Source organism: Gorilla gorilla, chromosome 1, assembly GCF_029281585.2.
Source record: "Gorilla gorilla gorilla isolate KB3781 chromosome 1, NHGRI_mGorGor1-v2.1_pri, whole genome shotgun sequence".
In the NCBI taxonomy this organism is placed as follows: Eukaryota; Metazoa; Chordata; class Mammalia; order Primates; family Hominidae; genus Gorilla; species Gorilla gorilla.
In genome coordinates this window covers 56,025,767-56,314,124 of record NC_073224.2, presented here as the reverse complement: position 1 = coordinate 56,314,124, position 288,358 = coordinate 56,025,767, and the positions used below count along the sequence as shown (strand labels likewise).

Below are 288,358 nucleotides of genomic sequence, written 5' to 3'. Positions count from 1 at the left end.
CCTCCCAAGTAGCTGGGGCTATAGGTGTGTGCCACCACACCCAGCTATTCCTTCTTATAGCCAAATAATATTCCATTGATTGGATCATTTTTTTCTTTTCTTTTCTTTTTTTTCTGAGACGGAGTCTCACTCTGTCGCCCAGACGAGTGCAGTGGCACAATCTTGGCTCACTGCAACCTCCACCTCCTGGTTCAAGCAATTCTCCTGCCTCAGCCTCCCAAGTAAGTAACTGGGATTACAGGCACACCACCACGCTCGGCTAATTTTGTATTTTTAGTAGAGATGGGGTTTCACCATGTTGGTCAGGCTGTTCTCAAACTCCTGACCTCAGGTGATCCACCCGCCACAGCCTCCCAAAGCGTTGGAATTACAGGCGTGAGCCACTGTGCCAGGCCCATTATATGGATCTCGCACATATTGTTTATTCATTCATCAGTTGATGGGCATTTGGGTTGTCTCCACCTTTGGGACATTATGAATAATGTGGCTATGAACATTCATATGCAGGTTTTGGGGTGGACATATGTCTTCATTTCTCTTGAATGTATACCTAGGACTGGAATTGCTGAATCAAATGGTACTTTCATGTTTAAATTTTTAAGGGACTGTCAGACTGTTTTCCACAGTGGTGTGTGAGGGTTCTGATTTCTCCAATCCTGTTGAACATTTGTCATTATCTGACTTTATTACAGCCATCCTACTCAGAGTGATGTGGTGTCTTGTGGTTTCAGCTCGCATTTCCCTGATGACTAATGAAGTGGAGCATCTTTCCATGTACCTATAGGGTCATTTGTATATTTTCTTAGGATAATTTTCTATTCAGATCATTTGCCCATAATAGTTAAATTGAATTATTTGCCTTTTTCTTATTTAAGAGTTTTTTAAATATATTTTAAAAGAAGTCCCTTATCAGATCTATGATTTGCAAATATATTCTCCCATTCTGTGCGTTGTGTTTTTACTGTCTTTCTTTCTTTCTTTCTTTCTTTTTTTTTTTTTTTTTTGAGACGGGGACTGGTTCTGTCACCCACGCTAGAGTGCAATGATGTGATCTCGGCTCACTGCAACCTCCGCCTCTTGGGCTCAAGCGATCCTCCCACCCCAGCCTCCCAAGTAGCTGGGACTACAGGTTCATGCCACCACACCTGGCTAATTTTTGTATTTTTTGTAGAGGCAGATTTCACCATATTGCCCAGGCTGGTCTTAAACTCCCAAGTTCAAGTGATCTTCCTGCCTTGGCCTCTCAAAGTGTTAGGATTACAAGTGTGAGCCACCATACCTGTCCCTGTTGTTACTTTCTTGATAGTGTTCTTTAAAGCACAAAAGCTTTTAATGTTGTTGAAGTTAAATTTATTTTTTATTGTTGATGTTTTTGCTTTTGGTGTCATGTCTAAGGGTCCATTGCCAAATCCAAGATCACAAAGATTTACCCCTATATTTTCTTCTAAAAGTTTCCTAATTATTGCTTACATTTAATGTTATTGCTTACATTTAGGTCTAATCTATTTTGAGTTAATTTTTGTATATGGTGTGAGGTAAGGTTCCAACTTCATTCTTTTGCATGCAGTGATCCTAGGATTGTTTTTCTCAAAGGCCAGTTAGGCATTCCAATAAACAGCTCCATAGAACACAACTTTGTATGTTTCAAAGAGATGTGGTTGACAATAGTGTTCACGACATCACAGTGTTCATTACATCTTTTATGAAGATCTGCATAAGAAATTTGCTTCCAGGAAACCAGATTTGCTCAACTATTCACTCACTCACTCAATCACTCATTCATTCCCTCACTCACTCACTCAATCAATTCGTCATTTAGTACATATACTTAAAATGCTTTTTAGGGGATTCACCTGAGGGCAGGGGACTTTGTTTCCAAGAAACTTTATCTGATAAATAAAATGAACTTGACACAGATTGGATACTTTTTTCTTTAGCAATTGAGAAGCTCAGACTCAAACATGCTGCCCATCTCTATGAATACCTTATGCCAGTGGTCCCCAACCTTTTTGACACCAGGGACTGGTTTCATGGAAGACAATTTTTCCATGGATGTGGAGGTGGCAGGGATGGTTTCAGGGTGAAACTGTTCACCTCAGATCATCAGGCATTAGATTCTCACAAGGAATGCACAACCTAGATCTCTCACAGGCACAGTTCACAAGAGGGTTTGTGCTCCTATGAGAATCTAATGCTGCTACTGACCTGACAGGAGGCAGAGCTCAGGCAGTGATGCTTACTCGCTCGCACTCACTCCTGTCGTGTGGCCTGGTTCCTAATAGGCCACAGACTAGCACTGGTCAGTGGCCTGGTGGTTGAGGACCCCTGCCTTATGCTTAAGGTGAACATTTTGTGTATACTACTGACTGATTTGACCTTATTTTCCTGCCTTTATATTCCTCGGATTTCGTCATGTTTTATTTTGATTCTGCTGTATCACATGCATCCCTGGAGCCACCCCAAATTGTATTTTGGAACAAAATGAGGTAGAAATAAGTAAACAAAAACTCCCAAAGTATGTTGGTATTTTTGGGCATTTCTCGAATTTCGCCTCATTCTGTGGTTCCTTCTTAACATGTCCAAATTCCATACTAGAATTTATGGGCAAATAATAAGTCTCATTAACCTTTGTATTCTGTGCTGCCCCTCTCCAGCCCCTAGGTGAATTCCCTAAAAAGTACTTAAAATGTATCTACTTAATGACTGATTGAGTGAATGAGTGAGGGAACGAATGAGTGATTTTGTGAAGGAGCGAATAGTTGAAGAATAAATTTGGCCTTACTGAAGGCAGATGAAGCGCTTCCTCCCTGATTCCATTTTAGGAGCCACTGGGAAAAGTCCAACATTCAACACAGTAATTCATCCTGCCCACTGGGTAGTGTTTATAATTCCACCCATCTGAGCTTTTTCCCATTATAAAAGAAAGCATTTCTCTGTGTGGTCCTCTACATCAGAATCAGCTCAGTTACTTATTAATAATGTAGATTCCTAGGCCTCACCCAGGGGAAATAGAGAAGGAATTGCATTTTAACAAGGACCCCAGTAGACTCTTTTGGACCTTAAAGTTCGAGAAATATTGCCTTGAAAGGATAAGATTTGGAAAGGGTATCATTTTAGGTGGTTATTGGTGCTTTATGACCTGGTGTGAATGATTTTTGCGTACAGAAAAGGAAAAATGTGTTAGGACCCCAAAAACATCAATGCAAGAATACGCCAAAACACTGTCTTTAAAAAATGTGCCTATGGTTAGTTTTGTGGGGAAATGAACACAATCTAGTTAAAATTCCATAAACATGAAGATTCAGGTGAGATGGCTTAAATTATAAATTTCATGAATTTTGTTGGCTTATGATAAGGGACAGCTATACTGTAAGAAATATGACACTAAAACAATAACTTTCATAAGCAAGGTTACTTTTAGCGATCCCTGTATACATAGATTTCAGATGGCTGGTTGGCTTTGAAAAGAGAATGAAAGGGTTATTTTGGCAACTTTGTACTTTCGTACTGATCCTGAACCGTGTCTTCCTGGAGGCCATTTTGAAGTGTGAAATTGAAGAGAAATACCAGGCAGGTGGCCAAAATTTTAGAGATTGGATGGAAAGTAATTCTTTTTTCTTTTGACTGGGACAGTGAAACCTAAAGATCTCTTCTGCATTTGAAGATGTATTTTTGGCCTACTTTTACAGTACTCGTAAATAACACTTTTTAACTGGAAAACCCCCAAAACTCTCATATAGAAACCAAACCTTGTAATTTTATTCTTTCCTTATGTCAGCATGGGTCATTCATGTTTTGAAAGCAGCTTCAGCAAAATCCCCTGGTTTCAATTTTATTAAGATAACTGTTTCATTCATTCTTTTTGATAATATTCTTCTAAGCCAAACTCATTACCCCAGTTCCTCTTGTGTATCCAGAGAAATCCATTGCCTTGGGCCCCAGCTGGATAGACAACCATCTCAGAACGCAAAATACTAAAAAAAAAGTACCTGAAATAACATCTTTCAGAACCTCTGTGGTGAAACTTGCTTGAACTTTCTAAAATGCATAAGAAAAAGATTGATTAACTTAGTAAAGTTGAGTTTTATTTATTTCTTTGAGACAGGAGTCTTGCTTTGTCACCCAGGCTAGAGTACAAGCAGCACGATCTAGGCTCACTGCAACTTCTGCCTCCTGGGTTCAAGTGATTCTCCTGCCTCTGCCTCCCCAGTAGCTGTGATTACAGTTGTCCACCACCACGCCCAGCTAATTTTTGTATTTTTAGTACAGACGGGGTTTCACCATGTTGGCCAGGCTGGTCCCGAAATTCTGACCTCATGTGATCTGCCCGCCTCAGCCTCCGAAAATGCTGGGATTACAGGCATGAGCCACTGCACCCAGCTGAATTTTAAGTAACAATAAAATAAAAACATATGTGATGTACTGAAGAAAAAAGCAAAAACAACTTAAAAGTTCAATAATGAAAACGTGGTTAAATAAATTAAATTTTATCCAAATGATAAACGATTATGCAGCCATTAATTTTTCAAAGAATTTTTAGCAACTAGAAACATTGCTTATGGTAGATACAATTTTAGGAAAGAAGAGTACAGAGTGTGTGATGTCAGTTATATAAATGTATTGAGATTTGCATAATGAAAAAGTTGGAAAGGAAATAGCCAAAATAGTAACGGGGAATTTCTCTAGTTGTATAATTTTCTGTGATTCTCATTATCTAAATTTCCTAATTTTTTAAACAAAATAATTGCATTAAATTATGTCATTTTATTTCTTTGGGTTTTTTTGTTTATTATTTTTAGATTTGTGCTGGCAAAACAAGCATTGTAAGTAAATTTTAAAGTCCGAGCTAGGAACATTAAATTATAGTATCTTTCCATTGTGATTTCCTGTTATAGCACTGATTCCCAATCTCTTGGCTGTCACCCTAATTTAGAAATTTTCCCACCTTAGTGTACAGAAGCTCACCTGATGTGCCCTGCCTCCACCCCGGGTCCCAGATTTGCTAAAGAAAGTCTGAGCACAGGCCCAGGAACCTGCATTTTTAACAGGCATATCTGGTGATCTGATGCAGGTGGTAAGTGGCCCATTTAACAGGCACTACTCTAAAATCTCCTAACCTCATCCCCTCATTTTCGTTTTCTCTCTTCTTATTGTGCCAATCAAATTCTCCTGGAGTAGGGAATAACTTTATACCAGCCTCTTATCTCCATCTGGTAATGGTATTAGAAATTCCTGATGGGAATATGGATCATGGCAGCCATGTGAGGAAGTCGTGTGTCAGGGGATCAATTTTCCTGTCTATCCTCTTTATCCAACCTATAAACCCTTTCCATCAGTCTTCACTCCATTTATGAAAAAGGTTCCTCTTTGAAAATTGTGTTTAAGGATTCCTTTTTAATCATTGAGCCACTGGTCGAAAGGCTGTAAGTAAGTTATGTAGTCTTGCTAACCCTAAATTTCCTCATCTAAAAAAGGAGAATACTGTAATATCACCTTGTATAGAGGTAGTAAGGATTAGAAATAATATAAGTAAAATACTACCACAAAGCGAGACTCAATCAAAGACATTATCATTATTTACAGGGATACAGTTTATTGAGAAGCAAAACAAATCAACCCAATTTATAGTGTAATGTTATTTTCTTGAGCCCACCTGAAAAAAAACAGTGTCTGAATGTGCAAATAAGAATTAGTCTGAGTATTAGACTTCCCATATCAAGAAACTTATAATTGTCACTTTATTTTTCAAAAATAAATGAGCTCTGTTGAGCTAAATCAAAATATATTTAAGAAATAATGTTCATGGCGGTGGAGTATAAAACATAATGGACAGCTTTTGTGGGTGATTAAACATCCAAGTGATGCTGAGACACGTTGGATAACCACAAATGTAATGACTGTGAGTGCCTGCCAATGCCAAAATCATTATTATTAATACATGACAAGGAAGAGCCAACAAACCACAACAGGAGAGGGGGAAAATAGTGTTTTTTATCTCTATTACTGTAAGATATGGTTATGGTCCTACAGTCGCACACATACACACCCACACACAAACACACACTCAAGTTACCTGTTACTTCAGCTGGATTCTGAAGGACATCTAAGTGTTTCATTTTCATGTTGGGTCATCATTTTGCTAAGTAAATTTGATTAATCGTATCATTGATACGATGGGTCTTTACAACAGAAGACTACTTTACCTAATCTGTCCAACATGGTCAGCAGAATATGAAAGGCCTAATACCAATGTATATTTGAAAAGACAGATGTGAAAGACCTGGTACCAAAAATATACTCGAAAAGGTAAGGGAAGAGAAATTGACCAATTTAGGGGGAGACAAAAGCAGAAGGTGAAAGAAAGAATCAAAAAAAGAAAATGAATGAAATCATACTACTAATTAAATACAAAATCAATACTAATTAGAACTATAGTATGCATTCATTCAACAAACATCTACAGAATCTCTACTGCATGCCTGGTGATGTAAGAGACTGAGAGATGAGGCTGCTAGAGCCCCTGCCCTACATTGGTTGTTGAGCTGGGGAGATAGGGTATATGACACCTAGTAGATGAGTTACCGGGAAGCTTTCATTTGTTCAGTCAACAATCATTTAACACCTCTGATAAGCCGGGCTTTATGCTAAGCAGTGATGCATATACAAAATGATGATGAGAATACAACGATTATTTGAGTTCAGAAGAGATAGAGCACTTATGGGATTAGATGTTGGATAACAGTATTAGGATAAATAGATATGAGTGAATATTATAATGATGTTATTCAATAGTGACTCAAGCAAATACTGTATCTCTTGTGCAAATGCATTAAGTTAGATGCTTAATAAGTGTTAACTGGGGGCAGATAAATTTTATTTATTTTTTTTTTACTTGATTTTTCTGCTTTTTTTTTTTTAATATACTTTAAGTTCTAGGGTACATGTGCACAATGTGCAGGCTCATTACACAGATATACACGTGCTATGCTGGCTCGCTGCACCCATCAATCTGTCATTTACATTAGGTATTACTCCCAATGCTATCCCTCGCCCTGCCCCCAACCCCACGACAGGCCCAGTGTGTGATGTCCCCCACCTTGTGTCCAAGTGTTCTCATTATTCAATTCCCACCTATGAGTGAGAACATGTGGTGTTTGGTCTTCTGTCCTTGTGATAGTTTGCTCAGAATGATGGTTTCCAGCTGCATCCATGTCCCTGCAAAGGACATGAACTCAGGGGGCAGATAAATTTTATTAAAAAACAAAAAGGGAAACATACTTTCTACCTCTTGGTGGTTGTCTTTGTGGTTGCCAACAGGCTAGACTTTTATTTGTTTTGTATTACAAGTGTCCAAATGTGTAATTCTTTCTAATTTATTGATCTACCTTGAATACTATGATGTACCTTGAATACCATGAAATGAGGTCAGTTTAGTTGGCAGGGCATGTTTTCAGAGGAGGGCAAACAGTCTCAGCAGTCTATAAATGCAAAGTACCAATCTGGGGCTTTCTTAGAGAACTAACTGGAGCATTAAATCAGGGAAATAGACAACTAAACTTAAATTTCACATTCAGGCGAGACACACATTCTGAAGTCCTACCTGATTAAAAGAAAAATTTATAAATGACAATGTTGTTTATAAATATATCAATATCCATACATTTTAAAATATATTCACTCACAGGGCTAAGAAAGTTCTGTATGTTTTATATGTTCTTCATAATCAATAGCCTGTAAGATTTGTATTCAGATTTTAACCCTCACTTACTAAGGACTTAAGAAATAGTAGGGCTTTTGGCTGGATGTGGTGGCTCATGCCTATAATCCCAGCACTTTGGGAGGCCCAGGCGGGCAGATCACCTGAGGTCAGGAGTTCAAGACCAGCCTGGTTTTTAGTGAAACCCCGTCTCTACTAAAAATACAAAAATTAGCCGGGTGTGGTGGTGGGTGCCTGTAGTCCTAGCTACTCAGGAGGCTGAGGCAGGAGAATCACTTGATCCCAGGAGGCAGAGGTTGCAGTGAACTGAGATAGTGCCACTGCACTCCAGCCTGGGCGACAGAGGAGACTCTGTCTGAAAAAAAAAAAAAAATAGTAGGGCTTTTTATCAATACAGTTCAACACACCCTTATTGAGTGTTTTGGAGCAAAAATTACTAAGAGTCCTTAACCTCTAACAGTTCACGATCTAATGGGAAAAAGTCACCCCTTTTTTAGACTACTTCAGTTCTCTCCTTTTCCAGGTTAAAGGACACAGTCCTTATTTCAAGAGCATCTATAGAGATTTCCAAACTCCCTTGCTCCTCCCTGCCCTCCTGCTACTTAGGACGGCTGTCTCTCCTCCCCTCACCACAGGTCCCATTCTCCCCTTCTTTCTTAGGAATGTTTTACTCTCTCCATGCTTATCCCTTTTCTCTCTGGGAATTTCAATTCACTCTCTCAAAAGAGATTGAAACGTGCTCAAGATTATCTCATCTAAATAAAAACAAACAGCAAAAACCTCCCTAAGACCCTATATCCTTCTTCAGCCTTATCGCTCTCTTCCTTTTTACAGTCAAGTTTCTAAAGCATTATCTGTACTTCCTGTGTATTTCCTTACTTCCCACTGGCTCCTCAACTCACTTTAATACAGCTTCCACCCCTTCCCCCCGAGACAGCTCCTACTATCAATTATCTCCCAAATGCCATGGGTACATTTGAGGCCATATCTCTGTCCACCTCCTTGAAATGCTTGGTTTCGGTGATACCGAGATCTCATGTTCTTCCCACCTAGTGACTGCCATGCTGGAGCAGCCTGGCAATAGTGGTCCTTCAATGTCATCCTCGGAAGAAACGAGAGGTGGCTACCATCTCCCCACTCTTCCTCTGCAGATGCTCTTCTACCCTAAAGCCCAGAGTCCAGGCTGTCCTTGAAGCAGAGCCTCTCCCCAGATGAAATGACTGGGGTTTTTTGTTTTGTTTTGTTTTGTTTTGCTTTGTTTTTTTGAGATAGGGTTTCACTCTGTCGCCCAGGCTGGAGAGCAGTGGCGCAATCAGGGCTCACTGCACCCTGATTGTTTCTATTTACAGAATTTTTATAGAGGAAACATGGTCAGGCTCCAGAAGATGGGGAAATTAAAAAAAAAAAAAGAAAAAAGAAAAAGATGGGAGCAGAGGGAAGAGAGGTTTTCGGGCTGGGAATTGGACCAGGAAATCTTCCTTGCCTTTCCTCCTCTCCATTCTTGCCCCTGCATCTTAAGGTGGCTCCCATCTACCTATTTACATAAGAAAAGGAAAAGGTGCTGAACTTCACTGTGACTTGGAAATGGGGATTAAAAGGTACATTGGAAGGGTTTTGGACAGGATAGAACTGTGGTGTAAATGCTTTATAAATCAACACATCATTGATCAGTTAAAAAATTTTAGAGCATGTAACCATCTAGATTTGCCTCAAGACATAAATGACCCGGATTTCAGAGTTTTAGGAACATGAGATAATGTTGGAAAGTTTTTCTCTGTAAAAAAACAGTGTGATATACTGGAATACCAGAATTCAGAAAGCTGGAGTTGAAGCCAGGTCTCTACCTTTTTGGCCCCTCCTCAGCCTCATTCTTCCTTCCCCAAACTTTAAAGGCTAGAATTTCCCGTGACTAGTCCCAAACACTGTACTTCTCTCACACCCAACCTTTCCTGAGGCCGTCTGTCTTAGCTGTGACCATAGCCTGGTGACACTCACAATTTTTTTTCTTTTCTTTTCTTTTTTTTTTTTTTTTTTTTTTACAGAAACAGTCTCACTATATTGCCCAGGCTGGTCTCAAACTCCTAGGCTCAAGCGATCCTCCCACCTCGGCCTCCCAAAGTGTTGGAATTACAGGCCTTAATTTTATCTCCAGGCCTGATCACTCACTTGAGCACCAGACACAAATGTCCAGCTGCCAGCTCGGCATCTCCACTTGCTTATCTCAGGCCACACATGGTTTTTCAGGGTTCCCTCTGTCAGGAGATGACAATGCCATCCACCCAGTTCTGTGAACCAGAACCTTTCCCCCAGTCCTGATGACTTTTCCTCCTGAACATAAGCCGGGTTCGTAAGCTACTCCGCATCTTCACCATCCCCCCAGCTCACACCTCCATGGTTGTGCCACCAGGCCGCTCCAGTAGCATCCCAACAAGCTTCCTGCATCCAGGCAGGCCCTTCTCCAGTGTATTCTTCTCGAGTAACAGTAATGATCTTTATAAAACTCAAGCCACATTATATTGTATCAGCTGTTACTTAACGCTCTCTAACAGATTCCCACTGCTCTTAGGGCAAATACTCAAATCCTGAACATGGTCTACTAAACCCTATCCAGCCTGACGCCCCTGTACCTTCCAGTCTCATCTTGCACAGTCCTTGCTTTCAGCTCTGGCCATATTAAATGTCTTTTAGTTTCTTCAGTACATGACACTTCCTTCAGCCACAGGGCCTCTGCGCATGGTGTTTCCTCTCCCCAGAATACCCAGTCCCCACTAATGAACACTTACACTTTTCACCTTTCCACCTAGATATCGTTTTCCTAATGCCCTAGGGCCTGCCTGCCCTAGGTACGGTTCCCCTGGGGCATTCTCTCTCTCTTTTTTTTTTTGAGATGGGGTCTTGCTCTGTCACCTAGGCTGGAGTGCAGTGGTGCGATCTCGGCTCACTGCAGCCTCTGCTTCCTGGGTTCCAGTGATTCTCCTGCCTCAGCCTCTGGGTAGCTGGGATTACAGGCACGCGCCACCACGCCCAGCTAATTTTTGTATTTTTAGTAGAGACGGGCCAGGCTGGTCTCAAACTCCTGACAGGTGATCCGCCCACCTCGGCCTCCCAAAGTGCTGGTATTACAGGTGTGAGCCATGGCACCCGGCCTCCCTGGTGCATTCTCTTACACTGCCATGCATATCTTTCCTTCATAGACGTATCCAATGTAAACCCAGTTGGCTCTAGTTTTAATTGTATGCTTCTTATGACTTACTTTATTTTGTGATTTACTAGTCTACAAACTCCATGGAAACAGGAATAAGGTCCGGTGCTGTTCACCCTGGTATTCCCAGTACCTATAACATTACCTAGCACATTTTTAGGCACTCCATTGAAGATTAACCACCAAAGTACATTAATTTGAATAACCATAAGTTATCTCACGATGACTTTAAATTTTAAGTCATATAGTTCCCCTTTCCCCTTTCATTTTTTCTCAAATCTTTCTTAAGCCTCTCCTACATTTTCTCACTCCCTTAACCTCTTTTAAACCTTCTCACCTTTGCCTCCTGTCCTCTGTTATCAGAGACCTTATTTGATAACATTAATTTTTGTTTATTTATTTATTTATTTATTTATTTTTCTCATTCTGTCGCCCAGGCTGGAGTGCAGTGGCACGATCTCAGCTCACTGCACCTCTGCCTCCCGGGTTCAAGCAATTCTTCTGCCTTAGCCTCCCAGGTAGCTGGGATTACAGGTACCCGCCACTATGCCCAGCTAATTTTTGTATTTTTAGTAGAGACAGGGTTTTGCCATGTTGGCCAGGCTGGTCTCAAACTCCTGACCTCAGGTAATCCACCCGCCTCGGCCTCCCAAAGTGCTGGGATTACAGGTGTGAGCCACCACGTCCAGCTGATAACATTTAACAATATAAAGTTGATATAAGTTGTTCCCTGAGTATTCTTGAGCCTGTGGAAAAATAAAAAATCAAAGTTTTTACTTTATTCCTTGTGTTTTTCCCTCCAACCCTTTGGCACTGGCTATTAGATTACCCATGAACAGTAGCCAGGGATGACTATGGGCCTGTAGGACTGTCACAGTAGACAGTCTCCTTCTAGGTATTGTTAAATACCTTTTAGAAGTTGGATCTGGAAGATAATGGTGTCTCAGTTGTGACCTTGTGTCCAAAATACCTCGTCAACCAGCTTTCCATCCAGGGCGTCTAGCATGTGCCCTCTTAGCCTCCTGTACAGCTCCTTTGAAGTACTCCCCAAATTATAATTACTCACTTTGCAATTACATAGTTGTTTAATATCTGTTTCTCCCAGAATTAATCCCCACAGCTGGTTGTTGGCTGTGTCCACACTGCCTGGCACAAAGTAGAAGCTCAATAAATAACATTGAATGAATAAATATAATTGACCAAAGTAAAGATTTGGCAGACTTTCCCACTTGGTTATGCTTTTCTCTGGACAGCTAAATACTCTCATTAAAGGCTATCATTGCTGTACATTAAATACTATCATAAATATCAGTTATACTAACACTAGTAATTACACTGAAATTAAAACTATATAATTTAGAGCAACATTTAGAGAAATGCAAAAATGAAGGTACAGTTACTTTTCACATAAATCCTTACTCATTTGATAGCTACTTATCTTTTTCATGTTTTTTCCCTCAGGCTGAAGTAGAAAGTGTCAAATTTAAGGTCTTTTCCATGTCTAGAACCTCAAATGGTTTCAAGAGCTATCATAAGCATCTTCCTTGAGATTCAAATGCAACAGTGATTTGAGTATTTTCTACACACCAGGCGCAATGTTAAATATTTCCCCTGTACTATTTTATTTTCTCCTTATTATATCTCTCTAGAGTGGGGATTATCTTTTTAAACCCAACTCAACTTTTCCTTGGTATGATTTGTGTAGTGTCTTCTTGAAATTTCCAAGCAGCGTTTTTTTGAGATGGAATCTCACTCTGTTGCCCAGGCTGGAGTGCAGTGGCTTGATCTTGGCTCACTGCAACTTCCACCTCCTGGGTTCAAGAGATTCTCCTGCCTCAACCTCCCGAGTAGCTAGGATTACAGGCGTGCAACACCATGCCCAGCTAATGTTTCTATTTTTAGTAGAGATGGCATTTCACCATGTTGGCCAGGCTGGCCTCAAACTCCTGACCTCAAGTGATCTGCCCCCCTCTGCCTCCCAAAGTGCTGGGATTACAGGCATGAGCCACTGCACCTGGCTAAGCAGCTCTTTAAAACTGCAAGTCTCCTTATTGTGTGTGTATGCAGATAATTGAGGTTTAAAAGTTTCTTTAAACACCATCTGAATTAAAAGTTAAATGTTAAAGTATAGAAAAATCAGACGTACTTATTACCTCTTTGGAAAAATGATAATTTCCCAAGCTTTGAAAAAAAAAAAAAAGAAATCACAAAAGAACAGATTCCAGTCAAAGACAATAAAAATATTGCTGAAATGAGGGTGTTATAAGAAAAAAAAAACAATAAGTATTTAAAACACAAAAACTACTAAATAAGAGGAAGTTGGGAAACATATATCAAATATTATACAGAGAGACTCTACTTACTGCTAATAAAATCCCTCATAGATGAATCACTTGAACTTGGGAGGCGGAGGTTGCAGTGAGCCGAGACCGGGCCACTGCGCTCCATCCAGCCTGGGAGACAGAGCAAGACTCCGTCTCAAACAAACAAACAAAAATCCCTCATAGATGCTATGTTATTCCATCATTTGGGGTGAGCTATTTGACATTGGGGTGATCCGAATCCTCCACCAGGGTAGACTTCACATCTTAGTTATCTTTCTCTTCCTGACATCTTCCAAAACATCTGAACAATTGTAGACATGCACGCATGTACATACATACAGGCACACATGCACACACAGGTGCACGTGTGTGCAATGCACATAATACATCTAATAAATAACCTGGCAAAAAGTAGACTTTCAACAATTTTATTAAACCAAACTAAATTGTCTTAATCATTATTTGTTGAAATTTTATTTATTCTTTTTTTTTTTTGAGACAGAGTCTCACTCTATTGCCCCAGCTGGAGTGCAGTGATGTGATCACGGCTCACTGCAGCTTCGACTTCCCAGGCTCAATTGATTCTCCTACCTCAGCCTCTCAAGCAGCTGGGACTACAGGCACACACCACCACACCTGGCTAATTTTTGTAGAGATGGGGTTTCGCCATGTTGCCCGAGATGCTCTCAAACTCCTGAGCTCACCTCAGTCTCCCAAAGTACTGGAATTACAGGCATGAACCCCTGTGACTGGCCTATCTTCGTTTGGAATTTTAAAGGTACAGTCAGACATTTCACATGAAATACATTAGGAATCAATGAAAATGTTATATTTTATTTGTATAGGTGTGAAAATACTCAGCTGGAACTAGGGGTATGCTTTGGTTCATACATCCAGTCGGTATTAAAGCTGATGTAAAAAGGCTCACTGCTATCGTTTGAATGTGTCCTCCGAAGTTCGTATGTGGGAAACTTAATCCCCAATGCATCAGTGTTTGGAGGCGGAGTCTAACAAGAGGTGGCTAGGTCGTGAGGGCTCTGCCTCATGAATAAATTAACGCCGTTATCGCGGGAGTGGGTTTGTTATATCAGGAGTGGGCTCCTTATGAAAGCGTGAGTTTACTCCCCTCCCTTCCCTCGCCCTCTCTTTACTCTTCCACTCATCTGTCATGTGAGGAACAGTGTTCTTCCCACGCGCCCCCGTAGGATGCAGCATTCAAGACGCCATCTTAGAAGTGGAAGCCAGGCCCGCAGCACACACCAAACCTGCCAGCACCTTGACCCTGGACTTTCTAGCCTCCAGAACTGTGAGCCAATAAATTTCTGCTCATTATTTTTAAATTACACAGAACTTCCCAAACGGTTGGGATTTTTGTTTTTGTTTTTACTAAATTGTGATTGTTATCACTAACACAAATATTTAAGTTTACTTCTATATCTTATAGTAATAGGAATATAAATATATTAGAAAATGGTTAGAAAATAAACTCAGAAAGGATTTGGGCATATTTTATCAGTCCTATTTTGCTATAGTTCTGTACTCTCTTGCTTCTAATATAAAATGTTCAATATTCTAGAAAGGAGATAACATGCCTTCACCCACAGTGAGGCTGGAAATGTGGGACCAGGTGGGTTCTCCTTCTATTCTCATTGTCTGCCTATTTCTCAACCTTAAGCAAAATATTCGACACATATTAGTCACAGTCATGTCCTTAGTTTTTTTTTCTTTAATATTTCATCAGATAGAAATCATGTGGTATCTACACCTAGCAAGGATCTTCACAATGTTTTGTCTCAACAGAGAGCTGACCACTGGGACCTGTGCTAATTCTAAGACAGCTGAGGCCCCAGGAAGGTATTTCATCTTCTACTTCCCTTGAATCCCTTTCTGTACTCAGCACAGTACTGCAAACATAGAAGGACCGTTTGAGGCAGAACTGGTGGGGTTTTTTTGTTTGTTTGTTTGTTTGTTTGTTCATTTGTTTGAGACAGAGTCTCACTCTATGGCCCAGGCTGGAGTGCAGTTGCGCAATCTTGGCTCGCTGCAACCTCGCCTCCCTGGTTCAAGCAATTCTCATGTCTCACTCTTCCAAGTGGCTGGGACTATAGGCACGAGCCACCGTGCCCAGCTAATTTTTTGTATTTTTAATAGAGAAGGGGTTTCGCCATGTTGGCCAGGCTGGTCTCAAACTCCTGACCCCAAATGATCTGCCCGCCTTGGCCTCCCAAAGTGCTGGGATTACAGGCATGAGCCACCATGCCTGGCCAGAACTGATGTTTTTGGTTTTGGTTTTTTTGGAAATAGGGTCTCTCTCTGTTGCCCAGGCTGGAATGCAGTGCCATGAACATGGCTCACTGCAGCCTAGACCTAATGGGATCAAGCGATCCTCCTGCCTCAGCCTCCAAAGCAGCTGGGACTACAGGTGCATGCCACCACACCCAGCTAATTTTTTAACAAAAATTTGTAGAGACAGGGTCTCACCATTATGCCCAGGTGGGTCTTGAACTCCTGGGCTCAAGCAATCGTCCTGTCTTGACCTCTCAAAGTGCTGCGATTACAGGTATGAGCCACTGTACCTTGCCTTACTGCTGCTTTTTACTAAAGAATGTGTGGTAAAATGTACAATATGAAGAGTAGATAGTACACTCAGAATTTACCAAAAAGGAGAAAAACAGAATAACAGTACAATATGAAGAGTAGATAGTACACTCAGAATTTACCAAAAAGGAGAAAAACAGAATAACAGTAGGCTGCATTTGAAGTATAAAATTTGGTGATCTTTAAAATTAATTTCTTTTCTTTTTTTTTTTTGAGATGGAGTCTTGCTCCATCATCCAGGCTGGAGTGCAATGGCATGATCCCGGCTCACTGCAACTTCTGCCTCCCAGGTTCAAGCGATTCTCCTGCCTCAGCCTCCCGAGTAGGTGGGATTACAGGCGCCTGCCGCCACACCCGGCTAATTTTTGTATTTTTAGCAGAGATAGGGTTCCGCCATGTTGGTCAGACTGGTCTCAAACTCCTGACCTCAGGTAATCCACCCTCCTCGGCCTCCCAAAGTCGTGAGATTACAGGCATGAGCCACCGTGCCCGGCCTAAAATTAATTTCATAAAAGAAAAACAAACCCAACACACCACTATTTTATAGTGCCTAAAACAGCTAGCTTTAGCTCTTATTTTTAAAGTAACCAACACCAAGAAAGTCCTAATAGTTTTATACATACCTATGTCAGACAATTTTTAAAAAGTGGCGGTAATTAAATTCAATGACAATTTGGGTGGCTTCTTGTTTAAGACATGAAACCAAAAGCCAAAAGGAGCTCAAAGATGAAGTCCACTTGTCATTGCCTTGAAAAAATTAAAGTATAATAAATAATGACATGGAAATAGCTAATATAGAGCAAAATTTTAGACTTATAAGTGAGAGATCAGGTGATGGAATAGAAGGGGCAGACAGGAAGATTTTATGGAGGAAATAACCTTTCAACTGGACTTTGAAGAAATAGCAAGACTTTGACAAACGAAGAGGAGGATATTCCACGCACAAGGAACTAAATAACATCCATGAAAAAAATCAATAAAGCCCATGCCTATGTTGACATTTCTGTTCTCAACTGAACAGTCACTTCTGTTACCTGAAGACTGTCTCTCTTTCTTTGAGTTGTTAATCTAAAGTTGTGCTTCTGAGCAGAGCTATTTTTATTTCCAGAAGTACCACCTACCAAACTAGAGATCAGCCACTGTCACTAAGTTATAGCCCAACTACTTCACGTGGGCCTAGCCCTAGGCAAGTTGAAGGCCTACGGAGAATTTAAGGGTGTGTAAATTCCCAATAATTAAAAAATTTAGACAATCCAATCACGCTGAAAGAGAGTGGCCTATAGTAGCAAGTGTAAAGGCTCTAGAAGAGATGATTGGGACTTGGTTATCTACTAACATTGAACCTAGTTTCAATTCATTGTCCTTTTGGAGACTTTCATCAACTATTCTTAGTGCAATAGGTTCTGTCAGTGCCTGGTACATAGTAGGTGCACAATACATATTAGGTAAGATATAGAATTTTTTCACATGGCTTTCTACCCTCTTTGTAATAAAAACTATTCACATATTATATTGAAAGTACCTGCTTTGGGCCAGGTGCAGTGGCTCACACCTGTAATCTCAACACTTTGGGAGGCCGAGGTGGGTGGATCACCTGAGGTCAGGAGTTCAAGACCAGCCTTACCAACATGGTGAAAGCCCGTCTCTACTAAAAATGCAAAAATTAGCCAGGCATGGTGGCACATGCCTGTAATCCCAGCTACTCGGGAGGCTGAGGCAGGAGAATCACTTGAACCTAGGAGGTGAAGGTTGCATTGAGCCAGGATCGTGCCATTGTACTCCAGCCTGGGCGACAGAGCGAGACTTTGGAAAAAAAAAAAAAAAAGTACCTGCTTTGAACACTCAATTCTACATTTATTTATAGCCTTTTATGTCCAAAATATTGATGCTTTGTGTACCTCTTCAGTTTGCAGGATGTTTTCTCATACAATATCTTATTGGATTCTCACAACAGTCTAGTGGGATCAGTAGGACAAATACCAGTATTCCTGTTTTACAGATGGAACTACTGAGATTCATGGAGGTCAGGAGACTTGTCCAAGGTCAGGAAACCCAAACCCAGATTTAGGCTTAGACATGTCATCAGTCCTACTTTTCACAGTGTCACAGTTTCCAGACATTAGCAGCATTCCTTACTAGTCTTGCTTAATATTTCTGGCATCAACCATATTAATGTGACATGGTTTATGTAACAACTAATTATATGTCTATCTATCTTTCTATCTGTAATCTATCAAGAGAGCAATATATGTAAACAGAAATGACAAAAGCATTTGTATTTTATTTTCAAGTATAAAAACATACTTTTCATTTAAAAATCCTAATGACAAAGCATTGGTTTAAGCTTAACATTATGGTAATGTTCATGAATAGATTACAGAACAGTTAGAAAAAATTTTAGCTAAATACCTTAACATTTTTCAGAAAATGCTTCTAGATTTTGCTAGAATTGGATCAATGAGTTATTTCTGAGCATAAATGACATGCGGTGCTAATTGTATTCCTGACATAAAATGTCCTCAAGTTTTCTTTGGCCAATGGACTGAGAACAAGGAGCCTGCCTTACATTTCACAGATCTAAATAATAATTTGATGGTTAGCTCATTACAGGGAATGTGGTAGTGTAAAACAGCCATAGTACATCTATCCCGGAATTTTAGGGTTCCTATAGAATCCCTCCATGATTTGTTTATGATGTAGAGATGATTGACTCTGTCAGTTACTAATAAATGGTAAATAAAAAAGTAACCTGTGATATTAAAGTACTACATTTGCTACATTGTGATTAAATTACAGTAACACCACCAGCTATAAACCTTTATAGAATCTTCTCAACCATGCAGTAATTCTCCTAACTATACTATTATGTAGAGCACAAATATTTCTTTGTAAGTCCAAAGCGATACATCAGGGAAGCGTTTACTGCTGAAGCTAGATTGAGAGTAAATGCATCTTGGGTTGCTATGAATAAAAGCTCTAGCTTCTCATTACTTTATGACAAGACACAGAAATTCACTTTACTTTTCATTTAAGGTTTTCGGCTTCCGTTTATAGATGTATGCCTTCACGCTTTTATTCCCTTCTTGCTTCAGCCGTACGTAATAAATGATTATAAATTTTCACATTTGACCACCTCTCTGCTAGTCTCATGCTTAATGCACAAAGTTAGGAAGCTGCAGGTAAAATTTCACAAACACTTTTATTTATGATGTTGTCCTTGGTAACGGAAATTTCAATGTACTGAAATGAAAAGTATGATTAAAGGGATACGACGTCCTGACAAGGATAGTAGAGGGCAGCCTTCTATTTCCTACTGAAAATATATAATACCTTTTTGACATCAATTTCATAGAGAATAGACATGGGTTAGTCATGGAAAAAAGACACAAACATGTTTCCAACTTCAGTTTTCTTGAATGTTTGCTCTTATAACTTATATTAGAAGTATCTCCTCTGAATTGATGAGCTTGTGAATTGAAAAAAAATTTTTTATCCCAATTAAAATGTAATATGAAGGACTGAACAGAAATTGAGGAAAAATATAATTTGGAACACATGAGTTCTTTTTCTGGAAAGCAAAATAAGTGGAAAAGTACTGGTTTTTTCAAACCATTTTAATCATTGCAATAACTGATTTTATTATTTTAAATCTCTATGTAGTGAGAAAGAATCAAGAAAGATTGGAAAAGTTAAAAACGTTCATAAACATAGTTGTTTAGTTTCTTGTGTATTTCCCAAAAATTGCCATTAAGCAAACAAAGTGCAACCCTCGTGTGCTTCCTGTTTATAAAGTTAAATATCTTTGAGTATTTGAGGCTATATGATTTCCCCTTTTCCTATCATTTAGGGTGAAAAAGAAATTAAACAATTGGTAGGACTTCCCCTAGTAAAGTCACTTCTCAAATAAAATTCTGCTGCTACAAAGTACAGTTTCTGTGCCTGGAAATTAGAATTGCTTGAGACATACTAGTTTCACCCACAAGTCTTATTCTAGTCTCCTACCAGTTAATAAAATGTGTTATCAGGAGACTTGAGTTCAAGGATCATTATAATTCCTTCAGCCTTGTACTGCCACAGCAGGGCATGAGAGCTATTTCCTACTCAATGGAAGAAGATATAACATCTTGATTTCAAATCTCTGAAAACAAGATATTGTGGAAACTTTAAAATATATATCCTCTTGATTTCATAGCTATGGAAATAAGAAACTGGAAACTTAGTTTAAATAGCTACAGATTTAGCCAGGATGTGACCAATCTCTGGCATTGATACCTGGATTATCTTTAGGATATTCTGTGTTCCTAGCTTCAATGTCATGAATTCACTCACAATGTATCTACTGAATTTCCACGTTGTGCTGAGCACCATGCCAAGCCCAGGAAGGAGAGAAGACGCACAAAATGCATCAAGCATAGTGCATGTTGCTCAGGAGCATACAGTCTGGCAAAGGAGATAAGACTTGCACACGAATAACTAAAATTACAAATCAGCAAATAATCAGAGCCAGATGAGGAGAGAGGGAAATTCCACGAAATTATGCCGCATGGAAAAGGCCCTGCACAACTGCCATGTGCTGGTTGCTGGGAGTTTGGGTGGTCTATTCGTCGGTCTCAGTTCATGGCTTGGGCAGAGGTCAGTAAACTCAGTAGATTTGAGCGCCGCCAGTTAAGGACCAGGAGCTAAAGCCCCTGCAGTGTCCTTGGTGCCACAGAGCGATCCAGAGCACAGACAGAACAGAAAAGACAGGAAGAAAGAGGAAGAGGGACGGGTCTAGAGAACAGGAGGTAAGACAGCATCAAATGCTCAGTAATGTGCGTGTGATGACACAGGGTGAGTTGAAAAGATCCTTGAAAGACACCATGCCGGTTTTGCATCAATAAAAATAAGAGGATTTCAAAAGCCTAGGCAGAGGGCTTGCTGTACGCCACACGTCCACAGTCAATTACATTTTTAGGAAAGTATTCTACTCATGCATAGGCTAAAAAAATGTAGTCTGTGTAGCGTTTCAACAACCTCGCAGCTTTCTTCCATAACTGTTCCTACAAATACTTTCTGACAGCTTCCATTTGTTGCTTGGCTATTGCAGAACCCTGAAAAATATATTATGTCTCATGTCAGTTATAAAAATAACACCACAAATTATAACCAAAACAAAATTACCCAGTAATTATCATTTAGATGTCCATTTTAATCCTTTTCAGAGTTACCTTTACTTTAGGAGCCAGACAATTTAACACGAGGCAAGCTGGAGGGGTTTATTTAAATCTTTCTCTTTACCATGTGCTGTGATAATATCTGAAATCTACCTTTCTGAGCACTCTGTGACTGCCTTAATCTCAAGAGCACTTCTAAATACATTGAATACTAACAGCCTTAAATTTGACAAAAATAGGCATAGTAAACATGTGGTGTCAATTATGGGAAAACCCGAACAAAGGTTAGAGGAATAAGAACAGAGCTCACATTTTCTTTTAACTTGTTAATGTCTCTGACCCTTTTGTACAAAAATCACTTTAATCAACATTATATACATTTCATTGTGGCCTTACCATTTAACAGCCTGTAAAAAATGTTTGGCTATCAATTATACACATCAAGTTGATATGCTCCAGGACTGGGGGCCATTTATGCTCGCAATTAAATCTGAGGGGACTTGAGGAGACCCACATGGTTAGCCAGCCCTCCTTTCTCCACCCGACTCAGCTTTTTTGAAGCTTGCAGAGATGAGGAAGCTTAATTAAACTTATCGGAGATCTCTTTTTCCATCCTAGAAATTGGAGAGCCATGATCATAGGTATAGAGATGTTGAAATCTAGGTCCTTCTTTCTCCTCCTCTTATACCATCCCCTCTCCCATGTACTCACAGGGCCACAGTCACATACACATACAGATTTTAGTCAAACAAATTTGTTGAAAACAGATTCTTAGGCCAGCCACGGTGGCTCACACCTGTAACCTCAGTACTTTGTAGGCGGATGGTGGAGATTACTTGAGGCGAGGAGTTTGAGACCAGCCTGGGCAAATAGGTAGACCACATCTCAGAAATAAATAAAAAGTAAAAAATAAAAATAAGTAGATTCTTGACTTGCTTTGGGTCTCATCAGAAGCCAAAACAATCATCCAAGTCTAAGTATGGCCACTGATGTCTGCAGTGCTGGTGTGAGATTGGGTCAGTGCACACCAATTCTCCACCCATAATCACGAATCAGAGGCCACACCATGGCTTCCATCCTCCTAATCCTGTATAAAAGTTGATGGGGTGTGCAATCTAAAATGAGAAGAAAAGATTCTCAATTAAGCGGTCTTGAACTGGTGCAGCTTCAGACCCAACTCAACAACCCCAAATCTTCTTTAACAATCCACACAGAGAAGAAGGATTAATGTCCAGCTGTGCTAACAAATATTTTAAATGGTGTTCTACATACATCTGAGGGCTACGAAGGTTAGCACTCCAAAGCAGGTAAATATTTGGCTTCTTTTATTTTACTTCATGGATTCTTCCTTTCCTTTCCTTCCCTGCAACCTCATACTCTGAGATAAGAGGACCCAGCCACTGGATCTCAAAGCAAATGTTAAAATACCACTCCCTCCACATTCATTCAGCCACTCAAATATTTAATTAGTGTCTATCATATCTAAGGCATTATGCTAGGTACTGTTTTCAATTTAGTACGACTACTTTTTATAATACAATATTCCATAGACAGTGTGTTAGAGTCAAATTCATCTTTACATGATGTAGTACCAAATTCCAAAAAAAGAACTTCCCTTTTAGATTGGGCAGTCTGAGGAATTAGGGGAAAAAAAAACCATCTCCAAATGTCAGTTCGGAGGAGCCATCCACTCTTCAACCTTAGAGGAGGCAGGGAAGGTGGGATTTTGATGTTCACAAGCCCATTAAGACAATTTTCAAATGCCATGGCTTGGCTGATACATAGAACATTAAGAATATTTTGAGGCAGTCTGCTGTGTGCAAGGAACATCTATTTTAATTGATGCATTTTGATGGTAACAATGTTGTATTCTATGGTCTCTTCCTCTGCGTGTTCACGTGTTAAAATAAATAGTGGTGTACATAGCAAGGGAAGGCGAGAAAACATATTGCCATATCTTTATTAATATTCTACTATTGTATGATCTTAGCACTTTTTGGCTTTGCTCCTGAAAGCATGTTTTCTTCTTGTTCTTGTTCCTGAGGCAGTGTTCAACATACTAGACTAATGAATAAGTCATTATTTATTGGAAGTCTTTGTATATATGAATCGGAAATACTACTTCCCATCTAAAGATCTAATTGTGTATCTCTTGTGGAGGTAAATATCCATATAGATCAATTTTTTATTAAAAATTGGTATATTTTGTTTAAGGGAGCGTTTTAAAAATATCATTTCTATTTGTAGACCCAACTGTTAACTATTTATTAAAACGTCAACGTCTAAAAGTCTCACATAGTTATAGTCTCCTACTCATACCCTCCTGGGCTTAAAATAGGTCTATGCATCCCCAAAACTACCTAAGAAAATGGGAGACACTAGTTGAAAAATATTAGCATGTCTGCTTTCTGGTTTAATACTGGTTAGTTTTTGATGTTCAGTAAAATTTTGATGTTCAGTAAAAATGCAGTAATCACATATTTGTTGATTAGATTTTATTATAAACAATACTTCATGGTTTTATGAAGTGTTACAAATTGCCTGTAAATGAACTTGGACTATTTTAATTGGTTTAAGAAGAGCCAAAAGGAAGAAAGTTTGGATTCGTTTTTAAAATCTGAAAATATGTGGTAATAGAAACAAGGAAGAAAAGGAAGTTTCTTGGTTCTTTTCTCCACTCCAGGAGAGATGAGGCATATGCATGAGTTATTACAATGCATTGATCTGACTCCAACCTGAAGTTACCAAGGTTTTATAAGGCTGCAATAAAGCTTTCTTTGCATTAACCAGCCAAGCACATAAACATTTTAATGAACTGTTTTTACGTGGTTCATTGGGCAGCTACCAGGCTACTATAATACAAATCACCACTCCGCCACATCCAGCTTTCTCATGATGGCTGTACTTTTTTCAGCTTACCAAATGCAAATTGAATATCACAGCTATGGAGCTTAATCAAATACTTGACTATTCGAGCATAGGAAATTCTCAAGCCCAGAATTTACTGTATTCTAGGATAGTCTATTCAAAGAACTGAATCTTAGAGAATTTTTACTCTCGAGCTTCTAAACCAAAAGTGAAGTTTATTGTGATAATCATTTAAGACCACTAAAAAATAAGATCCTCAAAGTCACCACTCTGTGTTAAAATGGTTTTAGGCAATGAATGACAGTGTGGCCATGAGAAGCAAGTAGCTGAATCATCATTAGTCACAGAAGAGATGGTATCCCCAAACTGATATTTCTCTTAGTGACCTGAAGGCTTGAATGAATTATTGAACTCAATACCAATGCAGATCAAATCTCCTTGGAATAATTAAGGATCATTACTGACAAACATTTGTGTACATTCTAGTCAACACTTAAAGTAACACTAAATTATAAAATATTTGTCATGTATTCTGAGAGCTTCATGACACTGTATTTTTAAGATTAAAGATTAGCCCAACACATAATTTAATAATGAATGCAAATTATAAATGAATATTTAACAAGCCATACCACATTTTATGTCTTAACATCTGTTCTGCCAGTGGTATGACTGAATGAAAAATGGCTCCATGATGTATTGTCCTGCTGCCTAATGCTCCAGTGGAAACAAGGTGTTTTCACCTTGATGCGGCCTTTAAAATAAATTAATTTGTTAACATTTAAAAATGCAGTGTAACCGATGACATAAAACATTTATAAGACAGTTTATGACCCAACCAACCATGTTCTAATCCAATAATATTTATTAAAACATTTTATTTGACTAATCATTTCATGGCCAAGATTTGGAAATGTTTGTTTTTCAGGTTGAGTCAAAGATTTAAATGGTTCTAATGGTACCATAAAGATGTTATATGGTGTTAATATAACTTGAGTATTAAAAATATAATGAATTTGCTATTTATGAACCATTAAGTTTTGCCTCACCCCCAGAATAAATTTTATATCATTACAGACCTATTAATACACCCTCTTTGTTTTTCCATCTTCCCTAGGATATACACATTCACAAGCCAAATTTATAGATACATAAAGATAAGTCAGAATTTTTTTTTTATTCTGGAAAGTGTGTTTGCATTGAACAGAGGATATAAAATGGTGCTTTTTTTACTTTAAGTTTTCTTCATAGTTATCACCTTAGTGTTTCTAAGCTAGGAATCACTCCATATATTAATAAAACATGGGTCAGATAAGCAACTTCATTCTAGTAGAAGTTTTTAACTCCTCTGCTAACTTAAAACCAGGCGAGAAAGCTTTCTTTCTTATTTCTTATTGAAAATTAAAGAATGTCAGATTTTTCCAGCTATGCACACCATTTAAACTTAGCAATTCTGGGACTATAACATAGTTATTCTAGCTTTTAAAACATTTGTATATACAAACATATTTGCCAGTAAGACATTGGAGATATTCTCAAAATCCAGCTATGGAGTAACTCTGGACCATCTGCTAGATAGAATATTATGTAGACATTAAAAATCTTGGTTTTGAAAGTGAAATAAGCTAGGAACAGAAAGTTAAGCACCACCTATTCTCACTCATATATGGAAGCTTAAAAAAAAAAAAGTTGATCTCACTGAAGTAAAAAGTAGAAAAGAGGCTACTAGAGGCTGGGAAGGGGCGGGAGAAGGGCAGTATAGAAAGAGATTTGTTAAAGGATACAAAATTGCAGCTAGATAGGAGGAATAAGTTCTAGTGTTCTCTAGCACTGTAGAATGACTATAGTTAATAATAATATATAGAATTCAAATATCTAGAAGGAGGATATTAAGTGTTCCCAATACAAACAGATGCTGAATGTTTGACATGCTGGATATGCTAATTATCCTGATTTGATCACTATACATCATGTATAATCACCTCCCTATGTACTCCATAAATATGCATGATTATTATGTGTCAATTAAAAAAAAATTTTTTTGAGACGGAGTTTCACTCTTGTTGCCCAGGCTGGAGTGTCGTGGCACGATCTTGGCTCACTGCAACCTCCATCTCCTGGGTTCAAGCAATTCTCCTGCCTCAGCCTCCCAAGTAGCTGGGATTACAGGCACCCGCCACCATGCCCAGCCGATTTTTTGTATTTTTAGTAGAGATGGGGGTTTCACCATATTGGCCAGGCTGGTCTCAAACTCCTGACCTCAGGTAATTCACCCGCCTCAGCCTCTCAAAGTGTTGGGGTTACAGGCATGAGCCACCACGCTGACCTAAAAAAATTTTTTAATCTTGTCTTTGAATCATACTTAAGACCATAGCAAATGCATATTCTAAGCTAACCATATTAATTCAAATTCAAACAGATATAACACTAGGGCCGAGTGAGGTGGCTCATGCCTGTAATCCCAACACTTTGGGAGGCTGAGGAGGGTGGATTGCTTGAGCCCAGGAGTTCGGGCCAGGTTTGGCAACATGGTGAAACCCCATCTCTATAAAAAATACAAACATTAACCAGGTGTGGTGGCATGGGCCTGTAGTCCCAGATACTTGGGAAGCTGAGGTAGGAAGATCACTTGAGCCCAGGAGATGTAAGTTGCAGTAGGTTGTGATCACACCACTGCACTCCTGCCTGGGTGACAGAGCAACAGCCTGTCGCAAAAAAAAAAAAAAAAGATATAGCACTAAAGAGAAAGAAAAAGTAGGGCAGGACATTGAATCTGGTGCTTGAGGAGAACTATGTAAAAGTAAAACAAAGTTCTAAAATAAGATGACAATAAAAAGAAAGTTTGAGTAGTTGCTATTATTATCAATGAGATCATATATGAAGTTGGTTTTTTTGTGTTTTGTTTTGTTTTGTTTTGTTTTGTTTTGTTTTGTTTTGTTTTTGAGACAGGCTCTCACTCTGTTACCCAGCCTGGAGTACGGTGGCACAATCATGGCTCACTGCAGCCTCAACCAACTGGGCTCTGATATCCCACCTCAGCCTCCCGGGCAGATGAGGCTACAGTCAGTCGTACACCACCATGCCCAGTTAATTTTTTGTATTTTTTGTAGAGATGGGTTTTCACCATGTTGCTCAGGCTAGTCTCAAACTCCTGGGCTCAAGTGATCCAAACATCTCAGCCTCCCAAAATGCTGGGATTACAGGCATGAGCCACTGTACCTGTCCCCATATATGTAGTTTATAAAATAATTAAAAACAAAATATTTTTAAAGATAAAGAGTTTGAATTAATACTGCTAGCTTAGAATATGTATTTCCTTCACTCTTCTGCTTTCCCTGCAGTGTATGGAGATAGTCTGAATTTAGACATGATGTTTACATATTATTGTTCTTAGGGTAACTCTTTCACTGGTATTATATAAAATTGCATCTGTCCCAAAATGAAAGTGGAAAGTCACTGTAATAAAGAGAATGATAGGGTGACATCATCAGGCATCATAAAAAGGATCATCTTAATTGTTGTGCACTTGTTCATTTCAAGACCACATTTATCGGCCATTTGTTTTTCCTTTCCTACAGTCTCTCTCTGCTTCTGTTCTCCCTCCTCCAGATATTTTCATTTATTCTGCAAAGTGGAGGACTAAAACTGCAGTTTTAGGTGATTTTCAACTTACATAATCTTTCTTCAAGGTTTTTCTCAGGTTTACCTTATACTTGCCTATGATAAAAGATTCCCTCAGTTCATAAGAGGATGGATGAAGTGGGGGCTGATGGGAGGGAAGGATCCAGGTATTTTTCAGATTTTCTTTAAACAGGAGAAGTAGAAACTTGCTGTGCTGATGAACGTTTTAGCTTGGTTCCTATAAAGGCAACAGAGATCTCGTGGGATTCTTGGGAGAACTGAGAGAAGTTAATGCAGGTAAAGCACATGGAACCAGGCAAGCTTCCTGGTAAGTGCTCAGTAAATATTACCCAGCATCTTCTGCATAATCACCAATATCAGCAGTTGCTGCTTTTTTTTTTCCTTGCCTGCAAGATCAAAAAGGAAATCACAGTCTTGCCCCCAAAACACTAGAATTTTTCCCTGATTCTCTGTCATAAATTTATTTTCTCTCTAAAGCTCAAACCACTCTAACAATGAAATTCTGTGCTTTAAAAATTCAAGCGAATGAGCAGATTTTAACAACTACAATTGCAAAAAGTTGGATGCTTTTCCAGAAGTGCTTATAAAACTGGTAAGCAAAGGAGATAGATAAAATCAAAACAAAAGATCTGTTCTCGTCACATTTAGTAAGAGCAATGCTGGCTTTACTGATGACTTCAGTAGTCAGAAACCTGGATGACATTCATCTCCCTCTCCACTACCCCCACTCCCAAAAAGAGGAACACCCACCTGTATCAGAATATCACTGCATCCTGATCTTATTCTCATGCTTCAGTGCCATACCTGATCACACCAGAGCTGTTACTTCTTGTGATTACTCATCCAATATCTATTTTTCACCTTGCAATAGATCCATACAAGGGACCAGGGCAGGGTTTGGCGAGAGAATTTCCTACAAATCCTTAACCTAGGGAAAGCAATACTTTTCAGGTTTAAAGCCAGGGTAGGGTTTGGCCAGGTGCCGGTGGCTCACGCCTTTAATCCCAGCACTTTGGGAGGCTGAGGCGGGCGGATCACAAGGTCAAGAGATCTAAACCATTCTGGCCAACATTGTGAAACTCCGTCTCTACTGAAAATACAAAAATTAGCTGGGCGTGGTGGCACACGCCTGTAGTCCCAGCTACTCAGGAGGCTGAGGCAGGAGAATTGCCTGAACCTGAGAGATGGAGATTATAGTTAGCCGAGATTGCGCCACTGCACTCCAGCCTGGGCAACAGACTGAGACTCTGTCTCCAAAAAAAAAGAAAAAAAAAAAAAGTCATGGCAGAGTTGGACAGATGGAGCCGCCAATTTCTATCAAAGCTTATCAGCTGTGGGAGTCATGACAGGATGGTGTCAACCCCAGGATATCAAGTCCCAGACGAAACCCAACTTTCTTTGCTGTTTCAGAAGCCACCTAGAAAGTAGAAATGGGAAGCAAATTCACTATGTCCCCCTTGTCAATTAGCAAACTTTCTAAATGCTTTTTGTGTGCCCTTGAATTTGGACATCCCCTTTTCTACAGTCAGCCTGGAACATTTATAAAGTGGAAGCCACTGAACTGTCTAAAGGCCTTTAGAAAATTGTCTAAGCATCTTTGCAATGGCTTCTTTTCTTCCAACCCTACCCCCACCTCACCCCTTGGATGTGGACCACACATACGATGCTATGCCATAAGCATCAAACATTTCCCACTTGTGATTTTATGCCAAATCATAACCATGATTCAGAACACTAAAGGGCTCTGTTTCATTCTAACCTAGTTTCCTGTAAACTACATACAGTGATAGTTTCTTTTTTGTTTTGCAGAGTGGAGGAAGAAGAGAATCACCACATATCGTATTTAGAGGTCCTGCAGAAAGGGCAGAGCGAGTTTCATGTTTGAGTGCAGTGGATGCATGGGCAAAGCATTACACAGCCGCTCCATGGAAGTGACAATGAGCCTTGTCTTTCACACATAACTCCAGGAACCAGGGGAAACAAAACCAATTCCACCCAGAGGTACAGACAAAGAAGAGCACCCTCCCAAAGGAGCCCGCATGATAAGTGGCCACGGCGAACATCACTGTGATCAGTCAGAAAGGCAGGCGAGTTATTAGCTTAGCCCTGAACCTCCTACTTAATGTAGAACCAGTGGTGATGGTTAACAGACCCTGGCTGCAGTGACAAGCCTGGGACCTGCTCGAGGAAATCCAATTGAAAAGCAGCCAAGAGGAACAACAAGCTAGAAACAGATGTTCCAGCTACCAGGATGTGCACGCATTTAACCTGAATATGTAGTTGGGGTGGGATGGTAGCATTCGTTTCTAAATATAGTGATTTCACTTCTTCCCCCATATAGATATTGTCAAGTTCAATTATAGCCATCCACATTAGTTTTGTCAAATTTTCTGCAATTTCTTTAAAATAAGAAGATGTCAGAATGATAACTGCTATTAAGGGAATTCAGGGTGTTTGATTTATCTACCCAGTCTTACTAAAACATTTCAGTTAAATCATCCACTCTTAAACTCCAGTCTCATAGCAATTAAAAATTATCTTTTAAAAAATTGCCCAAATGAAATTCCAACAGTTCATGTAATTATTTGATTTAATATTACCATGTTAGTAAAATATCTTTAAGATAGTTATATTTTCATGAGTCACTTTCTTAGTCACTTCTAGTTCCTAAATAGGGGAGTTTGGGTTGACAGAGGTGTGATAACCATGCGAACAGGGGCTAGAATATAAGCTTAACAGAATCAGTTAATTAGATTTGAAAGAGAGTTGAGTCTTGTGAACCACAGTGATATGTCATGTACATTAGGAAACATTCTCCTTTACATCAGTTCTGGTTTTCTCTAATGGGCTTTATACGAGGAGAGAGACCATCTCACTGTGTTGATTTTTCTCAAGAAAAAAATCAATACTCTCAATGGATTTTAAGTAGATCTAATGTAGTACTGCACTATGCTCATAAGAAGATAAGCATATGTAAAAGATTTTAAAATGTGCATTAATGCATGCCACACTGAAACCAGATCATACCCCACACTCATGTTGTTATTATGTGTACCTAAAGCAAAGAACAGCTGCAGAGTATTTTCTCTGGTAACACTTCATTTTTTATTGGTAGGTTTTAATCCAATACATTTTTGGGGTCACTGAATTCTTATTTGCTTTAGAATGCCCGATTATATCATTCTGCAAAGGATAAAAGGGCTTGAGCCATCATCCTGTGCTGAAATTTATTGAAGGTATTTATGAAGAGGGTGATCTTGAGGAATGCAAGCTTTTAAAATCTAAGAACAGCAGCAAAAATAAATTAATCAGGAATCCATCACTAATTTATACATGAGTCACTTACAAGGAAGGTAAAACGGTTCAGTAAATTATGGATTTACAAATAAACTTGATTCTAGGGCCTTGGAAAATACTTCGATTGGAATATAGATCCATTTTTCCTCAAAACAATTTTCACTTCAACTTCAGATGTAGGGGACATAAAACCAAATCCCCTCTCTGAAAATTCAAGGGGAACTCTTTTCTGGTAACGTGAGGCATGAGTGGTGATGGTTCACAGGGATTCATCTGCTCTCCACAAACTCAGGGGTGGGACCCGTCTATCGTTTTTCTAACTCATTCCCATGAATTCTAAATTGTCAACACCTAAGGTTAATGATACCTGTCTTTTTGCTGTCATAAACAGTTAGGGTGGTTTAGCAAGAGATAAATCATCTTTACACAGAGGATTGTGCTATTGTTCTCAGCAAACAAAGGACAAAGCTTATTTCTGTATAATGTTAAACACTGTTCTAATGAAATAGGCTTTTTGTTTCTTTTATGCATTAATGAAATTATTAGCCTACAACACATTTCTTTCTTGATTTGGAACATATGTGCTTCAAAAGCGTGTAGAGTAATAATGGAGAGTTTCTACACATGATGGGCTCATTCTCATCTCAAAATATACACTGATTTTTAAGGAATGTGCAGAAGGAAAAGCCAACCATCCTTTTGATTATTGGATTAACCACCAGAGCTGCCTTCATCTGAAACATACTCCACTCGATTGAGGATGATACTTTTAGCTACTAAATAAATACACAGAGGAGGTGTGGAATAACAACTTTACCAAGAATAGCCAACAAGCTCATCTTACAACTACTATGAGCAAAAAGTGTTCACAAAAAATATCTTTTTTTTTTTTTTTTTTTTATTCTTGAGATGGAGTTTCACTCTTTTTGCCCAGGCTGGAGTGCAGTGGCATGATCCCAGCTCACTGCAACCTCTGCCTCCTGGCTTCAAGAGATTCCCCTGCCTCAGCCTCCAAGTAGCTGGGATTACAGGCACCCACCACCACACCTGGCTAATTTTGTATTTTTAGTAGAGACAGGGTTTTGTCATACTGATCTCGAACTCCTGACCTCATGTGATCCACCCACCTCTGCCTTCCAAAGTGCTGGGATTACAGGCACGACCCACCATGCCTGGCCCAAAAAAAATCAGAAAAAAAAATTGTTTTCACCCCTTTAAATATTAAATAATTGATTTTTTTCTGAAAATATTTCTTATACAATTCAATAAGCACACTAATTTTAGAATGGAGTGTCATTAATGCTGTAACAAAATTGGAAATATTTGCTATTATATGTTTTTAATACACACTAGGTACATATTAAATACTATATCTGTGTAATAGTTAAACATATTAGGTAGTTCATTAGGTTCATTTAAAATTGGCCAAGCTCAGTAGCTCACGCCTGTAATCCCAGCATTTTTGGAGGCTGAGGCAGGCAAATCACTTGAGGTCAGGAGTTCAAGACCTGCCTGGCCAACATAGTGAAACCCCGTCTCTACAGAAAATACAAAAATTAGCTGCACGTGGTGGCATGTGCCTGTGGTCCTAGCTACTTGGGAGGCTGAGGCAGGAGAACTGCTTGAATCCAGGAGGCAGAGGTTGCAGTGAGACAAGACTGTGCCACTGCACTCCAGCCTGGGTGACAGAGTTAGACTCCATCTCAAAAAAATAAAATAATATAATATAATATAAGGCCAAGGGCTCAGCAACAACTTAATATAATGTGCTTAGGTATAATTTTACAATTTTAAGAGAGAATGTGCTTGAGCTAGGAACCATTGAGAGAGAGTAGGAGATGGTGGCAATAGTCAGTCAATTGTGCTACAAATACATTGCAATGGAAAATATATCATACACTACGAAATTTTACAAAAGTAGCAACAAAAAACTTTTTTTTTTAAATTTTTTTTTGACCAAGTCTTGCTCTATCACACAGGCTGGAGTGCAGTGGCATGATCTCAGCTCACTGCAACCTCTGCCTCCCAGATTCAAACGATTCTCATGCCTCAGCCTTCCAAGTAGCTGCGACTATAAGCGTGCGCCACCACACCTGCCTAATTTTTATATTTTCAGTAGAGACAGGGTTTCTCCATGTTGGCCAGGCTGGTCTTGAACTCCTGGACTCGAGTGATCCACCCTCCTCGGCCTTCCAAAGTGCTAGGATTATAGACGTGAGCCACCGCGCCCAGCCGGCAAACAAAAATTTACCTATGATTCAATAAACGATTTTCCCCTACCAGCTTTCCCCCACCACACATATACACTTTTTCTGATTCTATTTTACCATAATGATGACACAGGTGCTTAACCAGCTCCGTGAGCTATTGGGGTGGCTCTTTGCCTTGATTTAGTCTTGTGCCCACACACTGACCCATGCAGACTTAGCCATGCATCCAGCACAAATTATGCTATTTTACATGTTTGGTTTAATGTATTCGTACCTGCTAGACATTGTAGCCAAAAGATTGTTTGCTGCCTAATCTTAGCCAGCTCTTAGGGTGACTGCCTAAGCCTGTATTGCTGGCTTCACAAGTTTTTGTGTTTCAGGTAAATAAAAATCAAAGAGCGTTCAAGGCAGCCGCATTGACTCACTTTGCAGACAAGCAAGCAGAGCAGCAGAGCAGTGACGCGTGCCCAGCGCCTCGCAGCTAGAGCTGGATTGGAATCCAGGGCTTTGCAGACTTCCTGCTTCACTCAATCCTCTTTCTGTTGCCTCTGGCCTCAAGGTGTTGGCCTGGGAGGAAGTAGCAGATTAAATTCCATGGGCACGAAGTCCGTAGCTGACGAATACTTAATATGTTGCAGTTTTACAGTGAAAGTTGGCAAGTCCGGGGTGGGAACATGCCTCAAGCAGCTGAGTCTTCTGGATTTTACTTCTGTTCTTTGCCTCTCAATTTTTGATTTTGTTATATAAAAAGCAAATCAGTAACTATTGCATTATATTCTGCAGTGACTCAACAGTGACACTTATTCAGCCAACCAAGGTTTATTGAACTGCTCGTGGTGCCGGGAACCGTGCTGGGATAGGATACAGGGACCAACCAGTCCTGATCATTAGCTTAGCCAGAGAGGTAAACTGACCGACAATCAATCTGCCAGGGATCAGTTACTATGGAAGCTCATAGTGTGGGCCCCTAACCCAGACTGTGGGTCTGAGGAGGTCTCCTGGAGGGAGTGCTATCCTAACAGAGACCTGAAGGGTACTTGGAATCCAGCCACAGAATACTATTTACCATCTCATTTTACTCTCATGAGAATTCTCCCCACTGTAGGCAGGATGAGTGTTGATTTAAAAGAAAAAAAAAAAAAAGTAGCCTGGCGGGGTGGCTCACGCCTGTAATCCCAGCACTTTGAGAGGCCAAGGCAGGCAGATCACCTGAGGTCAGGAGTTCAAGACCAGCCTGACCAACATGGAGAAACCCCATCTCTACTAAAAATACAAAATTAGCCGGACATGGTGGTGCATGCCTGTAGTCCCAGCTACTTGGGAGGCTGAGGCAGGAGAATCGCTTGAACCCGGGAGGCAGAGGTTGCAGTGAGCCGAGATCATGCCATTGTACTCCAGCCTGGGCAACAAGAGCGAAACTCCATCTCAAAAAAAAAGTAAACAGAATAACAAACTTAAGGGTGGCCAGCATTAGAGCTGGAATGGAACCCTGATGTCCAATGAGCTCCCTGCTGATGTGGACTTTGTACAGGACCATGTTCTCCTAAAGTGACTAGAGAGCAGGAGCCACCTGTCACTCAATGCAGCAGCATTGGACCCTCCCAGCCAAACCCCACTCCCACCTCCCATCCTACTGGAGTCTGTTTCCCTTCGTCTTGGTCTACTTGAGTAGATAGGGTCCTAGTTGGTGCAAACAATCTGTGATTTATGACCCAGATAGTCCTGCCAGGTCACAGAGAAGTGTACTCTGCACCCAGCAGTCCTCAAGACAGACTTAGGCTCTCAGTTCCTGCAAGGCATCCCTAGAGGACAGCCTCTCAGCAGTACCCAGCACCCTGCACAGGGCCACTTTTGTAGCCCCCACCTGCCTGCTCACTCCCTTTTTCTCTCCTTGGCCTTCTCCACCCTGAATGCTTGTGCAAGCATGCTCACTCTCCTTCCCCAGCCCCTCCGCACACACTGACACACACTCAGCTCCCAGCTTTCATCCTCTCTCCCACCTCTTGTGGTGAGTTCTGAGCCTCTCCATGGCCATCCTCCCAGGCCAGGCCATCCTCCCAACCCAGCCTCTCCATGGCCATCCTCCCAGCCCAGACCATCCTCCCAGCCCAGCCTCTCCAGCCCATGGCCAGCCTCCCAGCCCAGCCTTTCCATGGCCATCCTCCCAGCCCAGGCCATCCTCCCAGCCTAGCCTCTCCAGCCCGTGACCAGCCTTCCAGCCCAGCCTCTCCAGCCCAGGCAACTTCCCAGCCCAGCCTCTCTAGCCCATGGCCATCCTCCCAGTCCAGCCTCTCCATGGCCATCTTCCCAGCCCAGCCTCTCCAGCCCATGGCCATCCTCCCATCCCAGCCTCTCCATGGCCATCCTCCCAGCCCAGCCCCACCTCTCCAGCCCATGGCCATCCCTCCCAGCCCAGGTCAGGCTCCGAGCCCAGGCTCTCCAGCCCATGGCTATACTTCCAGCCCAGCCTCTCCATGGCCATCCTCCCAGCCCAGGCCATTCTCCCAGCCCAGGAGTATTTCTGGAAATGCTCCCAGCCCGGCATTTCCAGAAAAGGAAAATACAGCCAATGCTGAGAGTCTCAAAGGTCGCTCAGTTCAGACCTACAGGAATGTTTTTGTTGTATTTTTTTACTTGGGATCTTTCAACCAGTCAGCCTGATGCTCTTGTTTGATTTCCATGTTTGTTGTAGTGAAATACTGATAATCAAAATGTTATTCTACATGATGAGCTGTTCCTCCTACTTCTTTACAGTTTCTCCATTTTCCAAAATTTCTACAATCAAGATGTATTGCTTTTATAATCATAAAAAGTTAAAATGTTAACATATTCTGACAGAAATATAGGAATTATTAAGACTTTTTTCTAGGCGGTGGAATTATGGGTAACTGTTTTTTCTTTGTTCTGTATATTTCCAAATCATCTAAAATCAACATATATTGCATTTAGGTTTGTGTGTGAGGGGTTTTTTCCCCCATTTTTAAATTTGTGTGTGGTTTTTTTGTTTTTTTGTTTGTTTGTTTTCTTTTTTTCAGATGGGGGATCTCGCTGTGTTGCCCAGGCTGGTCTCGAACTCCTAGGCTCAAGCAACCCTCCCATCTCAGCCTCCCAAGCACCTGGTGAGGTTTTTCTCTAAAAAGGAAAAACATGTGGAAGACAATCAGAGATGATTTTTGAGTAATGCAGAACAACTCCAAAAGAATAAGCAGAATGAATGCTCATAAGGTGAAAGCATTTCAGAAAACCTGTTAGAAGCAACAATGGAAGAAAATAGATTGAAACTGTGCCTACCTTCCCTAACATTCTCCACCTTCATCTGAGGTTTGTGATCCACAGACTCAAGCCATCATGGACCACGTATTCATAGTCCCACACTATTGTCTGCATGATTTATACAAATGCAAAGCCTACCATTACTTAAATGGTAAAAGAAATACAGGAAGCAGAGACTGTGCTATATCAAAATGTATCTTTCTCTACTACCACTGTTTTGCTTTGTGCTGTGCAGACCTGCCACTAAGCATTTTCATAGTCGAGAGAGCCAGAGACACAGAAAGAGAGAAATTATGGTCAAATTATGGCACCATACCATTAACGTACGAGAGATTGGTGCCGCTAGTGTGTGATTACTGCTTTTAATATGATTTTCGCTATCTTGTAAAATACTGTGAATTTACTGCTGAGCCTGTGTACTGCTACTCTCCCAAAGAGAAAATTACTTCTTCCAGAGGATCTGCTTGCACAAGCGTAAAATCTTTGCAGCTCTCTGAGCAGCAAGAGAACCACATCAGACTTGATATGCTGATGTGGCTCTTTTGAGTTACCTGTTCCAGAGAATTTTGGGCAGGGATTTTTCCAAGATGTCATTTTCTTTATATGTTATTTTCTTTATATTTGTATCCATTCACATCATCAAGTGTCTTATTGAGTACCTCCTAATTGTAAATGATCTTAGTGGCTGCTGTGAGAGACACATGGATTCTAATACAGGGTGCTTGGTTTAGAGAAACTTGTAAGCACCAACTGATATCGAGGGGGAAAACAAGCAGAGGGAACAGGAAGTGCAAAGGCCCTCAGGAAGAAATGAGCAAGGCCAACAGGGCTGGGAAGATGAAGGTAGAGGAGATGAGAATGAAGAGGTGGGTAGGGGTGCGGTCTTGTAACATTTGAGGAGCTGAATTATATTCTAAATGTGATAAGCCATTTGAAAGCTTTGAGCAAGAGAATAAGGGCATCTGATTTTTTTTTTATCCCTCTAGCTATGAGAATAGGCTATAGGGGACTAAAAGCAGAAGCGAGGAGGCCAGTTAGTAGGACGCAACTGCAGACATTTAGGCTGGAGAAGACAGTGACTTGGACGAGGGTGGTGGTGTGAAGGTCACTGAGGTGTGTGGAGACTGGAAGGCACAGAGTCGGAGGACTTGTCTTCTAACTCCATGATACTGCTCCAGATGATTAACAGGCACTCAGAAGGAACCCAATAAACATGTCTTCCTGAATGTATGGCTGAATGAAGAGTACCGACCCCCTCACTTATAAGTAGGAGCTAAGCTATGAGTATAAAAAGGCGTAAGAATGAGATAATGGGCTTTGGGGATTCAGGGGGAAAGGGGTGAGGGAAGTGAGGAATAAAAAACAACACATTGGGTACAGCATATACTGCTCAGGTGACAGGTGCAGCAAAATCTCAGAAATCACCACTAAAGAACTGATCCATGTAACAAAAAAATCACCTGTTCCCCAAAAACTATTGAAAATTAAAAAAAAAAAATTAAGCAACCGAATAGGAATGCTCCACTGATTGTAGATATTTTCTTTCTTTCTTTTTTTTTTTTTTTTTTTTTTTGAGATGGAGTTTCACTCTTGTCGCCCAGATTGGAATGCAGGGGCACGATCTCAGCTCACCACAACCTTTGCCTCCCAGGTTCAAGTGATTCTCCTGCCTCAGCCTCCCGAGTAGCCGGGATTACAGGCATGTGCCACCACGTCTGGCTAATTTTGTATTAGTAGAGATGGGGTTTCTCCATGTTGGTCAGGCTGGTGTCGAACTCCCGACCTCAGGTGATCCGCCCACCTCGGCCTCCCAAAAGTGCTGGGATTACAGGCACGAGCCACCGCGCATGACCCTTTTTTTTTTTTTGAATTGGAGTTTCGATCTTGTTGCCCAGGCTGAAGTGCAATGGCGCGATCTCAGCTAACGGCAGCCTCCGTCTCCTGGGTTCAAGCAATTATCCAGCCTCACCTTCCTGAGCAGCTGGGATTACAGGCACCTGCCACCACACCCAGCTAAAAAAAATTTTTTTAAGAGACGTGGTCTCGCTATGTTGCCCAGGTTGGTCTCAAACTCCTAGGCTCAAGCGATCCGCCCACGTCAGCCTCCAAAGTGCTGGGATTACAGCCATGAGCCACCCCGCCCAGCCTCTGTTTGTAGATATTTTAATTAGAGAAAAATATAAAATTTCAAGCCCATCAACCAGTTCTGCTCTATAATAATCAAAAACTATCTTTGCAATAAAAAAAGTTATTAAAAAAAAAACTACTTACCCCTAGAATCACTCTCAAATGTAAGATCAGGGAACTCCCTCTAGACTCAAGGGTGCCTGAGAGGCCACGTGGTTTTTAGACTCTCCTGGTTCAGCTTCACCACCTGATGCTCTTCCCTTCCACCTAGAGCTTTTCGCAGCCCACAAAAGATGTGCTCTGTGATTCCAAAACAGGAAGGCTTCTGGTTAGGAGAGAACACTAAGGCAGCAAAGTAAGCCCTCAATCAGAATCCCTCATTCACTAGCACTCTTTAGAAGTAGAAATCATTGGGACTCCCAAATGTTTCTGAAAAAGTTCTGTGGTGCATCCAAAGATCATCCCAGTAGTTTGTCTTAAAAGTGTTTGTTAAAACATGAAAACTGTATGTCTACGTAAGTGATTTTCAATCCTAGCTGCATATTAAAAATCCCTGAAGAGCCTTTAGAATAGGCCAGCCTTCAGGCTCCACCCCATTCCAAGTCCATCAGAATCTCTGGCATGAGGCCCTGGCATTGGTAGTATTTAAAAGCTCCCAGGTGATTCTTATGTGCGTCAGGGTGGAGGGGCACTGCTGTATGTGAAGTGAGTCATTTTCCTATCTGCCCTTCACTGCAGGACATGAGTAATCCTGTGAACCAGCCACAGCTGATGACAGTGTTCAGCATTCTACATGGAGCTCAAATCCCCCAACCCCTCCTTTTAAGCGCTTGAGAGAATTGCTCAGAAAACTTATACTACAAACATATTTTAAAATTTAGGGCTTAGGAGTGGACTGCCCCCAGTAGCTCAACGTTTTATTACTCCTGCCTTAGTCACCCATTTCTTCTTTCTCTCTGCCTTGCTCCTTCTCTTCTCCTCCCCCTGCTGTCCCTCCCACTCTCTTCCATCAACCTGCCCTTGGCACCGTAGGCAGGCTGCCCACCTGGAGGCTCCAGGCTGCAGAGATCAGCCCTTAGGAGAAGGTCTGGATAAAAAGTGGAACTTGTGGAAAGGGCATATCATTTATAAAATTTCTTGCTTTACTGCAAAAATGTGTGCTTCACTGCTTTGGAAAACAGTCTGGCAGTTCTTCAAAAGGTAAAACATGGAGCCAGGCATGGTGGCTTATGCCTACGATCCCAGCACTTTGGAAGGCTGAGGCAAGGGATTGCTTGGGAGTTGGGAGTTGCAGTGAGCTATGAGTTTGGGTGCAGTGGGTACAACGTACACCTGCTCGGGGAACAGGCGCACTAAAACATCAGAAATCATCGCTAAAGAACATACCCACACAACAAAAAAATCACCTGCTCCCCAAAAACAATTGAAAACATAAAATAAAAAATATAGCAACCCAATAGGTATACTCCACTGATTGTAGATATTTTGTTTTTGTTTTTGTTTTTTTGAGATGGAGTCTCCCTCTGTCATCCAGGCTGGAGTGCAGTGGCATGATCTCGGCTCACTGCAACCTCTGCCTCCCAGGTTCAAGCGATTCTCCTGCCTCAGACTCCAGAATAGTTGGGACTACAGGCACGCGCCAACATGCCCGGCTAATTTTGTATTTTTAATAGAGAAAGGGTTTCACCGTATTGGCCAGGCTGGTCTCAAAGTCCTAACCTCAAGTGATCCATCCACCTCTGCCTCCCAGGGCACCCAGCCTCTTTTTTTTGTTTGTTTGTTTTTAGAAACGTGGTCTCTCTATGTTGCCCAGGGTAGGTCTCCAAGTCCCGGGCTGAAGCAATCTGCCCACCTCCACCTCCCAAAGTGCTGGAATTAGGGAGGGAGTTTGAGGTTGCAGTGAGCTATGATTACATACTGCACTCCAACCTGGGTGACAAAGCAAGGCTCTGTCTCAAACAAAAATAAAGAAAAGGTGAAACATGGAGGTATCATATGGTCCAGCAACTCTACTCCTTGATATACACCCAAGCTAAATAAAAATATATATCCACACAGAAATGTATACACCAATGTGCATAGCAGCATTATTCATAATATTCAAAACATGAAAACAATTCAAATGCTCATCAACTGATAACTGGATAAACACAATGTGGTATATCCACACACTGGAATATTATTCATTGATAAAAAGCAACGAAGTACTGATACATGCTACAACTTGGATGAACCTTATAAAAATTATGCTAAGTGGGCCAGGCACAGTGGCTCATGCCTGTAATCCCAGCACTTTGGGAGGCCAAAGCAGGTAGATCACCAGGTCAGGAATTCAAGACCAGACTGGCCAACATAGTGAAACCCTGTCTCTATTAAAAATACAAAAAATTAGCTGAATGTGGTGGTGGGAACCTGTAATCCCAGCTACTCGGGAGGCTGAGGCAGGAGAATCGCTCGAACCCAGGAGTGGGAGGTTGCAGTGAGCCGAGATCGCACCACTGCACTCCAGCCCGGGCGACAGTGTGAGACTCCATCTAAAAAACAAAAAAAAAATTATGCTAAGTGAAAGAAGTCAGTCATAAAAGTTGACATATTGCTGAGCGTATGGTGTGCACCTGCAGTCCCAGCAACTCGGGAGGTGGAGGTGAGAGGATCACTTGAGCCCTGGAGTTCCAGGTTGCAGTGCACTATGATTGTACCACTGCACTCCAGTCGGGGTGGCCAAGAAAGACCTTGCCTCAAAAAAAAAAAAAAAAAGTTGACAAATTCTATAATTCTACTTCTATGAAATGTCCAGAATAGGTAAATCTATAGAGACAGAAAGGAAATTAGTGATGGCCAGAGGCTGAGGGTAGAGAAGAATGGGGAGTGATTACTAATGGGTACAGTTCATTTGGGGTGATAAAAATGTTCTAGAATTGATTGGAGTGATGGTTGCACAACTAAAATACACCAAATACCATCAAACTGTACATTTTTAAGTAGATTATATGGTAAGTGTGTTATATCTTACTAAAGCTGTTAAAAATAAAATATGTATTTCAACAGCAGAAAACTGTGAATGCTGAAATGATTGTATTTTTAAAAAATCATCTAGTCTCTAAAAGAGTGTGTTGACTGGATGATTATAGTCATAGCAGTAGGCATTATAACACAAAGAGATATGATCAATCACCTCTAGAAATATTTTCCTTAATTATAGAAAGTACAACAACCTTCGCATGCATTGTTTGAGCATTTTATAAATTCTTTTTCATCTTCACACTTTAATAATGACTCTTCCTTTTCAATAACAAAGAGTTTTCTTTACTTGTCTCACTAATTTTCACAGCCTCCACTTCCAGGCACTCATGGAACCTTAACCCTTCTTACAAAGGAGATCAAGGGGTTCAGTGTTTTAAAGACCCTGCTCTGAGGCACAGGGCCAACTCCAGTCCCAAGTGACATCCTTACCCCAAATCTACCCACTTCCATTCACTTAGCCCCACACTAGGGCTACAAGGGATTTTGTGGGTCCCCCACTCAGTTCCACATTAAACTCCCAGCTTTGCAGGATTTCTCCCTTTAAATGTCTCCCCACTAACTTCCCCCTACCCTCCGTGCCTCTTCCAGGCCAGCTCCCCAGAGTTTTCCCAAATTGTTCCAGAAGCTCCATGATCCACTTCAGTCACTTCTCCTCAGAATACTCCCGGAGCTGAGAGTTTTGGAATCGCCCTCAGTTTCTTCACACATTTCTCCTTTGCTGGACCCTCCACCGGCCCTCCCCACAGCCCATCTGAGAGGTTTTGAGCAACCTGTTCCTCTTCTAAGCACCTCACATAGATGACCTCAGTGACACTTCCCCACAGCCCTTTGAGGCACTTTATCTCATCATCATCTCTGTTTTATGAAGTGAAAACTGAGGGCACCTGGAGATGAAGTCATTTCCCAAGGTCACACATCTAGGAAAGATGGAGTCAGGACTTAGCCCTGATCGGTTTGGCTCAGAGCACACATTTTAACCCCACACCTCCTGTCATGAAATGCCCTGTGTGTTGAGAGTCTACTGGGTGCCGGGCACTGTTCCGAGTTCTTTACATGTATTTACTCACAACACTCCTCTCAGATGCTTCCATCAGAAAATAGCAAAGTTTAAACGATGGACATCCTCATAAAGCCAAGCCGATTGTGCTTGGTCAGGAAGACCTGGAAATACTCACTTATTCAAAAAATATTTAATAGGCACCATGCTCCAGGCATTGCTCTAGGAAATGGGAAAACATCAGTCAGTAAGATAAACAAAAATCTTTGCCTTCATAGAACTTACCTCTGTATGAGGTGAGAAGACAATAAATATAGAAAATAAGTGGCCGGGCGTGGTGGCTCACCCCTGTGATCCCAGCACTTTGGGAGGCCGAGGCAGGCGGATCACGAGGTCAGGAGATCGAGACCATCCTGGCTAACACAGTGAAACCACATTTCTACTAAAAATACAAAAAATCAGCCGGGCCTGATGGCAGGCACCTGTAGTCCCAGCTACTCAGGAGCCTGAGGCAGGAGAATGGCATGAACCTGGGAGGTGGAGCTTGCAGTGAGCCGAGGTCACGCCACTGCACTCCAGCCTGGGCGACAGAGCGAGACTCCCTCTCAAAAAAAAAAAAAAAAAAAAAAAGGAAAAAAGAGAAAATAAGTAGCCTGGGCAACACGGCAAAACCCCATCTCTACTAAAAATAGGAAAAATTAGCCAGGTGTGGTGGCATGAGCCTATAGCCCCAGCTACTCAGAAGGCTGAGGTGAGAGGACCACTTGAGCTCAAGAGGCACAGGCTGCAATAAGCCGTGATTGTGCCACTGCACTCCAGCCTGGGTGACTATACCTTGTCTCAAGAAGAGACAGAGAGAGAGAGAGAAAGGGAGGGAGGGGGAGAGAGAGAGAAACAAAAAACAAAACAAAACAAAAAACAAGTTATACAGCATGTTAGCTACAAGGTCTTAAGTGCTGCCTAAAAATGGGTAGTAGGGCCAGGCGCGGTGGCTCAGGCCTGTAATCCCAGCACTTTGGGAGGCTGAGGCGGGCGGATCACCTAAGGTTGGGAGTTAGAGACCAGCTTGACCAACATGGAGAAACCCCCTCTCTACTAAAAATACAAAATTAGCTGGGCATGGGGGCGCATGCCTGTAATCCTAGCTACTCGGGAGGCTGAGTTAGGATAATCGCTTGAACCTGGGAGGCGGAAGTTGCAGTGAGCCGAAATCGCACCATTGCACTCCAGCCTGGGCAACAAGAGCAAAACCTCTGTCTCAAAAATAATAATTAATAATAATAATAATAATAATGGGGGTAGCGGGTAGCTCATGCTAATGCATGTTGAGGCCGGGGCTGCAATTTTTGGAAGCACAGTCACAGTGGGTCTCATGGAAAAGGCAACATTTGACAAAGACTCAAAGGAGGGAGACTTGGGAGAATATCCTGGAAGAGAGCCCAGGTAGAGGGAACAGCCGGTGCAAAGGCCTGAAGTGGGAGTGCAGACGGCGTCTGTGGGGCTGGAGTGGCCTGAGGGATGGGGCGAGGAGTAGGAAAAAAGTGAGGGAGGGAAGAGGGCAAAGCAGGTTAACAGCGTCTCAACTTCACTCTGGGAGCCGGGAAGCCGCTGGCGGGTTTAGGTTGAAAAAGGCTAGTCCACAGAGCTTCCTCTGGCTCTTATATGGAGGATAAGCTGCACAGCTGAAGTTAACAGAGCGTCTGAAGAACCTCATTTTAATCAGTAATTTCAGCCCTTAGAAGGGAAGGGAGTTGCTGAGGAGTTGTAAAGCTGCCTCCACCACCTTTATCTGTTTTTCTATACCTCAACACCCCCTGGTGGAGATAAATGGCCATGCGGAAGAAGCAGAAAAGGAATTTGCATAATGCCGGGACTGGAAAAGCCAGATTAGGACACTACAGTGCGACTAATTCTGAAGCTTTTCTTCTGTTTCCTCTCCTGAATTCTCTTTTGAGTATCTTACTCATTTGTTTAATCCCCCATGGTGCTGTACAGTTATTTCATAAATGCGGATGAGATAATGAATTTGTTAATGAATGAAATGTGGATGAATGAATGAAAGAATGAAATGCTGAATGAATGAATAAGTGCATGGGGGCATCCGTTACACTAAGGGAGAGAAGGGCATTGGTTTATAACAGTCATTGAAAGGTAGAATGAGTAGCACGTTTTAAAAAAAAACTTTTAGGTTCAGGGGTGCATGTGCAGGTTGTTATACTTTTTTCTTTCTTTCGTTTTCTTTTTTTTTGGGGGGGGTGGGTAGGGGAGGCAGGGTCTCACTCCCATCACTCAGGCTGGAGTGCAGTGGCACAATCAAGGCTTACTGCAGCCTTGAACTCCTAGGCTCAAGCAATCCTCCCACCTCAGCCCCTGAAGTAGTTGGGACTACAGGCCTGCACTATCATGCCTGCCTAAGTTTTTTGTATTTTAGTAGAGATGGGGTCTCACTATGTTACCCAGGCTGGTGTTGAACTCCTGGACTCAAGGGTCCTCTGCCTCAGCCTCCCAGAGTGCTGGAATTACAGATAGGAGCCATCAAGCCTGGCCTCAGTTTTGTTATGTAGGTAAATTACATGTCATGGTGGTTTGGTGTACAGACTATTTCATCACCCAGGTAATAAGCATAGTACCTGATGGGTAGTTTTGCGATCCTCACCCTCCTCTCACGCTCCACCCTTGCACTTCTTAACTAACCTACAAAAGTTCAGGATACTTTCTTGAAATGTTCCCTCGTTGGTGGCAGATTCCTGACCCAGGTAAGCTCTGATCAAATCAAGAAAGTGATAACACCATGGTTGATGTACAATATATAGTAATGCAAAAGAGTAAATATGTTTTCAAATTTATACTTCTACTGAGGAGTGGCAGTTAAAATTCATGTGAATGTACACTTTTATTGCAGAAATTTAGGGAGGAGTGTTCTTTATTTTAAAAGTATCTGTTTAAATGTTAGTACATAGATTAGGCATTTATTAAACATACTCTGTTGATATCATTATCTGGAGCTGTTGTATACTTTATTTATATTTAAAGTTACCACATGCAAACTAGGGGGAAATTATATATTCAGAAAATTACCAAAATATGTTTCTAATACAGCATATATACCTACCTACATATATACTCATCTTCAAGCACATGTGTGACTATAAGAAATTGAAATGCATTTTTCTTGCAAATTACTGGTATGTTCAAAGTTCAAAGTTGATTGACACATGCTTTCACTTAATGAAGGTAATTACAAAGAATAACAACTCCAAACAGATCTGTTCAGTGTAACAATCTTGTCCTGCCATGTTCAGTGTAACAATCATGTCCTGCCATCTCATGATTACACTGAGAGCTGTCAGATATGCAGTTTTACCACCAATCATGTGTAAGCACATTTGTAAGACAAGAAACAGATTAATAAGCATCAACACTTTCCTCTAAACACTTGTTTAAAAGAATAAAAGCTGCTGGCACTGAAGGAAATGATACAACGGTGGAAGCTTTTTCTATCTAGCCTCCAAAAAATAACCCTGCAAGATTCACAGGAAGGACAAAAGTGCATGCTGGAGCCCTTGCAACAGCTCCTCTCTTGGAGGAAGGTAAAATCACACACAGCTGCCTTTGCTGGTCTTACTTTGTCTAATAGATTGGGCATATATAGCTCCTTTTACTGATAATCTCTGCTGAACGCTTTGGGGTAATAGACCAAAGTAATAGACCAAAGAGAAGGTTGGCTTCTCCTCCAGACAGTTAGCACTTGTTGAGTAACTAGTATTTGGTAAAGACTAGTCTAGCTAAAAATCAAGTGGTATTGGGTGATTGATCATATATTTAGAGGCAGATGGTTACCTAGACCTCATTTAGGAAACCCAAATACATATGGAAAATGTCTGTGATTACAATTACATTGCAAGGTAGGTTTAGTCCTAACTTCAAACACCGGGATTATAAAAGAAGTTTCCACTATATTTAGTTTTATCCGGCTAAGTATGTTGGGTAAATGAACATTGTACCTAAAATACCAAAGAGTGGATTTCCACTTTACTTTTTACTAACATGTATAATAGCAGGTAAAATGAAAATGGATGGGCAAAGAACATTGAAACAATCAAACTGTATATAACATTAACTTTGTTACTATATCATAATTGTGGGGCCTTTTATTGCAAAGCTGGTAGGATTTAGGGTCATGTTTTTTTTATAGCAAGGGGGCATAGAATTATAGCCAGTCAGTTATATGATCCCAGCCTAGTCATTAATGTAATGTGACTGTGTTTGCTTTTGTGTGACACGAGGCATTATGAAACACTGCTGACATATCAGATAATGGCAAAATAAATAAATAGTAGAACTTTAAGTCAAAAGCTCTTCGGTCAAGCTGCATTCAGGAATATGCATTTTACATTTAAAAATAAAGGGAAACATGTTTATTCCATGTTTAGAAATAGAGAAAAATGTATATTTAAAAATTAACTTTCTCCCATGGAAAATACATTTCTGTAATCTTGTTTTCAGAAGAGAGTAGGCTTATGGGTCTCCCAACACCACTCAGAAAAATTACCTGCAGTGCTGTGTAGAACAGTGAATGAAGAAAGAGTAAGCTAGCCAACTTGCAAAGCCAAGTGCATCTTTAGTAGGGGAAGTTGGACATTATTTGGAGTGGTATGGATGTTTGAGGTATCTTTAGTAATGTCCCATTTTAGTAGTGTGAAATTCACCAAACAAGAGTTTCTTCAAAAATGTTTTAATGTATTAGTTGTGCTCATATCTCCGACACTGCTATAAAAGGGATCATAAGCTTTAAACTTAAGTGCTTATTGCATTATTCTCATTATTTACTTGTATACTACTTATTAAGTCATATTTCAATGCAATGAAAACAAATAATGTAAAATAATCTCATTCCTTTTCTGACTTTAAAGGTACTACTCACCTTCTCAGAATGAACAAAGTCTACATTTAAGGATACAGCCTTTGAAAAAATGCCAACCACTGCAATCACCCAGGCCTGAAAAGCCAGGTTTTGTATTTCAGAATCATAGACTTACAGAGCACAAGAGCTGGAAGAGACTTCGTAGATTATGAAGTGTTGTCCTCTGTTTTTTAAAAAAGAAAAATGGGCTGCATGTGGTGGCTCACACCTGTAATCCCAGCACTTTGGGAGGCTGAGGCAGAAGGATCACTTGAGCCCAGGAGTTTGAGACCAGCCTGAGCAACATGGTGAGACCCCATCTCTACAAAAATAAAAGTACAAAATTATCCAGGCATGGTGATGTGCACCTGTAGTCCCAGCTACTTGTGAGGCTGAGGCAGGGGGATCGCTTGAGCCTGAAAGGTTGAGGCTGCGATGAGCCGTGATTGTACCACTGCACTCCAGCCTGGGCAACAGAGTGAGACGCTGTCTCAAAAAAAAAAGTATTAATATGATGCCGTGTTATAGGAAGAAAACAGCATGAGGACTCAAAAGATCTGGGTCTTATTTCTAGCCTCAGTTTCTTCATGTGTAATATGGGAATAGCAACACCTGTTCAGCTAACATGATAAACACCTTATGTATTGCTGATATCTTTAGTGACCTTGAAACCTCACCCACGCATTGCACCTTGAGGTGAATTTGGAGGTCTGCTTATGTGGCTTACCTTTGGCTTCTCCCTCAGCCAGGCTAAATCCTTATTGAAGAGAGAATGGGGTGAGCCTTCTGAGACTGCTGAGCAAGCATGTGTTGAAGGTGATCTGAGTGTCTGTTGCTATGTGATGGGCCACCTTAGTGTAGGCGGGGATGAGAATGCATTGCTGCAATGGACGCGTTAACTTGGAAACCAAGTCTCACTTGACCATTCTATACGTGGGAGCCTCCAAAAGCACATGTGAGGCTCACCTGTCAGTCACCTCTGTAAAACATTTATTTTATTTTATTTTATTTTATTTATTTTGAGACAGAGTCTCTCTATGTCACCCAGGCTGGAGTGCAGTGCCGCGATCTTGGCTCACGGCAACCTCCACCTCCCAGGTTCAAGCAGTTCTTGTGTCTCAGCCTCCCACATAGCTGGGATCACAGGCATGCACCACGACACCCTGCTAATTTTTGTATTTTTAATAGAGACAGGGTTTCACCATCTTGGCCAGGCCATGTAAAACATTTTAGAAAAAGAAATGTAAGGAAACAAAATGTTTCTTTATAATGTTATACATTGTTTCTTTTTCTAAAAGAAACAATGTATAACATTCCACTACCAAGGGTGCACTTGGCTTTGCAACTTGGCTAGCCTGCTCCCTCTCTCTCCAAAGTTAGCATGCATTTGTTCCCCCTCACTCCTGGGGAAGGCAGGAATGGGGAATTGCTAAGGTAATGTCCTAAACCGCAACAAATACGTGCATCTGACCAGATTCTCAGAGCCAGCTGCTTCTATGGCATCTTGGCGTCTGAGCAAATAATTTACAGAAATTCCACAGGAAAGGAGGTGCTTTAAAGCCTGCAAGAGAGAATAGGCACAGCTGTGACAGCTGGGAGCAGGAGCTGCCACTGATCTGTTTCCCTGCTTATCACAACACCATTAATCAATCCCAATCCCAGCAGGGCCCAACAAACCTTACTCCACTTCTCAGAGCCTGACGGTTCAACTGGAATCTCCTTGAAACCATGTCCTGAGAAGGACATCTCATTGATGCATTACACAATTTGCTTCATTAAAAATATTTAAACTGTGGGTGGGGAAATTTAAGGAAAGAAGAATACAATGTTAGCAGACCTTCCCTAAATTTCCATTACACATAATTTCTCTACTGTTTTATAAGGCATTTAAATGAGGTATTTGTTTGCACTTGAAACCTACTGTTGCTCAGTGAGGCCTGTTATGTGCTGCTCCTTATTTCTGGCAAGCTGAACTTGACCACAGAGGTCACCAGAAATATATTAAATAATCTGTAGCTAATGAAGCTCATCGTCTACAACATCAGATCACACTTACCTTATGCAGCTGGGGAGGAGAACGTACTGTCTCTGCTGCCATTGCAGACATAACAGCTTCTAATTGTACAGAGATTTGCTAAACAATAACTCAAGAAGCAACAGTGGTAATAGCCACCATTAATTAAGTGTGTACTGTGTGCCAGACACTTTAAAAAATTAGCTCACTTGACCCATATAATCATCCTGTGAAGTATTATTATTACTGTTTCTATGTATAGGTAACATTTTGTAGTGTATTTTTATTTCTGTCTCAAAAATTTTTTTGATACAGGGTCTTGCTCTGTCGCCCAAGCTGGAATGCAGTGGCATTATTATGGCTCATTGCAGCCTCAACATCCCAGGCTCAAACAGTCCTCCCAAGTAGCTGAGACTACAGGCACATGCCATCATGCCCAACTAATTTTTTGATTTTTTGTAGAAACGGGGTCTCTCTGTCTTGCTCAGGCTGCTATCAAACTCCTGGCCTCAAGTGATCCTCTTGCCTGAGCCTCCCAAAGTGCTGGGATTACAGGCGTGAGCCACCTTGCCCAGCTTGTAGTGTACTTTAAAATATAAGTCCAAGCTCCTGAAATTTCCCAATTTGACTAAAGTCTTAGGCTCAAGACTACAAATGCAACAGCCATTGGAGGAGTAGGGGCATAAATAATTTTATAATTTTATCTGAAATTTATGTATGAATCAGTTCATCAGACTCTTTACCTAATAGCAAAATAGAAAAGGGAGGTAGGGCTGACTCTTAAAAAAAAAAAGAAAAGAAAAAGAAAGCAGGAAATAAGTGGGGTCCAGAAATGGATACAGCTTGGAAACAATGAAGCAAGAGGAAGCTCCACGCATTTCATGCCACAGCCCCCAGGCCACCCAGCACTTCCTTCAATGCTCAGGGACTGAGGCAAGAATGGTGGCAGCAGCTCATGCTTCATGAACTCACCTCCTAGTGGAAAGGACACCCTAAAAGTTTAGAATATCGCAAACCATCTACTATTTTAGAGGAATTTTCAGAAAACTTGGGAGATAACTTTGACTATAAAGTAATTGCCATAAATAAGTGGCAACAACATTGTCTAAAGAAAACTCTTTTACATATTTTGACAATATCTGTATCTTCTAAAAGGTCATAAAGAGTGTGACTTATTTACATTTTGTATATAATGTAGCCTCTGGCAGGTAGTAGGTGAAAAATCAAGTGATCACACAGACCTGCCTTGTTTTGAGCAGTTATGGGAGGAAAGGGAAAATTCTGCAAAGGATCTTAGTCTTTGCTGTCCATCAATTATATATTGAGGGACAATGAGAACCACCTTCTTTTAAAGCATGGAATCAAAAATCCCCATGATATATTCGAAAAGCCTCTGGTCTCATCTTGACCCTTGAGGTAGCTTATGCTGTCATATTAATGGTCCCAAAGAGAGATTATTAGCTAGAAATTTATGATTAAAACCTGACAAATATCATATTTCAACAAATTTAAGATGCCATGGTAAGACGTCTCATAATTTTGTGTGCCACCCAGAAAAAACAAAACCTGCAATTAAACTGGGTTGTATCATCAATTGCTTGATGCATTCTGATTCCAGATATGTTAAAATGTTGACACATGGATCTGAGAACAAAATATGGTATTTCTAAACTTGTAACACAAAAAAAAGATTAGTCTTCTGTCTTACTTTGGAGTTTGGAATTATTGTATGTGTATATCTTACTTGCCCAACTGTTTTTCATCAAACCCTGGCATCCTTGCCTCTTGAATGTATTTGTCTTCTGCCTTTTTAGTCTCTCAGTCACAAGCCCCCATGACTTCCCAGCTGTCTATGAAAACAGATTTCTAATTGTCTCTGTGCCCCCCAAATTTTAGTCCCTGTGCACATAACACAGTCATCTGAGTACATCATACTGACCTTTCTAGAGGGTCTCCCTCCGCTAGCCCAACCCTTATCAGAATCCTTCTCATTGCCTACAACCATCCTTCTCAAACTAGGGTAAGAGGGCTTCCAGGAGTGTGTGGTGAAGCCCTCAAAACCACTGAATGAACAGAGCAAATTTTCCTGAAGCATTAATTTTATGCAATGGTAAGCAATTTAAGACATTAATTTTTTTTTAATGGAGTCTCACTCTGTCACCCAGGCTGGAGTGCAATGGCACAGTCTTGGCTCACTACAGCCTCTGCCTCCTGGGTTCAAGGCATTCTCCTGCCCCAGCCTCCCAAATAGTGGGATTACAGGTGCCCGCCACCATACCCAGCTAATTTTTTTGTATTTCTTAGTAAAGTATTTTGTATTTTTAGTAAACACTTTTAGTAACATATTTTTGTATTTTTAGTAAAATTTTTTTTGTATTTTTAGATTTCACCATGTTGGCCAGGCTGATTTCCAACTTCTGACCTTAAGTGATTTGCCCGCCTTGGCCTCCCAAAGTGCTGGGATCACAGGCATGAGCCACTGTGCGTGGCTGACATTAATTGTTTATGCTAAAACAAACATTATGGAATAAAACGATAAATTGAGTTAACTTTTATGATAAAACAGTTTATAGAAATAGTATCATTTCAAGTTATCATTCCCCTCTGCTGTTGAAGTGGAGCATTTCCAGATGCTCTGGCCTACAGGATTAGCCTGTTCTCCAGAATATCCCACCATCTTTTCAGTCTTATCACTCTCTGTCTATTCCCCAATGCAAATTATTTTCCTGCCAAATTATCTTCTCGACATTTCTCCCAATTACTCAGCTTTGCTTTGTTGCTCTTGATGGTCATCTGACTTCAACACCTGCTTTTCCTCCTCTCTGCTTTCCAAACCTGATCATGCCTTCAAGACCAGGACAACTCCACCTCCTACCGCAATGCTGCCTGCCTAACCACAGGAGCCCAGATATCTTCTTGTTGTTTTTTCTATTTTTTAGAGATGGGGTCTCACTATGTTGTCCAGGCTGGTCTCAAACTCCTTGGCTCAAGCAATCCTCCCACTTTGGCCTCTCAAGGTCCTGGGATTACAGATATGAGCCACTGAGCCCAGCCCAATTTATTCTTCTTATCCGAAGACACTTATTGAAATACCATAGACAGGGGTTGGCAAACCATAGCCTGGAGTCAAATGCTGCCCGCTACCTGCTGGTGACTGACAGAGTTACAACAGAGACCATAGGGCCTGCAAAGTCTGACAGATTTACTATCTGGCCTTTTACAGAAAAAGTTTGCCAATACCTAGTCTAGGTCCTTATTATCTTCTCTAGCACTAAAATTCCGTTATCTTTTAATATATTACCTTGTTGGCCGGGCGTGGTGGCTCACACCTGTAATCTCAGCACTTTGGGAGGCCAAGGCGGGTGGATCATGAGGTCAGGAGTTCGAGACCAGCCTGGCCAATATGGTGAAACCTGGTCTCTACTAAAACTACAAAAATTAGCTGGGCATGGTGGTACACGACTGTAGTCCCAGCTACTCAGGAGGCTGAGGCAGGAGAATCGCTTGAACCCAGGAGGTGGAAGTTGCAGTCAGCCAAAATCGTGCCATTGCACTCCAGCCTGGGCGACAAAGCAAGACTCCATCTCAAAACAAACAAACAAACAAAAAACAAAATTCTCTCTCTCTCTCTATATATATATATTATATATATTATATATATAAAAAATATATATAATATATATTATATATTATATATATTATATATATATTATATATATATAAAACCTTAATTCACTTTTTATAGATGGCATTTTGCAAATGAGACCACAAGCTCTTTACAATCTTATTCATTCAGCTTCTATCCTAGGACCTAGGAAAGTTCTATCCTTGATGAACGTGCTCCGTGGCTTCCTCTGGTACATTACTAAATAACATATTATCATGGTGCAACTTTAAATATGAAATAAACCTGCTGCTTTCCTTTTTTTTTTTTTGCTTTTTTTTGAGATAGAATCTCACTCCATTTCCCAGGCTAGGGTGCAGTGGTGCAATCTCAGCTCAGTGCAACCTCTGCCTTCTGGGTTCAAGTGATTCTAGTGCCTCAGCCTCCTGAGTAGCTGGGATTACAGGCGTGTGCCATCACACCTGGCTAATTTTGGTATTTTTTTTTTTTTTGTATAGACAGGGTTTTGCCATATTGGCCCAGCTGGTCTCAAACTCCTGGCCTCAAGTGATCCACCTGCCTCGGCCTCCCAAAGTGTTTGGATTACAGGCATGAGCCACTGCGCCTGGCCTAAACCTGCTTTTCTAATGATGATGTAACTGACCGGTATATGGTATGTTTGTCAATCAACCAATCTTCAAATGCTTATTTAGTATTTTTGCTGTGCTAGGTTCCAAGCAGTGATAGATGAGTCACATAAGAAAAACATAAGCTCTTCTTGCCCTCTCAGATTTGACCACCTCATTGAGACCAGACTAACACCTTTGAGTTGAACCAGTTGAGGTGAACCAGTTGTATGATGCCTCATGTTCCAGAGGAAGGAGAAATTGGTGCGGGCTGAAGGCTAAGAGGGGGCACTTAACCCCTATTCAACGAACATATCTTGTGGACACTAAGCAATAAAGTTTGGTAGATGGCATGCAAGAATTATAGGGCTAGGTGCAGTGGCTCACACCTATAATCCCAGTACTTGGGGAGTCTAAGGTGTGAGGATCACTTGAGGCCAGGAGCTCAAAATCAGCCTGGCCAACAAAGGGAGATTCCATCTGTACTAAATAATTTTAAAGTTAGCAGGGCATGGTGGGGCATGCCTGTAGTCCCAGCTACTTGGGAGGCTGAAGTGGGAGGATAGTTTGAACACAGGAGTTGGAGTCTGTAGTGAGCTATAATCACACCATTACACTCCAGCCTGGGCAACAGAAGAAGACACTGTCTCAAAAAGGAATTATATAAAGCAGTTTCTACATTGCCAGAGACCTTTTAATTGCAGTTCTTGGTGCAATAAGCTAAATTCTTCTATGTGTACTCTACAGGTGATAGGAGGAAAATACTCCCTAGCTCACAACTATGTTTAATATTTGTACTGATTTGAATATTTGTAACTCATAACTATGTTTGATATTTGTACTGATTTGAATATTTGTAACTTACCTTTCTTGTTGAACCAAAAAAATTTCAAAACAGCCTAAAACAAATTTATTCATTAATCATCCAACAAATATTTATCAAGTACCCATGGTGTCAATGTTTGTGTTTCCCCCAAATTTATATGTTGAAATCTTCAAGGTGATGATATTAGGAGGTGGGGCCTTTGGGAGGTGATTAGGTCCTAAGGGCCGAGCTCCCATGAATGGGATTAGTACCCTTATAAAACAGGTACCCTGCGGTGGCTCATGCCTCTAATCCCAGCACTTTGGGAGGCCAAGGTGGGCAGATCACAAGGTCAGGAGTTTGAGACCAGCCTGGCTAACATGGCAAAACCCCATCTCTACTAAAAATACAAAAATTAACCGGGTGTGGTGGCAGGCGCCTTTAATCCCAGCTACTCGGGAGGCTGAGGCAGAAGAATTGCTTGAATCCAGGAGGCGGGAGGCTGAGGCAGAAGAATCACTTGAACCTGGGAGGCGGAGGTTGCAGTAAGCCGAGATTGCGCCACTGCACTCCAGCCTGGGCAACAGAGTGAGGATCCATCTCCAAAAAAAAAAAAAAAAAAAACCGGTCACAGAGAGCTAGCTGGCTCCTTGTGACGACACACTGAGAAGGCATCATCTATAAACCAGGAAACAGGCCCTCCACAAACACCAAATCCACCAGTGCTTTGATCTTGGACTTCCCAGCCTCTAGAGCTGTGAGAAATAAATGTTTGTTGTTTAAGCCAACTGGTCTGTGTGGTATTCTGTTGTAGCAGCCCAAATGAACTAAAACAGCCTACTACCTGCCTCTTCTAAGCTCTAGGAATATAGAGATGAATAAGACTGACCAGGTCCTGAACTCCTTCAATGATAAGAGACAATCAGTAAGTAAATATGATCAATACAGACAGCAATAAGTGCTCTGAAGGAAATGAACATGGTGACCCAGGGCAAAGTAACTGGTGCTCAGTGGGAAGAGGTCAAGGAAAGTCTCTCTAAGATCTTCCCCTGAGACCTGGTGAGAGAGAAGCAGCCAAGAAATGGGCTGAAACAGAAGTCCAGAAGCAGGCAGAATGACCGCAAAAGCTGGAAACAGTTCTAAGCTTGGTGTGTGTTTGTAGAAAGCCAGTCATGGATGGAGTGAATGACAGGACAAGAGGCTGGGAAGCTGGTCAGGAGCTAAGCCATGGAGAGCCCTGCAGGGCATTGTTAGGACTTCAGCTTTGATTCAATGGGCAAAAGACATGGTAGAATAATAGAAACGAAATTAGAAAATCTGGGAAGAAAATATTCAGAGTCAAAAGATCTGCTACATCTAAGGACTCACAGCTGTAATAATTGAGCTTCAGATTTGCTCTTGGGTTTTCTACAACCAGAGCCAAAAAGGGCAATATAGATTACTGGCTCTAGTTATCTGAATGAGAAAGTGTAGCAGTTTCTTGGGTGACCAATTTTGTCCTGACACTCAGTTCTACAAGAAATGTTTCCTTTGAATCTTTCTTAGACACAGGACTTTGAGGAATATAATGGTCGATTTCCTAGAAAACAGTTTTCCAGCAAATCCGAACTGGTTTTCTCATGGCTGTCTCCAGTTCCTGTGGCTCAGTGGCTGAAAGGCAACTCAGTGAGGTTTGAACTCATCCATGGGCACCTGTCTCTGGCCTTAATGGTGTTCAAATATGAATCAAAAATTTCTAGAGCAGTATCTTAATTTTAATTGCACAAAGATTGGTCCTGGGCAAAATGCGAGAAAGGTAAAGTTTATCCCTTACGTCTTGGCCTTCAATATTGCTCCTGCGTGACTGAGAGGGCCTTGATATGACCTCAGGTCCTTATTTCTGCCTGGTGGTCAGTGTTTTCAGGACCCTGAACTCCTCCATGGCTACTGGTCAGCAACGAGAGGGCTTGTGTTCTTTGACACCAGACAAGTCTTACAGCGTGCAGCTGGTGACTTGTGGCAAGTTGCTTAACTTCTGAAAGCTTCCATTTCCCCATCTAGCAAGATGACATGAAATAACACATGTAAAGTACCTGGCGTTGAGTGGATGCCTACCACCTTCAGTTAGTTATAGTGGATAGCAAATGAGTGCCAGTGAGGAATGTGGTAGCTTTTGCCCAGCTAAAATGTCTATATTTCTAAGAGACATTTTTAAAAAATACGAATCTTATTAATTTTTAAAACGTACCTAAGTCGTATATGATAATTGAAAACATTTCTACCAATACCGAAATGTAGAAAATGAAAATGTGAAAATGTTCCCTCAATACCTCCTTGATCTCCCATTCTGCAGCATATAAAGAAACTGTAATTAAATACTCTTTGCTGTTGTTAACACACTCGATTTCTGTGGTCTGACTGGTAGCTTTCCAGACCTTTTTATAGCATGGTATGTCTGAGTGTATTTTATGCCTTATATATTAATATTGTTCCCCATGGGCTTCTGCATTTGCTAATACAGCCATCCTCTTCTGTTTGTGCACACACATTACCTAATTTATAATTGCCTTATAATATTCCATTTATCTGGCCGGGTGCGGTGGCTCATGCCTGTAATCTCAGCACTTTGGGAGGCCAAGGCAGGTGGATCATCTGAGGTCAGGAGTTCAAGACCAGCCTGGCCAACATGGTGAAACCCCATCTCTACTAAAAATACAAAAAATTAGCAGGGAGTGATGGTGGGCACCTGTAATCCCAGCTACTCAGGAGGCTGAGGCAGGAGAATCGCTTGAACCCAGGAGGTGGAGTGAGCCAAGATTGCGCCATTGCACTCCAGCTTAGGCAACAAGAGCAAAACTGCACCTAGAAAAAAAAAATCATTTATCTATGCACTCATTTATTCATTTAACAAACATTTATCAAGTGCCTGAGATACACAGTTAGATTATCTATACTTTGTTCCTTTTTTTTTTTTTCTGAGACAGAGTTTTACTCTGTCACCCAGGCTGGAGTGCAGGCTGGAGTTATAGCTCACTGCAGCCTTGGACTCCTGGGCTCAAGTGATCCTCTCACCTCAGACTCCCAAGTAGCTAGGACCTCAGGTGCACGCCACCATGCCTGACTAATTTTTTATATATTTTGTAGAGATGGGGTTTCGCCATGTTGCCTAGGCTGGTCTTGAACCCCTGGACTCAAGCGATTCACCCACCTCAGCCTGCGAAAGTGCTGGGATTACAGGCATGAGCGACCTTTTTTACTATAATAATAATAAATAAATATCTTTATACACATATTCTTGTATACTTGTGTATGAATATTTCTAGAAAACCATTTCCTTTTTAAAAACGGAATTTCTGGGTCTAAATATGCATGCACTTTAAATTTTGATAGGTACTGACAAATTGCCCTCCAAAAAGGAGGTATCAGTTCAGACTCCCATTAGCAGTTGATGCCAATGCCAGTTTCCCAATCCAATAAGTTAAAAACATTATCTTGTTCTAATTTGCCTTCCTTTGGTCACCAGGAGAAGTGAGCTTTTCTATATGTTTTTTAGCCACTTCCATTAATCCTACCAGTTTTCATGTCCTTGACCCATTTTCTACAAGGAATTTTAAGGGGCCCCTAATATTATCAGTTACAAGTTGTTTCAGAGGCATGTCAGGTAGTTTATCATTTCTCATTAATATCGTAATGATAACTCACAGTCATTGGGTCTCCTTAGTGAGTTTTCTCTGACCATACCATTTGAAAAATCACCCTCAGCACCCCGCCCCCAACACTCCTGCTTCCTCCCCTGCTTTATTTTTCTCTACAGCACTTACCACCATGGGTATCTGTTCATATTTTACCAGTTTCCTTGCTTATTTCTGTCTCTCCCACTACAGTGTAACTCCCAGTGAAAATGTATCCAAACAGTGAATAGAACTCTTAGTAATAGAACAGCTGCTTCTGCTTCCTCTTCCTCTTCTTCTTCTTCTTCTTCTTCTTCTTTTGTTTGTTTGTTTTTTTGAGACAGGGTCTTGCTCTGTTGCCCAGTCTGGAGTGCATTGGTGCAATCTCAGCTCACTGCAACCCCTGCACGCCCTACCTCCTAGGCTCAAGCAATCCCTTCACCTCAGCCTCCCAAGTAGCTAGGACCACAGATGTGCACCACCACACCCAGCTAATTTTTGTATTTTTTGTAGAGATGAGGTTTTGCCATGTTGCCCAGGCTGCTCTTGAACTCCTGAGCTCAAGCAATACTCCCACCTCAGCCTCCCAAAGTGCTGGGATTACAGGTGTGAGCCACCATGCCTGGCCATAAAAGAGCTTCTGTGGGTATTACTCCATCTAATCTTTCCAACAACCTTGTGATGTAGGTACTGTATTATAATTACCTCATTTTACAGAAGTAGAAAACGAATCTAAAAGAAATGAAGGGATATGCTCAGGGTTGGTTAGCTGGCAAGTGGGAGGGTCTAAGAGCTTTATGCGGTGATGATGCTGCTTCTAATGATAAAATTGAAGGTTCCCGCGACCCCTTTTGGCATTCATATATCTACATACCTAATTCTGCATATTTAATGAGCACCCAGAAATGATGACTTAGATAGTGGTCTAGATGGGGAAAGGGGGCCGCTCAATCCATTGCCAATGATATGCCTTGCTAAATTACTGAGAGTGAAGAGATGTTTCAGTCCTTTCTGAGAGAGAGGTTCCAGAACAATTAGCTTTTTGTGGGCATTCGGCAAATATTTGAATTTCCAGTGGAATTGGCTATAGCAATTAAAACATTAATTTCTAAATAGAAAGTTTTCCCTTTGTACAGCTGAACTTTCACAGTAGTCAACCTTGATTGCACATTTCCTTGGAATCACCTAGGGTACTTCAAGAAATATTGATGTCGGCCGGGCGCGGTGGCTCACGTCTGTAATCCCAGCACTTTGGAAGGCTGACGCAGGTAAATCACCTGAGGTCAGGAGTTCGAGACCAGTCTGGCCAACAAGGCAAACCCCCATTTCTACTAAAAATACAAAAAAATTAGCCAGGCGTGGTGGTGTGTGCCTGTAATCCCAGCTACTCAGGAGGCTGAGGCAAGAGAATCACTTGTACTCAGGAGGCAGAGGTTTCAGTGAGCTGAGCTCACACCACTGCACTCCAGCCTGGGACACAGAGGGGCACTCCATCTCAAAAAAAAAAAAAAGAAAAAGAAAAAGAAAAGAAAAAAAAGAAATACAAATGTCTGGGCCCCACACTCAGAGATTCAAATTGCCTGGGTCTGGGGTACAACCTGCCTATCGGGATTTTTAAAAGCTCCTTTGGTGATTCTAAAGAACCATCAGGGATGAGAAACACTGATTTATAGTTTCTTCAAATAAAGAGTTGTGTCCCTATTGCAAAGTACCACTTATTACTATTGTGAAAAGTAACACTTATTACTATAGTGAAACTAATACTTATTTCCTATTGAAAAGTAACACTAGGAAATAATACTTGCCAAGCAGCATTCTTCAAGGAGGCAACCATCTACTCTGAAGAACCCTTTGGAGTAAAATTAGGTAGGACCTAGCTCAGAAGGGATCACTGTGAAATGGCACTCCCTGAAGATTAAAAAAAAGTTGCCTTTTGGAGACTCACATTTTGGGAATTTATTTGTGAACAAAGAAGCATCATTTTGTTTTTCTAGAGTAGCACTCTACAAACTTTTTCTGTAAAGGGCCAGATGGTAAATATTTCAGGCTTTGCAAGCCATACGCTCTCTGTGGCAACTACTCAATTCTGCTGTGGAAGCACAGAAGTCATAGACAAGACAAAAGCGAAAAAGTATGCCTGTGTTCCCATCAAACTTTATTTTGGGACATTAAAATTTAAATTTCACATAATTTTCACATTAGAAAATATTATTATTTTGCTTGTTTTCAACCATTTAAAAATGTAAAAGCCACTCTTAGCCTTTGGGCAATGCAAAAACAGGTGGTGGGTCAGATTTGGCTCATAGGCCATTGTTTGCTGACCCTTGCTCTAGAAGGACTTTTTAAGAAACAATTAGGTCTTGATGGGTACCTGTAGTCCCAGCTACTTGGGAGGCTGTGATGGGAAGATCACTTGAGCCTGGGAGGTCAAGGCTGCAGTGAGCCACGTTTGCACCACTGCATTCCAACCCAGGTGAGAGAGTGAGACCTTGTAAGAGAGAAAGAAAAAAGAAAGGAAAGAAAGAAAGAAAGAAAGAAAGAGAAGGAAGGAAGGAAGGAAAGAAAGAAAGAAAAAAGAAAGAAAGAAAGAAAGAAACAGAAGAAAGGAAAGAAAGAAAGAAAGAGAAGGAAGGAAGGAAGGAAGGAAAGAAAGAAAAAAGAAAGAAAGGAGAGAAGGAAGGAAGGAGAAAGAAAGCAAGAAGAAAAAGAAAGAAAGAACAAGAGAAAGAAGAAAGAGAGAGAAAGAGAAAGAAAGAAAGAGAAAGAGAGAAAGAGAAAGAAAGAGAAAGGAAGGGAAGGGAGAGAGGAAGGAAGGAAGGAAAAAAGGAAGGAAGGAAAGAAAGAGAGAGAAGAGAGAGAAAGGAAGGAAAGTAAGGGAGGGAGGGAGGAAGGAAGGAAAAAAGGAAGGAAGAGAGTGAGAAAGAAAAGAAAGAAAAAGAAAGAAGAAATTAGAACTCAATAAATATATTGATATAGCAAAAGACATATTAGGATATAATTTATTTCCTTCATCCCACACTTAATACATCTCATTCTTGCCATCATAAGAAACTCAGACTGGAATTATTTCTTGAACTGCAAGTGTACTTGAGATTCCAGGGTGTTTCAGATGGAGCTTGCTTGTCTTTTAGTTCTTTTCCTACTAGAGAAATTACAGGCTACAGGAGATGTGCAGTATGTCAGGACTGGGATGGATCTAACAAGAACTTAATAACTCAATCACAAAACGTGTGGTTGCCCTATGTGGAGGCTGCTTTTACTGTCCTTTGAGTCATAAAAAATACCAGCTCCCCATTCTCAAGTGAACGGTTTATAGGCATTGATTTACACAAACACTCGTCTATTAAATATGAGCCCAGAAGATTTGGAGAATTCAGAGACATGCAAACCGGAGATGGGAGGGGAAGTGAGTCTTACACCAAGAGGCAAGCGGGCAATTTCTCTACAAGCAATGCAAGTCGAGTCTCTGGCAAGTGAAGGGCACTTTGCTAAAAATCAGGAATGTGGAAGAGAGGAGAGATGCTCTTGTAAATGGAAATGTTTCCTTGCTTCATAAGCAAATCTTTTCTAGTTATCTATCAGTGCAAATGGCCATGCTTAGACATTACACACACTACTCAATCATGGAGACATTGAAATGCAAGATAAATTCTCCTGGTGAATTTTCCAGAATAAATTATTGAAGATCATGGATGAGAGAATTTGGCTTTGGTGGACGAAAGAGAGTGAGAGAGAAGACATTTGGCGATGGTTTCTTTTTGTCTTTGGTGAAGAAAAGATAAGGCAGAAGGAGGTGAGGAGAGATGTGGAAGGAGAAAGACCTGCAGATTGGTATTTGGACACAAGGAGCTGATTTTAGCGACACCAATACCCTTTTGGGAACTTGCAATGGCGGCTCTCAGGCACAGCACAAAACTGCTCCTGTTGTCTTGATGCCGCCAGCCGCCACCCAGCTCTGCCACGGGAGGTGTCGTAAATGTGTTTTATGTGTTGTGTTGCTCGCTGCAGCCTCATCGTCCCCAGGCTGTTGTCATCTCCTAATTGTACAGAACAAAGACCAACGTCTGACCAGAGTGACGAGTGAAATTACCCACCTGACCCTCACCTCTCTGATGGGCTTCATTTTCAGAAGCTTGCCCAATCCCATAGGTTGGATCCGGAGACCATTTTTGTAGCGACATTGATGCCTTTTTCCAGTCTCACAGGGGAATTTTCCAATTACACACACAAAAATAAAACCCCCAAACCTGACAGCGGTAGGAGGAGGCTCCAGAACTATTGCTGAGACACCAAAAGCTGCTTCTCATTAAAGGTGAGATTTAGTGCACAAGTTTAAACTGGGAACTTGCAAGAGAAGGTAGGTGCTGCAAGCTCTGTCATACTTATTTCTACCTGAGACAAAGCAGCGGATGGGGCACTGGGGGTGGAAGGAGCATGAGTGACCCAACACCCTTCTTGCTGACTTAGTAAACTGTACCCATTCTAGGCCACCCATAGCAACCTGCCCTCCCGCACCACTCTGAGGCTTTCCTTCACACACTCCCTCCTCAAAACCCACTCTCTCTCTCTCTCTTTTATTTTATTTTATTTTTTTTAGAGACAGGATCTTACTCTGTCAGGCTGGAGTGGAAGGAAGAAAGGAAGGAAGGAAGTCATATTGCATATGACTATGCAGTAGTATAGTCATAGCTCACTGCAGTCTTGAACTCCTGGGCTCAAGTGATCCTCCCACCTCCGTCTCCAGAGTAGCTGGGACTGCGGGGGTGCATCACCATGCCCAAAGGCCCACTCTCCTCTCTGAACTCTTAGAGCAGGGTTTTGGTTTCACCTACCGGATCCTCACCCCAGGCTGCCCTTTTTTTTTTTTTTTTTTTTTTTGAGACAGAGTTTCACTCTTGTTGGAGTGCAATGGCATAATCTTGGCTCACCACAACCTCCGCCTCCCAAGTTCAAGCAATTCTCCTGCCTCAGCCTCCCGAGTAGCTGGGATTACAGGCATGCGCCACCATGCCTGGTTAATTTTGTATTTTTAGTAGAGACGGGGTTTCTCCATGTTGGTCAGGCTGGTCTCGAACTCCCAACCTCAGGTGATCTGCCCAACTCGGCCTCCCAAAGTGCTGGGATTACAGGCACGAGCCACAGTGCCCGGCCCAGGCTGTCCATCTTCATGCTGCTGTGTGCTGACTTCTCAGTCTACCGCAGCTCTTTTGGGGCAGCAATCCTGTCTTCCCGACATTGCTGATTTCAGCAATTTAAATTGTCTTGATTATGTTGATTTCTTAAGGGTTATTTTTAAATGTGATGAAATATTTTATCTTTACATGACTTTTTTATTTTATTTTATTTTATTTTATTTTCATAGAGACAGGGTCTTGCTATGTTGCCCAGGCTGGTCTCAAACTCCTGGGCTCAAGTGATCTGCCTGCCTTGGCCTCCCGAAGTGCTGGGACTACAGGCATGAGCCACCACACTCAAACTTTTACATGACTTTATATAAGTAAATGAACAAATCAATAAAAACCATCTTCTAGAAACACATGACTATTTTTATTCTGAAAACATGATCACTATACATTTCTTCCTTTGACAAATCATTCTTGATACCTGCTGGGTATCTGACACATCTGGAAATGATGAACAAAATAGATACATCATCACTGCCCTGATGGAGTTCACAGTCTAGGCAGGGAGACAATCCAATAAGAAAACAAATATGACAGCTGCCCGCAGTGGCTTATGCCTGTAATCCCAGCACTTTGGGAGGCCGAGGTGGGCAGATCACGAGATCAGGAGATCGAGACCATCCTGGCCAACATGGTGAAACCCCGTCTCTAATATAACACAAAAAATTAGCCAGGCGTGGTGGCGGGTGCCCGTAGTCCCAGCTACTTGGGAGAGTGAGGCAGGGAAATCGCTTGAACCTGGGAGGTGGAGGTTGCAATGAGCCGAGATCGCACCACTACACTCCAGCCTGGCAAGAGAGAGAGACTCTGTCTCAAAAAAAAAAAAAAAAAAAAAAAAAAGAAAAAAAGAAAAGAAAAGAAAAGAAATATGACATATTAAAAAAAAAAAAGGGCTTGGGTTTTTAAAATTGGCTCTGGAGCCAGATAAACCCATGTTCAAATTTTGAATCTACTATTTACTAGCCCTGTGACCTTGAACACGTTGCTTAACCTCTCTCTCTCTCGGTTTCCTTGCTTGTAAAGTAACAATAACAATAGTATTTTTCATACCTGGCTAGAGTGAGGATTAGACGACATAATATATGTAAAGCCTTTAGAACAGTGCCTGACATATAGTGATATCTCAGTAAACAACAACTTCTGTGATTATTATTATTAATAAAGCTCTCTTTTAAGGCATCATCTCCAACCACGTCTAATGAATTGCCACTCAGCATTTGGTTCTCTGAAAAAGAAAACACATAGCTATGAATTAAAACTAAGCAACAAACAAAACATTACCTAAGTTCCATTCTAGGCTGGACAGTCTTATGAGCACTTCAAGGATAAACACTGCTAGAAATTCTCCCATTAGCTTTCAGTATCTCTGGATGTCTCTGAGTGAATGAGTGAATGTCTCATTCTTTTTTTTTTTTTTTTTTTTTGAGACGGAGTCTCGCTCTGTCGCTCAGGCTGGAGTGCAGTGGCACGATCTCAGCTCACTGAAACCTCTGCCCTCTGGGTTCAAGCAATTCTGCCTCAGGCTCCCAAGTAGCTGGGACTACAGGCGCCCGCCATGACGCCCGGCTAATTTTTGCATTTTTAGTAGAGACAGGTTTTCACCATGTTGGCCTGGCTGGTCTCGAAGTCCTGGCCTCAAGCCATCCGCCCACTATGGCCTCCTAAATTGCTGGGATTACAGGCGTGAGCCACCATGCCTGGCGTTTTTGTGTTTCGTTTTCTTTTGTTTTGTTTGTTTGTTTTAGACAGTCTCACACTGTCGCCCAGGCTGGTGTTCAGTGGCGCGATCTCGGCTCATTGCAACCTCTGCGTCCCGGGTTCATGTGATTCTCCTGCCTCAGCCTTCCAAGTAGCTAGGATTGCAGGCACCAGCCACCACGCCCAGCTATTTTTTTTTTTTTTTTTTTTTTGTATTTTTAGTAGAGATGGGGTTTCACTATGTTGGCCAGGCTGGTCTCAAAGTCCTCACCTCGTGAGCCGCCTGCCTCAGCCTCCCAAAGTGCTGGGATTACACGCGTGAGCCACCGCGCCCAGCCTTTTTTTTTTTTTTTTAACCAGGAAAAAAATGAGAATTTTATCAGCAGCCTCAATCAAGACCAGCTCCCAAATGTGCATGGAAAACCAAGAATAGAAATCAAGCTCAAAGGGCACTCAGAAACTGACTCAGAAAACTCCAAAAGCCTCGTGCACACACAGTCAGTGTTCATAAACTTTAATAACTGCATTATTTCTATTGGCCTCCAGGTATAAAAATGGATATAAAATGTCACAAGAGAACATTTTGAGAGTGTTTAGAGATATTTCTTTTCACAAGTTTAAGAACAAAAAATCAATATTTTTATGCTGCTTCTTTCATCTCTCTTTAGTTTGTTTTGAAGTTAAGACTTGAAGTCCAAGAGCAAATACCCATTAGTGCCCCAGAGTGGGTCATCATATTCCTGTGAGACACTGCCATCTAGTGGCCAATGTGAACACAACCGTGGATGGCTAGACCTCTTTGTCCCTCAAACTCGAGGTTTTATTGTGCAAACCTATGCGATTCCTTTCACTGGTACTCCCACTGATTATACTGCCAATAGCTTCTAGGCTCTCAAATGAATGTTTTTCTTTTCTCAATATGAAGGGCACAAATGGGCTATAATAAAAACCATAAACTACTTGGGTTGAATAATTAAGTATTTTTTATATTTGGAAAAATGGTGTTTGGATAGAAGGAAAACCCAGCTAATTTGTAAACAGTGAAAGTGATAGCACAAATCTACTATTTTGAGATTTGAGGGGAAAGCAAGCATTGTGTGAATTCTGTGTCTTAACAATAATAGCAAATAATACTGAAAACATATGATCAATGCAGAATAGGTCATTTACATGTATGCAAACATGATAGGGGCTTCATATATGTTATTTCATGCAGCCCTCACAATGGCACTGCAAGCTCCATTCATCCCTACCTAGCAGCTCAAACAGATGAAACTTACACAGCTAGTAGGTGAGGATTCAAGACCAAGACTATATTTTCCTGAAGGCAGATACTCTGCAGTCCTATCTTCTTAGCTAGTATCTGGCACATACTGACTGTTCAGTAAGTATTTATGAATGAATGAGTGCATGAAGAAATGAATGAGTCCTGCCCAGGCACGGTGGCTCACGCCTGTAATCCCAGCACTTTGGGAGGCTGAGGCGGGAGAATGACTTGAGGTCAGGATTTCGAGACTAGACTGGCCAACATGGTAAAACACTGTCTCTACTGAAAATACAAAAATTAGCCAGGTGTGGTGGCAGGTGCCTGTAATCCCAGCTACTCAGGAGGCTAAGGCAGGAGAATCGCTTGAACTCGAGAAGTGGAGGTTGCAGTGCGCCAAGACCGTGCCATTGCACTCCAGCCTGGGTGACAAGAGTGAAACTCCGTCTCAAAAAAAAAAGAAAAAGAAAAAGAAAGAAAGAAATGAGTCCTATGGCAGAAACCACTAGTAATCACCACATCTGTGCTCCTCACTTCTTCCTGGGCACACTGCTAGACTGCATTTTCCAGTCTCCTTTGAGGTTAGGTGTGGACAAGGGACTAAATTCTACCCATTGGAAACATTATGTCCAGACCTGGCCTATTAAAACATTCTATATGGGATGCTCCTTTTCTTTTCCCATCTGCTGGCTGGAAGGAGAAGATCCAAGAACCTAAAAGAGGGTGGAGCCACAAGGTAGAGTTGGATCCCTGCATGACTGCATGGAGTAGAGTGCCCCATTGACCCACATTAAAATGTGACATGAGTGAGAAATAAAGTTTTATTGTGTTAAGCTGCTCAGTGTAAGAGTTGTTTGTTAGAACAATCAGCTTGCCCAGACTACTAAAACTCCCAGATAGTCCTTTTGAAATTGTGAATATTGGCCGGGCGCAGTGGCTCACGCCTATAATCCCAGCACTTTGGGAGGCCGAGGCGGGCGGATCACAAGGTCAGGAGATCAAGACCATCCTGGCTAACAGGTGAAACCCCATCTCTACTAAAAATACAAAAAATTAGCTGGGCGTGGGGGTGGGCGCCTGTAGTCCCAGCTACTCGGGAGGCTGAGGCAGGAGAATGGCGAGAATCCGGGAGGCAGAGCTTGCAGTGAGCTGAAATTGTGCCACTGCACTCCAGCCTGGGCAAGAGTGCGAGACTCTGTCTCAAAAAAAAAAAGAAAAGAAAAGAAAAGAAATTGTGAATATTGCCTTCTCTATACCAGAAAGATATCCAACATTGTTACTACTTTAACTTAAACCCTGTGCAAGTGAATAAAGATCTTTAGATTTACTTTTATAAGTAGCTCACACAATCACTGGACAGTCTATAAAATCAGGGAACTTCTCTCCCTCTTTCTTTTTCTTAGATTTCCACTGAAGCTGAGTTAGACCAAAGGAGAAAGAATTTTTGCTCAGTCGGCTTAAAATGCTAAAGTTTCCATCAGGGTTTAGTATGCAGCCTGTGAGACTCCATGTTTCGTGAAATAAAGCTAAGTCTGCTCTCCAACACATCTATTTTTAAGATCCCCAGCATCTGATCCTGACTCAGCTAAGCGAATCATGCTTAACTCTGTTGGTGACACATCAACCCACAGAATGAAGGGGTGTAGGGCACAAAACACAGTGCAGCTGGGTTTATACTGACACAAGCTCTTTACTACCTGCACAGAGAGCATTCCAAATTATGAAGGAAACACAGTTGTGGCCATTCTCTTGAATGTGTACAATCTATTTACAATTAAAGACATTTTGACTCTTTTTACATACATGTGCATGTAATTCTACTTCTGCAATTGCCCACTTAACTTTCTAGTAGGTTTTAAGGCATCTACTAATTTTTTTTCCTTTCTAATTGTTCTGACAAGGAAATACATAATGTTCAATACTAGTCACCCAAGAGAGCTATTATCTGCCTCTAATTTTCCTCTCTGTCATCTGCCGGGGACTTTTAAGAGGCTTTCTCCTGTTGGATTAGAATTAGCAAGACACCTGAGAAAAGAGGCAGGCACATTCATGGGAGAACGCTTTATTTCAATTGGTGCATAGGCTTATAAAATTCAAAATTTTTTAAATTTGACAAAATCATTTTAGCATATATCTGAAATAATAGACAGTTGAGAATAGTTAGAAAATTCTGACAGAGAAGAATGGTAAGGAAGGATCTGCCTTACCGGATATTAAAGCAAATTGAAAGGCACATTCACTGAAACAACGTGGTAGTGACACGAGAATAAGTCAATAGATCAATGAAGTACAAAAGATGGTTCTAAAATGGACCCTAAAATATTTAAGCTATTAGGATATGGTATGGTATGGTATTTTTAAAATCACAAATCAATGAGGAAAGGATAGAGTGTGAAATAAATACAGTTTTTACAAATGGTTAACTACTTGGGGAAAAATCCTTTTTAGAACTCATCACACAGCAAAACAAGCCCCAAATACATTAAAGAATTTAATGTGGGATGGGCCCGGTGGCTCATGCCTGTGATCTCAGCATTTTGGGAGGCTGAGGTGGGAGGATCACCTGAGCCCAGGAGTTCATAAAAGAAAAACTATAAGTGGTTGCTGGACGCGGTGGCTCATGCCTGTAATCCCAGCACTTTGGGAGGCTGAGGCAGGCAGATCACCTGAGGTCATGAGTTAGAGACCAGCCTGACCAACATGAAGAAACCCCATCTCTACTAAAAATATATAATTAGCCGGGCGTGGTTGAGCATGCCTGTAATCCCAGCTACTCGGGAGGCTGAGGCAGGAGAATCGCTTGAACCCAGGAGGCAGAGGTTGCAGTGAGCCAAGATCGTGTCACTGCACTCCATCATGGGCGACAGAGAGAGACTTCACCTCAAAAAATAAAAAAGAAAAAGAAAAAATATAAGTGGTCAATTAACACATGGAAAAAATGTGTAACTTCATTGATAACTGAAGCATGAAAGTGAACCAAAAGTAAGATGTAATTTTTCACCTATCAAACAGCTTAAAATTTTTAAAAATGATAATACTTATTGTTGATAAGGCTATGTTGAGACTGATGTTTTCATATAATGGTGATGGAAGGATAAATGTATTAATGTATATTAAACTCCTTTGCAAATGTCCTATCTAACCAGAAACAGTGGCTCACACTTGTAATCCCAGCACTTTAGGAGGCTCAAGCAAGAAGATTGCTTGAGGCCAGCAGTTCGAGACCAGCCTGGGCAACATGGCAAGACCCGATCTCTACAAAAAAAAATGTAAAATTTAGCTGGCATAGTGCTGCTTGCCTGTAATTGGGAAAGCTACCCAGGAGGCTGAAGTGGGAGGATTGCTTGAGCCCGGGAGGTTGAGGCTGCAGTGAGCCATGATTGTGCCACTGCACTCCAGCCTGAATGACATAGCAAGACCCTGTTTCAAGACAAAACAACAACAACAACAAATTCCATACCCTTGGATATTATAATCCCACTTCTATGGATATAGCCTCAGGAAATAATCGGAGATGTAAGTATTTATGTACCAAAATGCTTGCTGAAGCATTATCTGTAGTAGTGACTAATTGGAAACAACACAAATCTCCCAAGCTAGAAGAATGGTTAAATAAATGATGGTGCATTCACAGAAATGGATTTATGCCATCAGTAAAAATCATGCTTTAAAGGAATATTGAATGCTACAAGGGAATGCTGATAATAAGTAAAGAAAAGCAGGGTACACATTACATATATACGTACATGTATTTGCACATATATATTACATTCGAGACCTAAACAGATATAAAAAGTTTCCTAAATGTTAACATAATTTCCCTGGGAAGTAAAATTGTGGATGATTATTCTGTTCTTTTTGCTTTTCTACCTTTCTAAATTTTCCTACAGCAGGACTTAATTATTTTTAAAAAATTTACATTTTTAAAAAACAATTGGTGTGGCTATTGTTCCTTCAACATTAGTTTGAAATGATCTTTAATATATTTGGGAAGTGGAGGACACATTTCTTGGGATTCTTTTTCAGATGATTCTTACTCAAAAAATATCCAAATGACATTTTCAGAAAAATTATTCCCATTGTTTATGACGTGGTATCTGGAGTCCACATGGGAATTTTTTTTTTTTAAGAGACAGGGTCTCGCTCTGTCACCCAGGCACTGGAGTACAGTGGTGGGGTCACAGCTTGCTGTAACCTCAAACTCCTGAGCTCAAGTGATCCTCTTGCCTCAGCCTCTGGAGTATCTAGGACCATAGACGTGTGCCACCTCACCTGGCTAATTTTTTTATTTTTTGTAGAGATGGGGTCTCCCTATGTTGCCCAGGCTTGTCTTGAACTCCTGGCCTCAAATATTCCTCCAGCCTTGGCCCCTCAGAGTGCTGGGATTATAAGTTTGAGTTACTGAGCACTGCCCCACATGGGAATTTTTTTTTTTTTTAGACCAAGTCTTGTTCCGTCGCCCAGGCTGGAACAGCAGTCAATCTACAGAGTATAGGCAGGACATCATTCCAGCTCTGACCTCTTCCCCTGCAACTGCCCACACAACCTCTGGTCCCAGTATCTCGAAGACCTGTAATCTGACCCCAAACCACCCTTCCCAATCTTGCCTGCTCCTCTCTCCAGCATTGCTGTGATGTTCTCTGTGTCTGGGGAGCACACCTCCCCCTCGCCCTCATTTGTTCTGTTCCATCCACCCGCAGGGAACAATGCCTGGGATAGCCCAACCGCAATTCTGCCCATGAGGTCTTCTCCAAGCCCACCTCCCTCCAGGAAGTGTCCTCCAAACTACACAACCATAATGGCAGCCCTCTCTTCTTCTCCGATTAGTAGCAAGATCCTTTAGAGCAGGGATTTTGGCACAAAGCTTGCATAGGACAGGCACTCAGTAAAGGCGGGTTACTTGGTGGTATGGAAGGAAAAAAGAAAGAGAGGGAAGGGGAAAGAAGGGAGGAAGGAAAAGGGAGGGAATAGAGCTCACTGACAGCTGGAGGCTCAGGTTCCTTTTGAAGCTAAAGGCAGAGGACTGGTAGCACTCCAGTGTTTAGAGTGTTTGATACCTATTCTTGATTCTTTAAAAATACAAGAAAATGGGATTGAATAAAGAGAAAGGATAAAATAAAAAGTCTTGGAGAATGCAAGTACCTCAGATTGACTGCTTTGTATCTCTCTAAGTTGATCAGATAGCAAAGAGCTAAGCACTGAAATTCAGTAATGCCTATGCTATGCTATGCTATGCCATTTACCCTATTAGACACTCACCTGGGCAGGCTAATTTTGTTTTGTTTTGTTAAAAAAGAGCTGAAGACTGCCTTCCTCCTCATTTCAACATGAAATGACATTTGCCTCAATTCATCCCATGCCTTTCAAACTTCCAGATCCATGTAGTGAGAGGCCAAAGCATATATTATTCCCTCATACATATAAAATAATGAATTATACTGTTATTCATTGAAGCATTGTAATGATAAAAGATGGAAAAATCTAAATGTCAATTAATGAGGGGTGAGGCCAGGTTTGGTGGCTTATGCCTGTAATCCTAGCACTTTGGGAGGCCAAGGCTAGAGGATCACTTGAAGCCAGGAGTTTGAGACAAGCCTGGGCAACATGGCAAAACCCTGTCTCTACAAAAAATACAAAAATTAGCCAGGCATGGTGGTGTGTGCCTGTGGTCCCAGCTACTCCAGAGGTTGAGGCAGAAGGATTGCTTGAGCCCAGGAAGTCGAGGTTGCAGTGAGCTATGATCCTGCCACTGCACTCCAACCTGGGCAACAGAGTGAGAATCTGTCTCAAAATAATAATAATAATAATAGAATAATAAGGGATGGATTGACTATATTATGGCCTAGACAATTGAATACTAGGCAGCTGTGAAATAGAATGGGAAGCTCTTTATGAACTGCTTTTGAGATGATTTCTAAGACATTGCTATGGGAACCAAGCAAGGTGGAGAAGAGTATGCACAGAACACACTATTTGATTTAAAAGGTGAAAATTATATATATTTGCTTATAAATGCATAAATATCTATGGAACAACACATAAAAAACTGGTAAAACTAGATGGCTGGGGAGGGAAGAAGGCTTTTTTTTGCCACCCTTTTGTGCCTTTTGGATTTATTTTTATTTTTATTTTTTGAGATGGAGTTTTGCTCTGTCACCCAGGCTGGGGTATAATGGCACAATCTCGGCTCACTGCAACCTCTGCTTCCCCAGTTCAAGTGATTCTCCTGCCTCATCCTCCCAAGTAGCTGGGATTACAGGTGTGCGTCACCACCCCCGGCTAATTTATGTATTTTTACTAGTGACAGGGTTTCACCATGTTGGCCAGGCTGGTCTCGAACTCCTGACCTCAGGTGATCTGCCCACCTTGGCCTCCCAAAGTGCTGGGATTACAGGCGTGAGCCACTGCACCTGGCTGCCTTTTGGATTTTTGAACCAGATGAATGCATTAACTCTTAAGGAAATGAATAAATAAAGCCTCTTATCAGGGACATTTGTGGATGGGTTTTGGCTGGGTACTGTACACAGTGATTTACACAGATATGGCCTCTGCCTGCCAGGAGCTTGGGACAGAATCAAACCTTAGGGAGAGGAGAGGCCCAAACAAGAGCCCCACTAAGAGAAGCCAGTGATGGGCAGCCGGAGGGCTGGAAGTGCCCTCCCACCCAGAACCGAGCTCTGCCCTGCCATGCTTCCCACTCCGGGCTCTCAGACGTTGGTGTGTTGTGAATCATTTTAGGTTTGTTTTCTTTGCGTTACAACTTGACCTGTTCTAATTTGTTCTTCTAAAAGAAATGCAGTATACGGGTTTGTACTTACGAATCCGATGAGTCTCACAGGAATAAGAACAGAACTGTCAGAGGAGATGCATCAGAGCAGACCTGTGGTACAAAACTTCGTGTCTGATGTCCCTGGAGTGTAGCAGCACAAATCAGGGAACCCAAGCTGGAAGATTCTGTGAATTTATCATGACCGCCAACAAAGCATTATCATGGTCTTTACATTATTTATTTATTTTATTTTATTTATTTATTTTGTTTTTGAGATGAAGTCTCTCTCTGTCACCCAGTGACAGAGTGCAATGGCGCAATCTTGGCTCACTGCAACTTCCGCCGCCTGGCTTAAAGCGATTCTCCCACCTCAGCTAGCTGAGTAGCTGGGACTACAGGTGTGCACCACCATGCCCAGCTAATCTTTGTATTTTTAGTAGAGACATAGTCTCACCACGTTGGCCAGGCTGGTCTTGAACTCCTGATCTCAGGTGATCCACCCGCCTCAGCCTCCCAAAGTGCTGGGATTACAGGCATGAGTCCCTCGCCTGGCCTATTTATTTATTTTAGAGAAAGAGTCTCACTCTACTGCCCAAGCTGGAATGTAGTGGTGCGATCATAGCTCACTACAGCCTCGAACTCCTGGGCCCAAGTGATCCTCCTGTCCCAGCCTCCCAAGTAGCTGGGACTACAGGCATGTGCCACCACACCTGGCTGATTTTTAAATTTTTTGTTGCGACAAGGTCTCACTATGTTGCCCAGGCCAGTCTCAAACTCCTGGGCTCAAGTGATCCTCCCACCTCAGCCTCCCAAAGTGCTAGGATTACAGGCATGAGCCACTGCACCTGGCTTATGGTGGGCTTTATTAATGTAATTGCTGGCTTCTTGCCCAGTGTACTCTCAATTTTACTATCTTCAAGCCTCAGGAAAAATCTAAATTGACTAGGATTTTTATTTTCTTCTGGTAATGGGGAGAAACTCATCATTATGAGAAATATTTTATTAAGTGGTATATTAAAATACACTTAAGTTTTACTGTGAGTTCTGCTGACACTTCATTTTCAGCCAGGTCACCTAGCCCTGTGACATCATCAATGGAAATTAATGTTCTGGAATAATGACAGTGCACACAGCCTAAGTTACCAAGGAAAGATCTACTTGTGCATGCCCATATAAGGACATTTAAATCACATTCTGAGAAATATTTGATGACACAGGAAAGTGTGCATGAAATATAAAATGTTAAGTGAGAAAGGCAAGATGCAGCATGCCAAACATCTTTTGTGTGTGTGTGTGAGAAAGACTGGAAGGAAATTAAAATTGTAAAGCTGTTATTATTTCTGTGCAGTAAAAACTATTGGTGATATTTATTTTCTTCTTTTTCTTATCTACATTTTTACAAATGAGCTAATGAGTTTTTTTTTGTTTTTTTTTTTTTTTTTTGGAGACAGAGTCTTGCTCTGTTGCCCAGGCTGGAGTGCAGTGTTGCAATCTCAGCTCACTGCAACCTCCGCCTCCAGGGTTCAAAGCAATTCTCCTGCCTCAGCCTCCTGAGTAGCTGGGATTACAGGCGCGCACTACCACATCCGGCTAATTTTTGTATTTTTAGTAGAGACGGGATTTCACCATGTTGGCCAGGCTGGTCTCGAACTCCTGACCTCAGGTGATCTGCCTGCCTCTGCCTCCCAAAGTGCTAGGAATACAGGCATGAGTCACCACGCCCAACCTAATATTTTCATAATTAGACACAAAGTCTAATTTTTAGAAAGATTTCAGCCTGGGCAACATAACAAAATCCCATCTCAAACAAAATACAAAAATTTGCTAGGCGTGGTGGCACACACCTATAGTCCCAGCTACTTGGGTGCCTGATATGGAAGGATCACCTGAGCCCAGGAGATTGAGGCTGCAGCGAGCCGTGATCATGCCACTGTACCCCAGCCTGGGTGACAGAGTGAGACCCTGTCTCAAAAAAAAGAAAAAAGAAAAAGAAAGAAAAATTTATTTGTATTTAGTGTACTCTACTAGCTAGGGGCAATAAATTTGAGCAAGATATCCAGCAACTCTGAAGTGCTGAAACAAAAATACTCAATTTGCTAAACCATTGCTCTCCCCTACTCACCGATGAATTGAGGGTTCCTGTGCTTTGAACAACATTTCTGTGATGAACAGAGTTTGCTGCAGGGATCATAAGCGCCTGGGGTCAGCTGCTCACCTGAACACATTCTATCCTGTGGAAATGTGTGGGTGGTGGCCAAGCCTCTCACCAACAAAGGAGGTTGTGTGGCATTTCTTGCAACCTGATGCGTCTTGATTGATTCAGACCTGTTAGTGGGGACCATTAGGAGGATAAAGTTAATGAATAATAAATAGCATATTTACACAGCCCTCGCGATCCCCAAAGACCTTAAAGTGCTTTATAAAAGAATAGATAAATTATATATTGGGGACACATTCTCTGCTACTGAAACGCAGCCTCTTCTGGGGGGAAAAGTGGCAGTTGTTAAATGGTGCACAGTCCAGATGGACAGGAAGCCCAGAGGTTCTTTTTTTTTTTTTGAGAAGAGGTTTGCTCTGTAGTCCGGGCTGGAGTACAGTGGCATGATCTCGGCTCACTGCAACCTCCACCTCCAGGGTTCAAGAGATTCTCCTGCCTCAGCCTCTCTAGCTGGGATTACAGGCGTGTGCAACCATGCCCAACTAATTTTTTGTATTTTTAGTAGAGACAGAGTTTCACGATGTTGGTCAGGCTGGTCTCGATCTCCTGACCTCAAATGATCCACCCACCTTGGCCTCCCAAAGTGCTGGAATTACAGGCATGAGCCACCGCGCCCAGCCTCAGAGCTTCTTTTAAAGTTAATTTTACCATTAGCCAGGCGTGGTGGTGCTCACCTGTAGTCCCAGCTACTCCAGAGGCTAAGGCATGAGAATCGCTGTAACCCAGAAGGCAGACGTTGTAGTGAGCTGATATGGGACCACTGCACTCCAGCCTGGGTGACAGAGTGAGACCCTGTTTCAAAAAAAGAAAAACAGAGGTTAATTTTACCAGAGGAATGCAGATTTAAAAAAACAACCAGTCACTGGACAATCAAGGAAAAAGGTAGAGGCACCCAGCCCTTAGCAAATGGAAGGAGTAGAAAGAAGGAACCCACATTTGTCCAGAAGGAACCAGAATCCCACCTCAGCCTGCTCTATCATCTCTTCAGAGGCTGTGGCCAACGAATGCATCTTCCTGGTCAATTGACAAGCATTAGCTGTTGCTGGGGAAATCACCTGAATTGCACAAGCCTCGGTTTCCTCATCTGTAAAATGAGGATGATAATAATTCAACTGAGGCTACAGCCATGCTGGAAGGATTAAATCAGATAAAACAGGAACAGTGCCTGTCTGAGAGAGGTGGTAAAGGGACAAAGTTTCTTTCCTTTTTTTTTCTTTTTTTTTTTTTGAGACAGAATCTTGCTCTGTTGCCAGGTTGGAGTGCAGTGGCGCTATCTCAGCTCACCGCAACCTCCGCCTCCCAGGTTCAAGCGATTCCCCTGCCTCAGCCTCCCGAGTAGCTGGGACCACAGGCACGTGCCACCATGCCCAGCTAATTTTTTGTATTTTAGTAGAGACAGGGTTTCACCATGTTGGCCAAGACAGTCTCGATCTCCTGACCTTGTGATCCACCCGCCTCGGCCTCCCAAAGTGCTGGGATTACAGGCATGAGCCACAACGCCCGGCCCTTTTTTTTTTTTTTGAGACAGAGTTTCACTCTTGTTGCCCAGGCTGGAGTGCAATGGCACCATCTCGGCTCACTGCAACCTCCACCTCCCGGGTTCAAGCAATTCTCCTGCCTCAGCCTCACAAGTAGCTGGGATTACAGGCATGGGCCACCACGCCTGGCTAATTTTGTATTTTTAAAAGAGATGGAGTTTCTCCATGTTGGCCAGGCTGGTCTTGAACTCCTGACCTCAGGTGATCCACCCACCTCAGCCTCCCAAAGTGCTGGGATTACAGGCGTGAGCCACCGTGTCCAGCCAACAAAGTTCCTTTCTACTTTACCCATGACAACATTTTTGCATGCCTGTCAGGTTCAATGTAAATATGGAATTTTACTTTCAAAAATGATAATTGTGTGGGATCTGGATTTTAACTTTTAAAAAATGATTAAAGGTGAGTTAGGAAAATACCTCATACCTCAGACTTTGTTGAGGCCCTTGAGGTTACTGGGTTCTGCACGTATTCATTATTCTGTGTCAGACTAGAAGAAGCCACATCTTCCCGAGCAATGTTGACTGGACTATGGAAGATTGAACACAAAATTAACACTGAGTCCTGTCTCAACAGATCTCCAAGGAGGTACCTTGTCTAACCTGGAAAACTGTCACATCTCCTCTGAAGCTGGCATAAGATTTATTCCAAGCTCAGGCCTCACAGAAATCTAGATTTGATACATCTTAACCCATTCAAAGACAGAGATAATGGCAAGGGATAAAGAAAAAACCCTTCCTTCTAGAAATATAATCATGAAAGTTCTCACTCTCAAGGGGTTGTCCAAGGGGTGTTCAGGAAAAAGGGCTCGTGCTATAAATTTTCCTCAGCGCTGCAATTTTTTTTTTTTTTTTTTTAGACAGGGTCTCACTGTGTCACACAGGCTGGAGTGCAGTGGTGCCATCAGAGCTCACTGCAGCCTCAATCTCTCTGGGCTCAGGTGATCCTTCCACCTCAGCTTCCCAAGTCGCTGGGACTACAGGCACACACCACCACACCCAGCTAATTTTGTATTTTTTGTAGAGACAGAGTTTCACCACGTTGCCCAGGATGGTCTTGAACTCCTGGGCTCAAGCAATCCACGTGCCTGGACCTCCCAAAGTGCTAGGATTACAGGCATGAGCCACTGTGCCCAGCCAGGACTACAAAATATTCTATCACCCAGATTAGTGGTGGAGGTGGGAGGTTAATCCTAAAGCAATTCTCTAGATCAAAATAAGAGCAAAGCTATTCTGGATATTACTGGTAATGATAGCCACCACCTCTGGAACACTTACGATGTGTCTGGCCTGTGATAAACCTTTGAGATAATCCTGGCGGCTCACAGTGTGATACATAGACCAGCAGCATTGCCATCACCTGGGAGCTTGTTAGAAAGGCGGACTCAGGCCTTGCCCCAGACCCACTGAGTCAGATCTGAGTTTAACAAGACCCCCAGGTGATTCGTGAGCACACTATGGAGTGAGAAGCACCAAACTGCAGATCTCATAAGCAGCCTTTCAGAACACTTTGCAACTTCATCCCACGTGGTCCTTACAACTCTGCAATGTGGAGTTTCGAGTAACCACAAGGAAGTGTTATTTGCCCAAGATGGCACAGAAAGATACAGAGCTGGGCCAGGAACAGTGGCTCACACCTGTAATCCCAGCACTTTGGGAGACCAAGGCAGGTGGATCATCTGAGGTCAGGAGTTCAAGACCAACCTGGCCAATATGGTGAAACCCCGTCTCTACTAAAAATACAAAAATTAGCCGGGCGTGGTGGTAGATGCCTATAACCCCATCTACTTGGGAGGCTGAGGCAGGAGAATTGCTTGAACCTGGGAGGCGGAGGTTTCAGTGAGCTGAGATCGTGCCACTGCACCCCAGCCTAGGCGACAGAACAAGACTCCATATCAAAAAAAAAAAAAAGAGGCCTGGCGCGGTGGCTCACTCCTGTAATCCCAGCACTTTGGGAGGCCAAGGCGGGTGGATTACCTGAGGTCAGGAGTTCAAGACCAGTCTGGCCAACGTGGTGAAACCCCCATCTCTACTAAAAATACCAAAAAAATTAGCCAGGCGTGGTGGTATGTGCCTATAATCCCAGCTACTCAGGAGGCTGAGGCAGGGGAATTGCTTGAACCGGGGAAGTGGAGTTTGCAGTGAGTCAAGATCGCGCCACTGCACTCTAGCCTGAGCGACAGAGCAAAACTCTGTCTCAAAAAAAAAAAAAAAAAAAAAAGATGCAGAGCTGGAACCTAAGCTCAGGTCACTGATTCTCTTTCTTATGCTGTTTTTAGATGAAAGTTGTCCTAACCTGGTTTTCCTTTTTTTTTTTTTTTTTCCTTTTTGAGACAGGATCTCACTCTGTCACCCAGGATAGAGTGCAGTAGCGTGATCACCACTCACTGCAGCCGCAACCTCCTGGGCCCCAGTGATCCTCCCACCTCAGCCTCCTGAGTAGCTGGGACTACAGGTGTGCACCACCATGCCTGGATGGGTTTTGTTTGTTTGTTTGTTTTGTTTTTTGTTTGTTTGTTTGTAGAGATGGAGGTCTTACTATGTTGCCCAGGCTGGTCTTGGGTTCCTGGGCTCAAAGGATCCTCCCACCTCAATCTCCCAAAGTGCTGGGATTACAGGCATGAGCCACCACTCCAATGGCTATAACATGGAGGGTAGAATGGGGTACAATGGAGACCCAGGTGACCCTGGCACCCAGTGTCCCCTTGCTGGGCATGTCTGAAAGGTCAAGCCACTGCTTCCCTTCCTGACGTGAGTAAGTTTAGCCAGACTTTTCTTCCCTGAAACTGCAGTTTCTACTCAGCACCATGTCACTGCCTATCCAGATTGGAGTACTGCAGCTGAGTGAGTAAACAACTGCTAATTCACAAACACCTCCCAGTGCCTCCTCTACTCCTAACTGCTCCCTGATATTCTGTAGCAGCAGGTGGGCTCCAGGTCTCTGGAGGAAGGAAAACAGGTGAAGAGCTCAGAGGAGATTTTCAGAGCTTGCTGGCTGTGAGGGAGGCCCTATACTAGGTGCCGTGGGGTGGTTGGGAAGTGGTTACCTCTAAAAAGCAAGAATTTGAGAAAGGGAGATAAGGAAAGAATAGGAAAAAAATTGAAAACAGCTTTGACTTTTCTCCAGACTTTGACATCTACCGATTTAACCTTTAATTTTGTACTGAGTTCCACAATTTAGAAAGATACTTGGGCCAGGCATGATCGCTCATGCCTATAATTCCAGCACTTTGGGAGGCTGAGGCGGGCAGATCACTTGAGGTCAGGAGTTCAAGACCAGCCTGGCCAACATGGTAAAACCCTGTCTCTACTAAAAATACAAAAATTAGCCGGGTGTGGTGGTTTATGCCTGTAGTCCCAGCTACTCAGAAGGCTGAGGCTGGAGGATCGCTTGGACCTGGGAGGTGAAGGTTGCAGTGAGCCAAGACTGTGCATTGCGCCACCACACTCCAGTCTGGGCAACAGAGTGAGACTCTGTCTCAAAAAATAAAAATTAAAAAATTAGAAAAAAGATCTTTGATCCTCAAAAACTAAAATAAATGAAAATAAAAGTAAAATAAAACCCCATCCTGGATGCAGGAATCTTTTCACTTCCACACCCCACCTGCCACAACCTCTACTAGGGACCTAAATTCTGACACAAAGTCATGACTAATGGTGGAAATCCTAGCACTGGAGAAGGCCACTTAGATATTTGGGGGGCAGAGCGAGAGATCTTTCCAATCCCCTAGCGATCACATCACATGGAAAACAGTCTCTCTTTGTAAGCCAGCATCCAGCTGCAGAAGGCTGCATCAGCCAAGAGCCTGTCATGTTTGAACTTGGGAACCTGGAGGTGAGGATTTTTGAAGAACACCTTCAGGAGCAGTGAAGTGACTCCAGGAGAAACAAGAGGATTTGACGGAGAAGAGGCTAAGTGAGCATTCCAGGCCTCGCCAAGAACAGCATTGGTTGCCTATAAATCATGCCTCATTAACTAGTGCCCTGCCTTTTCTCTTCACAAATCTATTCTGAAGTTAGCTGAATAGACAAAAAAGAAAAGAAAAACCTTTGGAGTTCTCTGGTTCCCATCGTGTGCTCTTTTAAGTAAAGGGCTTCTCTACATTGCCAAAAATCCCTGCAAAGATGACTTCCCCAGACTTCTTCCCCAAATGCCTTTTTAATACTGTGTGATTATTGCTCAAGGGACATCCAGGAGCCAAGTCTCTCTGCATAAATCACTAGGAACTTTAAAGGAGACCCATTCTTACTCTGAGGATTTAGAAAATACCTAGTGAGTAAAAAATCTATTACATCACAATGTGTGCATTTTCCAACAATGATTACCAGGGTTATATTCTGCGGCTGGTAGATTAAAACGTGTCACCGCCAATACTTCTATTTCTTCTAAAGAATAAGGCAGGGAAACCAGCCACTGAGAAGACAGCATTGTAACTGCTGAGTCAACTTCATTAATGTTGTTGTGGTTATTCTAACTCTTAAAAAAAGAAAAAAAGAAAAAAGAAGAACTACAGAAACATGAACTGTTACTGTTCTAGAAACCACTGAACTTTCTGACAATTGCCTGTCTACTTCAGAGGCAATGAGGGTAAACTGGAAAATTCTAAGCACAGATAAAATAGGGCAGGAGCCTCTGGGAAGCACTCGTGTATTTGTTACTAACCCAGTTGACTAATCCCAGGACCAACAAGGTCCAAATTGATCTAGGTTTCACCAGAAACATGATAGCTTCACTTACAGTGTTTCCTGGAATTTTTTTTTTTTTGAGATGGAGTCTCTCTGTTGCCAGGCTGGAGTGCAGTGGTGCAACCTCGGCTCACTGCAACCTCCACCTCCTGGGTTCAAGCAATTCTCCTGCCTCATTCTCCAGAGTAGCTGGGACTGCAGGCGTGTGCCACCACGCCTGGCTAATTTTTGTAGTTTTAGTAGAGATGGTGTTTCCCCAAGTTGGTCAGGATGGTCTCGATCTCTTGACCTCGTGATCTGCCTGCCACAGTCTCCCAAAGTGCTGGGATTACAGGCTGTGTGCCCCTCCCTGAGCCACCATGCCGGTCCTAGTGGAAATATTGATATAACCTTCAATCAAATTTGACATTTTGCATGTGTTTCCCAACAGTGTTTTCTGAGTATTGGGCCATGGGTATCAAATATATGAAATTTCAACCATCCTTCAATGCCAAAGTAGCAATGCACTTACAAGAGTCATCTGATCCAGGTTTTAGACCTTCATGGAAGGGTTATCCTATAAATATCAGAACATCCTTACAATGACGTAAAGTGAATAAGTGAAAAAGCATTCCTTTTGACAGTAGGTTACAGAATACCCAGCCCCACTGTAGGACAATGATAAAGTGTTAAGAAGCACATTTACACCTGCAGCAGATGCCAAGGGTAACAGTTGAAGGTGTGTTTTGCAACAGAAAGGGCAATCACTAGAAACACTCCTCAGGGCCACCCAAAGCTTGACAAATTGGGCTGTGCTTGTTCCAACAGCTGGCTCACTACCCATCTGCCAGTCCCCCATGGGGAGCTGAGAACTGGTGCACCTGTGAAATCAACCTGGGGGCCTGGGGAGGCATTGCACCCCCGCAGCTCTGACACCCGCACCTCCTCTCCACTCTGAAAGCCAAGCTCCGAGAAGTCAAGGCCTGTATGTCTTCCTGGGTTCCCCCAAGGGACCAGAGGTCAGAAGAAGCCTCATCTTTCCTTAGACAAGCTGCCAGTAGAGTTGTACTGCTTTCTGTCTCCATACCAGCCACCATGCTGTTTCCTGGAAAAGCTGAAGATACTTGCTCCAGCCCATAGCCCTGTCTTTCCTGGGATAAAAAAGGCTTTTCAGGCAATATGTGACCAGGTTCAGAGAGGGGCCCACCGCCTGCCAGGCCCCCACGCTGGGGGCTTCTGGGCCTGACTGTGGGCAGAAATGGGCTGTCTGGACTCTTTCCTGTCATGGAACTGCTTGCCTCTTTGCCCGGTCTGATGACCACACCTACCAGTTGAGCCCCTTCAGCAACCTTTCCCCAACCCCCAGACGTTAGCACTGTTTTGGTTATTAGTCATGGAAACTTAACTGCCTCATGTAACCCAAAAGTCCAGAAGAGCAAATCCTCTCTTCAGACACAGCTGGATCCAGGAAGTCAATTGACATCCTTAGGCCTCTGTTTCTTTTTCCCTCTCCTTGGTCAGGCCTAGGCCACATGACCATGGCCAAGGATGGGACACTGCAATTGGAATCAGATTCACATGATTTAGAATAAGGAAAAAGCAGTTCACCAAATGCATGAGGGATGCTGGACAGAAAAAAAAAAATCACTGTTCAGTACAAGACACTCGGGAGCTTCTCAGACTGGGGATTCTACTCTCAGCTACCGTGGCCATCCATCCCCAATCTCTAAGGAAAAATGTGCCCCACCATACTCCAGATGACAGAGACACTCAGAGCCCTTTCATTAGGCACGCCACAGATATTTGGCTGGCTGTCAATCATGTCTTATTAAGCCCATCCTCCTGAGGCTCAGCTGTTTTACACGATGCCTTTCTACTGCCCCTCCTGAAGGCATTTTTGTGATTTCTTATGCTACTTCCTAGAGACACAACATTTATAGCCAATCACACAAGAATTCTACTGTGCCTGCTGGACTGCCAACTGGCTATGTGACTTTGGGTACTTAAAAATAAAGAAGTGGCCGAGTGCAGTGGCTCATGCCAGTAATCCCAGCACTTTTGGAGGCTGAGGCAGGAGGATCGCTTGAGCTCAGGAGTTTGAGACCAGCCTGGACAACATAGTGAGACCTCATCTCTACTAAAATTCAAAAAAAATTTAGCCAGGCGTGGTGGTACACACCTGTAGTCCCAGTTACTCAGTGGCAGGGGTATGTGGGTGGGGGGTTGAGGTGGGAGGATTGTTTGAGCGGGGGAGGTTGAAGCTTCAGTGAGCCCTGATTGTGCCACTGCACTCTAGCCTGGAGAGCAGAGCAAGACCCTATCTCAAAAAATAATAATAATAAAATAAAATAGGCCAGGCACAGTGGCTCACACCTGTAATCTCACCACTTTGGGAGGCCGAGGCAGGGGGATCACCTGAGGTCAGGAGTTGGAGACCAGTCTGGCCAACATGGTGAAACCCTGTCTCTACTAAAAATACAAAAATCCCAGCTACTTGGGAGGCTGAGGTAGGAGAATTGCCTGAACCCGGGAGGCGGAGGTTGCAGTGAGCCGAGATTGTGCGACTGCACTCCAGCCTGGGCGACAGAGCGAAAATCCGTCTCAATAAATAAATAAATACATAAATAAATAAAGATAAAATAAAATAAACAAAGAGGTATAGCACGTGACTTCCGTGTTCTTCGTATCTCCGCTGTTCTGTGATTCATCGGTCCTAGACGTCATGTGGTCTTTGCTAAGGGAACTAGGATGATGCTGTCATTGAATTCTGCTTAGTAACTCTCTGTTCAAATTGCACTTACGCTTTAAAGAGTTGGGAAGTTAACTCTATCATTACTTTAGTGTGGGATCAGTTACCTTATTCTGGGATTGTCTCCACAAAAGCTGGGTGGTTGCCCTCCAGGTATCCTTATCGAAGCCCGGTCTACTCAAATGAAAACCACCGCCACTGGGCCATGCCCAGCTTGGACTGAGCACATGAATCACGTGGCTGTGAGTGATTGTCCCAGCCCAGGACAGTCCCCTGCTTTGTCCTTGCCCATGGGAACTAAGGAGCATCATTCAAAGAATAAAGACCAAGCCCAGAGCTGACAACTAGCTGCCTGGTTGTTCCATCCATGGCTCAAACTCAAAAGAAGAGAAGTGCAAAGCCACTTTAAGAAATAGTAAGTGTCAGCAGAAAATCAGGTTTCAAAAAAAAAAAAAAAAAAAAAAACTGCATAACTGAAAACACCATGAGTGACTCTGTGAAGCTCTCCCATTAACATAAGGTCTCAAAGAGGCTGCAAGAGGGGAACAGGACCCCTCAGCTGTAATTAGAGCCACTAACATAAAGCAAGCCAGATTTACTGGAGTTTGTTTGTTCTGAAAGCTCAGAAAGGTGAGGTGGCCTGATTTCCTGGGTATTATACAGCTTGGGGGGAAGCCTAACAGTTATAAAACTGGTTCAAAGCTGTCTGCATGATTTCATATTTTAAAAGTGAAGTGTGAAAAATCTTTTTAAATTTTACCTGCATTAGATCACCTTCTAAGGTTACTAAAGCTCCTAATTAGAGGGCAGGATTCATTTAGAATGAAAAGTGGTTACCATTTTAACCAGTGATAAAAGCTGGCAGACCCTAAGAAATGACTAACAAGAATGGAAGGTAATCAGGAAGCACTTGTGTTTTACTAAACTGTAGCACCTTTTGCAAATATTGCTAAGTGGTCACCTCCAGCAGCGAGGTAGGATGTTTGAAGGTGAGACCTCTCACCAGAGTGCACTAGGTTCAAATCCCAGCCCTGGCCCTTGTTAGCTGTGTGAATTTTAACCTCTTCTCCGTGTATAAAATGGTGAGCTTAAGGGGCTCTGTAAAGATTAATGAACAGTGTCAGGCAGTATGTGAGTGTGTAGGCATCTCTTTAAATGTGCTTATCCACCAGGTATGGTGGTTCACACCTGTAATCCCAACACTTTGGGAAGCTGATGCAGGCAGATCACTTGAGACCAGGAGTTCGAGACCAGCCTGGCCAACATGGTAAAACCCCATCTCTACTAAAAATACAAAAATTAGCTGGGCGTGGTGGTGCACACCTGTAATCCCAGCTACTCAGGAGGCTGAGGCAGGAGAATCACTTGAAGCCGGGGGGCAGAGGTTGCAGCGAGCCAAGATCGTGCCACTGCACTCCAGCTGGGGCAACAAAGTGAGACTCTGTCTCAAAAAATAAATAAATAAAATAAATGTGTTTATCATATTTCCAGAATGGTTAAGCATATACACTCTCATTTTTGTGGATTGCATTGGTTGGCTCTGTGCTCTATGTCATTTTTCTGCCTCTCCTAGAGGCTTTGGTGTTTGCAACAGGAATTTCAGTCTTCTTGACTTGATAGGGAAAAAAGATGTGGGGGCTACAGGGCCACCCTGTAAACCCGACCCCATTAGGTGACTGCAAACCTTACAGAAATAAATGAACATGTCAGTGCTGGTTTATGTGTGAAGTGAGGTGTGTTCCCTAACCTGTCAGCAAGCCATATTTTATTTGGATAAAGACCCTAAAATCAAACACCTTTACAGGCTGTTGCAGCCACTCCCATTCTGCTCAGCTAAGCAGCTGCACCCCCTGCGTCCCCACAGTGCAGCTGTGATCCTTCCTCGGGTCCCTGGGCTCCTGCATTCAAGCTAGTTCAAAGCATCTAGGCCACACCACCACATCCTCTGCACTCCATAGACGTGCAGTGGAACTGAGCCCACATTAAGCCAAAACCTCCAAAGAAGCAAAATTTTGCATTTTGTAATGGCTGGTGAGATCGGCATCTATGCTGCCTTACCATGCGCTATCCCGGGGAGATCTCAGAGAGGACACTATTAAAGTCTCCCACACCTCGCCCATGTCACTTCCCTGAGTATGATGTCAGGTGAGAATATGGTCCTATAGCAGAAGACAGGTATTTGTAGTAGAATCTGCTTGTGCCTGCATGTGTGTGTGTGTGTGTGTGTTTGTGTGAGAGAGAGAGGAGAGAGAAGAAAGAAAGCCACAGTTAACACTTATTTGGCACCAACTTTGCACCTGGGCACAGTGCTAAGTCACTTTCACACAGTCTCCCTCCTCCTGCAACAGACAAAAGGGCCTTTTCCCTTTATGCCCTCTCTTTCTGAAGACCTATCTCCTTCCGCTCTCTGCAGACTTTCTTTCCCCCAGAAGTGAACAGGTTTCACGGGTATTGCATGTTTTCACAGCCTCTGGTGGGAGGGTGGGCCCCAGCCTCCCTCTCCGTTTCGCTGCTGGGTAGAGGAGATGGAGCAGCTTCTAGTCCCAAGAGGGAGGGGAAAAGGGCAGGGAAGAAAAGATGTGGGGTGATTCCTTTTCTCCTTGTTGCAGTTTGGTAGATTCCCTCCCCTCCATTTGTTTTTCTTTGATTATCACTTAGGAAAAGGGAAAGTCAATCCTATTAATAAGCCTCATCACGTCTTCATTCAAGATCAACTCCTCTATTAACATGACTTTGACTTTATTACGTGAATGAAACATTTGTCCCCATCCCATCTAGCGTTTCTTACAAAGTCCTATTCCATTAATTTCACACTGGAAGGCAGGCACTATGCCCAATCTCTCTATCCTAATTCTTTTTTTTCTTTTCTTTTTTTTTTTTTTTTTTGAGATGGAGATTTTACTCTTGTTGCTCAGGCTGGAGTGCAGTGGCGCGATCTCAGCTCACTGCAAACTCCACCTCCCAGGTTCAAGCAATTCTCCTGCCTCAGCCTCCCAAATAGCTGGGATTATAGGCACCCGCCACCACGCCTGGCTAATTTTTATATTTTTAATAGAGACAGGGTTTCACCATGTTGGCCAGGCTAATCTCAAACTCCTGACCTCAAGTGATCTGCCCGCCTCAGCCTCCCAAAGTGCTGGGATTACAGGCGTGAGCCACCACGCCTGGCCTCTCTATCCTAATTCTTGAATTCCCCCTCCAATGGGGGAAGAGACTGGGAAGGGCATTTCCTCCACACTCCCAATAGGACCTTGAAATTTTTTGCTTTTCTGGGTCTAAACTAAATCCTCTTCCACTTGGCTGTATGCTGGGGAGGCTGACCCATATGGCCCATTCCAGGGGGTTCCCTTGCCTTGTCTGGCTTCTTGTTGGATTTGGCCCCAGGGGGAGTCTGGAGGGAGGCAGGAGAGTGAGGACTAGGCAGTCATTTCCCCTGCTCCCTCCCTCACTATGGGATCACATCAGGCTAGTTAGGTCCCTGACCAAATGGACTCTCAGGTAGCACACTCCACAAAGCCCACTCGACTTTGCTGTTGTTGTCGTCTAATTAACAACAACAGTTAATCAATTCTTCCTGTGTGGGTTTATCATACTGAAGACACTTTTTTTTTTTGAGACAGAGTTTCACTCTGTCACCCAGGCTGGAGTGCAGTGGTACAATATCAGCTCACTGCAACCTCCACCTTTCAGGTTCAAGGGATTCTCCTGCCTCAGCCTCCCAAGTAGCTGGGATTACAGGTGCCCACCACCACGCCCGGCTAATTTTTGTATTTTTAGTAGAGATGGGGTTTCACCATGTTGGCCAGGCAGGTCTCAAACTCCTGGTCTCAAGTGATCCACCCGCCTCGGCCTCCCACAATGCTGGGATTACAGGCGTGAGCCACCATACTCAAGACTTTTAATCCATGGTCATGTTGACACCAATACGGATAACTTGTTCCTGCTTTACAAAACACAGCCAATTGTCCCAAACTTTGTGGATCCCACGCTGCTCCCTAGTTGGATCTTGGTACAGGTTTCTAATATTTCGTGGTTGTTTAATAAGCTTAGACTTCAACAGAGCCTCAAGGGAAGATTTCCTGACCCCCAGATATGTATGTGAACTATTTCAAGTGCTGGGATAACATCCTTGCCAAAGGTTCATTTTTATGAACTCTGTAAGTTTGGTCCTGTGTGACTGGAGAATAGTCTATTGGAGTTTGTGGGAGGACAACACTTGATGACCACCACTGTCTCCCCTTGTGTATCTACTGACTTCTGGTCTTAGCCCCAACAGTCTATTCCCCATACAGCAGAAAGAGTGAATCTTCCGAAAAAAAAAAAAAAAAAAAATGTCAGATCTGTCATTCCTCTACTTACAACCCTCCAGTGGTTCTCTACTCGGAGTCAAATCCAAAATCCTGGCCAGGCATGGTGGCTCATGCCTATAATCCTAGCACTTTGGGAGGCTGAGGCAGGCAGTTCCCTTGAGCCCAGGAGTTCGAGACCAGCCTGGGCAAAATCGGCAAGGCCCTGTCTCTACAAAACAAAAACAACAGAAAAACCAAAGTCCTTACAAATATCTATGAGGACCCTCTGTGCTCTGTCCTCTCCCCTTACTAATCGAACTCTCATCTGCTGCCACTCCCGCATGTACCCAGCTTGAGCGCCTAGGACCCCGTCCTGTCTCAAGCCTTGGGATTTGCTGTTTCCTCTGCCTCCAATGCTCTTCCCTGGTATCCACATGACTGGCTTCATCATTTCTTGCAGGTCTCTGCTGTTACATCTTATCAGTGAGGTCTTCCTTGACCACCCTACATAAAATAGCAACCCCTACTCATATGACCCTAGCACACTTTCTTCCTTTTTTTTTTGAGACGGAGTTTCACTGTGTCACCCAGGCTGGAGTGCAATGGTGAGGTCTCGGCTCGCTGCAACCTCCACCTCCCGGGTTCAAGCGATTCTCCTGCCTCAGCCTCCCAAGTAGCTGGGATTACAGGGGCCTGCCACCACGCCCTGCTAATTTTTGTATTTTTAGTAGAGACAGGGTTTCATCATGTGGGCCAAGCTGGTCTTGAACTCTTGACCTCAGGTGATCCACCCGCCTTGGCCTCCCAAAGTGCTGGGATTACAGGTGTGAGCCACCGCACCAGGCTACCCTAGCACTTTCTATCCCTTGCAGTCTTTATTTTCTCCATAGCACTTATCACTATCGGATATAGTATAACTATTACATATAATGCATATCAGAACAGTTATGAAATTAAGATTTTTGTGGGCATCTTAGATTTTTTCAATTATATGTATATTTGATACACGGTCTCATTCAGTAGCCCAGGCTAGAGTGCAGTGTTATGATCATGGCTCACTAGAGCTTTACCCTCCTGTGCTCAGTTGATCCTCCCACCTCAGCCTCCCAAGTAGCTGGCACTACAGGCACATGCCACCATGCCTGGCTATTTTTTTTGTATTTCTTGTAGAGATGAAGTGTTGCTATGTTGCTCAGGCTGGTCTTGAACTCCTGGGCTCAAGTGATGTGCCCACCTCAGCTTCTCAAAGTGCTGGGATTACAGGTGTCATCAATTATATTTTAAAAGGTTATCTGTTTCAGTTCCCAAAATTATATATGCATATCTTATAGCCTTATTCAGCATTTAGATGTTAATAGGGTTTAAAGCTTTGGGCTAAAATCAAATGTTGCACAGAAAGATCTACACTCTGTATTAGCACTGAAAAGCTTAATGGTCAGTTTCAGGTAATTTCACCTGGTTATATTGCATAAGAAACATTAATATATTGTTCAAAGAATTTGTAATATTAAGATGTTAATTTGTATCTGCATTCTGTCCTCATTACATAGAAAACCCTTGAAGAATGACCATGTTTCCTGATTTTTGTTGCAAATGCCAAATGGATGTGTGAATGGGTTGGGTTTGTGCCATTTTCCGTTTGGCCTGCAGTGTAGATTGGAGTTGTCAGGCAGCGAGAACTAGAACGAGGCAGCATTGAGATTCCCCACACAGGGACTGGGCACGGTGGCTCACGCCTGTAATCCCAGCACTTTGGGAGGCCGAGGCGGGCGGATCACGAGGTCAGGAGATTGAGACCAGCCTGGCCAACATGATGAAACCCCATCTCTACTAAAAATACAAAAATTAGCCAGGTGTGATGGTGCATGCCTGTAATCCCAGCTACTCGGGAGGCTGAGGCAGGAGAATCACTTGAACCTGGGAGGAGGAGGTTGCAGTGAGCAGAGATCATGCCACTGCACTCCAGCCTGGGCAACAGAACAAGACTCCATCTCAAAATAATAATAATAATATTAATATTAATAATAATAATAACTTAGGCTGGGCACGGTGGCTCATGCCTGTAATCCCAGCACTTTGGGAGGCTGAGGTGGGTGGATCACCTGAGGTCAGGAGTTCGAGACCAGCCTGGCCAACATGGTGAAACCCTGTCTCTACTAAAAATACAAAAATTAGCCGGGCATGGTGGTGCATGCCTATAATCCCAGCTACTGGGGAGGCTGAAGCACAAGAATTGCTTGAACCCGGGAGGTGGAGGTTGCAATGAGCTGAGATCGCACCACTGCACTCCAGCCTGAGCAACAGAGTGAGACTCTGTCTCAAAAATAATAATAGTAATTTAAAAGTAACTATGGATTCAGAAAGTTCCTCTTAGATGGTAATTTTTTAATCACACAAAGAGTAACTAGGGTTTTTTCTTTTCTTTACAATTTGTTTTGTTCGTTTGCTTCATTTATTTATTCAACAGGTATTTACTGGCGCCTACCACGTGCTGGGTGTTGTTAGGTGCTAGAGATACAACAGTGTGCACAACAAATGAAAAATTCCTGCTCCCACAGAGCTTACCTTCTAGTGAAAGGAGATAAACAGTAAATAAGAAAAATAGGCCTGGCGCGGTGGCTCACGCCGGTAATCCCAGCACTTTGGGAGGCCAAGGCAGGCAGATCAGGAGGTCAGGAGTTCGAGACCAGCCTCACCAGTATGGTGAAACCCTGTCTCTACTAAAAATACAAAAAATTAGCCGGGCGTGGTGGTACACACCTGCAATCCCAGCTACTCCCGAGGCTGAGGCAGGAGAATCACTTGAACCCAGGAGGCGGAGATTACACCATTGCACTCTAGCCCAGGAGACAGAACAAGATTCCATCTCAAAAAAAAGGAAAAATAAGGAAAAGTTATGGCATAGTATCTAGCTGGTAAAAGAGCCAAGAAGACATTAAATCAGGGAAAGAGGACAGAGGGTTGTGAGGGAAGGGGAGGGAGGGAGGCCTTGTGGAAATGACACTTGAGTTAAAACCTATAGGAAGTGAGATGGAGCCACAGGGATTCCTGGAGGAAGAGCGTTCCCTGCAGAGGCAGCAGCAAGCGTGCTGCTTAATTAGCTTCCAACGGGAACTTATTTTAGAAGAAAGGGATATAGAGCATGGACTTTGGCCCAGGAATTCTGGTTCTGAGATTCTGTACTGCAAAGCCAAGAGGCCTCATTTTCCTCATCTGCGAAATGGGGATCATAATAGCACTCACCTTCTGGGGTTATTGTGAGGATCAGGTGTGGTCAAATGGATAATAAGCCTACGATTTTTGGTCTGGGTGACTTTGTGGACGGTGGCGTTTTCAGCTAAGATAAGGAATACAGGAAGAATTAGATTTAAAAAGTATAGGGTTGGGAGGCTGAGGCAGGAGAATCGCTTGAACCCAGGAGGCAGAGGTTGCAGTGAGCTGAGATAGCACCACTGCACTCCAGGCTGGGCAACAGAGTGAGACTCTGTCTCAAAAAAAAAAGAAAAAGGAAAAGATATAGAGTATGAGTTAACTCTTTAGATACCTTTAGATTTAAGGTGCTTGTATTATAGCCAAGTAGACAATTGAATAAGAGAGCTCAAAAGAAAGAAATGTACATTTGGGAGTATCAGCTTATAAACAGTGGTTACATCACTCAAGGAGATAAAATTAATAATCATGGCCACCATTTCTTGAGTTATCATGCATCGGGTTTTCTGTGCTAAGTGCTCGTGTCTGTGAGGTGGCGTGTCACTTAGCCCTCAAAGCCATGACCCTCAAGGTACCAGTTTAGAAATAAGAAAACAGAAGTTCTAAGAGTTAAGGAGTGAGCAGAGAGGTAGGGAGTAAGAAGCAGAACCTCTAGAATCCACGCCCTCAACAGCTTCACTATGCATTGATCTCTAGGGAAAGTAAGGAGACTGCAAGGAAAAGGTCACACTGGGCACCAAATTTTCTTTCTTTCTCTTTCTTTCTTTCTTTCTCTTTCTTTCTTTCTTTCTTTCTTTCTTTCTTTCTTTCTTTCCTTCCTTCCTTCCTTCCTTCCTTCCTTTCTTTCTTTCTTTCTTTTTTTTGAGATGGAGTCTTGCTCTGTTGCCCAGGCTGGAGTGCAGTGTGCAGTGGCACAATCTCAGCTCACTGCAACCTCTGCCTCTCGGGTTCAAGTGATTCTCCTGCCTCAGCCTCCCAAGTAGCTGGGATTACAGGTGCACACCACCACGCCCAGCTAATTTTTGTATTTTTAATAGAGACAGGGTTTCACCATGTTTGCCAGGATGGTCTCGATCTGTTGACCTCAAGTGATCCACCCGCCTCGGCCTCCCAAAGTGCTGGGATTACAGGCGTGAGCCACCGCTCCCGGCCTGGGCACCGAATTTTTCTGTATGAATTTATGGAGTACACATGACATTTTGTTACATGTATATAATACGTAGTGACAAGTAACTTAGGGTACTTAGGGTATCCATCTCTCAAGTACAATACATTTTTGTTCAACCAACACACAGAATTCTAATATTTAAAAGACCTGGTGGAGAATAAGAAGCTCATGAAAGAGATGAAAAAAGAACAATCAGAAAACTCAGGCATATTCTACTGTGGAGACATGAGAGGAAAGAATTTCCAAAGAAAGGGAGCAATTAAGTGAGATTAAGACTGAAAAATTCCTTTGGCTTTTGTAATTAGAAGTTAACTGATGACCTTGGTGAGAGCAGTTTCAGCTGGGGGAGTTGAGGCAGAGGGCAGTGGGGTGACTGGGGAGAGAAGGAGGGGAAAATGGTGATCACCCATCACAGCACCCAAAACAGGAGGCTGGAGAGACAAAAAGGGAGAAGAAAATGGGCAAATATCTGGCATCGCAATTTGTGCTCATCATCACTAATCATCAGGGAAGTGCAAACCAAAACCACAATGAGATTTCATCTCACACCCGTTAGGATGGCTGTGATCAAAAAGACAAGAGGTAAATGTTGGCAAGGATGTAGAAAATAGGGGGCCCGGCCGGGCACGGTGGCTCACGCCTGTAATCCCAGCACTTTGGGAGGCTGAGAAGGTCGGATCACAAGGTCAGGAGATCGAGACCAGCCTGGCCAACATGGTGAAACTCCGTCTCTACTAAAAATACAAAAATTAGCCAGGCGTGGTGGCACGCACCTGTAACCCCAGATACTCAAGAGGCTGAGGCAGGAGAATCGCTTGAACCCGGGAGACAGAAGTTGCAGTGAGCTGAGATCATGCCACTGCACTCCACCCTGGGTGACAGAGTGAGACTCTGTCTCAAAAAAAAAAAAAAAGAAAAGAAAAAAAAGAAATTAGGGGGCCCTTGTACACTGTTGGTGGGAATGTAAACTGGTATAGCCATTATAGAAAAAGGTATGGAGATTCCTCAAAAACTAAAAATAGAACTACCATATGACTCAGCCATCCCTCTTCTGGGTATATACCCAGAGAAAGTGAAATTAGCACCCTGAAGAGATAGCTGCATTCCCATGTTCATTGCAGCAATATTCACAATAGCTAAGATCTGGAAACAACCTAACTGTCCATTGATGGATGAATGGATAAAGAAAATGTTACACACACACACACACACACACACACACATAAACACACACACACATACACACACTCACACAAACAGGAATATTCTGCCTTAAAAAAGGAAATTTTGCCACTTGTCACAACGTGGAGGAAGCTTGAGGATGTTGTGCTAAGTGAAACAGCAGACACAGGAAGACAAATACTGTATGATCTCACTTGTGTGAGGATTCTTAAAAAGTCAAATTCATAGAAGCAGAGAGGTGAAGGCTGTTTGCCAGGGGTTGGGGGTAGGGTGAGGAGAATGGAGAGATGTTGATCAAATGATACAAACTTTCATTTATCAGAAGAATGAATTCTGGGAGTCTAATGTATAGCAAGGTGTATAATAATACTGTATATAGTAGGCCGGGCGCGGTGGCTCATGCCTGTAATCCCAGCACTTTGGGAGGCCGAGGAAGGCGGATCACGAGGTCAGGAGTTCGAGACCAGCCTGATCAACATGGTAAAACCCTGTCTCTACTAAAAAATACAAAAATTATCCAGGAATTATGGTGGGCATCTGTAATCTCAGCTACTCAGGAGGCTGAGGCAGGAGAATCACTTGAACCCGGGAAGTGGAGGTTGCAGTGAGCCGAGGTCCTGCCCCTCCACTCCAGCCTGGGTGACAGAGTGAGGCTCCATCTAAAAAATAAATTAAAAAAATAATAATGCTGTATAGTATACTTGAAATTTGCTAAGAGTAAATTTTAAGTGTCCTTACCCCCTACACGCACATTCACAAATCGTAACTATGTATGGTGATGAATGTGTTAACTTGATTGTAGTAATGATTTCACAATGTGCTTGTATATCAAACCATCACATTGCACACCTTGAATATACACAATGTATTTGTTAATTACACCTCAATAAAACTGGGGAAAAAGCTTTATTTTTTTTTTTGAGACGGAGTTTTGCTCTTGTCACCCAGGCTGTAGTGCAATGGCGCCATCTCGGCTCACCACAACCTCTACCTCCCAAGTTCAAGTGATTCTCCTGCCTCAGCCTTCCGAGTAGCTGAGATTACAGGCACGTGCCACCACGCCCGGCTACTTTTGTATTTTTAGTAGAGATGGGGTTTCACCATATTGATCAGGCTGGTCTTGAACTCCCGACCTCAGTTGATCTGCCTACCTCGGCCTCCCAAAGTGCTGGGATTACAGGCGTGAGCCATCGTGCCTGGCCTTTTTTTGTTTGTTTTTTAAATAAAGACCAGGTCTCATTATGTTGGCCAGGCTGGTCTCGAATGCCTGGGCTCAAGTGATCCTCCCATCTCGGCCTCCGGAAGTGCTGGGATTATAGGTGTGAGCCACCATGCTTGGCCCGTAAACACACACACACACACACACACACACACACACATATATATATATATATATATATATATTTTTTTTTTTTTTTTTTTTTTGAGACAGAGTCTTGCTCTGTCGCCAGGCTGGAGTGCCATGGTGCAATCTCGGCTCACTGCAACCTCTGCCTACCGGGTTCAAGTGATTCTCCTGCCTCAGCCTCCCGAGTAGCTGGGACTACAGGCGAAGCTAATTTTTGTGTTTTTTGGTAGAGTCAGGGTTTCACCATGTTGGCCAGGATGGTCTAGATCTCTTAGCCTCATGATCCGTCCATCTCAGCCTCCCAAAGTGCTGGGGTTATAGACGTGAGCCACCATTTTAAAAAGAGGGGGATGTAGGGCCATAGAAAGTGATATCCATTTTCCAAATTTCAGAGATTCTCCATCTTCTTGGTGGACAGCACAATCTGCTCTTCGTGAAAATGAGGCCCCCTAATGGGCAGATGCTCGCTCTTTAGACAAATTCAGAGGTTTTCACTGAATATTAGCCAGAGAAACAAAAGCCTGTGACTTACCACAAAATCGCTCTTAAATTCTTTTTTTTTTTTTTTTTTGAGATGGAGTTTCACTCTTGTCGCCCAGGCTGGAGTGCAATGTGGCCATCTCAGCTCACTGCAACCTCTGCCTCCTGGGTTCAAGCGATTCTCTTGCCTATGCCTCCTGAGTAGCTGGGATTACAGGCGCGTGCCACCACACTCGGTTAATTTTTGTATTTTTATTAGAGACGGGGTTTCACCTTGTTGGTCAGGCTTGTCTCGAATTTCTGACCTCAGGTGATCCATCCACCCCGGCCTCCCAAAGCGCTGGGATTGCAGGCGTGAGCCACCGTGCTCGGCTAAATTCTTTAAAAACCTATGATTCTCTGAGCTTAGGACCATTCAGCAACAGGACATATGCAGTTTCCAGTTGCCGTCTGCTTAATCAAAAGTTTACCCCTGAATTCTGTCTTGAATAAGTCAGCGATTCTCTGGTGGTTCTCCTGTATGTTCAAGTGTAGCGTTTTTTGTTTGGTTTTTTGTTTGTTTGACAGTCTCCCTTGGTCTCCCAGGCTGGAGTGCAGTGGCGCAATCTTGGCTCACTGCAACCTCTGCCTCCCAGGTTCAAGCAATTCTCATGCCTCAGCCTCCCGAATAGCTGGGATTATAGGCATGCACTGCCATGCCTGTTTATTATTGTTTTTTTTAGACAGAGTCTCGCTCTGTCACCCAGGCTGGAGTACAGTGGCGCGATCTAGGCTCACTGCAACCTCTACCTCCTGGGTTCAAGCCATTCTCCTGCCTCAGCCTCCTGTGTAGCTAGGATTACAGGCGTGCCATGCGCCACCATGCCAGCTAACTTTTGTGTTTTTAATAGTGATGGGGTTTCACCATGTTGGCCGGGCTGGTCTCAAATTCCTGGCCTCAAGTGATTCACCCTCCTCAGCCTCCCAAAGTGTTGGGATTACAGGCATAAGCTACTGCACCCGACTTGAGTTTAGCGTGTTTAGAGGTCTTTGGCATCGAGAAAATATAATGTTATGAACAACTGGGATCCAACAAGTTGGGCCTTTCAAAAGTCCATGAGGCAATCTAATCTTTTTCAGGTTGCTATGGCTTAACACCAACAGCATACCTAGCATTAAGTAAATAATTATTAGAATGAATGAATGAACCTAGCTATCAGATACTAAAACAAACTAAATGGCCATGCTCCACATCTAAAAATCCCATAAACTAATATTGGCTAAAGGAAGAAAGATGGAAAAGCTCAGTCTTGATTATATCATGCAATGACTGTAACTTGCAAAATCCAGAGCACAAACTTACCTGATGAATCATGCACAGGAAGCTGGGCACATAACCTTTTTTTTAACTGAACCAAACTACTGATATCTTTTCCCCTCACCTGTGATTAATTCTTACTTTCCATATTTAGGGAAAACCTTGAAATGCTTATTGGCACATAGTTAGGCTCTGTAAACTCAAGTATGCTAGTTAGCTAACTAGACAAAACAGCCTTTTGCTAAACCTTTCAGATGGACTGACTCCATGGAGGACACATAGCACATTATACCTTCTTTAAGAGCAGTAAGATAATGTTTAGTTATCTTTATTGTCCATTTATTATCACGGAACAAAATGACGGCAGATATATTTTCAGGTATGCCATAAAGGACTGCAATACAATTTGGCACATTGGCAGAATGTTATAAATGGCATATGCCTGCACCAAGTGTGATCTTATATACATAACAAGGGTTTTGTAGCTGGTAATGAAAAGGACAGAAAATAAATTCACTAACAGTCTACTACTTGCCAGCAGTTATTCCCACATTTTTCTCACTAAGTGCTCATAGATAGATAGTCCACGAAGTGGGTATTACTTTTCTTTCTGCAGATGAAGGAATGGGAGTGAAGACAGTAACATGTCTAAGGTCATGTAGTTACTAAGCAGCCTAGCTGGGATTCACACTCCAAATGTGTGAAAAATATGTCAAACTCCAAAGCTCATGCTCTTTCCACATGCCACATGGTGATAAATCTATTCCAGGCATAATCAACTAAAGAGAGGCAGAACAATGTTAAAAAAAATAGTTGTTATGACAATATTAATATGTTTAGTGTTTCCTAATTATTAACTTGATTTGCAACACTAGCCTAGCTATTATCAAGGCAGAGCTATTTTGAATGAAGAGTAAAATAAACAAAGAAAATCAGTAAAATAAAAGAGCATAGACCAAGAAGCAATTCTAATGCTGAAAAGATTTATTAAAGGCATTCTCTTTATAACATTTCTTGTCAGTGCACATAATTCCAATAGCAAATATTTTTTCACCATTCATTCAAATACAGTATCACAATGTGTTTAGTATAAATATGTATACAAAATTTTATAAAGACACTAAAAAGTTTCTGACCAATTAAGTCATGAGTTTACAAAGCACAAACTGAAGATTAATACTGAACATTAAGATGAAAACTACTATACAGGTACTTTAGGAAGTTCTTCAAAGAAGTGCACCTCCCGGGAAATCCTCATATGTACATCTACACTCCAGCAAACTGGACAGGCAAAGTGCTACTTGCCAGAGTACTGACTAATAAAAACACATATAGAGCTTCAGAAAGAATACAAGGTCAAATGCCAAAAATAAAAAAAGAAATGAAAGCAAATGTGCTACATTGTACCATTTTAAAGAGCTTGAAAACATCACACAAGGTTCACTAATACTGTTCTGACTGCAATGACCGTATTTACTTACAATCTCTTCCTAACAAGGAAACTATCAGATTTATTCATGGTACGAATGGCCAATTTCAACTAGTTATGCCAAATGTACAAGTAGTATCTGTAAATTCGAAAAGGGCAAACGAAAGGATCAGGTTATTTAAATGAATTATTCTTTAGGAACTGCTCAATATCACCCAAGCATAGTTACGAAGTATCTCTTCAAATTATACATACTCTTGAGGTCAAAAATGTCAAACTATTTCCTTAATGTAAGATCCCACAAGTAGAATATTATCTTTATTACTTGATCATAAATAAAGGTTTTTTTTTTAAAGCTGTGGAAAATAAGGGTCTTTAATCTTCATCAAATCATATACAAATTATTTCATTATACCTTTAACAAAACAAGCATTATCAAGAGAAGGTCCAGCCTCTGATCTCCTAATCTCATCCAACAGTTTAGTATAATTCTGGCAACATTTAATTAGTTTTAAATAATATTCATACAGCCCCCATTATGAAACACAGATAACAGGGTAAACTACTATGCCAGCAAGCCATATTATTAATATATAATTATACTATATTTAGGTAGCTACTTATAATTTGGAAAGAAACAGGAAGCTACACCCTTGAACATACTATTCAAAATGGCAACCAGTTAACCCTTTGAGAAAAGAATTTTTGATTAACAATGCAAGTTAAGTTGTCTTAGTTAAACTTGTATAGGCCATTTCACCATAAACATCCCAGCTGTCTGAGGAGAGAGAAGGCATAGGCACAAAGGTAACTGATTGTTCAGGTTTCCACTCATGAGAAAATAACCCTTTATAAACAGACTAATGAACCAACTACAGACAGTATACCAATGTTAAACACTTTAAACATAAAAAGATATTTTATTTATTTATTTATTTATTTATTTATTTATTTTGACTAAGTCTCGTTCTGTTGCTCAGACTGGAGTAAAGTGGCATGATCTTGGCTCACTGCAACCTCTGCCTCTCAGGATCAAGCGATCCTCCTGCCTCAGCCCCCCTAGTAGCTGGGATTACAGGCACGCGCCACCATGCCCAGCAAATTTTTGTATTTTTAGTAGAGACGGGGTTTCGCCATGTTGGCCAGGCCGGTCTCGAACTCCTGACCTTGTGATCTGCCCACCTCAGCCTCCCAAAGTGCTGGGATTACAGGCGTGAGCCACTGCGTCCGGCCTTTGATAAATAGATATTTTAAAGATAAAAAGACATGGACTTTTTTGAAATATCTGTACTGATTTCTCTTAAACTCTCCTGCATAAAGAAAATTGCCTAGCAAGTGTTCTTTTTCTTTCATGGGTGGTCATAAAAGTGCCTACACATCAGTATTCACACCCACTGAATCCTACTGGGTGTGCATTCCTCTGAGCTCACTGCTGGGGATGAGCCATGGAGCTCATAGACACGCTTTGGTACACCTTTATTCTTACTGCCGTCAATCCCGCTTGATTTAGATTGTTGGTGTTCTTCTTTGGTATTTTGATTATAAGTTTCCCAGGGTTTCAACAGATCAGGGCTTTCTTCAGATTCAAAACAAAAGAGGAGAGACTTAGCTAGAGATTCTAGTTCCTGGTGGACAATGTGAGTTACTCTACTCTCATAGCTGCCAACAGAAGTAGAAGGCACACTGAAGTCACTGTAAAAATCACTGCCCAAGTTGCAAATACTTTCAACACAAGTCTGGAGAAGATTTATATCACTATGGCATCCTATATGCAAGAGAGAGAGGGAAAAGTTAATTAGCCTTTTCAGTTTTCATCAGGTATTTATGACTTTTATAGACTCTAGATATCTTTTAAGTCAAAGTGACCCTATCAAAACAATTCCAAACTACTTAAGATTAGTCAACTAAAGTATTTATTTGCTAGATAAGCCCTTGGTTTTTCAGGATCTAATTATTTAGGTAGAAGTACTGATATACATATTAAGTGAGAATTTAATTATAAATACAAGTTCCTATATGGGTAACTAATATCAGTGAAGTAGCATTGGGTAGGCTTCAGTTAATGACTAAAATAATGAAAAGTTTAGAAATAAAAAGGAAAGATGTCAGCCGGGGACTGTGGCTCATGCCTGTAATCCCAGCACTTTGGGAGGCCAAGGTGGGTGAATTGTTTGAGGTCAGGAGTTCGAGACCAGCCTGGCCAACATGGTGAAACCCCATCTCTACTAAAAATACAAAAATTATCCAGGCATGGTGGCACATGCCTGTAATCCCAGCTACTTGGGAAGCTGAGGCAGGAGAATCGCTTGAACCCAGGAGGCGGAGGTTGCAGTGAGCTGAAATCGAGCCACTGCACTCCAGCCTGAGTGACAGCGCGAGACTCCATCTCAAAAAAACAAAAAAAGATGTCTAAGGTTCCTTAAAATATAAAATTCTGATTATAAACTCCATTTGGAGAATCATACCTTTCAGTGCAGAAATAATAATTTCAATAGCTTTCTCTAAGCAATGTTTTAACTTTAAGAATTCTGGAGCACGATTAACCATCCTCTTGAAATCTTGGTATTCAAAGTTTTCTTCTTGTACTTGCCTTCTGAAACTTTTCTGTATAAATAAAGTTAATATTTAAAATAATACATTAACAGGCTCAATGGCAGTAAGACTCAGTCAATATGATTTTAATTGCCAGAATCTTCTCTTTAAGAAAGACAGTTTAATTTCCTCACCAGTGCTTAAATCTATTTCTATAAGCAAGACCAAAATACAATAGTAATTACTGTTTTCAAAAGAAATCAGAATTTTCAATTAATTTTCAAAGTCTGTCATCCTATTACATGAGAATGGAATAAAGTAACAGTGCCATTTATTATTCAATACTTTAAAAGATACATTTATTTCATTTTTAAGAGCTCAACTTTATAATAGTTCTCATTTATTTAAATAAAAATTTTCAAGCCATAGCAATTACTCTCCTTTTTAACACATTGATCATATAATTTTTCTCTTTACCTGTGACATGGGAATAATCTATCTAATTCATCTGTATTTTAAAATCTTTGAGCACAATGATTATTAAACACAATTTTTTAGCCTATAATGACCCATCCAAGCAAAAGCTGACAGTTATTAAACCAGTAGCAATAAGAAACAGACATATTAATAAATTTCTATACAATCCTTTATCCATTACTAGACCTAGTAAGTTATGACACACATAAAAAAGACAAAGAGCTATCCTACATGCTACAATTAGACATATACAAAAGAGTTGTCTCTGGCTAAGGATAAACACTGAAATAAAAATATCTACATTTGAACCAAGCGAAATGATAAAAAATAAGCAAAATTAAAATCAATTTAAAGCTTCTCTTACAATTTTCGATTCAGCAAAGATGTTTTCAAGAGATCTAATCAATCCCATGGCATTAGTTTTCATTTCTTTGGTAACCTATAGAGAATGTTAAAATATTTTATTATACTTTATTATTCAGAAGCACAAAAATCATAGAATTGCATGGGACCAGACTTTTAAAAAATTCTAGTCTAGAAGCCCAAAGATTGGAGTTCTATTTCTGGGATTGCAATTAAATAGCTTAAGAGTACTTAAATCATACATGTGAAATTTCTTCAAAAATAAATTGCATATTGACTTCTTTCCAAATAAGTTTATTTCACTTTTAAGAGCTCAACTTTATAATCTCTCTCATTTATTTTATTTACATAAAAAATTTCAAGCCATAGCAATTACTCTCCTTTCAAACACATTGATCATATACTTAGTCTGTATTTCCTATTTACCTGTGACATGGGAAAATAATCAGTCTAATTCACCTGTATTCATTAATAATTTCTTTCAAAATAAATTGCACATTGATTTCTATATTAAATATGGACACCCTCTAATATTTGTTATAATAACAGATTTTGTGTTATACTTAAATATTTATAGATACAAAATTTCTAAATTTCCCTTGGAAGGGGGTAAGTAACATATCAAGCAAATACTATACTCTAAGAACTTTACAAATGTTTTGTTATTTGATTCTCCATTATAGTCCTGTGCTGCCCATTGTATACCTCATTTTATAGGTAAGGAAACAGACCTTGGTTCCTAACTCCTAAGACTGAGAACTAGGGTGGGAGCCCACATCTAAATTCTAAGCCTTTGCTTTTATTCTATCCAATGCTGCCCCCTAAGGTGCTTTCCTGCTCAATTTCTGCCAGGGGATTCTTTTTCAGTGTTTAATTGGCTTTACTCACAGAGAGCTTCCCTAGCCCTAATTCAGATTTGCTCTATGTGGTTTAAAAAAAAAAAAAATCCAAAAGAATATCCAAATTATTTTTCCTTCCTGACTCCAGCTTTAAAATTGTAGCTCCATGCCTTTTATGTTTCAGCTCATTTTCTATCTCTTTGGATACTTTATTCTTCTATAGGTTCTTAAAGGAGTTTTAACTTACAAGAATAGATAAACTAAAACCCTACCATGAACAACAAAGTACAGGTTTGTCATACTATAGAAAGAAAATGAGAGAAAGGAGGGTATGCAGATAGGGTCAATTGTATACAGGATGGGCCTGGCCCTTTTGCTGCTTATTTCCTCAAAACAATACCAAGGCTAACACCTGCACCTACTTCAACAGCTTACTAAACACATTCCCATATATTATTTCATCTATATTTTTCATTAATTGATTCTATACCCTTCTGCACTTATTGCCAGCAGAAATTCTTTGCAATAGTGATAGACTGCAAAAGTGGTATCACTTTGCAAATATGGTGAAGTGTTTTAGTGATAAATGGTGCTGCTGCTGAGCAAAACCAAATTTGAGACGTCACTGGTGGTCTGAATGAGCCTTTGACAGCCCAATATATCCCTTTCTTCAAAGCTGCACTATGGAACTGAAATCAGCCTCATGCCTATTTGAGCGCAAGCTTGATTTAGTGACAATATGAGCTCCTAAATTTAGTAACAATTTGTTTTTACTTTTATTATTTATTTATTTATTTATTTATTTTTGAGACAGAGTCTTGCTCTGTTGCCAGGCTGGAGCGCAGTGGCACGATCTTGGCTCACTGCAACATCCACCTCCCGGGTTCAAGCGATTCTCCTGCCTCAGCCTCCTGAGTAGCTGGGACTACAGATGTGCACCACCGCGCTCAGCTAATTTTTGTATTTTTAGTAGATAAGGGGTTTCACCAAGTTGGCCAGGATGGTCTCGATCTCTTGATCTCGTGATCTGCCCACCTAGGCCTCCCAAAGTGCTGGGATGACAGGCATGAGCCACCGCGCCCAGCCGTGTTTTTATTTTTTAAAACAAAAAAACACAAAGTGAGAGAGGCAGACATATGTTGAGAAAAAGAGAACACGTGCAAGTAAGATGAATGACTTAAGATTTGCCAGGCACTACATTTTTAGCATTTTCATATACGTTGTTTCTTCATCTCATATGATCCTCAGAACAATTTTATGAAATAAGTATAATCATCCTCATTTAAAAATGGAACGACTGAGGCACAGGTAAGTTGTTCAAGGCTACATAGGAAGTAGGAGAGCAGCTTAATGTTCCATGTCTTTCCCCTATTCTGAGATGGAGTTTTTCTGGGCAGAGAAATCTGTATAATCCTGTAGTATGAGCAAAGGGATGGAGAATCTCTGTGGCTTACACAGTTTCACCTCAGATTCTAAGATGAGCTAGAAGTACATTAATACCAAAGTTTTTCTAAACAACAACAACAAAAAAACTAACTTATTCCATGCCTTCCCAGAAACAACCACCCAGAGGGACAGAAGCCAATAGTCCTCTACATGATCTACTTTTCTAGATCAATCAGTATGTACATAAATGAGGAGACATCCTAGTAGCTAAGATCTCAGGAACCTAAATGTCCCCAGGTAGCACTGCCCCAGCCACCTGACTCCAACAAGAGCAATGGAATGGACAGGGATGGTTTTTGTTTGTTTGTTTGAGACAAGGTCTTGCTCTGTCACCCAGGCTGATATGCAGTGGTGCAATCACAGCTCACTGCAGACTCAAACTCCTGGGCTCAAGTGATACTCCTGCCTCAGCCTCCGGAATAGCTGGTACTACAGGTGCATGCTACCATGTCTGGCTAATTTCTGTATTTTTTGTAGAGACAAGGTCTCGCTATGATTCCCAGGCTGGTTTCGCATTCTGGGCTCAAGCTATCTTCCTGCCTTGGCCTTCCAAAGTGCTGGGATTACAGGCATGAGTCACCATCCCTGGCCAAGGATGGTTTTAATATGTTGTTACAAGACTCTAAAACAGACAAGTCTCTGAAATTCAGTCTCATAAGAATTTGAATTTGTATCTTCCTAGTCCCCACTTCACTAACAATAATTGTCAATAAAGAAAATTAATGCATGAACAATAGTTTTAAAAACTTATTTATGTAGCATGTTGAGTTTTGGAGTCACGCAGAATATAAAATCCTAGCTCAGGGCTTAATAGTTGGGTAATTAGGCAAAATACTCTAATTCAATGAAATGAATATAAATTCCTACCTTGAAAAATGATATGAATATGAAATATGATATTCATAGGGCTTTTTCTTACTGACAAAGTACAAACCCGTTATAGAAATGGCTAAGATTTACCACTGTTACATGTAAAGCACCTAGTCCAGTAACTGTCAGACGAAATTAATCAATAAATAGTTTAAAGCCTGTGATGTAGGTATGCTTACATGACAGGGTCAGAGCATTAAGTGACTTGCTAAATGATAAGTGGAAAGTGATAGAACCAGGTTTCAAATACATGTCTTCTAATATTAAAACCCAGATCTTTCCTAAGGTACTAAGTAATGTTAGCTGGAGGATGGGAGGACACATATTTTAGGAAATCACTGAAATGCTTATTGGTTCTGTATCTTGATATGAAATATCTTATGTGAATGCCCCAGAAAAATATTTAGTTCAAGATACTGAATCAATAAATGTTACTAATAGTTTCCATTCTTAGAAGAGGAGAGGACTAAACAAAGCTAAGGAAGAAAATGACAACCAGAAAGCGAACACTAGGTGTCACTACCACACTCCACTCTCTGCTTAGGAGTTTACAGACTGAATTCTTGAAAATAGCTGCAACAGGACCAAGCAAAATATTAACAATAGAGGCTGCAGTGACTCAAGAATAACTTGGGAAAATATCACCATAAGATCATGATGTCAGCCTCTTCAGTGAAAAATAACTCAAAACAAATTAAAACATATGAATTTATAGAAATCTAATTTGTTGACTGAAACAATCAACTTTATATATTATTTAGTACTGTACGGAATATTCTTTTATTCATCTTACCTCATTTTTTGTACACTGCCTAAAGAGTTCATGCTGAAGTTCTTTTGCTTTTTCCAGTCCAGAATCTAATAAAATCTTCATTCCTAAGCCTACACCATCACAAACAGCATCCATGAATTCCTCCTAGAAAAAGAATTTAAGCATTAACTAGAAAATTTAGCTTTTATATATTTTAATTTATTTAAATTTAGGTTTTATATATTTTAAATTATCAAGTAATTAAGTTATATTTTCTGCTTACTTTAGGACTATAATACATCCCAAGTTTATTAAGTTCAACTAAAGCTAGAATAAGAACTAACAGTCTGTGGTCTGTAAAGAAATAAAATTAGCAAATCTGTAATTTAGTATCCCATATATAACATATTGCAAAGAATGTTTATCATATTTTAAGCAGGGCTCTATATTGCTAGAACACAGTAACATTCTTTTTTTTTTTTGAAATGGAGTTTTGCTCGTGTTGCCCAGGCTGGAGTGAAATGGCACGATCTTGGCTCACTGCAACCTCCACCTTCCTGGTTCAAGTTATTCTCCTATCTCAGCATCCTGAGTAGCTGGGATTACAGGCACCTGCCACCACACCCAGCTAATTTTTATATCTTTAGTAGAGACGGGGTTTCGCCATGTTGGCCAAGCTGGTCTTGAACTGCTGACCTCAGGTGATCCACCAGCCTTGGCCTCCCAAAGTGTTGGGATTACAGGCGTGAGCCACCGCCCCCAGCCAGAACACAGCAACATTCTAATATAATACAATGTTTTCAATAGCATAACTAGTGAAAGCAAGCAGATACAAATTATCTGGTATTACAACGTTTTTTCATGTGTTGATTGGCTGAGAAAACCCTCCACGGTAGATGACTAGCATCAAATTAAGGATCTGAAAGGTAAAATAAGGTTTGCAAAATAATCCAATATATTTAAAAGTTTTTTGGTTGTTTGGTTTTGTTGGGTTTTTTTTGAGATGGAGCCTTACTCTGTCACCCAGGCTGGAGTGCACTGGCGCAATCTCAGCTCACTGCAACCTCTGTCTCCTGGGTTCAAGTGATTCTCCTGCCTCAGCCTCCTGAGTAGCTGGGATTACAGGTGTGGGCCACCATGACTGGCTAACTTTTGTATTTTCAGTAGAGATGGGGGTTTCGCCTATTGGCCAGGCTGATCTCGAACTCCTGACCTCAAGTGATCCACCTGCCTCGGCCTCCCAAAGTGCTGGGATTACAGGCATAAGCCACCACACCCGGCCCAAACAGTTTTAAATCTTATTGCAAAACTACTAAAAGTACAGGCTATTTTGAAAACTTAAAAAGAACTTGCCATGTTTAGTACTGTACTATTATCAAAAGACTAATGTTCCCTCAGATGAAGTCTGTCTAAACTAACATTGCTAAATTACCTGGACACTGGCAGCTTTATTGTTACCGTTTTCTAGAAAATGCAGCTTGCTCCCTTTCAGAACTGCTAACTGCCCCACATACTTTACAGCTTGTTGTACAATTTGGATTGCATTCTTTTGAGCCTCTTTTATCATTGATGAAATATCCGAACAGCATCCCTGTAAGATAAAAATAGACAAGTGTATCAGATACATGAGATTATAACAGGTGGTAAAGAAAAGATAAGGGCCGGGCACAGCGGCTCACGCCTGTAATTCCAGCAGTTTGGGAGGCCGAGGCGGGTGGATCGCCTCAGGTCAGGAGTTCAAGATCAGCCTGGCCAACATGGTAAAACCCTATCTCTACTAAAAATACAAAAATTAGTCAGGCATAGTGGCACACGCCTATATCCTAGCTACTCAGTAGGCTGAAGCATGAGAATTGCTTGAACCCAGGAGGCAGAGGTTGCAGTGAGCTGAGATCATGCTACTGCACTCCAGCCGGGGTGACAGAGTAAGACTCCATCTTAAAAAAAAAAAAAAAAGAAAAAGAAAAATGTCCCGGGCACGGTGGCTCACGCGTGTAATCTCAGCACTTTGGGAGGCCGAGGCAGGCAGATCACAAGGTCAGGAGTTTGAGGCCAGCCTGGTCAATATGGTGAAACCCCATCTCTACTAAAAACACAAAAATTAGCCAGGTGTGGTGGCGGGCGCCTGTAGTCCCAGCTGCTCAGGAGGCTGAGGCAGGAGAATCACTTGAGCCTGGGAGGTGGAGATTGCAGTGAGCCGAGATCGCACCACTGCACTCCAGCCTGGGTGACAGAGCGAGACTCTGTCTCGCTGATTTTCAAAAGAAAAGAAAAGAAAAAGAAAAGAAAAGAAAAGAAAAATCATCTGGAGAAAATAAATTCTGCATTTATTGATACAGTGATCTCACTTCATAAATGTCTCAGTCAGAACCAGAAAACATCTGTGGCTGCTAAAGGTGATAAAATGAGTAAGATATAGTCTCCACCCTCAAAGACCTTACACACTAATAGGAGACATAAGTAAGTACAAAATTAACTACATAAAAGACAGAATTAATAAGTAAAAGCCAAAAGAAAGAATAAGAAGGGTGGCTCTTTTGCATCTGAACTTTTACTGTTCTGATAACCATCTGACAGTTAATAAAGATATGATTTTCTCAGGGGAAACGAAATCGAGAGGGAGAGGAAGGGGAAGCAAAAGGGATGAAAAAAACCCCAAACATCTTCAAACAAAAGACTTCCCACATGCACTCAGAGTACACATATAAAAAAGGAATGAGGAAGCTTCTCTTGAGCTTTTCTTCTTTCTGTTACCTGCCCCCTGTAGTGTCTCTTCAAAATATTTCTCCTGGCCTGCTTTGGGGAATATGCTAATTGTATTGCTACAAGAAAAGGATTCTCAAACCATACTTAGTAGAAACTGTAGTCACTAAATTCAGGTTTGCTAGCTTAACACAAGTCTGTCCTGAGCTTAATCTAACTTCCCCTCCAAGTCACCTGGTCTCTCCATCCTTGATTCCTTGTATAAGATTTCCCACAGGGCTATGAGTTGAAACCCACAAGTTCAGTTCAAAGTGTTCTTCTCAGAAAATGAAAAGAAGGAAAGAAACTACACACCAGTTACTCTAAGAGAGACATTCTCATAACATTAATTCATCTGATCCTCACAGCAATCCTGCCCGGTAGGCATTTCTAGCTTTATTTTCCTGTGAGAAACAGGAGACTCAAAAATTAAAGCAGTTTGCCCAAGGACGCACAACTAATTTAGCATGGGTTCAAACATCAGTTTTTCAAGTGCCAGTAGTGAGTTTTTGTTTTGTGTGTGTTCTCCCACTATTCTAGTACTGCCTCTAAAATCTGAGAGCCAACCAAGCACTGACCATCCTTCAACAAGCTTCCTTTTCTAGGCTCAAACTTAAGTCAGACCCTTCACTTCTGGCTCTCTAGCTTTGCTCTCTGGCCAATCCTACCTTTCATTTTCATGATTCTATGCTGTCAGAAATTCTCCTTCATCTACTACTTCATCCACACCTGTTTGCAGTCCACCAGCCCCCCCACCCCTTGTCTTAGTCATCCTATTTCCTCATTACCTATATCCAAAGTCATCCTTCATCCCATATGAATTTATAATTAATTCAATAACAAGTATCCAACCGAACATCTATCACATAATGGCGCCTTGTGAAAAAAGACACCCACTGTCCTCTAGCTTCTTAGAGCTAACTGTCCATTGAGATGTACAGGCTTATAAATAGTATGTTATATTAAAAGTCATAACGGGTGAAGTTTAGGGTTATTAGAGAAGCAAATAAGACAGGTGCCTAACCAAGTCTTGGGGAGACCTAGAAAATCCTCCTGAGGGAGAACAACGGACATTAAAAACAATCATCTGATTTCAAGTTCACTAGTTAGATCAGTTAAAGATTTCCATATCCCAGCTAGTAAATAGCCCATTCAGGAAGTATTTGACACAACAAAAATTCTACTGCAATAATAGAATGTGGAAAGTCTTTTGGTGGGCACTATAACATAAAATTTGTTCAATTGTTCTATAACATTTTATTACATGGTCTAATTATCCTTTTTTAAAAGTGAAATCTAACCCTCTTAGTATTTTCTTTTTTTAAATAGTTTATTTTTTGTTATTATTATTGAGACATGGTCTCACTCTGTCATCCAGGCTGGAGTGCAGTGGTGCAATCATGGCTCACTGTAGCTTCGAACTCCTGGGCTCAAGCAATCCTCCCACCCCAGCCTCCCAAGTAGCTGGGACCACAGGTACATACCACCAAAAAATCAGCTGGCTGATTTTTTTTATTTTTTTAGAGACAAAGTATCTAATAAGTTGGATATTTGTTATTATTCGCTATGTTGCCCAGGCTGGTCTCAAAGTCCCAGGCTTAACTGATCCTCCTGCCTCAGCCTCCCAAAGTCCTAGGATTATAGGCATGAGCCACTGTACTCGGCCATTAATTTCTTATCTGCTCCTTTTGCATATCAAGGAATTTTTAAGAAGGAATTTGTTAATATGGTAGATGACTAAGTATTCTCCAATATCAATTTTCCACTTCTTCCACAGATCCCTTGATTTCTGGCTTGGCACATAGGTGTCCAGAATTTTTTTAAAAAATACATTTCCTCATGATACTTGCAGCTAGATGTAGTCAAATGATAAAATTCTAGCCAGATATATAAATAGATGTGGCATACGGTGATTTCCAGAAACCTCCCTTAAAAGAAGGCAAATTTCAGCCGGGCGCAGTGGCTCATGCCTGTAATCCCAGCACTTTGGGAAGCTGAGGGGGGCGGATCACCTGAGGTCAGGAGTTCGAGACTAGCCTGGCCAACATGGTGAAACCCCATCTCTACTAAAAATACAAAAATTAGCCGAGCATGGTGGTGAGTGCCTGTAATCCTAGCTACTCGAGAGGCTGAGGCAGGAGAATTGCTTGAACCCAGGAGCAGAGGTTGCAGTGAGCCAAGATCGCGCCACTGCACTCCAACCTGGGTGACAAGAGTGAGACTCCAGCTCAAAAAAAAAAAAAAAAAAGGCAAACTTTGCCCTATCCTTCTCACCACTCCTTCCACCCTGCTGTGCTGAGCTCAGATGGGGCTCCTCCATGGTGGGTCATGAAATCAGGGGCTACACTTTGGGCATGGTGGAGGGGACCAATGGGAGGAGCCTGGATCCTGAGGACTCTGTGGATCAGAGCCACTGTGTCTACATCTAGATTTTACGTGAGAGAGAATAAGCTTTCATCTTACTTCTTCTTACAGCCAAACCTAATCTTATCTGATACAAGACAAGCAGGAAAACAAAATTATTTCCTTGTCTCTATGTCAGCAGGATTGTGGCCAATTCAGTCTGAGTTGAAACCCAATCCCATACCCAGAGAAAGACTCTGTCTCTCTTCCCAGTATCCCTTATTGAGGGCCAGCATGGTATAATGGCAGAGCATGAACTGGGCCCAAGGCTGCCTGGGTCCAAATCCAACTCAGTCATTTACTAGTTAGGTAACATTGGATGGTATATTTATTTTCCCTGTGCCTCAATTTCCTCATCTACAAGATGGTGATAACAACAGTGCCCACTGCTGGGGTTGTTATAAGGATTAAATGAGTTAATATTTGTAAATCACTTAGAACTACTCGTACATAGAGAGCCATGTAAGTCTTTGTTTAACAAACCAATTACAGACAACCACAGTCTCAGAACTTCAAAACAGAATGTACTTTTGAAAATCATACAGAGCTAATTTGGGGGAAGATATAGACAGTAGAAAGCCAACAAATAATTATTAAATGAATCCTTCAAATGATAATAAGCAAATCAATTTACCTGCAAAAATAACTGTAAGTAGCCTCCCAGTTTTTTAACTTCTTGTCTCAATTCATCCTCAAGTCTTGCTATGTTGGTACAAGGCAGTAAATCACTCAGCCAGTGTTTCATTAGCACTACTAGCTGCTCAAAAGCACATGCAATCTGAATAGTAAGTGACTGGATTGCTCGATCAGAAGAAAACACTTTGAAAGAAGAAGAAAAATTACTGAATGAAATATTATCCAAATAAAAGAACTCATATATGATCATCATTAAAACATTTAACACAGTTAAAAGATGCATGCCAGATGTGCCAAATAATCATTCAAAACAAAGTGCAATGTGCAGAAAATAATCATTTATGTGAGTTAACAAAAGCAGTGAGATTGCTTACAGTTATCTTGACTTTCTTCATCTTGTTCTTCATGAGCCTTGGAAATAGCAAATAGCCCATTATAAATTTTAAGAAAACTATTAATTAGGCTGTCTGCTATAGTTCTTTCTTCATCATAACTCTGTCCAAAAAAATCTAATGAAGAACCAATCAATTCTTTGCAAATTCCAGGAAGAAATGACTCTGCTGAATTTGAGTAAATAGTGCTTGATTTGTCCATTAAACCTACATCAACAGAAAATAGCCATTTTAAGCTTGTTTTCAGGAATAATACTTTCTTTTTTAAAAAAAAGGGATCCTTACTTTATGTACTTCTGCATTACTGAAATCTATTACAACAAGAAAGCATTTTTGTGTTCACTGTGGAATTAGAAAAACAAAACTATTAGTATATATAACATCGTATGCTATGCTGTACTTGGAAGTATATCTTCCATGCTATACTTGTGTATGTTGATTTCCAGGGTGCTCCATAATGCTAATTCTGCAGAAACTACCCCTCTGCTGCTTGCAAATATTACTTGTATACTATTGCTCTTCCAAAAATGTTCAGGCATAATACTTTCAAACAAATGTTTTAATGTAAGCATATTATAGGATCACTGATCAATAAATTCAAAGTAGGCTATACTTATTTCAATTCAGCCTCATTTCTATATGCTAAAGTGAAAACACAATTCCATTCACGGATCAATTAACCTCTCAACCGCATCAATCCATAGATTTAGTAGCTCCCTGACTATACTATGAGACAATAGAGAATCCAAATATCCCACGTAACCACTGGGTTAATCTCTTTCTTTACTTTTTGGTAGGAATTAATTTTCTTTTCTTTCTTTTTTTTTTTTAAGAGACAGGGTTGGGCCAGGCATGGTGGCTCACGCCTGTAATCCCAGCATTTTGGGAGGCCGAGGCAGGCAGATCACGAGGTCAGGAGATCGGGACCATCCTGGCTAACGTGGTGAAACCCCATCTCTATTAAAAATACAAAAAAATTAGCTGGGCGTGGTGGCACAAGCCTGTAGTTCCAGCTACCCGGGAGGCTGAGGCAGGAGAATTGCTTGAAGCCAGGAGGCGGAGGTTACAGTGAGCAGATATGGCACCACTGCACTCCAGCCTGGGCAACAGAGCAAGACTCTGTCTCAAAAACAAAAAAAAGAGAGACAGACAGGGTCTTGCTCTGTTGCCCAGGCTGGAATGCAGTGGTTACTCACAAGCGTGATCATAGCACACTGAGCTTCAAACTCCTGGGCTCAAGCAATCCTTTGGCCTCAGCCTCCACAGCAGGTGGGACGACAAGCATGTACCACTATGTCTGGTGGGATTAATTTTCCCTAAAGAACTGTAATTGATGAAAACAATGACAGTTACATAAAATTAGAAGTATAATTGGATTCATAAACTGGAAAAGTAGGCAATGATAAACTACATTAAAAGTAGTGTCTCAGCCGGGCACAGTGGCTCATGCCTGTAATCCCAGCACTTTGGGAGGCCAAGGTGGGCGGATCACCTGAGGCCAGGAGTTCAAGACCAGCCTGGCCAACACGGTGAAACCCCGTCTCTACTAAAAATGAAAAATCAGCCAGGCATGGTGCTGGGCACCTGTAATTCCAGCTACTTGGGAGGCTGAGGCAGGAGAATCACTTGAACCTGGGAGAAGGAGGTTGCAGTGAGCTGAGATCGTGCCATTGCACTCCAGCCTGGGCAAAAAGAGTGAAACTCTGTTTCAAAAAAAAAAAAACGTAATGTCTCAGTACTTCTACCTTACAATAGTTTCTCTTTGAGGTATACTACAATCAAGATAGGCTAAAACCAGCCGGGCACGGTGGCTCACGCCTATAATCCCAGCACTTTGGGAGGCTGAGGCAGGTGGATCACGAGGTCAGGAGATCGAGACCATCCTGGCTAACACAGTGAAACCCCGTCTCTACTAAAAATATTTTTAAAAAATTAGCCGGGCATGGTGGCAGGCGCCTGTAGCCCCAGCTACTCGGAAGGTTGAGGCAGGAGAATGGCGTGAACCCGGGAGGCGCAACTTGCAGTGAGCTGAGATCGCGCCACTGCACTCCAGCCTAGGAGACAGAGCGAGACTCCGTCTCAAAAAAAAAAAAAAAAAAAAAAAAAAAAAAAGATAGGCTAACCAACTGATTATCTACAGTTAATACAGCACATCTGTGAGGGATGGATTTTCTAAGCACTGTCTAAACCAGAAATAAATGAGAAGCTTGACTCATTCAGAGCCTCTGGAAATAACTTTATCCTGGAGTCCTAATATATTGGGTATAATTATTCTTATTTAATAGACAAGATTAAGTTTTCTGGTCTACTTCATAGGTGCTTAAAAGCAGCAAACTAAAAGGAGGTAGAATAAAGGCATAGGGTGGGGAATATTAAAAAACTAGAACAAAGGTAAGAGTTTGGTTTGTAAAGAGAAAAAAGAAAAGCTACAAAACCCAAAGCTACAGTAGGGTAATGATGACTCAATATCATTATGATGATAATGACTATAGTAGAGTCATCGAGAAGAGTTAACTATATATTCTCTATTTAAGAAGACAATTGTATTAATGCATTCTAAAATCCAACAAAAACATTTTAGAAAGACCTGCAAAAATACAGTAAAATATATGGCCCTGAATTTTAGAAGTTAAGATACTTGCTCAACTTCCCAAAGCTAGAAAGTGCTAGACACTGGGGTACAGCCCCTCACCCCCAGGCCTGGTCCCCCTTCCACCACTCACAGCTGCCCAGACGGGGTCCTACTAAGTTCACATGTGGGTTTCCATTACTGTCTTTGAAAACCACAAATAAGCAAAGACCTTTTCTATCTCTGACTTCCCTTAAAATTATTTTTGTAAAATATCTTACTCAGATAATACCAAATAAATAAGTTGCTACCACAGATACATATCTTTTTATTTTGCTGGTAAATAAAAAACCCACAGCATATTTTAATCTACCTTAGATTAAATAAGTAGTAGGATCATAATTATCTTCCTAAAAGAAACCCTAATTTCTAAAATTTAAAGTCAAGATGAGATATAATACCTTTTATGGCTACTCATATTCCATTAGAACTTTTATCAAATAGATTGTTACATAATTATTTTAAAATTTTTGTTTACTAAGTATAATATGTGTACTGTAAAGTGTATATATCTTAAGTGTACAGCTGATTTATATATGTGTAAATCTGTAAATCCCACTTAGCTCAATGTATACAAAATTTCCACCATCCCATCCCAACAGGTTTCCTCTTCCCAGTTACTAACTCCCAACAGAGGTAACCACTATTCAGTTCTAACCTACTCTGGCTTTTGTCACCATAGTTTAGTTTGCCTGTCCTTAAACTTCATATAAAAGGAATCATGTAGTATATACTCTTTTGGATCTGGCTTCTTTCACTCAACATTATGTTTCTGGAATTCATCCAGGTTATTGTGTGAATCAGTCATTCCTTCTTTTTTATTGCTGCATAGTAGTCTACTGTTAGCAGGTAGTAATTTTTTTTTTTTTTTTTTGAGATGGAGTTTCACTCTTGTTGCCCAGGTTGGAGTGCAATGGTGCTATCTCAGCTCACCACAACCTCTGCCTCCCAGGTTCAAGCGATTCTCCCGCCTCAGCCTCTCGAGTAGCTGGGATGACAGGCATGCGCCACCACACCCAGCTAATTTTGTATTTTTAGTAGAGACAGGGTTTCTCCATGTTGTTCAGGCTGGTCTTCAACTCCCGACCTCAGGTGATTCACCCACCTCAGCCTCCCAAAGTGCTAGGATTACAGACGTGAGCTACTGTGCCCAGCCCAGCAGGCAGTAATTTTTAAATTGTAATTATTACAGGTAGTTACACATATAAAATTTACAGTGTATCCTCTCCTCCTACATTTTAAAATAACATTATAATAAATATTGGTAAAAAATAATTATTCAGAGGAATAATTCCTTAACTTTTTTTTAAAAATTGAAATAATTTTGGGATAGATGATACACAGATCATTATGCAAAATTCAGAAGAAACCAAAGGGTATGCAGTGAAAACGGTGCCTTCCTTCCTGTCCTGTCTCCATCCCCAAGCTCCCATGTACAACCAGCACTTTGGGGTTTTGGTGTAGTTCTCCAGAGAGATCTTATTCATTTACAAGCACCTATGTCCACATCTTCTTTTTTCTCCTCCTCACACAATGATAGAAATAAAATACATAATCCACTGCACTTTGCTTCCTTTCACTTGTAAGGAAGTAATATTCTCATACATTTTGGAACATACACATCTTCCACATTTGAATTAGTTACTCTACTAAAAGGCTTTGAAATAAATCACAGAGCACAGAATTTTTGAAGTGGAAGGGGTCATTGATCCAACCTCCTCATTTTACACAGGAATCAGAAGCTTCCAGGAAATGAAATGATTTGCACACGGATAAGAAAAAATGTAATGGTGGAACCAGGACTCAATGCTTTTCTCACCATAGGGAAAATGTGAAGAAAAAAATACCTGATGAATGTGAAGAATGCAAATTCTTAATTGGATGGACTTGTATGTCATGTAAACAACCAGAAATTCTTCTGTTCTTCATCAAACTCCTACTCCTGAAAAAAGACAAACCACAAGATTAGCAGTTCTATACCACATGGAATAATATTATTAAGAATATTTATAAGTTCTCTAAAGAAAATGGACATTCATGTGTGTGTTTTTCATTAAAAATTTTCATCAAAGGAAAAATTCATTTGGTTAATTGAGCAAGAATTTTACTATTTACAGGCACTGTTCTAGGCAGATAGTTAATTAAATAGAATAAGTATTGATTAAGCACTACTATTTGCAGGCTCTGGATATTGTGGTAAAATGTGGCAAACATGGTTTCTGGGCTCACTAGGCTTAAAGTCCAGAACAAAAGAGATAAATTAGGCAAATAATTACAATAAAGTGATGAATGTGATGAAGGCATAGAGTGTTGTGGTAGATTGTATAAAAGAACTTGACCTGGCCCAAGAAGTCAGGGGGGTCTCCCTGGAGCAGTAACCCTCAAGGATAAGTAAAACTTAGCCAAACAGAGGGCAGGCTTGGGAAGCAGGGAATAGTGTCTCAGACACAAGCAACAGGAAGACCTGATAAATGAAAGTAGTGTACATGCGAAGAACCAAACGAGGTTCAGAAGGACTGTGGCCTATGATGTAAGAGAGAGAGCAGCAAGGGATTAAGCTGGGAGGTGCACAGGGGCCAGCTTGAGGTGGTCTTTGTATGTCAATAAAGCTTAGATTTTATCCTGAGCAAATTATCCAGGGAAGGATTTTATCTTATTTTTTTAAGTGGCCGAGTTAGGATTTATTTATTTTCTTTCAACTTTGATTTTAGGTTCAAGGGGTACATGTGCAGGTTTGTTACATGGGTAAATTTCATGCTGTGGGGGTTTGGTCTACAGATAATTTTGTCACACAGGTAACAGGCATAATACCTGATGGTATTAAAGAGTTTTTCAATCCTCACCTTCCTCCCACCCACCATCCTCAAATAGGCCCCAGTGTCTATTATTCATTCCTTTGTGTCCATGTGTACTCAATGTTTCAAGGAAAGATTTTAAACAGGGAAGTGATTTAGGTAAATAAACATTTAAGTAGGTATCTGCTACACTGTGTACAAAGCATAATACCTGTGAAGTGCAGCAGTGGTACAAATGGAAGAAATGTTTCTATCTCCAATTGCTCTTTTTGCTGACCTCTTTTTCCTCAGCCTGTAAAAATGCCCCAATTTCTAGCCGGGCGTGGTGGCAGCTGTCTGTAGTCCCAGCTACTCCGGAGGCTGAGGCGGAAGAATGGCGTAAACCCGGGAGGCGGAGCTTATAGTGAGCGGAGATCATGCCACTGCACTACAGCCTGGGCGACAGAGCAAGACTCCATCTCAAAAAAAAAAAAAAAAAAAGCCCCAATTTCTGCTTTGAGTTTGCTTGGCTGCCTAAGCTGTTATTTTCTTTCTTTCTGTTTGCTTCTTAAAAATGGAGGCTACCCTTTCTGCTACTGGAGAAAGCAGCCTATCTCCATATTGCCGTTCATCTATAAATTTTCTAAACCCAAACTCCAATTCCTATGTCAATGAAACTAACAGAGCAGTGATCTAGATCTAAATTTAGTGGATCTTTTGAAGTATTTTTCCTAACAGAACTCTCTATTACAGTTGGCCACTCAAAGAAAAATACTATTTGTCGAAAAGATTATTAAGCCAAAGCATTCTATCACTAGTAGCCTAGATGTTTCAAATATAAAATTTCCCCCATGAACTCCTACAAGAAAAACACAGAAATAAGACTGATAAAAGGGAAAGGAAATATCAATTCTCAAATATTACAGTTTTTCTACTTAGGGGTGAAAAAAAGTATATTATTACAGCAAGTCTAAACTAGGAAAACAGCTATTCTTGCAACAATATCATAGTTAAACAACGTTTAAACCCAAGTAAAGTGCTTGTCATATTCCTTTCAAAGAGTTTTTACTTAACCTCAGAGGGAAATTTACTTTTAATTGTCAACAGTATGTATCAAAATTTAAAGGCAGCCAAACCAGTCTATTTTATTGCAGAACGACTGTGGCATATCATTGCCCAGTAGAAGTTCTGTAATTAAGAATCTGTCAGTGTTTCCATTGCCTGCAGGCATTCTCAGAGTTTGGAATTCTGTCATAAACATTCTTACAAGGCTGAAACTTCATATACAAGGTCTCAGACTAAGAGCAATTCATTTTTTAAAAATATGATACTTTTAAATTATAGAAGTACCCAAAAATCTCTGTGAAATGAAAACATCCAATTTCGAAATCTTAGAAAACGTTGAGATGTTTTGATTTTTGGTAACATTTTAAATTTCTGCTGATTCTCTAATTATTAACTTAAAAGTCAACAGAAAATAAGATGTAAATTACCAACATCCAGGAGGCTAAAAGTCTTTTTTTTTTTATAGAGACGGAGGCTCGCTTTATCGCCCAGGCTGGAGTGCAGTGGCGCGATCTTGGCTCACTGCAAGCTCTGCCCTCCTGGGTTCACGCCATTCTCCTGCCTCAGCCTCCCGAGTAGCTGGGATTACAGGCGCCTAATATCACGCCCAGCTAATTTTTGTATTTTTAGTAGAGACGGGGTTTCACCATGTTAGCCAGGATGGTCTCAATCTCCTGACCTTGTGATCCGCCCACCTTGGCCTCCCAAAGTGCTGGGATTACAAGCATGAGCCACTGCACCCAGCCCCGGTAGGCTAAACGTTTAATGCTCATTATTAATGGTCATATTGTGATTTACAATTCTAAATATACAAAGTTTAAATCTGTTTATAATAAAAATAATACAAAACTAGTAATCCTAAAATCCAAAGATATTCATAAATCATTGATGAATTTATTGGTCTGGTTTAAATTTTTGGGTTACTCTAGGTTGGCTTAAATATCTCAAGCTCTATCTACCCAATTTCACCTAAGGACCATATTTAGCTCACTTCAGTGCCAAAGGCCAACTCTGTCAAGTCCTCAAGACAAATCACTTGAAGATATTACCATCTGTTACTGGTACTGGACAGAAATCATAGCTTCTCTGTATTCTAAGATTTAATCTTATCCAATATATATTAAGCATCCAGTAATAATCAGAGCTGCCATTTATTGAATGCCCACCCACTGTAATAGGAGCTTTATATGCACTATCTCTAATCCTCGTAACAACTCTGCAACATAACCATCATCAGCCCGATGTTGTCAATCATGGTGGTCATAGTAGAAGCAGCAGGAGCAGCAGCTGCTCTGTACATAGGACCTCACTTAATCTTAATAGTAAATCCCTGTAAAGTAGGTATATATTACTGTCTTCATTTTATAGATGAGAAAATTGAAGCCTAGGGATGTAATGTCACTTGTACATGACTACACTGAGCATGGATTAGAACCCAGGATGCTGATATCAGACTTTGTGACCTTTTTGCTATGCTATATTGTAGGGGGATGCAGACATGTTCCCTACACTCAAGGAGCTCATTTCTGTGTAAAAGATATGCTTTGTATTTCATTCACGATAATGCTTGCTATGTATTAGCAATTTCTTACCATAGCTTAGAGGTTACCATGTGACCAATAAAGCAGAAATAATGGGGGAAAGTTGCTATAAAATAGTTTCATCTCTTTGAGGAAAATCATAAATGAGTTTAAAATAAGCCAAGTCAAAAACAAGGCTATAGGCCTAAAATGATTTAGAAACCCAAATGGATTTTGATCTGCAGCTGAAGGCAATGAAGTTTAAGAAAACAAAAAACAATTAGCTTAAACAGAAGGATGCTACCCTTTCATATACAATGGAGAGGTGATATGGCATAGCAGTTAAGAAAATCAGGAGCTTTGGAGTCACCCAAACTTGGATTTGAGTAATGGCTCTTCCTCGTATCAGCTCTGTGACTTTGGACAAGTCACTTAACCTCTCTAAATTCTCAGTTTCTTCATCTGTAAAATGAGGGTAATGACAATATCTACTTCATAGGTTTGTGGTGTGTACTAGGTGAGATAAGGCTTAGTAAGCATTTAATAAATGCTCTTAATAACAATGATGCTTCTGCTGACAGATAAATACTATTGACCCTTACATTCTGAAAATCCCCAGCTCCATCCACCAAAGTTCTAAACCCAAATATACACCTGGATGTCCCCTCAGAATCTCAAATTCTTCATGTTCAAAATTAAACTCCTCTTAAATGCTCCATCTCAGGCAACACGACTTTCCCCTAGTCAGTCACCCAATTTAAAACCAGGAGTCATCCTTGCACCCTTCACACCTTCAGCCCCACAACCAGTCTCTGCATCCTATTGATTCTGCATCCTGAGTATGTATAAAACTCGACTTTCCTCTTCACTGCATTTAAAATCCTCCTGTCTAGCCTCAGTTCAGGTTTTTATCAACTGCTCCTGCCTCTACTTTCCTCAATTCCTGGTCTTTCAGGACAGAGCGTACTTTGTATTCATCTTTGCTTCCTCAGGGCATAGCAGACAGTAGTCATCAAAGAAATAGTTGCTTAAAAACCAAACCAAACTAGGAGGCTAAATTGGCTCCAAGGCCTTTCCATAATACCATTTTGCCTCTCTATAATCTAAGCATCCGAGGTCTAAGCAGAACTAGTTTTTCCTTGAAAAGCATCTATTATTCACTATGGAGGTCTTTTTTTTTTTTTTTTTTTTTGAGACGGAGTTTCGCTCTGTCGCCCAGGCTGGAGTGCAGTGGTGCGATCTTTTATGTTTTGAGTTAACAAGCAACATTTGTCATATATAGAAGTTGTCTATCACTATGATTTATTCTTTTGTGGAGTTCATACAAGCTTTACTGCATTTAAAATTCTGTAACTTACAAGAAAATATCATAGAATATGTCAAGTTCTTGAGAAAGGGTAATTTTTTTTTTTTTTTTTTTTTTCTTTGAGACGGAATCTCGCTCTGTCGCCCAGGCTGGAGTGCAGCGGCTGGAGTGCAGTGGAGCGATCTCAGCTCACTGCAAGTTTCGCCTCCCAGGTTCATGCCATTCTCCTGCCTAAGCCTCCCGAGTAGCTGGGAGTACAAGTGCCTGCTCCCACACCGGGCTAATTTTTTGTATTTTTGGTAGAGACGGGGTTTCACCGTGTTAGCCAGGATGGTCTCGATCTCCTGACCTCGTGATCCACCCACCTCGGCCTCCCAAAGTGCTGGGATTACAGGCGTGAGCCACCACACCTGGCCAGAGAAAATAATTTAAAAGTAATAAATACTGTTCATTTTTACGGAAAATTTAATTTATGCTACTCTAAGTTGCTCTTAAGACATATGATGGAACACTGAAAAACTGGTTTCTCTTCTAACTGACCAATAAACAATTTAATGCCCTAAGTGCTATAATTTGACCAATAACATATTATTCCTCTTACAGTTCTGGGTTTCCTGTCCAGACATCTATCATGACAACGGTTCTTTTAAAATAAGGAAATAATATATATGATATACAATTTACACACACACACACACACACACAAAGTGCAAGAAAACTAGTAACAAAATTGTCTTTACCTCCTTCTAGAAAGTGAAGAAACTGGTGCATCTGTAATGTCGGGTTCCCATTCATCTTCAGGATCACAAAAGACATCTTCACCCCTGTTACTACCATTACTCTAAGAAAAATATAATATATAGTTTCAGTAAATTTGGGGTGAAAAAATGTTTAGCAACTAAGAAAAAAAAGATTAAATCCTTTGTTAGATTTAAACCATAAAATTAGCAGATTATATATTATCTGATAAGTCTAAAAAATCATTCCTGATCAAATTAAAAGTCAATCACACGATGATAGGGATGATATTAAAAGACATCTGCTTTTAATAAAAACAATAGAAATCATTAAATAATTCAGGAATAATAAACGAGATTTATAATAATAGTAAAAACATAAACAATAAAATCCTTAGGAGAGACATAAAAGAATAATCTGACAAAGTTAAGATGTAGTCACTTTCTGGTCGAATATATTGATCAGGATTATAGTCTATATATTTTTTTTTTTTTTTTGAGACGGAGTCTCGCTCTGTTGCCCAGGCTGGAGTGCAGTGGCGCGATCTCGGCTCACTGCAAGCTCCGCCTCCTGGGTTCACGCCATTCTCCTGCCTCAGCCTCCCAGTAGCTGGGATTACAGGCGCCCGCCACCACGCCCAGCTAATTTTTTGTGTTTTTAGTAGAGACGGGGTTTCACCGTGTTAGCCAGGATGGTCTTGATCTCCTGACCTCGTGATCCACCCGCCTCGGCCTCCCAAAGTGCTGGGATTACAGGCGTGAGCCACCGCGCCCGGCCTATAGTCTATATTTTACATATTTAACGTAATAACAATTACAGTTCTAGCAAAATGCTACATAGAACTTGATTCAGAGACAGTATAATTATACAGAAAAATAAAAACTGCAATGAATGGTTAAAAGTAGGAGGTAAGTTAAACCTAGGGTAATTCAACCACTAGGTTTTAAAGTATATATCAAGGCAAGAATAATCAAATGACCTCCATACTACTTTTGTTGTTCTAAAAATACAAGCAATTCATATTAATTGTAGAAAATTTGGAAATTATTAATACATATAAACACAAAGAAAAAAGTTAAAACCACTCATAAACCCATCATTTTCACATAAACATTGTCAATGCTTTGGTATGATTGCTTTCAGCCTTTTTGGATTTTCTATTATGAATATACTTCACATTTATGACATAAACCCTACTTCTTCATGGTGTAAGAATTCTCTTTTTTTCTTTTGTAGAGAGAAGGCTGGTATCAAACTCCTGAGCTCAAGTGATCCTCTCATCTCAGCCTCCCAAAGTGCTGGGATTATAGGGCAACCTTGACCTTCCGGACTCAAGTAATCCTCTCACCGCAGCCTTCCAAGCAGCTGGGACTCCAGGCACGCAACACCACATCTGTCTAATTTTCAGATTTTTGGTAAAAGAGACAGGGTCGGCTGGGTGTGGTGGCTCATGTCTGTAATCTCAGCATTTTGGGAGGCTGAGGCAGGCGGATCACCTGAGGTCAGGAGTTTGAGATCAGCGTGGCCAACATGGTGAAACCTCGTCTTTTTTAAAAAAATACAAAAATTAGCTGGGGCTGGTGGCAGGCACCTGTAATCCCAGCTAATCAGGAGACTGAGGCAAGAGAATCGCTTGAACCCGGGAGGCGGAGGTTGCAGTGAGCTGAGATTGCACCATTGCACTCCAGCCTGGGCAACAAGAGCGAAACTCCGTTTCAAAAAATATATATATATATATATTTGTAAAATGCAAACTGGTAACATTGGTAAATGGCAATATTTCTGGCAAGCAATTTGTCGGTGAGCATCAAAGTGTAATAAAAAGTTCATATGTTTAGTTTCATTTTGGAAAATAAAAGATGACAAAATAAGATATTAAAAACTAATATGTGCAAAGATTTTTTAGTTGTGACTATAACAGGCAGCAGGCAGTTGGAAGCACTCAAAGCACAGCAACGGAGAAATGTAAATATGCAAAAAGGTACATTAGGCATAGGAAGATCATTTCAAATGATGTAATATGATTTATGTCTATCAAATTTCTTCTTTCCTTAAGCTTAAATGTAAAAATTTTAAAAATATACAATTATGACAATAGATTCCACTCTTACATTTCTCTATTATACCTATAACTGTATTAAAACAATCCAATAAAACTCCATTTAAATGTAAAAATAAATATATATGTCCCTCTCCCTCTCCCTCTCCCTCTCCCTCTCCCTCTCCCTCTCCCTCTCCCTCTCCCTCTCCCTCTCCCTCTCCCTCTCCCTCTCCCTCTCCCTCTCCCTCTCCCTCTCCCTCTCCCTCTCCCTCTCCCTCTCCCTCTCCCTCTCCCTCTCCCTCTCCCTCTCCCTCTCCCTCTCCCTCTCCCTCTCCCCAAGGTCTCCTTCTCCCTCTCTTTCCACGGTCTCCCTCTGATGCCGAGCCGAAGCTGGACGGTACTGCTGCCATCTCAGCTCACTGCAACCTCCCTGCCTGATTCTCCTGCCTCAGCCTGCCGAGCGCCTGCGATTGCAGGCGCGCGCCGCCACGCCTGACTGGTTTTCGTATTTTTTTGGTGGAGACGGGGCTTCGCTGTGTCGGCCGGGCTGGTCTCCAGCTCCTAACCACGAGTGATCTGCCAGCCTCAGCCTCCCGAGGTGCCGGGATTGCAGACGGAGTCTCATTAACTCGGTGCTCAATGGCGCCCATGCTGGAGTGCAGTGGCGTGATCTCGGCTCGCTACAACCACCTCCCAGCCGCCTGCCTTGGCCTCCCAAAGAGCCGAGATTGCAGCCTCTGCCCGGCGGACCCCCCGTCTGGGAAGCGTGGAGCGTCTCCACCTGGCCGCCCATTGTCTGGGATGTGAGGAGCCCCTCTGCCTGGCTGCCCAGTCTGGAAAGTGAGGAGCGTCTCTGCCCGGCCGCCATCCCATCTAGGAAGTGAGGAACGTCTCTGCCCGGCCGCCCATCGTCTGAGATGTGAGGAGCGTCTCTGCCCGGCCGCCCCGTCTGAGAAGTGAGGAGACCCTCTGCCTGGCAACCGCCCCGTCTGAGAAGTGAGCAGCCCCTCCGCCCCGCAGCCGCCCCGTCTGAGAAGTGAGGAGCCCCTCCGCCCAGCAGCCACCCCGTCTGGGAAGTGAGGAGCGTCTCCGCCCGGCAGCCACCCCGTCCGGGAGGGAGGTGGGGGGATCAGCCCCCCGCCCGGCCAGCCGCCCTGTCCGGGAGGTGAGGGGCGCCTCTGCCCGGCCACCCCTACTGGGAAGTGAGGATCCCCTCTGCCCGGCCAGCCGCTCCGTCCGGGAGGGAGGTGGGGGGGTCAGCCCCCTGCCCGGCCAGCCGCCCCGTCCGGGAGGGAGGTGGGGGGGTTAGCCCCCCGCCTGGCCAGCCGCCCCCGTTCGGGAGGTGAGGGGCGCCTCTGCCTGGCCGCCCCTAATGGGAAGTGAGGAGCCACTCTGCCCGGCCAGCCACCCCGTCCGGGAGGGAGGTGGGGGGGTCAGCCCCCCACCCGGCCAGCCACCCCGTCCGGGAGGGAGGTGGGGGTGTCAGCCCCCCGCCCGGCCAGCCGCCCCGTCCGGGAGGGAGGTGGGGGGGTCAGCCCCCTGCCCGGCCAGCCGCCCCGTCCGGGAGGGAGGTGGGGGGGTTACCCCCCCGCCTGGCCAGCCGCCCCCGTTCGGGAGGTGAGGGGCGCCTCTGCCCGGCCGCCCCTACTGGGAAGTGAGGAGCCACTCTGCCCGGCCAGCCGCCCCGTCCAGGAGGGAGGTGGGGGGGTCAGCCCCCCACCCAGCCAGCCGCCCCGTCCGGGAGGGAGGTGGGGGGGTCAGCCCCCTGCCCGGCCAGCCGCCCCATCCGGGAGGGAGGTGGGGGGGTTACCCCCCCGCCTGGCCAGCCGCCCCCGTCCGGGAGGTGAGGGGCGCCTCTGCCCGGCTGCCCCTACTGGGAAGTGAGGAGCCCCTCTGCCCGGCCAGCCGCCCCGTCCAGGAGGGAGGTGGGGGGGTCAGCCCCCCACCCGGCCAGCCGCCCCGTCCGGGAGGGAGGTGGGGGTGTCAGCCCCCCACCCGGCCAGCTGCCCCATCTGGGAGGGAGGTGGGGGGGTTAGCCCCCCGCCTGGCCAGCCGCCCCGTCCAGGAGGTGAGGGGCGCCTCTGCCCGGCCGCCCCTACTGGGAAGTGAGGAGCCCCTCTGCCCGGCCAGCCGCCCCGTCCGGGAGGGAGGTGGAGGGTCAGCCCCCCGCCTGGCCAGCCGCCCTGTCCGGGAGGGAGGTGGGGAGGGTCAGCCCCCCGCCCGGCCAGCCACCCCGTCCGGGAGGTGAGGGGCGCCTCTGCCCGGCCGCCCCTACTGGGAAGTGAGGAGCCCCTCTGCCCGGCCAGCTGTCCCGTCCGGGAGGGAGGTGGGGGGGTCAGCCCCCCGCCTGGCCAGCCGCCCCCGTTCGGGAGGTGAGGGGCGCCTCTGCCCGGCCACCCCTACTGGGAAGTGAGGAGCCCCTCTGCCCGGCCAGCCGCCCCGTCCGGGAGGGAGGTGGGGGGTCAGCCCCCCGCCCGGCCAGCCGCCCCGTCTGGGTGGGAGGTGGGGGGGTCAGCCCTCCGCCCGGCCAGCCGCCCCGTCCGGGAGGGAGGTGGGGGAGTCAGCCCCCCGCCTGGCCAGCCGCCCCCGTTCGGGAGGTGAGGGGCGCCTCTGCCCGGCCACCCCTACTGGGAAGTGAGGAGCCCCTCTGCCCGGCCAGCCGCCCCGTCCGGGAGGGAGGTGGGGGGTCAGCCCCCCACCCGGCCAGCCGCCCCGTCTGGGTGGGAGGTGGGGGGGTCAGCCCTCCCGCCGGGCCAGCCGCCCTGTCCGGGAGGGAGGTGGGGGGGTCAGCCCCCCGCCCGGCCAGCCAACCCGTCCAGGAGGGAGGTGGGGGGGGTCAGCCCCCCGCCCGGCCAGCCACCCCGTCCGGGAGGTGAGGGGCGCCTCTGCCCGGCCGCCCCTACTGGGAAGGGAGGAGCCCCTCTGCCCGGCCACCACCCCGTCTGGGAGGTGTACCCAACAGCTCATTGAGAACGGGCCATGAAGACAATGGCAGTTTTGTGGAATAGAAAGGGGAGAAAGGTGGGGAAAAGATTGGGAAATCGGATGGTTGCCGTGTCTGTGTAGAAAGAGGTAGACATGGGAGACTTCATTTTGTTCTGTACTAAGAAAAATTCTTCTGCCTTGGGATCCTGTTGATCTGTGACCTTACCCCCAACCCTGTGCTCTCTGAAACATGTGCTGTATCCACTCAGGGTTGAACGGATTAAGGGCGGTGCAAGATGTGCTTTGTTAACCAGATGCTTAAAGGCAGCATGCTCGTTAAGAGTCATCACCACTCCCTAATCTCAAGTACCCAGGGACACAAACACTGCGGAAGGCCGCAAGGTCCTCTGCCTAGGAAAACCAGAGAACTTTGTTCACTTGTTTATCTGCTGACCTTCCCTCCACTATTGTCCTGTGACCCTGCCAAATCCCCCTCTGCAAGAAACACCTAAGAATGATCAATAAAAAATAAAAAATAAAATAAAAAAAAAAAAAAAAAAAAAAAAAAAAAAAAAAAAAAATAAATATATATAATTGTTAATACTGGTTGGTTTAGGTAATTGATAGATTGCCTTTTATTTTCCAAATTTTCTATATGGAGAATATGTCACTTTTATATATATATTTTTTTCACCAAAAGCAGGTACTTGAACTTTTATACTTTTTTATTTTAAAAAATTTATAGAGATTTTAATAATATTCCAAACCTCATAAAGTTCTTTCATTGCTGCAAGTTTAGATTCAAACTTTTCCAGACTCCAGAATGTTGAGATTCCTAGTTTCAGGTTACGAACTCGAATAGAAGTGTCAGAACTACTTTTATCGGATATATCATGTCTGAAAGAAAAACAAACAAAAAAAAGCTTATCCTGAAACATACACATCCATTTATACTAAGAGTTTTCTGGAGTAGAATAATTTCCCTAAAAATTCCATCCACTGATTAAGTCTTTCCACAGTTAAGTATTTTTATTATAGTAATAATCATATAAGTATAAAACATATAAAAATAACATAAAAATTTTTTAAAATCAAACATTTCTAATAAGGTATGTTCCTTTTGAACAATGAAATACTGATACATTTTCAACTCAAAAGAAAATTAGCAAATTCTTAAAACAACTAAAATTATTTTATTTATAAATATACTAGTATGTTAATTGTTGAAATCTCTCTTAATCCAAAATGACCTCTGAAAGGATAAAGTCTCACTGGGGATTCTGGGGATTCTGATACCAGCTCTTTCCTATAGCTGTAGAATGGACTTCAGAGAAACTAAATGATAGCCAGGCACAGTGGCTCACACCTGTAATCCCAGCACTTTGAGAGGCCAAGTCAGGCGGATCACTAGGTCAAGAGTTTGAAACCAGCCTGGCCAACGTGGTGAAACCCCATCTCTAACTAAAAATACAAAAATTAGCTGGGTGTGGTGGCGCACGCCACCCAGTAATCCCAGTTACTCAGGAGGCTGAGGCAGGAGAATTGCTTGAACCGGGAGGTGGAGGTTGCAGTGAGCCCAGATTGCGCCACTGCACTCCAGCCTGGGCAACAGAGCAAGACTCTGTCTCAGAAAAAAAAAAAAAAAAAGAGAAACTAAATGATATAAAGGCCAACTTGTTTAAAACATTTATAATCAGGATAATTAATTACTCACCTGCCAAAAACATAGTATGTTTTCAATTTGCTGCTGATAGCATTGGCTTCCTGAATCATCATTGAGAGTTTCATAGAGCTCCAAGTTGTCTGCACTAATACAAAGCACACAGAAAAGATTCAAAATACATACATGGACACTAACATATACCATTAGGCAAAACAATTCCTAAAAAAAAATTACTGATTGTAAATGAACGTTTTTTTTTTTAATGAATGGTTTTAACTCTATATTGCAGAAGGATAAGTGATATTTGAGTAATTTGGTGAAATAAAACATTTTTCCTATAAAATGAGGTTTTTGCCTGTGGGAAGATGTAAGAAAATGAAAGTTGATATAAAAAAGATAAGCCAAAGACAATGCTTTACTTTCTAATATCTAGAAAAAAAATTTTTTTCTAATGTCTTTTTTCTTTCTTCCTCATTTCTAAATTATTTCAAGTATTGAGTATTCTATAGTCTTACTTATGTAGAAACATGTCCTTTTGTATTTTGCCTAAAAATTTAAAAAAAATGTATATATATATATGTCAGGACATTAAAATAAAAAAGGAAAATAATTTAGTGCACAATTTCACTTTCCTTTTTTTTTTTTTTTTTTTTGAGTCAGGGTCTCACTAGGTCACCTAGACTATAGTACAGTGGCTCAAGCATGGCTCACTGCAGCCTTGACCTCCCCAGGCTCAAGTGATCCTCCCATCTCAGCCTTCCAAGTAGCTGGAACTACAGGTGCATGCCACCACACCCAGCTAACTTTTTTATATTTTGTAGAGATGAGGTTTTGCCATGTTGCTCAGGCTGGTCTTGAACTCCTGGGCTTAAGCAATCTACCTGCCTCAGCCTTCCAAAGTGCTGGGATTACAGGCATGAACCACCACACCCAGCTCCTAATTTGAATTTAAGATTATGACTGGGCACAGTAGCTCATGTCTATAATCCCCACATTTTGGGAGGCTGAGGCAGGAGGATCACTTGAAGGCCAGAATTTCAAGGCCTGGCTGGGCAATATAGTGGCACCCTATCTCTAGAAAATAAAATAAATTAGCCAAGCAAGGAAGCACGCACCTGTAGTCCTAGCTACTGGAGAGCCTGAGACAAGAGGATCACTTGAGCCCAGGAGTCTGAGGTTGCAGTCAGCTATGATGGCACTCTGCACCCCAGCCTGTGTGACAGAGCAAGACTTTGTCTCAAAAAAAAAAAAATTTATCATAAATATTTTCTATATTGTTCAGGCAAACTTATAACCAGTAATCTACTAAAAATAGCTCTTTGGAAGGATAAACTCATTCACATGAATTAGAAAATCAAGTAATCATTGTAAGGCACTGTCTAGGCCCTCAGAAGAATAAAAGTATTGCCTCCTGGCAATAGATACAAAGAGTATTGGCTGGGTGAAGTGGCACACACCTGTAATCCCAGCACTTTGGGAGACCAAGGCCGGCGGATTACCTGAGGTCAGGAGTTTGAAATTAGCCTGGCCATCATGGTGAAACACTGTTTCTACTAAAAATACAAAAATTAGCCAGGCGTGGTAGCGGATGCCTGTAGTCCCAGCTACTCGGGAGGCTGAGGCAGGAGAATTGCTTGAACCCGGGAGACAGAGGTTGCAGTGAGCTGAGATTGCACTACTGCACTCCAACCTGGGTGACAGAGCAAGACTCTGTCTCAGAAAAAAAAAAAAAAGAGTATTAATATTTTAAAAGTTATTTTAAAGAAGTTACAGAAAGTACACAACATACCTACCAAGTATTCTTGCTAAAAAACTGAACCTGAATTTGATAGGCCTGAAGATCTAACTACCACTTTCTAGGGAATACTGGAACAGAGGAGCCTGTTAAGTAACACCAGGCAGACACAATCAGCAAAATCCAGAATCCAAAAAAACTCTACAGGACAAATCATCTGATTTCTTCAACAAATTACTAGATGAAAGAGAAGAGTGAATTTACAGATTAAAAGAGACTTAAAAGGCACATCTACCAAACGCAATGTGTAGATCATGTTGGTATCCTGATTCAAACAAATCAAGTTTTTTTTTTAAAAAAAGGATGAAACAATCCAGGAAATACGAATATGGAGTAAATATGTGATGTGTAAGAAATTATTATTAATATAGTTATGGCAATGCTTAAAAGAGTGACAGAGAAAGAGAGGGAGAGCAAAAAGAGAGTCCTTACCTAATTTAGAGATACACAGTGAAGTGTGTACACCTTAAATGATATGGTGTCTGGGATTTGCTTCAAACTAGTCCAGGGAAGCAGTGACTGAGGATAGCGGCAACAAGATTGAACATGTGTTGATAATCATTGAAGCTGGATACATATATAAAGGCTTACTGCAGCAATCTCTACTTTTATAGCTTGTTTAAAATTTTCCATAATAAAAAAGTTTATATTAAAAATATGCTGTGTTTTACCTAGAAATGTACCAAAAAAAGTGCAATCAAAAGTCTCCCAGGACTTGGCTAGGCATGGTGGCTCACACCTGTAATCCCAGCACTTTGGGAAGCCGAGGCAGGCAGATCACCTGAGGTCAGAAGTTTGATACCAGCCTGGCCAACATGGTGAAACCCTGTCTCTACTAAAAATACAAAACTTAGCTGGGCATGGTGGTGCATGCCTGTAATCCCAGCTACTCAGGAAGCTGAAGCAGGAGAATCGCTTGAGCCTGGGAGGCAGAGGTTGCAGTGAGCCAAGATCACACCACTGCATTCCAGCCTGGGCAACAACAACAAAAAGACTTTAAAAAAAAAAAAAAAAAGTCGGGCCAGGCCCTGGTGGCTCACACCTGTAATCCCAGCACTTTGGGAGGCTGAGGTGGGCGGATCACGAGGTCAGGAGGTAGAGACCATCCTGGCCAACATGGTGAAACCCCATCACTACTAAAAATACAAAAACCGTACTCCCAGTTACTTGGGAAGCTGAGGCAGAATCGCTTGAACCCGGGAGGCGGAGGTTGCAGTGAGCTGAGATCGTGCCACCGTACTCCAGCCTGCCAACAGACAAGACTCTGTTTCAAAAAAAAAAAAAAAAAGGTCTCACAGGACTTAATGGCTTCACTGGTGAAGTCTACCAAACAATTAAAGATGAATTAATGCTAACCCTTCTCAAACTCTTCCAAAAAGCTGAAGAGGAGGGAACATTTCCAATACCTTTTGCAAGGCCAGCATTACCCTGATACTAAAGCCAGACAAAGACACTACAAGAAAAGAAAACTACAGGCCAATATCCCTGATGAACATAGATCCAAAAATCTTCAACAAAATACTAGCAAACCAAATTCAACAGCACATTAAAAGGATCATACATCATGATCAAGTGGGGTTTATCACTGGGATGCAAGGATGGTTTAACATATACAAATCAATAAATGTGATATACCACATTAACAGAATAAGGATAAAAATCATATGATCATTTGAATAGGTGCAAAAAACCTTTGACAAACTACAACATCCTTTTATGATAAAGACTCTCAACAAATTAGGTATAGAAGAATGTACCTCAACATAATAAAGGCTATATATGACAAGCCCACACCTAACATCTTCAATGGCAAATAGCTGAAAGCTTTTCCTTTAAGATCAGGCACATAACAAGGATGCCTACTCTCACCACTTCTATTGAACATAGTACTGGAAGTCCTAACAAAACCAGCTGGGCAAGAAAAAGAGATAAAAGGTATCCAAACTGAGAAGGAAGAAGTAAAATTGTTTGTTTACAGACGACATGATCTTATATATAGAAAACTCTAATAACACCACCAAAAGTGAAATAAGCCAGACATAGAAAGATAAATACTGTATGATCTCACTTACACGTGGAATCTAAAAATGTTGAACTCATAGGCACAGAGAGTAGAATGATGGTTACCAGGAAATACAGGATAGGGGAATGGGAAGATGTTGGTCAAAGGGTACAAAATTTCAGTTATGCAGGATGAATACACTCTGGAGGTCTAATGTACAGAAAGTTGCCTATAATTAATAATACTGTATTGTATACTTGAAATAAGAGAGTATATCCTAAGTGTCCTCATGACAAAAAAAAAAAAGAACTAGGTGAGGTGATAAATATGTTAACTAGCTTGATTATGGTAATCATTTTGCAATACATGTAAAAACATCATGTTGTACATCTTAAATATACATAATTTTTATTTGTTAATTACACCTCAGTAAAGCTAGAAAAAAAATCTCTTAAGAAAAAAATGTCTAAGTGAAAAAGAAAACAAAGTAATCCATGACTAAGCACAACTATTAACAGATATAAAACAAGGATTAAGAATTAGAATAAGATATATTTTTAAAAAACATGCTGCACATTGAAATTTGGCTTACTATTTGCTCAGTTGCAGTACTATTAACAAATTGCCAGACTGGGTGGCTTATAAACAACAGCAATTTATTGCTCACAGTTCAGGAGGCTGGAACTCTGAGATCAAGGTTCCAGCGTCGGTCAGGTTCTGGTGAGGGCCCTGTTCTGGGTTGCAGACTACCATCTTCATACTATGTCCTCACTTGGTGGAAGAGGTGAGGGGACTCTCTGCAATTTCTTTCACAGGGGCACTAATTCTATCTATGAGGGCTCTACCCTCATGACTTACCTGCCAAAGACCTCCACTTCCTAACACCACTGCCTTGGAGGTTATGAATTCAATATATTAATTTTGGGGGAACACAAACATTTAGTCTAAAGCATTGATATAATAAATATTCTAAAAGCTGAATATTCAAAAACAACCATTCATACAAATTTATTTAGATCCAGAAAAGTCAACAACTAGAATAAAATATTTTGAATATGTAAAGGCAACTAATGCTAATATTTTAGTAATTATATTACATATAACATGCATAATTTTAGAAAATATTTGCTAAAATCAGCACACACTTACTTGTAAAAGTTTTATCCCTATTATTCCGATTCTGCTGTAGAATTTGTACTTCTTTAGCAATTTTTTGCTTTTCAGTTTCTAAAGCTTCCAGAATTCTTGCATGGCGGATGCTATGGTCTTCTAAAGCCTAATTGATATTCATTCATACAGACCCACATGTGAGAATATGCAAAGAGAGAAATTATAACACCACATTGAGATGATGGATATGTTAATTTGCTTCACTATAGTAACCATTTTACAATTTATATACCCCATAACACTGTATAACTTAAATATACACAATAAAACCTATTTTAAAAAAACAGATTGATAATGATAACACACTACAGTAAACCTCATTTTATAGTACATGTTTTATTAAGCCTATACAGTTAACATGTTTTATGTGTTTTATTAAACATGAAAAGCTTTTAAAAATGATTTATAAAATTTCCTTACAAAATAATTTTTCCCCACAACAATATTATTAGGAATTTTTGATGACATAAATTAATCTTTTTTCTTCCCATTGATAGAAGTTAAAAAAAAAACTAGAAAAAGAGAGGAAAAGAAGTCATTGTATCAAAAAGACTCCTGCATGTGTATGCTTATCACAGCACAATTCACAATTGCAAAGATATGGAATCAACCTAAGTGTCCATCAACCAATGAATGGATAAAGAAAATATGGTGTATATATATATACATACATATATATATATACACATACATATATATACATACATATATATACACATACATATATATATATACCATGAAATACTACCCAGCAATAAAAAAGAAAATATCTTTTGCAGCAACTTGAACGGAACTGGAGGCAATAATTCTAAGTGAAGTAACTCAGGAATTGAAAACCAAATATCAGCGTGGTCTCACTTATAAGTGACAGCTAAGCTATGGGTATGCAAAAGCATATAGAGTGGTATAATGCAGCGGTCCCCAACCTTTTGGCACCAGGGACTGGTTTCGTGGAAGACAATTTTTCCACGGACAGGGGCTCAGGGGTTGGTTTCAGGATGAAACGGTTCCACCTCAGATCATCAGATATTAGATTCTCATAAGAAGCATGCAACCTCAATTGTGAACTGTGTGCACTCCTGGTACAATGGACATTGAAGACTCAGAAAGAGGGAGAGTGGGAGAGGGCAAGAAATGAAAAACTACCTATTGGGTACAATGTAAGCTACTCAGGTGACAGGTGCACTAAATCCTAGACTTCACGACTATATAATTCATCCACGAAACCAAAAGCAATTTGTACTTTTAAAGCTATTGAAATAAAAATAAATTAAAAATAAGAAAACCCAAAAAAGCAGAAAAAAAAAGAAGAAAAAAGGACAAACTGTAAAAAAAAAAAAAAAAAAGGCCATATCCAAGAACACTTGTTGACTAAATAAAGAAGTTAAATTTAAAAGATACAAGAAATCTAGTTTAGTACAAATAAGCATTATAAGCCCAGTAATAATAATTGTTTTTGGGCTGGGTGCAGTGGCTCATGCCTATAATCCCAGCACTTTGGGAGGCCAAGGTGGGAGAATCATGAGGTCAAGAGTTCAAGACCAGCTTGGCCAACATGGTGAAACCCCGTCTCTACTAAAAATACAAAAACAATTAGCCGGGCGTAGTGGCAAACACCTGTAATCCCAGCTACTCGGGAGGCTGAGGCAGGAGAATCGCTGGAAGGCGGAGGTTGCAGTGAGCCCAGATCACGCCACTGCACTCCAGCCTGGGCAACAAGAATGAAACTCCGTCTCAAAACAAAACAAAACAAAAAATAATAACAATAATAATTGTTTTTCAAGATTTAAACAGTTCTATGTTTTTCTCCTAAAACTCTCTGAGGTGGTTCACTAGCCACTTTGTGTCCGGGAGTTGACTAGTAGATGTATAATAACTGTATTATGGTACCAATACTTTGCAATTACTAGGAGTATTTTATTCCACCCCCAACTCCCACCCTGGTTTCCCCGACCCCACAAACTTGGAAAAAAGAGAAATAAAATTGCCATTTGAGAGAGTAAAACCTTAAGATTAAGATATAAGGAATCAAAACAGTGGCTTGCAAACTTTAGTGTTCATCAGAACATCCCACAGGGCTTCTTAAAATAGGTTCTGTGCCCCATTCTCAGTTTCTGCTTCAGTAGTTCTGGAGTGCGGCCTAAAAATTTGCTTTTTTTGGGTTTTTTTTGTTTTGTTTTGTTTTTTTGACAGAGTCTTGCTCTGTCACCAGGCTGGAGTGCAGTGGCATAATCTCAGCTCACTGCAACCTCCGACTCCCAGGTTCAAGAGATTCTCCTACCTCAGCCTCCTGAGTAGCTGGGACTACAGGCGTGCGCCACCATGCCCAGCTAATTTTTGTATTTTTAGTAGAGACAGGGTTTCACTATGTTGGCCAGGATGGCCTCGATTTCTTAACGTCGTAATCCACCCACCTCAGCCTCCCAAAGTCCTGGGATTACAGGTGTAAGCCACCATGCCCGGCCTAAATATTTGCATTTCTAACATGTTCCCAAGGTGATGTTGATGTTGCTGGTCTAGGGACCACCCTTCAAGAACCACTAATAGAAAGAATGGCCCAAAATATTGACAGTAAGGTGCTTGAAGGTATTAACATTCTGGTTTTATCCCTTAGGCTTGTGAAATTGATTAGTTGAGGTGGCCCATGAAAGATGCCTCTATCCTCAATGACATGATAAAAGCAGGCAGGTGCCTGAGCTCCTAAGACTGAGGTAATGAATGCCCTACTGTGAGTTCTGGAAACAGGATGCTTGCTGCTCTCTCCACAGGCAGATATTTCATTGTGACATCAGGATGTGACCCAGTATAAGAGCTGTGCCTTTTTTCCTTCCTCATATGTGACCTAGTGCTATTTCACTTATTTAAATTACTTGGCATGACTGATGACCAGATAGTTGTAGATGCATAAAAAGAGAACACTGGAGTGGAACTAGATGGAAATAACTCTGTCACTTTCAAAATCTCTGTGTGATCTGTGAGCAGTACCAGGATATAAGCTTTCAGGCAAGAAGTACTTTTCTCATCTACACATCTACAAACCTGGATTTGGCTCTCTTCTGTCAACAAACCATAAGCAACTTCTTTGAAAAAAAAAAATACAGCTTTTTCTCAGAATAGAGTTAACTGGTTATACAATAAAATTACCTGTTTTGTAGCCAAAGTCTCCATTTCTAATCGCTTTTTGTTGACATATATTTCCTGTTCAAGATGCTGCTTTGCCTTTTCTAATTCCTCAATTTTGTGATTAGCCTTCTGGTTATTTATTTCCTGCATTTTTTTCCTTTGAGACTCTTCTCTCTTTAAAGAACGATAATAAAAAATATCTCAGGCAAAAACCGTAGCAAAAAAGTACAAAAGTCCCTTTCTTTAACCAATGTACAAGAAATCACTCACTAATGGAAAAGTTGCCGTATTAAAGCTTCTCCACTTCATTCAGGTTAACTAAAAATAAATATCACTAGTCAAACTTCTTAAGAGTATTATCTAAAATGGGCTTCTGGGAACCCAAGATTTCCAATAAACCATGGAGACAGCCATGACTCAAGCGGCTAGAGGACAGAAGTTTCTCTTTATTTTTATTCCAGTAGCCATTGTCTATTATCGCCACCAACTTTTTTCTTTGTTTTTTTTTTTTTTTTTTTTTTTTGAGACAGGGTCTCACTCTGTCAAGGTTCACTGCAGCCTTGACCTCCCTGGGCTAGATGATCCTCCTATCTCAGCCTTCTGAGTAGCTGGGACTACAGTCGCATGCTACCACACCCAGCTAATGTTTTAAACTTTTTGGAGAGACCGGTTTCCCTACATTGCCCCTGGCTGGTCTTGAACTCCTGGGCTCAAGTAATCTGCCCACCTTGGCCTCCTAAAGAGCTGGGATTACGGGCATGAGCCGCCATGCTCAGCCCTGACTTATTTCTGAAAGTAAAATTAAAGAGGGCCAAGACTCACTGTGGCTTTGATTCACTAATCTCTGATCTCTCCCAGTTCCCTTATAGGGACATAATCAACTTTATAGGCAACACATCACTTGGGGTACACTGTCGGAAAAAAAAAATAAAACTAATTCTGCCTTTTACCAGTTCTGCTTCCAGTGCTTTTATTTTGCTTTCATATGCAGCTTTTTGAGAAGAAAGCTCTTGCTGAGCCATTTCTTTTGCAATCTGGATTCCTTGCATCATTTCTTCCTTTGCCTTCAACTGAGCCTCTTTTATTTCTGCTTCAAGTCTACAATGTAGCAAGATGTTTACAGGGTACATGTTAAGAATTCTTTATACATCATAATAGTTCTTAATCCTACTGAAAAGTTTTCCATTGAACGAAAGCTTCAATCTTAAAACTTGATTTCTGACATTCTATCAACAGTGTTTTTAAAATTTTCACTGGCTCTACAATTGTTTACACTCAAAATTTAAACACGCAGGACGAAAAATTGCTTATTTCTAACTTAGTTACTATTGCAGATGCCTGACATTTAAATAAAATCAGTGCTTTAGTAACTACATTATACAGAAATTTCCATTCCCAATTTTACTGAAAAAAAAGAATAAGAGTATCAAAAAGAAGGTTAGTGGATATCACAGCTAGGGAGAGAGGAGAATGGCTATTGTTTAACAAATACAGAGTTTCAGTTTGGAATAATAAAACATTTCTGGAGATGGATGATGGTGATGGTTGCACAACAATGTGAAGGCACTAGGGTGGGCACAGTGACTCACGCCTGTAATCCCAGCACTTTGGGAGGCCAAGGCAGGTGGACTGCTTGAGCTCAGGAGTTCAAGACCAGCCTGGGCAACATGGTGAAACCCCATCTCTACAAAAAAATTCAAAAATTAGCCAGGCAGGGTGGTGTGCGCCTATAGTCTCACATGCTCGGGAGGCTAAGGTGAGAGGATGGCTTGAGGCCAGGAGGCGGAAGTTGCAATGAACCAAGATCATGCCAACTGTACTCCAGCCTAGACGATAGAGCCAGACTCCATCTCAAAAAAAAAAAAAAAAAAAAAACAAAAAAAACACAAAACAATGTGAAGGTACTTAATGCCTTTGGACTATACAATTAAAAATGGCTAACATGGTAAATTTTGTGCTATTTATATTGTATTCAATTAAAAAAATTCTTTTTAAAGGGCAAAAGCAGGTTGAGGCTTCTTAAAAGGTGACAAAGCAGTTAGTCTAGCCTATAACCAGTTCTTGATTCCTCCTCCTTTCATCCTCTTTAGTCACCAGGCCTTGTCAATCTTATCTCCTTTATGTTTCCTTCCTACCTAATCACACTATATTTACCTTACTTTGATAGTCTCTTAGCTGCATTTGCAGGTTTTAAGCTTGCTCTATCTCTAATACATTCTCCAGATTTGAGTGCCGGTGATCTCTCTAAAAATGTAATTCTGATTATGAGTGTCTCACGTCTGCTCAAAATTCTTTAATGTTTCCCTTATCCTTTAAGATAAAGTCCAAACTCTTTAGCATTTTATTTGTATATACTTTACCATTTAGCTTACAAGGATACTGCTTATGCCAGAAATCCTACGATACTGCATGAACTAAAACTGGGGCACAGGGAGAAAAGAAAAACAAAAGTACACTCTCCCGGTCTTCCTCTGGCAAAATTCTAATCGTCTATTGGGATTCTCCTCTATGGGACGTCTTCTCATCTTCTAGAAACCTTCCCTGATAACTGGTCAGGGCCAGGTGTCACCCCATGAGCTTCCACACCACACAGTTCGGGACTCTTGTCAGAGAACTGTGTCATAGCACTGTTATAACTGTCAGCCCCTCGAGATGATAAATTCTTTCAGCACATGAGCTAAATTTCAATCCTTATTCTTTATATCTCCAGCATTTGGTACAGTGACAGACACATAATAGATGGTCAATATATATTTGATGAACTAATGAATGTACTAAGAGAAAAAATTATATCACTAGAAACCAGCACCCAAAGAGTTAATTACTAGAGACTGGCACAATGTGATTAACTCTGTTGTAGATCTCTCTCATACACTTACTATTTCATATCAACAGCATACTTACTGTGATCTCTGTGCCATGAGCAACTCATTTTTTGCAAATTCAAAGTCTTTTGGACCCTCACTTATAGGAGTATCTCTTCCAGATGGCCTTTTTCCTTTCTGGACTTCTACTGGATGATTAAATCTAAAATAATGATCTCCACCAAGAATCACTCGATCACCCTAAAGCACACAAAAAAATGTACTACTTGAGGTGAGTCTCAACCAAAAAATTAAATGAGAAAATTTATTATGCCCAACAATTCAATATAGTCTAGTATTAATGATAAACATAAACATCATAGCAACTAACATTTATTACTTTTTTTTTTCTTTTGGCACAGAGTCTCACTATGTCACCCAGGCTGGAGTGCAGTGGCACAATCTCAGCTCACTGCAACCTCGGCCTCACGGGTTCAAGCAATTCTCCTGCCTCAGCCTCCCGAGCAGCTGGGATTACAGGCGTGCACCACCACGCCCAGCTAATTTTTGCATTTTTAGTAGAGATGGGGTTTCACCATGTTGGTTAGGCTGGTCTCGAACTCCTGACCTCATGATCCACCCACCTTGGCCTCCCAACGTTTATTACTTTGTATATACCAAACACTGCATTAAGCACATTACACATATAGTCATATGTCTCTTAACAACAGGGATATGTTCTGAGAAGTACACTGTTAGGTGATTTCATAGTTGTGTGAATATCATGGAATGTACTTACACAAACCTGGATGGTATAGCCTACTACACACTTAGGCTATATGGCATAGCCTATTGCTCCTAGGTTACAAACCTGTACAGCATGTTACTGTACTAAATACCATAGGCAACTATAACACAATGGTAAATAATTGTATATCTAAACAGAAAAAAATACAGTAAAAATACAGTATTATAATCTTATGGGACCACTGTTACATATGTGGTCACTCATTGCCCAAAACATCACTATGAAGTGCAAGACTTTATGTTATCTCATTTACGATTCACAACAACTCAGTGAGATACATATAATCATCCCAATTTTAGGAATGAGGAAACTAAAGAGCACAAAGCTTAATAATAACAAGAGACATTCATTGAGAGCTTACTATTTGCAGATACTGTTCTAAGAACTATATACACAAATTATTATTTCAGTTAATCCTTCACTATCTCTGAAAGGCAGGATATATAGAGTCACAATAGGTCTGGGTTTGCCTGTAACACACTGCTGATGTTTGTTCTCTTGATGTAATTATTAATAATGATCTCAAAAGTGTCCTGACTTGGGTGATATTGTTTAATCACCTAGTTAAATAACTTGCCAAACGTCACAGAGCAAATGGCAAAGCCAGGATTTCAACCCTGTCTGTCTGATTCTAAAGCCTAGCTCTTTATAGGACACATAATGATGCTGTTAGTGGTCAGCTCTTCAGGTATTGATTCATATAAATGTAACTTTTGTCTTTGCACAAGAAAGCAATTAACAGGAAAAAGAATTTTTGAAATGAAAAAGTCCTTAATCTGCTTCAACACCCTTATCTTATAGAGAAAACCAGAACTCAAAGAAATTAAATGACTTATCCAAAGTCGAACAGTTTCTTATATTATAGCACCCATCCACTTACATGATGTAATACTGTGATTTCCAAAATATGTTTTCCATTTACATATGTCTTTGCTTCCCCAACTGGGATAATACTCACTGTCCCACCAAAATTTTTGATAGTACTGTTAAAATAAGAAGCACATTGTTAACAATTATAGAACACACTAAAAAGTAAGAAAAAGGCAATATGGGATAATTCTGCTTGGGCTATTCCTTTGGTGTTAAGGTTCATACCAATATGTAACAATAATTTAAAATTATTTTATTTTCCTCCAACTAGATTTTTTTTTTTTTTTGAGACGGAGTCTTGCTCTGTCGCCCAGGCTGGAGTGTAGTGATACAATCTCAGCTCACTGCAAGCTCCACCTCCTGGGTTCAAGCAATTCTCCTGCCTCAGCTGCCTGAGTAGCTAGGATTACAGGCACCCACCACCATGCCCTGCCCAGCTAATGTTTGCATTTTAGTAGAGATGGGGTTTTGCCATGTTCGCCAGGCTGGTCTCTAACTCCTGACCTCAAGTGATCCACCTGCCTCGGCCTCCCAAAATGCTGGGATTACAGGCATGAGCCACTGCATCGAGCCTCCAATTAGATTTTGAAGTTTGGTGAAAAAAGCCTGGCCTCTAGCAATCCGATCTACCTGTGGTGGGAACATTCTTCATTGGGTGTATTTTTATTATAACTTCTTTGAAAACAAAAACCTTCCCCCAAAAATTCAAAAAAAAAAAAAAAAAACTCTAGCAAAAAACATTAACATACTGCCAGTGATTTCTTATGAATAAAACAGTTTTAAGTGTTTTTTAATTTTCTAAGCTTCTGGTTTTACATATGAGCTTTACTAACAGAAAGAACAAATATTTCTCCCCTTTTGAAAAGTAGGGTACTACAGAGGAAGGAAAAACATGGAGATCAAAGTGTACTCCTTAAGACATCTAATTTACTGGATGATAAGGTGATACTGTGGAAAATCAGCTGTAAGTGCTACATATTTGAGTCTTTTTATTCAGAGAATAGGAAAGAAACTCCAAAGTCCAATTCATCTTTGGATTAACGGGATAGAAAGAAAAACTGCAACAAAAGCTGAGTCCTAACCAAAGATCTTTTTAGCTGTGGATTAGGCTCCAAGATCTGTGATTAGAGAATAATAGTTCAATTAAAGCATCTAGAGAAAAGTACATGGAAACAATAGTTCACCCTTAGGCACTACATCCCTCCTACCAGTCTAGTGTCTTATCCAGGTGAAGGTTTATACAATGTGTACTTGTTCTGATCCCTTTCCTCTCCTAATTCTATCTACTCTGCTCTCAAAATTCCATGGCCTACCATTCCGGACTCCCCACAATCTGGCTTCAACCACCAACCTCCCTCATCTGCCACTATTTTCCCATAAGAACCCCATTTCACACTTAATCAACCATATGAATACTCTGAATTTGCCTTAATGTCAGCTTTCCTCCTTTCTTTGAGTCATTCCTTCCAGATAGGACATCCTCTCCCTTCTTGCAACCATTCTTGAAGGCCCAATTTAGAGTCCTCTAAGAAGCTGTTCTTTAGGGTTTAAGTTAGAAGTCAACTCTTCCTTCTCTTCACTTTTAAGCAGTAAGTATGCCGTACTCATATAACACTTAATATGCATTAATAGATACTGAAGTTATTTTTTTCCCTTTCACATGACCAGCCTCAGCCATGAAGTTCTTTTATTCATTAAGCCTCCAAGAGCCAGTTATGTGTCAGCAATGAAGACAGACATGAAATCAGCTTTCATAAAGTTCATGGTCTAGTGAACAAGATAAACTGAGGAAGGTACGAAAAATGGAAGTAGAGAGTTAGAGGCAAGCAGGAGGCTTCCAAGTTCCTTACTGGACTCTTAACTCTTTGGGAGCATGTTCTGTATCTTTGCCACAGATGTTAATAATACTGTATTTATTTGTTAAAGAAAATAATTAATTAATAGAAGAGCAAAAGAACCTAAAGAACAAAAGGATATGCCCTAACAGATATAAAGATTCATGGCCAGGTGCAGTGGCTCACGTCTGTAATCCCAGTACTTTGGGAGGCCAAGGTGGGTGGATCACCTGAGGTCAGGAGTTCAAGACCAGCCTGGCCAACATGATGAAATCGTCTCTACTAAAAATACAAAAAACTAGCTGGGCATGGTGGCTGCTACTCAGGAGGCTGAGGCACGAGAATCGCTTGAACCCAGAAGGCGGAGGTTACGGTGAACCAAGATCACACTACTGCACTCCAGCCTGGGTGATAGAGTGAGACTCCCTCTCCAAAAAAAAAAAAAAAAAAAAAAAAAGATGTAAAGATTCATTACAGGCCGGTCGTGGTAGCTCACACCTGTAATCCCAGCACTTTGGGAGGTCAAGGTGGGCGGATCACCTGAGGTGGGAGTTTGAGACCAGCCTGGCCAACATGGTGAAACCCCATCTCTACTAAAAATACAATTAGCCAGGCGTGGTAACAGACATCTGCAATCCCAGCTACTCAGGAGGCTGAGGCAGGAGAATTGCTCGACCCCAGGAGGTTGCAGTGAGCTGAGATGGTGCCACTACACTCCAGCCTGGGCAACAGAGCAAAAATCTGAATCAAAAAATAAATAAATAAAGATTCATTACAAAGCTCAAGTAATTACGACCATGGGGTATTAGTAGGAAGAAACAGATTCTGATATATTTAGAAATTTTTTGTAGGAGCACTACAGATTCCAAAAGAAGCAATAAACTATTTAATATTTGGTACTGGGAGAAATGGCTATTCATGTGGAAAATAAATGAATTTAGATCCCTAATTCACACCAAATAAAAAATTCCAGACATTCAATAACTTAAATGTGAAAGCAAAACTTCAAAACATCTAGAAGAAAATTTAGAACATCTCTATGACCTCAATGTACAACAGTCTTTTTTTTTTTTTTTTGAGTTAGAGTCTCACTCTATTGCCTAGGGTGGAGTATAGCAGGGTCATCTTGGCTCACTGTAGCTTCCACCTCCCAGGTTCAAGTGATTCTTATGCCTCAGCCTCCCAAGTAGCTGAGACTATAGGTGCCCACCACCATGCCGGGCTAATTTTTGTATTTTCAGTAGAGATGAGGTTTCACCATGTTGGCCAGGCTGATGTTGAACTCCTGGTCTCAAGTGATCTGCCGCCTCAGCCTCCCAAACTGTTAGGATTATAGGCGTGAGCCACCGCGCCTGGCCAGAACACTCTATCTCTCTCTCTCTTTTTTTTTTTTTTTGAGACATAGTCTCGCTCTGTCACTCAGGCTGGAGTGCAGTGGCATGATGATCTCGGCACACTGCAACGTCCACCTCCTAGGTTCAAGCGATTCTCATGCCTCAGCCTCCTGAGTAGCTGGGATTACAGGCAGGCACCACCACGCCCAGAAAATTTTTTGTATTTTTAGTAGAGACGGGGTTTCACCATGTTGCCCAGGCTGGACTCAAACTCCTGAGCCCACACACCTGTGCTAGGATTACAGGCATAAGCCACCACGCCCAGCCAGAACATTCTTTCTTTAAGACATAAAAACTGACAATCATAAAGGAAAAGACTGATGCCAGGTACTACAATAAAATTAAGAACTTCAATCAATCAAAGGCACCAGAGAGAGTAAAAAGATGTTACACGTTAGAAAAAAAGATATTTATACCAAAAAGCTCACGAAGGATTGGCAACCCCTACAAATTATTAAGAAATAAGCAAATCAGTTGAAAAATCAACAAAAGATATGAAGAGGCAAGTTACAATAGTAAACAAAAATGGCCAATCAACACATGAAAAGATGTTCAACCTTATTATTAATCAAAGAAATGTAAAATGAATCCATAATGATATACTATTTAATGTTCATCAGATTGGCATAAAGTCTGACAGTACTAAGTATTGGCAAGGATGTGGAGTAACAGGTATTCTCAAGGCCAATGGGAGTAAAAATTCATTTTGGAAAATAATTTGAAATTAGCTACTAAAGTTGAATATGCACATATTCTACAACCTAGTATCTCTACTCTCAGACATACAATTTAAAAGCACTTCCTAAACTTTATAAGAGATAAACTCATACAATGGAATACTTCATAGCAGTGAAAATAAAACAGGAACCAATGTACACAAATCTTGGAAACACAATGCAGAGTCAAAAAAGTTTACATACGCTATCATTCCAACAATATATACAAGTATTCCATTCATATGAACAAAATTCACATAAAGTAACATTTTTAAATTGGTCAATCCAACCAAAAATTCTGTTATGTAAGATAGATAGTTTACTTGCATGTGCATCATTATAATTGCAAGAAAATAAATTATTCTTCAATCAACAGATCAAGTATGCCAAAACAAAAACAGGGAGAGCATTACACTGTACTTTATATTGAGAGTAACTGACCTATCATCCTTACAACACACTCAGAATGTATGTTTTTCCTGACTAAACAATGGGTTTGAAGAATTCTACCAAATGATCAGTATCAACGAATATGCCGTATGAAGGAAACCACATGTTATCAAGATATAGAACAGGTGCCTTTTCTTTTTTTTTAGAGGATTAACATACCAATGATCATCAGCAATCAGCACCCCAGATAACTGAATATCATGGCTTGAGTTTGGTTTATACTTTCCAACTGTAGTTGTTCCTTCTTTTATCATATATAGCAGCATCTCAGATAGTTGTGGATCTTCATTCAGATTAACAAGGTTTGGTAAATGATTGTCCATTTGAAACATAATTCCTGCTTTCTGGTAGAAGTCAGAAAAAGAAATTAATCTTAATCACGGTATGAAATTGTTAAATTCACCTAAAAAAATGGTCTATATTAAACATTAGAACAATTCTATATGAAGTCTCACTAAATTAAAGGTTATTTATTTATTTTTTTATTTTTATTTTTTTGAGACGGAGTCTCGCTGTGTCACCCAGGCTGGAGTGCAGTGGCACGATCTCGGCTCACTGCAACCTCTGCCTCCTGGGTTCAAACGATTCTCCCACTTCAGCCTCCCAAGTAGCTGAGACTACAGGCGCATGCCACCACGCCCGGCTAATTTTTGTATTTTTAGTAGAGATAGGGTTTCGTCATGTTGATCAGGCTGGTCTCGAACTCCTGACCTCAGGTGATCCACCCGCCTCAGCCTCCCAAAGTGCTGGAATTACAGGCGTGAGCCACCGCGCCTGGCCATAAAGGTTTTTTAGACTCTCTCCTCCTTCCTTAGAATCTCTCCTTTGAGACCTCCCTACCTTCTTTGTCCTTCACCATCCTCAGTCTACTCATACATCAATCTATCATCACCAAATTGTGTCTTCTTATTGACTGACTGTCTTTAGAATAGATCAGTTTGTTTTGTTGCATCTTCATTGCCTTCACCACAGGCCCCTGTCAACTCACACCAAAACTACGGAAGCAGCCTCTTGATCACCGTCAACAGCTTCTGTTTTCAATCCATCTTATATCCTATGCCAGGTTAATTCTCTTGAAAGGGTGCTCTCAAAATGTAAATTCCCTGGTCACTTTTTAACAGCTTCTCACTTCCTACAGGATAAAACTTAATTTCCTTGGCCTGGAAATCAAGTCCTTCATAAACTAATCATAACATATCTTTCCAATTTTATCTCCTTATGATCTCATATAAACTGCTTCCAGTAAAACTGATCTACATACCCTTTCTAAAGACAACTCAAACTTTCCTACCTTTACTTTCACAGAATTTTCTCCTCCAAGAATGTGCTCTTCCTTTTCTCTTCCTATTAAAATCTTACCCAAACTTCAAAGCCCATCTCAAATGCCACCTCTTTTATGAGATTGGATTGGCCATGCGCAAGGAATTTTCCCTCCTTCTCCTGAATTCTTATAGTACTCCCCCACTACCAATCACTTGAAATACTTTTCATTACATTAGGTTCAACCATATGAAACTGCCAGTGTTCAACAATGCTTTACCTACAAAAATGGCAATTGCTTATGGCTCAATCTACTGAAATCACATTGCATTTCAGTCTTCTATTTACGTTTTGTAAATCTCTCTCTGGATCACAAGCTCTCTGAGGGATGAAACTGTATTTAATCACCTTGGCTTCCCCTGTTCCTGAAAAGCAGACATTTAATATATATTTGTAGAACCAAAGTAAATATAACAAGATGGTTTATTCATACTTTAACTTTCCAACTAGTTTATGGGCTGGCTCTAAGCAACCAGTCTTGATCTTAACATTTCTTTATATTAATTTTCCTTACAGTATTGCTTTGTACAGAGTCAGTATATAGTAAGTATTTGAAACATTAAATTTACATGCATTGGCATATTGGCAATATTTATTTCTTGGCACATTTCTTTTATTTTCTAATCAGTTTAGAGAGTTGAAATAATACCTGTAACTCTTTTGTTTCTTGAAGTTTTCTTTTTTCAGCTTGTTCAAACTTTTCTTTCCACACTCTTTCCAAAGACAAAGAAAATAACAGAGTTAAAAACATCCAGATGTATAAGATTGAGAGTCAAGAGACAATCAATGAAAATTAGGCAACTACCTAGTAATATTTAAAATATGATAATCTGGGAGTGGGCTGCTCTATTCATAAGGAAGGTAGGAAAAATACTCAGTATCCTCTTGAGGTCCCTGCCATTCCTATGATTCCAGAGCAACACACTTAACATTTAGAGTACTGACTGTACTCTACCTTTGCATTTCTGCCATGTCTCTCTCCTGTTGATGCAGTTTCATTCTTAAGGATGTTATTTCTTGCCGACAGAGCCTGTATCGTTCAGGGTCAATATTCCGATTGTTTCTCTGAGCAGCTTTTAGCTTTGCAATTTCTGCCTTCAATTCTGAAGATTTATACAAAGATGCATTAATAATAACATTTAATATATAACAATTTCCACAGTAAGCATAATCCTCCAATCTTCTATTTCATTTGAAGTTTTAAATACAGTATTACTAAATAAAATAGAATATTGGAGAAATCAGCTCTACTTTATATAACCTATAAATCTTTACTTAGTCTTAACCTGAAATATGTTCCCATATTAATGAACTTTCCCTGTTCATAAGTAGGAAAGCTGTATAATGTACTGACCAAAGCGGAACACTTTTGAGAGGCAAAAGGGGAATTGTTAAAGTGAAAGTTTATTTAAAAAGTAAAGAAATAAAAGAATGGCTATTCACTAGGCAGAACAGCCAAGATCAAAGATTTTTCAAGCTGGAATTCAGAATATTTATTTATTTATTTATTTAGACAGAGTCTCACTGTCTAGAGTGCAGTGGTACGATCTCGGCTCATTGCAACCTCCGCCTCCCAGGCTCAAGCAATTCTCCTGCCTCAGCTTCCCGAGTAGCCAGGATTACAGGTGCCCACCACTGTGTCTGGCTAATTTTTGTATTTTTAGTAGAGACAGGGTTTCCCCATGTTGGCCAGGCTGGTCTCGAACTCCTGACCTTAAGTAGTCCGCCTGCGTTAGCCTCTCAAAGTGCTGGGATTATAGGCATGAGCCACCATGCCCGGCCCAGAATACTTATTTTTAATGAAAACAGTCCCACTTGTGAAACAGAAGGGATCCAAAAGGGAAAGGATGGACCAGGATAGACAAATCAGATTCTTCTCTGGCTCATACATCTGAAGTGTCTATCACCTTCTACTGCTAAAAAGGGCCAGAGGACAAAGGGGCATGAAAAGATGATAGTTCTACATCAGCAAAGATAAAACTGTACAAATCAAGATTTCTTGCAGGCATTAAAGTCTATCCTAAATTGATGATTACCTAGAGATAAATAGAAAGCAGTATTTAGCATAAATGAAGTTCAGCCTATACTAGAAACTCAAGCTCCAATTGCCTTTGGATCAATGAACTAAGCATGAGCAGAGCTAGTACATAAAACGTCAATGGAAGAGAGGTCATAAGAGAAAAATAGTAAATAGTTTTATTGGCATTTTGCTGCACACATCTATGACTGTGTAAATTTATTGTTTAATGCTTACTGTTTCCCCCTTACCCACACTCTGTTTTCTATGTTCTTTTTCTAATTGTTTTTCTCCTGATTACTTATTATCTGTCCTTCTACCTATCATCCTCCATCACTATAGGCTGATGACTAGAATCTATTAAAATAGGTATAGAAAAAAACCTTTGATGTTCATAAATTACATATTTTAAGACTGCAACTAATATCTGGGACTAAACTGTGGCAAAACAATTTTTAAATTCAGAGAAAATATTCACCTCTAACTAACTTAGCGTTCATATCTTCATTTACTTTAGCAATGTTGACTATTAAACGGGCTTGGTTAGCATATCTAAGTGTGCTTAATGTTTCTTCTATGTTGCTGGCAGCGGGACTAATCGTAGCAATCATTGCAGTTTTTGAATTTCCACCCAGACTTTCTTTTAACAGCCTGCAAGAAAAAAAGTCATAAGATTTTGCTTCTACAACTTAATGACAGTAATTATCTAGAAAGCACAAAACAAACTAATAGGGTATATAATACAGTATTATTATACTCTACTCAAATACCATTTAAAACTTTTCTGGTATTTGTAACTATTTCTAGATCTCATAAACATTTTTTCTCTCTTACACTTTTTATATTGTTTCAAGAGGCAATAATCTGTACAGAGATTCTAAAATGTGGTGAATCATCAAGTATTTCATGACTGTGAGCTACCATAGGGAAGGGACTACGTGTCTTGGTCATCTTTGTATTTCCAGTGCTACCACAACCTTTTGAAGCAGGTGCTCAATAAATATTGAAAATGATGAACATTGAAACAAAAATTCTATATTGTACTAAAAGCAAAATCTTTATTTTACAGAAAAAGAGTATGAGACTTAAAACATATATTAGTGCAGAATGAATGTCACTATTTTTAACTTTCATAAGACATGAAAAAAATCAGATTTTCCCTTATAGGTTTCAAGGTGGCAATCACATTGTAATAAACCAATTATAAAGACACATTACCCTCAAGTAAAGATGCAGTCCTTATCGTAACTGTATATTAATGCCTATCAGAACTGAATATTAAATCCATACAGATGTAATCTGAATGTAACATATTGAAAATTAAATATACATTCACTAATGAAAACATTTATTGAGCACCCATGTATTAGTCACTGTGTAGTAAGCAAACAAAATTATTCAACTTCTCTTTATACAACTAGCAATATGTTTGGTAGTACCATATATGTTCAAACATCAGCCACAAATAATAGTTAAGTACAAGAACAGTTATTTACACTCATATAGTACATATTATGTATTAAGAATTGTACACTAATAATCTAATTCTCACTTACCCCTAAAAGGTATTGATTTTATTCCTATTTTACAGATGAGGAAACAGGCTAGAATATTAAGTAATTTGCCCAAAGTCACAGAGCTTGTAAGATGCTGAGCTGAGATTCAAATCCAGGTAGTTTGGCTCTAGAATTCATAATGCTTACCACCTTTCTCCATCCCAAAGTTAATGAAGTCAGTCTATCATTCTTTTCCCCATAGTATTCACTATATTTTATACAATTCTTTATACTTCAAAAGATACTTGCCATGTAAGAACAGATTCACGATAAGGAATAAAAACACTCCTTTGGTTTGCTTGTTCCGAAAGTGCAGATATAACTTTTCCCAAAGTTAGCAAGGACTTATTAATACTCACACCTTCCTGCATGCAAGAAAAAAAAAATTTTTAACTTAAAATACTTCTCAGCAAGAAATTTATTTCACAAAATATATTTCTCCCCTCATATAATTACTGAGTAAATACTTTTTTACTTTCTTTTTTTTTGAGACAGAGTCTCACTCTGTTGCCCAGGCTGGAGTGCAGTGGCACAAACATGGCTCACTGTAGCCTCGACCATCCAGGCTCAAGCAATCCTCCCACCTGAACCAAGTAGCTGGGACTACAGACACATGCCACAATGCCTGTCTATAAATACTTTTTTCTATAAACTACCAACTTTCTTATGACTCAAACGTATTTTCTTTAAAAATTAATCATAACCAAAAAGTGCGTATCTCTTTTTCAACCACAGCAATGCAGTCTATAAACTGCAGATAAAGATATATTTGGGGAGGTTAAGCGTATTCAGTTTGTATTCTCCTTAAAATGATGACCTCAGGAATAAATTTCATCAAAAGGAGAAAAAGCATTCCATTTACCTTTAGTCGATCTCCATTAGTGTGAGCCGTAGAGCAGCGCTCACTGCCTGCCAGATCTATTAGGTTAATTCGACTTGTTATTCTGTGATCATGTTCTTCCCCTTCCACAAATTCTGTCTACAGCAAAATGATATTAAATTAAATTAATTTAAGTTCTATGACTTTCAATCAATATAGGTTTTTTTAAAGGGAAAGCTGTAAAAGATTACACATCACTCTTTTATTTTTTAAATAGTCCCTTCTTTTTTTTTGAGACAGGGTCTCACTCTGTCACCCAGGCTGGAGTGCAGTGGCATGATCACGGCTCACTGCAGCCTTGATCTCCTGCGTTCAAGCAATTGTCCCACCTCGGGCTCCCAAGTAGCTGGGACTACAAGCACATGCTGCTACACCGGCTACTTTTTTTTATTTTTTTAGTACAGACAAGGTCTCGCTGTGTTGCTCAGACTGGTCTCAAACTCCTGAGCTCAAGTGATCCTCCTGCCTCGGCCTCCTAAAGTGCTGGGATTACAGGCGTGAGCCACTGCACCTGGCCTAAGATCATCCCTTCATGAATCTGTGACAATTTATAACACAAAAATATTCACACGGTCTACTGAAAAGAATATATTGAGCAGTGGATAGATTATGCCAAAATAAAATAAATTACTTCAAAGAGATTAAAATCCATAACCACTCAGTTATATTAAGGAAATAACAATAAATAAAGAAAAAGTTTAATGCACAAAGATGTTGCTTATCCCAGCATTATAATAGCAAAACATTTAAAAATAATATAAATGTCCAACAGTAGAGAAAAACTTGAAGAACTTTAATAGTTAATGGAATATTATATAGCTATTAAAAATTATTTTATAAAAATTTTAATAACATAAAATTGTTACAGATTTTAACAGTGTGATTTTAAGTGAATTTAATTGTGATGGTAAAAAAATTGAAAGACTATATACCAAAATGTTTAGAGGGGTTTATCTGAATGGTGGAACCTATGGCTAAATTTTAAAAAATCTTTGGCTTTCTGATGTTTTTCTAAATACTCTGCATAATTACTATATATGAAAATATACTATCATATATTGATATGATCATATCAATGTTATCATGATAACAAGCATCTATTATTGATTTAAAAATCTGGTAAATAGTATACTGCCATAAGTCATTTGGTCATTGACCAAAAGTCATTGAAACTAAGGCATATTTCCTACAATCAAATTAAGTTTATATATTTATATGACTGTACTTTTACCTTTTGATTTAAAGAAGACAATAAGAAAAACATGAAACTTAAATGTATTTACTATCTTGCCTGTGGAAAAAAAATACCTTGGTCTGGGTGATCACCAGGGTGAAAACTGAATGAGATCAGGAACTTTTTAAAAAAAAACTTTGGTCTGGGTTATCACCAGGGTGAAAACTGAAAGAGATCGGGAACTTTTAAAAAAAATACCTTGGTCTGGGTCATCACCAGGGTGAAAACTGAATGAGATCGGGAACTTTTATCATTCATACCAGTAGCAGCAGTAGCTCTTTGTTTATTTCCCAATTCTAGCCAACTCTTATAAGAAAAAAGGAAGGAAGATCAGATCAGCAGACTGTAACTCAATGATATAAAAATTAAGAGAGACAACATACACACATTTGTAATTCAGATCAGCAGACTGTAACTCAATGATATAAAAATTAAGAGAGATAACATATACACATTTGTAATTTATAAAATGAAATGAGTAAATATTTATCTTTTAATAATTTGTATTCCCATTGCCTTTTTTTCTGTCATAGAAATCTGAGGCAGGAAATAATAACTTTAAAAGGCTGTTTCCATAACTCTAAGCTTACATGAAGGTCAACATTTTTAATAAAGAAGAGCAATTATTTTGATTAAAACTTAATAAAATCGGTTTGTGATAAATTAAGGAAACTAACCTTTTATTTGTAAAACAGCAATTAAGAAAAAATATTCTTATAAATATTTAGGATTATGCTCTTTCTATCTAGTGAAAAGAAAACAAAATCAATCTTACCTGGATATCAGCGTAAGAACTGACAATGTTCCTATTTTTAAGAAGTGAAAAGACAAAATCAATTTTACTGATGATTATACTCTTGTTCTCATAAAACAATAACATTTCAATTACATATTTACGCTGAAGATCACAATGGACTAATTCATGAATATTATTTTACTGATTCTCCCAGAATCTTTTATTTTCCCCATTCTTGAAGGACAGGAAATAAAATAATGCTTTAATTTTAACAAAAAGTATGATTTTTCTTAATACAATGAAGCACCTTAGCATCCTAATATTCAAGTCTAAGTCACAATACCAAAAGATATACTTTAACACATATGTATATGCATAGGTATATTTATATGTGGGTGTATATGGGTCCCAATACAATCCCAGATGTATTAAATGCAGCTGAGTTAATACTTAATAACTTTTCCTTTCCTTTAAGAAAGCATTTGCAGTGTTGGAAAAAAAAGTAAATGACTCCTAGCATGCATCAAACTCTTAACTCTTCTTAGTACCCTCTTCCCTGTCTAGCTTAGAGTCATAGGTATAAAAAGCAGGTTGAGAGGGAAGATTAAATTAATGATGAAAGGAAGGGGTAAAAGAAAGAAAAAGCAAATATTTACTTCATACTCAGTATAATGAATACTCCATGGCAGACACTTTACAGGTATTATGAAAGACACATGCAAGTATTAAAACAAGTAACTAACACTCTATGGAAAGAGAGGGAAAACCTAATTGGACAATATCAAGGGTAGAAGGCTAAATAAATAGTTACCCAGGGTTTCAAAGTTAGGAAGGCCAATGAGAATACAATAAAGATTATGGGAGAGTAACATTCACTCTATTCATTTGTTTTATCCTCTTTGCCCTTGCTGAGCCAAATACTTACATTGACAGTGCTTCAACATATGGTCCATAAACAGGATGTTCCCTCACTCTCAGCTAGAAGAAGCAAATACATGCATCATTAGGAGTATGACAAATATTTCATGTAACTTGAAATGATCACTTTTTCTACATCTTGAGTTTAAGGTAAGAGATTTGTCTTTATTTTATCCAGGAAAAAAAACACCCAAAAACTCTCACAAAAACAAATCTGTAAGGCATTAGAAAACAGCTTCAATATAATATGCAACAATATATTGTAGCATCAAGTCTTACTAGTTTTTTTATTCTTAAAAAACTGCTATTAGAATTGTCTAATAGACAATAATTAGAACAATATATTAGAACAATATATTTTAGCATCAGATGTCTTACTAGTTTTTTGTTTGTTTGTTTGTCTGTTTTGAGACAGAGTCTTGCTCTGTGGCCCAGGCTGGAGTGCAGTGGTGCAATCTTGGCTCAGTGCAACCTCTGCCTCCTGGGTTCAAGCGATTCTCCTACCTCGGCCTTCTGAGTAGCTGAGATTACAAGACAGTGCCACCACACCAGCTAACTTTTGTATTTTCAGTAGAGGAGTTTCACCATGTTGGCCAGGCTGGTCGGGAACTCCTGACCTCAAGTGATCCGCCCACCTCAGCCTCCCAAAGTACTGGGATTGCAGGCGTCAGCCACCATACCCAGCTTGTCTTCCTAGTTTTTCAGTAAGACATTTGAATGTTAAATCTTGCAGTAGCTATGATTTATATACTTTTAAATGCTCTCTAAAACATATTCATTAAATTTCAGACATTAAAATTTTTCTTTATTGTTACATTATACATTTTCAACTGTGTGACCAGAAGCTTTAAACATATAGAAATCATAGAAGCAAATGTCAAGTTTTGTTTAAGTTTCTTGATGTTGCCAATAGTAAACTGCACAAACATGGGCAAGTGAAGAAGACAGCTGACTTCCTTTTTTTTCTTGAGATGGAGTCTCGCTCTGTCGCCAGGCTGGAGTGCGGTGGTGAAATCTCAGCTCACTGAAACCTCTGCCCCCGGGTTCAAGCGATTCTCCTGCATCAGCCTTCTGAGTAGCTGGGACTACAGGCACGCGCCACCATGCCCAGCTAATTTTTGTATTTTTAGTAGAGACAGGGTTTCACCATGTTGGCCAGGATGGTCTCCATCTCTTGACCTAGTGATCCACCCGCCTTGACCGCCCAAAGTGCTGTGATTACAGGCGTGAGCCAACACGACCAGCCGTCTTCTTTAGATTTTTGTTTATTGTGCTCCAAGGTCCATTGCAAAATTAAAAATTTTAAATTTGAATAGCAGTTTTTAAAAAAGATGATATAATTGTGAAACTTTCTATTTTACAGATTATCTACAAGGTATGAATTTGCTAAATAATCCACTGAAATACATATTCTATAATAAAATATAATTTTAAAAAGTTTTACTGTTTTGGCTTATAGACTATTAGGGATCTGGTGTTCAGCTTACATGGTCCAACTAAATCTTGGAACAAATATTTTATCTTTAGTTTTATACAATTCTTCATTAAAATAAAGAGGTTAAATCTGATAACTAATTTAATTTCTACTAGTGATAATGTTCTGCTTCTTTTTTTTTTTTTTTTTTGGAGACGAAGTCTCACTCTGTCGCCCAGGCTGGAGTACAGTGGCTTGATCTCGGCTCACTGCAACCTGCGTCCCAGGTTCAAGCAATTCTCCTGCCTCAGCCTCCGGAGAAGCTGGGACTATAGGCGCAAGCCGCCCCACCCGGCTAATTTTTTGTATTTTAGTAGAGACAGGGTTTCACTGTGTTGTCCAGGCTGGTCCAGAACTCCCGAGCTCTGGCAGTCTGCCCCCCTCAGCCTCCGAAAGTGCTGGGATTACAGGAGTGAGCCACCATGCCCGGCCAGTGCTCTGCTTATTTTCTAAATAATCTAATTGGACTGTAGATCCAAGCATTTGCTTTCATATAATTCTAGTAAAACTTTAAGCTATACCATCCAGAGAACTCAAATAATTAGATGTGTCTATAAGAACAGAAATTCAAAACAAATAATAAATTGTTTTAATCTTACTGGTTGCTTTCTCTGCCCATTTTCATCTTTACAAACCAGAAGGTCGTGAATTTTTTCATTATATACTTCAAAGAAGCTCATTTCAATGTGATAGCTGACCTAGTAGGAATAGAAACACAGCATATAATTTATTTTAATGTTTTGCAAATCATATCTGTGGTTAGGAACTAGTATCCAAAATATATAAATATATAAAAATATCCTACAACTCAACAACATAAAGACAAACAGCCCAATTTTAAAATGCACAAAGGACTTGAATAGACATTTCTCCAGAGAAGAACGTACAAATGGCAAACAAGCACATGAAAAGATGCTCAACATCATTTCTCAGTAGGGAAATGCAAATCAAAATCACAATGAAAAACAACTTCACACCCACTAGGATGGCAATAATAATAATAAGTGAAAACCAACCAGTGTGGGTGAGGATGTGGAGAAACTGGAACCCTCCTCCATTGCTAGTGGATGTAAAATGGTGTGGCCAATGTGGAAAATAGTTGACAGTTCCTTGAAAGGTTAAAAATAGAATTACCAGGCCAGGCACAGTGGCTCACACCTGTAATCCCAGCACTTTGGGAGGCCGAGGTGGGAGGATCATTTGAGGTCAGGAGTTCAAGAACAGCCTGGCCAACATGGTGAAACCACACCTCTACTAAAAATACAAAAATTAGCTGGGCATGGTGCCGGGCGCCTGTAATCCCAGGTACTCGGGAGGTTGAGGCAGGAGAATCGCTTGAACCTGGGAGGTGGAGGTTGCAGTGAGCTGAGATTGTGCTACTGCACTCCAGCCTAGGCAACAGAGCGAGACTCCGTCTCAAAAAAGAAAAAGAACCACCATAGAAATTTGGAAATTCCACTCCTATACATCCAAAACAATTGAGAACAGGTATTCAAACAAAAACATGCACCAGTGTTCACAGAAGGACTATTCACAATAGCCAAAAGGTATAAACAACAACCCAAATGTCCATCAACTGATGAATGGGTAAACAAAACTGGCAATATCTGTACAATGAAATATTAGTCAACCATTAAAAGGAATGAAGTACTGTATGTGCTACAGTGTAGATGAACCTCAACACATTATGCTAAGTGAAAGAAGCCAGACACAAAATATCACATATTGCATAATTCCATTTATATGAAATTTCCAGAACAGGTAAATTCATAGAACAAAAGCAAACTAGTAGTTGCCAGGGATTGGGAAGAAGGGGGAATGGATTGTGACTGCTTAATGGGTACAGGGTCCCCTTTGATGGCAATGAAAATTTTTTGGCACTAGAAGTAACAGTTGTACATTATAAATGTACTGAATGCCACTGAATTGCATACTTTAAAGTGGTTAATTTGATGTTATGTGAATTTGATCTCAATAAAAAAATTTTTGGCTGGGCGCAGTGGCTCACGCCTGTAATCCCAGCACTCTGGGAGGCCAAGGCAGGTGGATTACGAGGTCAGGGGATCGAGACCATCCTGGCTAACACGGTGAAACTAAAATACAAAAATACAAAATACAAAAAATTAGCCGGGCGTGGTGGCGGGTATCTGTAGTCCCAGCTACTCAGGAGGCTGAGCTAGAAGAATGGCGTGAACCCGGGAGGCAGAGCTTGCAGTGAGCCAAGATCACGCCACTGCACTCCAGCCTGGGTGACAGAGCGAGACTTCCTCTCAAAAAAAAAAAAAAAAAAATTTAATATGAATAACAACAAAAGTCCTTGCATTTCTTCTTAACTTCTGCATAAGGTTCAATTCAATCCAATAAGCATTTCTTAGGTACCTACCTACTGCGTGTTTGGCTTTAGGTTATTGTCAGGACATAAAGAAGTATAAGACAAGATTCTTGCTCATGAGGCTAAGATCTCAGAGACATATAACATACCTTCCAATAGATAAAACACAGCAATAGAAAATTAATTAAGAATCAAAATGAGATGACTATAAATATGACTAATCAGAAAAGGGAAAATTTAGGATGGCCAGAGAAAAGGGAAGGAGTAAATAGAATGTGAAGCATAAGAGACAGAGTAGATTGAACCAGAAAGAGGGGGTAGGGCATTCTTGGGCAAGGACAGCAGCATCTGTGCATCGCATGTGCTCAGAATAGGAAAGACACCCTGTAGGTTGACATTTGATCTGGTAAGATGGAACCTTAAATCAACAATTCTTCCTGATTGGGAAAGAAAGCAATCATTAGATTAAGTGGGCTGAGCTTCTCCTCCTTTTGACTCTGAAAGATACAGTGCAGAGGCCAAAAAGGGGAAACTTTGCTTCCAAACAGCTCTTCTGACAATTAGGGCATGGTTTCCTTATTAGAGAAATAAATTTCATCCACTGACCCAGAAGTGAGTCAGCAAGCATCTAACAGAATTGGAAGCTTCAAGGGAGTGTCAAAGAGATTTAAGTTCAATTCACCAAATATTTATTGTGCCCTACTAGGTACAAAGCACTCTTCTAGGAGCTGTGGGAAAATATGAGATGAACTGGACATAGTTTTTATCCCGAAAGAACTCAGAAGCTAATTGGAGATGCAATACACTACATGAGTAATACAAGGCAGAACATAGCTGGTGTCATGAGAGAGAAACAAAACACTTCCAAAGAGACCAGGTATAAGGGAACACCAAGTAATTATAAGGTCATTGACAAATGCTATGAACAGGGATGGGGGCTGTCAGAATTCAATAAACACGTAATAATGCTTATTTTATGTAAAATAGTATTTTATGTTATAGAGGCTCCAGGAGGACTTAGAAATGAAAATGTAGTGTGGGAAACAAATTGGAAAAGGTAGCTGGGGCCACACTGGAGAGGTCCTACTTTTTTCTTCTCCTCTGAGGCTCCTGCCATCATGCTCACTATACCACCTTCTATTACCCCCATCCACGTACTATTATTCTCTACCATCCTGGCTAATTCCAAAGTTGATATAACCACATTTAGTTGGGCTCACTATGTGCCAGGCACTCTTCAAAACCTTTTGTATAGATCAACTCATTTAATGCTCACAACAAACCTATGAGAAAGACATTGTCAATATCATCTCTATTTTCTGTTCTGAAACACAGAAAGACATTAAGTAAATTGTTCAAGATCATATTTCTACTGCAGTGATGAAGCTGAGATTCAAATTCAAATAATGTATCTCCAAAGTCCATGCTCTTTTTTTTTTTCTTTTTTTTGAGACAGAGTCTTGCTCTGTCACCCAGGCTGGAGTACAGTGGCATGATCTCAGCTCACTGCAATGTCCGCCTCCAGGGTTCAAGCAATTCTCCTACCTCAGCCTCCCGAATAGCTAGGATTACAGGCGCCCACCACCACACCTGGCTAATTTTTGTATTCTTAGTAGAGACAGGGATTCACCATGTTGGCCAGGCTGGTCTCAAACTCCTGACCTCAGGTGATCCGCCTGCCTTGGCCTCCCAAAGTGCTGGGATTACAGGCGTGAGCCACCATGCCTGGCCAACCAGGCTCTTGGCATTCATTACACTATGTTATTCAATGACATAGTCATTCCACGCAAAATCTGAGCCTCCTAGTCCTTTGAAATCATTCCAAAGACCTTTGCCTCCACTACACTTATCTATGTCTTCCTGGCTTTACCTTCAAATTACTATCCCTCTAAGATCTGGAGAGCCAATAGAGAACTCTGCCCCACAAGCCCACAGCTTTCTCTTATGCCCACTAAACTTGGACTTGAATCATATTTCATCTCATAGTCTCAATACCACCATATTTCTATTGATCCCCATACTCCTCCTATTTTCAATTTAATTACTGGGAATGAGAGGTTGAGGGTAGAAGAAGACAGAGGAGAGGCAGTATATCCACAGAAGAGACAGAACTCATCAGTTACTCAAATCTACTTTTCCTCTTGTGATCTCAAAAAATGACATCGATATCTAATCTGGTTGTCCAACCAGAAACATTGATTTCTCTCTCCCTCATCCTCCATTTCCAATAATCAGCAAGTCTTACCAGTTATACTTACTAAGACAGTCCTTCATGAGCCAAGTTCTGCAGGCCTTTCTAGTTTATTCTCCTTTTTTTTTTTTTTTTTTTTGAGATGGAGTCATGCTCTGTCACCCAGGCTGGAGTGCAGTGGCGCGATCTCGGCTCACTGCAACCTCCATCTCCCTGGTTCAAGTGATTCTCCTGCCTCAGCCTCCCAAGTAGATGGGATTACAGGCGTGTGCCACTACACCTGGCTAATTTTTGTATTTTTAGTAGAGACAGGATTTCACCATGTTGGCCAGGCTGGTCTCGAACTCCTGACCTCAGGTGACCTGCCCGCTTCAGCCTCCCAAAGTACTGGGATTACAGGCATGAGCCACTGCACCCAGCCTCTAGTTTCTTCTCTTATCACTTTCCACCCTCAAATTCCATGCTCAAAACACAGTGAACAATTTATAGATTCCCAAAGGCTCCCTACTTTTTTGCTTTCAAATCTTGGTACATGCTGCTCCCTCTCCCTAGAATGTCCTTCTCCCCTTCTTTACCAAGCTAATAATGCTATGTATCCTTCAAAAATAAGCTCAGCTGCTCCTTCCTCTGAGAGAATGTCTCCCTCCAACTTTATATGTTCTCACTTACATGTTCTATTAGAGCATCTACTTTAGTTTGTTTAGCATTTAATTGATTGTACTTGGCTGTTAACTTATTTCTCCCACTACACTCCTTTGAATACAGGCACTGGGTCTTTTAACTCCACACCCCTAATCTAGCACGATTTTCCCAATTTCCTTTATCATAAAAAATACTGGAGGAAAAGCATGAAAATTATAAAATCCCAAGCTCTACACCAGACCAACTGACTCAGAACCCCCAGAAGAGATTTTTAGCAAGTGTGTACATACACATACACATGCACATATATGTCCCTGCCAAGAATCCCCGGTGATTCTTATGACCAAGAAAATTTGAGAAAAAAAAAAATTGATCTAACAAGCTGCCTGGCAACAGCAGAATGCTCAGTAAAAGGTAGCTAAATGTGTAAATGAATAATTGAAATAGGAAGCAGTACAGCCTATTCAGGTGTAGTAGAGTGGAAAAAGCGTGGCTTTTGAAGTCAACTCTGGGTTCAAATCCCAATTTCACTACTCTTTCTGATTCACGTTGTCCAAAAGGTTATGCCTGCTGTCCTTAGTTAAGCTGTACACCTATCTGACTACAAAGACACGTATAACAGCACATAGCTACCATGTTTGTGAGCCTCTACGTATACAAAAAAGTAAAGCAAAAACAAGGGAGAAAAGACAGAAGAGATGACTTCACTATCACTGCCCACTAGGTGAAATTGATTCTGAATTTAGAATTTCCACCCTCCCTCTCCATACCACTGTTCCAAAGAAGAGTGATCTACAAATTAGAACTGATCTTCCATTAAGTATTTCCTTAGTGGCCATGACTGATTTGAACTTGATTTGACTATTTTCTGCTCTGAAAAGAAGCTTGCAGGTATTATAAGAACATACCTCTTGGGTTTGTTTTCTGGCTACTTGAGAAAAAAGATCTTCACAAAATCTTGGAATTATTCCTGGTTCTTCACTAAATCCCATCATCCTGAAAAATACATTATGAATAAGGGGGAAATAAAACTAATTCTTTTTTTAAAATTCTTTTTGGGGAAATAGGCTGGGAAGGGAGTAGGAAGCAAGTTCACTGAATCTCATAATTAAAAATCTGGACTCTGGAGTCAAATCTGCCTGAGTCCAAATCTTGACTCCAAGATATTTAACCTCACTAAACTTCAATTTCCTCTACTGTAAAATAGGAATAATACAACTATCTAATTCAGAGAATTGTTGTGAAAGAATATAAGCAAAGTCTTTAGCACAGTGTCTGGAATATAGTAAGAACTCAAATGCTGGGCAACCCACTTGGGTCCCCTTCCACACTGTGGAAGCTCTGTTCTTTCGCTCTTCACAACAAACCTTGCTACAAAAAAAAAAAAAAAAAAGAACTCAAATGTTAGCTACTGTTAAAATGCTGAGTATTTCCTTCTAGGACAGGTATTATTATCATAGCTACCATTTATCAGATGCCCCTCCACCCTTTTTTCTTAAGAGATGGGGACTAAGTTGCCCAGGCTGGACTCGAACTCCTGCACTTAAGCAATCCTCCTACCTCAGCTTCCCAAGTAGCTGAGACTACAGGTGTGTGCCATCACATCTAGCTTAGATGCCTTACTTTTAATTCTCACCAAAATACTTAAAAGATAACCTCTCTAGGCCTTAGTTTATGTAAAATATATAAAGTACAGTAAAATGGGGCCAACGATAATTACAAGATGAATTGTATCAAGGTAAATGTATAAACTGAAGCCCAGAGGCTAAGTAAATTACCCAAGTTTGCAGAACTGGTATATAAAATGGACGAGATTTGGGCCAAGATCTGTGTCATTTCAAAACTATATTCTTTCTATCACCCCCATGCCACTTCTCACAAAAGTATATTTAAACACTTCTGGATAATTGCATTTCCAATACAACTTACGTATATGATTTTCCAGAGCCAGTCTGACCATAAGCAAAAAGACAGGTATTGAAGCCTTCGAAGGCTCTTTCTAGGAGTGGTGCTGCTAGCTTCTCATAGACAGTTGTCTGGCTAGCGTAGTGAGGATGACATTCATCAAAAGACCAGAATGAAACATCATAAATAAAATTATAAACTTGTTTCATGTCAGGGTGTTCCACAGTTATTTCTTTCCCACTCATGAAGACTACCTGGGATGCTTTTTCAATCTTCTCTCTTGAAAGAAGCACAAAGAAAAAAATCAAGTAACTAAAATGATCAAGGGTATTATTCTCACAGAACATAATAAATACCTCAAAACTATTTAAACAATCTTCCAAGGCAAGATAATTCTTTAGTTTTATGTGGAAAATGCAGATAAGCAAACATAATTCTAGTGGGTTTCCAAAATATATTTCCTGTGGCTCCAGTGCCACCAAAGGGAAAATCCCAGATTTCTCCAGAAAACCTATCCTACTTTTACAAGATTTTTTCCTCTTTTTTTTTCTCTTGAACTATACCTTTTCCCATCCCACCTACTATAATCTACCTATACTCTTCATTCAAATCTACATCTTTATTATACAAATTTGGGGGGGTACCAATCTAAATAAAGCTGGCATAAAATACAAATATCTAATTTTAACAAACTCAATTGACTATAAGTTTCAATCATAAGTCTCTCTTGGCTACTAAAGATCTCTCCTCCTTCCTCTAGATTCTCTCCCTTAAAATCGTGAATCTTCCTGTATACCCTTTTTCCCTTTGAGACTTAGGTGGAAATCTTTCATTTACTTTAGATCTACAGAAAAACATCATCACTCCTTGTCTGGCTCCAGATATACACTCCCTCCCCGCTCCATCCCTGACTCTGAGACTGCTTTAAATCAGAATTTATTCTGGAAAAAACACCTGCCTCATCAATTTGACAAGTACTCTACCCTGGCCCTGCTTTCAAGGCTTGTCTGATGAGTTTGGAATCAGGCACTTGGTCCCTTACTAAGTTCAGTATAGTCCTCCATCTTGCATTTTGTCCCTACCAGCTCTTTCTATTGTTTCTCTTCCTATCATGGTTCTTGAGGCTCTATTAGACATTCCAATTCTCTCAAACCAACTCACCCTCAGTTCTCCCTCTTAATACTAACCCATTTGCATGAAAAAGATTCTACAGTACTGTATAACTTGCCTTTAACTACTGACCCCTTAGGTTCAAACTGGAGGTTCCTGCCCTGATGCAGTGGTCACCAAATCCTCTTCTAACTTGCTTAGATACACAGCTTCAAGTTAAACACTACTAACTGTGAAGTTTTTCACTGTCCCTTAAAATATTTTAAACAACTACATTAAAATATTTTAAAACAATTACATTTCGTCACATTCACATTTTGTCATGTCCATCTTTTCCAACCTTACTTTAATCTGTGTCTTTCCCACCCACAACCACTTTTAGAGATTTTTTGCCATCAAAATCAAATCTAATGTATCACTGCATTTATAACTACTATATAGTAATCGGAGACAATGATGATGATAATCACCACTCTGGAAAGGGTTTTGAAAGGACCTCTTTAGGGAGCCAGTAATTTGTTATGGCTCTTCTTTTTTTTGAGACAGTCTCGTTCTGTCGCCCAGACTGGAGTGCAGTGGCCTGATGTCAGCTCAATGCAGCCTCTGCCTCCCGGGTTCAAGTGATTCTCCTGCCTCAGCCTCCTGAGTAGCTGGGATTACAGGTGTGCAACACCATGCCCGGCTAATTTTTGTATTTTTAGTAGAGACAGGGTATCACCATATTGGCCAGGCTGGTCTCAAACCCCTGGCCTCAAGTGATCCGCCTCCCTTGGCCTCCCAAAGCGCTGGGATTACAGGCGTGACCCACCACACCTGGCCTGTTATGGCTCTTTTTAAGGGATAGGTATAACATTCCAGCATATATTGCAGATCTGAAAGCAGATTTCATTAGAGACCTAAGTGACTTATTCAGACTTTTTAAAAGCAATATACCTAGAGAAACTTCAATATACAAAATATGGTGATTCAATTTTTTAATTTTATAGTCAGTGATCAAAAATTATCAACACACTACAACTAGACCTAAAGTTCTTTCTATATAAAAGTATTGCCAACAAGTTTGAAGATGCATGAATACACTGACCTTCCAAAGGCAGAGAGGAATTAAAGGTACATTACATGTAACTGCTTGGCTTTAGATTTTAAAAGGCATCACATACCTCTTGGTGAAAGGTCTTACGCGTACTGCCACTGTCACTTGACTATTCTCTACTTTTAAGGGGTCTTTTCCTGCAGAGGTGTTCTGAACTACAGTTTCTTCTTCGGGAAGAATTGTATTTTCTGCGGACCTTTCCTGTTTATTTGCAAGAAAGGAACTTTTTGGTCTTTGTTTAACTTGAAGGTTAGACATTCTATTCTTCAGTACTGATGGAGCTGGGCTCTTAAGCTGAGGCAGGCCGCACTTTGGTGTCAATTTGTGTTCTGTTGTACATTTTGTAGGTGTTCTTTTTTCTAAGCTCCCAAATTTATTTGAAGTTTTTGCAATTTCCTTCCCAATACTTCTATGATACAAGTTTCCTGTTCCCAACACTTTGATATCCAACTTGCTCTGAGTAGGTTTGGTTGTCAAGTGTCCTGATCTAACAACTTCAGTCTGACTCAGGGAAGCAATGGGTGGTCTATTACTTGAATACTTAAGTGCAACATTTTCATTTGCTCTACCGGGGGCAGAAAATGTTTCTTTGTATTTCTTATCAGCCATCATTTCAATGACCTGTGGATCTTCATCTAAAGGTACAGAAGAGGCAACAAAAGAGTTTTTAGCATTATTTACAATCCTTACATTTGTTCTACTTTCCTTAGAAACACCATTATTTTCTGTTTCACCTCCCACATTCAGTGTCATTTTGACAGAATCTATTTCAGCTGTTTTCCACTTTTCTGCAGACTCTGTTTTAGCACGACGTTGTAATGTAAGACGTGTTTCTGCTGTTTTTTCAGTTGTGTCTTCCAACTCACTAACAAGCAAAGATGATTCTTTGTTCCTTGTAGTTCTCCTCTGAAGTGCCAATCTACCTACAGGATTAGGGGTAAGGGGCATGTCTGCTGTTTTTTTACTGGCAGAAATAACATAAGTTCTATTTATGTCTCTGACTTTACCTGCAGATCTCAATAATGGATCATCATTTTCACATTCTGACATATCCGACTTCAAATGCAGCTTAAGTCGGCTACTGTGGGTGAGGGCATTCAGTGATGAACTATTTTGGGAAGAAGGAATATCAAGAATATCACCGCTGTTATTTCTATTATGAGTACTGTGTAATGACATTTTGGCAGACAGTTATTTTAAAAAAGAATGTTACTAAGACCCTAAGCTCTTCTTTGGACATTCATTTGATTTCCAGCCATTTCTTATGTATCCATTTCTGAAAATATCTGCTAAACTGAAAGAAAAAAAAAAGATTTAGATCACATAGACTACAAACAAGCTTTAAAAATATAGAGAGAACATCCCATTGTGTAAGTAAATTCCCAGAGGCATACATTACAATAGATCACAATCTGCAGCTCAGATACTGCTTCCAAGCAACTTCAGGCAAGTCTCTCAGAGAACTTACCATCATTATTCAACAAATATTGACTAAGTTTCCATGAATGCCAGGCCCTCTGATAGATACTGTAGACTTCAAAGACAAGAATACAATTCCCATTTCTTTAGTCTAGAAGAAATATACTGATAAGCCATATATCAGGCCAAATGTGTGAAGTGACTTAGAAGATGTAAAAAGTGCATGCCAACATAGATTTTCAAGTACTCCCAGTGTGGGGAGTGGGAAGGACTAAAGGAAACCCTAGCACCTAAATCAGAGTGTGGAGCAAAGTATTTTTATAAATACCTGCTACACGTATTTTTTTTTTTTTTGCCAATGTTCCATAAGAAGGTTTATTTTATTTTATTTTTATAAAAATATTTTTTTTGAGACGGAGTCTTGCTCTGTCACCAGGCTGGAGTGCAGTGGCACGACCTTGGCTTGCTGCAACCTCCACCTCCTGTATTCAAGCAAATCTCCTGCCTTAGTCTCCCAAGTAGCTGGGACTACAGGCGCCCACCACCACGCCCAGCTAATTTTTGTATTTTTAGTAGAGACGGGGTTTCACCATGTTGGCCAGGATGGTCTCGATATCTTGACCTTGTGATCCGCCCGCCTCGGCCTCCCAAAGTGCTGGGATTACAGGCGTGAGCCACCGCGTCCGGCCCATGTATGTCGAATACAGGAATGCCTATGGAGAAGATTAAATTGATTGGTGTCACGAGGCAGATTATTCCCAAGTACCACAGGCAAGTAAGTACGATAAGTACTGTAAATTAATTGTGTTGAGAAAAACCACGCAAGATTAGATAAACAGACAACCTGCCCTTTAGCAGTAAGACAACAAATTAGACAGAGGTGTATGTAAATATACAGCAACAATATCTATCAGGTATTAACGTTTTAAAGAAAGGGAACAGCAGTGACAGCTAAGAGACCTGGCTTTTAGTCAACTTTGTATCCGACTCCTTACAAGGATGTAAACAAGACTTTAAATTTGCATGCCGGGTTCTAACCTGTAAAATGACACTGGTTCAAACTATTGCAACGATTATTGCTATCGAGGAACAAATTAATGGAAGGTAATTTTTAAATGAGGCTTTTAAATTTTTACATAAATAACAGTCATTACAAAAAAATTATTCAGGTTATAAGCATCTCCCATCAACGTTTCAACTCAAAATACAGAATTTTCCTGTTATGAAATGAATTTAAAGGCAAGAAGAAGATTCTGGAAATTCTCTTGCAACTAAAAACCATTTGCGATTTGCACAAATCAATACGGTTTCTGTTTGAGGAGTTTCGCCATCAGATTTTAAAGAGGACTGGAAGGAATACAAGGAAAATAAGCACAATCCAAACCAAAACATCCGGTGATTCTGTTCTTTCTCTGCTAGTCATTACCAGGGGCTATGACTAAGAACTACCTCTTAATGCCAACCGACTCGGGGAGACTCGGGGAGAAGCCCACGGGCCGAGAGGCCCTGAAGTCCGGCGTCCCGGTCCCAGCAGAGACGCTGCCTTGCGCCCTTCGTTCGGGGACCCCTTCGCCGCCGACCTGGAATGCTGAGGAATTGAATGGGGGACCGGAGCTAAGACCACCCGCCCGCAGAGCAGTGGTCGCCTGTAGGGAAAGCGTCCGCACGCCCTCCCCAGTGCCGAAACTTCGCCCCTCCGCAGGGTCCGGCACCTTGGGGACCCCCTCGAGACAGTCCCCACGCCACTCACCACCTCCAGCGCCGGCTCCCCAGAAGGCCGCAATTTGAATGGGCGCCCCGCCTTCTGATTGGCTGCTGGGCGTTGCGTCGGGTGCGGCGCCTTCGCTTCCACCCGCCCCCCGGAAGTGCCGGTGGTTGGGCTCCGGTAGCCGTCTCTGAATACTAGACTCGCCCCACCCTCATCTCCCAGGCGACGCTCCCGCCCCTCCTCGGGTTCTGCTAAAGCGTGGAGCTTGGCCCCCTTTAAATCCGACCAGAGGAAGGGGCGGCGGTCGCGGGCGCAGCGGGCCCCTCGTTGAAGTGGGTGTCAAACGAAAAGCATGACAGTGACACTCTTGTCGATCTTTAATCTAAAAGAAGCCATTACATCGAAGACTTCACATTGTAAATGGATATTTGCCCCCAAGTTAATCATAATAATTAACTTTTCTAGTGTTTCCTACGCAAGGCGTTCACGTAGGAAATATGCTAAATGTCTTATATGAATTTTTAAACAGTCCTGAAAATCTTGTGAGATAAATATTAATGTTGTCCTTCGTTTACAGATGAGGAACTGAGGTTTAGAGTTAAACTTGTGAAAGATCAGACAATTAGCAGTGGCATAACTAGAACTTGAAGGTTCTTGCCGCCGTACAATGTAACTCCGTTTCAGTAAAAGTTCCCTTTTTTTAATTTTTTTTTTTTCTTTTTTGAGACGGGGTCTCGCTCTGCCGCCCAGGCTGGAGTGCAGTGGCCCCTGCAACCTCCGCCTCCCTGGTTCAAGCGATTCTCCTGCCTCAGCCTCCCGAGTAGCTGGGATTACAGGCGCGCACCACCACGCCCAGCTGATTTTTGTATTTTTAGTAGAGACGGGGTTTCACCATATTGGCCAGGCTGGTCTCGAATTCCTGACCTTGTAAGCTGCCAGGCGTGAGCCACTGCGCCGCCCAGCCCCCATAAGATTTTGAAATCTGAAAAAATATTACAAATACATTCTGAAAAATAACCAGATAAATGAGAAAGACTAGATAAATAGATATTGTAAAGCAACAATGTTTTTTAAACAGGCAAAAAGTACAGAGATATTGAAGAAGTATTCACTGAGATAGAGACCATAAGTAGCTCCAATTATATAGACCAACCAAACAGATGATAAAGTACTCATTCTAAATCTTACTCTAAAAATCATTCTAAAACTCAATTAAAATTAAGGTATAAGGAAACTATCAGAAAATAGAATATAATATTTATCAGGGTCAGGTGCGTGGCTCACGCCTGTAATCTTAGCACTTTGGGAGACCAAAGCAGGCGGATCACTTGCAGTCAGGAGTTTAAAACCAGCCTGGCTAACATGGTGAAACCCCGTCTCTCCTAAAAATACAAAAATTAGCCAGCCGTTGTGGCGGGCCCCTGTAATCCCCGTTACTCAGGAGGCTGAGGCAGGAGAATCACGTGAACCGGGTAGGCGGAGGTTGCAGTGAGCCGAGATCGCGCCATTGCACTCCAGCCTGGGGGACAAGAGAGAAACTCCGTCTCAAGAAAAAAAAAAAAAAAAGAAAAAAGTTATCACATCTATGGGAAAATGACCATTCAATTTAGAAACAAAGCAAGATATGTCAAAGAAAAGACAAACTCAAATACATAAAAATTTTAAACATATGTATAATTCAAAATAATAAAAATAAAATGTAAGGTAACTGGAAATATATATTAAACATGACAGAAGACATAAAGACCTTTTTCAATTTTAAAAGGAAAATAAGCTCATAAATAGAATAAAGCAAGTATTTTTTTAAATCCACCAGAGGGAGACAAACAGAAAGAAAACGTGGAAAGAGTCGAAGTAAAACTGGCAGGTTTGAAGCTTTCTAGATTATGTAAGATTTAAAGAAAAATGATTAACTCATGGTAATTAATGATCTCTTAAGATTAAATTTTTTTTTTGTTTTTTGAGACGGAGTTTCGCTCTAGTTGCCCAGGCTGGAGTGCAATGGCTTGATCTTGGCTCACCGCAACGACCGTCTCCCAGGTTCAAGCGATTCTCCTGCCTCAGCCTCCCGAGTAGATGGGATTACAGGCGTGCACCACAACCCCAGCTAATTTTGTATTTTTAGTAGAGACGGGGTTTCTCCATGTTGGTCATGCTGGTCTCGAACTCTCGACCTTAGGTGATCCACCTGCCTCAGCCTCCCAAAGTGCTGGGATTACAGGCGTGAGCCACTGCGCCCGACCTAAGATTAAATCTATTACAATTTAGCAAATTTCACAATTTTTAAATTATTAAAATGTGGTATGTATTTTCCTGGTGTTTGTATCTAGTTGCACTTGGGGTCTATAACGAAAAGGTGCAATAGGAAATTAATAATTTTAAAATGCAAAGGACAAAGCAAAAGTTGTGGAAAAGTGGTAAGAGCACTTTGGATTCTAGCTGAGGATCTGTCTCAACCTAATGGTGAGACCAGAGATAAGTCTCCTTACTGCAGATCCCTCGCTTGTGAAACGAAAGTGCTGGATTAAATCATCATAACCAGCAAGGATTGAGTCCTTTCTTTGTGCAAGATAAATAACCTAACTCCATAATCTTATAAGATAGGTATTATGATTATCGCTGTTTTACACATGAGGGAAAGTGGGTTTCCAAGGAGTTAAATAGCTTGCCTGACATTATACAACTACTGGGTCACAGAGTTAGGTTCAGAACTCAGGAAATTAAACACCATTTCCTGTGCTCTGTACCACTACCCTGTACAACTGTTTTTACAGATTCTTTCTGGATCTCAAATGTCTATGGCTTTATAATAAGGACAAGAGTTAAACAAACTGCATGAACCTAAAGGTATTTTAAAATCTGTCATATTTTGTATTTTCCTTCTAATTTTCTCTTTTTTATTTTTATTATTATTATTATTTTTTTTGAGACGGAGTCTCGCTCTGTCGCCCAGGCTGGAGTGCAGTGGCGCCATCTTGGCTCACAGCAAGCTCTGCCTCCCGGGTTCACGCCATTCTCCTGCCTCAGCCTCCTGAGCAGCTGGGACTATAGGCATGCGCCACCACGCCCGGCTAATTTTTTGTATTTTTAGTAGAGACAGGGTTTCACCATGTTAGCCAGGATGATCTCGATCTCCTGACCTCGTGATCCACCCGCCTCAGCCTCCCAAAGTGTTGGGATTACAGGCGTGAGCCACCGTGCCCGGCCCTAATTTTCTTTTTCTTTCTTTTCTTTTTTTTTTTTTTTTTTTGAGACAGGGTCTCAATCTGTTGTCCAGGCTGGAGGGCAGTGTCATGACCATGGCTCACAGCAGCCTCAACTTCCCTGGGCTCAGGTGATTCCCCCCACCTCAGCCTCCCGAGTAGCTGGGACTACAGGTGCACGCCACCACGCCCAGTTAATTTTTGCATCTTTTTGTGGTGACAGGATTTCACCATGTTGCCCAGGCTGGTCTCTAACTCCTGAGCTCAAGCGATCCACCTGCCTTGGCTTCCCAAAGCTTTGGGATTACCGGCGGGAGCCCCTGTGCCTGGGCTCCTTCTGCTTTCTAATACATGTTAGACCAAGAGTCTTGGAAGTATCCACTATAATATGCTTACATTTTTTTTTAATCAGGTCTTGTTGATGAACCTTTATGAATTCAGTTGTTGTCACTTGGTGAAACAATCTAAATACATTCAGCAATACTGCCAATAATTTTAAAAGAACAATTATGCAAGTAATCCCTGTTATTATTATTATTATTATTATTATTATTATTATTATTATTATTATTATTATTTTGAGACAGAGTTTCACTCTTGTTGCCCAGGCTGGAGTGCAGTGGTGCGATCTTGGCTCTGCCTCCCGAGTTCAAGCAATTCTCCTGCTGCAGCCTCCTGAGTAGCTGGGATTACAGGCATGCGCCACCACGCCTGGCTAATTTTGTATTTTTAGTAGAGACAGGGTTTCTCCATGTTGGTTAGGCTGGTCTCGAACTCAGGTGATCCACTCCCCTCGGCCTCCCAAAGTGCTGGGATTACAGGCGTGAGCCACCACACCCAGCCTAGTAATCCTTTTTAATATATAAAGAAAAGAACTCAGGGATTAGAAAATATTATAGACTCTCTTTTTCTCTTTGAGTCATGCTGGTTTGAGTCATTCCAGGGAAGATTAGCAAGATTTAAAAACCATTGTCAGCCGCAAAGCCTAGTGAGTATCCTATTTTTACATAAAGGAAGCTTGGGTCTTACATAAAGTTTCATTTAGGAAGAACAATTTTTTTTAAGGCCTAGTTTGACCTTCAATCGGTTGTCTTCTTCCCATTGTGCTTTGCCGACATAGCCCAAGGTCATTCTGACATCCTGTTGAAAATGCTGGGGATTCCTCCAAGTAGACTTGTAGGTATTTTCCTAAAATGGATAATGAAAAGCTTCAAGTCACTTATTTTTCAACAAATTTACAGAGAGGTATTAGATGATCTCAATAAGAATGTTGAGTATGTACAAATCACTCAGCTGTCTGTACTAACCCCAAAATAGTTCATAATCTCGTTTCTTTTCGGTGGTACATGTCAATACTAGCAGTGTCTAGGCTGCCTAGAATTGCCTAGAATGACACATGTTTAGTTGTTTTTATAATCAATTTTTAGTTTGTGTATTCACATAAATCAATTTTCTAATTTAAAAAACAGCATAAAAAAGATTGTGTCAAGTAATTGCTTCTCATGTTCGTGGATATAAAAGGGCAACTGTCAAGTAAGAAGCCACCTGGATTGCAAGAATTATACATCATCTCAGTCTTTCTAGAGGGGAGAGAGGGGAGTTTTTCTTCAGTGTTGTAGCTTCATGAATAATTCCACACCCATCCACATGTCTTTACCCGTTTACATAAGGCTTTTTTTTTTTTTTTTTTTTTTGGTTTAGACCACAGGCTGTTCTCTGATTCACTCAGGGGAAAAAAACATCTACCATCAGAAAGAGTTCTGCTCTTTTTTTTTTTTTTCTTTTTCAGATACAACAGTCTGGGGTACAACAGAGAGTTGAGTGTTCTATTTGGACTAACATTTTCTCAGTTTCCTCTAGCATACAAAGATGAATAAATGATGGCATTTTTCTGTCTTCTGTGATAAACAGTGTTTTTGCAAGCCATGGTGTAGGTTTATGTGGACTTTATGGGTTTCATTTAATTCACATGAAATTATGCCAAAGAATGAGCCCATTCACTGTGTCCTGTATTTCTCCCAGCTGTATTTCTTTAAATATTATTAATAAGTTTCTGTACTACAAGCATTCATTAAACCCAAACATCCACTCCAACTGACAGCAATTGGGCCTGAGCAATTTGATATTATATTCCTGAAAAAAGAAAATGAAAACGAACTCTCATTTTATCAGTTTTCTCCCTTATCCCAGAAATTTAACAAGGGCAATGCAAACTGCTATCCTATAATTTATTCCACTGTCTGAAAGTCTAAAGCAGGACTGTGCAAGATAGTGTGAGCTACATGTGAATTTTAAACCTTCTAGTACCCACTTTAAGAAAAGTAGAAAGAGAAGGGACAATTTATTTTATTTAATTAATTTTTTTTTTTTTTTATAGAGATGTGGATCTTCCTATGTTGTCCAGGCTGGTCTCGAACTCCTGGGCTTAAGCAATCCTCCTGACTTGGCTTCCTAAAGTGCTGGGGTTACAGGAGTGTGACACTGCATCTGGCTGATTTTAATAATTTATTTAACCCAATACATCAGAAATATTATCATTTCAATACATAATCAACATTAAAAAAATGTTCATGGCCGGGCACGGTGGCTCATGCCTGTAATCCTAGCACTTTGGGAGGCCAAGGTGGGTGGATCACGAGGTCAGGAGTTCGAGACCAGCCTGGTCAACATGGTGAAACCTGTCTCTACTAAAAATACAAAAATTAGCCGGGGGTGGTGGTGTGCATCTGTAATCCCAGCTACTCAGGAGGCTGAGGCACGAGATTGCTTGAACCCAGGAGGCGGAGGTTGCAGTGAGCCGAGATAGCACCATTGCACTCCAGCCTGGGCAACAGAGCAAGACTGTCTCGGGAAAAAAAAAATTCAGATATTTTACATTCTTTCAGGCATTCAGTTAAATTTTTACACTTCACAGCATTTACAAGACCAGCCACATTTTAAGTGCCTGATAGCCGCAATATTGGATGGCACAGGTCTAAGGGGTCTCTCTCTCTCCCTTTCTCTCATTGCATACAGGAAAGAGATAGCAGGGTCTTAGGATGTGGATTCAAAATGTATTAAATATCATAAGAGAATTGCATTCTAACTGGATGAAAAGGGCTGGAATCCCCACATCTCCTGATGTCTCTCTGGCCACAAACTCCATGGCCTTTCTGTTCTTTGATCTGGTCTTTTGTTGATCTCTGCTGGCAAAGGGCTGTGGTTTGAAGCGTTTCTGATTTCATGAAGTTGGAGCTCATCCTGAACTGATGGTTCTACAATAACCTGATTTTATATGTACATGACGTACTGAAATTAATGCTAACTTCAAAATTATTCCACTTCCTTTCTCTCAGCTTAAAACCCTCCACTCTCTCCCTATAATTTGAAGTCTTATCTCAAAAGTATATGCCAGTGAAAAGTGCCAAGTCAGCAAAAGGGTGAGGCCAAAGACATAAAAAGAATTGTGTGGGCCAGGCACAGTAGCTCAAGCCTGTAATCCCCAAGACTTTGGGAGGCTGAGGCAGAAGGATCGCTTGAGGCCAGGAAGTGGAAGCTGCAGTGACATATGATCACACCACTGCACTCTAGCCTGGGCAACAGAGCATGATCCCATCTGTAAATAAATTAATAAATAGATAGATAAAATAATTGCGGGGACCCTTATTTGATACTCATGACCCCTGAACCACAGTTTAAGGAATGATTTTTTTTTTTGTACTCAGCTAGAGAAGAGGTTTAAAAAAAAGCCTTTAAGAAATATTATAGCATGTTCCTGAGTCCCAGACCAACCTTTCCTTTTTTCTCTTTTGTTCCCTTTTTAACACAATTCTCAGTTTCTGGGTGGCTACAAGCCCAGGATTGCACCCAGGATTCTAAATGAGATGTGAGAAACCATTTACAGAGAGGAACTATTACTTGGCTCTACAAGGAAATCCCCTGTTTGCAACTAGACTGTTGATGATATTATTATCTAGCCCTAGGGCTCTTTCCTCATTATTTTCTGCAATTCTACCTATTAGGGCTCCATTTAAATGTCTCATGGATACTACTTTGATGCATGACCTTCCAGCTTTGTGAGAGTGAATTTCATTAGCCTCATTTCTGCCCATTTCCCTAACCTGTTTAAATCTTTAGTAATCTGGTCCATTCCTAGAATGTAGCAACTGATACTCCTTCATCACAGATTCATCTGTAAACTTAGCTTCCTACCTCAGGACACAGTAAACTCCATGCTCCCTTTGTTTTAAAGGTACACAGTGTGGAGTAATTAGAATGGCACACTGAGGACAGAGGTCCTGCTTTTCTGGGGTGGTAGGTGTGCACCTGAATGCAGGCTGCCTGATCCTGGCTCCTCTGAGCTAAGCTCCCTTGCTGTCTCTACTCAGTGCCTTGGAGTTGTAAAGAGGGGACTCTTTCATATTCTGTCTATGTCATATTCATAGACAGAGTTTTCTCCTAATTCTGGTCTTCCTGCCCTGCTATAACCCTTGGCTCTGGCTAAAGTTTCATTTCTGCTTCTACTTCTAGGGAGGGGTGACGTTTTCATTGAGAAGTGCAATAGGCAGCGGATGTGGGGATTCCCTTTCTCCCCACCATCCCGCCCACCCCCTCCATGTGGCCGTCTTTCTCCCCACCCCCGACTGTGCTCACAACAAAGATAAGACTGCTGGGTTTCATAACTCACATGTCTCTCAGTACTGATTTTGACTTATCGAGGTTGCTACTTTCGCCCAATGCTGTAGGTTGATGCCTCTGTCCCGTTCAGTGACGCGAGCTGAGCTTTTAAACCTCTGTGGTCTCACCTCACCTGTTTTTGTGTTTAACCACAATGGCTGAGTCTCTTCAGTGACAGAATGGTAAATCAGGATTTGAATCCAGGCCTTTGTACCCTAGGTTTGCATTCAAGGTAAAAGCTAGGCTTTGAGGAACATCAGCAGACAGTTGTGCATGGTTATGAGAAATAGAGAGGGGTGGGGAAAGAGACGCAGGCAGGGAGGTCAGAGAAGGTACTGGGACAAGTGTGAGGTAATGAGCAACCTGACTGGCACCAGGGCAGAAACAAGGCAATTGCTGTGACAGACATTTTGAGGTTGAGGATCAATATAATTTGGCATAGTGATTTTATGGTGGGGGTGGGGAAGAGGAAGGTGACTGGCTGGCACTTTCAGGTCACAGAACAAGTGTCAGGAGGCCCAGTCAAATCAGTTAAACTTCTTTGATTCTATTTCTTCATGTGGGAACTGATGGGGTTGAACAAAATAATGTCAGGTACATTCTGGAACCAGGGTTCCTTGGCTTTCATCATTGTCTGTACTCATTCTTCTCAAGTAGACAGCATTAGGCAATGTTCATCACTTAGGATTTGATCTCAGGACTCTGGTCAGGCTTTGGATGGCACAGTGTCACCCAAGAGATATGGTCTGTGGGCTGCCATGAAAACACTCACACCAGAAATATCTCTCGCCTCTTTCACGTAGATGTTAAGGGTGAGGCTCCAGGGCACATTGCCTGGGCTTGAATTCCAGCTCCACCGCTTATTAGCTACATGGCTTTTGGCAACTGAATTAACTTCTCTGTGCCTCAGTTTTCTCATCTGTAAAATTGACATAATAATAGTGCCTATCTCACTGCATTGTTATGAGGATTCAATGAGATAGTACATTTGCCTGACACATAGTATTATACATTTAGCTATTATCATTTCATATTTCTTGGTTCCTGAAATCCCACCATTTATGATTTATCCAAATAGGACATTTAATTGTTCCTTCAAGAAAAAAAACAAAAACAAGAAAAAAAATAAAGGAAGCCATTTTGCCAAAGTCGCAGTATGAATGAACTCATCAGAGACATTCTGATGGGAGTGAGAGCAAACTTTAGTCATGAGGAATCGGAGGACATGGTATGGGGCACTGGGGCTGATGAGGAAAGCAGACCTGGAGGAGGGGCCTGGGTTTGGGCAGTCAGACCACAGCAGGAGAGCGCCAGCCTCCAGGTGGAGGAGAGGATGGCACTGCATGAAGGGAGATGGGCACGGAACAAGGAGGGGAAAGTGCCAAGGTTACTTTGGCTCTCCATCCACTGCCAAGGTGTGAAGAGCTATGAGGCAAAATGGTCACAGTCCTTGGAAAGCCAGGGTCCCTGCTGCCCCATCTTTCTCTTTCTTTTACCCTCCCCGTAGGACTGGACAGCAAGGAATGCAAACAGACCTGTTCTCTCACTGCCTCTGAAAAGAGTGAAAAAGATCTGCAGTGGCAGCTGAGGGAAAACTGAAGAAAGGGACCCTTGGGGTCAGCATCTCCCGTAGCTTGCGCACTTTGCCTTCCACTATCACCCTCCACCAAAAATAAACGGGAGCAGCTTGAAGAGCAACCCAATATGCTTCAACCTACTTCTAGGCTTCCCAGTGAAACTTTAAGTCTTTTGAGGGCAGAAACCATATGTCACAGACTTTGTCTACCACAGCATCTGGGTCATTTGCTGAGCCGGTTCTGACCTGAGGCCTGTCTGGATGAACAAAAGCATGAATAACTCTCAAAACAAGTAGGTACAGTTTGTCACAAGAATTACAGAATAGAATAAACCCTCTGTTTCTTGTTGCTAGAAACTTGAAAACAGCCCTTCCAGGTTTATTTGGTTTTTAATAATGCCCACGAAGAAACATTTTAACTCCTCAGATATAGCTACTGGTGTCTGAATTCTAATAGCTTGTTCCAATTGCCACGAGTCTCTATTCTTATAATGTTTAACATTGAACATGTAGAATCAAATGTTTCATCTTCTCTTTGGTGTTATTTTCCTTTTAAATATTTTATTATTGTTGGAATAATAATACTGATTTGTGTATTATTTTAAATAAGTTTTATTTTATTTTATTTTTATTTATTTATTTATTTTTTGAGACGGAGTCTCGCTTTATCGCCAGGCTGGAGTGCAGTGGCGCAATCTCAGCTCACTGCAACCTCCGCCTCCCGGGTTCAAGAGATTCTCCTGCCTCAGCCTCCTGACTGAGTAGCTGCGATTACGGATGCGCACCACCATAGCAGGCTAATTTTTGTATTTTCAGTAGAGACAGGGTTTCACTGTGTTGGCCAGGCTGGTCTCGAACTCCTGACCTCGTGATCTGCCCGCTTCGGCCTCCCAAAGTGCTGGGATTACAGGCATGAGCCACGGCTCCCGGCCATAATTTTTATTTCAAAAATTCTTGTTTTATACCTGGGATTCAAAGAATCATGTAGGGCCAGGCATGGTGGCTCATGCCTGTAATGCCAGCACTAAAGCTAAAAGGGGGGGATCGCTTGAGGCAAGGAGTTTGAGACCAGCCTGGGCAACATAGTCAGACCCTGTTTTTACAAAAAATAAAAATAAAAAACTTAGCCAGGTGTGGTACTATGCACCTGTAGTTCAAGCTACTCAGGTGGCTGAGGTGGGAGGATCGCTTGAGCCTGGGAGGTCGAGGCTGCAGTGAGCCATAATCAAGACTACTGCACTTCAGCCTGGGCAACAGAGTGAAACTCTGTCTCAAAAAATAATAATAATATAATAAAACAAAGAATCATGCAAACTTATATGAGGTAGTAGTGGGAAAAAGGCACAAGTTTTATAATTATATAGACTTGGATTTAAATCCATGTTTTACTATGCCTGGAATGCAATCTTGGGCAAGTTACTTAACCCTTCTGTGCCTCAGTCTTCTCATCTGTAAAATGGGATAGTAATAGTTCCTACCACATGATGTTGTTGTAAGGATTATATGGGTTAATGAATATAAACCAGTTGGCACATGTAAGTTGTTAGTAAACGTGACTTCCTTTTACTACCACTATAAAGATTTCCATGGTAGTCCAGTTTCTGCTGCAATAATGCTGCATAACAAACACCTCCAAAATTTCAATGGCTTCCAATAAGCATTCACTTCCTTGGTCATAGGTCCGATAGTTGGCTGGGGTGGCTCTATTTCAGGCTGCTGGTGAGGTTCAGGTCGACTTCATGTGTCTTTCTGGGATCAGGTTGAAGGGGCAGTGGCTACATGGAGCAAGATTATTTAAAACCTCTGCTCTTAACACATTTGCTTTCATTCCATTGGCCAAGCCTAAAGTCAGTGGAGCAAGAAGGTGCAGGAAAAAGGAAATGGCTATTTGCTGAGTAGTAATCTAATTTGTCACAACCGAGAGTTTAATATTCATAAATTTCTGAATTATATATCAACAAAGAGAATGAGAAAACCTTGATCAAGTGTCCATAACTATTCTCTTCCTAATATTTTAGGGGAAAAAAATCAATCAATCCAGTAATCAATTTTTGGCCAGGCGCGGTGGCTCACGCCTGTAATCCCAGGACTTTAGGAGGCCTAGGCGGGTGGATCACTTGAGGTGAGGAGTTCGAGACCAGACTGGCCAACATGGCAAAACTCTGTCTCTACTAAAAACAAAAAATTAGCCAGGTGTGGTGGTGTGGTGCGTGCCTATAATCCCAGCTACTCGGGAGGCTGAGGCAGGAGAATCACTTGAACCTGGCAGGCAGAGGTTGCAGTGAGCCGAGATCATGCCACTGCACTCCAGCCTGGGCAATAAGAGTAAAAACTACGTCTAAAAAAAAAAAAATTTTGAATTCAGTTTTAAGGATGCTTTTTATATATTGCCAAGTATTACAGAATTTCGCTTTCCTTTTAATGACTATAAATCTAAAAATTTAAAAATGAAACACTATGTTATTTATAGTGTTTTATTATGTTACTTTATATAAATTTTAATAATATATAAATGTTCTAAATAGGTTTTATTTTTACTGTGTTATATACTATATAAATAGTTCTCTAAGCAGTTACTGAGAGCCTAGCACAGATATGTTCTAGGGATTCTGAGGACTAACAAAGTAGGCAGAATAATGTCATGGAAGAAGTCCAAAGGCTTGGGCTCTGGTCCTAGCCCGCCAATGGGTTTGTGGGCTGCCAATGGCTCATGCACATTCATACTTTCCCTCTCTAGGGAAAAGTGGCCAGGTGATCTGTCTGGCCCCAGATGTTTTGTTTTTGGACAGAGGATACAGTGCCTGCTTTCAGAAGAAATGGGAATATCCAAAATACAGAGGAAGGAATGTGTATGTTGTCCTATCTCTACCAAAACTCAGCACAGGGAAGTGGTTCTGTATACAGGTGCAAAGGCCAGACTGGCTAAGTCTGAATCTTGGCTCTGCCACTTACCTTGGGCACCTTAGGTAACTCCTCTGAAATCTGTAAAATGATGATTTAAAATTGTACCTACTTCATAGAGCTTTTGTCAGAATTAAACAAATTACTCATCAATAGTAGTCAGAACAGGCCAGGCACAGTGGCTCACACCTGTAATCCCAGCAATTTGGGAGGCTGAGGCAGGTGGATCACATGAGGTCAGGAGTTTGAGACCAGCCTGGCCAACATGGCAAAACCCCGTCTCTACTGAAAATACAAAAGATAGCTGGGCATGGTGGCATGCGCCTGTAGTCCCAGCTACTTGGGAGGCTGAGGCAGGAGAATCGCCTGAATCTGGGAGGCAGAGGTTGCAGTGAATGGAGATTGTGCCACTGCACTCCAGCCTGGGTGACAGAGAGAGCCTCCATCTCAAAAATTAAAAAATTAAAAAAAAAGGAGTTAGAACACTGTCTGATACCCAGGAAATGTTACAGCAGTGTTATTCATTACCTTTGTTAAACAGTTTAAAAGTTTGAGCTATTATCTTGCTCCTTAAAGAATCACTAAATGATTTCTGATCTACAATAGCTCCTTTTCATTTGTCAGAGAAACTGTGTCTATTAACTAGTAAGAAAGGAATTCTAAGTCTATTGTCTTAGAAGTAATGTAATCATTAGCTTCTCCAGTAGCTTTAAATTGTGGATAATAACCAGAGACTATTTAAGAGAGTGCAATTACTTCAACCTTCATCAGTCCATTGCAGCTCCATCTAACCATATATTTTTGTTTTTCCCTAACTATTAGTGTTAGTAAAAAAAACTAATCAAAAAGAGTATCAGTCATCCTCATTTAGTTTGGTTCATTGCTTTATGGTCTTACCTTCTTTGATCTTTGATTGTTTCTTTACTCGCCTTCTACTTTCATTGACTACATTATTTTAAAAATAATTATATTGTTATTTTCATTTCATATTGTTAAAAGCATAGGAACTGGTCCCCTAAATACTTAACTGATGATTATTTGCTGTTATTAACAGTTTTATGAAATTCACAGTTTCATTTTCATAATTACCATTTTACTATTTAGCATACTTATTTTAAATGAAATAATATAATAAAATAGTGCTCCTCCAACAAAGCATAAAACTTTATGGTAACTGGCTACTTTGTTGCTCTTTCAACCGAATAAAAATTTTTATATTTATTTATGAGATTTTGCTTCCTTTCGTGAAATAAAGACCTAATGAGCACAAAAATGAAGTCTTGATGCTCATGAAATCGTGATAAATGTCATCACTTTTTTCCTTACTTATTGCCAAATGTCTGCCCTTCCATGCACGCCCACACTCACCACCAACTACAGGGACTCACCAGTGTTCTGTGTTATGTTCAGCAGGCCAGGATGCGCTATGAATATAAATGGTGAGGGGATACAGGGCTATAACCAAGGAGCTCAGAGAGGCCAGGAGGAAGCCAAGCACCAAATCCTAGCTGTCCTAGCTTCTAGTCATTGCATTGCTGCCAAAGATGCCAAATGCTGTGGGGGGTTAACTACTATCACAACATTCACCTCTCTGCATTCTCACAAACACCCCAAAACTTGCAGACACCTCATTGCACAACTCCAGGGGGCACTGTTCACATACTGCCCAGCAGCTCTGTGAACTTGCTCTCATGTGTCCAACCTTTATCTCTAACTCTAGCCCTACCTCTTCTACCTTCTCCTGGTTAGCTTTTGTAGAGACTAAAAAATTAAATGCAGTTAATCAGAATACTCTGGTGACTAGAATTTTCTTGAGATTAGAAAAGATGAGAATGAAAGCTCAAGCAAGCTGCAGAGACATGGTCTCTGCTTTCAAAAGCTGTCTGAAACTTTCAAATCTATAAAGAAATTTGACTTTTTGTAAAAGACCTTTGCATATGTTAATCATGGTGACTAAGGATCATAAGGTCTGAATATCACAAGATGTCACCATCATAGCCTATCTACACAAGTCCTACGCAGCAATAATATGGCCTGGATTTTTGGCAATCTACTACATATATAACGATATGATTGATTTTAAACCTGTGAAAGACTAATCATATAAATGCACTTATCTATCAGGAAAAACAAATCTTCTGTAAGATTATGTCCATATTTTGGTATTGGAATAAGTGGTCATTATAGGTATACATCTAACTGATGCAGGTATCTCCTTTATTTATTTATTTATTTATTTATTTATTTATTTATTTATTTATTTATTTAAGACCAAGTCTCACTCTGTCACCCAGGCTGGAGTGCAGTGGCATGATCTTGGCTCACTGCAGCCTCAACTTCCCAGGCTCAGGTGATCCTCTCACCTCAGCTTCCTGAGTAGCTGGGACTACAGGTGTGTGCCACCATGCCTGGCTAATTTTTGTATTTTTTGTAGAGATGGGGTTTCACCATGTTGCTCAGGCTGGTCTTGAACTCCTGAGCTCAAGCAATCTGCCCACTGCTTTGGCCTTCCAAAATGCTGGGATTACAGGTGTGAGCCACCATGCCCGGCTGATGTCTGTATTTTTTTTGTTTTTTTTTTTTTGAGGCGGAGTCTCGCCCTGTCACCCAGGCTGGAGTGCAGTGGCTCGATCTCAGCTCACTGCAACCTCCACCTCCCGGGTTCAAATGATTCTCCTGCCTCAGCCTCCCGAGTAGCTGGGATTACAGGCGCCCGCCACCATGCCCAGCTAATTTTTGTATTTTTAGTAGAGACGGGGTTTCTCCATGTTGGCCAGGCTGGTCTCCAACTGTGACCTCGTGATCCACCTGCCTTGGCCTCCCAAAGTGCTAGGATTACAGGCATGAGCCACTGCACCCAGCCATCTGTATTTTTTTTTTTTTTTAAAAACAAATCTATTGAGTTCATTGGTCTCACAAAGGCTATGTAGGCTTTTGGTTACCAAATTAAACAGGAAAAACCAATGTTTTTGCAAAACAAAATGGAGATCAACAACTTAATTAGTTATTTGAAAGTACTATGTATCCAAGATTAAAACCATACTCAAAGATTAATCAAGAAAAGCTATGGAAGCTTCAATTACACATACAGGAAATTGAAATCCAGAGAATCCTACTTTACAGATTTTCTTAAAAGGAAGCATACAGCTGAGTCAGAACCTATTATCTTCAGTACACACTGAATGCTAGGAGAAGATGGCAGGAGAAATCTGAGCTATCAGACCTTCTTCACCTTGGAGCCACTACTGATTCCTCAGTTCCTGGATTGATGTGCCCAGGACACCTTTAGTCTGGGTCTTTCTTTAAACCTCATATGAATCCTTGAATCATTTACAATGATCTCTCATTTTTAAAAAAAAGTCAAAAATGCATCATCACCCAATACCTCTCCAACAACATTAAGGTAAATCATTTTAATTTTCTTTTTCTTTTCTTTTCTTTTTTTTTTTTTTGAGCCAGAGTCTTGCTCGGTTGCCCAGGCTGGAGTGCAGTGGTGAGATCTTGGCTCTGCCTCCTGAGTTCAAGCAATTCTCCTGCCGCAGCCTCCTGAGTAGCTGGGATTACAAGCAGGTGCCACCAGGCCCAGCTGATTTTTGTATTTTTTAGTAGAGACAGGGTTTCACCATGTTGGCCAGGCTGGTCTCGAACTCCTGACATCAGGTGATCCACCTGCCTCGGCCTCCCAGAGTGCTGGGATTACAGGCATGAGCCACCACACCCAGCCAATTATTTAATTTTCTAGAGGTTTGAATGATTTATAATTTTACATGTACTATTTAATATCTACTAATGAGAGTTCAAGTATACAAACTAATTTTTCTTTTCTTTCTTTCTCTTTCTTTCTTTTCTCTCTCTCTCCCTCTTTCTCTCCCTTTCTTTCTTTCCTTCCTTCCCTCCCTTCCTCCCTTCCTTCCTTTCTTCCTTCCTTCCTTTCTCTCTTTCTCTCTCTTTTTCCTTTTTTTGTGATAGGGTCCTGCTCTATCACCCAGGCTGGGGTGCAATTGTTCAAACAGCTCACTGCAGCCTTGACCTCCTGGGCTCAAGCGATCCTCCCAACCTCAACCTGCTGAGTGGCTAGGACTATAGGTACATTCCACCACACCCAGCTGATTTTTTAATTTTTTGTAAAGACAGGGTCTCACTATGTTGCTCAGGCTACAAACTAATTTCTTGACACAATGCTATCTTTCTCCATAAATAAAATTAAATATAACTACTTATACTAAAACACACACACAAACTTCCACACTTTTTCTTCATCCTCAAATCCAAAAGAATTTAAAGGAAATTGAATATTTATTTATCCATAAGTAAATGAATATGAAATCTGCTCATTATTTTAAAAGGACATATAGTGAACATCTCCCAGCTGTCTCCTCTCCATAGGCTACCACATTTGCCTTTTTACTATCCTTCCAAAGATAATTTCTCTGTGTTAGTGTGTATGTAGACGCACACACATACATTTATATAAAATGCTATTTCAATTAGGAATTTTCTGTATTTATATTTTTGCATTCATGAAAGTCATAAACTACTTAATTGTGTAAACTGTCATAAAAATCATGACACTTTGGCTGGGAGTGGTGGCTTACGCCTATAATCCCAGCACTTTTGGAGGCTGAGGCTGGTGGCTCACTTAAGGTCAAGAGTCCGAGACCAGCCTGGCCAACATGGTGAAACCCCATCTCTACTAAAAATACAAAAATTAGCCGAGTGTGGTGGCACCCACCTGTAATTCCAGCTACTTGGTAGGCTGAGGCAGGAGAATCGCTTCAACCCGGGAGGCAGAGAGAGACTCAGTCTCAAAAAAAAAACAAAAACAAAAACAAAAATCATGACACTTGTTTATAAATGCCCTAATGTCCTTTCTGTGAAGCACTACATTTAATTGAATGCACTGGGTTGCCTAACTCATATGCCATAGCAGCTTTGTCAGTTCTAAAATGCTGCCGTGGCTTCAGGATTCATTTTACTATTATCTCCTGACTCCCAGCCCTTAAAATTCTCTGTAATTCCAATGCAAATATCACAGGATTCCAAATAGAAAAAAAAATAAAAAGTTAAAAACAGTCCCTCCCTAGTTAAAATCACCCTTCTCTTAGCAGACTCTTTGCTTTCCCTTAGATATGTTGGATGTTTGAGAACTTGTCGGAGACATATCAGTCCCTGATCGCCAGTAGTTAATTATCTGTACTGTGAATGTGTTCACGGAAGTTCTGGTGAACTATCCAATCCTTCAGTGATGGTATTGGGCGGAGAAAGCCATGGCAGATGCTGCTACCTGGGGAGCAGTGGGAAGAGTTGTAAAATGCACTGAGAAGGAGGGATTCGAACACCAGCCAGAAGAACTCAGATTTGATGAGGCTGTTAGCCGGGAGCAGTTGAAGGTTTCTGAGTAAGGAAACATCAGAGAAGGACAGCAGGTCCTCGAATAACATCATTTTGCTCAATGCCATTTCGTTATAATGTTTTGTTTTTTAAACAGATTCTCACTGTCGCCCAGGCTGGAGAGAAGCAGCATGATCACAGCTCACTGAAACCTCGGCCTCCCCAGGCTCAGGCGAGTAGCTAGGACCATAGGCACATGCCACCAGGGCTGGCTAATTTTTGCATTTTTTTTTTTTTTTTTTTTTGTAGAGAAGAGGGTCTCACTATGTTGCCCAGGCTGTTCTCAAACTCCTGGGCTCAAGCGATCTGTCCACCTCGGCTTCCCAAAGTGCTGGGATTATAGGCTTGTGCCACCATGCCTGGCCGCGTTATAATGTTGATGAGAAAAACATGGATTCCCGGCTGGGGCCGCTGTCTGTGCGGAGTTCGTACGTTCTCCCTATGTCTGCATGGGTTGTCTCCGGGTGCTGTGGTTTCCTCCCACATCCCAAAGGTGTGCACGTAAGGTCATTGGCATGTCTACATGGTCCCAATGTGAGTGTGGGTGAGTGGGTGCTCCCAGCATGGGAGTGGAGTGTGGGTGAGTGGGTGCTCCCTGCCTGGGAGTGGAGTGTGGGTGAGTGGGTGCTCCCTGCCTGGGAGTGGAGTGTGGGTGAGTGGGTGCTCCCTGCATAGGAGTGGAGTGCGGGTGAGTGAATGCTCCGTGCATGCGAGTGGAGTGTGGGTGAGTGCTCCCTGCGTGGGAGTGGACTGTGGGTGTGAGTGCTCCCTGCGAAGGGATGGTAGCCTGTCCAGGGTGGGTTCCCACCTGGCCCCCTGGGCTGCTGGGATGAGCTTTCAATGTTTTTTTGTTTTGTTTTGTTTTTTGAGACAGAGTTTCGCTCTCGTTGCTCAGGCTGGAGTGCAATGGCACGATTTCGGCTCACGGCATCCTCCGCTTCCCAGGTTCAAGCGATTCTCCCGCCTCAGCCTCTGAGTAGCTGGGATTACAGGCCTGTGCCATCACGCCTGGCTAATTTTTGTATTTTTTAGTACAGATGGGGTTTCTCCATGTTGGTCAGGCTGGTCTCAAACTCTCGACCTCAGGTGATCCGCCCGCCTTGGCCTCCCAAAGTGCTGGGATTACAGGCATGAGCCACCACACCCAGCCAGAACTTTCAATGTTTTGTTTGTTTGTGTGTTTTCTTGTAGTCTTGCTCTGTCGCCCAGGCTGGAGTGCAGTGGCGTGATCTCGGCTCACTGCAACCTCTGCCTCCCGGGTTCACGCCATTCTCCTGCCTCAGCCTCCCGAGTAGCTGGGACTACAGGCGCCCGCCACCACGCCCGGTTAATTTTGTTTTTGTATTTTTAGTAGAGACGGGGTTTCACTGTGTTAGCCAGGGTGGTCTCGATCTCCTGACCTCGTGATCTGCCCACCTCAGCCTCCCAAATTGCTGTGATTACAGGCGTGAGCCACCGCACCCGGCCATCGAGTTTTCGATGTTTACTATCAGAAATGCTTTGGTCTTTATTTAGAAGTTCGGTGATATTTTTGTGACCAAGAATATGCCATAGGAACTTCACTCTTGTTTATATCAATTAACCTGTGGTAGAATTGGTTTTGCTATATGTCGTTTCACTTAAAGTCACAGTTTCCAAGAATTTATCAACGACATGAAGTGAGGACTTACTGTAGTGATATTTTACTTGGAAAATATTCTCCTCCTGTGGATTAGAGGAATATTGAGGGGAAAGGGCTAATATTTTGAAGTGATGAAGTCTTGGGCTTCAGTACCAGCATGAAAATGTGGACATTTTGAAAAAATACAGATAGGACTTCGTGACTAAGCAGATATGGAGATTAGGAAGAGAAATGAGTCAGTGATGACAGCAGGGCTTTGACTGAGCAGGACTGGGGGCGTGGTAGCACCATAGGCAATAGGGAAGTCAGAAAGGAGGAACTAGGCTTTCTGTAGGGAAGATGATAAATTTGGCTTTGGAAATGCCGATTTTGAGGCAAGAAGTTCAGTGAAAAGTTGAAGATACATATCTTCAACTATAGCTAGCTAGCTAGCTAGATAGATAGAAAGGAGCCAGGGCACAAGCAAAAAGGATGGGACTGGAGATTGTATGTGTATATATGTTTTTATCATGTAATATTTCAAATACATCAAATGTAAATCAAATAGTAATGAACTTCCATGGCCTATCACCTGACTTTAATAATGATAAACTCTTGGCCAAACTTTTTTCATCCACAGTCCTCACCCTGTATTATTCTGAAGCAAATTCTAGACATGGAGATAGGGATTTAAAAGTATGAAGCACAGAAAATATAGATTTGGGGAAAACCTCAGAGAACCTTAAAGCAAACTTTCTCATTTTACAGTTGAGCAAAGCTAAAGATTAGAGAAGTAATTAATTTGCCCTATTAAAAAAACAAAACTGGTAGAGCTGTAAACGGAATCCAGTTATTTGCAAACAGCTTTGCCAAGTGGTCTTCTTTCTGCGATGAAATGAGGAAAGTAAAGCTGATGTGCAAATTTTTCAAAGCTAAAATTTATTTGTAAGTTACTATTTGTAAACATTACAAAAATAAACACTCGTCTTATGCTTTATTTGTAATTTTGTCCTATATCATCACACGTGCAACACATTATAAAATATAAAATAGGTTCTCACACTAACAGTAGAACAAGAGAACTGTGTTTACTTAATTATCCATTGGTTGGTTTTCACACTGTGGCCCTAGAGCCTCTGAGGTCATTGTAAGTATGCCTTGGCGACAACAAAAGAGTCCTATCTGTCCGGAGTCAGTTTACTGGTGGCTGCCAGGAAAGTCACCTTGGATGACACATTACCTCTTGTACCATACCTTTGTTTATAGAGTAAACTTCATATTGATTGTGGTGAGTAGAATGTATAACAAGGCAATAAGAGATGCATTGATATTAATTCCAGAGAAGGGCACAACCCAAATAATATTCAGCTGCCAGAAGAAAATAGTGTAGTTTTACTGGAAAATATGACAGGTCGTGGATCCAGCTTAGATTTATTAAATTAATCAGTGAGTCACAGTTTAAATGTGTGGCAATGTTCTTTGTAAAGATGTTATGAAACCGAAAAAAGAAAAAAAAAAAAGAACCCACTTTGACTTGTTGAAAAAAAAAGGTGATTTAAAAAATGTGCTTGGGCCTGGGCGTGGTGGCTCACGCCTGTAATCCCAGCACTTTGGGAGGCCAAGATGGGCAGATCACCTGAGGCCTGGAGTTTGAGACCAGCCTGACCAACATGGTGAAACCTTGTCTCTACTAAAAATACAAAAATTAGGCTGGGTGTGGTGCCTCACGCCTGTAATCCCAGCACCGTGGGAGGCCAAGGTGGGTGGATCACCTGGGGTCCAGAGTTCGAGACCAGCTTGGCCAACATGGTGAAACCTCATTTCTACTAAAAATACAAAAATTAGGCTGTGTGTGGTGGCTCAGGCCTGTAATCCCAGCACTTTGGGAGGTCAAAGTGGGTGGATCACTAGGTCAAGAGACGGAGACCATCCTGGCCAACATGGTGAAACCCGGTCTCTACTAAAAATACAAAAATTAGCTGGGCATGGTGGTGTGCAGCTGTAGTCCCAGCTACTCAGGAGGCTGAGGCAGGAGAATCACTTGAACCTGGGAGGTGGAGGTTGCAGTGAGCCAAGATAACGCTGCTGCACTCCAGCCTGGACAGCAGAGTGAGACTCCATTTCAAAATAATAAAATAAAAATAAATAAAATAAAAATGTGCTTGGTATTAGAAATACTAATAGAATGGCATTAAAAGTATCTTATAAAGTGGCACTGAATATTCCAGAATCTAAAAGCCACTCCTTAAGGTGTTTGATATATAAAAGATGTTTGCTTCAATCTGGCAATAAAGCAACCAATTCAGTATTTTTATCATATAATATAGCTACTGTAAAACAAATGTCTGAGAGTGTATGTGATTAGTTTTTTTAGATAATTAAAAATTTAAACTGGTAATTCTCACAAAAATCTATTATTTAAAATTTTATAATATAGTACATTAGTGTCCTTTCTTGGAAAGGATGGTCTCTTATTCAGAGAGTAAGTCCTTCTCTCTTGTTTAGTACTACATGTTTTTTCTTTCATGAACTAATGATAGGTGGTAGCTTTTTTAAAAGAAGATCTTTAATTGGGAAAAAAATACTGGCAACACTGGGACCAAATTTTTTTAAAAGTCTAATGTTCTGGTCTGTAAAATACATAATTGAGGAAACCACTGCATTGCTGCACCCCAGACAACAGAAGAGCAGACATGTGAGACAAGGAAGTTGCCATAGGAAAGATCTTAAGGAATGAGAAGCAGAAGTCAAGATTCAGAGAGGCAGGAAGAACCAGTAACAGGAGTTTGAAAATTGTGTGGCGAGAGGGAAGTAAAGGGAAGGGCGCTGATAGCCGGCTTCTCCCCTATTGGGTATTTGACATATGCAACTGCGCTTAACTCTCATAATAAGCCTGTGAGTTAGGGGCTCTTTCCTCCACCTCTAACTCATCACCTGGCCTTAAGAAAGTGCGGGTTTCAAGAAGGTGGCCCACAATGACCGACGCAATAAAAAAGTTTAAAGTGAGAGCTGGCAGAACATGTAGTTTAAGAAGGTCAACAGAGACCACGGGAAGATCATGTATGTACAGTGGTGGGAACAGAAGCCAGACTGCCAGCAAATTAAGTAAACCAGTGGGGTTATATTATAGCTAATTTTTTTTTTTGCATTACTACAGTCTCTCAAATAATATTATTTTTGTTAAAATAATAGTTTCCTTTCCAGAACTTTGGCAGGCAGAGGCAGGAGGATCATTTGAGGCCAGGAGTTTGAGACCAGCCTGAGCAACATAGTGAGACAACGCCTGTGGTCCCAGCTACTTGGGAGGCTGAGGTGGGAGGATTGCTGGAGCCTGGGAGGTTAAGGCTGTAGTGAGCCATGATCATGCCACTGCACTCCAGTGTGGGGTGACAGGGTGAGATGCTATCTCAAAAAAACAAAACAAAACTACATATCCTGTAAATGCTGTTTTTCTGGCCATGCCACTTTTATTTATAAACAAGTAGGCCAGGCGTGGTGGCTCATGCCTGTAATCCCAGCACTTTAGGAGGCCGAGGCGGGCGGATCACAAAGTCAGAAGATTGAGACCATCCTGGCTAACACAGTGAAACCCCGTCTCTACTAAAAATACAAAAAATTAGCCGGGCGTGGTGGCAGGCACCTGTAGTTCCAGCTACTCGGGAGGCTGAGGCAAGGGAATGGCATGAACCCAGGAGGCAGAGCTTGCAGTGAGCTGAGATTGTGCCACTGCACTCCAGCCTGGGTGACAGAGCGAGACTCTGTCTCAAAACAAAAACAAAAACAAACAAAAAGCCTATTCATTGAATGAGCAGGTCAACATTCATTCAACAACACAATGACATTATTTTGATAAGTAGCCTATCTTATTTTTAAAACAGCATTAACCAAGCAGAAGGTAAAACAACTGAGAATGAAAGTAGACATTTCATATTTATCTTTCAAAAGTGGTTCTGAAAATTTCTTCCAGTTTCTATCGTTTACATTTTTCCTAATTCTCATTTATTCAACAGTAATTTTAAGTGCCAATGTGCTTGTGGAACTGTGGGGGAACCAAGTAAAACAATCACTGATCCGAGTCAGAGTCTTTGTGGAGGTTTCTGGTTCTGACAGTAGCTCTGAGGACTATCTATTTTAAAAAGAAAAAAGAAACTTCATCCAGAAAAGAAAACACTGTCTTTTATTTAATAATTCATTTTCTGATGTTTTTAATTTATAAGAATTAAGGGAAATAAATACAATATAGTTATATAAATTTTATTAAATTAAAAATATCTTAAATTTTTTAAAATTCATGTACATTTCCATTTATGCAAACCATAAAGTAATAATTTTTTGCTGACTATATACAATAAAAAAAATATTCAAGTGGCAGAGAAAATCATTTCTGAGAATTACTTTTATCATGTTTTCTGATAATATCCATAAGATTAGCTCCTGTAACCAGATCATTCTGTGTCTGTTTATCTTTCTGTTGTTCCTTTCTCTTCTGGTCATGAAGGTATGGGGAATTTAATAACTGAGGGGGAAGAATGGATCCTGTGGGCTTTACTCGTTTTGCAATATCCCAGAAGAGTCTTTTTGAATTATTATTGATGAAAGTAATCGCTGTTCCATTTTGACCTAATCTTCCTACTCTTCCAATCTGAAATAAAATGCAAAGAACATTTTCAAGATGTCCATGTAAAATCTTAGTGTCTTTTGAAAGAAAATGAATAATATTACTTAAAGTAGCATTACTGGCTGGGTGCAGTGGCTCACGCCTGTAACCCCAGCACTTTGGGAGCTGAGGCAGGTGGATCACCTGAGGTCAGGAGTTTGAGACCAGCCTGGCCAACGTGGCAAAATCCTGTCTCTACTAAAAACACAAAAATTAGCCAGGCATGGTGGCACACACCTGTAAATCCTAGCTACTTGGGAGGCTGAGGCAAAAGAATTGCTTGAACCCAGGGGGCGGAGCTTGCAATGAGCCGAGATTGTGCCACTGCACTCCAGCCTGGGTGGCAGAACAAGACTCCATCTCAAAAAAAGTAGCTTTACTAAGATTAACCTTCATCCAGACAGCATTTTTTGAATTATGCATCTCAATATATCTGTGAAATCAATTTAGTAGGCCTCCACCAGCATATTTTTAATGGAACAGACCAAACAGAAAATAAGAGAGTGATCACATAAAATAAAAGCAAGTATCATTTGTGAAACTTGTGTTTTAGTTATACCTGTATGGGTGGTGTTGGGGGTAATGACATAAAGATGTTTCTTATTGTGGGTGGGTTAAGGTCAAAAAATTCTGAAAGCCCCTGCATTAAGAGCAAGAGGACTATTTACTTCCAAGGCTACTTAAGAGGCCTTGAAATGTGAGATTTATACTAAACCATCTTTGCATAAAGTTATTTGTCTTTTTTTTTGAGGCGGAGTCTCACTCTGTTGCCTAGGCTGGAGTGCAACGGTGCAATGTCAGCTCACTGCAACCTCTGCCTCCTGGGTTCAAGCAATTCTCTGCCTCAGCCTCCCGAGTAGCTGGGATTACAGGCACCCGCCACCATATCTGGCTAATTTTTTGTATTTTTAGTAGAGATGGGGTTTCACCATCTTGACCAGGCTGGTCTTAAACTCCTGACCTTGTGATCTACCTGCCTCAGCCTCCCAAAGTGCTGGGATTACAGGCCCGGCTAGTTATTTCTCATTTTGAGAGAATTAAGTGGACACAAATTTATGGAGTATCAATAAGGCACAAAACCTACTTGTCTCCAAATAGATAATGAAAATATACTAAGAAACTCTTCAAAAGAGGGGGAAAATACACAATCATGGTCAATTTCTGCTCCTTAACTGAAATGTAAAACTTAAAGTCTATATTCAGAAATATTTAAATGAGTAGACAGTTTCTGCTAATACAGAGGGCATTTTTAACACTGTAAAAGAAACTTCTAAAAAAGTTAAGAGGGGAAGCCTCTAGGGAATGAGACAGAGGAGAAGAGAGGCAAGCAAATATTGTTTTTCAGTAACAGCTTTTATTTATACCTGACTTAATTAAATTACTGAATTGTTCCAATAAAAATAAAAATAAAAAAGTAGTTATTTCTCTATAAAAGTCCACAAAAAAACAAGTAGAAATAAAAAAATTCAAAAAGACAAAGAAAAGATTATACAAAGTAGCTTCAGGCTGGACATGGCGGCTCATGCCTATAATCCCAGCATTCTGAGAGGCTGAGGCAGGAGGATCACTTGAGGCCAGGGTTCAAGACCAGTCAGGGCAACATAGCAATACCCCATCTCTACGAAAAATAGAAAAATTAGCCAGGTGTGGTGGCATGTACTTATAGTCCCATCTTCTCAGGAGGCTGAGATGGAAGAATCGCCTGAGTCCATGCATTCAAGGTTACAGTGAGCTATGACTGTGCCACTGTACTCCAGCCTGGGTAACAGAAGGAGACCCCGTCTCTTAAAAAAACAAACAAACAAACAAACAAAAAAACTTGCAAATCATGTTTTTGGCAAGTCTTCTAGAGTATACAAAGAACTTTCACAACTCAAAAATAAAAACCCAATTGAAAAATGGACAACAAATTTGAATAGACATTTCTCCAAAGAAGTTACAAAAATGATGAATAAGTACATGACATAATGTTCAACATCATCAGTCATTAAAGAAATGCAAGTCAAAATATAAGGAGGTTTAACTTCATACCCACTAGCATATCTATAATAAAAAAGATAAGTGTTGATGAGGATGTGGGGAAACTGGAACCTTAATAAGCTGCAGGTGAGAATGTAAAATGGTGAAGCTATGTTGGAAAACAATCTGGCAGTTCCTCAAAATGCTAAACACAGAGTTACTATATGACTCAGTAATTCTATTCATAGGCATATGTCCAATAGAAATGAAAACATGTCCACACAAAAACTTGTACATGAATGTTCACAGCAGCCTGATTCATAGGAGCCAAAATGTAGAAACAACCTAAATGTCTAGCAACTAACGAACAAACAAAGGTGGTATATCTACACGATAAATTTTTTTGGCAATTTAAAAAAATGAAGTACCGATACATTCTATGATATGGATGAACCTTAAAAACATTATGCTAAGTAAAACAATCAACCCCCGTGGAATACTTAATTCCCTGATGTGCAGGTAAATGTGGTGGTACCAAAATAAATAAAAAGAGAAGTAGTACTGTATTAAGTAAAAATAAAAGCGACTGCACTGAAGGCACTAACAGCGTTTCAGTGGGTGATTCTAGTAAATGTGGCATTCAGAGGTGATGTTAAGAACACTACAGACAGGCTTTACTTGAAGAGTTTGTAAGGGAAGCCGGAGAGGGAAGACAGGTAGCAGTCAGTGAGATAATGCAGCGCTAAGAGAAGGCTCTATTTCTGCTAGAGAGAGAAGCTATTGTTACCTTTGGCAGCAAAGAAAAGGAAGAAAACTTTCAAAAGTGAAAGACTAGAACAAATAAGGATATGAAGAGGAGATGAAGACAAGATTCCTTAAAAAAATACTTTAAAGGATCAATTTTATTTTGGCCAGACATATCAACTTAAAACGATCTTTTTAAACAAAACTTTTTGATTATAAAATCTCACTGATTATATGTTCACTGAAGAAAATAAGAAAGAAACAAAAATAAACCAAAAATTTACTACTTAAAAATTTTTTAATTAACATTTTTGGTTACTTCTAGTTTTTTTTTTTTTTTAAGGCACTTTAGGCATACTTTTAAAAACAAAATTTAGTTTTTATACATACCTTTCAAAAACAAAATTTAGTTTATATACATATATATCTTAAAAGCAGGCCAGGCGTGGTGGCTCACGCCTGTAATTCCAGCACTTTGGGAGGCCAAGGCAGGAGGATCACTTGAGGTCAGGAGTTTGAGACCAGCCTAGCCAACATGGCGAAACCCCGTCTCTACTAAAAATACAAAAAAATTAGCCAGTTATGGTGGTGGGCACCTGTAATCCAAGTTACTTGGGAGGCTGAGGCACAAGGATCCCTTGAACCTGGGAGGCGCAGGTTGCAGTGAGCCGAGATCATGCCACTGCACTCCAGCTTGGGTAACAGAGTGAGACTGTCTCAAAAAAAAAAAATCTTAAAAGCAAAAATACATACAGTTTTATACACTGCTTTTTTTTGGGGGGGGAGGGGGGAATGAAGTCTCTGTCACCCAGGCTAGAGTGCAGTGGCGTGATCTCGGCTCACTGCAACCTCCTCCTGCCGAGTTCAAGCGATTTTCCTGCCTCAGCCTCCTGAGTAGTTGGGATTACAAGCGCCTGCCACCATACCAGGCTAAATTTTTTTTGTATTTTTAGTAGAGATGGGTTTTTGCCATGTTGGCCAGGTTGGTCTGTGAACCCCTGACTTCATGTGATCCATCCATTTCGAGTGATCCGCCCGCGATGGCCTTCCAAAGTGCTGGGATTACAGGTGTAAGCCACTGTCCTGGCCAATACTGCTTTCTTAAACTTGGTATCACATTGACAATGCCTTTCCCAATAAAACTCGTGAACAAAATAGTGGTAACATATAAAGCTCCTTACCTGATGGACATACTCATCCATACTTGAAGGCATATCAAAATTGACAACCAGCCTGACACTGATCAAGTCTAGGCCTCGTCCCAAGACTCCTGTGCTCACTACAACTTCATAGTCTCCTTCAAGTAATCCCTTTCCAAAAAAGCAACAAAATTTATTATTCAGAATTTATTTTGTGTGGTTTTGTGTAATTCTGATAGCTTTTCTTTTTATAATGCTTACTTCAATATTTTTATTGCAATATCTTTTCAGTAAGTAAAGGTCATAGTATACCTGAAAAATGTATGCAGCTAAAATTATCCCCAATCCCCATGGTATTTATTTTATTAATTTATTCAGGCAAACCTTTTCCAAAGGTGAATTACTGCCCTGCTCTAGTCCAAACTGACCTGATTTCAGAAATGGTAAGTTCTGAATTAGTAATCTATTTAGTATATATTCCCTAGAGAACAGGCTATTGCTCCCCAAACAAAAAGCCTGAGCAAGAGAACATTAACTTCACGGTAACCACTCGTTTGATGGTCTTGTAGTCATTAAAAGAGGATCTGTTATAAAAACCAGCTGTAATATGGTTATCTCTTGAAAATGAGGCAGAACAGATTTATAGAAAACAGAATATAGAATGTTGGGTGTCAAACCTTCAATATGTTTTTCCTTTCTATTTGCGACTTCTCCGAATGTATAGATATGCTTTTCAGCCCCGTGATTTTCTGAACGGCTTCACTCAAAAGATCTGCTCCTAGTTTGCAGTCCACAAATACTAACACTGGAGGCTTAAAGAGTTTCTTATCCTGAAAAATTAAAAACATATATTAAAAATTATTCATATAAAATAATTTACAATGGGAAGTTTTTCTGAAAGATTATCACAAGCTAGTTATCAATAGGTTTATAAATATTGTTAAGAAGGAGGCTGGGCGCGGTGGCTCACACCTGTAATCTCAGCACTTTGGGAGGCCGAGGTGGGCAAATCACAAGGTTAGGAGTTCGAGACCAGCCTGGCCAACACAGTGAAACCCCGTCTCTACTAAAAAATACAAAAAATTAGCCACGCATGGTGGCAGGTGCCTGTAACCCCAGCTACTCAGGAGGCTGAGGCAGGAGAATCACTTGAATCTGAGAGGTAGAGGTTGCAGTGAGCTGAGACCATGCCATAGCACTCCAGCCTGGGCAACAGAGTGAGACTCCATCTCAAAAAAAAAAAAAAAACCCAAACACAAAAGGAAAAGAAAGGCATATTGTTAAAATAAGTGTTTTATTTAAAATATGCACAAACAGAAGCCAGTCTATTCCCCCTCTTAATTTTCCATCACTTAATACTCCAAGAGTAATTCAAACATTTTAAGTGCGATTAATGTAGCTCTACATGCTGCTACCAAGTCAATACCAACCATATTTAACTTAATACTTTTTTTTTTTTTTTTTTTTTTTTGAGACAGAGTCTCGCTCTGTCACCCAGGCTGGAGTGCAGTGGCGCAATCTCAGCTCACTGCAAGCCCTGCGTCCCAGGTTCACACCATTCTCCTGCCTCAGCCTCCCGAGTGGCTGGGACTACAGGCCTGTGCCACCACGCCCGGCTAATTTTTTTTGTATTTTTAGTAGAGACGGGGTTTCACCATGTTAGCCAGGATGGTCTCAATTTCCTGACCTCGTGATCTGCCTGCCTCGGCCTCCCAAAGTGCTGGGATTACAGGCTTGAGCCACCGCGCCCAGCCCTTCTAAAATATTTTCAAAGGAGAACATATTCCTTAGGAATAATCTTGATATTTAAATATATTTCTATAAGGAAAAGAAAACCCAACCCTGTATCTATCCAACATGTTTTCCCAAATAGCTATTTATTTGATTCTCACAGAATTCTAGGGTAGGTAAAGCAATTTATTAGTAAATACCTATATCAAATTCCCCGAAAGTTCAATCTAAAAATCATTCTCTTAAGAGCTGTGAAAAATGCAAACACAATCCATAAAACATGGTTAACTGCTTTACTACTCACATTTAAAATTTCAAATAATTTTTTCTTTTTGGCTGGGTCTTCTACCCACAAAATAATCTGACGTACATTGGCACAGGGTAGGTTCTTTTCTCCAGTGATAATTCTCACAGGATTATGCAGAAGCTGGCTTGCTAGTTGTTCTATGCTAGTTGGAATTGTGGCTGAAACCAAAATGGTCTGACAATCATTAGGAATGTTTTCCAAAATGTCAAGCACTTGTTGTTGAAAGCCCATCTTTAACATGGTATCAGCCTAAAATAAAATTGTATTAAAGTTAGTCTTGTTTGACATTAAAACCCAGAACTATCCCCAAAAAAGACTGATATAATTAACAATATAAAAATTAAAAATTCTTAAATAGAAAACTATACCACAATGTCAAGAGAACTGGAAAAATATGTTTATACTAAATTATAAACTGTGCAACTAAATGTTTACAATGATATACAAAGATTGTTATTATTGGCATTATTAATAGTAGCAAAAAGCTATATACATTCTAAATATTCATCAGCAGGGGATTTGCTAAATTATGGTAGATCCATATGACACTATGCTGTCAAGAAAAATGATCAGAAAGCCCTTTATTAAATAATGAATGATTGCTAGGTTAAAAAAAAGCAAATTACAGAATGTTATGTGTAACAAGATACCTATTTATGATACAAAAATATTATATGTATATATACTCAAGAAACTGCTAAATTGCTAATACCAGGGAGAAGCCTGGAGGGCTTTAAGGGAGGCAATTCTACTTTTAGTTTTTTGCAAAGTTTGTTTTTTTTTTAAACCATGAACACAGATTACATTTATAATAAAATATTATTTTAAATAAAAATTAATGTTAGGTGCTGCTATGGTCTGAACTGTGGTGATCCCCCCTAAATTCATATGTTGAAATCTAACCCACAATGTACTGGTAATAAGAGGGGAAGCCTTTAGGGGGTGATTAAGTTATGAAGGCTCCACCCTTATGAATGGAAGTAGTGCCCTTCTAAAAGAGGCTGGATGGAGCTCTGTGTGAGGATACAGCAAGAGAGTGCTGGTGCCATCTTTGAAGTAGAGAGCAGGCCCTCGCCAGACACTGAATCAAGGCTAGAGCTTTGATCCCCGACTTCCCAGCTTCAAGAACTGTGGGAAAAAGTTTCTGCTGTTTATAAATTACCCAGTCTAAGGTATTTCGTTATAGCACCAGGAGTGGACTAAGACAGGGGCTTTCACTTCTATTTTTCTATACTGTTGGTTTGTTACAACCATGAATTACCAAGCAAACAAAAACATTTTTTTAAAGTTAGTGCTGCCAGCCGGGTGCGGTGGCTCACACCTGTAATCCCAGCACTTTGGGAGGCCGAAGTGGGCGGATCACGAGGTCAGGAGATCGAGACCATCCTGGCTAACACGGTGAAACCCTGTCTCTACTAAAAACACAAAAAATTAGCCAGGCATGGTGGTGGGTGCCTATAGTCCCAGCTACTCGGGAGGCTGAGGCAGGAGGATGGCGTGAACCCGGTAGGCGGAGCTTGCAGTGAGCCGAGATCGTGCCAGTGCACTCCAGCCTGGGCTATAGAGTGAGCCTCCGTCTCAAAAAAAAAAAAAAAAAAAAAGATTAAGGCTATCTTCAGTTGCAAATACAATCCAGGTGTCTATAATTTGGGAACAATGAGGTATTTAATTCTTTTTTTTTCCCCTTCTGGGCCCTGATTCAGGATAATTCTTTTAAACTATTACGGCATTGTGGGTGTTTGTTTTCAGACAGGGTCTTGCTGTCGCACAGGCTGTAGTGCAGTAGCATGATTCTAGCTTGCTGGAACCTTAAACTCCTGGGTTCAAGAGATCCTCCAGCTTCAGCCTTCTAAGTAGCTGGGACTATAGGTACAAGCCAGGGCACCCAGCTCAGCATTGTATTTTTAAGGGCCCACTAATGTGATGTCATCCATATTAAAATTTGAATATTCATTTTAATATTATTCAGTGGAAAAAAGAATTGTCACCCAGGTTGGAGTGCAGTGGTGCCATCTTGGCTTACTGTGCAACCTCCTGGGCTCAAGCCAACCTCCCACCTCAGTTTTCCAAATAGCTGGGACTACAGGCACATGCCACCACACCCATCTAATTTTGTATTTTTAGTAGAGATGGGGTTTTGCTATGTTGCCCAGGCTCCACCCCCACTTTCTAACATGTCTTTAATGTGCACAAATTATTCAACAGATGTTATTCAAAATGCAGAGTGGGCCATAAAAAGCATTTTTTTTTTTTTTTTTTTGAGACAGGGTCTTGCTCTGTCGCCAGGCTGGAGTGTGCAGGGGTGCAATCACGGCTCACTGCAACTTCTGCCTCCTGGGCTCAAGTGATCCTCCTGCCTCAGCCTCCTGAGTAGCTGGGACCACAGGTGTGACCACAGGCACGTGCCACCGTGCCCGGCTAATTTTTGGTATTTTTTTTGCAGAGACTGGGTTTCCCCATGTTGCCCAGGCTGGTCTTGAACTACTGGCCTCAAGCGATCCTCTTGCCTTGACCTCCCAAAGTGCTGGGATTACAGGCACGGGCCCCTGCACCCAGACATCTCCTCTCCTGATTTTTCTCCTCCCTCACTAGCTACTCTGAGCCTCCTTTCTCTTCTCTCAATCTCTATACATTGGGGAGCCCCATGGGCTGGGTCACAGGCTTCTTCTTTCCTCATCTGTGCTCTCTCCTCAGATAAGAGCAACAAATTCCACGGCTCTGAATACCATGCATGCATCAAAGACTCTCAAAATCATATCTCAGGCCACAACTGCTTCCCCGAACTCAAGTGGTAGAAACTATCTGCCGACTTAACATCTCCACTTGGTTCCAACAGGCCCCTCAAATTCAACACATTCAAAACAGAAGTTTCTATTTCCTTTCTGCCAAACCCACTCCTATCCCAGAACACACCCCAGGAAACAGCGCCATCAGAAACTCTTATTTCATCTGTTCTCTTTACCACTTGACACTGACTCCATTAATCATCCTGTCAACCCACTAGCACACCTCAGAGCTGGTCACTTCTCCCAACTCATACTTGCAAGACTGCTCGCAATCCTGTCACCCCCATCCCATAACCAATTCTCAAGCAACCAGATAGATTCTTCTAAAATATAAATCAGATCTTCATCCTCCTCTGCTTAAACCCTCCAATGGTTTCCCATCACACTTAGAATAAAATCCAACTTCTAACCATGACCAAAGTCTTACAAGTTCTCATCTTTGTCCACTTCTCTGACTTCATCTCCAAGCACTCTCCCCTCACTGCTCGTGACTCTGCCACACCGCCTTCCTTCTGTTCCCAAATACCTCATGCTTGCTCCCCTGTTGGCACCTGGCTGAAAGTCTTCCCTCCAGATGGATCTCCGCATGACCGGCTCCTTCTCATTCATATCTTAGCATAAATGTCATCTTCTGAGAGAGCTCTCCCTGACTACCAATCCAAGGTAACCCCCCTCCCCCCGTTGCCACTGCCATATCGCCTTGTGTACATTTATCACAGCTACACGAGACAGTTCGTGTGTCTCATCTTCCACTGTATTCTCAAAACCAACAAGTGTGAGCACATCAAAAGCCCTAATGATATATTTTGTAAATAAATGAACACTAATTCTAAGCACTGAATAAGCACCTTCCTATGTCAGGCAACTTACTAGTCAGTGTGGCCCAAACCTCTCTGAAGATAAGAATCACTGAAGGGCCGGGCGTGGTGGCTCAAGCCTGTAATCCCAGCACTTTGGGAGGCCGAGGCGGGCGGATCACGAGGTCAGGAGATCGAGACCATCCTGGCTAACACGATGAAATCCCATCTCTACTAAAAATACAAAAAATTAGCCGGGCATGGTGGTGGGTGCCTGTAGTCCCAGCTACTCGGGAGGCTGAGGCAGGAGAATGGCAGGAACCCAGGAGGCGGAGCTTGCAGTAAGCAGAGATTGCGCCACTGCACTCCAGCCTGGGGGGGGAACAAAAAGAATCGCCTGAGGGGAAAAAAAAACAAAAGGATCACCTGGAATGAGTTTGTAGAGATTCCTGGCTCCAACTCACACCTACTGAATCAGAGTATCCAAGTGAGAGGTCTGGTCTTGTCTGATGGTCACTGAGCAAGCCAGGTGACTCCTATTATTAAGGAAACTTGGGCAAACACTGTGCTAAGAAAAAATTTTAAAAATCTATGCACAGTTCAACAGAGCAGAGAGAAACAAAGGCCTAAAATCTGACAGGGGGAGTGAGGGATTTCAGAGTTACTAACAGATAAAGAAGGAAGAGCAGGTAAAAAGGATGGGAGAGAATTCCAGGCCAAAGGACAGGTATGACAGAAGACACGGAGGGTCGCAAAGCAGATCATTTCAAAGGAATTATCTGAGTTTTCACCTCTGACTATTTGCATCTTCATCCTCCTCTTGAAACAATGGTTCTCTCTTCTTCAAGGATATTATTCATTCTCAGTTCCTCTCTGTTGTCTCAAGCAGCTTTTTTACTGACTCATCTTCAGACTCCACAAGCCAGGCCCTTAGCCTTAGCCCCTGCCTCTGTTTCTGCTCATTTCTAACTTGCCTCCCTTAGAGAAACCAGATGTTTCATGGATTCCGATGCCTATTTTATTTTTTAAAATTTTATCGGCAACCTCCTGAGCCAAAAAAGGCTCAGAGGGACTCCCCAATGCCTATTTTAGATCTTCAGAATACTACCCCTTAGTTCATCATTTGCAGGTAATTCACCATGTCTAAAGCCAAACTCAAACATTACTACTTAGACCCAGATTTGCTCATTTGTCCTTTTTAAAATTAAAGGCACAACTATAATTGATGGAGTCACCTCTATCGCCTTCTTCTTCCTCTCTCATCCTCAGGCATCAGAAGACTCACAAGTGACTCCTCCGCTGCAACTCTCAGATTTGGCCTGTGACTCCTACTGCCTCCACCCTGTGACCCCTTCCCCCTGTCTGGATTGCTGGCTGCTCTTAGATTCTTTCATTTCTCCTGTACCACGCAGCAGGGTAACCTCTTAAACCACTACTCAATAATTTAGAAAGCCTCACTGACTCCCACATCAAATCCAAATTCCTCTGCCTTCCTGTGCAGGCCCTCTATAATTTGGCCCCACCCTAACAACCCAATTTTACCTCCTATTATTTCTCAGGAAGAATTCTTCAAGCTGGTGGTCTCTTCTCTGCCCCCTGCACACGTGCACTTGGACTTTCTGACTCTGCTTATGTTGGTCCCTTCACTTTGAAGAGTTGATACATCCTCTAGTTTTCTAAATCTTTTTCCATCTTTTGAAGCCCAGGTCAAATCCCATTACCTCTGAGAAGCCATTTTTTGCAGTGCTAATACATTTACTCTCTCATTTCTCCTTCTGACCTTATTTCTTCTGAAAAATTGGCATCATATACAGTCCAATTTTTTTTTTTTTGAGACGGAGTTTCACTCTTGTTGCCCAGGCTGGAGTGCAATGGCACGATCTTGGCTCACCACAACCTCCACCTCCCGGGTTCAAGCGATTCTCTTGCCTCAGCCTCCTGAGTAGCTGGGATTACAGGCACGCGCCACCACGCCCAGCTAATTTTGTATTTTTAGTAAAGATGGGGTTTCTCCATGTTGGTCAGGCTGGTCTTGCACTCCTGACCTCAGGTGATCCGCCCGCCTCGGCCTCCCAAAGTACTGGGATTACAGGCGTGAGCCAATGTGCCTGGCCATACAGTTCAATTTTTTCACTAGTATCTTCTATCAGCCATTGGCAAACTACAGCTCTGGGGACAAATTTAGACCTTTACCTGTTTTTGTAAATAATGTTCTATGGGAACCCCGTCACACCCATTCATTTTCATACCATCTACATTGGCCCCCAAAGCCTAAGATATTTACCATCTGGTCCTTTACAGAAAGTGTTTGCCAACCCCTGCCCTACATCATGTTAGTACTTTTGTATCTCCGTACACATGATAACATTCTTGCCTTTACTTCAGTATATGTATCTTTTCTCTCTAACAAGATTTCAGCACCTTGTAGGCTTGAATGCTATTCAGAACTTCTCTGAGATGCCATCCAAACTTATCCAGAATTGGTCAATTTGTACCTAAATAATACCTCTGTACTGACTGCAGTTTCAGTATATAACTGATTATGTTTACCAGCTCATTTCCCCTCTAGATCACCCAGAAACCATATTCCTTAAATGCCAAGGAGCTGGGACACAGGCTGCACATACAGGCACTCGATAAATGTTTGCTGAATGAATACTTCCCTTGTACCATAATGGTGAGCACAGCACGAAAGTGTCTCGTGAAGCCTTGTTAGTGGAAGAAAATGAAAATGCTGTAAAGAGAAGTGAGGATGAGGCCAAGTGCAGTGGCTCACGCCTGTAATCCCAACACTTTGGGAGGCCAAGGCAGGAGGATCACTTGAGCCCAGGAATTCAAGACCAGCCTGGGCAACATAGCAAGACCCCGTCTCTAAACAAATTTAAAAAACAAAGAGAGAAATGAGGATGAATGGAAACTAACCTTAAAATCCATATAAGAATTACTTCTCAGGCCGGGTGCGGTGGCTCATACCTGTAATCCTACCACTTTGGGAGGTTAAGGTGAGCAGATCACTTGAGGCCAGGAGTTAGAGACCAGCCTGGCCAACATGGTGAAACTCTGTCTCAACTAAAAATACAAAAATTAGCCAGGCTTGGTGGCACATGCCTGTAATCCCAGCTACTTGGGAGGCTGAGGCACAAGAATCACTTTGAGACCAGATGGTGGAGGTGGCAGTGAGCCAAGATCATGCCATTGTACTCCAGCCTGGGTGACAGAGGGAAACTGTCTACAAAAAAAAAAAAAAAAAAAAAAAAATTACTTCTCTAGCTCATAAGATGGGGAGAATTTAAGAACATGGGGCTTATCAACAAAGGGAAGCCCAGTCATGTTCAGGGTGACAGTATTGTCTAATGATAATCAGATTTAGCAATGTCAGTTCTACCAAATGGCCAGGCCAGAAAAATGCTGACTTAGCAGTAGCAGGACTCTTCAGTCTGTAAGACATATTTGGGCGGGTGCAGTGGCTCACATCTGTAATCCCAGCACCTTGGGAGGCCGAGACGGGCGGATCACAAGGTCAGGAGGTTGAGACCATCCTGGCTAACACAGCGAAACCCCGTCTCTACTAAAAATACAAAAAATTAGCTGGGCATGGAGGCGGGCGCCTGTAGTCCCAGCTACTCCGGAGGCTGAGGCAGGAGAATGGCGCAAACCTAGGAGGTGGAGCTTGCAGTGAGCCAAGATCACGCCACTGCACTCCAGCCTGGATGACAGAGCGAGACTCTGTCTCAAAAAAAAAAAAAAAAAAAATTAGCTGGGCATGGTGGCAGGTGCCTGTAATCCCAGCTACTAAGGAGGCTAAGGCAGGAGAATCACTTGAACGCAGGAGGTGGAGGTTGCAGTGAGCCGAGATCACACCATTGCACTCCAGCCTAGGCAACAGGAGCTAAACACTGTCTCAAAAAAAAAAAAAAAGCCATTTTCACCATCATTCTTCATCCTTGCCATAGCTCTAGAAGATTAACCAGTTTGCCTAAGCTCTCATGGGAGGTGGAGTAAATGTTCAAATCTTGGTCTTGTGGGTACTGGCTATGTGTTCTATCCTACTGCTACTTACTGGGGCCCATGGAAGGCAGGCTAAGACACTATCCTGGTCAGCACCCAGCACCACGCATTTGTGATCACTGCTGGGTAACGCCAGGCCTCTGCTCTGTCACTGCTGGTGAGACATGTGGGAAGATGCATGTGCCCTGCAGGCAGAAATGGCACATGCCCAGGGTGGGCTGGCACATGCCCAGGGTGGGCTGGCACATGCCCAGGGTGGGCTGGCACATGGTCCTATGTTCCCATGGCAGAATATCACCGAGAAACAACACTTTTACTTCATCTTATTAAGCAGGCCAAAAGTATAAAAATGCCTCTATAGTATATGTAACATAGAAAATCAGGATCACAGATGCCTATGTCCACACAGAAAAAAAAAAAAATTTAAAGGCCATCCGCTGGGCATGGTGGCTCATGCCTATAATCCCAGTACTTTGGGAGGCCAAGGCAGGAGGATCCCTTGAGCCCAGGAGTTTAAGACTAATCAGCCTGGGCAATATAGTGAGACCTATCTCTACAAAAACCAAATTAGCCAGGCATGGTGATATGTGTGCCTGTAGTCCCAGCTACTCAGGAGGCTGAGGTGGGTGGATCACTTGAGTGTGGGAGGTTGAGGCTGCAGTGAGCTGTGTTTCCGTCACTGCACTCCAGCCTGGGTGACCTAAGCAACAGAGCAAGATCCTGTCTCATTACTTGACACTGACTATTTTTGTAAACAAATAATAGTAAGCATCAAATGCTTAAAAAAAAAAACAACTTACCATTGAGAATAGAGTACATATTGAATTTGTGTTTTCTGTCAATTAGGAAAAGACAGCTCTGGTTTAATTTTAGTGTAGTACACATTATGTTAGCTTCAGTGCTACACAGGAACCTGCTGCAATGCTTTAAAAGTCCCTGAGGTTTTTTTTGAGAGAGAGAAAATGTACTGAACATACAATGAAATTATATAACTATACGTTCCATAAATTGTGTAAAATCATGTAACTGTTTTTTAAATACCACTACTTACTTCATCTACTACCACAATCTTTACACCACAGAGTTCTACAGAGCTCTGCTTTATTATATCCAGAAGTCGCCCAGGGGTTGCTATGATAACCTGAATAAAAGAGAAAAAGCAAATTAAAAAAATCAGTAATAGCCATTTTCATTCATTCATTCCATATTGATTGAGCAACTAATATGTACGAGACACTGTGTTAAGCACCCAGAATTCAGTGATGAATAAGCCAGACAGTCTCTGCTCTCATGAAACTTATAATACAAAGGAAGAAACAAAACCAGAAAGTACTCATGAGATAAATACACTAAGCCATAACTGGAGGGACCTATCCAGTCCTACCCAACACACAGGTCAAACCTAAAGGATTAGTGGGCGTGAGCAAGGTGAGGAGTGATTAAGGAGAAAAGTATCTGTGACATTCCTGAGGCTGGGAGGCCAGTGAAGTTTCTAAATGGTAAGGGATGGGGAGAATGGGGCAGGCTGAGGCAGGCACCAGGAAGGACCCTGTAGGCAGTTTGATTGCTATGGTTCTGTAAACAAGTGAAAATTCCGTAACATCTTTGGGCTTTTTATTTCACTTTTAAATTAAGAGGTTGGGCAAAGTGATTTCTAAGGTTGCTTAAGGCTCTTAATAATTTTATAACATGTTAGTGGCTAACAATGGGGGCTTTTTGTTGTTGTTGTTGATATAATCTCGCTCTGCCACCCAGCAGGGAGTGCATGGCTCACTGTAGCCTCAACTTCCCCAGCTCCAGGGGTCTTCCTGCCTCAGCCTCCCAAGTAACTAGGATTACAGGCGTGCCACCACACCTGGCTAATTTTTTGTTTTTTTGCAGACACAAGGTCTCTATGCTACCCAGGCTGGTCTCAAACTCCTGGGCTCAAGTAATCCTCCCGCCTTGGCCTCCCAAAGTGCTGGGATTACAAGTGTAAGCTACTGCATTCAGCTTATTTTTACCTTTTTTTTAAACAATAAGGAAAAATGCTTTAATACCAATCACATCTCCCCTGTGCTTCTAAGCTACTGTTGGCCAGTATTTAACTTCTATTGTATTTTGAAACCTACAGGTTGTTCATTATGATTACTGTTTCATTCAATGTTTCCTGAGATTTACCCACATGCTTACTATTTTCCTTGGCCACCATTATTTCTTCCATCCCACACCCTCCTTTCTGGCACAATCTTCTTTATCTGTAGACTACCTTAGTTTTAAAGTTCTCTTACATGGTGTACTGGTATTAACTTTCTCAGTTTTGTTTATCTGAAAAGCTTTTTATGTTGTCCTTGCTCTTGGAGGGCAACTTTGCTGAACAGAGGTTTTGGTTATTTTTTCTCAGAGGGCACCTGGGAGAGAGCTCAGGCTGGTGAGAGGGGTGGGAGTGACAGGTGGGCAAGCAGGAGCCTCCACAGAAAGGTGGCCCTGCATGGGGTGCTGCAGCCTGAGGGGCTGAGGAGAGTGCAGGGTGGAGTCTGGTGAGGAAGGCATCGCTGTGGGCGGGGCGGTGCTGATGGTGGGAGGTAGGCTACATAGAGGAGGATTGGTCAAATAAATAAACAAATACATAAATGAAAATGAGTGGCAGGTTTCTGTCAGTTACAAACATGAATGAATCCTGTTGCATTGAATTGGAAGTGGAAGTATCAACATGAACTCATAGTCTCATGGTCTCTAATAAATATAGATACAGAAAAACACACACTTAGATATACAGCTGACCCTTGAACAACATGGATTTCAACTGTGTGAGTCCACTGAAACATATCAATTTCAACCAAAGACGGACCAACAACACTCGAGTTCAGCAGGGCCAACTGCAAGATTCAAGTCTGCAAAGATTTTGGTACATACGCAGGGGATCCTGGAACCAATCCCTGGCAGACGCCCAGGGATGACTGTATTCCCTAGCTCTACCCACCGGGAGGTCCTAGAAGCAGTGATAGTCCAATAGCAATCAACGCACATAGCCCAGATCTTTCTTTTTAAATACTATCCTCTAGTAAAAGAAACCAGGGCTCCTTGGAGAAGGCATGATTCCAGGGCTGGGGCAGGGAAAGAAAAATGTAAGTATGGAACATCTTCTTTAGATAGAAAAGTAAGGAAGACTCAAAGAATGATGGAGATCTGAACAAAGGACATAGAAACCAACTTGAAGGTGCTTCCACTGGCCAGATAGAGATCAACTGGAGTATCAAAACCAATAATGATAATAGACTGTAAACCTTTGAATAACAGGAAGCTGTGAGTCCATACAGATATAAATAAATGTATAAATAAATTCAAAGTGTGGTGAAGAATGAGAAATTTATATTTCAAAGTACACCTCTAAGTACTCTCCCCAAAATATTTACTAAACTCAAAGGGGAAAAAAATAAACTTGACAATTACTTTACAGATCCTATCACTAGGAAAAGGACATACTGATACTGTGTGCAACCTAAAAGGATGCAATGAAAAAAACAAAGCATCTCTTCTGTGATATTCCTGTCAAAGACATGTAACTTGAATCTAATCAATTGAGGGATGTTCTTCAAAGTAAGTGGCTTGTAAACCTTAAAAGGGCCAAGATTATGAGGAAAAAAGGAAAGATGGAAGAGCTGTTTCAAATTGAAGGAGATGACAAAGACACAACAACTAAATGCAACGTGATTCTGAACTGGATTCTTGTGCTATAAAAAGTGATGGAACAATTATAAAAATGTGAACCGGGACTGAGGAGTAGATGATACCAATATTAATTCCTGATGTAATCTACTGTATCAACATGATACTGTTTGGATCTGTGTCCCCACCCAAATTGCATGTCAAACTGTAATCCCCAACGTTGGAGGTGGGATCTGGAGGGAGGTGATTAGATCATGTGGGCTATTTCTCATGGTTTAACACCCGTCCCCTTGGTGCTATCATCATGATAGTTCTTGTGAGATCTAGTAGTTTAAAAGTGTGTAGCACCTCCCCACTCTCTTTCTTCCTCCTGCTCTGGCCGCATGAAGCTCCTCGCACCCCCTCTGCCTTCTGCCATGATTGGAAGCTTCCTGAGGCCTCCTTAGAGGCAGAAGCCACTATGCTTCCTGTACAGCCTGCAGAACCATAAGCCAATTAAAGTTCTTTTCTTTATAAATTAGTCCCAGGTATTTCTTTATAGCAGTGCAAGCATGGACTAATACACAATGTTAACTTCCTGATTCCGTAATTGTATTACGGTTATGTAAGATAATGTCCTTGCTTGTAGCAATCATACTGTAAAGTATATGGGGGTGATAGGGCATCAAGTCAGCAAGCTACTTCCAAAAGGCTTGGGAGGAAAAAAAAGTTCCATCTACTGTACTTACCACCTCTCTTTAAGTTTGAGATTTTTTTTTAAAAAATGTGTGCTTTGGGAGGCCGAGGCAGGTGGATCACCTGAGCTCAGGAGTTCGAGACCAGCCTGGCCAACGTGGTGAAACCCCATCTCTACTAAAAATACAAAAACTTAGCTGGGCATGGTGGTGGGCGCCTGTAGTCCCAGCTATTCTGGAGGCTGAGGCAGAAGAATCGCTTGAACCTGGGAGACGGAGGTTGCAGTGAGCAGAGGTTGCACCACTGCACTCCAGCCTGGGCAACTAGAGACTAACACCAATACATTAACATATATTTTTTTAAGAATTGGAATGCAAGCTTAGTTTAAAAGCTGTTAGAAGTTTGCAGCTACTTATGCGTTTGAATTATAATGTTATCCATTCTTTGCAATGAAAATAAATTTAAGGCAGAGGTTGATATGAGACTGCAGTTAAACTCCATTAACCCAACTTCAAATTTGATGCCCATCAAAAATACTTGTATTGTTTACTTTATAAATATATATTGCTGAACTTCTAATTTGGCATTAATATCACCTTTGTCTGTTTTATATACTGGAGGTCCACCTTAAAAAATCACTGATCCAATATCCCATTAATTATCAACCTGTAATTTCTTAAAACAACATTTTACAGGCTTTAAATCTGTCAGATAAATCTGATTTGACCTTCAAAAGATTCCAACATGAAAGGCTGATATTCACCCATAGAAGCTGTCGAATACTGCAGGAGCTTCATCCCAGCTGGTACTGCTGCCCCAGCCCCAAGTGCCCTTCCCCAACTCCCTGCCAACCCAGCTCATCCCCTGGGTCGCCAGGGCTGCCCTACCACCCCAGTTAACTAAACAGTTAATGCCCAGAACACCAAGGGGCCCCGAGGACCCAGCTCCTGCACCAAAGCTGCAGTCTATTTTGATTGGTCAGCATCTGTCCCAAACCTTCCATTAAACATTTTTATTTTAAAGGCAGGTATCTTCAGCCACCCATTCAAACTCAAGAAAACTGAAGCCCACAGAAGTGAAGTAACTTATCTATGGCCATACAGCTACCAAGTTTCAAAGCTAGAATCAGACCACATTGCTTTTACATACTTTTACATACCAGAAAATACAGACTATGCATAACAGCATGGCTAAGGAAGGAGGAAAGACAGGTAAATTAAGGATCAATTTTGGCAACTATTATTTATTAGCTATAGATCCTTAGATAAACCCCACCTTTCTGAGATTCAACTTCTCAACTATAAAAGATGGACTAAGGATTATGCCAACCCACCTTCAGAAGTAAATGTGATGCTTAAATGAGATAATGCATGTCAGAACATTCAACAGCCTTTGGCATATAACGGGCACTCAATAAATTGTGCTTCTTTCCCTTCCTATATAAAACAAACTAAAAAAAAAAAAAAACCTAAGGCTTACTTGGTAAGAATTTAAAGGCTCTCTAAAATCATACTTTTAAAAGTTCTTCAAGAGGAAAAAAAACACTAGTTCCTGTACTGCTTACAAAACTTTTCAAAGACATTGTATCAAATCAGTGCTTACCTTAACATGTTGTTGCAGACGATAAAGCTGTGGGGGTAAGGGTAAACCCCCTACAAGAAGCACAGTTTTCATGCGTGGCAGGCCACTCATCAATTCTTTAGCTTGTCTCTCTATCTGAATGGCTAACTCTCTGGTTGGTGTAAGAATGAGCGCAGATGGAGTTTTGCTCTGCAAAGATGTGGAAAAACAAGTTTAAAAACACCAGCAATTAATTCCCGCTGATATGAACTAAATCTTCACAAGGATTCCAGGAACATGGCCCCTTTAAAGTGTTCCCAACTGGGTATGAGTCCTCCTGCCTTCTGCTTACTGCAGACTTTTTTCCTCCAAAACCATCATAAATTAAACCCATTTCTTACATAACACAGAATACAATGAAAGATCAAAATGGGGCTGGGGAGAGGTGTCCACAGTAACCAAGGTGAGAAAACTGAAGATTTGCTCCTAGTTTATTGGACCCTGTAATCTACAGTCATCCTCCCCTGAAGAGAGAACCCAGTAGTCACCATGCAGATCTGGTCAAAGCTGGCATGCTACCCTTGGTCTTTCCCTCTTAGCTCTCTTGCGGATTCACTTCTTTCTTTGTCCATATAACTTACATATATACCCATATCCTATTTCGGGCTTTATGGCTCTATTTTGGTCTTCCAGCATGTGTCACCAATATTTTAAAACAATCTAGCACTTTTTTTTCTCACACTATCTTCTACTACTCTTTAGTTTTCCAATTTTTTCTCCTTTATCTTTCCTCTCTTTGCCCACTTTTTTTTTTTTTTTTTTTTGAAACGGAATTTCACTCTTATTGCCCAAGCTGGAGTGCAATGGCACAATCTCGGCTCACTGCAATCTCTGCCTCCCAGTTCAATCAATTCTCCTGCCTCAGCCTCCCGAGTAGCTGGGATTACAGGCATGCGCCATCATGACCGGCTAATTTTGTATTTTTAGTAGAGATGGGGTTTCTCTGTGTTGACCAGGCCGGTCTTGAACTCTAGATCTCAGGTGATCTGCCCACCTTGCCCTCCCAAAGTGCTGGGATTACAGGCGTGAGCCACTGTGCCCCGCCTTGCCCACATTTTTTACTCACTTCCCTTCCTGCCATACTTCATACTTCACAAGTTCATCAGTACTTGGGAAATAGTAATTACTCAAAATGTTTGTTAAACTATTTGTGAAAGTGCTCTATACACTATAAACTAACAAGTAAGGTACGGCAGTGATTATTTTAAGATGAACCATAGATCACATTTAAGAGTATATTTTGAGACTAGGTGCGGTGGCTCATGCCTGCAATCCCAGCACTGTGTGAAGCTGAGGCGGTTGGATCACCTAAGGTCAGGAGTTCGAGACCAGCCTGACCAATAAGGAGAAACACTGTCTCTACTAAAAATACAAAATTAGCCAGGCATGGTGGCGTATGCCTATAATCCCAGCTACTCAGGATGAGGCAGGAGAATCACTTGAACCTGAACCTGGGAGACGGATCACTTGAACCTGAGAGGCAGAGGTTGCAGTGAGCCGAGATTGTGCCGTCGCAGTGAGCCAAGATTGTGCCATTGCACTCCAGCCTGGGCAACAAGAGCGAAACTCGGTCTCAAAAAAAAAAAAAGAGAAGAAAAAAAAGAGTATATTTTGAAACTCTATGTGTTCCAACTTCAGTATAAATCAGTTTCTTCAAAACACAAAATCCAAGGAGACAAAACTGACACACAAACTGAAGCTTGTCTGGTCAGCTGGATCTTTTCCCCCTCAAACCCAAAGCTCATTCTGTTAATAGAAAAACTGTTAAAAAGAAAATATTTTGTAAGGAAGCAAGTTTTTAGATCCTCAATAAAGAGATCTCTGGTTCAATATAATACAAGAAAAATTCCCTGAAATTATGTTTTCATACAAACTACTATCAGAAGCAAAATCACTACAGGCACTAGTGACTAAAATTCCAAATATTTAGTTTTAGTCTGCAATTTTAATATAGTTAAAAATGAAACTTGGTAAATACCTCACTTGTTTCCAAGAATAATACATGTGAACTCTATTATTAACACTTACCTCGAATAAAGCTCGCATGATAACAGGAAGAAGAAAAGCAGCTGTTTTTCCTGAGCCAGTATCTGCACTGGCCAGAATGTCTCTTCCCAGAAGTCCCACAGGAATCATCTGCATTTGAATGGGGGTTGGCACCTCATAGCCTGATTTCTTCAAGTTGTGATTTAAGACCTCAGGGAGACTACAGTGTTCAAAGTCAATAATGGGCCTAGTGACTTCTTGCCCTTGAACTAAAATTCCCAGCTGCTGTTTAAGATTTTCAATCTGGTCTTCCTGAAGGTTCAAAATAAAGGGGTGCTCTTTGTAGACATAGGAAGCATTCAGTGGAGACTCTGGCTCAGAATCAGCCTTCTGTGGATTGCTGAGTTTTGATTTCTCTTCCTTTTCCTTAACTTGTAGAAGATGTTTCGCTTTACACTCCAAACTACACACATCTTCATCTGTCTTATCACAGATATACTCTCCATAACGACCACAGACAACACAGACGGGTTCCCCCGGTTCTGCCCAGCGCTGTGTTTTGGAAAATGACTTAACCGGCTCTTCAGAAGGATGGCTGTCCTTCGCACCCTGCTCGGGACTTACTGAATGAACCTCTGCCAACTGGCCACCTGGGCTGGGGAAAGGGCATGATTCGCTGATGTGCCTGTCTGTTGTGGCTGCTTCTGTAGCTACAGCATCAACGGGAACATCTCTGCTTTTGTCCAACTGAAGGTCTTCTGGGTCTGGTTTACTTATCTTAGCCACACAACTTTTGCCATCATCATTAGCATTCCTCTTGATTTTTAGAGATCTTGGAACAAACATCCTTCAATATTCTGTTAAGGAAATTATATAATGAGATTTATTGTACCATTAATAAAGTTCACATATAAAGTACCATATGATTAAGGACTAGGTGCAGTGGCTCACCCCTGTAATCCCAGCACTTTGGGAGGCCGAGGCAGGCAGATCACTTGAGGTCAGGAGTTTGAGACCAGCCTGGCCAACATGCTGAAACCCCATCTCTCCAAAAAATACAAAAATTAACCTGGGCATGGTGGCATGTGCCTGTAATCCCACCTATTCGGGAGGCTGAGGCAGGAGAATCACTTGAACCCAGGAGGCAGAGATTGCAGTGAGCCGAGATCGTGCCACTGCTCTCCAGCCTGGGTGACAGTGAGATTCTGTCTCAAAAAAATTTTTAAAAAGGCCAGGCATGGTGGCTCACACCTGTAATCCCAGCACTTTGGGAGGCCGAGGCGGGCAGATCACGAGGTCAGGAGTTTGAGACCAGTCTGGCCAATATGGTGAAACCCCTGTCTCTACTAATAATACAAAAATTAGCTAGGCATGGTGGCGCACACCTGTATTCCCAGCTACTGGGGAGGCTGAGGGAGAAGAATCTCTTGAACCCAGGAGGCGGAGGTTGCGGTGAGCCTAAGACCTCACCGTTGCACTCCAACCTGGGCAACACAGTGAGTGTCCTGGGGTTATGCCTGAAAGGAATAGTGAGGACATCATGACACTCTTTATATCAAGCTTTCCTTCCATTCACCAGCTTCCACTGATGAAGAGATGGAGTCCTCTTCCTCACACATAGCAGTGTTGTAACAATGCACACTGCTCAACATAGCCTTGTACACACGGTCTATTTCCATTTACTGATTATTTGCACTTTGAAGTATCAGATATTACAGAAATTCTGGGGTAAATCCTTCTATTATAGCATCAAAAAAGAAAACAGGAGAAATACTTAACAATTAGAATCTTTAAAATCAAAGCCACAAATCATAGAGAAAATGCTATTTTCATAAGTAACACTTAGTGTTTATTATATGCCAAGCACAGTGCTTCACCTAATCTTCACAACAACCATGTAAAGCAGTTAGCATTGCCTAATATATATATACAGATATTTTTTCATTATGCTATACTATGTATATTACATACAGTAATATACAGAAGACTAATATACATAGTATAGCATAATGAAAAAATAATATAGTAATATACATAACAGCATAATGAAAAAACGTGTGTGTGTGTATAAAACACATTATATACACTCAGAAGAAACTTAGCCACTTAGAAATTAAGTGGTTTGGGTTGGGTGCGGTGGCTCACGCCTGTAATCCTAGCACTTTGGGAGGCCGAGGCGGGCGGATCACGAGGTCAGGAAATCGAGACCATCCTGGCTAACACGGTGAAACCCCGTCTCTATTAAAACAAAACAAAACAAAAAAAATTAGCCGGGCGTTGGCGGCAGGCGCCTGTAGTCCTAGCTACTCGGGAGGCTGAGGCAGGAGAATGGCGTGAACCCGGGAAGCGGAGCTTGCAGTGAGCCGAGATCGCACCACTGCACTCCAGCCTGGGCAACAGAGCAAGACTCCGTCTCAAAAAAAAAAAAAAAAGAAAAAGAAATTAAGTGGTTTGTCCAAGCTCACACAATTCTTAAGTGTTACAACCCTGGCACTGTGGATCCAGAGCACAAGCTCTCAACCATTTGAGGACTAAGCTCTAATTTTTTATCTTACCCAAATTCCTTTCTAAGGGGTCTGGAGAGTCATGCCCTACAAACCATAAATTCTCATCAGATGGGTTTTATTTAACCCTGTATATCGTGACTTACTTTCCAATCTGACTCTGGCATAACAAGGAAGAAAATAAAAATGTTTTACCCCAAAATATATTTCCTCGTCGTACCTTAAAACTCCCCTGCAAAGTCTCTTGCAGGAAAAATCTGCATTTGGTGAGAATTCCCATCTCCCTTTGTTTTCCTTCCTTCCTTCCCAGATCCAGGAGATAATCAACTAAGAGCCAGGCACCCTTTTAAGTCCAATATAAAACAATTTACAACCTGCTCTCTCTAAAGTCTATCTAAGAGCTTCCTCTGCACAATAAAACTTGGTCTCCACAATCCTTTATCTCTAGCCTGAACATTCCTTTTTATCGATCCCAGGTCTTTAGACAACCTCAACCAGATAACGTTTACATTTACCGATTGAGTTGTCCCGCCTTTCTAAACCAAACCAATGTATTTCTTAAATGTATTTGACGTCTCACGCCTTCCTAAAATAGATAAAACCAAGCTGTACCCCAACTTCCTTGGGCACATGTTCTCAGGACCTCCTGAGGACTGTCACTGGCCATGGTCACTTGAATCTGGCTCAAAATAAATCTCTTCAAATATTTTTCAGAGTTTGATTCTTTTCATCAACCCATATCTATACCTTTTTACACCAAAAACATGTCTTTGCAAAATTACAGTTATTGGGAATAAGGCTTTTAACCTAATCTGGGGACTATCAAATATACTAATATTTTTCTTAAAAAAATTCTTTGTTTAAACTGCCAGATTCCAACTTCCAGAAAAATTCCAACAGAAATGCAACCGAGGGTCTAGAATTACTATCCTACATCTCCGAAAATGTACATGGGGTGGCGGGAGGGGCAGGGACGGCTCTGTGTGAGCAGGAAAAAGCTTGGAACTCAAAGTCTTCCAATGGCGAAAGGGAACGTGCTCTTGCTGGGCGGGAAGGCGGGCGGCGGGCGGCGGGCGGCGGCGCGGCCTCCAATTCTCGCCAACGCGCCCCGCACCCCCGTGCACTGGCGGGCCCTCCCCTCGGGCGTTGCCTCCCACCCACGCCCGGCGGCACCGCACCCCGAGGCGCTTCACGTCACGGAGCTGCTAAGAGACGGGCGGGGCTCCAGTTCCGGGTAGAGGCCTGGGACACCGGGAACTGTAAGCATGGGAGCAGGGCCGCGCAGGGGCACCCGTTCTGCCGCCGCGGCCTAGCGCCCCAGGTCCCGGAGGAGGGGCACCAGGGCGGCCAGGCGCCCGAGCTTCCGGGGCACGCTCACCCGCGCAGGACTGAGGCCGCGTCCGCTCCCGCTCCCGCTTGGGGCCGTCTCCCCCTTCCAGGCTCCAGGCCAGGCTTCCGCCCGACAAGCCCTGACCCACTCGTCAGGACTGCGGCCCGGGATTGGTGGTGCGAAGCGGAGCGCAGAATCCACTTCTCCGGGTTTTGGGAGGGGGGGGCCGTAGCCCGCTTTCTGGGCGGCGGGGAGGCGGGGCCACCGCGGGGGCGGAGCTCGGCTGGGAGCCGGCAGTGGCTTGGGAGGGAGGGAGGGAGGAGGAGAGGGGCGGGAAGGCTCCTCGTGTTTTCCACGCCCCCGCCCAGCTCTGGGCTGGTGGTAAATCTCGGAACTGGTCCGGGCTGGGCGAGTTCTGGACGGAGGGGCACGTTTGGGAATCCTCTTGGAAGAATTTACGTAATCGAATGGGCTGGGACTGGTGGAAAAGAGTTGGACCGTCCGGAAAGAAGCAGGAGGGCGGCGCGGAGGCCTGGCATCCTTAGAAAGTGGGAAGTGTGAGTGTAAAAGGGAGGGGCACTTCTGCCCGTTGGGCCCAAAAACCTTTTTCTGGCTTTAGCTAGTAGAGCCACTCAAAATTTAAATGGAGTCAGCTTGATGTGGCATGTTCGATATGCTGGATAATATTTCCTGCACCACCGCACCCCTCCCCCCACCCCAACACCAACAAGAAAATAACACAAGTCACGGTTCTTGTTCCTTGTGGGCTGACATTTCCCTGTTTTGCCAACCTCTGGAGCCACGTGTCCCAAGCAGCTTGTAGTTGAGAAGGAGAGGAAGGAGGGAAGCCAGCTTACATTCAGGTGCCTTAAGTATTTAAAAATATTTTCAGTGTAATATTCGATGCATTCAAAAGAGCATATTTACCAAATATGTAAAATTTAAAGTATACTAATGAAACTATCACTCCACCACGTTATCAGTATTTAGCATGTACCCATGCATCTCCAGGATTCTACTTCTGGCCTCTAAGCTCACCACCACTATCTTCAGTTTTGTCCCTCTTTGCCATTTTTAGTGGTTTTATCATATTTGGATGCATTCCTGTGTATTGGTGTATTTTTCTTCTTTTTGAGCTTTATAAAAATACATATAGCCTGGAATTCGCTTTTTATCACTCAACATTTGTTTTCTTGGTTCATCCAAGTTGTTATGTGTAGTAACAGAACATTTATTTCTTACTGCCTAGTCAAAAGGAAGTTTTCTCCTGTCAGGAATGTATTCAATACTGTAGCGGATAGGATTATAAATGCACTTTAAGTATTTTCTTTATTGATGGGAACCATACAGACTAAATGTATCAGACTTCCCAAGTTTGTAGGTCACATACCTATAACAGAACTCTTTTCCTGGGTTTTGTGACATTTCTAATTGTTGTAATTTCTTTTGCCATTATAAAAATTAGTCACTTTTGAACCTAATTTGTATTCATCATTCTGAATCTCTTTCTTTAAAAGCCTCCTCTTTTCCAATTATATAAGCTCATACCCCACAAAACCTGAATCTGCCCCTAGTAATTACTAATAAGGCTAGTAGGAGCATTCTTGTTCACCTTCTGTGCATGCGCTGGACTCTAATTTGAACCTAGGATTAGCACTACGGCATCAGAGGCTATGGAGGCTGTTCAGCTTTCAAAGATAAAGCAGAAATGTTTTCAAAGTGGTTGTACCAATCTATACTGCCACCAGTACCGACCACAATTCTCTCTAAATCCTCGTTATTTTCACACTTCTTACTTTTTGCTAGTCTACCCAGAATAAATACCATGTTTTTGTCTTAATTTGCATTCCGTAATTACTGATAAGGTTGAGCACTTTGAAATATGTTATTCATTCATGTTTTCTGTTCCCCTTCTAAGGGTGTGTGTGTGTGTACATATATAAATGTATATATAATGTATATATGTATATATAATGAAACATTCTTTTGTTAATTGTATGTGTTGCAGATATCTTCTCCCTGTTTATAGTGTGTTTTCAAATAAAAAAATTTTTTGACTTATTTTGAAAAAATCAACCTTATCAAAAAGTTTCAGAATTAATGAACTCCTGTATACCCTTCACATAAGTTCACAGTTTGCTATATTTGCTATATTAGTGTGTAGGAGAGATTATATATATAAAATATGTATACTATAGATATGTATTTTTTTCTGAACCATTTAGGAGTAAGTTGTAGCATGTGTCTCCGAAGACAATGATATTCTCTTTTATACTCACAGAAAAATGTTCCAGTTGAGGTCGTTTGTTTTTTGAGACAAGGTCTCACTCTGTTACCCAGGCTGGAGTGCAGTGGTGCGATCTCGGCTCGTTGCAACCACCTCCCGGGCTCAAGTGAGGCTCCCACCTCAGCATCCCGAGTAGCTAGGACTACAGGCACACCCCACCATGCCTGGAATTTTTTTGTTGTTAGAGATAGGGTTTTGCCATGTTGCCCACGGTGGTCTCCAACTGCTAGGCTCAAGCTATCCACCTGCCTTGGCCTCCGAAAGTGCTGGGATTACAGGTATGAGCCACTGGGCCTGGCTCAAATTTAGGTAGTTTAACATTGATGAAGTACGAGTAGCTAACATGCAGTCCTTATCGAGTAGCTAACATGCAGTCCTTATTGAAAATTTACTAGTTGTTCCATTAAGGTGTTTTAGAGCTATTTTTTCCCCCTAATCCAGGATTCAGTCCAAGATCTTTTCATTTTCTTTGTGAAGTGTTTTTTTTTCTGTTTTTTTTTTCTGTTTTTTTTTTTTTTTTTGAGACGGAGTCTCGCTCTGCCCAGGCTGGAGTGCAGTGGGGCGATCTCGGCTCACTGGAAGCTCCGCCTCCCGGGTTCACGCCATTCTCCTGCCTCAGCCTCCTGCGTAGCTGGGAGTACAGGCGCCCGCCACCACGCCCAGCTAATTTTTTTATATTTTTTAGTAGCGAAGGGGCTTCACTGTGTTAGCCAGGATGGTCTCGATTTCCTGACTTCGTGATCCGCCCGCCTCGGCCTCCCAAAGTGCTGGGATTACAGGCGTGAGCCACCGCGCCCGGCCTTTTTTTTTTTTTTTTTTTTTTTTTAAAGAGACAGGGTCTTCCCTCTGTCACTCAGGCTGGAGTGCAGTAGCCCGATAATGCTCTATGGCTAGTCTATGGCCAATTTTCATATATTTTTAGAACCGGAGAAGAATGTTTATGCACCATTAGATAGATACATGATACTTGCAAATAAATCAAGCTTGGTATTTCAGATATTCTATATCTTTACTAATGTTCATGTTCAGATTTCCCCATCAGTATTTCCCCGTATTTCTCTTACCCGTTAGTAGATAAAATAGATCAAGCAATCAGTCTCCCATTATAAAGGTAGATGTGTTCATTTTTCTCAGTAGTCCAGCAATTTTAGTTTTGTGTATTTTGGGGGACATTTTATTTTAGAATCAATATTTGTAAAGCAATTTAAGCATTAATGTGTCATGGAATCTTAGGTTTGAATGCATTCATCAGAGTCCAATCACCACCCCTTGCTACTCTCCATACCCTTGTAGGAGGAATTATTTTATAGCACCCTGCTACAGGACCAACCGGCTTGTTGAATGCTTTTAGAGACAGGGCGCTTCCCACCTTACAGGGCAGTCCAGTTCTTCACTGGAGAGCTCCATGATTATACTTACTATTTAATTAGACTCTCTATGGATAGGCATTGTGCAAAGCATTTTAGAAACATTGTCATATTTAATTCTTACTGTAATCTTATAAAGTAGGCATTTTATCCCCATCGTACTAATGAAGAAACAGGTTTAGGTAATTAAGCATCTTGCCCAAGGTCACACAGCTAGGTAGTGGCACAGCAGGACTTGAAGCCCAGGTCTGTCTCCTAAATCCACTAGACTACACTGCCTTCAAGCTTTTCTTTATGTAAGTATAAAACCATATCCCTTTAACTTTCAATCAGGAAACCTGGTTCCAAAACCATTTTTAGTGTTCCTAAACTTCCCAATCTGTTGGAAACCTTAGACATAACTCACACTCATGTGTTCCATTACTGTGCCCAACTTTCCTTAGTTTTCTTATGGAAGCTTTAGACCTTTGCTATATGTTTGTATTCTTATTGTTACTTTTGGAAAAGTAGCCAATCTTGATGAGCAGGATGATTCATTCTGAATGAATGAATGAATGAAGCCTAGTGAGTTGCAACTCATTTCTACATTTGAGTTAGGATGCTGGATGAAACCTAATTTTTAACATCAAGTTCTTCACCTTTCAAGGTTAATAAGTCAAACCTCAGAGCCACTCAGGTCTCACTTGTGGCTCTTTCCCACTGTGTTCTTTAATCAAAAAGCTCAGAATCAGGTTTCCTCTTAGGTCTCACCAGAGCACAGTATAATTAATCTAAACTCCCATTTCTGTTTTCTTCACAAAAGATCTTCACGGAGATGGTTTTATGATGGTCTTTTAATTGTGGGGCCACAGAAAACATTATTTATAGTAGGTCACATGGAAATCACAGATGGCGTTACTAATTCAATTTTAATATGCTTTATGGCAGGGAGGGATGGGAAAGTATACAAAGGTGACTGAATTAGACAAGAGTTGTGGAATGCATACATCCTACATAACCATTCTAAGAGTTTGCCTTAAGCTGTGTCTTAGAACAGGAAATGCTGCAATAATGTGAGCTGACCTGTATGTTATTCTCATGTGCTGTTGAAACATGTATAGAAATAATAATGCCTAGCATTCTTTCATCTCGGGAAACTTCAGTCTCACACGTATTAGTTTATAGCTACTCCTTACTCTTTAATATGTGAGGCTTGGAAAGCACGTATAAATTTTGATCAAGGTGGAGACAGGAAAGCACAGTTTAATAGTATTTAACTGCCATTGATTTTTTTTTCCACTTGTATCATCACAATGAATCAGATCAGAACTTGGACCTCAGTACTTTTTCTGCCTTTGGCATCTTTTCCTGATAAGTAGTATGACCAAGTATTCAAATTCTAAGAATTGAACTATTTACTCATTCAACAGATTTATGACATTTGCCATGTGCCTAGAACTGGGAATATAATGATGAAATAGGAAGTCATAGTCTCTGCCCTCACCAAGCTTCCAGCAGGCAGGTGGAGGAGGGAGACAGACAATTCCATAGTAAGTGCGGATAAGGGAATTACAGGGTTTCATAGGAATGTAAGGATGGGTACATAAGCCAGACCTGCTGAATCAGGGAAAGCTTCCCAGAGGAAATGGCATCTAAACTGAGATCTAAAAGCTGAAGAGGAATTGGGACAATTAAAATAGGAAAAAGAAGAGGAAGGAAAGGCCCAAAGTGAGATATAGCACATCCAAGGAACTGAAATAAGTTAGATATTAGTCTTCTTAGATCAAGTTATACTGCAGCAACAAATGACCCCAAAATGTCAGTAGCATTTAACAGCGAAGATTTATTTCTTTATGCTGCAATATGGAGAAATGATAGTGGGGGATGCTAAAATATGGAGAGAAGATTGTAGAGGGTAAAACCGAGGTAGGAACCTGAGGCAATAGTTCAGCCTGAAGAGGAGGGTGGCCTGAACTTTAGGGTAGCCTGAAGTAGTGGCAGTGGAGAAAAAGAGAGGTAGACAGAATCAAGAGATAAAGAGAAAGTTAGGTCAATAGTTCTTCTTGATAGATAGGACGTGGAGGGTGAAGGAGATAGAGTCATGGTTGACACTGAAGTTCAATACGCACTACATAGCTTTATAGTAACCACAAAACATGATGATGAAAACTTTTATAGAGAGGAATTTAATACTTATGATAACATGATAAACATTTTAATGTAATAATTTTAGAAATGTCATCCTACTAATCTCATATACATCATAGAGTTTGTGATCTCAGTGATCAATATTATTTTTTCTGCTCAAACTCCTGGTACAGATACATTCACAGAAGTACGTAATTCTTGTCAGCAAAGCTTCTGGGATGACAACTTAGGAGATGCCGAATTAAAATGAGGTCTATTTTACCACTCTACATTCATCCTAAAACTTGAACTTAGAAAGATGTCATTGAATGTTTAGAAAAATAGACCACTGCTGAGCTATAAAATCTACCTTTGTAAACTTTAGCAAAGGAAGGCTCAGGCAGGTTTCACTAGATTCAATATTGCAAGGCTGTCATACTCTGAGGACATCATATATGAGCTGTGACCATTAGCATACTTAGAAACCTGCTGCCAATATGACCAGGCGTGGTGGCTCATGCCTGTAATCCAAGCACTTTGGGAGGCCAAGGCGGGTGGATCATCTGAGGTCAGGAGTTCGAGACCAGCCTGGCCAACATGGTGAAACCCCATCTCTACTAAAAAATACAAAAATTAGCTGGTCGTGGTGGCAGGCACCTTAATCCCAGCTACTTGGGAGGCAGAGGCAGGAGAATCGTTTGAACCCAGGAGGCGGAAGTTGCAGTGAGCCAAGATAAAGCCATTGCACTCAAACATGGGGGACAAGAGCGAGACTTCTCTCAAAAAAAAAAAAAAAAGAAAAAGAAACCTGCTGCCAATACGCGTTAATTTTCCAGAGGAAAAAGTGTTGTGCTGGATTCTCCCTTTCAAGATTAGGCATGTTCATGGGACATTAAACTTTCAAAAAATGAAGAGAAGAGCATCTTAGGTTTTCCCAAGGCAACTCTAAATTTCTCAGCAGGGGACAAATCAAGAGCACCAATTTCGATATTCTTTTATCTGGTAACAACCTCCTTTTCTTCCAGCTTTACTTTGTTCAACTTCTCCCGTCATGATCATTTTCAACCACACTGGGACCATTAGTCTATTAATTTCTCTCCCAACATGTCTGTCATCTTCTGTCTTCCTTTTGCATCTTATCCCACTTATATTGTGTACTTTCAGGATTTCTTTCAGCACTGCAACGAGCCTTAGATATTTTACTGAAATCAGAAATGTTCCAGCACTGCACAGATGGCTGTACTGATTAAGAGTGTTGTTTTGTAACCATGGGCTAAGGAGTTGATCCTCTGGCATCTTCCAAAGGTGACCTATGAGTGTGCGTGGTTTTTTTTTTTTTTCCTTAATCACTATGGACTCAAGGATTTTTTTTTTCTTTTTTTGAGACAGAGTCTCACTCTGTCACCCAGGCTGGAGTGCAATGGCACGATCTCGGCCCACTGCAGCCTCTGCCTCCCGGGTTCAAGCGGTTCTCCCCCCTCAGCCTCCTGAGTAGCTGGGATTACAGGCATCTGCCATCATGCCCAGCTAATTTTTGTATTTTTATAGAGATGGAGTTTCAGCATGTTGGCCAGGCTGGTCTTGAACTCCTGACCTCAGGTGATTCGCCCGTCTCAGCCTCCCAAATTGCTGGAATTACAGACATGAGCCACCGCGCCTGGCAGACTCAAGGATTTATTTTATTTAATTTATTTTTTGAGACGGGATCTTGCTCCATTGTCCAGCTGGAGTGCCGTGGCATGACTTAGGGTCACTGCAGCCTTGACCTCCCTGACTCAAGCGATCCTCCTGAGTAGCTGGGACTATAGGCACAGTACCATGCCCAGCTAATTTTTAAAAAAATTTTTTGTGGAGATGTGTTTCTCACTATGTTGCCCAGGCTGGTCTCCATCTCCTAGACTCAAGTGATCTTCCTGCCTATGCCTCTCGAAGTGCTGAGATTACAGGTGTGAGTTACTGTGTGAGGCCAGACTCAAGAATGTTTAACATATTTGATGCATTTCAGTTCATTGCACTTACTACTCTTTGTGAAGCTTAAATTGTCCCATCTTTGACAGTGGGAACCTCTTCAAGGTGGCTTTAGGGTCTTTTTGACACATAAAACCCAGTAGTCTTTGAAAGTTTCCTTGCTTTCTGGTGTGATGGAGCTTGTTCCCAGCTCATCTTACTTTTTTTTTTTTTTTTTTGAGTTGGAGTCTCGCTCTGTCGCCCAGGCTGGAGTGCAGTGGTGGGATCTTGGCTCGTTGCAACCTCCACTTCCCAGGTTGAAGCGATTCTCCTGCCTCAGCCTCCTGAGTAGCTGGGACTACAGGCACATGCCACCACGCCCGGCTAATTTTTGTATTTTTAGTAGAGACGGGATTTCGACGTGTTGGCCAGGCTGGTCTCGAACTCCTGACCTCACATAATCCACCCACCTCGGCCTCCCAAAGTGCTGGGATTACAGGCGTGAGCCACCACGCCTGGCCCATCTTACATATTTTTGTCCCAGACTGAGAATCAGTCATTTCTATCAGGAGCCTGGGTTTCTGATTCCCTTTGACAGAAAATGGTATTTATAGGCCACAGCCTAGGCATGAGAGATGCTAATTGCTACTAAATTGGTTATGGTTTCTAAGCCTTTTTAGTGGACAGAGCTCAGACATTCTTTTTTTCTTTTTTTAGGAGAAAAAAATCATAAGTTCATTTTATTCAAATTTAGGATTACAAGGTTTTTATTTAACTTTAAAAAGTTAAAAGGTTTTTAATTAAAAAGTTTTAAATTTTATTTTGATACCACTTTTACACTGAAAATTTTAGTTTCTAAGTATATTAATGACCAGGAGTGGTGGCTCACACCTGTAATCCCAGCACTTTGGGAGGCGGAGGTGGATGGATCACCTGAGATCAGAAGTTCGAGACCAGCCTGGCCAACATGTCGAAACCCCATCTCTCCTAAAAATACAAAAATTCGCCAGGCGTGATGGTGCATGCCTATAGTCCCAGCTACTCAGGAGGCTGAGGCAGGAGAATCACTTGAACCCAGGAGGTGGAGGTTGCAGTGAGCCGAGATCACACCAGTGCACTCTAGCCTGGGCAACAGAGCAAGACTCCATCTCGAAATAAATAAATAAATTTTAAAAATTTAATATAATTTTATTTGTTACATATAAAATGGCTTCAGAATAATAATACCAAAATTATTACTAACCATATAATTACTGAAAATAGTTTAAAATGTCTTTGACTTTTTAAAAATTCCAGATATATTCTAGTAAGGATACATAGTCAAATTATTGTGTTTTAAAACCATGTGAAATAATCCTTTCTGTATGGTTAAGCCACTAAGTCAATTCAAAGGGTGGATTTATTTGTTTCCTTTTGCTTTTGATTTTCATGAATTGATTTTCTTTTCCTTTTTGATTTAACATTGTTTTATAATTTTATAAACCTGTCTCAGATACTTGGGAGGCTGAGTCGGGAGAATCGCTGAAGCCCCGGAGTGTGACGCTACGGGGTGCTATGATCATACCTGTGAATGATCTGCACTCCTGTTTGGGCAACATACCTAGTCCTATCTCTAAAAAAACAAAAACAAAAACACAATACATTTACAGGGTTTGAAATCAAATCTACAAAACTATGTATATTCCGAAAACTTTAGCTTTTATTCCTTCCACCCTATTCCTTCCCTCTCCCATAGGTTACTTAATTTTTTTAATTCAAAAATTGTTTTGTCTATCCTTCCAGTTTTGAAAATATAAGCAAGTATTTTATATCTGTGCATATATATATATACACCTTTTAGATAAACAGAAGCATACTGCAGACACTTTTTCCACCTTCTTTTCAGCTGACAACATATCCTGGAGATTGATTGCTTCATGGCAGTGTATAAAAATATTCTTCATTCCTTTCCACTTCTCCATTGGGTGCACTATAGCTCCAGTCTGTCGCCGATAACCATTTGAGCTGTTTCCAGTTATTTGCTATTACAAGTGCTGCAGTGTATAGCCTTCCAGATACTTAATTAAGATTTTATAAGTATGATCATATTTTATGGAATCTGAAACCCCATTGATTATAAGTGACACCATTACTCTATATAACACTAAAAAAGAAAAACACCCTGCCAATTAACTGTAAAATGCCATTGATTGTAAAATGAATCTCAGTTTCAGAGCTGTAAAATGTAAAAAAGTGTACATCTTAACATTTAGGAAATTAAAATCTCGTGTAATCCTCATAACAACCTAAAAGGAAGGTACATATAACTATTGTGAGCTCCATGAAGGAACAAAGTTTTTCTTGTTTTTGGCTCTAATATGTTTTTTAAAAAATACTTTTTAACATTTTAAAAATAGAGATGGGAGGTTCTCACTATGTTGGCAAGGCTGGTTTCGAACTCCTGGCCTCAAGCAATTCTCCTGCCTTGGCCTCCCAAAATGCTGGGATTACAGGCATGAGCCATCATATCTGGCCATTTGGCTCTAATCTCAGCCCCAAGAACTATGCTTTCAAGGAGAAGTGTGTCTAATAGTGCACAGTAGACACTTAAATATTTGTTGAATAAATGAATGAGCCCCCATTTTACAAATGAGGAAACTCTGAGGTACAAAGTTTAAGAAACCTGCCTGAGAGCAGTCATTTACTGGCAGAGCCTGGATTTGAACCAAGAAAGTTACAACTCATATCTGCTGCACTCCCGCCTATAAATTCATGGGTACCCGGCTGGGCATGGTGGCTCACACCTGTAATCCCAGCCAGCACTTTGGGAGGCAGGCAGATCGCCTGAGCTCAGGGGATCAGCTTGGGTAACATTGTGAAACCCCATCTCTATCAAAAATACCAAAAAAAAAAAAAAAATCAGCTGGGCATAGTGTCATGCTCCTGTGGTCCCAGCTACATGGGGCTGAGGTGGGAGGAGAATTCCTTGAGCCTAGGAGGTGGAGGTTGCAGTGAACCAAGATCCAATCTCGCCACTGCACTCCAACCTGGGTGACACAGTGAGACCCCGTCTCAAGTAATAATAATAATAATAATAATAATAATAATAATAATTCATGATTACCAGTCACAAAGGGGCCCTCAATAATCCTATTGCTTTTCTCTGGTCAACTTGCTCTTCCATTGCAGCAACAATTATTGTAAACAATCACTCCCTCCAAGCCTCAAAAATCCCCTCTCCCAGCTCCCTTGGACCCACTCCCTGACTGATGAGCGAACTTTGCCTCCTATTTCATAGACAACACGAAGCCATGACATAAGAACCCTCTCAGCTTCTCACCAAACATGCAAATCTTCCTGCATTATCAGTAATTCTCTGTGCTTCCTTTCCTCTGTGCTACATAGGATGTGCCCTTTGTCCTATCAAAGGCTGATTCCTCCACTGGGGCTGGGGATTCTGTCCTTCCTGCCTTCCTTAACACTAGTAGTTACCCCTTTTTGCCCTGTAAATTCAACCTGTCCCTCTGTATGAGTTAGGATTCAGCTTGGCCGCATATAAGAAAAAAATCAAATTAATTGTGGCCTAAATGAGAGAGATGTTTTTCGCTCTCATGTATTTATTTACATTTTAATTGGTCTGAGTATGTAATGCTTATACATTGTATAAAAAGTAAAAGGTACGAACTGTACTCCTACCCTTACCGCAGTCACCTAGCTCCTCAACCACTCTTTTAAGTTTAAAAATAGCGTGTAAAGCGACAGGAGTGGAAATGGTCACTTGACTTGAGAGTATGCATAAACGGAGAGAAGGGAAGCAGGGACAGAGCCTTTGGCACTCTTGCTTTTAAAGACTGAGTCGAAGAAGAACTGGCAAGTGATCTAAGAATAAATGTCATTGAAGAAGGAGGGAAACCCAGAGATTGTTTTGCCCTAGAAGCAAAAGAAGAAAGTATTTCAAGGAGAAGTGTTTCTAATACCTCTCAGAGATTCAAGTAAAATAAAAACAGAGAAGTGACTGTTATATCTGGCAGAATGGAAGCCATTAGTGACTTGGACAAGAGGAATCTCAGGGGAAATGGACTGAGGAGAAAATGTGGGGTAAAAAGCTAATCAGCGATTATGGCCAACTCAAGAAGTTTTGTTATGAAGGGGAGCAGAGAAACTTGCCTGGGGCTGGAGAGAGATATGTGGTCAAGATATGTTTTTTCTCTCTTAAGATAGGAGCTATTATGGCGTGTTGTTTGCTGGTGGAAATAAACCATGGGAAAGGGAGAAATTGATTATACAGGTGAGAGAGGGAATAGTTTCCAGAGCGAAGTCCTTGAAGATGCAAGATTTGCATGGGCTGCAGAACACAAACAGAAGGGCTGGCCTTTGAAATGCAAGGACACTTGATCCATGGAACTAGGAGGTAACTCAAAATGGGTACATACAAAAGCATGCTGTAGTTTGAGTGGTCCTTTTCTGCTTTGATTTTTTTTTTTTTTTTTGAGATGGAGTCTCGCTCTGTTGCCCAGACTGAAGTGCAGTGGTGCAATCTCAGCTCACTGCAACCTCCGCCTCCCAGACTCAAGCGATTCTCCTGCCTCAGCCTCCTGAGTAGCTGGAATTACAGGCATGTGCCACCACATCTGGCTAATTTTTTATATTTTTGTAAAGATGGGGTTTCACCATGTTGGCCAGGCTGGACTCAAACTCCTGACCTCAAGTGATTCAACCACCTCAGCCTCCCAAAGTGTTGGGATTGTTGGTGTGAGTCACCGCGCCTGGCTGTCTGCTTTGATTTATTCATTTTTTGTTAAAGCTGTGGGTAAGAGTGGGGCTACAGCTGGGGTTGTGGGGAGGTGGTATCATTTAGAAGCTTTGAAAAGAAGGAAGACGTGAACTAGTCTTTTTGAAGAGTGGGAAAGAGAACATTTCAAGAAATATAGTAGGATTGTCAAGTATGCTAAGCACCCAACTGAGATTTTGGGCCATGAATTTAAAGAAAACTAATGGATATGGTGAATAAGATCAGCTGAGCACTATTTGGCTGCTCTCATGCAGGCCCAGAGTGAGTAGATTGTTGGGTATAAGCAGAGTTGCAGGCTTTCCTAATTGAATACAACAGGGTAAGCTCAGGGAGAGAAGGGCAAAGGTTTTAAGGGTGTTTGCAAGGGAGTCATTATAAACATGAGCTGTGGCTTTTAGGCTAGCTAAAGAAAAAGACTTGAGGACATGGATAGCTGATTATAGTTGAGAAAATGATAGAGTCTAAGAATGAGAGTTCTTCATGAAGTTGAAGAATTGCTGAAGCAGGAGTTCTTGAGAATCCAGAAGGATGGGGGATGCTGCTCAGAGAATGGGACTCTGGAAGTTACAGTGTCAGAAGTATGCAGTGATTGTCATGAGAAAAAGAATGCCATGGTCATCTGAGGGGGCATGGAGGATTAGATTATCAGACGCCAAAAAGGCTGAGGAACTGAGAGGCCAAGATGTCAGATGGAATATCCACATGAATAGTGAAATCACTTTAAAATTTAAAAAAATCACTTTAAAATTTAAAAAGAGAGAGAGAGAGAGAAATGAAAAGGAGAGCAATGAGTCAGGTGGGGTGAGGACTATTTATGTCTTCAATCAAGGCAGGCCTGGGCTTCACATTTTTTGGCTTTCTGAGGGGAGGATATTTCCAAGAAAAAAAAGAAGAAAGGCACAAAGCAAAATGAAAGAAAAAAGCCAAGAGAGTTTGTCCCAGCCCAGTGTTCTAGTGTGGTTGCCTGATTGTGAACTGCAAATGCATTTTACTCTTAACTCAGGACTGCTCAAGTCTGAGCATTCGAGTAGGGCCATAGTGGACATAAGAGCACAGTTCTTAGCCCATTCTCCATATGTACATATGGGCTTTTTTATCTGCTGGAAGTATCCACAGATTTCATTAGACTCTCAAAGTGAGCATGACTCCAAAAGGTCAAGAGCCACCTCAAAGATCAGAGTGGGTTCCCTATAAAGGGGAGATGAGCAAAATCTCAGTCAATTGCACTATAATATTAATGATAATAACAATAATGATAATGGCTGATATTTATTGAGTACTTTCTTCCTTTTTTTTTTTTTTATGAGACGAGGTCTCACTCTGTTGCCTAGTCTGTAGTGCAGTGGCACAATCATAGCTCACTGTAGCCTTGAACTCCTGGGCTCAAGCAGTCCTCTTGCCTCAGCCTCCCAGGTAGCTGAGACTACAGGGACTACAGGCACAAGCCATCATGGCTGGCTAATTTTTTTTTTAATTTTTAATTTTGTAGAGGCAGAGGTCTCACTTTGCTGCCCAGGCTGGTCTCGAACTTCTGGCTTCAAGCAGTCCTCCTGCCTTAGCCTCCCAAAGTGTTGGCATTATAAGCCTGAGCCACTGTGCCTGGCTTTTATTGAGTATTTTCTATGTGCCAGGTCTCATGCAAGAGAAAACATGCCCTGAGCAAACATTTTGAGCAATCTGGTCTGTGTCAGTGAGGTGCCTCACAAGAAATGAGTAAGAAGGCATTCCACTTTAAATATCAGTCTTCGGTGAGTTGGTTACCGTGAGTCCTTTCATCAGAGACCAATCAACTCTCTGAATCACTGATCAAATTTACTTTCAGAACTTACATAGCTAACTTCACTTTGGTGACCACATCGATGTAAAGTAACCATGTGAGGCCTTGCTGGAGTAGTCACCCTGTCTCTGTAAATCTATATCTTATTGATTGCTTCATTAGGTCACTTTCTTCAAAGTGTTTTCTTTCAATGGCAATTTACTCTGTGAGGCAAAATAAGGCAGTACTACATATAGAAAATAAAAATAACATTAAAATTTGAGATTTTTGTTTGAGTGTCGTGGCTCATGCTTATAATCCCAGCATTTTCGGAGGCTGATGCAGGAGGATCCCTTGAGCCTAGGAGTTCAAGATCAGCCTGGGCAACATAGTGAAACCTCATCTCTACAAGAAACTAAAATGTGTAAATGTGTGTGTGTGTGTGTACACACACGTATGTATACATGTATATACATAATTTGAGATCTTTAAGATACCGGGAAAGTTGGGTATTTGACTTAATCTATCAAAAACTTCTAAGTTTGAGATATCCTTCTTACAAATCATTGATAAAATGTGAATTCAAAATTTGTCAAGATTTTTAAATGATAATATCCAGCTTTAGTAAGCATATAAAGAAACTCACGCTCCTGTACATTGCTAGTCAATTAATACAAGAGCAGTATTTTTTAATCAAGTGCTTAAAAATATTTGTACTTAGCAATTTTTCTTTCTAGGTTTTTTTCTTATGGTGTAATTACTGATACAAATAGAGCTATATTCTGGGGATGTTTATTATGTTAAAGATAATGTTATTCTGAAAACAATCTCTTAAGTATTGAGTAAGAGATTAGTTTAACTAATTTTTATACATCTGTACAATGGAATATAATGCAACCGTTAAAAATTAGGTTGAATAGACTGGGCGCGGTGGCTCACGCCTGTAATCCCAGCACTTTGGGAGGCCAAAGCAGGCGGATCATGAGGTCAGGAGATTGAGACCATCCTGGCTAACATGGTGAAACCCCGTCTCTACTAAAACTACAAGAAGTTAGCCAGGTGTGGTGGCTGGTGTCTGTAATCCCAGCACTTTGGGAGGCCAAAGCAGGCGGATCATGAGGTCAGGAGATTGAGACCATCCTGGCTAACATGGTGAAACCCCGTCTCTACTAAAACTACAAGAAGTTAGCCAGGTGTGGTGGCTGGTGTCTGTAATCCCAGCTACTCAGGAGGCTAAGGCAGGAGAATGGTGTGAACCCGGGAGGCAGAGCTTGCAGTGAGCTGAGATCGCGCCACTGCACTCCAGCCTGGGCAATAGAGCAAGACTCTGTCTCAACAAAAAAAAAATTAGGTTGAATATTTAATGACAGAGGATATTAATGGTCTATTAAGAAAAAAAGTTAAAAACTGCATGCTTGGTATGACTCAATGGTTTTGAAAAAATAAATGTGAAAAAATTTATATGAAAAAAGATGAATTCATAGCAAATATTAGTAGTTGCACAAGCATAGACATATAGGTCAGAAAAATAGAATTGAAAGTCCAGAAGTAAACCCTTTCACTTATGGTCAATTGATTTTTAACAAGGGTGTCTAGCCAATTCAATGAGGGTAAAGAATAATCTTTTCAATAAATGTTGCTGGGATGACTGGATATCCATGTATAAAAGAATTAAGTTTGCTGGGCATGGTGGCTCATGCCTGTAATCCCAGCACTTTAGGAGGCCGAGGTGGGCACATCACCTGAGGTCGGGAGTTTGAGACCAGCCTGACCAACATGGAGAAACCCCATCTCTACTAAAAGTACAAAATTAGCCAGGCATGGGGGCGCATGCCTGTAATCCCAGCTACTCAGGAGGCTGAGGCAGGAGAATCGCTTGAACCCAGCAGGCGGAGGTTGCGGTGAGCCCAGATCACGCCATTGCACTCCAGCCTGGGCAACAAGAGCAAAACTCCGTCTCAAAAAAAAAAAAGAATTAAGTTTAACCCCAGCCTCACACTTACCAAAAATTAAATCAAATGGATCAGACTCTAATCTCTAATGTCAGAGCTAAAGTTAGAAAATTTGTAGAAGAAAATACAGGCACAATTTTCATGACCTTGAGTCAGACAAAACCTTCTAAGATATAACACCAAAAATGTAAGAGACAAAAGAAAAAAATAGATAAAGTAGACTTCATCAAGTTAAAAACTTTTGTGCTGCAAGTGATACTATCATGAAAATAAAAGACAATTCATAGAATGGAATAAATGATTTGTAATTAATATATATCTGATAAGAGACTTGTAACCAGAATTTATAATGAGGTCTTAATACTTTTAAAAAAAACAAATTTTTAAAAGGACAGAGGATCTGAATAGACCCTTTTCCATAGAAAATATGCAGATAACCAATACATGAAAAGATGCTTAACATCATTGGTAATTAGAGAAATGCAAATCAAAACCACAATGAGATAGCACTTCACACTCACTAGGATAGCAATATATATATAGTTGGCAGACAATATAAAGGGTTGTCAGGATGTGGAGAAATTGGAACCTTTATACATTGCTGATGGGACTGTAAAGTGGTACAGCCATTTTGGAGAATAATTTAGCAGTTCCTCAAAATATTAAACGTAGGGATACCATATGACCCAGAAATTTCAGTCTCCTAGATTCTAAGAGAATTAAACACAAGTATTCAAACAAAAACTTGTACATGAATATTTATAGCAGCATTATTCATGACAGCCAGAAAGTGGAAACACCCAATATCCATAATAAATGGATAAACAAATTATGTTACGTACATACAATGGAATGCTATTCAGCAATTTAAAAAAATTAAGTACTGATACCTGCTACAACATGGAGGAATCTTGAAAACATTATGCCAAGTGAAATAAATCAGTTACAAAAGACCACATACTGTGATCCTATTTATATGAAATATCTGGAATAGGCAAATCTCTAGAGACAAAAAATAGTAGTTGCTTAGGACTGAGTAGGGGGAAATGTGTGTTAGGGAAATGGGGAGTGATGCTAATAGGTTTCTTTTTGGGGTGATGAATTATTCTAAAACTAGGTGCTGATGATGGTACAACTCTAAATACACTTAAAAAATTGAGTTGTGCACTTTCGATGGGTGAATTTTATGGGATGTGAATCTCAATAAAGCTGTTAAAAGTGTTAATAGTAGTTATCTCTGATGGTGGGCTTATGGTAATTTTTTTTTCTTCTTCTTCATAAATATCTCCTACAATAAAAAAGTATCGCTGGGCGCAGTGGCTCACACCTGTAATCCCAGCACTTTGGGAAGCCGAAGCAGGCAGATCACAAGGTCAGGAGTTTGAGACTAGCCTGGTCAACATAGTGAAACCCTGTCTCTACTAAAAATACAAAAATTAACCAGGTGTGGTGGTGCATGCCTGTAGTCCCAGCTGCTTGGGAGGTTGAGGTGGGAGAATCACTTGAACCTGGGAGGCGTAGGTTGCAGTGAGCTTAGATTGTGCCGTTGCACTCCAGCCTGGGTGACAGAGTGAGACTCTGTCTCAACATAAATAAATAAATAAATAATAAGAAAGTGTTTTTACTTGTAAGAAAAAAGGAACAGTTATTGGTTTTAGTGGATTATCTCAACAAGGCAACAGAATTTAGTAGAGCGTTTCGGGGGTTTGAGAGCATTTTTTTTTTTTTTTTGAGACAAGGTCTCTCTCTGTCACCCAGTCTGGAGTGCAGTGGCGTGATTTTGGCTCACTGCAACCTCCACCTGCCAGGCTCCAGCAATTCTGTCTCAGCCTCCTGAGTAGCTGGGACAACAGGCACCTGCCATCACACCCGGCTAATTTCTGCCATTTGCCCGGGCTTGTCTCAAACTCCTGAGCTCAGGTGATCCGCCTGCCTTGGCCTCCCAAAGTGTTGGGATTACAGGTTTGAGCCACCACGCCCGGCCAAAACCATTCTTAAATACATGTCCCTAGAAGAAAACTGCTCCATTCTCCCATTCCATTTCCCACATCTTATTGTTCTCTACTGTAAAATAGAAGGTTTTTTTCCCTTAAAATAATGAAACCTGTGAGTGTTTCTATTTTCTTCATTTTATGCAGGATTCATTTCAGGCTGAATGCCTTTTCATCTTTGACTTCCCATTGTTTGCTGCATCATAAGAAACTTCTGCACTTCAAAATCTTAATTTTTATGGGAATACATTCAGTGTGCTTTCAGAAATTGAGCTTAATACTTTAATCCAATTTAACAGATTGCATTCTTGCTCTTTCCTTATCCCAGGACCAGATATCATTTGGTTATAATCCCTTAACAGTTATAAATATTAACAACAATGAATGCAGCTTGCAAAAAAATTAAATTTCAATTTAACAGTGTAATAATGTGCTGTGAGAATTAAAATGACTTGTTAAAATATAGCCTACAAATTATATGAAAGCATTGTCCAAATTAGGGATTTTCTGTTTATTATAGCATATTTTGATGTGTTGATTAATCGATTATTGCAGGTAGGTGGATTATTCAGTGTCAGATGATAACTGGACTTAAGTATGAGCGATCATGGTTGCTTAAAAGAGGTCTACTTAGTTGAAAGGCAATACTACTCAAACAGTGGGAAAAATCCATAAACATGTTATAATATCAAATTTTCCTCTTAGATATACACCATGAAATTTAAAATGGCTACATTAAATTGTGGGAGACATAGCTCACAAAATCTGAAATAACTGATGGAAAAGTACTTGAAAAAGTTAAGAGCTTTTTTTTTTTGTGAGATAGAGTCTCACTCTGTTGCCCAGGCTGGAGTGTAGTGGCATAATCTCAGCTCACTGCAACCTCCACCTCCCATGTTCAAGCGATTCTCTATCTCAGCCTCCCAAGTAGCTGGGACTATAGGTGCATGCCACCACACTTGGCTAATTTTTCTGTTTTTTTTTGTTTTTGTTTTTGTTTTTTTGTAGAGACAGGGTTTCACCATGTTGGTCAGACTGGTCTCGAACTCCTGACCTCAAGTGATCTACCCACCTCGGCCTCCCAAAGTGCTGGGATTACAGGCATGAGCCACTGAGCCCAGCCAAAAGTTAAGAGCTTTATAAAATATAAAATATTATCATTATTATCACATGAAGTAAGAAGATTATGTGTCCTTAGAAAGGATGAACATAGGCCAGGCGCAGTGGCGCACACCTGTAATCCCAGCACTTTGGGAGGCTGAGGTGGGCAGATCACGAGGTCAAGAAATCAAGACCATCCTGGCCAACGTGGTGAAGCCCCATCTCTACTAAAAATACAAAAATTAGCTGGGTGTGGTGGTGTGCACCTGTAATCCCAGCTACTCAGGAGGCTGAGGCAGGAGAATCGCTTGAACCTGGGAGGCGGAGGTTGCAGTGAGCCAAGATCGCATCACTGCATACTCTAGCCTGGGAAGCTGAGTGAGACTTCGTCTCAAAAAAAAAAAAAAAAAAAGAAAAGAAAAAAAAAAGAAACGATGAACATAAGCATTTGCAAGAAATATTCAAGTTAAAGGTTTTTCGTTTTGTTTTAATGTTTATTCTTGAAGTCAGCTTTCTGAAAAACAGAGGGAATTCTGCAGAGATGCTCGGAAATCAGGAATGAGGGTAGCAGCTTTCAGTTTTATACCAAGGGGTGATTTCATTTAAACACAGGATCTAGAGTCTAAAAGAAGGGAAAAAACGTTTGAAAACCATGACCGAGGCCGGGCGCGGTGGCTCACGCCTGTAATCCCAGCACTTTGGGAGGCCGAGGCGGGAGGATCACGAGGTCAGGAGATTGAGACCATCCTGGCTAACATGGTGAAACCCCGTCTCTACTAAAATTTAAAAAAATTAGCCAGGCGCGGTGGCGGGCGCCTGTAGTCCCAGCTACTCGGGAGGCTGAGGCAGGAGAATGGTGTGAACCTGGGAGGTGGAGCTTGCGGTGACCCGAGATCGCGCCATTGCACTCCAGCCTGGGCAACAGAGCGAGTCTCCGTCTCAAAACAAACAAACAAACAAACAAAAAAACAAAAAAACATGACCGCAGATGTATATGTTTAAATCCTTTCAGTATTAATTGATGGATTATGACCTACCCCTGAATAATAAGGTGGAGAACTGAAGGCTCTTCTTTCTTTGGTGAGGCAGGCAGACCCATAGCTGGGCTGAAACCTACTGTCAGAAGTGTTAGGTATGTACGGTAATGGCCCAAGTTTATTATTATTATTTTTATTTACTTTTTTTTTTTTAGACGGAATCTCACTCTGTCACCCAGGCTGGAGTGCAGTGGCACAATCTCAGCTCACTGCAACCTCGACCTCCCAGGTACAAGCAATTCTCCTGCCTCAGCCTCCCAAGTAGCTGGGATTACAGGTATGCACCACCACGCCCAGCTAATTTTTGTGTTTTTATTAGAGACGGGGTTTCACCACGTTGACCAGGCTGGTCTTGAACATCTGACCTCAGGTGATCCACCCGCCTCGGCCTCCCAAGGTGCTGGGATTACAGGCGTGAGCCACCGCGCCCAGCAATGTCCAAAGTTTATAAGAGCCAAGGATGTAGTTGTGCTTGCATCCCTTGGAGATTATATTTAAGCAAAAGGACTGTGATGGGGGTGGGAGGAGAGTGCACTGGGGGTGTGTGTTTGTCCTTATAAGCAAATGTAAGATCAGGTTTTCACTCAGTGTTATAACGTAATAATTATTTTGGAAGAAAAATTTCACACTGGGGCTATATCAGAGCTTTTCACTAGGATTTCCTGCCTGTTTCCTGGGCCGCCTTACTCACTCTACTGTAAAATCCCTGAAGGTAAACACTCTGACTTTTTTACCTTTGTGTCACCAGCACCTTGGCAGTACCTGATATAAAAATATTTGAATTACTTACAAGATTTAATAATCTAGCAAGCTACCAATAAAATGATAGAAATTTATTTTCCAGCTTAGGGTAATTGATGGCCCTCACACTAGAGAAAGCATTAGCAGGTGCCATTTGCGGATTTTTTTGGAAAAGAATAGAACCAAAGGGAGCTCCTGGCCCCAATATTCTCCCTCTTAAACATTCTTATCCCTACACTTAGAGTTTCCATACTTTTTATAAGGTTAAGTCATGCAAAAGATTGCACTGTAAACCTGGATAGCCTGTTTTTCTGGAAGGTCACAGTTTTAAATAACTGTGCCATTTTAATTATTCCCAAAACAACATTTCAAAAAAGCATTGCAAATATTTTCTGATTTGAATTAGATTTTGAGAAATGTGAAGACGTTACATTTTTGGAGTCAATTAAAATTTTGCTATGAATATGGCTGATACATCTTAACCTAATTTGCTTTCTATAAATAGGCAAGTATCAATTTGTATATTTTCTTAATTTTAATTTTTCACCTTGTCACTAAAAAGAAACAGTATTTAGTTTACTGTTTAATTGCTTTTTAAAATAATCATAGTAGCATAAATGTGTCATATAGTAGGCTGTGGAATTGATTTCCTTTCATATGTAGAAATTGAAAAATAATAAATAATAATTTTACCTAGCCTTACTTATGTTCATCTTACATGTAGATAGATTTCATAATGACCAAAAAAAGAAAAAAACCTAAAATTTTCATGGGTTACTTTTGGAGGATGCTAGGGAATCAACTTATAATTTTAAAATGTGTAAGTAAAAAGAAAGAATCAAACGATTGTCTGACCTTTCTGTATAAACTGTACCTCAGGGTAACCATTAGTGGATGAAAGAAGGTTTTCCTTTATGGGGATATTCTAGCTAATGAGTAGAGCAGGCATAATAGAATTAGAATATCACAGAGCTGCAATCTCTAATGAAATAATGGATGCAAGCAAAGATCACCAATGATTGCTAAAAGCATTAGGGGAAAAGCTGATGGAGAACTTTATAGCATATGATTCAGCCTGGCAAAGCCTGAATCCACTGATCAATCAGCCTCACACAAAGAGACAACCATGTATTGTGTGTCTCTAATGAAAGTACACAAACCACTTACAAAGTATCTCACCAAAAAATTGAACCTCAATTGAATTGAGCCTCTAGATGTATTCATTTACAGAAAATATAACAGATAGAGGAATCTTTTAAACGACATCAGTGGGATGCAATTAGCAAAATTCAGATTGTGGGAAACTTTACGGGAAAAACGACAAATACATTTCAAGGAAAGAAAAGTGAGAGTGACAGAAACAGGGGAGGAACCCATAGTGTAAAAGAAACATACTAACTAAATGTAGTATGTGATCCTTATTTGCTTCCTCATTTAAAGGAACTGATGGTAAAAAAAAAAAAAAAAAAAAAAAAAAAAATTCAAGAGCTAACAAGAAGCTCTTCCCTACTAAAGACAAAAACAATATCAAAAACCCCTCTCTTACCGACTTTTGTTGGTGTAAATCCTACAATAATAGAATTGTACCTTTTAGTTAAACCTTTTCGTCCCGAAATGAACACTCCTAGGAGTCAGCACATTAAATCTGTCAATCACAAACTTTACTGAGTTTATGAGCCCATTTTCCAAGGGCAGATGTTAGTGAAGGACCTGAAGCATGAAGATGATGATTAAAAAAAAAAAAAGTCCCTAGAAAAGGGGAGATAAGATGAAGACAGAGAAAACTCAGGAATCAAAGCAGTATCTCTTCATTCACAGTTTTGTTTCCAGTGATATCAGTTACCCATCGTTAACCACAGTCTGAAAATACTAAATGAAAATATTAAATTCCAGAAATAATACATAAGTTTTAAATTGCTCTATTTAAATTTACTCAGAAACTTATCTATAATTATCCTATTTTATTATGTTATTGTTGTTCATCTCTTACTATGCCTAATTTATAAACTAAACTTTATCATAGATATGTACATATAGGAAAAAAACATAGTATATAGTGCTACCTGCAGTTCCTGCAGTTCCAGGAATCCACTGGGGTCTTGGAACCTATTTCTCTTGGATAATGGGCACTACTGTATATGAAGGAGTGGCCCAACCCACTTTCCTATTAAGGATACAAGCTGAAAGTTACATGAATCACTTCTACTCATGTCTCATTGGTTATAACTTTGCTACATGGCCACACCTATCAGTAGGGGAAGTGGGAAACATAAGGATTATTCTGACTAGCCATGTTCCTGGATACTAAGTCTCTGACTTCAGAATAAGGAGATAATGCATAGTAGTGGACTATTGGCATTCTTTGCGACGATAACTCTAAAAAGAAGCTATGTGACCAGATATCATAATGATAATGTGTTCTGAACTAAGAGTTTCACTGAAATACCCAAATACAAGTAATATGTATGTGATGGACATTTGTCCTTGACTACCTAACATCCATTCACTCTACTTTCAGTAATATACTCATTTTTATTTGAGAATCCATTTTCCCTCACTCTTAGTCCATGGGGCTCTGCAGGTATGACTCCATTCTTAGCTCTAGCAGTGACTTGTGACCAACTCTAGGGGTGACTTGTGACCTAGCCTAGCCAACCAGAACTTCACATTCCCTAGACAACAACGGCTGTTTCAAGAATGGGCACATGACTTCATTACAGCTACTAGGAAAGCTGACTTACTTTAAGTTTACAGCCATCTTGCTGCATGGACCCTGGCAATAAGACCAATTTTATGTTATTTTATTTTTATCCTAGGATCCAGCCATATTTGGAGTCTGCTCTACACTGGAACATCTTTTTTTTTTTTTTTAGATGGAGTTTTGCTCTTGTCGCCCCGGCTGGAGTGTAGTGGCGCGATCTCAGCGATCTCAGCTCACTACAACCTCTGCTTCTTGGGTTCAAGCAGTTCTCCTGCCTCAACCACCTGAGTAGCTGGGATTACAGGCGTCTGCCACCACGCCTGGCTAATTTTTGTATTTTTAGTAGAGATGGGGTTTCACCAGGTTAGTCAGTCTGGTCTGGAACTCCTGACCTCAGGTGATCCACCCACCTCGGCCTCCCCTAGTGCTGGGATTACAGGCGTGAGCCACCATGCCCAGCCTACACTTGGGCTTCTTTGGCACAAGATCCAGTAAGCCCTCCCTCCTCCTCCCCACCCCTTTTTTCTTTACACTAGTGTTTTCTGTAATCCTGCAACAGAAAGAGTCCTAACTGATATATTTGTGACCATTTCTAAAATCTCCAAAATGTAAAATTATACAATTAAGAATTAAAATAATTTTTTAAAACCAAGTGATATCTGACTGGTTCATATATTTAAATGAATAAATTATTATCATATAGAAAAGAAATACAAAGCATCATTGTTCTACTCTGCATTTCCAAAATTTGAAGCACTGGTCTGATTATAGGCTTCAAAATCTAGTTCAAGAATTCTGTCTCACACATTGCCAACCAACATTACTGTAGATTCGAGAGCTTAAAAATTTGGTCATTATCAAGAATTCAGCCTTAAGTTCTTTCTGGAGTGAAGTAGGACTATAGATAGTTTAAAAAGTCATCAAGCAATTTTTTTCTCCTTTGGACGGCTTCTTTTCTAAGAAGTCAATCTCTGTTTTCACACAAACCCCATATTCTCAGCCTGTGGTACTTTAAAAGCACAACAGCTCTCTCCCTCTCCCTCTCCCTCTCCCTCTCCGTCTCCCTCTCCCCACGGTCTCCCTCTCCCGCTCTTTCCACGGTCTCCCTCTCCCACTCTTTCCACGGTCTCCCTCTGATGCTGAGCCGAAGCTGGACGGTACTGCTGCCATCTCAGCTCACTGCAACCTCCCTGCCTGATTCTCCTGCCTCAGCCTGCCGAGTGCCTGCGATTGCAGGCGCGCGCCGCCACGCCTGACTGGTTTTCATATTTTTTTGGTGGAGACGGGGTTTCGCTGTGTTGGCCGGGCTGGTCTCCAGCTCCTAACCGCGAGTGATCGGCCAGCCTCGGCCTCCCGAGGTGCCGGGATTGCAGACGGAGTCTCGTTCACTCAATGCTCAATGGTGCCCAGGCTGGAGTGCAGTGGCGTGATCTCAGCTTGCTACAACCTCCACCTCCCAGCCGCCTGCCTTGGCCTCCCAAAGTGCGGAGATTGCAGCCTCTGCCTGGCCGCCACCCCGTCTGGGAAGTGAGGAGCGTCTCCGCCTGGCCGCCCATCGTCTGGGATGTGAGGAGCCCCTCTGCCTGGCTGCCCAGTCTGGAAAGTGAGGAGCGTCTCTGCCCGGCCGCCATCCCATCTAGGAAGCGAGGAGCGCCTCTTCCCGGCCGCCATCACATCTGGGAAGTGAGGAGCGTCTCTGCCCGGCCGCCCATCGTCTGAGATGTGGGGAGCACCTCTGCCCTGCCACCCCGTCCGGGATGTGAGGAGCGTCTCTGCCCGGCCGCCCCGTCTGAGAAGTGAGGAGACCCTCTGCCTGGCAACCGCCCCATCTGAGAAGTGAGGAGCCCCTCCGCCCGGCAGCCCCCCCGTCCGAGAAGTGAGGAGCGTCTCCGCCCGGCAGCCGCCCCGTCCGGGAGGGAGGTGGGGGGGTCAGCCCCCCGCCTGGCCGGCTGCCTGGTCCGGGAGGTGAGGGGCGCCTCTGCCCGGCCGCCCCTACTGGGAAGTGAGGAGCCCCTCCGCCCGGCCAGCCGCCCCGTCCGGGAGGGAGGTGGGGGGGTCAGCCCCCCGCCCGGCCAGCCGCCCCGTCCGGGAGGGAGGTGGGGGGGTCAGCCCACCGCCCAGCCAGCCGCCCTGTCTGGGAGGGAGGTGGGGGGTCAGCCCCCCGCCCGGCCAGCCGCCCCGTCCGGGAGGGAGGTGGGGGGGTCAGCCCCCCGCCCGGCCAGCCGCCCCGTCCGGGAGGGAGGTGGGGGGTCAGCCCGCCGCCTGGCCAGCCGCCCCATCCGGGAGGTGAGGGGCGCCTCTGCCCGGCCGCCCCTACTGGGAAGTGAGGAGCCCCTCTGCCCGGCCAGCCGCCCCGTCCAGGAGGGAGGTGGGGGGGGGTCAGCCCCCTGCCCGGCCAGCCGCCCCATCTGGGAGGTGAGGGGCGCCTCTGCCCGGCCGCCCCTACTGGGAAGTGAGGAGCCCCTCTGCCCAGCCACCACCCCGTCTGGGAGGTGTACCCAACAGCTCATTGAGAACGGGCCATGATGACAATGGCGGTTTTGTGGAATGGAAAGGGGGGAAAGGTGGGGAAAAGATTGAGAAGTCGGATGGTTGCCGTGTCTGTGTAGAAAGAGGTAGACATGGGAGACTTCATTTTGTTCTGTACTAAGAAAAAATTCTTCCGCCTTGGGATCCTGTTGATCTGTGACCCTACCCCCAACCCTGTGCTCTCTGAAACATGTGCTGTATCCACTCAGGGTTGAATGGATTAAGGGCGGTGCAAGATGTGCTTTGTTAAACAGATGCTTGAAGGCAGCATGCTCGTTAAGAGCCATCACCACTCCCTAATCTCAAGTACCCAGGGACACAAACAATGCGGAAGGCCGCAGGGTCCTCTCCCTAGGAAAACCAGAGAACTTTGTTCACTTGTTTATCTGCTGACCTTCCCTCCACTATTGCCCTGTAACCCTGCCAAATCCCCCTCTGCGAGAAACACCCAAGAATGATCAATAAAAAATAAAAAATAAAAAATAAAGCACAACAATACTTCTTACCACTTAGAGTGAATAAATAATTCACAGTAAGATAATATCAAATGTAACACAGAATTAGTCAAACATCTTACAAGCCACTTGAGAAGTATCTTCAAAAGAAAATACCGAGGGACAATTTTATGGATTCCTGTATTTTTTCCAATAATGTCAACACAATAAGAAACATTCATATTTCATGTTGTCTTTTTGGAAAAGTCCCATTTGATCAACAGGGTAGCTCTGGTGTTCAGTAATGCACAAGAAGCCCAGACAGCTCTTGCAGTTTGCCAGATAATAGAATATAAGCTAAAAGGAGCTGAGAGGTCTTCCAGCACATCTTCTCTAGGGAATGATTGCAGCAGAGTTATGCTAGAAATGAGAGATTTATCTCTCTTTAAAGACCGGCAGAGAAAGGAATTCCATTCTTTTCTTAGTAATCCATTTCAGTGCATAACAAGCCTCACAAGAAATTGATCAACTATATTTTATACAAATCCTTTGAGCTGAAATTTTTCTGTTATCAGTGAAAATAGAAAGCTGCTAGTGACTGTCATCAGTGTGAGAGCCCTTCATATGTTTGGACACTGTAAAAAAGAGTTCTTATTTATGATGAATATCTTAACCCCTTTAACTTAGTAGTTCTCAACTGGGGGCAATTTTACCTCCAAGGACAGTTGGCAATTTCTGTAGGCATTTTTTAGTTGTCACAGATGGAGGGGGAATGCTACTGGCATGTAATGGGCAGAGGCCAAACATGGTGCTAACCACTCTACGATACACAAGACAGTGTATCACACACACACAACAAAGAATAATCCCCAAATGTTAAAAGTACCAGGGTTAATAAACTCTGCTGCCTTTCCTCATATAGTCTTATTTTCTAGACCCTTAATAATAATTCTCTTTTCTTTCTTTCTTTTTTTTTTTTTTGAGATAGAGTCTTGCTCTGTCGCCCACCACCCACACTGGAATGCAGTGGCACAATTTCAACTCACTACAGCCATGACCTCTCCGGCTCAAGCAATCCTTCCACCTCAGCCTCCCGAGTAGCTGGGACCACAGGCACGTGCCACCACACCTGGCCAATTTTTGTATTTTTTTGTAGAGGGAGTTTCACCATGTTGCCTGGGCTGGGCTCGAACTCCTGGGCTCAAGTGATCTGCCTGCCTCTTGGCCTCCCAAAGTGCTGAGATTACAGGCATGAGCCACCATGCCTGGCAAATTTGAATTTTCTTTGAGCCTCCTCTCAGACTTAAATTAGATTTGAAGCTATGAATTACAAATGGGCCTGATTATTAGTGAGCATTAAGGACAAATTACTTCATAATTCCTTCAGTCTGTGATACTTGTTAAGGGATAATTGAAAGTGACTATGTCCTGCGTGAAGGTTATAGACGCAGACTCTCTGGGGATATAGATGACCCACATCAAATGTTCTAACCTAAGAGTTTCACTGAAATCCTCAAATACAAGTAATATGTATGTGATGAACGTAAGTATTTTGATGAATTATAAGTGCATACCCAAAGTACTGTCCAAATAAGATTACCACAATATCTGAGACTGATAGAAAAGGAGACGGGCTGAGTGTGGTGGGAGGGGAAACCTCCATTTGATCTTCTTGAGCTACAGCCAGAGAATAAGAGTGATGGAAAAGGGAGGTCTCCCGAAGCTCACTCTTACAACTCGCAATGGAGATGACCAAAGAAAGGGACTGAGTGAGGCTTCCTAGCTTCAAGTGTTTCATTGTGGCCTAAGGACATGTATTTAAGTTAACTTTTGGTGATTTTATAAACTTCTGTAACTTTTTATTTTATTTTATTTTATTTTTTGAGATGGAGTCTCACTCTATCACCAGGCTGGAGTGCAGTGGCATGATCTCAGCTCACTGCAACCTCTGCCTCTTGGGTTCAAGAGATTCTCCTGCCTCAGCCTCCCGGGTAGCTGGGACTGCAGGTGCGCACCACCATGCCCAGTTAATTTTTGTATTTTTAGTAGAAATGAGGTTTCACCATGCTGGCCAGGATGGTCTGCATCTCCTGACCCCATCATCCGCCCACCTTAGTCTCCCAAAGTGCTGGGATTACAGGCGTGAGCCACCGCACCCGGCCTAACTTCTGTAACTTTTCTAATGTTAATTTTAAATCTTCTATTTCTCAGTAATACAGACCAGTAAAAACCCTTTAAGTGCACAGATTTGTGAGCCTGCTTCAAAATAGCAGAAACAACCCCCTTTAAGGCAAACTGTGGAAAAATGGATTTCCGGGAGAAAAACTGGACTAGCTAGGAAGAGAATCAATCTGGGAGAGTCCCTGAAATGTGCAAGAAGAAATTTGGGATCCATGCAGGGCTAATGCTGGGGTTGGAAAAAGTGCTTCACGTCTTCAAATATGGATGCTGAGTTCTGCTTTACATAGCGCCTCATGAGAGGATTTAATACATGTTTTTCTGATTTTGATTAGCATTTTGCTTCTAAATACTGTTCTTAAATTCAAATTATAGCTTTCCAGAGGATAAAAAAAAAAGATGAAGAAATATGCTGAGGTCTGCATAGAGATCAAATGACCATTCCACTCTAAAACCATGGATTCTGCCATTTGTTGGGTTTTCATGCCAGGTTTGACATTTCTTACGCTTGATGTCTACATACAAACATTCACATTGGAGAGTCTGAACAAAAATCACTTGGTTGGTTTGAGCATTGTAAGGAATATATAAAATGTTCCTTGAAATTATAGTTCCAAGTTTGCTTTTATATTTAGATGACTCATTGATATGGTTAGGCTCTGTGTCCCCACCCAAATCTCATCTTTGAATTATAATCCTCACATGTCAAGGGAGAGACCAGGAGGTAATTGAAGCATGGGGGCAGTTTCCCCCATGCTGTTCTCATGATAATGAGTGAGTTCTCACAAGATCTGATGGTTTTATAAGAGGCTCTTTCCCCTTCACTTGGCACTTCTCCTTCCTGCTGCCGTGTGAAGACGGTACCTTGCTTCCCATTCACCTTCCGCCATGATTGCAAGTTTCCTGAGGCCTCCCCAGCCATGCTGAATTGTGAGTCAATTAAACCTCTTCCCTTTATAAATTATCCAGTCTCAGGCAGTTATATATAGCACTATGAAAACAGACTAATACACTCACAAAGACTTTATTTGCACACTATCCATTTAGCATGAAAGATGATCCGGATGAATATGAAAAACAATTAATTTCAAATTTAAGTAAAGAAAAGATGGCAGCTTAACGTCTCTCACATTCTCTCTCCTTCCAACTCCATCTTGACTCCATCTGCTGGGGCCAATCAGCAGGCAGGAATGACCTGGAAGGGGAGAATCATAAACCTGATGTAATGGTTTCTTCAGAGCGGGAGGGACAGGAGCTGGGGATTAAAGCTGGATAGTCCTGACATGAAAATCTAAAAATGGTGGTTGCTGGCAGCTGGACCCTCTTGTGGTGCCATGGTAGCTGGCCTGCCAAGAGGTTGATTTCTGCTCTGTGAAAGTATACATATTCTCCCTGACTGCAGCTGCTGGGGGAGAACCAAACTGAGGCCAGGAGAACATGAGGAGATCAGAGAGCTTCCTTCCTTCCTGAAAAACTATCTGCTATTATACAACATGAAACATGCAGACACTGCTGTCTTTCACCCTTTCGGTGACACTGAAGCTACTTCCAAGGCACCCAAAACCAGAAAGAGAAGGAGCAAATTGAACAGAGTAAGTCCCTTATGAAACAGAGTTGCTGAAAGAGACAGATGATAACTTGTGCAGCAAGAACAAATTAATAAGAACACAAAGGAGGTCTAAGTGCAGCACAAAAGAAATGCTCTGGAGATAAATAAAACCATGATTTTTCAGACTATAAGTGTAATAATAAAATAAAGGCCAGGGTTGAGAATAAAATTAGAAGCCTAGAAAATCCAATGGAAGAAATATCTCAACTGACAGAGCAAAAATACAGAGGGATAGAAATTATGACAAAAAAAAAAATCAAAGATAAGAAATTTGGAGGATAGACCCTAGAGGATAGATTCTAGAAAGAGAAAAAAAAAAGAAGATGGAGGACAGATAATAGTAGAAGAAAATATTTTGTGTTGAAGAAACATCTGAGTCTGCAAATTCAAAAGGCTAAGTTCCAGGAATAATTAATGATAAACGTATCTAAGCATATGCTGGTAACAATCTTGAACTTTTTTTTTGTTTTTTTTTGGGGGGGGGTTGTTTTTGTTTTTGTTTGTTTGTTTGTTTTGAGACAGAGTCTTGCTCTGTCGCCAGGCTGGAGTGCAGTGGTACAATCTCGGCTCACTGCAACCTCCACCTCCCAGGTTCAAGTAATTCCCCTGCCTCTGCCTTCCGAGTAGCTGGCACTGGGACTACAAACAGGTGCTTGCCACCAAGCCCAGCTAATTTTTTTTTTTTTTTTTTTTTGTATTTTAGTAGAGATGGGGTTTCACCATGTTAGACCTCGTGATCTGCCCGCCTCGGCCTCCCAAAGTGCTGGGATTACAGGCATGAGCCACCGCACCTGGCCACATTCTTGAACTTTAAAAGAAAATCTAACAAGTTTCCACTGGTGAAAAAATGAGTAAATTGACAAGAAAAACAACCAGACATGTAATTTATCTCCAACTTTGGAGGCTAAAAGAAAATGGGGCATGCTCTACAAACTACTGAGAGAAAAAGACTACAATCCAATAATTCTTTATCAAAGCAAGTTATTTGCATGTCAGTGTGAATGAAAGATATTTGTAAATATACAAGGACTCAGAGACTATATCACAGACATACTATCAGTTAAGAAAAAGATTTAAATATACAAATTGATAAATTATTTTTGAGATGGAGTCTCACTCTGTCGCCCAGGCTGGAGTGTAGTGGTGTGCTCTTGGCTCACTGCAATCTCTCTGCCTCTCAGGTTCAAGCGATTCTCCTGCCTCAGCCTCCCGAGTAGCTGGGACTATAGACATGCACCTCCATGCCTGGCTGATTTTTGTATTTTTAGTAGAGACGAAGTTTTGCCATGTTGGTCAGGCCAGTCTGGAACTCCCGACCCCAGGTTATCCATCTATCTTGGCCTCCCAAAGTGCTAGGATTACAGGTGTGAGCCACTGTGCCCAGCCACATAAAATTAACTTGGATATATACATATATAAAATATATAAAGTGCATACATATATAATATAGAAATATAATTAGTTATCCGTCATTGCATAACAAATTATCCCAAAATTTAGTGACTGAAAACAACAGTACGCATTTGTTATCTCTGTTTTTGTGAGCCAAGAGTGGCTTAGCTGGGAAAATCTGTCTTGAAGTCTCTCACAGAGATGAACTCATGATGTGGGCCCAGGCTGCAGTTACTTGAAGGCTAAACAGGAACTGGAGGATCAGCTTCCCTGGTGGGTCACTCATAGAGCTGTCAAGTTGTTTAGCTCTCGGCAGGAAACCTCAGTTCCCTGCAGGTGGGCTCTGCTAGGCCTAGGGTTGCTCAAGTGTCCTCATGATATGGTGGCCAGCATGACCCAGGGCTAGTTATCCACAACAGAGGAAGCCAGGAGCAGCCTCGGAGGTTGCACAGTATCATTCTAGAAGCAAGTCACTAAATCCAGGCTATGTTCAAGGAGAGGGCAATTAGATGCCACCTTTGAAATAAGAAGTGTTAAAATATTTATTTTGAGATGGAGTCTTGCACTGTTGCCCGGGGTGGACTGTAATGGCACAATCTTGGCTCACTGCAACCTTCGCTCCCCAGGTTCAAGCGATTCTCCTGCTTCAGCCTCCCAAGTAGCTGTGATTACAGGAACCCGCCACCACCCCCAGCTAATTTTTTGTATTTTTTTAGTAGAGACGGGATTTCACTATGTTGGCCAGGGTGGTCTCAGACTCCTGACCTTGTCACCCGCCTGCCTCAGCCTCCCAAAGTGCTGGGATTACAGGCATGAGCCACTGCGCCCGGCCTGTGAATATATTTTAAAACACCACATATATAAAGTAAAAGCTAATAGAAATGCAGGGAAAAACCTAATAAAATTTCAATCGTGTTAATAAATTTCAACATATCTTTTTTCAGAATTGGACAAATAAAGCAGACAAAAAATTAAGGAAATGTAGAAAAAATGCATTAATATGCAGATTTAATAAACATACATAGAGCCTTATATCCCTCAGAAAGAGCACATACATCCTTTGATCCATAAAATAAATAAAAAGGAGACCTAAAGTAAAAATATGTAGCAATATATTTGCTAGCATTTTTTTTTTTTAGTTCATTCTGTATGGCAGGTGCCTAAGCACTTTACATGTAACAATTTATTTAATTCTCACAACAACCCATGAAGTAGGATTACATTAACCACTTGGAAATAATGAAACATATCAACACATGCTAGCTTATCTTTGGTCTAAAGAGGGAATAAAAACTGAAATTATAACTGGGAGTGGATATTCATCAAAGTGCACTAATACAGGTATACTGGAGTTAATGGCTAACATCCATTCAACTGGTAGGTTCCTGCACAAAACACTGGTTGTTAAACATTTTTAATATAACCCCTATTATAAACTATCTAAAGAACTTTGAAGAGAATACTTCATAACAATAGCTTACACTTTATACAAAAATTACATCAAAATGGATTTCAGACTTAAACATAAAATTTAAAACTATAAACCTTTTTGTAAAAAAGTAGGAGAAAATCTAGGGAATTTAGGGCTAGACAAAGTTCTTATACTTGACACCAAAAGCATGAATCATGAAAGGAATAATTAATCAATTGGACCTCATCAAAATTTAAAACTTTTGCTCTGCCAAAGCCCATGTGAAGAGGATGAAAAGATAAACTACAGATTGGGAGAAAATATTTTCAAATCACAGATCCGACAAAAGGTTAGCATCTAGAATATATAAAGATCCTTTTGAACACAACAGTAAAAAACCCAAGCAACTCAGTTAGAAAATGTGCAAAGACATGAACGAACATTTCACTGAAGAGGCTCTGTATAGCAACTAAGCACGTGAAAACATGCTCAACATCATTAGCCATCGGGAAATGCAAGCTAAAACCGCAATGGGATTTAACTACAAACCGGTCAAATAAAATTTAATAAATTAAATAAAATGAATATAAAATAAAATAAAATAAAATTTAATCAAAGCTGGAACAATTCGAGCAACAAAATAAAGTAGTATTGAATTATAGTAAAATAGTGAAAACACCAAATGCTGGCAAGGATATGGAGAAATTGGACCACTCATATTTTGCTGGTGGGAATGTAAAAGGGTACAACCACTCTGGAAAACAGTTTGGTAGTTTCTTATAAAACTAAACAAGCAATTACCATACCACCCGGCCATTGCATTCTTGGGCATCTATCCCAGAGACATGAACATTTATCTTAACACAAAAACCTACACATAAATATTTATAGCATTTTTATTCCTAGTGGCCCCAAAACTGGAAGCAGCCCACATGTCTTTCAGCAGGTGAATGATTAAACAGACTGTGGTATATGTTCATTGTAGCATTATTCACAGTAGCCAAGATCAACCTAAGTGTTTACTGATAGATGAATGGATAAAGAAAATGTGGTATATACACAGAGTGGAATACTGTTCACCCATCAAAAAGTTGGAAATCCTGTCATTTGCAACAACATAGATGAATCTGAAGGACATTAGGTTAAGTGAAATGAGCCAAATACAGAAAGACGGATACCACAGGATCTCACTTACATGTGGAATCTAACAAAGTTGAACTCATTGAAGTGGAGAGTAGAATGGTCGTTTCCAGGGCTAAAGGGGTGGGGGAGATTCGGGAGATGTTGGTCAAAATATACAGAAGTTCATTTAGACAGGAGGGATAAGGTTTCAAGAGACTGTACAACATGGTGACTATAGTTAATAATATATATTGTATACTTGAAAATTGCTGCATAGATTTTAAGTGTTCTTGCACCCCAAAAATGTGTCTGTGAGATAACACATATGTTAAGTAGCTCAATTTAGTCATTACACAATGTATAGATATTTCAAAATATCATATTATACATACAAATATATACTTTTTATTTGTCAATTTAAAAATGTTTAATGTTGTGGTATATACACACTATGGAATAATACTCAGTAATAAAAATGAACAAACTATTGATAGATACAATAATTTGGATTAGTCGTCAGGGAATTATGCTGAGGGAAAAAAAGCCAGTCCCAAAAGGATACGTACTATATAAGTCCATTTATATGACATTTCTGAAATGAAAAAAATTAAGAAATAAAGAACAGTTTAGCAGTTGCCAGGGGTTAAGGACAGGGGTAGGGAGGTTGGTGTCATAAACGAGCAACATGAAAAATTACTGGGGTGGTGAAACTTCAGTATCTTGACTATGATGGTGGATACACATGGAATAATATTATACAGAACTAAATATATACACACACACACATGCACACACAAAAATCAATACAAGTAAGGAAAACTAGGAAAGCCTGAATAAAATTGGTGGATTGTACAATGTCAATATCCTGGTTCTGATATCATCCTATAGTTTTCCATAATGTTACCACTGGGGAAATTGGGCAAAAGGTACAAGGCATCTCTCTGTATTTTTACTTATAACTGCATGTTAATCTATGATTATCTCATTACAATTTCAATTAGAAATAGATAACTTCTAAGTTTTTATTTTTATTTATTTTTTTGAAACAAGGTCTCGCTCTGTTGCCCAGGCTGGTCTCAAACTCCTGAGCTCAAGCCATCCTTCCACCTCAGCGGGACTTTCCCAAAGTGCTGGAATTACAGGCATGAGCCACCGTGCCTGGCCTGAACTTTTAAAATATTTCAAAGGGCATGAAAAATGACAGAAATAAATGCCATCTGTTATTGAAGACATGTAGCTATAGGTGGACTGTCTATCCGTCTGGAAAAAAAATACAGTCAGACTCTGTGTCTTATTATGCAAATTATACCACATAAATAGAAGAAGAGATCATTAGCTTCATCTTTTATATATGTTTGTACCATGTTATTTTACTTGTTATTAGAAGCATGGGGTGTTATTTTACTTGTTATTACAAGCATGGGTTACTGCTGTAATGCTCAAAAAATCAAATAGAGAATTTTTTTTAAGTCAAGCCCAAGTTTTTCCTTTCAATACATCAAATGTTTACTACAATCTGGATGGAGTGCACATATCAGAGGAATATGCTAAATGTCCATTTTGGAGACAGTATACAGTCACATATTGGCTTAAAAAATTACTTTAGTCTGGGCATGGTGGCTCAAGTCCGTAATCCCAGCACTTTGGGAGGTCGAGGCAGGTGGATCACCTGAGGTCAGGAGTTCGAGACCAGCCTGGGCAACATGGTGAAACCCCGTTTCTACTAATAATACAAAAATTAGCCAAGCATGGTGGCACATGCCTGTAACCTCAGCTACTCGGGAGGTAGGAGAATCCCTTGAACCTGGGAGGCGGAGGTTGCAGTGAGCCGAGATTGCACCATTGCACTCCAGCCTGGGGCAACAAGAGCAAAACTCCATCTCAAAAAACATAACATAGAAAGAAAATAATACTCAAATTTAGGTGCACAAATATGTATTTAAGTTCATCTTGAAAGAATATTAGATAGCGACTGAAAAAATAAAGCAAAGCAATGCTCCCTAATGCAAAGCAAGAAAGAGACTGACTCAGTGTGGATGGGAATATGATGCTGCCTGTAACACACAGCAGCGACTATTCAGGCCTGTGGGCACTACCTGTATTAACTCAGGCAGCCACAGCACCAGGCAGAGCCAAACTCATCATTTAAGACAGTTTGCTGAGGCCTGTAGGAAGACCACCAGGGCCTTAGGCAAATTGTAAAACAGAAAAATTTAAGTGTACTCCCTTTCCTTATGTCTTCCCCTTCCTCAGATTCCCATTGCCCATGTCATTGGATGTGGAAAGAGATTTTCTTCTCTGAAAATTTCAGCACCAGCCTCAAAGCTGTAGATGACAGGTGACAAATGCCCCTGTGTTCAAAAGAGAGATGTTAGATACATTCATGCAAGACTTACTAAAAGGTGACCAAACCGATCTTTGTTTTTTGTTTTTTGAGACATGGTCTCGCTTTGTAACCCAGGCTGGAGTGCAGTGGCCACATCATGGCTCACTGCAGCCTCAACCTTCTGGACTCAATGGATCATCCCACCTCAGCCTCCCAAGTAGCTGGGACTACAGGCATGCACACCATGCCTGGCTAATTTTTGTCTCTTTATTTATTCATTTTGTAGAGACTGGTCTTGCTTTGCTGCCCAGGTTGGTTTTGAACTCCCAACTTCAAGTGATCCTCCCACCTTGGCCTCCCAAATGTTTGGGCTTACAGGCATAAGCCACCACACTGGGCTCCTGATCTTTAATAATCACTACTATTACCCATCTCCAAGTTGGTAAGAAAAGGGGAGATTTATTAATGAGCTTCTTGGTAATAAGAGAATTCGTATAATTAGAATGCCTTATTAACATGCTTCCTCTCCCACCAGCAAGTCAAAAGAAGCAGTTCCACTTGGAAGGGATCCAAATGATCTACTTTAGAGATCGGCGCTATCTACAGGAGAGGAGACTGGCATCTCATTTTTCCATCTGGAAGCTGGATGTCTTGCTGCCACAGTGAAATACAGGAGCATTTTGGGGAGAAAATGTCTTCAGGAAATTGGGTTATACAAGATAAAAGTAGAGACTAGTGGCTTAACTCTCCCCTCATAGGGTGGGGGCCTAGCTAGAGTTGCCCACGGCATCAGACAAGATTGTCTAACAAGCCAGCCCAGATTCTTAAGAATCACTCCTTCCTCTGAGTTCCATATTGCTGATTGGCAATGAAATAAAATATTCTGTCTCTGTAAGCACCCTCAGATCACAAAACCTAATTTTCAGTTGAAAAATGTGGTCACCCTACATCTAGTCTTTCTCATTTATGTCACCATTTATTTTAATGTTTATACCCTACATGTCACTACAAATTCCTTGACAGCAGGGTTATTCTTCTTATTATTTGTCTCATTATATCCCCAAACTTAGCATGCAGTCGATTCTAGGTAAATATTTGTTGCTGGTGTTTATGTTGCTGATAATTCAGTTCTTTCTTTTCTGCAGTCCTTCCCAACTTCTTCCTGGGGACCTCTCCCAAATACTTATTGCCCTATGTTAACTTCCTTTTTCTTTTTTTTTTTCTTTTTGAGATGGAGTCTCGCTGTGTCGCCCAGGCTGGAGTGCAGTGGTGTGATCTCAGCTCACTGCAACCTTCGCTTCACAGGTTCAAGCAATTCTCCTGCTTCAGCCTCCTGAGTAGCTGGGATTACAGGCGCCCACGACCACGCCCGGCTAATTTTTGCATTTTTAGTAGAGACAGCGTTTCACCATGTTGGTCAGGCTGGTCTCGAACCCCTGACTCATGATCCACCCGCCTCAGCCTCCCAAAGTGCTGGGATTACAGGTGTAAGCCACTGCGCCTGGCCACCCTTACATTAACTTCCTAATGAACTGGGAATCAAAACTACAGGCTTACTGTTTTACCAATGATCTGTGGCCCAGATTTCTGAAAATGCTATGTTCCACTTTCTCTGTTTTAAAAATGGGAACAACAATATATTTTTTTCTGTCTAATCACTAAGCATATTAGCAGAATCAAATGAGATGATGTGAATCATGTTGCTCTGTAAATCTGATTATGTATCATTAGCCCTTTGCAAGATCATTTCCAGAGAGACACAGAAATAACTTATCTAAAAGGACACTAGCTTCTCACAGGATTTTCTTTTTTATCCTCTTGTCAAACTAGAAATCAAGATTGGTAAGATTTCAGTCCTTTAGGAATGAGATAGCTGGGCCATGAAGCAATTATGACTTATTTCAAGGATTTAAACAATGTAAAGAAAGCTTAGCTCCAAGGCTTCTCATTCTGTAAAGGTTAAAAATTGTATCCTAATTTCCATTTCTGGAATCTCTGTTAGTCACAAGGAGGAGTCTACTGTGCCCTAGTTTAGCAGAAGGCAGATTAAGTACAAGATCGACATTTGCTCTCAAAGAAAGCAAATAGCCATATTTTGTCTTGAGAAACTACCACGATATGGAGAAAAAAATGAAAGATAATAAGATTATCTGGTGGGTTTTATTTGCCATGTTAATGCTCTGGATGATTCAGGAAAACAAGCCCAGAAACTGAATTGTCTAGATTATTTGTCATCATCTGAATCTGAATTTGCTTATTCCACAGATAAATCAGCCAACCCTTCATTTTCCTGTTGGTTGTTTAAAAGTAGGGAAATGAGTCAAACATCCAATTTTTCTTCCCTGGTAGTGGAGAGTCCAGGGCTCCGACCTCAGCTAGAATTTTGGGGGTACAAAATCAGAACTGCCTGGGGTACAGGTGAACAGCAATGGGGGCCTGAGGTGGGGGACCCAACGAAGGAGTCTCGGGAAGCAAAAATAGAGGGCCAAAAAGATCAATGGCTCAGACAAAAGACAACTGGATTCCAAACAAAGATCTGCAATAGTGCATACAGGATGGAGTGACTGCGATGACTGAGTGTGGGGGTACCTGAAAGTGCAGCAGGCAGAAGGAGCATCATTAGCTGTAGCAAGTCAGAGTGGGCACCCCAGGCTCAGAGCAGCAGCTGTCACTTCACATAATACATTGCCAAGCAGAACTGAGATTATCTAGTGATTTCCAAAGTACCACAGAGAAGTCAACTAATAGAATCCTTGCTAATTTATTCACCCATTCATTTCTTCATTCAACCAACACTAATCGAGTGCCATTCTATGCCAGGATCTGTTCTGTGCTATTAGGATATGGCAGTGAATGACGCATGTGGAGCTTAGAGTCTAGTGAAGGAAAACTACAACTATAGACAAAGTAAATAAGAAAGCTATATGGTATTTAATATTTAAGAAGATATTAAGGGCTATGGAAAAAATTACGGCAGGGTAAAAGGTATTGAGAGTGCCAAGAGTGGGAAGAATTTGCCATTTTAAGCAGAGTACTTACTGAGAAGGGGACGTTTGAGCAAAGACTTGAGAGAGGTGAAGGAGTTTGCCATGTAGATATCTAGGAACAGAATGGTCCATAGTGTTCCAGGCAAAGAGGACAGCCAGGCCCTGAGTCAGGGACAGGCCTGGTTGGGGGAACAGCAAGGAAACCAGTGTGGTTGGAGGTGAGAGAGCGAGGGGATGAAATCAGAAAGGAAAGGAGGGGAGCAGAGTCGCAGATCACACTGGGCCTTCTAGGTCTTTAGAAAGACTTTGACTTTTGATCTGCAAGAAATGGGGAATTGTTGGAGGTTTTGCAGCAGAGGAGTGATGTGATCTGATTTAGCATTCAAAAGCATTTATTTGGAAACTGTATTAATAAGAGACTGTAGAAAAACAAGGGTGGAAGCAGAGACTAGTTAGGAGGCTTTTGTGTTATCCGAGAGAGAGAGAGATGTCAGTACAAGTGACGGGTAAAATTTAATCTGCTGTTCCTCAGTGAGCAGTACATTTGGATATTGTACCTATATTGATTCTTTTTTTTTTTTAGACAGGCTCTCACTCTCTCACCCAGGCTGGAGTGCAGTGGCATGATCATGGCTCACTGAGCCTCAACCTCCCAGGCTCAGGTGATCCTCCTACCTCAGCCTCCCAAGTATCTGGGATTACAATCTCTTTATGCCTCAGGCAGCCAATGGTGTTCACTGAGATGGGGCTTGGTGATGAGTCAAGCTAAAGACCCAATGGCAAATTGATGAGGTCTGTTATAGCATTTAATAGGAATCTAAATACAAAGCAAAATATTCAAAATATCTAAATATCTCATCTGTATTTTCTCATCTTTATCTATCTATATTTCATCTATATTTGCTTATGCATTCTTGTTGGGGAGTTTCTACTTCTTTTTACTGTCATATTTGCTGACTCTTAACATGTGTTTTCTGAGGTATTATATCTACAAGTTATCTTGAATCTCAAGAACCCATATGATGGACAGAGTCTGGAGTGGTATGGGTCTTCCACCTCTTCCAACCTTTATTCTTCCCTCAGAGCTGCTAGGTCCACCCTAGCTGGCTGATTTCAGGACCCGTCTCATGGCAGGTGGAAAACTACATGTCAGGGAGACTTAAAGCTGGACCCAGATTTCCTTATGGAAAACAAGACCACTGCAAGAGCTGTCTAGGGCCTGTGAACGTGGGGTGAACTGGGCAGGTATTCCTCTGCTGGGAGATGCCAGGGCTGGCAGGAGCCAGACATGCATCACCTAAGACATGCTGCTGTGGAATTCACAGTGGCCCAGTCACTGTGCTGAGGACGATCTGTTGTTTGAAGATAGTGATGACTCAGTTTCTGATGCAGTGAACATCAGTGATGAAGTGAATCCTCTGGATACCAGCAGTGACAAAGGATTTCATCTTCGAGAGTAAGTGATTTTCTTGCTTTTCAGGATGAAGATTAAAATCTTTTATTAATTCTTGGATGTTTTGTGACTGATTTTACTCTACTACATGGAGTGAAATATCAGCTTTTAAAAAAATTCACTTAATTTTCTCCTCTTTGCTCACTAGTGCGTAATGTGACATATGAAGGAACATTACAACATAGGAATCTCTTCTTTTCTGTACTTTTTTGAGACAGAGTCATTCTATCGCCTAGTCTGGAGTGCAGTGGTGCGATCTTGGTTCACTGCAACCTCCACCTCCAGGTTGAAGTGATTCTCGTGCCTCAGCTTCCTGAGCAGCTGGGACTACAGGCACATGCCAGCCACCGCACCTGGCTAATTTTTGTATTTTTAGTAGAAACAGGGTTTCCCCATGTTGGCCAGGCTGACCTTGAACTCCTGGGCTCAAGTGATCTGCCTGCCTCAGCCTCCCAAAGCGATTGACAGGCATGAGCCCCTGTGCCTGGCAGGGAATCTTTTCAACATTTTCTGTTTCTATATTTTTTGTGACCATTTTCTTTTCTTTTCTTTTCTTTTTTTTTTAACTGTGATATTTGTTAGTCTACATGTACCAGAGTCTGTCAAGTAAGAATCTTTGCTTTCAAACATCAGAAACAGACTCTGGGCCAGGCCTACTGGCTCACGCCTGTAATCCTAGCAATTTGGGAGGCCGAGGTGGGCAGATCACCTGAGGTCAGGAATTCGAGAACAGCCTGGCTAACATGGGGAAACCCCGTCTCTACTAAAAATACAAAAATTAGCCAGTCGTGCACCTGTGGTGGCGGGCACCTATAGTCCCAGCTACTCGGGAGGCTGAGATAGGAGAATCACTTGAACCCGGGTGGTGGAAGTTGCAGTGAGCCAAGATCGCACCACTGCATGCCAGTCTAGGCGACAGAGCAAGACTCCATCTAAAAAAAAAAAAAAAAAAGAAAGAAAAAAGAAAAAGGAAACAAACTCTGGCTAATCTCATTCAGAGTGAATTTACTGGAAGGCTATTAGGAGCTCATGGAATTGATGAGAGGCTTAGAATCCAGCTTTGGAATAGGTCAGATACAAAGGCAGTTACTAAGCCTAGGAAGCAGAACTCAGAGGAATTGTCTCATAGTAGGGAACTTCTGGTTCCTTTACAATGACCAGGGTGGCAGAAATTTTGACTGCTTTTAGTCTTTTCATCTCTTTGATCATGATCCAAATTTGGGTGTGGTGGGGTGGTGATGACTGTTAGCCTGGGCCCTCTGAGAAGAAGGCAGACACCAAGATAGGATTAACATGCAAGGATGGTTTTAGGAGAAAAGCCTGTGAGGGGAAGGGGGAGGGAACTGGGAAGAGCAGAAGGGTCATCAGATCGTAACATGAGTCTGACTCTGAGTGAAGGAGTTAGGGAAGGAAGATAGGGTGGAAGATCCTAGATGGCTGTGCAGTCTAAGGAAGTTTTGGCAAAGGCCCTGGGGAGTTCTCCAACTGAAGCCACCCATCAGAGGAGGTCTGTCTCTCCCAGGAATGGGCCTGCTGCATTTAGTCATTGGCTGGGAGTAGCCCCGGAGAAGCATGACCTCTGGTGTAAATGTGGCCGTGGGTTTCAGCAGGCAGCAGCTGGGGACCCTAGGTCAGTTATACTCCCTGTAGTTGGATCTCTGTGAAGTGCATTCTCACGGTTGCCTCAGCAACTGACAGGCTTAGCATGGGTCATGGTCCCACTTTGTTAGGGCAGGGAAGACCCCTGTTACGGTATCACAGATGGAAGATGTAATTATCCAAGAGGAAATTAGGTCCTGCTACAGAGGGGAAATGTATGATGGGTGGCCAATACCCAACAAATTCCACTTCTTGTAGCTACTTGTTTAGAAATTCCTTAAAATTACCTATTTTGCCACTTGTTTTGTGCCAACTTTAAAAAATGTATCTGTTTCATCTACATGGGCTATTAAAATTTCATGCAGGTTGGGCACGGTGGCTCATGCCTGTAATCCCAGCACTTTGGGAGGCCAAGGCGGGCGGATCACCTGAGGTCGGGTGTTTCAGACCGGCCTGGCCAACATGGAGAAACCCCATCTCTACTAGAAATACAGAATTAGCTGGGTGTGGTGGCACATGCCTGTAATCCCAACTACTTGGGAGGCTGAGGCAGGAGAATGACTTGAATCTGGGAGGGGGAGGTTGTGGTGAGCAGAGAGCGTGCCATTGCACTCCAGCCTGGGCAACAAGAGTGAAACTGTCTCAAAAAAACAAAACAAAACAAAATATCATGCAAACATATATTATGTTGATGCTTTTGGTTATGAATATTTGCTGAAATTACTACTGGTATTTGCTTTGATAGCATGTGTCTTATAAGGATTCTATTAGTAAACATATGTGCTGTTGCCTGTTATCTACCAATATTCAATATTACAAATATATTTCTTTTTGCTAAGGGAGTTTATACTTATTTTAGGATTTAGTCAACTATTACTGCATGTCTAGAACTTAAGATTGTTGACTTTGGATTCCAGTATTCTCTGCATTGTATTTACGTGAATAAAATAATGTTTTCTTTTATTTAAAAAACTTTATGGCCTGGCCCGGTGGCTCATGCCTGTCATCCCAGCACTTTGGGAGGCCAAGGCAGGCAGATCATGATGTCAGGAGATCGAGACCATCCTGGCTAACACGGTGAAACCCTGTCTGTACTAAAAATACAAAAAATTAGCTGGGCGTGGTGGTGGGTGCCCGTCGTCCCAGCTACTTGCGAGGCTGAGGCAGGAGAATGACTTGAACCTGGGAGGTGGAGCTTGCAGTGTGCCAAGATGACACCACTGAACTCCAGCCTGGGCGACAGAGCGAGACTCCGTTTCAAAAAACAAAACAAAAACAAAAAACTTTATTTATTGATTTATTTTTATTTTTTGAGACAGAGTCTTGCTCTGTCACCCAGGTAGGAGTGCAGTGGCATGATCTCGGTTCACTGCAACCTCCACCTCCCGGGTTCAAGCGATTCTCCTGCCTCCGCCTCTCAAGTAGCTCGGACTACAGGTGTGTGCCACCATGCCCAGCTAATTTTTGTATTTTGAGAAGAGACAGGCTTTCATCATGCTGGCTAGGCTGGTCTTGAGCTCCTGACCTCAAGCGATCCACCCACCTCAGCCTCCCAAAGTGCTGGGATTACAGGTCTGAACCACTGTGCCCAGCCTATTAAAAAAAAACTTTAAAATGAGGCCCTCAATACATGTATTAATTTATTTTATTTTATTTATTTATTTTTTTGAGACAGGGTCTCGTTCTGTCGCCAGGCTGGAGTGCAGTGGCGTGACCTCGGCTCACTGCAATCTCTGCCTCCCAGGTTCAAGCGATTCTCCTGCCTCAGCCTCCCGAGTAGCTGGGACTAAAGGAGCACGCCACCAAGTCCAGCTAATTTTTGTGTTTTTAGTAGAGAAGGGGTTTCACCATGTTGGCCAGGATGGTCTCGATCTCTTGACCTCGTGATCCGCCCTCCTCGGCCTCCCAAAGTGCTGGGATTACAGGCATAAGCCACCATGCCTGGCTTTAATTAATTTTTCCAGAGAAAATTTTCTTCGTAAAATTGGAGCATGCCTTATATGGCAGTAATCATGGTGGTTTGGGGAAGGAAACCCTGCCATATCCATCAAACTTCTGATAAATTCTCCAAATTTAAATAAATATAAATTGTACATCATTTACTTTACTTCTAATTGCTAATATTGGAGGTTTTCTCCCAGCCCTCTATAAGTGGATTATGCATCATATGAGTCCCACTCAACATTTTCTTTTTTTTTGAGACAGATTCTCGCTCTGTCATCCAGGTTGGAGTGCAGTGGCGTGATCTCAGCTCGCTGCAACCTCTGCCTCCTGCGATTCCTCTGCCTCAGCCTCCTGAGTAGCTGGAACTACAGGTGCGCACCACCATGCCCGGCTAATTTTTGTATTTTTAGTAGAGATGGGGTTTCACCACATTGGCCAGGTTGGTCTTGAACTCCTGACCTTGTGATCTGCCTGTCTTGGCCTCCCAAAGTGCTGGGATTATAGGCGTGAGCCACCGCACCTGGCCTGAGTCCCACTCAACATTTTCATAGAAATTATCAGGGCATTTTATAAAATTTTTACCAATTTATAGTTATTAAAAGTCAAACTGCTCAAGCACGTAAGACTGGAAGATATAATTTGCTCATGTTTATAAGAGTTTTACAGTAATAAGGGGTTGATATGGCAATATATAAAAGTAGGAATCATTTCAATGTATCCCAGATGATAGTGGCATTAAATAAAAATAATATCAATTAACTAGTGAAAATAGTCTTTCTGATGTTTCTGCTTTTTAGAATATAAAATGACAAATCTACATTTGCTTCTGTAAAACAAACTTTCTCTTTAAATATAACATGTGGTCAGGAAAGTGTACAAATAAAATGTATGGCTCAATGAATTTTTACGAGGTACATTTTGATAATCACTAGAATGCATCTTCCTGACCTCTAATAACAAGGAACCTAATTGACCACTGTGCTCTACAATCTATTATTATACCTGGGCTGAGGCCACTCTGGTCTTGGGCTGCTTTCCATCAATGACTGTGTTACTGAGGCAGGCCCATTACGGGGAGACACAGGTCTTCCTTGATGGCCAACTTAGACTGGAGGACTCCCCAACACCCTTGCTGAATCTTCCCCAGACTTCATGGTGCTCTAGGATACTTTCACCCAACATATCTTCCCTTCCTCTTTTACTCAGGGTCAGACTTGCATGTGACCACTCTCTCAGTCTTTCCATCTCCTTCCCTATGTTCTCACACAAGCATTTTCCTAATAAAATCCTTGAACATTTAATTCTGTGTTGGTGTCTCCTTCTTAGAGAACTCAAACTAACACATGAACCCAACTATGTAACCGGCCCCAGATCAAGAGACAGAATATAACCAGTATCTTGAAAGAGCCTTTTGTGCCTCTTCCTAAAAATTATGTCACAACCAGCCCTCTATCAAAGGTAACCATTATCTTCACTTTTAATTCCATAGATTAATTGTGTCTGTTTTAGAATTTTGTATAAATGAATCTTACAGACTATATTATTTTGTGCCTGTCCTCTTTAATGCAACATTATGTTTGTGGCATTCATCCATGCAGTTATATATAGCAAGATTTCAGATAGATTTTTGTGTCTTATTCATACTAGTTGTTATTGATAGGAGTATTGATCTACCACATTAAGGTGATAGTGAATGTCCTTCACTAAATTTATATTTAGTAACTGTAGTACACTAAAGAATTTATTACCTAAAGAGTACCTTGTTAAATAAATAAGATCTATTCAAGCCTTCACTGGCTTAAAAATGAAGTTTCATTGACTTTTACCTTTAAATGAATGTACATCCCTGGAGGATGTGGATGTCAGGGTGGGACTTCAAATAGAAATGAAACAGACGTCGAAAAATGCTTTATGTTATATACGTACAAAGAATTCACAGTATAGTGTGCCTTTCATCAGCCTTGAATTTATCACTCCAACCCAGTAAAAATGCTTTCTTAAGATTACTAGTGACCTCATAATTGGTCACCTTGATACTTTTCAGCCCTCATTTCATTCCATAGTAGTGAATGACACTGTTAAATTAAATTTGGCCTATGGCTGCCTTCATAAGCAGTGAACTGAAACCTAACTCAGTATGTAAACAAACTGCAACTGAATTAAGCCTATATTCTTGTAACAGGTAGCTGATTCTCAGCCAATCATAGCAGCTGAACTTCAGCCAATCACAGGTTGCCAACTGATTAGACCATGTCCATAACACAAATGGTGACCTGTAAACAATTAAACTGTTTCTGCATGTCACTCCCTTTTTCTGCCTGTAAATACCGCCTGCCTGCATTGCTGGGTGGAGCTCCCTGAATCTCTATTGGTTCAGGGTGCTGCCCATTTCATGAATTGTTCTTTGCTCAGATAAACTCTGCTAAATTTAATTTGTCTAAAGTTTTTCTTTTAACATCAATGATGATATTCTTCTTAAAACTGTCTTCTTACTTAGCTTCTGGAGGGAGAATATAGTGAAGAGGTTAAAGGTACAGGCTCTGGAGCCAGATTGCCTAATTCTGAATACTAGCTCTAAACAGCATTCTATTTGTAATCTGTCAAGATTATGTAAGCTTTCTATCCTTCTGTTTCATTATCTTCACAATGGAGATAGTAATAGTGTTTGCTTCAAAGGGCTATTGTAAGATTTGAATGAATTAATATTTGTAAAGCACTTAAAATAGCACTGGCACATTTTAAACAGTATATGTTTGCTGTTATCAGTCTATTCACATTACTGATTCATCTCTGATATCCCAGTGGACCTCAGTTGTCTCTGCAGGCTCCTCTTTTTCCCAGTTCCCTAAAGTTTTTGTTCCCAACAATTCTCTGCTAGTCTTCTTGTCACTTATTTATTTTAGAAACAGGATCTTACTCTGTAGCCCAGGCTGGAGTGCAGTGGTGTGCTCGTAGCTCACTGCAGCCTCAAACTCCTGGGCTTAAACAATTCTTCCACCTCAGCCTTCCAAGTAGTTGGGACTACAGGTGTGCACCACCAGGCCCAGTTTTTTTGTTTGTTTGTTTTTTGTGGTTTTTTTGTAGAGACAAGGTTTTGCTATATTGCCCAGGATTTCCTCTCACTTTAAACACTCTCCTCAGGGCAACTTTACCCATGCTTCCAGATGAAAGACCACTCACATGCCAATGGCTCCTTAGCTTAGTCAGCCATCTTGGCCTCTCTCATGAGCTCTAGATTTATATTTTCAGCTGATTACTAAACATCTAGAGGTACCATAGACACTTCAAACTCAACATGTCAAAAAGCAACTTAATTTTCTTGTTGTCTCCATTTTTCTAAACCTTCACTTTATAGCCAATGAAGAACCCTAGAAATTAGGGCAAGATGTTCTTCATTGTTAATTTAATAGAAGAGGATGTTGTAGTATTAAATATGGGTGGGGGCAGGTGCTGTTCAAGTTCCTTTAGTGGCAGATATAGTCATGCCTTGTAGACCACATGAAGGGTTTTGGAACAAGACGGGTATGTGTTCAAGATTAGTTTTGAGATACCTAGAGAAAAGGTGTATTGTAGTCCAGAGTGGATACTTTTACCCTTCTCTCCTCCCCTACTCATGTAAGCTAAAGCTCACTTCTCTCCCGTATCCAACAGGAGAATTCAGACTGAGGAGAGAAGAACTTGATCTGGAGCTCAGTGCAAGGTTCTGCAATTTACTAAACACACGAGAGAACTTGATTTTTGATGAAGAAGTGGCACATTCTGGAAAATAGAAGAGAGGTTAAAGACATCAGAAAAGGGATGAGTTAAAAGAGAAAGGGACTGTGGGGAGAAGAGAGCAGATTAGCCATAAGAAAGGTGGGAGTCTTCAACCAGGGACACCTGGAAGATCTGAACCGTGAAGCTCTGTGCTCTTGTGGCCTGAAAGGGGATGAAAGTAATGGGTTAGGGGCACAATGCCTATTTTTCTACCCTCTGACTATATAGGGTTTGGATTTATCACTGATGGCTTTATGTAAAGAACTGTTTAAACACCCTTAAGCGTCCAGTGTTTGTTTACTGCAGAAGCAGTTTTCCAAAACAGAATCTGGAATGAGGGGGGACTATTTTCCTTTATCCTGATTTACCAGTGGCAATGTTATATTTACTATGAAGCTAAAGAAGCATCAGCTGTACGGACATTCACTTGTGTGAGCCCTTGCCAAGGCCCTTGGAGAAGAAACATATGCCCCTGGTCAAATGTTTTTATAAAATTTGAACAGGCAAGATTTTTTGGTATTCTTTTTCTATGAAGATCTCCCCCACATCCCACCCCTATAAAATTACAGAAGCTTCAAACTATGTAAAATCTGACTCTGACACTGTCCCCCTATAAACAACAAACTTTAAAAACATCTGCATTGTAAACTACAAGGAAAAAATGACAAATCAACAAGGATGGGGGAGATTATAACATCCTTTCTCAGTGACTGATATATAAAGCAGACAAAAATTAGAAAAGATATAGATGTTTGAAAACACAATGAACAAACTTTATCAAATGAACATATATAGAACCTTGTAACAAATAATTAGATAAATTCTATTCTTTCCAAGCACATATGACACATTTATAAAAATCACATAGACTGCCACAAGAAAAAAATTTTAACAAATAACAAAGAATTAACATCATACATAGGATGATCTCTGAACATACTATCATGAAGTTACACATCATTAACAAAGTTAACAAAAAGGGATAACTACAAACTCCACACATTTGGAAATTCAAAAATACACACCTATAAATTTGGCAAAATTTTGATAATTTTGACTCTGGGTGTCAAAATTCATTGTGGATCTTGGAAAGTTTTTCATAATTAAAATATGCTTTTAAAAAATTCTCATGTCTGCCAGGTGTGGTGGCTCAAGCCTGTAATCCCAACACTTTGGGAGGCCGAGGCAGGCAAATCACGAGGTCAGGAAATTGAGACCATCCTGGCCAACATGGTGAAATCCTGTCTCTACTAAAAATACGAAAATTAGCTGGTGTGGTGGTACGTGCCTGTAATCCCGGCTACTCAGGAGGCTGAGGCAGGAGAATCGCTTGAACCCGGGAGGTGGAGGTTGCAGTGAGCTGAGGTTGCACCACTGCACTCCAGCCTGGCAATAGAGCAAGACTCCGTCTAAATAATAATAATAATAACAATTCTAATGTCAAAAAAAGAAGTAATAGGCCACCTGATAGGCCAGGTGCAGTGGCTCACGCCTATAATCCCAGCACTTTGGGAGGCTGAGGCCGGACAACCGCTTGAGGCCAGTTCAAGGCCAGCCTGAGCAACATGGTGAGACTCCACCTCTACAAAATATGCAGAAATTAGCCAGGTATGGTGGTGCATGCCTGTAGTCTCAGCTACTCAGGAGGCTGAGGTGGGAGGATTGCTTCAGCCCAGGAGGTCAAGGCTACAGTGAGCCATGACTGCACTACTGAGCTCCAGCCTGGGTGATGCAGTGAGACCCTGTCTCAAACACAAGAATTAAAAAAAAAAAAAAAAAAAGAAGTAATAATGTAAACTATAATTCTTGTATATACACACACACACACACACACACACACACACACACACACACACACACACACACACACATACATCAAAACTTGTGGGCTGAAGCTGAAGGTGTTCTTAGAGGGAAATTGATAGCCTTACATGGTTACATTGACAAAGAGGAAAAAAAGGAAAAAACAGAAAAAGTGAAATTAGTGAGGTAGCATCAACTTTAGATGTAATAAAGAGAACAATGTGAACTCAAAGAAAACAGAGGAAGGAAATACAGAGTAGAAAATTAATGATACAGAAAACAAAGATCAATAAAAACAAAAGTTGGTTTTTTAAAAAGTTTAACAAGATAGACATACTTCTGGCACGACTAATTAGAACATAAGAGACAAGGCACAAAGAAGCAATACTGGGAATGACAAAAGGGACATAACTACAGATGAAGCAGAAACTGACATACTGAGAGCATGCTATGAGCAATTACACCAATCAATTTGAAAATACAGGTGAAATAGAAAGTGTTCCTAGAAAAATATAACTGATCAAAACTTACTCATAGAAGGCCTGAATAGACTTTTTTTATTGGGGTGGGGAGGACAGTCTCGCTCTGTCGCCCAGGCTGGAGTGCGGTGGCATGATCTCGGCTCATTGCAACCTCTGCCTCCCAAGTTCAAGCGATTCTCCTGCCTCAGCCAACCAAGTAGCTGGGATTACAGTTGTGCACCACCATGCCCAGCTAATTTTTGTGTTTTTAGTAAAGATGGGGTTTCTCCATGTTGGCCAAGCTGGTCTTGAACTCCTGGCCTCAAGTGATCTGCCCGCCTTGGCCTTCCAAAGTGCTGGAATTACAGGTGTGAGCCATTGCACCCAGCCCTGAATAGACTTTTAACTTTTAAAATGTTGATTCAAAGGTAAAAATTCTTCCTCTACAAATACTATCAGGCCTAGATTTTCTCAGTAAAGTTCTATCAAACCTTCAACAAGTTGATTATCCTATTTTATGCTGCTCCAGATAACAGAAAAAGATAGAATGCCTTCAAATACAATTTATGTAATTAGTGTATTCTTTATGCCACAATCGGACAAAGAAAGAATGTAAAGTAAGTTCAGAGGTGATCTCAATTATGAAAATAAATGCAAAAAATAATAGTCCATATCAGAATTGATAATACTCATCATGATTAAAACAAAACAAAAGCTCTTGGAATAAAAAGAAACTTCCTTAATCTGATAAAGGTTGTCTTCCAAAACCTTATACAAACAAGATACTTACTTGTGAATTATTATAAGTACTACTTTTAAAGTCAAGAACCATCCATGGAAACCTGTTATCACAATGTATATTCATCATTGTACTGGAAGTTCAAGTCACAGCAGTAAGACAAGTAAAGCAAGAAAGATATAAAGATTAAAAAGACAGAAACTATACTATAACAATTCACAAGTTACCAACTATCACAATTAGCATAGAAAATCTAGAGAATCAATAAATTATTAGAACAATAGAGTTTTAAAAAACTGAACTGCATCTACATATTTCAACATAACAGTACCAAAACCCTTAAGATTCTTAGGAGTAAAACTAACAACAAAAAAAAAATGTCAGGGACCTTTTAGAAAATAATTCTGAAACTAATTGAAAGAAATGAAAGAAGACCTACATAAATGCAGAGATATACTTTGCTCATTGGAAAATTCAATACTGTAAAAATGTCCAATCTCCCCCAATTAATCTCTGAATTCATTGTAATTCCAGTGCAAATCGCTACAGAGTTTTGGCAAGTGAATTCTGAAATTTACATGAAGAGATGCTTTTAAAGAAAAATAACAAGGTAAAGGAGTTTTTCCTATCATATTAGAAAGTGTATTATAATTAAGCTTTACGTGATAATAAAGACATGGTATTGATGCAGGGATGGGAAAATAAATCAATAGAGTTGCAAAATGAAAACATTTATGCATGGAAACTGTATACAACATTACAAATCCGTGGGGAAAGGACAAACTTCCCAATGATTGGTGCTGGAAAAACTCATTAATCATATGAAAAAAACTAAAATACCTATTTCACACAATCTGCAAAGGAAAATTTTACATCAAATAAAGACAACACAAAAGCAAAAGGGACAAAAGATAGGAATAGGCAAGTTACAGAAGAAAAAACTCAACACAAAATAAAAATGTTCAAGCTCACTTTTAATTCACTTGTAATCAGAGTGATGCAAATTATAACCAAAATGAGCTAGCATTTCATCCTACCAGAAAGTCTGATGGTGCCAAATGCTGGTATGGATGTGAAACAGGAGAAGCTCATACACTGCTAGTGGGAGCTTAAATTGGATCGATCCACTTTTGAGAGCAATTTAGATATATATAGTTAGGTTAAAGATGCACATATTCATAACTCTTAACAACTCTTACATGTACTCAAGAAAATAAGTACAAGAATATTCTAACACTGCTTGCAACAGTGAATAACTAGAACACCTAAATATCCACTAGCAGCAAAATGCATAAACAAATCACGATGTATTTTTATAAGAGAATTCTATCCAGCACTGGAAGTGAATGAACTTGAGCTAAATGCATCAAGATAGGTAAATCTCAACATTGAAAGGTAGTATGACATCGTTAATATGAAATTTAAAAACATGTCAGTATAGGTTTTGTTTTACTTACTACACATTCATAAATAATAACAGTATAAAAAGGAAAAATATTTGGTGTATAATAGTGCATGCATGTAAGGTAGAGGATGAGGAATCAAATGGGGAAGAGTGTACAGAAGATCTCTTTCTTTTTTTCTCTTTCTTTCCTTCCTTCCTTCCTTCCTTCCTTCTTTCTTTCTTTCTCTCTCTCTCCCTTCCTCCCTTTCTCCCTTCTTCCCTTCCTCCCTTCCTCCCTTCCTTCCCTCCTTCCCTCCTTCCTCCCTTCCCTTCCCCTCCCTCCCTTCCTTCCTTTCCTTTTTTTTTTTTTTTTTGAGACGTAGTCTCGCTGTGTCACCCAGGCTGGAGTGCAGTGGCGCCATCTCGGCTCACTGCAAGCTCCACCTCCCGGGTTCAAGCCATTCTCCTGCCTCAGCCTCCCGAGTAGCTGGGACTACAGGCCCCCACCACCACGCCCAGCTAATTTTTGGTATTTTTAATAGAGAAGGGGTTAGACCGTGTTAGCCAGGATGGTCTCGATCTCCTGACCTCGTGATCTGACTGCTTGGCCTCCCAAAGTGCTGGGATTACAGGTGTGAGCCACTGCACCCGGCCTCTTTCTCTCTCTCTCTCTCACTGCTGCAACCACCACCTCCTGAGTTCCAGGGATTCTCATGCCTCAGCCTCCCGAGTAGCTGGGATTACAGGCGTGCATCACCACACCCGGCTAATTTTTGTATTTTTCCTAGAGATGGGGTTTTGCCCAGGTTGTCCAGGCTGGTCTCGAACTCCTGGCCTGAAGTGATCTGCCTGCTTCAGCCTCCCAAAATGCTGGGATTACAGGCATGAGCCATTGCCCCCAGCCAGAAGGTTTCAATTGCATCTGTAACATTTTATTTTTAAAAGTTGAAGCAAAAATAGCAAAATATTTAGATTTGACAAAGATCAGTGGTCAATACTTTACAATATTACTTTCTGTAACTTTTGGTAAGCTTGAAATATTTTAAAATTAAAAAAATTAAATACAGTAGAACCAATACTGAGTGATTTATACCTTCAAATAATTACATTAGTGTCTTAATATAGTAATGACATATTGCATGATGTTAGAAACATTTTTCTAACATTTTCAACTTGATTAAAGATGTCTTATGAAATATTGACTTAATAACAGTATTTTCTTCTTCTTTTCTTCACAGCAAATAATGAAATAATTTAAAATCAAGCAGCACTTGCTGAAATTGCTTCACTAAAGCAAAAGAGTGAAGACAGCAGTGTTTAGTGAAAACGAGTGAATGATGAAGGAAAAGGTGAAATAGGCTGGGTTGGAGCATAGGGATAGAGAGAGGAATATTGCTGAGCAACCAGGAGGAGACAGGACCAAGAGGAAAAAGGACAAGAATTAAAAGGGATGCACCCAAGACCAATGATAAAGTGAGTACATTGGAAAGTAACAAATCAGCCTGGGCAACATTAGCCGGGTGTGGTGATGCATGCCTGTAGTCCCAGCTACTCAGGAGGCTGAGGTGGGAGGATTGCTTCAGCCTGGGAGGCCAAGGCTACAGTGAGCAGAGATTGTGCCACTGCACACCTGCCTGGGTGACAGAGCAGGAGCCTGTCTCAAAAAAGAAAGAAAGAGAAAGAGAGAGAGACAGAAAGAAAGGAAAGAAGGAAGGAAGGAAGGAAAGAAAGAAAGAGAGAGAGAGAAAGAAAGAAAGAGAAAAAAAGGAAAGAAAGAAAGGAGAAAAGTAAGAGAGTAATAGGTAATTTTTAAAAATTATTTATTTATTTATTTATTTATTTATTTTGGGGGATGCAGTCTCGCCCTGTCCCCCAGGCTGGAGTGCGATGGCGCGATCTCGGCTTACTGCAACCTCCACCTCCCGGGTTGAAGCAATTCTCCCACCTCAGCCTCCCGAGTAGCTGGGACTACAGGCATGTGCCACCAAGCCTGGCTAATTTTTGTGTTTTTAGAAGAGACGGGGTTCCACCACGTTGGCCAGACTACTCTCAAACTCCCGACCTCAAGTGATCCTCCTGTCTTGGCCTCCCAAAGTGCTGGGATTACAAGCATGAGCCACCACGCCAGGCCAATTCTTTAAGTAACTATAGAAGGTAATCTGGCCAGGCGCGAAAAGAGCCTGGGTGAAAGAGCAAAACTCCGTCTCAAAAAAATAAATAAATAAAAGTAATTTAAAAGGCAGACCCAGATGCTAAATGTGATTTGATTTACTTAGACCATAGAATTTTATGGTTACTAGCATTTTTTTCAACACTCTTATTTCAGAATGGGAAAACTGAGTCTGAGTTAAGCACATTTCCCTATGGTTAAGTGTAGAGCTGAGAGTAAAACTCATCCTCTGGAGGCACCTTGATGCAGTGATTGTTCCATTTCACTGCACTGCCTAATATTACCAGGGTCTCCAACAGGCCATGCACTGCTGCTGGGTGGGAGTGCAGTGTGAGAGGGAAGCACAAGGGACTCACCCAGGGCAGGAAAACTTCAAAAAATGGTTGCAGCAGAGAGACATAAACAGAGCTAGCTTCTTACGCCTGTATAGTCCTCCTCTTCTGTTTTTAAGCCTTTAAAAAAGAGGCTTGTCGGACATGCTTCTCCTGTTTTAGGTATTTTAATGGACAAATGATATGAGAAATTTAAAATGGTGAGTTGAAAATAAAAAATGTTGAGAACGGTTATACTAATCTATTCTTACACTATTTTTATTTTAGTTTTTCTGGCAGAACATTCTCTATAACATATTCCTTGTAATCCAGTAGAGAAAGTATCAAAAAGGAATCATCTCTAATTAGGCCCTAAAATAAGATTACAACCCACAAAAGAGGAGCTGGTCTATAAACAGTTCTATTATGATTACTCTGATTTCCCTTTTTAAGTGTGAATTATACCACATTTAAACAGTAAACCTTGGCTTTTAATGGTTGTTTGATTTTTCTAGTTAAAAGATGGTTTTATATATATATATAATATATACGTATATCTTTTTAAAAGATACATATATTTCAAAGATGGTTATAGTTTTAAAATTATTTTTAAAAATTTACTTCTCTGAAGATAATGCTAGATTTCTTTTTTATTTTTATTTTTGTAGAGACAGAGTCTCACTATGTTCGACTGGTCTCAAACTCCTGGCCTTAAGCAATCCTCCCACCTAGGCCTCTCAAAGTGCTGGGATTACAGGTGTGAGCCACTATGCCCAACCTGGTTATATGTTTTAAGACAGAATATGAAATTAAAAAAAAAAACAAGCAAAAACAAATTGGTTGTGTGATACACTGAACTTTAAGTTTCTCAGTTTCGTTATTTCCTAATGAAATATATGTGCCCAAATAATTTTTGGTTTATAGGAAGTCTGATGCATAAAAAGATGCCCAGTACATTTTTGTATGTTTCTTTCCATGCCTCTGAGTTTTCCTGATAAACTTCACTAACAGCTCTAGCAATCTTATATTTAGCTGGTGACAGACTTGAGCATTAAGTGGCTGACTTGACTCATGAATGAGTCTTTGTTTGAGCAGAGAAGTTGTACTGCAGTGAGGGCACTGTCCTGCCCAACACTTGCCATTTAAACCTCCCTTTGCTGAGATTTATGACTTGGCTGGAACACTTTACTCATCACACAACTTGGTGTCAAAGGATTACTTTTTATAAATTCTAAAAACCCACACACCAAGTAAAACAAATCAAACATTTCATAAATGGTAGAGCCTGATTTTCTCCCTTCATAAGTTGTGTTCTCATTTTTTGGAGAAAGGATGCAATTAGGGAAGTGGGTGTTTCAATGAGACCTTTGATTAAAAACCAATCATACTCTTGGCAAGCATTTGTTACATAACGTAGTTTTAGTTTCATTTGGAATCTAGCAAGAACTAAGACATTCGTTTGGGAAAAGTGTGGTAATTTGTTTTCTTTTACAGCATTTCCTCTTAGAAAAGGTACCTGAGATCCTACTGAATCAGTTTAAAAACTGATTGTGGTAAAAGTCACTTAGTGTCTAAACTACAATGATTAATATATTTTTTAAATAATGTAATACTCAATTTTTAAGAAGTTCCACAAAACTGTCAGTATCCACTAAAGTGTTGCAGAATTCAAGGTTGAACCGGCCTCTGAGGTCACTTGGCCCATCTTTCCACCAGGCAGGGCTGTCCCCTGTATTGTTTCCTTCAGCATTTTCTCCAGGCTCATGGAATGTCTAAAGCAACACAATACAGTCCTTTGAATTATAATTGTTTTTTGAAGTTTTCATCAACTGGAGCAATGCTGAGTGGAAATCATTTTTCTAAATTGAATGCTGCTTTTAATCTTCATTAAGATATTTAAAATTAAGCCAATGATACTTTTAAATAAATGTTGGTATTCTATTTGGGAGTGGGTGTTAGCCTGTATGCAACTTACAGACTAAGCAATGGTTCAAACTTTTACTATAATTAGTTATGTTTCAGAAGAGATAGCTCTATGCAGAGTCATGCTATAATGAGATGCTACTGTAACACATAATATTTTGAAAATGTATTGCTTTATTACATACAATTATTCCATAAAATGCTATACTATCTAAGTATTCAGCTGGAAGTGTTTGGAGAAAAATAATTTAATGAAAGAAATTACCTCAAGACACAAAGCACATTACAGCTGATGGACCCTAGGGAATAACTGCAGACACATTTATTAAAAACAAGTAGGACAGGCACAGTGGCTACGCCTGTAATCCCAGCACTTTGGGAGGCCGATGCGGGCGGATCACGAGGTCAGGAGATCAAGACCATCCTGGCTAACATGGTGAAATCCCGTCTCTACTAAAAATACAAAAAATTAGCCGGGCATGGTGGCAGGCGCCTGTAGTCCCAGCTACTTGGGAGGCTGAGGCAGGTGAAGGGCGTGAACCCGAAAGGCGGAGCTTGCAGTGAGCTGAGATTGCACCACTGCACTCCAGTCTGGGCGACAGAGAGAGACTCTGTCTCAAAACAAAAACAAAAACAAAAACAAAAAACAAGTAAGTAAGAGACAAAATGCTTTACTTGTGTGAGTGATACGAGTAAATAAGTTGAAAATCTATTATTACATAAACTACAAATATATCCTCTGTCATTTATAAGCACTGAGTTCTAAGTAGAATGGACAATTCTATAAGCAATTTCACCAAACCAGTGAAAAATTTTTGAAAAGAAGTACAAATAGCTTTTACTTTTGTGTTTTCAGCTGTTCATCCCATCTCTGTCAGCAAGTTTTCTTCATGGCAAAATACATTTTGTGTTTGTGGATCCATTCTTTTTGTTCTGTTCATGAATAAAAATCAATGACATAATTTGACTACTTAAAATCACTGTTTCCGTAGTATAGTTGGTTTTAAACATTCCCTGAAGTTTGACTATAAAATAACTATTTCCCCAAACAGTTTATTTGAAATCCTTGGGTTGCCCACCCAAAGTAGGCACAAAATAAATGAAGAGGCTGCTGGAGGATTAGGAGGAGGAGTGGAGAATCTATCACATATAAATCTGCCCCATGGAAGTAATTTGGATGGGGGAGGTGGTGGTAATATGTAATAATCAAAGCTGTTTCCTTTACACACACACACACACACACACACATCCAGACCAATTTATACAACTCTTTTCATTGCTATTTGATTGGGAAGAGAAAAGGAGGGGAGAGAGAGAATGGGGAGGAAAACAAGGATAAGGACAGGAAGGTAGAAAAGCAGGGTTGTAAGGAGAAGGTCTGGTGAGGCAGGTGGAGGAGTAATACAGAGAGGGGCATTTGCTTTAGCACTGATGGAGAGCAAACTACCACCCAAATACCATCTCCGGGAAGTCTTTTCTGACCCCTCCTCCTGACTCACTGGCATATCCCCTTTATTAGCCATCTATTGCTATTTAACAAATTAACTCAAAACTATCTCACACAGTTTCTGAGTGTTGAGAATCCAGGAGCATTTTAGTGGAATCATTGTGGCTCAATCTTTCATGAGGCTATTGGCTGGGCTGCTGTCTATTGAAGGCTTGACAAAGACTGGAGGATTTGTCTCCAATATGGCTCACTGACATAGCTCTTGGCAGGCAACCTCAGTTCTTTAGCAAGTGGGTCCCTTCATAGGCCTTTTGATTATCCCAACATGGCAGCATGATTTCCCGGGGCTGGGGTGTACTTCCAGAAAGAGTAAGAGGGAAGCTGCAATGCCTTTTATGGCCTACTCTCCAGTGACCATGTTATGGATGCTATCTCTTATGCTTTTTAAAATTCTTTGGAATTGTGTTCCAATTCTTTTCTCTGGGAGGTCCAGCCCATGTTCAAAGGAAGAGGAATCAGGCTCCACCTTTTGAAGAGAATATCAAATGATTTGTAGACATATTTTGAACCATCACATCACTTACACTGCCTGGGCTGACAGAGAGGTCCTGAGCTCTTGTGTGGTATAGTAGCATAATTTACAATATCAGTTCTCAGCCCATCAGTCTTTTATTTAATTCATAATAAAAACTGCTAGTAGAAATAATCCCTATGAAATAAAAAGGACAATGGCCCAGATTGCATAAAGTAAAAGTTGTAATAGATAAAAAGTTTTGCTTGGAGAATCACATCTTTTTAACAAAATTAGAGCTACAAAAATGTGACTGAAAACTGAACTTGTTAAAATAATGGCCGAAAAAGAAAATTTATGATAGCAAAAGCTCTTGCTGTTAGAATTTGATGTGGACAAAAAAAGGTGTGCAATACAATAAAATCTTTATTGTAAATTGACATGGAACATAACCAATCCCAATAAAAATATTCTCAGTAAAACAGCAAAAGAAAATGAAAAAATCAGAATAGTTTAACTGCAGAGTAGAGAAAATTGATAAAATAAACTAGCCTAATGGTGCTCACCCTAAAAACACTATCTTCACAATCAACCTATTTGGTAAAATTCTGATTTAAACACTTGTATTAGTATAGAGAGCTAAAATGTTCTTGAGATCAAAACAGAGGAGTCTATCTCTGGAGACAAAATGTCTGTATCAACACGTTTATTCATTTATTACATGAATATTTATGTTTTCAGTTATATAGCCTTTTGGGTGGGGGTGGCAGTGGAATAACGGCTTTTCTAAGGTTGACATCTAAGGCAGAAATCGTAAAAGATTGATAGACTTGACCACAGAAGAACAAATGCAACCCAAAATGCTAACACTAACATTAAAAGAGAAATGATAAACTTGGAAAAATTACTGCATTTTATAGACAAAGAATTGATAGGCTTGGTGTGGTGACTCATGCCTGTAATTCCAGCACTTTGGGAGGCCGAAGTGGGAGGATCACGAGGTCAAGAGATTGAGACCATCCTGGCCAACATGGTGAAACCCCATCTCTACTAAAAATATAAAAATTAGCTGGGCGTGGTGGTGCACGCCTGTAGTCCCAGCTACTTGGGAGGCTGAGGCAGGAGAATCACTTTAACCCAGGACACAGGGGTTGCACTGAGCCGAGATCGTGCCAGCGGACTCCAGCCTGGCGATGGAGCAAGACTCCACCTTAAAAAAAATAATAAAAAAGAAGAGTTGATAAACAAATTTATCCACATCTAAGAATAATCAGTGAGGTAGGCAAAAATGTATGTTCAAGGGTATTCTTTACGGTGTCACACTATTATTCCATAAAAACAAAAATCTAGAAAGAATGAACATATCCTTAACAGAGGCTTGGTTAAAATAAGAAATAAAAGGATGTATCTCTATAATGAAATTCTATTATGCATTAAAATTATGTTTTAGGTGAACATTTACCAATATCAAATGATAGAAATAATATTGTTTTATGAAAGAAGTTATAAATTGGATGTACAATATGATACCATTTGGGCACAAAATGAATGGAAAGATATACAAAGGGTATCTGTACATAATGAAATTATAGATGTTTATTTCCTCCATTTGCTTTTCTTTTTTAAATTAAATAAATGAATATAGATTGCTTTCATTATTAGAAAAACTGTGATTTTTTTAAGTATAAAAAATACACTCAATTGTAATTAGAAGGCTGTCTAGCTTTATTTGTAGTCTTGATGTAGGGTTCTTTAAATTATTTATACTGTTTTTGGCCAGGCACAGTAGCTCATGCCTGTAATCCTAGAACTCTGGGAGGCCGAGGCAGGAGGATTGCTTGAGCCCAGGAGTTTGAGACCAGCCTGGGCAACAAGTGAGATCCTCGTCTCTAAAAAAACAAAACAAACAAACAAAAAAAAACAAACACAAAAAATTAGCTGGGCATGGTAGCTTGCGCCTGTGGTCCCAGGTGCTCAGGAGGCTGAGGTGAGAGGATCACTTAAGCTTGGGAGGTTGAGGCTGCAGTGAGCTGTGACTGCACTGCTGCACTACAGCCTGGGCAACAGAGTAGACCCCTGTCTCAAAAAAAAAAAATCATTTATACTGTTTTTCCTCTTCTTGATGAAAAAAATAACATACTTTTAAAAAAAGAAGCTGGCTAAGATTTGGGTACAGGCTGTAGCTATTACCACCCCCTGTTCAACCCTGCCCCCACAGTCCACGTTTCCACTCCAGTTTCCCATTCCTACCCTCACTCTGAAAAGTTAACCTGACTAGCCAAGTGGCTGATGGAAGGTAAACAATAAAATTTATTTCAAGCAAAGTAAAAAGTTAAATGATTACAGGTATACAACCTGCTTGGACCAACCCCTTTACGTGAATATGAACGTAAACATACAAGCCTTGGTAAGGGAATAATGGTTTACTATTAGCACACATCCAGGCAGTTCTTCAATTTCCAGTTCTAGTTATAAATAAATAAAAATTTCCTAATTTTATTTAGAAATGGTTGTTATTCTGAATTGTATTTCAAATGGCTGTAATTATTCTGGATTGTGTTCACTAATTTCATGTAACAAAAAATGTTTTAAAATACAGTAAGAAAAAAGAGAGAAAAAATACAGTAAGAAAGGGGCTTAAGCAGATTTTAAACGGATTAGTAAAAGCACTAGAGTATTTCTTCTATTTTTAAAGAAATCTTTTATTTTGGATTTGTGAAGGACTAGGTCAGCACATTTTTAACCCACTAGGCTTTGTTGTTGTTGCTGTTGCTTTTCTTTTCTTTCCAATTCCAGCTTTCATTTTGAATAATCTAAAAGTAAAGTGTTTCTCATATGGCAAAAGTAACATTCTGAGCTATCTAAATTCTATAAAGAATATCATTTTGGATGCCACAAGCTTTTGCCTTTTCAAATTCTCGACGTCAAGCTATAATTTTCCTCTTCCAGTTTTATCCAGAACCTTTAAATTAACAGCATAAGAAAGTAAACAGGAAGTTACATTTCTCTGATGTAGAAAATTAGGAGGAAGATGGGGAACAGATGAGAAAGCTAAATCAGGGAAGGACGCCACCATGTTTTGTTTCTGTTAATCAAATCATATATTCAAAATCCTCCTAGTATCCTAACTAAAAAGATGAAGTATCAAAAAGAAGTGTAATATATTTTTCCAGCTGTCCATAGGTCATAATGAAAGGAAGAAAATGACCATTTCCTCTGATGCACTGATGGTTCAAAATCTATTTAAAAAGAGGTCCATGAAAGTTAAAGCATAGCTCCTAACTAATGTTTCAAAGGAAGATTTGATTTATATTTTTAGAGATTTAAAAAGAAAGAAAATTTAGCCCATAAGCCATGACTAGTTCAAATACCAACATATTTGAAACGACAACAATGACTGTTTCCATAGCAAATATGATACACAAAGATAACAGATTTTTGCTTTGTTTTTCTGAATGCTATTAGGAGCCAGTTTTGTTAAAGAAGCAATCAGGACTAAGTCACTTATTTTGGTTAATTAGAGCAATGACCTCCACACTCTGGGATTTCACAATGCAACCAAGTTTCTTAAATGAATGAATGAATTGGAGAGAAGTGAATATAAAGGTATTAACTTTTTCATTTTACTAAAGGAGACTACACAAAAGCTCAATTAGTATCTACAACGACTATCATTTCATAAGACAAAGGACATTTTAACAGAAAAAAAGCAGAAAGAAAATTATAATTAAAAAATAGTCCTTCAGAGGAAAAAATCAGGTGTATTAAAAAATCACTACATTTTCTCAGAATAAATTTTAATAAAACATAATAGCTTTGTGTTTAGGAACCACTGGGAACCACTCGGTATAGCATTAAGGAGATCAACTTTCCATTTTTAATTCCCATATAAGCTAGTCAAGTTATATTGATATATTTCATGGCCCTAGAATGTGTGTTAGTATGTATTTTTTTGTTACCTGCTAATTCACTGATTCTTTCCTCTATTCAAGAAATACTTGCTGTGGTCTATTATATATTAAGCCCTGCTAGTGAAGCAGAATAAGATTGGCTTTTCCTTTATGGAACACAGAAAGAATTACAATTCAAGACAAAACATACCACAAGAGAGCACAGATATATCAGGGAGCCAAGAGTGGGGCAGGGAAAGCTTTATGGAAGAGGGGGCATTAAAATCATTATTGAAAGATGAGAAGATTTCCATAGCACATGTTGGGCTCATGAAGGGCATTATAGAGAAAGGTTAACAAAGGCCAAACCAATAAGCCTTAAAAAGACTTAAATATGTTGAAGGTCCTTAGAGCCATTTGGCTTGATATATACAGGAGGATACTAGGGAAATACGAATGTAAAGATAGGATATGTTGTAGAGGATCTTCAAAGTCAAGACAAATGTTTATATCTGGTAAGCAATGCATAGCCACCAAGCTGTTGAATGAGCAGTTGAGTTCAAGTGCAGGAAAGATTCCTGAACTTGAATTCAGGAACCATGAGTTTGAGCATCGGTTCTGCTCTTTATCATAAAATCTTAAGGAGTTTCCTCAGTCTTTCTGAGCCTCCATTTTTCATGTATAAAATTAGGCTAATCTCTATTGTTTTAAAAAACATTTAGACAAATGCAATTTAGCAGAGTTTATTTGAACAAACAAATAGTTCATGAATCAGGGCAACACCCTAAATCCTTAAAGGTCCACAGAGTTCCACTCAGCAATGTGGGCAGGCAGTATTTATAGACAGAAAAAAAAAGTGACATACAGAAATAACCTGATTGGTTGCAACTTGGAGTTTGCTTTATTTGGACATGTCTGAGCCTACTGCAGCTTATGATTGGCCGAAAGCTTGGTAGCTATGATTGGTTGAGATTCAGTTACTTGTTACAAGAATATACTCTCAAGTTAGATTGCAGTTTGTTTATGTACTAAATTAGGTTGCAGTTTGCTGTGTATGGAGGCAGACTTGGGCCAAATTTAACACTACGTTACATGCTATTTTATGATTAAATTAAATAAGATTCAGTATGTGAAAGGCCTAGTACAATCTCAGACACATGGTCTGAAGTCCCTAAAGTTTGCTGACTGTGGATATTTGTTGAATCCTCAAAGTTTGGTTTAGAAAGGTTAATGTGTTAACGTGTAAGTTCAAAAGAGAGAAACAGTAGGCGTATATGAGAGGAAAGAAGACATTTGTGGGAATGGAAAAGAGTACATGGAGGTGAGAGACATTTGGATTGCTTGCATGGGGTGAGATGAGAGAAAGGGGGAGCTCAGGGATGACACATTTTAAGCAGAGAAGGGTGTCATTAGTAGAATTTGGAAGATTGGGACTAGAAGCCAAGTAAGAGGGAAATCTCATGAGTTTGTTTTTGATATGTTGATTTTGAAATCCTAGGACTATATCTGGGTTAAAACGCTCAACAAGCTTTAGGAAGCTACTCAGGAAAGGGATCAGGAGCTGAGATACAGATTGGGGAACCACCTCCATAGAGATGAGAGTTGAAGCCAGAAAGAGATCATTGAGCCAAGTTGGGGACAGTAAAGGACGGTGGGAAATAAGGATGGACGGAGTCGAGTAGCTGCCCTGCTGGGAAGGCAAACAAAGAAAGGAGGTGAAAAGGGCAGCTGAAAAGGGATTCGAAAAGTCACAGTGAACCAGGTGCCTAAGGGAAGTCCCTGGAACCAGAGAGAGAAGATAGTTTTAAGAACTCCAGCCTGGGCAACATGGCAAAAACCCATCTCTACCAAAAATACAAAAATTAGCTGGGCGTGGTGGCGGGTGCCTGTAATCTCAGCTACTCAGGAGACTGAGGCAGGAGAATCACTTGAACCCAGGAGGCGGAGTTTGCGGTGAGCCGAGATGGTGTGCCACTGCACTCCAGCCTGGGTGATAGAGTGAGACTCCATCTCAAAAAGAAAAAAAAAAAGAACAAAGGGACACTCATAAGAACTACAAGCTATAGAGGCCAAAGGAGCAGGAGCACAAAAGTCACGACAAGGAGTTGTAATAACTTTTGTGAGAACAGTCTCAGTAGTATGGTGGGAGCAAAAGCCACATTGCCAGGAAAGATTGAAAAGGTTAGTTTCAGAAATATTATTAATTTATATCTTAAGTAAGTAAAAATGAGAAGGCGTGAGCCACCGCGCCCGGCCTCCTTCCATTTTATTTATTTATTTATTTATTATTATTATACTTTAAGTTCTAGGGTACATGTGCACAACGTGCAGGTTAGTTACATATGTATACATGTGCCATGTTGGTGTGCTGCACCCATTAACTCATCATTACATGAGGTATATCTCCCAGTGATATCCCTCTCCCCTCCCCCCACCCCACAACAGGCCCCGGTGTGTGATGTTCCCCATCCTGTGTCCAAGTGTTCTCGTTCTTCAAGTCCCTCCTTCCGTTTTTTATTTAGTCTCTACCTTAGCTGGAGGATCTCATTTTCTGCTGTTACCTCCCCTTGCGTTTCTATACAATCGCATCTTAAAACTTTCTGGAAATAAAAAAGTAACTACTGCTCTAAAGATTTAAATCCTGAATACTAGGCAGCTGACTGATTTAACTTTCAGTTATAACCTAGTAAAGTATGTAGATGTCATCCTCCTATCATAGACTATTGGTAATAAGGGTACTTTAGAAGGTGGCTGGTTCTATCTACCCTGTTGTTTTATTGCAGGGGAAACCTGAGAGGAGGGAGGTGGCACGTGTTTCCTCAAATCACATGGCAGATATAAAGAGCAGCACTGGAACCCAGAGTCCATATTCCTAGCCTAGTGCTTTTTCTGTTACCTCCTAACACCCTGACCTGCCTTCAATGATGTTAAAAATAAAAGAAGCATTGCCCATTGTTGGAGGCTAAGGGTTCTTGGTTTAAGTAGGGGATTAATCAAGGAAAAATGTTTTAGGGGTCTGGGAAAATATGGTGCTATACCTGGACACCTGAGAGCCGGGTTTCTCTGTTTGGTTCAGACACTGACTCACAGTGTGACTCTGGAAAGTTATGTGGCCTCCCGGTGTGTCAGTCATTCCAGCCACACACTTGGCATCATACTACATAGGCCTCGCTAGAACTATTGTGAAGGTTGATGAGGTAATCCTTATAAAACTTTGCTAGCTATTCCAATGAAAGCCACGAGTGTATCTAGAAATGATAGACTGTCAGATATATAGCACAGACTCTTCCATCTCATGTTGGTTTATTAGAGGCGGCTATACTTCAACCAAGTGAACCTCTTATTGTCATCAATTAGCTTAGCATTCTTTCTCCCCTCTTCACCCCCACCCTTGGCCATTCTTAACCTGGTTGATTTGAAGTTTACTTATTCTAGTCCCTTGAGTTTCAAAGGAACGTAAGGTCTTCACCACTTAAAATTAAGTCTTCTGCCCCTTGGTTTCTCCAGCCACCAAATGAGGATGATAATAGGGGCTGTGGTGGGGATTAAATAAGTTACTATAGGATCGGGACTGCTACATAGAGAGTGCCAATAACTGTTAGCTGCTATTAGTGTAACTAATTGAAAGTGAATGATAGTACATGTGTATATGCCTTCTATTTAAGAAAATAATGTGAAGTCTTACTTGTAGTGCTTGCTGGCTTAGTACTTCTTTGCTTCTGAGGGGACACACTGAAGACGTCTATAGGTGAAGTCACAAGGCTTCTAACTTACGGAGATAAGGACATGACAATGAAGGAGAGCTGGGCTGCTCAGGCCATAGGATTTCCAAGTTTTCTTACCAAAACTTTGCTTCTTCAGCTGTCTGTTTAACATCGCATCCTAGCACCCAGGGGCTCTATCAATACTGGCTGATGAATGAATGAACTTATGAATCTATCAGACAGAGAAATAGAGGATCACCATATGGAAGGAAGTCTGGCTGGCATTTTGAATTCTCCAGGAGAAAAGAGAGAAACATGTTTACAACAGAGAGAAGGAGGGCTGTCTGTGCGGGAATAAGGGTAACTGTTGCTCAATGAACTGAGCCCCTAGGCCTGGAGATAAAAAGTAGAGGGATAGCCATGCAGTTGGACAAGCAGGTCCAGAGAACCATTGGGTTTTGTTTTGAACAAAGTCAGATATCTTAAGGGGAAGCGGAGAGCATTTCTTTTTGACAGTGATATTCTGCAGAGATTTCCAGGTTTTAAAAGGATCATTCTGAAGGTGACACAAAGAACACCCTATTAGAGTGTCTGTCTCCCTGAAAATGAATCCTTCTTCTTTGTACTCAGGGTGTTTCCCTCTTAATAATAGCCTCCTACTATGACCCCAAGTTGTTTCACAGCCTCCCTGAAGGTAAAAGCTGCTCATTGTTTAGGCATTTTGTTTTTTCCCATTCCTAAACACACTCCTTCCCAGTTGGGGTTCTAGTAATGCCATCTCTGCCAAATGCATCACTATTGAATCAAGGGACAAGTTGCAGCAACTTACTTTGTTTCCTTCTCTTCTTTGTCTTGTTCATTTAGGTTGAAATAGTTTTCAATGAAATCCAACAAGTATTTACCCAGCACCCATTGAGAGCAAACTACTGTGCTAGGTCACATGCAACATCAAGGTGATTAGGCATGATTTCTGGCCCTGAGAATCTTGTATTGGCTTGCAGATTATTATAATGACTGGTAAAATGTTTCAGTATCTCTCTTCAACCTTTCTGGGCTATAGGTTCTTCCTAACATGATTTATGTGCTCTAGAATTCAGTCAAAGTTGCATTTGAGAACATTAGATTCAACAGATGTCTCCAAGAAACCTTCCCAATCCCTCCACCTATATATGGTCTGCCTGCAAGCTTTTTTTGGTTTGTTTTTTGTTTTTGTTTTTTTTTGAGATGGAGTCTCGCTCTGTTGCCCAGGCTGGAGTGTAGTGGCATGATCTCAGCTCACTGCAACCTCCGCCTCCCAGGTTCAAGCAATTCTGCCTCAGCCTCTCAAGCATCTGGGACTACTTGCGCGCATCACCACGCCCAGCTAATTTTTGTATTTTTAGTAGAGACGGGGTTTCACCATCTTGGCCCGGCTGATCTCGAACTCCTGACCTTGTGATCCACCTTACTTCAGCCTCCCAAAGTGCTGGGATTTCAGGCATAAGCCACCGCACCCGGCCTTTTTTTTTTTTTTTTTTTTTTGAGACAGAATCTTGCTATGTTGCCCAGGCTGGAGTACGGTGGTGCGATCTCTGCTCACTGCAATCTCTGTCTCCTGGGCTCAAGCAATTCTCGTGCCTTGGCCTCCTGAGTAGCTGGGATTACAGGTGTGTGCCACCAGGCCTGGCTAATTTTTGTACTTTTAGTAGAGACAGGTTTTTGCTATGTTGCCCAGGCTGGTCTTGAACTCCTGACTGCAAGTGATCCACCTGCCTCAGCCTCCCAAAATGCTGGGATTACAGGCATGAGCCATTGTGCTTGGCCCCTGACTGCACTTTATATCTCTTACAGCACTTATCACTTTTACATTGTATTATAAATTTATTTATGTACATGTTAGCCTCCATAATGCGGAAAGAGAGCAGGCACAGGGAAAAGTGCCAGAGGAGTGGAGCCAGAAGACCTGTGCTTGAATTTGACGCCAGACTCAGATGTGAATCAACCATGAAATCTTGGCCATGCCACTTAATCTTTGCAATTCTCAGTCCTGCATCTAGAATTGGAAGACAATAATAATTCCTACTTCATAAAATAGATATGGAAATTAGTTATCATATGAACATGCTTTGTGAGCTGTTATCTATCTGTTAATTTTATTATCCTCCATGTGATACAGCAAAGGGCCTTCCTTGCCCATGAGAAAAACCCTATTAATATTAATTAAATTATTGGAAAAATTACATCAACCACCCTCTGGCATATTATTATTTTCAAATTCTTTTCATATCCCACATTGTTAGCAAGCCTCATCTGTTGTGTTCTACTAGGTTTAAGGAGGAGTGTTTACAGGGATTAAACAGAAACAAAGGGACCTGCTTTTTGATGGAGCTGTCCTCTGCCTTTACTAGTTGTGCAGAATAAGAGTAATTAATTTTTTTTCTGAGCCTTAGTTTTCTCATCTGTATAATGAAGATAATACAGGATTTTATAATGATTAAAATTAGATAATGCTAGCGCTTTGGGAGGCTGAGGTGGGAGGATCCCTTGAGTCCAGGAGTTTGAGACTAGCCTGGGCAACATAGGGAGACCTCATCTCTACAAAAAATAAACAAAATTAGCTGGGTGTGGTGATGTGTGCCTGTAGTCCCAGCTATATGAGAGTCTGAGGTGGGAGAATTGCTTGAGCCTGGGAGGTTGAGACTGCAGTGAGCTGTGATTTTGCCATTGCATTCCAGCCAGGGCAACAAAGCAAGACCCTGTCTCAAAAAATAATAATAATAGGCTGGGCGCGGTGGCTCACACCTGTAATCCCAGCGCTTTGGAAGGCTGAGGTTGGCGGATCAACTGAGGTCAGGAGTTCGAGAGCAGCCTGGTCAACATGGTGAAACCCCGTCTCCACTAAATACACAAAAAATCAGCTGGGCGTGGTGGTGCGCGCCTGTAGTCGCAGCTACTCAGGAGGCTGAGGCAGGAGAATCGCTTGAGCCCTAAGGGTGGAGATTGCACTGAGCTGAGATCTTGCCACCACTCTCCAGCCTGGGCGACTTAACAAGACTCCGTCTCAATAATAATAATAATAATAACAACAACAATCACTTAAAAATAAAATTAGATAATGTATTACAATGAGACGTGAGGAGCTAGTGATTTGAATAAGCTCAGTATGTGTTAACTTTGATAATATTCACATGTAGTCCATTAATTGAGCAATTATACTATGGGGCTGGGCACCATATAGCTGCTGGAGATATACCCTGTCATCATGTCATCAATGGGAAAAACCGACAAGTAACTGATTATTGCCACACGATGTGACAGATGCTACGACAGAAATAAGAACAGGGTGCTCCGGGAACAACAGGGGAGGCACCTGTGTGACAGCCCTGACTGGAAAGTTGTCAGCAGCTGTCAGGGAAGGCTTCATGGAGGAAGTGACTACTGTGGAGTTTGAAGGTGCAGTAGGAGTAAGCTGGGTGGACAGAGGAACCACCCTGAGCAAGGAGGTAGAGATTTGAGAAGGCATGCTCATTGAAGAAAATAGAGAGCAGTTCTGACAAAATGAAGCTATAAAGGCCTGTAGATGCCAGATCACAAAGGGCATTAGCTTGTTTTGTGAAAGAATTTATGCTCTTTTCTGAGAGAATGGGGAGGCATTGTTGGACGTGTGCCCTCTCAGAGATAAAATTTACGTGGAGAGCACTGAGTTAAGAAAATATCTCGATATCATGAAATTAACACAGGTTTGGAGCCCCCACAGATCCTCAATCCTGGTTAAGTTCCATGTATGACCTAATCAACTCCACCTCTCTTTCGTGGACAATCAGCAATGACATCTACCTCTCAGGATTATTGCGAGGGCTAAATGAGATAGTACAGGTCAAGTTCGCTGCAAAGTGTGTGTCACATAATGAACATTTTAAGTAAATATCAACTCTTTTCGATGAAGCACTGTGTAAGTAGAATATGAAAGCTATTGCCAGGCCTCTCCCTCCTCCCTTCCTTCCTTTTCCTCTCTCAGCAGTGCAGGCAGCAGCAGCCAAAAGCCAGGGACGTGGAGGATGTCCACTGAAGCGAGTACTCCAGAGCGATGATTAAAAGGCAGCCGCCCCGAATCCCGGGCGGGGGCGGGGAGCGAGGCTGGGCATGCTCAGTGGGCCGGAGACTGGAGGGAAGCGGGGCGGGGGCGGGGG

General features: G+C 41.1%; 2 protein-coding genes and 2 long non-coding RNA genes across 17 annotated transcripts; 2 read left to right on the top strand and 2 right to left on the bottom strand.

Annotated features, from left to right (window-relative positions):
- The first annotated feature begins 14,315 nt into the window (after positions 1–14,315).
- Positions 14,316–30,136, top strand: LOC129528105 (uncharacterized). Its single transcript, XR_010135108.1, has 3 exons — positions 14,316–14,549; positions 15,044–15,097; positions 29,314–30,136. It is a non-coding gene; the product is annotated as an uncharacterized lncRNA (long non-coding RNA).
- Positions 30,137–99,858: 69,722 nt separating this feature from the next.
- KIF14 (kinesin family member 14) lies at positions 99,859–168,237 on the bottom strand. Of its 9 annotated transcripts, none has more exons than XM_055367846.2 (32): positions 168,174–168,237; positions 167,873–168,011; positions 167,014–167,136; positions 165,072–166,298; positions 162,826–163,080; positions 161,805–161,892; positions 156,331–156,429; positions 154,265–154,317; positions 153,379–153,409; positions 152,802–152,909; positions 151,352–151,468; positions 150,739–150,854; positions 149,412–149,584; positions 147,872–148,019; positions 147,566–147,629; positions 145,756–145,940; positions 141,212–141,314; positions 139,624–139,784; positions 137,670–137,817; positions 136,741–136,893; positions 133,576–133,702; positions 128,681–128,774; positions 127,734–127,863; positions 122,003–122,103; positions 116,445–116,539; positions 111,951–112,175; positions 111,575–111,759; positions 107,228–107,386; positions 105,838–105,960; positions 101,891–101,965; positions 100,983–101,121; positions 99,859–100,282 (listed from the first exon to the last, which is right to left on the bottom strand). In XM_055367846.2, the coding sequence occupies exons 4-32, from the start codon at positions 166,181–166,183 to the stop codon at positions 99,903–99,905; spliced, it is 4,947 nt and encodes a 1,648-aa protein (XP_055223821.2). In that variant the 5' UTR covers positions 166,184–166,298; positions 167,014–167,136; positions 167,873–168,011; positions 168,174–168,237; the 3' UTR covers positions 99,859–99,902. The 9 variants fall into 9 exon arrangements, with proteins under 9 accessions (XP_055223821.2, XP_055223849.2, XP_063565848.1 ...); XM_055367874.2 differs by lacking the exon at positions 168,174–168,237 and having other exon boundaries at positions 165,072–165,927; positions 166,012–166,298; positions 167,873–168,167; XM_063709778.1 differs by lacking the exon at positions 167,014–167,136.
- A 3,147-nt stretch (positions 168,238–171,384) lies between these two features.
- On the bottom strand, positions 171,385–217,524 carry DDX59 (DEAD-box helicase 59). 6 transcript variants are annotated; one of them, XM_055367900.2, is made up of 8 exons: positions 217,398–217,503; positions 213,558–214,372; positions 211,512–211,679; positions 206,638–206,727; positions 197,993–198,244; positions 196,635–196,787; positions 196,000–196,128; positions 171,385–172,522 (listed from the first exon to the last, which is right to left on the bottom strand). In XM_055367900.2, the coding sequence occupies exons 2-8, from the start codon at positions 214,359–214,361 to the stop codon at positions 172,376–172,378; spliced, it is 1,743 nt and encodes a 580-aa protein (XP_055223875.1). In that variant the 5' UTR covers positions 214,362–214,372; positions 217,398–217,503; the 3' UTR covers positions 171,385–172,375. The 6 variants fall into 6 exon arrangements, with proteins under 6 accessions (XP_055223875.1, XP_055223862.1, XP_055223871.1 ...); XM_055367887.2 differs by lacking the exons at positions 171,385–172,522; positions 217,398–217,503 and adding exons at positions 191,524–192,100; positions 217,198–217,367; XM_055367896.2 differs by lacking the exons at positions 171,385–172,522; positions 217,398–217,503 and adding exons at positions 191,524–192,100; positions 216,240–217,082.
- LOC134759163 (uncharacterized) lies at positions 217,187–241,745 on the top strand. Its single transcript, XR_010135096.1, has 3 exons — positions 217,187–217,278; positions 237,820–237,941; positions 241,222–241,745. It is a non-coding gene; the product is annotated as an uncharacterized lncRNA (long non-coding RNA).
- The last annotated feature ends 46,613 nt before the right edge of the window (positions 241,746–288,358 follow it).

What these genes read in the sequence shown, in the direction of transcription:
- KIF14 (XM_055367846.2), bottom strand. Translation starts at nt 166,183, where the DNA reads ATGTCATTACACAGTACTCATAATAGAAATAACAGCGGTGATATTCTT. An exon ending in GGCAGTGTACAAAAAATGAG is followed by an intron (nt 101,966 to 105,837) that starts GTAAGATGAATA and finishes CATTCTCTATAG; the next exon opens with GTTACCAAAGAAATGAAAAC. An exon ending in TATTATTTCTGCACTGAAAG is followed by an intron (nt 100,283 to 100,982) that starts GTATGATTCTCC and finishes TCTTGCATATAG; the next exon opens with GATGCCATAGTGATATAAAT.
- DDX59 (XM_004028113.4), bottom strand. Translation starts at nt 214,361, where the DNA reads ATGTTTGTTCCAAGATCTCTAAAAATCAAGAGGAATGCTAATGATGAT. An exon ending in GTCTGCAACAACATGTTAAG is followed by an intron (nt 206,728 to 211,511) that starts GTAAGCACTGAT and finishes TCTTTTATTCAG; the next exon opens with GTTATCATAGCAACCCCTGG. An exon ending in AATTATTTGAAATTTTAAAT is followed by an intron (nt 196,788 to 197,992) that starts GTGAGTAGTAAA and finishes TTAATTTTTCAG; the next exon opens with GATAAGAAACTCTTTAAGCC.